The 240,810-nt window shown below is 50.4% G+C and overlaps 16 protein-coding genes, 3 long non-coding RNA genes and 2 other non-coding genes across 62 annotated transcripts; 8 read left to right on the forward strand and 13 right to left on the reverse strand.

Moving 5' to 3' along the window:
• The first annotated feature begins 6,271 nt into the window (after window positions 1-6,271).
• On the forward strand, window positions 6,272-11,948 carry CD27 (CD27 molecule). Of its 2 annotated transcripts, XM_027541099.1 has the most exons (6): window positions 6,272-6,859; window positions 7,023-7,154; window positions 9,734-9,886; window positions 10,078-10,167; window positions 10,805-10,918; window positions 11,169-11,948. In XM_027541099.1, the coding sequence occupies exons 1-6, from the start codon at window positions 6,724-6,726 to the stop codon at window positions 11,291-11,293; spliced, it is 750 nt and encodes a 249-aa protein (XP_027396900.1). In that variant the 5' UTR covers window positions 6,272-6,723; the 3' UTR covers window positions 11,294-11,948. The 2 variants fall into 2 exon arrangements, with proteins under 2 accessions (XP_027396900.1, XP_027396902.1); XM_027541101.1 differs by lacking the exon at window positions 10,805-10,918 and having other exon boundaries at window positions 11,169-11,523.
• Window positions 11,949-14,065: 2,117 nt separating this feature from the next.
• On the forward strand, window positions 14,066-21,678 carry TAPBPL (TAP binding protein like). Of its 2 annotated transcripts, none has more exons than XM_027541102.1 (7): window positions 14,066-14,597; window positions 15,146-15,364; window positions 15,515-15,787; window positions 16,952-17,290; window positions 18,482-18,784; window positions 20,290-20,379; window positions 20,545-21,678. In XM_027541102.1, exons 1-7 carry the CDS (start codon window positions 14,537-14,539, stop codon window positions 20,586-20,588), a joined length of 1,329 nt encoding a protein of 442 aa, XP_027396903.1. In that variant the 5' UTR covers window positions 14,066-14,536; the 3' UTR covers window positions 20,589-21,678. The 2 variants fall into 2 exon arrangements, with proteins under 2 accessions (XP_027396903.1, XP_027396904.1); XM_027541103.1 differs by having other exon boundaries at window positions 14,071-14,597; window positions 15,149-15,364.
• On the reverse strand, window positions 21,617-28,589 carry VAMP1 (vesicle associated membrane protein 1). The gene is made up of 5 exons (XM_027541104.1): window positions 28,429-28,589; window positions 25,252-25,378; window positions 24,907-25,065; window positions 24,141-24,192; window positions 21,617-23,742 (listed from the first exon to the last, which is right to left on the reverse strand). Coding segments are annotated over exons 1-5 (357 nt in total). The 5' UTR covers window positions 28,431-28,589; the 3' UTR covers window positions 21,617-23,725.
• A 9,171-nt stretch (window positions 28,590-37,760) lies between these two features.
• On the reverse strand, window positions 37,761-41,124 carry MRPL51 (mitochondrial ribosomal protein L51). Its single transcript, XM_027541123.1, has 3 exons — window positions 40,891-41,124; window positions 40,700-40,810; window positions 37,761-40,279 (listed from the first exon to the last, which is right to left on the reverse strand). The coding sequence occupies exons 1-3, from the start codon at window positions 40,967-40,969 to the stop codon at window positions 40,083-40,085; spliced, it is 387 nt and encodes a 128-aa protein (XP_027396924.1). The 5' UTR covers window positions 40,970-41,124; the 3' UTR covers window positions 37,761-40,082.
• A 126-nt stretch (window positions 41,125-41,250) lies between these two features.
• On the forward strand, window positions 41,251-66,703 carry NCAPD2 (non-SMC condensin I complex subunit D2). Of its 5 annotated transcripts, none has more exons than XM_027541105.1 (32): window positions 41,251-41,973; window positions 42,706-42,855; window positions 49,706-49,781; window positions 50,062-50,120; window positions 50,579-50,760; window positions 51,146-51,288; window positions 52,987-53,114; window positions 53,186-53,309; window positions 54,350-54,497; window positions 55,471-55,668; window positions 55,993-56,127; window positions 56,222-56,309; window positions 56,402-56,582; window positions 57,040-57,164; window positions 57,665-57,898; window positions 58,197-58,371; window positions 58,910-58,994; window positions 60,573-60,706; window positions 61,017-61,149; window positions 61,242-61,326; window positions 61,402-61,569; window positions 62,165-62,334; window positions 63,053-63,164; window positions 63,238-63,361; window positions 63,444-63,599; window positions 63,927-64,104; window positions 64,191-64,285; window positions 64,772-64,852; window positions 64,944-65,127; window positions 65,775-65,901; window positions 65,998-66,150; window positions 66,360-66,703. In XM_027541105.1, the coding sequence occupies exons 2-32, from the start codon at window positions 42,729-42,731 to the stop codon at window positions 66,443-66,445; spliced, it is 4,194 nt and encodes a 1,397-aa protein (XP_027396906.1). In that variant the 5' UTR covers window positions 41,251-41,973; window positions 42,706-42,728; the 3' UTR covers window positions 66,446-66,703. The 5 variants fall into 5 exon arrangements, with proteins under 5 accessions (XP_027396906.1, XP_027396908.1, XP_027396909.1 ...); XM_027541107.1 differs by having other exon boundaries at window positions 61,017-61,110; XM_027541108.1 differs by lacking the exon at window positions 50,062-50,120.
• Window positions 50,182-50,503, forward strand: LOC113893870. The gene has a single exon (XR_003511390.1). It is a non-coding gene; the product is annotated as a small nucleolar RNA U85 (small nucleolar RNA).
• Window positions 59,206-61,301, reverse strand: LOC113892356. Its single transcript, XR_003511034.1, has 2 exons — window positions 61,215-61,301; window positions 59,206-59,641 (listed from the first exon to the last, which is right to left on the reverse strand). It is a non-coding gene; the product is annotated as an uncharacterized LOC113892356 (long non-coding RNA).
• On the reverse strand, window positions 61,439-63,058 carry LOC113892355. The gene is made up of 3 exons (XR_003511033.1): window positions 62,748-63,058; window positions 62,187-62,485; window positions 61,439-61,526 (listed from the first exon to the last, which is right to left on the reverse strand). It is a non-coding gene; the product is annotated as an uncharacterized LOC113892355 (long non-coding RNA).
• A 2,539-nt stretch (window positions 66,704-69,242) lies between the features above and the next one.
• Window positions 69,243-73,558, forward strand: GAPDH (glyceraldehyde-3-phosphate dehydrogenase). The gene is made up of 12 exons (XM_027541122.1): window positions 69,243-69,319; window positions 69,599-69,639; window positions 71,426-71,525; window positions 71,617-71,723; window positions 71,842-71,932; window positions 72,038-72,153; window positions 72,246-72,327; window positions 72,507-72,658; window positions 72,745-72,823; window positions 72,922-73,005; window positions 73,091-73,188; window positions 73,297-73,558. Exons 2-12 carry the CDS (start codon window positions 69,617-69,619, stop codon window positions 73,364-73,366), a joined length of 1,002 nt encoding a protein of 333 aa, XP_027396923.1. The 5' UTR covers window positions 69,243-69,319; window positions 69,599-69,616; the 3' UTR covers window positions 73,367-73,558.
• Window positions 73,559-74,326: 768 nt separating this feature from the next.
• On the reverse strand, window positions 74,327-86,573 carry IFFO1 (intermediate filament family orphan 1). Of its 10 annotated transcripts, none has more exons than XM_027541113.1 (10): window positions 85,716-86,569; window positions 82,053-82,113; window positions 81,864-81,959; window positions 80,854-80,994; window positions 80,625-80,633; window positions 79,447-79,625; window positions 79,223-79,343; window positions 78,842-78,934; window positions 75,855-75,985; window positions 74,327-75,403 (listed from the first exon to the last, which is right to left on the reverse strand). In XM_027541113.1, exons 1-10 carry the CDS (start codon window positions 86,486-86,488, stop codon window positions 75,295-75,297), a joined length of 1,713 nt encoding a protein of 570 aa, XP_027396914.1. In that variant the 5' UTR covers window positions 86,489-86,569; the 3' UTR covers window positions 74,327-75,294. The 10 variants fall into 10 exon arrangements, with proteins under 10 accessions (XP_027396914.1, XP_027396918.1, XP_027396915.1 ...); XM_027541117.1 differs by having other exon boundaries at window positions 79,447-79,601; window positions 85,716-86,568; XM_027541114.1 differs by having other exon boundaries at window positions 74,327-75,399; window positions 78,842-78,937; window positions 85,716-86,568.
• Window positions 86,574-87,015: 442 nt separating this feature from the next.
• On the reverse strand, window positions 87,016-96,696 carry NOP2 (NOP2 nucleolar protein). Of its 2 annotated transcripts, none has more exons than XM_027541132.1 (16): window positions 95,767-96,696; window positions 95,394-95,503; window positions 93,940-93,985; window positions 93,675-93,763; window positions 93,254-93,486; window positions 92,278-92,333; window positions 91,994-92,154; window positions 91,680-91,879; window positions 91,444-91,533; window positions 90,552-90,639; window positions 90,334-90,474; window positions 89,710-89,849; window positions 89,495-89,584; window positions 89,239-89,361; window positions 88,906-89,134; window positions 87,016-87,783 (listed from the first exon to the last, which is right to left on the reverse strand). In XM_027541132.1, the coding sequence occupies exons 2-16, from the start codon at window positions 95,497-95,499 to the stop codon at window positions 87,113-87,115; spliced, it is 2,463 nt and encodes an 820-aa protein (XP_027396933.1). In that variant the 5' UTR covers window positions 95,500-95,503; window positions 95,767-96,696; the 3' UTR covers window positions 87,016-87,112. The 2 variants fall into 2 exon arrangements, with proteins under 2 accessions (XP_027396933.1, XP_027396934.1); XM_027541133.1 differs by having other exon boundaries at window positions 87,022-87,783; window positions 95,394-95,537; window positions 95,767-95,861.
• A 253-nt stretch (window positions 96,697-96,949) lies between these two features.
• Window positions 96,950-126,274, reverse strand: CHD4 (chromodomain helicase DNA binding protein 4). Of its 7 annotated transcripts, none has more exons than XM_027541131.1 (40): window positions 126,165-126,274; window positions 125,150-125,327; window positions 121,645-121,766; window positions 121,231-121,425; window positions 120,924-121,042; window positions 120,558-120,799; window positions 119,001-119,128; window positions 118,600-118,735; window positions 118,278-118,417; window positions 117,879-118,118; window positions 115,693-115,896; window positions 115,385-115,590; window positions 114,913-115,044; window positions 114,737-114,833; window positions 113,909-114,100; window positions 113,224-113,424; window positions 112,925-113,062; window positions 112,360-112,481; window positions 112,073-112,246; window positions 111,598-111,739; window positions 111,375-111,506; window positions 111,168-111,285; window positions 109,691-109,815; window positions 109,115-109,352; window positions 108,778-108,953; window positions 105,422-105,602; window positions 105,251-105,337; window positions 105,071-105,159; window positions 104,837-104,970; window positions 104,366-104,510; window positions 104,088-104,253; window positions 103,732-103,829; window positions 103,499-103,628; window positions 103,140-103,211; window positions 102,507-102,644; window positions 102,161-102,269; window positions 101,914-102,046; window positions 98,381-98,579; window positions 97,507-97,670; window positions 96,950-97,323 (listed from the first exon to the last, which is right to left on the reverse strand). In XM_027541131.1, the coding sequence occupies exons 2-40, from the start codon at window positions 125,247-125,249 to the stop codon at window positions 97,306-97,308; spliced, it is 5,682 nt and encodes a 1,893-aa protein (XP_027396932.1). In that variant the 5' UTR covers window positions 125,250-125,327; window positions 126,165-126,274; the 3' UTR covers window positions 96,950-97,305. The 7 variants fall into 7 exon arrangements, with proteins under 7 accessions (XP_027396932.1, XP_027396930.1, XP_027396929.1 ...); XM_027541129.1 differs by having other exon boundaries at window positions 98,384-98,579; window positions 118,278-118,456; XM_027541128.1 differs by having other exon boundaries at window positions 118,278-118,456.
• Window positions 97,598-99,743, forward strand: LOC113892359. Its single transcript, XR_003511035.1, has 2 exons — window positions 97,598-97,868; window positions 98,170-99,743. It is a non-coding gene; the product is annotated as an uncharacterized LOC113892359 (long non-coding RNA).
• LOC113893858 lies at window positions 103,911-104,048 on the reverse strand. Its single transcript, XR_003511381.1, has one exon.
• Window positions 126,275-137,493: 11,219 nt separating the features above from the next.
• LPAR5 (lysophosphatidic acid receptor 5) lies at window positions 137,494-148,158 on the reverse strand. Of its 4 annotated transcripts, none has more exons than XM_027541134.1 (2): window positions 147,753-148,158; window positions 137,494-139,610 (listed from the first exon to the last, which is right to left on the reverse strand). In XM_027541134.1, the coding sequence occupies exon 2, from the start codon at window positions 139,385-139,387 to the stop codon at window positions 138,284-138,286; it is 1,104 nt and encodes a 367-aa protein (XP_027396935.1). In that variant the 5' UTR covers window positions 139,388-139,610; window positions 147,753-148,158; the 3' UTR covers window positions 137,494-138,283. The 4 variants fall into 4 exon arrangements, with proteins under 4 accessions (XP_027396935.1, XP_027396936.1, XP_027396939.1 ...); XM_027541135.1 differs by lacking the exon at window positions 147,753-148,158 and adding an exon at window positions 144,902-145,143; XM_027541138.1 differs by lacking the exon at window positions 147,753-148,158 and adding an exon at window positions 140,049-140,399.
• A 1,580-nt stretch (window positions 148,159-149,738) lies between these two features.
• ACRBP (acrosin binding protein) lies at window positions 149,739-157,482 on the reverse strand. Of its 2 annotated transcripts, XM_027541139.1 has the most exons (10): window positions 157,376-157,482; window positions 156,926-157,144; window positions 156,678-156,772; window positions 156,108-156,228; window positions 154,757-155,219; window positions 154,165-154,297; window positions 152,082-152,261; window positions 151,783-151,950; window positions 150,629-150,712; window positions 149,739-150,047 (listed from the first exon to the last, which is right to left on the reverse strand). In XM_027541139.1, exons 1-10 carry the CDS (start codon window positions 157,416-157,418, stop codon window positions 149,925-149,927), a joined length of 1,629 nt encoding a protein of 542 aa, XP_027396940.1. In that variant the 5' UTR covers window positions 157,419-157,482; the 3' UTR covers window positions 149,739-149,924. The 2 variants fall into 2 exon arrangements, with proteins under 2 accessions (XP_027396940.1, XP_027396941.1); XM_027541140.1 differs by lacking the exon at window positions 151,783-151,950.
• Window positions 157,483-158,428: 946 nt separating this feature from the next.
• On the reverse strand, window positions 158,429-166,604 carry ING4 (inhibitor of growth family member 4). Of its 2 annotated transcripts, none has more exons than XM_027541154.1 (8): window positions 165,863-166,604; window positions 162,600-162,671; window positions 160,713-160,879; window positions 160,426-160,531; window positions 160,143-160,248; window positions 159,782-159,929; window positions 159,458-159,519; window positions 158,429-159,361 (listed from the first exon to the last, which is right to left on the reverse strand). In XM_027541154.1, exons 1-8 carry the CDS (start codon window positions 165,897-165,899, stop codon window positions 159,322-159,324), a joined length of 738 nt encoding a protein of 245 aa, XP_027396955.1. In that variant the 5' UTR covers window positions 165,900-166,604; the 3' UTR covers window positions 158,429-159,321. The 2 variants fall into 2 exon arrangements, with proteins under 2 accessions (XP_027396955.1, XP_027396954.1); XM_027541153.1 differs by having other exon boundaries at window positions 160,417-160,531.
• Window positions 166,605-167,920: 1,316 nt separating this feature from the next.
• Window positions 167,921-188,223, reverse strand: ZNF384 (zinc finger protein 384). Of its 11 annotated transcripts, XM_027541143.1 has the most exons (13): window positions 187,863-188,223; window positions 187,600-187,663; window positions 186,649-186,708; window positions 180,074-180,144; window positions 179,591-179,828; window positions 179,307-179,354; window positions 178,767-179,106; window positions 177,828-177,920; window positions 173,670-173,894; window positions 172,798-172,980; window positions 171,293-171,371; window positions 170,273-170,431; window positions 167,921-169,527 (listed from the first exon to the last, which is right to left on the reverse strand). In XM_027541143.1, the coding sequence occupies exons 4-13, from the start codon at window positions 180,137-180,139 to the stop codon at window positions 169,126-169,128; spliced, it is 1,833 nt and encodes a 610-aa protein (XP_027396944.1). In that variant the 5' UTR covers window positions 180,140-180,144; window positions 186,649-186,708; window positions 187,600-187,663; window positions 187,863-188,223; the 3' UTR covers window positions 167,921-169,125. The 11 variants fall into 11 exon arrangements, with proteins under 11 accessions (XP_027396944.1, XP_027396943.1, XP_027396942.1 ...); XM_027541142.1 differs by lacking the exon at window positions 187,600-187,663; XM_027541141.1 differs by lacking the exons at window positions 187,600-187,663; window positions 187,863-188,223 and adding an exon at window positions 186,868-187,417 and having other exon boundaries at window positions 186,649-186,763.
• Window positions 188,224-193,156: 4,933 nt separating this feature from the next.
• On the reverse strand, window positions 193,157-199,615 carry PIANP (PILR alpha associated neural protein). 2 transcript variants are annotated; one of them, XM_027541155.1, is made up of 6 exons: window positions 199,393-199,615; window positions 197,209-197,265; window positions 196,496-197,007; window positions 195,653-195,734; window positions 194,663-194,884; window positions 193,157-194,381 (listed from the first exon to the last, which is right to left on the reverse strand). In XM_027541155.1, the coding sequence occupies exons 2-6, from the start codon at window positions 197,223-197,225 to the stop codon at window positions 194,360-194,362; spliced, it is 855 nt and encodes a 284-aa protein (XP_027396956.1). In that variant the 5' UTR covers window positions 197,226-197,265; window positions 199,393-199,615; the 3' UTR covers window positions 193,157-194,359. The 2 variants fall into 2 exon arrangements, with proteins under 2 accessions (XP_027396956.1, XP_027396958.1); XM_027541157.1 differs by lacking the exon at window positions 199,393-199,615 and adding an exon at window positions 197,618-198,763.
• A 24,521-nt stretch (window positions 199,616-224,136) lies between these two features.
• COPS7A (COP9 signalosome subunit 7A) lies at window positions 224,137-230,396 on the forward strand. 3 transcript variants are annotated; one of them, XM_027541159.1, is made up of 8 exons: window positions 224,137-224,368; window positions 224,722-224,926; window positions 226,796-226,871; window positions 227,100-227,188; window positions 227,979-228,181; window positions 228,974-229,079; window positions 229,247-229,398; window positions 229,546-230,396. In XM_027541159.1, exons 2-8 carry the CDS (start codon window positions 224,765-224,767, stop codon window positions 229,583-229,585), a joined length of 828 nt encoding a protein of 275 aa, XP_027396960.1. In that variant the 5' UTR covers window positions 224,137-224,368; window positions 224,722-224,764; the 3' UTR covers window positions 229,586-230,396. The 3 variants fall into 3 exon arrangements, with proteins under 3 accessions (XP_027396960.1, XP_027396959.1, XP_027396961.1); XM_027541158.1 differs by having other exon boundaries at window positions 224,137-224,255; XM_027541160.1 differs by lacking the exons at window positions 224,137-224,368; window positions 224,722-224,926 and adding an exon at window positions 225,837-225,956.
• Window positions 230,397-232,821: 2,425 nt separating this feature from the next.
• On the forward strand, window positions 232,822-233,858 carry LOC113892366 (40S ribosomal protein S3a-like). 2 transcript variants are annotated; one of them, XM_027541162.1, is made up of 2 exons: window positions 232,822-233,328; window positions 233,379-233,458. In XM_027541162.1, exons 1-2 carry the CDS (start codon window positions 233,025-233,027, stop codon window positions 233,387-233,389), a joined length of 315 nt encoding a protein of 104 aa, XP_027396963.1. In that variant the 5' UTR covers window positions 232,822-233,024; the 3' UTR covers window positions 233,390-233,458. The 2 variants fall into 2 exon arrangements, with proteins under 2 accessions (XP_027396963.1, XP_027396962.1); XM_027541161.1 differs by having other exon boundaries at window positions 232,923-233,858.
• Window positions 233,859-240,810: the final 6,952 nt, after the last annotated feature.

A 240,810-nucleotide genomic window follows, 5' to 3' on the forward strand; every position in this document is an offset into this window, starting at 1 on the left:
TGAGAATTCAGTCCAGCATGTGCACAGAGCAGTACGTGCCGGCTCTGTAAGTGCTACGGTCAGCAGTGGGCCGGGGTTCAGGACACCTGTATGACCTCCTGTCTCTGCCACAAAGAACTAGTCATCCTGCCTCTTGGGCCCATGGTTCTGATGTCTGTAACATAAGGGGATGGACACACAGGATTAGAAACCTCCTTCAACTTCCCTGGTGATCCAGCAATTGAGAGTCCGAACTTCCTTCCACTGCAGGGGGTGTGGGTTGGATCCTTGGTGGGGGAATTAAGATCCCACATCCCATGCAGCCAAAAAAGGAAAAGAAAAAGAAACCTCCCTTCCAGCTATGCTAGTCTGGGAGCCTGAGCAGGTTGGAACATTAAGGTAGCTCTCTTGTGCTCACGCTTAGTTGTATCCAATTCTTTGCGACCCCATGGACTGTGGCCCCCCATGCTCTGTCCATAGGATTTCCCAGGCAAGAATACTGGAGTGGGTTGCCATTTCCTACCCTAAGGGATCGAACCCACATCTCCTGTGTCTCCTGCATTGGCAGGCAGACTTTTTACCACTGAGCCATCAGAGAAGGTTGGACTAGTAAGACAGGGGCTCTAGTGGTTCTAAGTAGAAGTTAGAAGGAATGGGCCTGGGGTCCTGATGAAAGGACTCTGCCTCCCCAGGATCTAAAACAGGATAAAGACAAGGCTTGAGCCCAGCCTTAGTGGGGTTAGGAAGATCCCCGGGAGAAGGGAACGGCTACCCACTCCAGTATTCTGGCCCAGAGAATTCCATAGACTGTATAGTCCTGCTGCTAAGTCACTTCAGTCGTGTCCGACTCTGTGCGACCCCATAGACGGCAGCCCACTAGGCTCCTCTGTCCCTGGGATTCTCCAGGCAAGAATACTGAAGTGGGTTGCCATTTCCTTCTCCAGTGCATGAAAGTGAAAAGTGAAAATGAAGTCTCTCAGTCGTCCCCGACTCTTAGTGACACCAAGGACTGGAGCCTACCAGGCTCCTCCGTCCATGGGATTTTCCAGGCAAGAGTACTGGAGTGGGGTGCCATTGCCTTCTCCGCTGTATAGTCCATGGGGGTGGCAAAGAGTTGGACATAACTGAGCCAGTTTCACTTTTAGAAGCCATGTGGTGGTAACCGTTTAACAGTAGCTCTCGATTTGTAGCATTTTCTGACTTATGTGGTTGTGAGTACTCCCACTGCAGCCAATTTCAAGCTACTAACTCGTAACCAGCTCACAAGATTCTTGACAATTTAACAATCAGGCTTTGACTGGACAGTGCTGGCTGGCTGCAGCACATCACTGAGAGGTGAACTGGCCGTGAGAGATAAAGGCTCAGATGACACACCGCAGGCCAGGAGTGGGAAATGAAGGCAAGCTACTGACAAGACTCACCGTGCTACTAGACTCAGTGAAAGTTTGGGGAAGTCACAGAGCTGCCTAGATTGGTGTGTCGTCACTCATTTGGGTGGGCAAGAGAAATCAGGAAACGCCAGGGTGCAGGAGCCCACAGGGAGGGGAAGTGGCCCCTACCTCCTTGTAACATCACTTTTTTGCATAACAAGAGCCATCTGAGTGTACCACGTGGAGCACATATACCACTCCGAGTAGCTGGCTCATCCACTGAGTCCTCGTCTATTTCATGCTTCTTCGGTTCATTCCCAGGTCAAAGGGCTGTTCTCTCAATCCCGTGTCTGGAGACTCGCAGCCTCAAACACCAAGAAAGGAAGGGAAGGAATGAACACTTCTTGAGTGCACAAAGTGCGCAAGGCATTTCATTCATATGCTGCTGTCCTCAGTCACTCAGTTGTGTCCAGCTCTTTGGGACCCCATGGACTATAGCCCACCAGGCTCTGTCATGTAATTTTCCTGGCAAGAATACTGGAGCAGGTTGCCATTTCCTACTCCAGGAGATCTTCCCAACTCAGGGATTGAACCCACATCTCCTGAACCTCCTGCATTGCAGGTGGATTCTTTATCACTGCACCACCTGGGAAGGCCCTTTCATTCACGTTGTTAAGATTAATTCTCCCAACATGACATTATCACCAAGCAGATGCAGACTCAGTTCAGAGAGGTTCTGGGACTCGCCTGAGATGATCCAAGTAGTAATGACAGAGATGCTTTTAGACCACAAGTCTGAGATTCTAAAAGACATATTCGCTCCACTTATCCTGGGATTCTCCTGTCAAGGTGGGTATGGAGGGTCCCAGACAGTGACACATTTTCTTTTCTTGGGCTCCAGAATCACTGCATATGTTGACTGTAGCCAAGAAATTAAAAGACGCTTGCTCCTTGGAAGGAAAGCTATGACAAGCCTAGACAGCGTGTTAAAAAGCAGAGACACCACCTTGTCAACAAAGGTTCGTATAGTCAAAGCTATGGTTTTTCCAGTAGCCATGTATGGCTTTGAGAGTTGGACTATAAGGAAAGTTGAGCACTGAAGAATTGAAGCTTTTGAACTGTGGTGGTGGAGAAGACTCTTGAGAGTCCCTTGGACTGCAAGGAGATCAAACCAGTCAATCCTAAAGGAAATCAACCCTGAATATACATTGGAAGGACTGATGCTAAAGCTGAACCTCCAATACTTTGGCCACCTAATGAGAAAAGCCGACTCATTGGAAAAGATCCTGATGCTGGGAAAGATTGAAGGCACAAGGAGAAGCAGGTGGCAGAGGATGAGATGGTTAGATAGCATCACCGACTCAATGGACCTGAATCTGAGCAAACTCTGGAGATGGTAGAGGACAGAGGAGCCTGGCGTGCTACAGTCCATTGGGTCGAAAAGAGTCAGACATGACTCAGCCACTGAACAACGACAACTAGTCCACCTGCTGCTGCTAAGTCGCTTCAGTCGTGTCTGACTCTGTACGACCCCATAGATGGCAGCCCACCAGGCTCCCCCGTCCCTGGGATCCTCCAGGCAAGAACACTGGAGTGGGTTGCCATTTCCTTCTCCAATGCATGAAAGTGAAAAGTGAAAGTGAAGTCGCTCAGTCGTGTCCGACTCTTAGCGACCCCATGGACTGCAGCCCACCAGGCTCCTCCGTCCATGGGATTTTCCAGGCAAGAGTACTGGAGTGGGGTGCCATTGCCTTCTCCATCTAGTAAATCTCAAACAAATGCCAGAGGATCTGTATGCTGTTGTTTTCTGTGGCTGCTGGAACATATTACCTCAAACTCAGCAGCTGAAAAGAATGCAAGTTTTACTATCAGAGTTCTGAAGGTCGAAAGCCAGAAATGGATATCACTTGGCTAAAACCGAAGTGTCACAGGCTGTTTCTTTCTGGAGGCTCCGGGGGAGACTCTGTTCCCTTGTTTTTTTGTTTTGTTTCTCCTTTCCTTTTTTATTATTTATTTATTTGGCTGAGTCAGGTCTTTGTTGTGGCACTAGGGCTCAGTAGTTGCCCTACGCAGTCTTAGTTGTCCCCAGCCATGTGGGATACGGGATCTTAGTTCCCAGACCAGGGATCAAACCTGCATCCCCTGAATGATAAGGCAGATTTTTAACCACTGGGCCACCTGGGAAGTCCCATCTTTCTCTTTCTAGTTTCTAGAGGCTTCTCACATTCAAAAGCCAGAATATCCAAATGCAATTTTAATTGTACCCTCACGAGATCTAAAGATTCAGAAAAGCTTTAGACTTAACAGCCTTCTGCTTTTAAGTGGTTTGGAGGAAAATCCAAGATGGGCCTGTGTCCCCCATCCAGGGCCTGTGGCAGGGCAAGGTACGGGAACACCCAGGAGCAGAGAGGCAGGAACAAGGCTTCAGCTGAAAGAGGAAGCAGAAGCAGAGGTGACCTTCACATCCAACCCACAGGAATCCTTGCAAGTCCATGGCACTGTTCTTCCCTCTCTAAGTGGGACCTGTCCACACCAGAAGACACCAGAAGACACGAGGTGTCCTGTCTAGGGATATGGAGCGAGGGGAACCTCAGTTGATGCCAGGCCTCTGCCCCTGCTCCAGATTACCTTCCCCAGAGTGATGAGAGTCATCAGAGGTGAAGGACTTCTGTCTCCGGAGACCCAAGAACAGGAGGGACCTTTCTGGGAAAAGATCATGCATCTCGGCGCCAGCCGAGGAGTGGGGAGAAGCTGAATCCCCAAAGAGAAAGTGGTGGTGGAGGACTCGATGGGGAGAAGTCAGCAGGCTGCACCCACAGGTGAGTGGAGAACAGGAAAGACTGTCCGGTCCAGAGCAAGATCCAGGACAGGCGAGGCCCACTGGAAGTTGGTGCAAATAGCACAAAAGGCAGACGAAGTCATTCCATTCGTCCAGAGGAGCCAGGGCCAGAAATCTGACTCCTGGCCAGGGGTTCTCCAGCAGAGCTGGGCAGACTCTGCTCCTGCCTCCCCGTTGCTCCATGCCACACCCAGAGAGTGAAGAGTAGAGGAAGAGACAGGCCTTGGCTCAGAGAAAAGAGGCCTCCTGTGGGGGAGCCCAGGGTCTAGTGGAGGCGGATAGTTCTCAGCATCCTCAATTCCCTCTTTGGAAAGTTTCTCCTTAAAGGTCCCCGACTCCTCCTCATTCTTCTCGTTCTCCATCCCTACATCTCTCTCTGAGGCTGCCTTAAAGTTTAAGACCAACAGGGGGGCTTCCATGGTGGCTCAGTGGTAAGGAATCCGCCTGCCAAGGCAGAAGACCAGGGTTCAATTCCAGGCCCGGGAAGATCCCACATGCTGGGAAGCAGCTAAGCCCGGGCATTACAACTACTGAAGCCTCAATGGCCCAGAGTCCGTGCTCCGCAACGGGAGAAACCCTCTCAATGAGAAACCCTCGCCCCCCAACTAGAGAGCGGCCCCCTCTCGCCACAACCAGAGAAAAGCCAGAGCAGCAATGAAAACCCAGCACAGCCAAAAATAAATAACAAATAAATAAATATTAAAAAAAAAAAAAGACCAACGGGGAAGGGAATTCCCTAGTAGTCCAGTAGTTAGGGGGCTTCCCAGGTGGCACTAGTGGTAAAGAACAGTAAGATATGCGGGTTCGACCCCTGGGTCAGGAGGATCCCCTGGAGGAGAGCATGGCAACCCACTCCAGTATCGTTGCCTGGAGAATCCCCATGGACAGAGGAGCCTGGCTGGCTACAGTCCACTTGACATAACTGAAGAGTTGGATATGACTGAGGCAATTAGCAGGCATGCCAGTGGTTAGGACTCCTTATTTTCAGTGCTGAGGCCCCAGGTTTCAATCCCTGATCTCAGAACTAAGATCTGGCAAGCCATGCAGGAAAAAAAACCACCAACAGTGAAGATACAGACCATCATCTGGGAAAGCAGGTACTGGTGGCAGCAGAATCCTCAGATCCCCAGGGCTCTCTGAGGGGGGGGAATTCAGGCACTTGGTTGGATATAGCCAACGGGATGGTTTTGCACAAGCAACTCTTCAGATCACACCCCTGTGTGGCTTCCCACTCGAGAGGACCCTCCTGAAGAGTAAAGGAGGTTGGGGAAAGGCAGGAGGATGGAAAAAATGAAGAGAAAGGAAACCGAAGAGTGAGACAGAGAACAGATCTGACAGAGGAGCCCACAGGGGTGTGAGGTTTCATGAGCAGAATGGAAACAATGCAAAGACCCTGAGTGAAAAAAATAGCCTGGAGAAACAAGGCTATGACCAATGTGCTCCTGGGACTCAAAGAGAGGAAAGTTCCACTGTTTCTGACATCCCCAAATCAGTCTTCCCAGGAGAGCCACAGATACAGGGGAAACAGGGAACAGCCTTTAACCCCAAGTGCCCTAAGCTGGGCGAGCAGACACTCAGGTGCTCCAGGACCAAGGGCAGACACAGCCGGTGGTGGGAGGAGAGGATGCAGATGGTAGAAGGGGTGGGAGGCCTGGCAGGAAGGTTAAGTGACCATGCGTGAGCTCCTGGCACACAGTCCAACAGGGCCCAGACACAGGTTCAAGTCTCTTGTGTGCAATTCTGAACAATCCCAAAGCAAACTCTTTTGGCTGTAAAACCAGACGTCAGTTGACTCAAGGCTGGTTAGAGTCGTTATTCATCCACCGAAACAGTGGATAATCTGGGGACAGGAACGTTGTGCTGGGTGGTGAGCGATGCCCCAGCCCCGTGAATTTATCTGTCGTATGGGGCTGGTTTCTTCCCCAAATCTGAAAAATTCTGAGCGTTATCTGACCTCCCTGCCCCCCAAGAGTTTCAGAGGACAGCGTGCACACCTGTACTCAGTTCTGGTTTCCCTTCTCTATAAACTGATGACATCTGTGTAGGAAGCAACATTGGGGAGGCGTGGGGACACGCAGCTGTGAACAGGGGGCAAAGGTGGGCATTTCTGTGTATAGATGTGTGAATACGGGAAGCAGATCCCTGTGAACATCCAACACCTGGTAACAGTGGCAAGCAGAGACAATTCAGTTCGGAAGAGAGACAGAGACCACGAGAGGCTGGGCATCGGGGCATCTTCGAAGAGAGCAGGTCTTCTGACAGAGCCGGCCCCACACCCAGCACCCAGCACAGGAAAGGGGGAGGGGTGGCAGTGACTGCCTGAGCGAAAAACAGCTACGAGAGAGCTTCGACTGCATCAAAGGTCAGCCTGCCACCAACTCGGGACGACTCTGAGAAGACCTGCCCTGGAGGTGCTAAGAAGAGACACCAGCACCCAGCTGGGAAGGTGCCAGCTGCCCCCAACCCTGCCGCCCCACCCCGAGGCTCGCAGTCAGCAGCTGGGGTGCAGGAAGAGCTACACCCAGGGCAGGAGTCATGGCCCGGCTACCTCCCTGCTGGCTGTGGGTTCTGGGGACCCTGGCGGGGCTCTCGGCAACCCCAGGCCCCAAGAGTTGTCCGGAGAAGCACTACTGGGCTCAGGGAGGATGGTGTTGTCAGATGTGTGAACCAGGTAAGAGGGGGCCTTGCCAGGGGCCAGCTGCTTGGGGAGAGACAAGACCAGGCCTGGGACTGGAGGGAAGCGGGGAGGAATGCTGCAGAGGCCAAGAGGCAGCCCTTGGAGAGGGCGGGGGAGTGGTTTTCCTGGGGCCTTGACCCTGGCACTCTGCTCACAGGAACGTTCTTGGTGAAGGACTGCGAGCAGCACAGAGAGGCAGCTCAATGCAATCCGTGTACACCGGGGGTCTCCTTCATGCCGGACCACCACAGCCGGCCCCACTGTGAGAGCTGCCGGCACTGTAACTCTGGTGAGGTGGGCCAGCGTTTGGGGGAGCAGGGCAGAGAGCTGGTGTGGAGAAGCAAGAAGGTTGGGGCGGGGGGAGTCTGAGCTTCTGTGGCTTCAGTGGAGCCCATGGTGGGAACTGGGGTGCCCTGGGCAAGGCATGTTGATGTACAGGGAGCGCTGAGAAGAAGTGGTTCAGGGCAGGAGTGAGCAAAGTTTGACGGACTGATGAGGAGGGGTCTGTGACTACAATCAATGCAAAACAGGAAGCGGCTCTGGGACCCTAGATTTCAGATGAGCAACTCACCCCCGTTCCTACCCCCTCCCCAACTGATGAATTGGTGGTGTTCTCAGAGGGCACATTTGTTCTGGAACTTGGAATACATCTTCCTAAGGACGTGACAATACAAGCTAGTGAACCACAACCTTTTTTTTTTTCCCCTCCAAAAGCCAATGTAGGAAAGAGAATGTGTATGTGGCTTGACTTTTATTTTGTAATTTCATCATTTTTACAATTAAGAAATGAAATAGCAGCTGCGTTGTGAACACTGTCATGCTTTCCATTTTAGCTAGAATTTTTGAAATGACGTATGTGCCAGTGTACATAGATCGGGAGCTTGAAAGTGGTTCCTTTGAACAGACATTCTCCAGCAAGATACGATTGCGGGCTATTTAACTCAAGTATGATATTACTTACCTGTAAATGCATTGAGTCCAGTTAGCTTTTTCAATACTGTATTCTTTAAAATAAATACAAGGTTTTGCCACTGCAAAACAGTCAAATGGCAACATCTGTAACACACAAGAGGTATTCCTCAGTCTACTTACACATAGGACTGTACATGGGTGTGTCTCTCTTCTGGGCCAAAACCCCCAGCAATATTGGGTTTTTGGTTTTTTTAGCCAAAGCCCCCCAACTCACTCGGCAGGCCCCACTGGAAGGCCTCTTCCCAGTACTGAGCCAGTCCAGCCCCCTTCACTACTCTCCAGCCCAGTGCAACCCACGATCTTCCTCTGTGAGGTTCAGCCCATAGAGCCCCAAAGCACCCAGGCAGGACTGGCTGCAGGACTCGGAACACTGGAAAGAAGTTGACTGGGTTTGGTCCTCTTGAACCGCAGTATTTCCATCTGTAAGATGGACGAGTGCCTGCAATCAGCATGGGATTCTGTGCACAGGTTATACACAGCGAAAAGAACTCCCAGGCTCCTGAAGGCTCCACTGAAAACAGTGGCACTTCACTGGCTTTTGACCAATCCCAGAGCCCTTTCTTTAACCCTTCCCATCCCTTTTGGCAGGTACCCTCCTGGATCTCCTTCACCTTTCGTACCCTTTCCCATATTTACCACCACCGTCCCCCCTTCCCCATCAATGCTCTCCCCTTGCAGATCCTTGTCCCGGCTGGCTCACAATTCCTAGTAAGCCACAAGGAAAGCAAGTTCTAGTAGCGACTACAAGTCAGAATTCAGAAAGGAGATGCCACAGGGCATAAAGATGAGAAGGAATAAGGATAAGAAGAAATTCACACCCTTTCCTGACCAAAGGCGTGTGCTAAGGAAACTGTCAGGGTTGATGGAAGCCTTCAGCATCCTCAGACATCCCTTTCTGTAGGCCTCTCTCGCCTGTGAGGGCTGCTTTCCCTGGGTTCCCATGAGTGCACTGCCCTAAGCAATAGCCCCCAGAGACTCCCACTCAGGCCTGGCCCACATCCGGGCTCCACCTTCCCCAGAATCACCCTTCTCTTCTTGCCCCCAACCACCTGGGAGCCCAGCCCACACAGCGCCCTTCCTACCCTCCTGCCCCAGGATCACTGATTGGCAGCCACTCAGCACCTGACCTCTATACTCAACTACAATCTCTATTTTAAAGGCAAAGGATGTCAGTACAGGTGAAAAACCTATCCGAGATCACAGCAGTTCCCACTTGCTAACAATTAACTACCCAAATGCCCGTTAACAGTAGAGGGATGGCTAGGTGTAGCCACACCATGGAAAACTATGCAACAGTGAGAATGAATGATTTGCAGTCACACTCAACACTGTGGATCAGTCTCACTAAGAGCTGAGTAAAAGCAGGCACAGACAAGCACAGGCACAGGGTTCCTTCCATGTACAGAGTTCAGAAACTGGCAAGACCAGCTCGTGGTGTTAACAGGTCCGGAAGTCAGTGGCTATTCTTGGTGGGAAGGATGTTAGCGACTAGAACCGCACGAGACTGGTCATCTTGTTTCTTAATCTGGTGCTAGTTACACCTGAGTCTGATTTGTCCCAGTTCTCATATGAGATGTTTGTGACCTGTATACCTCTCGGTAAGTATACTTCAGTAAGGAGTTACAAAAGCATCGATGAGCGAGAGGGAAAATCATGCAAGCTGTTTCAACTTCTGAACCATGAAGCTTCTAGAAGGTTCGAGGTATTCTTGAATAACGATAACACTACTGGCAAAGACACTGGGTGACGGTGGAGGAGGGGCAGGCCTGGGTGGAATGGGGCAGGGAGGCAGGGATGGGAAGGGTAGCACATCCCTAGAGGTGGGCCTGGGATGGGGCTGGAGCGGGGATTAAGCCAGTGGATCCTGTGTGTTCCCTCCCCCTCTTCCGTCACCAGGTCTTCTCATTCGAAACTGCACCCTCACGGCTAACTCAGAGTGTGCCTGCCCCGAGGGCCAGCAGTGCAGGGACAAGGACTGTATGGAGTGTGATGGTCCAGCCCAGGCCCCAGGCCCACACCCACAACCCTCCCACTTACCTTATGCTGAAGGTAAATTCCAGGAAACCCATGGTCTGATCACACCCCAACCAGCATCCCCTCTCCTATACCCAGCCCCACATAAGCTGCCTCCTGTCACCCTGTGTCCACCTTCCCATCTCCCCCAGGGCCTCTCAGGCCTTCAGTCTTGCCTTGTGCCCTCCGGGGCCCGTGGCTGCTACCCAACTCGTCTGCTTTTCCAGAGATCGCAGAGTCCAGGACAGACCGGCACACTCAAACTCTGGCCAACTCCAGGTGGCTGCCGGCCCCAACCCTCTCAACCCACTGGTCACGTGAGTTTTCTCCCTACTCCCCACCCCAAGAGAGGAGGAGAATGCATGCAGGAGGGTTCACAAGGGAAATGGAAAGTTGCTCAGTCCCGTCCAACTCTTTGTGGCCCCATGGACTGTAGCCCACCAGGCTCCTCTGTCCACGGAATTCTCCAGGCAAGAATACTGGAGTGGGGAGCCGTTCCTTTCTCCAGGGGATCTTCCCAACCCAGGGATCAAACCCAGGTCTCCCACACTGCAGACAGATTCTTTATCATCTGAGCCCGCAGGGAAGCCCCCCAAAGGGAAGCCAGCCACAAAGCTCCTAGGAGCAGGGGTAAGAAGAGGAAGAAAAGACTTCCCTGGAAGTTGAGTGGTAAAGAATCCTCACTTCCAATACAGGGGACTCGAGCCCGATCCCTAGTGGGGGAACTAAAATTCCACATGCCACGGAGCAACAAAGACCCAACATAGCCAAAAGTAAATAAAAAGAAGAAACAGAAGCAGAGTCCAGAGATTAGGAAAGGACACGGTCCAATGGTGGGGGTAGGGGAAGAAGGCGGGGAAGGGGAGAGAAGCGGGCAGGAGGGCTTGGCTGAGGGCGATCAAGGGCTAGACCCTCCCCCAAGCCCCCTTGTGACCCCTGCCCACCCCATCACAGCCCAAAGGTCCCTGTGCAGCGCGAACTGCATCCGCATCTTTGTGCTCCTCTCTGGAATGTTTCTTGCTTTCACCATAGTCGGAGCCCTGTTCCTCCATCAACAAAGAAAATTAAGTAAGAGACAAAATACAGGTCCTAAAAAAAAAAAAAAAATACAGGTCCTGCACCCCACCTCACCTCACCATCTTGGCTTTGCCACCCAATCTGGAACCTCTGGGCCTCTCCAGCTCCATCTTTACCAGCCTGTCGCCTCTCTTCCCCTCTACTATGCTGGGGCCCTCCTGACAGCCCGCCTTCACTCACCCCTTCTCCCTTCACCCCTCCTCTACCACGGGCCAACAACTCCTCTGATTCTCCTCTGCAGACGCAGGAGAAAGTCCAGTGGCACCCGCTGAGCCTTGTCCTTACACCTGTCCCAGCGAGGAAGAGGGCAGTGCCATCCCCATTCAGGAGGATTACCGAAAACCAGAGCCTACTTCCTACTTCTGAGCCAGTGCTCCTCGGAGAAGGCCATCACTGCAATCAAGTCCTAGCCTCCACCTCACCCCACTGGCCATCCAAGGAGATCAAGAGAGGGCACCTTGAATTTCAGCACCACCCTCTCATTGGAACCCTTTCCCGTGTGCAGACTTGAGAAACTATTTTTGCTCAGTCGCTAAGTCATGTCCGATTCCTTGTGACCCCACCGACTGCAGCACACCAGGCTCTCCTGTCCTTCACTATCTCCTGGAGTTTGCTCAATTCATGTCCGTTGAGTTGGTGATGCTATCTAACCATCTCATCCTCTGTCACACCCTTCTCCTCCTACCCTCAATTTTTCCCAGCATCAGGATCTTTTCCAGTGAGTCGGCTCTTCACATCAAGAGGCCAAAGTATTGGAGCTTCTGCATCAGTCCTTCCAATGAATATTCAGGGTTGATTTCCTTTAGGACTGACTGGTTTGATCTCCTTGCTGTCCAAGGGACTCTCAAGAGTCTTCTCTAGCATCACAATTCAAAAGCATCAATTCTTCAGTGTTCAACCTTCTTTATAGTCCAACTCTCAAAACTGTACATGACTATTGGAAAAACCATAGCTCTGACTATACAGAATTTTGTTGACAAAGTGATATCTCTGCTTTTTAATACAATGTCTAGATTTGTCACTGTTTGCTGTTGTCCCTAATGGCTCAGATGGTAAAGAGTCTGCCTGCAATGTGAGAGACTCGGGTTTGATCGCTGGGTCAGGAAGATCCCTTGGAGAAGGGAATGGCAACCCACTCCTGTATTCTTGCCTGGAGAATTCCATGGACAGAGGAGCCTGGTGAGGTACAGTCCATGGGGTCACAAACAGTGGGACACAACAGAGTGACTAACACTTTCACAATTTCACTTTCACTTTTCTTCCGAGAAGCAAGCATCTTTTAATTTCATGGCTGCAGTCACCGTTCACAAAGATTTTGGAGCCCAAGAAAATAAAATCTGCTACTGTTTCCATTTTTTCTCCCATCTATTTGCCATGAAGTGATAGGACCAGATGCCATGATCTTTGTTTTTTGAATGCTGAGTTTTAAGCCAGCTTTTTCACTCTCCTTTGTTACCTTCATCAAGAGGCTCTTTAGTTCCTCTTCATTTTCTGCCATTAGGGTGTTATCATGTGCATATCTGAGGTTGTTGATATTTCTCTTGGTGATCTTGATTCCAGCTTGTGATTCATCCAGCCTGGCACTTCACATGATGTACTCTGCTTAGAAGTTAAATAAGCAGGGTGACAATATACAGCCTTGATGTACTCCTTTCCCAACTTTGAACCAGCCCATTGTTCTATGTTCAATTCCAACTGCTACTGTTGTCTAACTTCCTGACCTGCATACATATTTCTCAGGAGACAGGTAAGGCATTCCATCTCTTTAAGAATTTTCCACAGTTTGTTGTAATCCACAAAGTCAAAGGCTTTAGCATAGTCAATGAAGCAGAAGTAGATGCTTTTCTGGAATTCCCTTGCTTTTTTCCTATGATCCAACAGATGTTGGCAATTTGTTATTTGGTTCCTCTGCCTTTTCTAAATCCAGCTTATATATCTAGAAGTTCTTGGTTCACATACTGCTGAAACCTTGCTTGAAGGATTTTGAGCATTGCCTTGCTAGCATGTGGAATGAGTACAATTGTATAGTAGTATGAACATTCTTTGGCATTTTCTTTCTTTGAGACTGGAGTTAAACTGACATTTTCTAGTCCTGTGGCCATTGCTAAGTTTTTCAAATCTTCTGGCATATTGAGTGCAGCACTTTAACAGCATCATCTTTTTAGGCATTTAAACTGCTCAGCTGGAGTTCCATCACCTCCCCCCTAGTTTTTGCTCATACTAATGCTTACTAAGGCCCACTTGACTTCACATTCCAGGATGTCTGGCTCTAGGTGAGTGACCACATCATTGTGGTTATCCAGGTCCTTAAGACCTTTTCAGTACAGTTCTTTTGTGTATTCTTGCCACCTCTTCTTAATCACTTCTGCTTCTATTAGGCCCATACCATTTCTGTCCTTTATTGTGCCCATCTTTGCATGAAATGTTCCCTTGTTATCTCCAATTTTCTTGAACAGATCTCTAGTCTTTCCCATTCTATAGTTTTCCTCTATTTTTTCGCATTGTTCACTTACGGCTTTCTTATCTCTCCTTGCTATTCTCTGGAACTCTGCATTCAAGAGGGACAAGTCGTGGGTCCAGACAGGGGAGGTCAGCTGCAGCCCTGAGCTGCAAGAGGGCTGGGGCTCCAGGCAGAAAGCATTCCACCTCCCTAAGGCCCACGTGCTGTATCTTTGGTCCAGCTGCTGCTGCTGCTGCTGCTAAGGCGCTTCAGTCGTGTCCGACTCTGTGCGACCCCAAAGATAGAAGCCCAGCATATTCCCCCGTCCCTGGGATCCTCCAGGCAAGAACACTGGAGTGGGTTGCCATTTCCTTCTCCAGTGCATGAAAGTGGAAAGTGAAAGGGAAGTCGCTCAGTCGTGTCCGACTCTTCGCGACCCCATGGACTGCAGCCTACCAGGCTCCTCTGTCCATGGAATTTTCCAGGCAAGAGTACTGGAGTGGGGTGCCATTGCAGAAACCTGGCGAAATAAAGCTACAAAACACAGTGTGCATAGCTCTCCGGCTCTGAACTCAGGCTCCCAACACAGGCCACGCCCACTTCCCCGCGCAGACCCGCCTAACCTGCGAGCGGACCCGCCCACCCTGAGCGCAGGCCACGCCCACCCCACGATCTGAGGGCGGAGCTTTCTTCGGCGCAGACGCGCTGGGGCCCCTGGGGGTAGTGGCGGGGCTGGCAGGTGAAGGGAAGTGGGAGAAGGTCCCAGCTACTGGGGAGCCTTCGTCTGTCATCAGTCCCTTCCTTCCTCCAATCTGCCTCCGTTCCCGTACTCTGTCTACACTTTCTTGGGGCTGATCGGAAACAAAAGGGCAAAGGGGCGCACGCAGCAGAGTCAGGTCCTGAAATCACCAGGGGATTTCTTTTGCGGGCGAGAAGGTGAAAAGGAAGAATAGTGACCAGACTCTGGCTCCAACGGCTTCAGCCAGCGGCTAAGGCAGCCGTGATAACGCTTTCTCAAAGTGAAAGCGAAAGCCAAGTAGACGGAGAAGACTGACGGCGCCAGGCGGCCGACCAGGCAGGGGTGTTTGAAGCCCCTTCTCCAGCCGACCCCTGGCCAGCGGGGGGACTGAAGAAGGGCGGCGGGGGAGGAGGGCCCGAGAGCAGCCCCCATGGGCGCCGAGGGGTGGTGCCTACTGCTCTGCTTGGCTTTCTCCGGGGCGGCGAACGTCGGTGAGTCGGGTGGACAGGCTGGTAGGGTGCGTTGGGCTCAAGAAGCATCAGGTAGTCACCCTCACCGAGGTCCCAGAGAGAGTAAGGGGCCAGGGATGGCTTCCAAGCGCCCTCTAAGCGCAACAGGTGGAAGGTTCCGCGGCTAGTAACGGTGAGAACCAATTTTGCTCGGAGGGAGGCTGAGAACTCAGTGGAAAGGGCCAAACCAAGGAACTAGGGGCCTTCTCGGTTATACCGCAAAAGCAACAGACCCTGGGGACTAACTGGGAAGTTGAGAGGCTGTTAACGTCCAACAACCAGGCTCGTCTTCTCTCCCAATGCAGCTTTGCTCATTCATTTCCTTTTGCTGAGAATTCCTTTAACGGAAGAGAGAGCTTTTCATGGATTGTTGGAAATAAGAGTTTCATAAATCTGGTTCAGGGTAAAACAGGAAAGGAGCTAGGGATCAAGAAGATTAACCCTTGATGACTTGGCAGTTTCGGGCAGGGAGTAAATATAGGAGTAACTTTCTGGGCAACAGGGTGCTCACACCAGCCTGTTCCCTGCAGCAGAAAGGCAATGGCAGGCGGTGGACGTGGTCCTGGACTGCTTCCTGATGGAAGAAGGTGGGCACCATGGAGGGTTCGCCAGCAGTGAGAACATGGTGAAGGCCGTGCTGGTGCTGAGGCAGGTACCAGTGCCGGACGATGGCTCCCTGGAAGGCCTCACAGACTTCCAAGTGGATACACTGACCAAGGACAACTCACTCATTACTTTCGAGGCCTCAGGTACAAGCCCTTCACCCTGTGCCCCAGTCCTTCTGGGCTCCCTCCAGTTCCTGAGTCTGGTTCCCAAGTAGGCTCGCCCACACCGGCTTCCCATCAGCCCAGGTATTCTCTACCCAACTCCATATCTGTGCTGCCCTCTTCTCTCCACAGTGAACCTGGTACAGATTCCCCAGGCCGAGGCCCTGCTCCACGCTGACTGCAGTGGGAAGGAGGTGACCTGTGAGATCTCCCGCTATTTCCTCCAGGCCAGGCCAGAGGCCACTGTGGAGATGGCAGCCTGGTTCATCACCAACGTGCAGGTATCTGGAGGGGGACCAGGTGTATCCATGGTGATGAAGACTCTTGAGGATGCTGAGAATGAGACTGTCTTGCATCCCACGCTGAAACTGCCCCTGAGCCCCCAGGGGACTGTGCGGACTGCAGGTGAGAAAACGAAAAGCAGCAGAAAGTTTTGATTTTTTTTAAAGGGGCAGAGATAGGGGAATAGTAGGAGAAGGGAGGGGACAAGACCACCTCCATGCACATTGGTCATCTCAGGGGGTTCCCAAGGCCTCAGTCTGTTCTTCCCAAAGACCCCAAAGGGGGATGATTTTCACCTAGTCGGGTGACCTGAGGACATAAGACATGTGATGCTCTATCCACTTGTGCTGTCCACAGCTGCCTTAGTGAGCTGAGTACTAGTTTCTCCCAGGGAGCAGCTAGCCTGATCTAGTGCTTCAAGATGAGAGTGGAACACAGGCCCACAGAATTTGTTCATTATCTCTCTCTTTTAATTTATTTATTTGGCTGTGCCAGGTCTTAGGTGCAGCATGTAGGATCTAGTTCCCCAACCAGGGATCGAACCCAGACCTCCTGCATTGGGAGTGTGGAGTCTTACCCGCTGGACCACCAGGGAAGTCCCCCTGGATGTTTCTGAATCCTGGCTGCTATCTTGTAGATGTCCCACCACTTGGATTTGTCTTTTTTTTCATTAGACTGAAGTTCAGCATGTTTGGCTCAGATTTCACCACTGTGTGCTTTTTTAAACTCTGACTTCTTTAGTCTTCTCGTCAGCCTTGCCCTAAGCACATGAACATGGCAACACTGAGTGGCTTGCCGTAGGTCACAGAGCCAATAAGTGGAAGAACCAGGCTTCCCAAAGCTTTGCTGGCTGTTCCAGGAGTTCCTTCATACCTGAGGGTCCACGGTAACCCATACTTTCGTATGTGTAATTTGTCTGGTCCATAACTTTCATCAGATTGTGCAGGGGGTACAAAATGGTGAAGAGTACCACGTGTGCATGGTGTCTCTCAACACGCCCCAGGCGTGCTACAGCTCAGGGGTCAGGTGGCCTCAAGGAGGGAGCAGCCCACAATCACCCCTCTTTCTCCCCGGTGGCTCAGATGGTAAAGAATCCACCTGCAATGCAGGAGACCAGGGTTTGATTCCTGGGTCAGGAAGATCCCCTGGAGAAGGGAATGGCAACCTACTCCAGTATTCTTGCCTGGAGAATCCCATGGACAGAGGAGTCTGGCAGGCTCATAGTCCATGGGGTTGCAAAGAGTCGGACACGACTAAGTGACTAACACTTTTCACTTTCTCCCACAGTGGAGTTCCAGGTGACCACACAGACACCATCCCTGAATTTCCTGCTGGGGTCCACAGCCTCCCTACACTGTGGTTACTCCGTGGCACCTGGCTTGGACGTTACCAGCGTGGAGTGGCGGCTGCAGCATAAGGGCAGTGGCCGGCTGGTATACCACTGGACCATGGGGCAGGGGCAGGCCAAGCGGGAGGGTGCCACCCTGGAGCCTGAGCAGCTGCTCACAGCTGGAGATGCCTCCCTCACGCTACCCAGCCTCACTCTACAGGATGAGGGGGCCTACATCTGCCAGATCACCACCTCCCTGTTCCGAGCTCAACAGGTCATCCAGCTCTACATCCAAGGTGAGGCCAGGGTCAGTGACCCTGCAGAGAGGAAAAGGAATATGCCTTTGAGAGTGTTTTCCGGAATGGGATCAAACACAAGGGCACTTTGCTGAGAGGCAGACTGCAGTCCCACAGCCTGACTGCCTTCTCTGTCCTAGAAGCACGGATGGCATCAGATTGAGTTTCCCATCAGGCTCTCAGAGAATTCCATTCAGTTTCCCATCAGGCTCTAGGATAATTCCACTGAGAAATGTCCCGGCCAAGACCCTGCTGCCCTGCCCCAGCTGCCTATCTCTGGTCACCCCAGTCCTTCTGGACCACGTTCTAAGGAGGAGCAGCAGCAAACCAAGGAGGGGCTGTGGGAGCGGTCCTGACGGGAAGAATTGTTTTTCTTTTTATTTATTTTTTAAATTTTGTTTCTTTTATTTATCACTGATGGCTGTGCTGGGTCCCTGGACTTCCTCTAGTTGCCCTCCACAGGTCTGTCTTTGTGGTGGCTTCTCTTGTTGCAGAGCCCAGGCTCCAGGGCATGCGAGTCCAGTAGTAGCAGCTTGCGGCTCAGAAGTTGTGGTTCCCAGGCTCTAGAGCACAGGCTCACTAGTTGTGGCTCATGGGCTTAGTTGCTTCGTGGCACGGGGGATCTTTCCAAACTAGAAATCGAACCCGTGTCTCCTGCATTGGCAGGTGGATTCTTTACCACTGACCCACCAGAGAGGGCCCCTGCCCCGCACCGGGAGGACTGTTTCAAAGCTTCCCTTGTAGCTCAGCTGGTAAAGAATCCACCTTCAACACAAGAGCCCCCAGCTCGATTCCTGGTTCGGGAAGATCTGCTAGAGAAGGGATAGGCTACTCACTCCAATAATATTCTGGCCTGGAGAATTCCATGGACTGTACAGTCCACGGAGTTGCAAAGAGTCGGACATGACTGAGCAACTTTCTTACGTTACCTTACACGACTGTTTAAAATCACTGGCTGATGGTGATGTTAAGAAGCAAGCCAACCTCTAGTTGGTTTTGCTCTTGTTTTTCAGTGACCTGTGGGAATCATGCCCCTTTATGTCCTGCCTCCAGGATGCACCCTGCACCTCACTGAGTAGAAACCCTCCATCCCCACAACTTGCTATCATGCTCAGCAGGAGGAGAAGGCTCCAGACTCCTCTGCTGTCCTGGTGATCCCTGTGGGATTTGATCGCTCCTCCTTTCTTCCAGCTTCCCCCAAAGTACGACTGAGCTTGCTGAACGCAGCCCCACCAGCCACCCTCATCTGCAATGTTGCTGGCTACTACCCACTGGATGTGTCTGTGACCTGGACCCGGGAGGAACAGGGTGGCTCCCCAGCCCCTGTCTCTGGCGCCTCCCTCTCCAGCCTCCGGCAGAGCCCAGCTGGCACCTACAGTATCTCCTCCTCCCTGACGGTGGAGCCTGGCTCTGCGGGAGCCACTTACACCTGCCAGGTCACCCACGTCTCCCTGGAGGAACCCCTGGGGGTCCATGCCTGGGTTGCCCCACCAGGTATGGGACTGCCCTACTTTCCCCACCTCTACACCTGGGCTCAGGGCTCCTGTCCTCCAACCTAGTTCTGCTTCCTACGGTCTCAGCTGCTGCTTTCCCAAGGTGGGGGCCTTCAGAGGTCTGACCACATGTTCCCCGAATCTTTTATTATCCCCTGGATCCTGGGGTACCAGGCACTGCTGAGAGCTGGAGACCAGGGCTGAGCAGTTCCTCATCCTGCCCTCGAGGAGCTGGAGGGACAGACTAGGCCATCAGGGCAGATGACCCACCCAGGGGGTAGGGGGAGGCCTGCGAGGCTCAGAGGGCCAGGAACACCAGGACAGAAGGAACGCACGTGTGACAGCCTCATTATAGAATAGCCTGAAAGAACCGGGGGAGCCGCATGGCTAGGGGCAAGGGTGTGGGGGGAAGGGGGCTGTGGTCACGAAGCTTGAGCGGTGCTTGTATTTATTCAGGACTGAGCCAGCCCTGCACTGAGCACTCAGATGTGGGCCAGCACACATCTCACACCTTCCATTTTAGAGATGAGTAACGGACTACAGTCCAGAGGATCGCAAAGAGTCGGACACAACTAAAGCGACATAGCGCACAGACGCAACAGCACTTACAGATGTCCAGTCAAGGTTGTCTGCCTAGAAAATGGTAAAACGGAAAACGTGAACAATAGGTCGCCTGATTTCTCTACAGCTTTAACCCCCCTGCTGCTATTGGTGGGCAAATAACAGGCCTCCAGCTGAACTTTATCCTGAGGCCACAGAATGTCATCAAAAGGTCTTTTTTGTTTTTAATGTTTGGCGGATATTGAAAAGTTTATTTTTTGAACATTGATACTTTTATTTTTTAACTAGAGGAAAATTGCTTTACAATGTTGCATGGAAAAGTCTTATGCCATGCAGTTTGCAACTTGAAATGCATTACTTGGTGGCTTGCGAGGCCATAAGCTTCCCTAAAGTTTATGGGATTTTGTCTCAGCTTACATCACTCCCCAGTTATTTACAAAATTGCAGTTTAACTGTCAGCAACTTTGTTTAGTTGCTCAGTCCTGTCCGACTCTTTTGCGACCCCACGGAGTACAGCACACCAGGCTTCCCTGTCCATCACCAACTCCCGGAGCTTGCTCAAACTCAATGTCCATTGAGTCGGTGATGCCATCCAGCCATCTGATTCTCGGTCGCCCCCTTCTCCTCCTGCCCTCAATCTTTCCCAGCATCAGGGTCAACTGCTAATCTAAACTAAATCTCTCTTGTAAGACAGTTTGGAAAACTGTTGTCACAAAGTGGGAAGAGGTGGAGGATTGTGTGGAGTAACAGGCGGACAACCACCCCCAGCAGGTCCCAGCACCCCATGTGCCTGGTTCTTGGGTGAGGGCAGAGGAGCAGCTGATTGGAGCTCCTCGGCCAGGCACATACACACACACAGAGCACACTCTCCTTCCTGCGTGCACACGCTGTGGGCGAGGGTTCAGGAGGATTCTTGCCACTGATTTCCCTCCACGCCTCTGTCAGTTGCAGAGCAGAAGTCAGCCCTGGGAGTCCTTCTGGCCAGCATCCTCTTCGTCCTGACCTTGCTGTTCCTGGGGCTGCAGAGACGCCAAGGTAAGAAAGCGCCTGGACACCATGGGTTCTATCCCTGACCGCCCTCACTTAGAGATCAGATGCTCTGAACACTGCCACGCCCAGACCAGGAATAAAGCCAGCCCAGTCCCAGCTCTTGGGGTTACCCCACTGACAGCAACCTTGTTCCCTCCTGTTTCCTCCTAGCTACCTCACCAAGGTCTCCCAAAACCTCAAGGCACTCTGGGTAGCCGCTCTCCTGCCTTAAATGTAAGAGATTCACATTCTCCCAGAAGGACTCTGAGCCGAATCCCAGACTCCAAAAGGCCCCAAGAAAGCTAAAAAGAAGGCATGGATCACTGACTCTGGATTTCTACAGGCCCCTGCCCTCCTTCATTGCACGCCCTGGGCCGATATACCAAGGGAGAGAGCGTGGAGAGGTGGCAGGGTGGCAGGAAGGCAGAGGTCTGGGTGGAGCTTGAGACCTGAGCCAGCTTGGAGGTGGAGGTGTGGGGCTGGAAAAGATGCCAGAAAAAAAAATTCAGAAAGGAGCAGGGGAAGGACAGTGGGACAGGGTGGGAACTGGATGAACACACAGTCACAGAACTATGTCCAGATAAAAGCGCCGAGTGTCCTCGGAAGCAAAGCTTCTCCACTTCCCTCTTTCCCCACTCGGGGCCCCGCCTCCCAGCCTTGCTACTCTACCTGCCAAGTGTCTGAGATGTGAAACAGAGACCCTCAGAGGTGGCCCCCAGGGCCCTGTCTCAGCTGCTCTGTGTAACCCTGAGCTGTGGTTAAGCTCCTGCCCCTTTGGATGGCTGCTAGACATTTTAGGACTCTACATGCCCCTCACCCCCTCAGCTGCAGGGGAGAGATTGCTCCTTTTAGTCATTTCTCAAACGGGTCTGGTCAGTACACTGGACTTGACAGCAGACGGCTGTGCGTGAGGGTCGTGGGGAGCAGAGCGTCTGGCCCAGGACCTAGGGGGAGATGGCAGCAGCTGTCTGAGAAGACCTGCAGGTGTCTGTCGGTGAGACACCACTCAGCTTCCTGCCACGGGTTCCTGTCACTCACACCTGGAAGAGCCGCCGGGTGGCATCAGGCATGAAGGCTGAGAGCGGAGACCACGTCCCCTGCCAACACCCAGACCTTTCATCTCGAGGGTGATGGCACATGTCAGCCATCCTTCCGGCCCAAAGCACCGTGGGAAGGGAACCAAAGAGAAACACCACCCTCCACCCCGCCGAGGTCACTCCAGCCCAAACAACAGCCGACTCGCTTTAGTGGTAGGAAGCTGTATTTTTTGGCCTTTGTTCAGAATACAGGAAATTGGTGAATACATGCCTTTGGTGGAAGTACATCTGTTATTATTCCGTACATGGAGGAGAGTGGGGTTAAGAAAAAAGACAGAGAGGTGATGACAGACACACAGCGGAGACCCCACACCGTCTCATGGCAAACCGAGGAGGGGCTGTGGGGCCTCAGCTTCACGTGGCCGCCGAGCCCCGGGCTCAGTTGCATATGTGCTTATGCACATGGGTGTGGGGTGCGGGGGTGAGGACAGCGAAGACACAAAAGAGGGGACAGGTGGGGTGAGAAGGAGCGTAGAAGGGCTGCGTCCCCAGAAGCACTGAGCCAACTACCTCTGGGACAGACGGGGCAGAACCCAGAAGTGATTTCCTGTGATGGGGCGGCCCAGGAGGGCGGGTTTGCTCCAGGCTTGGGACACATCGAGGCCAGTGGTGGTTCTTCTCCGGCGGTGACCCCCTGCATCAGGCAAGGGGAGCCCAGGGGAGAGTGGAGGCCTTCGAGGGGGGCCGTGAGGAGGGCACATTGACTGCCTTCGTCCAGCTCTTCCGTCCCACCCTGGGGCAGGACGAGGGGAAGGGGGGTCGGGGCGGAGGGAGAGGCAGGAGGGTTGTGCGTCGTGAAATGCTACTGCATGGAGGGCCAGCCAGCCCAGCCTGGCCCCCTGCCGCCTCCCGCTGGCTGGACGGGACGCATGAGGGGACCAGGTGGGCCCTCCGCCCCTCACACCCGGTCTGGCCCACTCGATGCCCTTTCCTGAGCCCAGCCCCAGCCCCTGAGACAGGCCGAGCAACCCCGTCCTCGGGTCCCACTGTCTGTGCCACAAACCACACAGACAAGTGGGGAGCGGAGGAGGCAGCGCGGAGTCCAGGTGCACAGGGTGCTCTGGGATGGGAACGAACTGCAGCAAGAACAGAGGCCACTCTGGGTGGGGAGGCCCCGAGGCAGCACAGGACCCACAAGCAGGCCTGTCTGTTGACATCCACCTCAACCCCGGGGCTGGGTCGCTGCAGGCACTGGGCTCCCTCAGCACTCAGAGCACGGCCGGGCCCCCCTTGTCTTTAGCAAGTTCACTGGGGGAGTATAGGGGGGTAAGGACTCCCCAAGGGTCCAGGGCTTCTCACCTCCAGCCCCTCATCCTCCTCCATCAACAGGAAGGAGCAACAGGAACCTCAGAACGAGAGGGTGAGAAGTGACTTCCTCCAGGCTTGTTATTTTTCGGGTTAGGCCCTGGACTTGCTGTGTCTCTATAACCCACAGGCATCCTCTCTTTATCTATGCCAGTAAAATTCAGTGAGTCTCAAACTCTGGCTAAATGAAATTATTTGATGCCCTCATGAACAACACAGAATGGTGTAGAAAACATGGACGAGCGCCCCATCCAGATATGAGCTGGCGGAACTGCTTCTAGAATGGGAACGGGAGTCCTGGCATTTTTTCGCTATGAATATGTGTCCTCCAGGTCGCTGGAGGACAAAGTAAAAGGTGGTAAGATCCCTGAAGACAGAAAATCTTAAGACTAACGGATGGGACATCCCTCTGCAAAACAGGCTTGACTTTCTTAAGGCATCCTGCACCAGGCCCAGGCTGGACTGCAGACCCGGTCCAGGCTCCCCTGCAAGGCCTGGCCCAGGAGAAGGACTCCAGGTGAGGGACATTCTCCCAGCTGTCCCCAGCCTGCTCCTGCCAGTGGCCTGGCCTGGCTTTTCCAGGCAATACCACGAGCATAAGCCTCTTCTCCTCCCCCTAGTCCTGGCCCTTTCTTGGGCAGGTCACCTCAGCTCCGCCCCTTCCTAGGCCCTCTGCCTCCAACCCTTTGGGGGAACTTGAGAGAGCGTGAGAGGGGAGGAAGGAGATGCCCGCTGTTGTTTACCAGGCAGTTACCTCAAGACTGCACCATGAGCAGCATTTCCGGTGTCACGGGACCAAGTGCAAATGAAAGCAACAAAGGAGGAGTGGGCGATGGCGAAGCGGGGCTGGGATGGAGGAAGGCAGATGGGGGAGTGCCAGGGAGAGACGGAGGGAGAGAGGGACATGAGTTCAGACGGCCAGGGGGAACAGGGACGGGGGTGGCATGTTCTCAAGCAAAAAAGTAGACTGGACACAGGAATCGGGAGGTCCCAGATGGCAAAGAGAGAGACGGGAGACAAGAGGGCACATGACATCAGGTTACTAGACACCAGGGGTGGCCGCAGGTGTCCCACCCCCACGGGCACCCTCCACCCATGCCTGTGACAAAAGAGCACAGCCCCACCTCCTCAGAACCAGGAGGGACCACCGTCCCCCACAGTCCTGCAGAGGGAAGGCGTGTCCATCCAGGAAGCCCCTCCTGCCCTCCCGCACCCAATGATGACCCTCCCCGCCGCCCTGGCAGCGATCTGATCTCCGTACCTCAGTCAGAGCAGCCCCACTCCCCAGGCAGGCAGGCAGGGCTGGGAGGAGACTCCGGGACCTTCCCACCTCTTCACCCCACCAGCAACCTCAGCGATACTTACTTACAATAACTACCACGATGATGGCGCAGATGGCTCCCAGCATGATCATCATCTGGGGGAACATGGACAAAGAGTGAGCCCTTGGGTTTGGGGAAGGAGGGAAGGAGGCCCGGGCTGGGGACATGAGCGCAGCACTGCCCCAGTCCTGGGGAACAGTGGAAGAAGCCACACAGCCCCCAGGATAACTGGAAGCCTTCCAACCCCACCCTGTGCACCACCCCACTACCCCATCAGATAGTAACCCCTCCACCACAGCTGGAACTTCTCGAAAACATCAGAGCATCTGCAGCCTTCTCCTTTTCCCCTCTTCCTGTAGCTTGGAGGCTTTCAAAGGAACACCAGAGGAGACGCCAACTTTGAACCTTTAGTCATCAGGTTCATTGTTCATCATAAAGTGTTCAGCTCATTCCCCAAGAGCTGCAGGTGTTTAAATATGTATCTACCCCAGCCATTGTGTCGACATTGGTGTGTCTTCGGAAGGGTTTGCAGGGGTCCTCCAGGAAAAAGCAGCTTGACTAACCCCTCCAAACTCCTTAAGGTCTCCAGGGCCCCCAGTGAGTGGTTCTGAGTGCTCTAGCGTACCCTGGTGGCTAGCTTGGGTAATGCAGCTTAAGAAAGCGGCGATCCAGATTTCCTCTCAAGAGAGGCGCCAGCAGAGGATGTGGAACCATTCCACATTCCACAGAGAATGTGGAACCTAAGGGTTTTCCTGCCTCCTGTGCGTTGAGACCCAGGAAAATAACAGGGAGGGGACAGGAACACTCACCTTGCAGTTTTTCCACCAGTACTTCCTCTTTAGCTTGGCAGCGCTGCTCTCAAATTGTGATGCACCCGCCTGCAGAGCGTCGGCTCGGTCATCCAGCTCTGACAGCTTCTGGTCCCTCTCCAGGACCTTGTCCACGTTTACACGCATGATGTCCACCACCTGAGCAGGGCATGGGAACACAGAGCGGCTAAGCTCCCCCAGAGCTGGGGAGAGCACCCCGAGGCTGCCCTGCCTAACTCTACAGGGTGCCCTGCCTCCCAGAGCCGTTAGCTGCCCCTCTACATAAAGAGAAGTTTCCAGACTCCCATGATTTGGAAACCCTCGGAGAAAAAGCTATCCACCTACCTCCTCCACTTGTGCCTGGGTCTGCTGTAGTCGTCTGTTACTGGTCATATTAGGAGGAGGGCCAGGGGGACCCCCACCTGGGGCAGCCCCTTCTGCCCCTTCAGTGGGTGGCTGAGCTGGAGCAGACCTTTGGGGAGAAGGGCACAGAGTGCGTGAGACAAGAAAGGAATCCCGTGCATTCTCGCCCCACAGCACCAAGGTGGTGGCAATAATAAGGTTATTCGCAAACAGCAGGGGTCTAGCTCCTTGGCAATGCCAAGTGGGGAGATACGATACAGACGCAAGGCAAAAAAACAAAAGATCTTGCAACTGATGGGGCCCAGCGACACCCTGGGTGGAGGGTGGAGTCAAGAGCTCTCGTCTGGGCTGTCCTCTGACCCAAACTCAAACGCATACTCTGGCACGACGGCTACAGGGACAAATGGGCCAGCCGTATCCTGACTGTCATTTCTGGGCCTCCCAGAAGTCAACCTGGAAAACTCCAATCCAGGTTAGGAGAATTATACGCAAAAAAAACTAAACCTTCAGGATAAGCTTTGGAGAAGGAAATGGCAACCCACTCCAGTAGCCTTGCCTGGAAAATTCCATGGACAGAGGAGCCTGGTGGGCTACAGTCCATGGGGTCGCAAAGAGTCAGACATGACTGAGTGACGGAGCAAGCACTCAGGACAAGCGTACAGATTAACAGCTCTTTTTTTTTTTTTTTTTTTGCAAAGGCTGAATATAAAAATAAAGGCCAAGCGGACAGTCTCTGCTGAAGGGGAGTCAGTTATTGGTATTTTTCACGTAGTGATTATAGTGTGTCGTGGCCACTGTAGGACGACTTGGAGAATCACCAAAGGCCTCTGTAGTTGGAGTGAGTCAGAACTGTTTGCTTGCTTCATTTTTTGGCAGAGAAGGTTGGGGGTTCACTTAGATAGAAGCGGGGCCCAAACCAATTGTGTTAATTGTGAGACTGTTCCAAGAGCCTAGGCAGAAAACAAAAATACTGGACACAGTCTTCAATATATAGGCATCAGGGACATTCTGTCCCTTCTTGTTCTAGATTTGGCATCAAGTCTAGGAGGCTCTCCTAGTTCTTTAATACCAAAGAGAAATCTTGGTTTACACTGAATATATACAGACCATTCTCTTTCTCCCTTAGCCTTAGGGTGGGGGAATAATCTAGCATGAAAAAACTGTTAGTCACTCAGTTGTGTCCAACTCTTTGCAACCCCATGGATTGTAGCCCTCCAGGCTTCTCTCTCCATGGGATTTCCCAGGCAAGAATACTGGAATGGGTTGCCATTCCTTTCTCCAGGGAATCTTCCCAAATCAGGGATCGAACCCAGGTCCCCTGCATTGCAGGCAGATTCTTTACCATCTGAGCCACCAAGGAAGCCCCATCAAGCATGGAGTCCTCCAAATAAATCCCTCTCCATGTCTCCCAACACATGGAAGCTAAATTCATGCCCTAAAGAATTTTCAGAAGTCTAACCTGAGGCGTGAGCTATTCTCTGCCAAGGAAGAACTCACAGGTAGGAGAGAAATTGCTCAAATTTGATGGAGAAGAGAAATTATAAGAACTCCTCAGACAGAAGCAGAATCTCACAAAGCACACCTCATCAGAGCAGTCCAAGAGTAAACGTACTACGGATAAAACATCACAAAGTCGCCAAAAAGGAAAAGCCTTGACTCTTCACAGTAGAACTAATACCCAGAAGTTCCTCCTCTCTACGTAAATTTCAGTCTAAAGAGACAGAGAATAACCCCTCAGAAAGGCTATTCTAGCAGATGACACCTGACTTATCCCAGTTAAAAGAATTGTTTTCCCATTTCCCTTTAAGGCACAAAAGAGGCAAAGTAAAGATACAGAGCTCTGGAAGCCGCCAGACTCCTCTGCTGCTACTGAGCTAAGCGATCTAATTCTCTGAGGAAAGTGGAAAAGTCAGTGAGTAGGAAGCAGCCGGCGTTTGGTCTTGGAAGTGGTCCAGGCTGGTGGCACCAATGACAAGATTAAGGTCAGAGACCTCGTGACACCCTTCTAGTCACCATGCTTTCCTCACCTCCTTCCTTCATCCCACATGGATGCTACTGGGAACCAGTCAGCGGAGAAGGCTCCCCCTGCCCAAAATGAAAACACAGAGCATCCTAGGGCTTGGCCAAAACACGTAAACTACCATATACAGCTTAAACTGTAGAAATCAAATACAAATAGTTAGAAAGCTTTGGAAGGGACCATTTCACTTACTACTTGTTGGGAGTTGGGAACACGCAGGAGTAACATATCCAAGGCTAGTTATAAGCCTTATGTAACATAAGTACATCTCCCCCCCCCCCCCCCCCGCCTTTTTTTTTGTCACCAAGAGAAGCAACATGAATACGTCTTGGACCAGGCCAGGACTCTGGGCAAGAACGGGAAGTTCTTCCACTTGTCTAGCTATAGTTCTCCCTTAGGATCTTGAGGCAGGGATGACCATGACTAGATGACTAAATTGATTATTAGAGACTAAACCTAATGTGTTAAGGGAAGGTGGAGGTGCGGGAGTGGTCCTCAGCTCTATTTCTCTTCCAAATACTTGGCTAAGACTCACTGACAGGAAAACACCTCCTCTATGGGTGGCCTTGGGATGAATGGCTGCTCGGAATTGCCTACCACTGCCCCTGGAGTCCTTGTGAGCTGCTCACCAGAGAACTGGCAGACAAGTTTCTGAAGCTTTGCTCACTACCAAGAGGGGGCTGCTCATCGCGATCGGGTTGAGGGGTGTACACAAGTGCAGACGCTGCAGAGCAACCCAAGCAGCTAACTGGCAGGTGCACCCATGACTGTCCTTCCAGAAGCCCTAAGTACCGCCTTGATCAGTGACAAGAAAGAGCCTGGAGCCCCTCTCGGGTGTCTCCACGCCCCACCTTCGCCGGAGACCCGACTGAGGAGTCCCGCAGGCGAGAGGAGAGGGGGCAGTGAATGTGGGACCCCCGCGCCCCGGCCGCGCCCGTGCGGTGCCGGCTGCGGCTGGTGCAGGAATGGGGTGCTGTGTCCCCTCCCGGGGGGGTGGCCCGGCCCGGGGGCGGCGCGCGGCGGTGGTTCCCCGCGCCGCCGCAGCTGCTGCAATGCGCCATTTTCGGTCCCGCAGAGTCCGGCGCTGGGGTGAGAGCTGGCAACAAGGTGTCGCGCCCCCCACATCAGAGTCAACTCACATGTCACCGAGAGAAGAATGAGAGGACCGTTTCCTCTCTGGAGTCTGCGGCTAGACACCCGATCGGGAAACGCTGCGGTGAAACCACCCGCACCTCCGAGCTCCGCCTCTGGCTGCCCACCGGAGCTCTAACTGCGGTGGAACTTACTGCAGTTGCCGCGCCGGCCCCAATTTTTATCAGTGCTGGCCACGCCCCCCAGATCAAGCTGACAACCCTGCAGCCCAATCCATGCCCAGGACGGGCGCTAGTCCCCGAAGCGAAGGCCGGACAAGGCCTAGAGTGCCCGCCCCTGAAAATTGGCCAATCACAGCTCTCTTCTCATTCTGACTCTGGAAAGGCGCTGCACCGAGACGATCTGACCAACTACAACTCTGGCTTGCTTATCTGTCTAACTAAGCGAAGGGGTTGGGTGGAACTCGGCGCCAACCCTCTGGAAAGGCGGCTCCAGTAGTTTGAATTGGACCTTTTTTGGTGTCTCCCAGCCAATCGCTGAGCAGTTCCCCGCGTCTGGGCCCGCCCACGGCCCGTCTCCAGCCAATCACGCAGCTTTCTCCAACAGCAATGGGCGGGCCCCCGGCTCTCCCAAACCAGGACTCCCGAGCCCTGGGAGCTGCGGGTGTTCGGCGATCTAGGCAGGGCCCAGGTACCCGCACCCTGCCGATCTCCACCTCATCTCCCTGCTTTTGACAGACAGCTCTGAGGAGGCTGAATCCATCAAGGCAAAGCCGCAGGCTCCCGGGGCCAAAGTAAATATCAGAGCTCCTGTCATCCGATTTACACAACCAACAAGCCCCTTCACGCAACGTAAATTTGACTCCCCCTTCCCTCTGCGCCTCCTATCCATCCCAGGTAGTTTACCACGTCGACTCAGTTACCCAAACCAGAGACCTGAAAACTATCTTAGATTTCCTTCCCGTTCATTTTCACCTGTCCTCTAACAATTCACCAAGTTCTCCTTCCTAGTACATCAAGTATTCTCTTCCCTCGTCTCCCTGTCCCACTTCAGATTATTCTCTCATACCTGGATGCCATCAGTTGTAAAACTATTACTTTATGTCCCGATGAGTAAAAAGGTAACAAACTGTGACATAATGCTTTCTTATCACTTCGACTTTTTATTTTATATTTATTGAAAGTGTAGGTTTCTATAGGTACAGGTTTTTATCATACTTCATTCCCATGGAAAAACATAAAAAGGAAAACAGAAAAGAGTAACACAGTAACAGTGTTCCTGAAATCTCACAGACAGCAAATTTTATGATTCATTTTTTTGACTCAGATGTGTATGATTTCCACACAATGTAGTCCTCTGTGCATGCCATCAAGGGCTTTGGTGATGCAGCATTTCTTAAAGGAATGTTCCTTTTCTGTCTCTGGAATTTTCTTCCAAGCCTCAGACACCTATTTGGCAAATTTTGATTCTTATGAGCCAGTATGACAAATACAGTATGACTGTTCTGGCTAATAGTTATAGTCAAACATCCCAATTTATATGTTCAAATGAAAAAAAAGTGCCAAGTGGCCTCTTAAAATTAATGAAATATAATATCTTCCTGTTTCATCTTGCCCCTCAGTTATAACCATCCTCTAAGAAACCACCAGGGTGATCTACCCAAATGTCACAACCCTACTTAAAAACGTTAAACAATTAGAAACATAATGCATTGATCATATGTGTTTATCCCATCCCCCTTCTGAAACTACATCGAAATGAGAATTTGTAAAAATTGAAAACAAATTATAAACCCTTCAAGACAAATAGAATGGAAGGAATTGGTCCTGACAGCACGAATGGCTAAATATGCCCACCAGATTCATATGAGGTTGAACAAAAAAAAAAATACAGAGAGGTTCCAGTTTAGGCTTATTACAGATAAAGCTGCCATGAACATTCATGTGCAGATTTGTGCCATGCATTGTGCCAAGTCACGCCAGTTGTATCCAACTCTGTGACGCTATGGACTGTAGCCCAACAAGCTCCTCTGTCCACAGGATTCTCCAAGCAAGAATACTGGAGTGGATTGCCATGCCCTCCTCCAGTGGATCTTCCCAACCTAGGGATCAAACCTGAGTTTCTAATGTCTCCTGCATTGGTAGGCAGGTTCTTTACCACTAGTGCTGCCCATGTGCAGGTGTGCATGAACATAAATTTTCATTGCTCTGAGATAAATGCCCAAGAGTGCAACTGCTGGGTGGTAAAGTAAATACATGTTTAGTTTTGTAAGAAACTGCCAAACTGTTTTTCAGAATGGCTGTACCATTTTAGAATCCCACCAGCAACATATGAAGAATCCAGTTTTTCCACATCCTCATCAGCATTTCGGAGAAGTACTGGAGAAGGCAACCCACTCCAGTACTCTTGCCTGGAAAATCCCATGGGTGGAGGAGCCTGGTAGGCTGCAGTCCATGGGGTCACGAAGAGTCGGCACGACTGAGCGACTTCACTTTCACTTTTCACTTTCATGCATTGGAGAAGGAAATGGCAACCCACTCCAGTGTTCTTGCCTGGAAAATCCCATGGACGGAGGAGCCTGGTAGGCTGCAGTCCATGGGGTCGCTAAGAGTCGGACAGGACTGAGTGACTTCACTTTCACTTTTCACTTTCATGCATTGGAGAAGGAAATGGCAACCCCCTCCAGTGTTCTTGCCTGGAGAATCCCAGGGATGGGGGATCTGCCGTCTATGGGATCGCAAAGAGTCGGACACGACTGAAGCAACTTAGTAGCAGTAGCAAAGGCTAATGATGTTGAATATATCTTAATGTGTTCATTTGCCATCTTATATATCCTCTTTGTTGAAAGATCTATTCATGTCTTTTGCCTATTTTTTAATTGGGTTATTTTTTTGCCTTCGCGTTTTAAGAATTATTTAAATATTCCAGATAAAGTACTTTGTCAACTAAATAGTTTCTCCCAGTCTCTCTTTTGTCTTTTCATCCCCTTAACTGGAACTTTCATAGAGTAAACATTTTCAATTTTGTTAAGATCCAATTTATGAACTTGTCCTTTAATGCATCACTTTCTGTGTCACACTTTGCCTAGCCCTAGAGTCTCATACTTTTCTCCTATTTTATTTTCCAAGAGTTAGATAATTTTGTTTCATAATCCATTTCGAGTTAATTGCTGTATGAGGTATGACATTTAGGTCAGGGTTCCTTTTTTTTTCCAATGGATGTCCAATTGCTCCAGGACTGTTTGTTGAAAAAGAAACCCTTCCTCCATTAAACTGCTTTTGCATCTTTGGCAAAAATCAGTTGGGCTGGGAATTCCCTGGCTGTCCTGTGGTTGGGATTCAGCACTTTCACTGCTGCAAGCTCAGACTCAATCCCTGGCTGGGGAAGAGCCCACAAGCCACGCAGAGCCACCAAAAAAGACAAAGGAAAACCAGCTGGGCGTATTTGTGAAGGTCTCTTTCTGGGTTTTCTATCTGGTTCCATTGATCTATGTGTCTGTCCTTCTGCCAATGACACACTGTCTTAATTATTGTAGCAACAGTAAGCCTTAACATCAAGTAGAATTATTTCTCCCATTTTATTGTGCTTCTCCAAAGTTGGTTTAGCTATTCTAGATCCTTTGCCTAAAAGATCATTTTAAAAAGGCATTTATGTAAACTGGCAAGAAAGTAGACTATTTAAGGACCAAAAGACTAAGTGAACACTGGTGCCTGGAGAGATAACTGGGCACTGAAGCCTGTTTTGCCTTGAGGGCATTTGCTTAAACATTTAATTTAGGCATGGTGGCCTCATAGGGTGCCACTGTGGCAGAGGAGACAGAACCCAGGGCCTCCGTAGAGTTGGAGATCTAATGGAAGGCCCTACCATAAAGTCAGAACCCCAAAGGACTATATCCTCACCTGAGAGTGAATTTAAAATATGCTAATATCTGAACTGCCCCTATGGGACTACATAGAAAATCTGCTCATCTGAAACCTAGGTAGCTACTAGAGAACTATTCTTTTTTCTTTTAAATATATGCAGACACGGCTTCCCCGGTGGCTCACCAGTAAAGAATATATCTTCCAATGCAGGAGACATGGGTTCCATCCCTCATCTGGGAAGATCCCACATGACACGGAGCAGCTACGCTTGTGTGCCACAACTACTGAGCCTGTGCTCTAGAGCCCGGGAACCGCAACTACGGAGCCCACGTGCCACAGCTGCTAAAGCCCAAGCACCCTAGAGCCCGTGCTCTGCAACAAGAGAAGCCACCACAGTGAGAAGCCAACACGCCGCAACTAGAGAGTAGCCCCCACTTCCCACAACTAGAGAAAAAGCCCGTGCAGCAACAAAGACCCAGCACAGCCAAAAATAAATGATAAATAAAATTATCAAAAAACACAGTTATAAATATATGCAGACACTTTATAATCAATGCTGTGGTTTTTCTGTCTGAATTCCTTATTGGTCCTAAAAACAAAATAGCAAGAACTTAAAATATTTCCAGGTCGACAGTGCCACCAAGCACCGGCTGTAGCAACGCAAGTCCTCTCTCTGGATGAGCTTATCTTCAATCTAGGCCTTGGGGAATTTCCACAGATACAGTTCCAAGAAAAATAAATCATGGTCAAAAATTGGAAACAAATAAGGAACAAAGAACCAGAAGCAAGAGCCAACAAAGATGGAGACAGGAAGTAAGAAAATTAGAAAATCAAGCCAAATAGTTCAACATCTGATTAATAGGCCTTCTGCAAAGAGAAAACAGGATATGAGGGAGAAATACTACAAAAGAAATACAAGGGAAAAAAACCTGAATTGAACAAGTCTTTCTGGATTAAATAGTACACCATGTGCCTAGCATGGTGAAAGGAAAAGAATCAGGTCAAGATATAGCTTTGTGAAATCTCAGAATATTAGGGGAAAAGAGAAGATCCTAAAAGATTTCAAGAAGACAGAGAGAGGGAGAGGGACTTCCCTGGAGGTCCAGCGCATAAGAACCCACCTGCCAATGCAGGAGATTCGAGTTTGATTCCTCATCCCTCAGAGCAGCTAAGCTGGTGTGTTACCACTACTGAGCCTGAGCTCTGGAGCCTGTGCTCTGGAACAAGAGATGCCACTGAAGTGAGAAGCTGGAGCACCGAAACTACAGAGAAGCCTGCCCAGCAACAGAGACCCAGCACAGCCAAAAATAAACAAATAATAAAAATTATTTTTAAAAGAAAAGCATAAGAATGCCTTGGGGAGACTCAAGGCTAGAGTTATGTGTTGAATTGCATCCTCCCCAAAATTCTTATGTGGAAGTCCTAACACTCAGATCTTAGAATGTGACCTTATTTGGACCCAGGTTGTTGCAGAGATAATTAATTGAGATGAGGTCATATTGGTGTAAAATGGGCCCCTACTCCACTATGACTGCTGTCATAGAGTGGGAAAGCTTGGAGAGATATGCATGGGGAGAATGCCTTGTTCACATTCAGATAGTTACCTGTGTGTTATGTCTATAAGCCAAAGAACACCAGATACAGCCAACAAACCACTAGAGGCCAGGAGAGAGGCAGGGAATAGATTAACCCACACAACCCTGGTGATGCCTAGTCTCAAGACTTCTAGCCTTAGGAACTGCAAGTGGATACATTTCTGTTGTTTAAGCTCCGGCCTAATGGTACTTTGTATACAGCAATCCCAGAACACTCATACACCTGTCTTGAACTAGTACATGTGTTGGATTCCCAAAACAATCAACAAATTTTGTACTATATCACATACACGTGATAAAAATACCAGAAGGGATTGATTTGTTATGAATACTGGTGAGTTTAAAAACCAACAGGAGTAAACAAATCCAAGTGTTTCTTAGACCATGAACCACCCTGAAGACAAAAATAGAACATTGTTTTTTTCTGCAGGACCTTTAGGTACAGAAGGCAGAGATAATCCTACTCTTCAGTTCATGACACATGATCTCTATGTATGCATAAAAAGATTTTGGTTTTTTGTTCTCTTTTTCCTTATTCCCCTTCCCAGCCATAGACAGCATTATAAATTATCTGATATTTATAATTTTGTGTTTTTGCAAAATGGGTACTGTCTTCCATGTGTATATTTTTAATTTACATAAATGATATCATGTTTTAAATATCATTGTGTTTTTCCACTCAGCTGGAAGTTTTAAAGAGGAAAATTGAAAAAAAAATAAAAGAGGAAGATTGTACAAATTGTATATGAGCAGTTTGCTCTTTTGTTCCGATTCTCACATCCATTTAATTCGTTCCCTCCTGTTCTTTCCTCCTTTCCTCCCTCCCTTCTTTTTTTTTTTCTTTGTATAATACTAACTAGGACCTTCAGTACTAAGTTAAAGTACAGCAGCAATAGAGGGCATTCTAGTCTTGTTGCTGATCATAAGGGAATTGTTTAGTCACTAAGTCATGTCTGACTCTTTGCAACTCCATTGACTGTAGCCTGCCAGGCTCCTCTGTCCATGGGATTCTCCAGGCAAGAACACTGGAGTGGGTTGCCATTTCCTCCTCCAGGGGGTCTTTCCAATCCAGGGAGGGAACCCTTGTCTCCTGCATTGCAGATGGGTTCGTTACCACTGAGCTACCTGGGAAGCCCACTCTTAAGGGAGTATATATCCACTCAATATCTGGCATGGATCTCCAGGATGTCACCTTTACCAAATTAAGGAAATGTCCATCCTTCTGTTCTTAGGGTTTTTAAAATTATAAATAGGAGCTGTATTACTTAACTTCCCTTTTCTATATTGACTAAGATCATCACAGAGAATTAAACCTTCATCTTTCAAAACAGGAAGCTAATAGACATCTAAAGCTGCTAAACCATGAAGAGCAGGAAGGCATTTTATTTCAAATTATGATGACAAATACCAGAATAGTTCAAAAAAGTAAAAGCATCTCATTCTGGGAAGCTAGTCTGGAAGATGGGTAAGGCAGGAGTTTGCTGTTTTTGTCATATAACTTTCCTTTTTGATTAACAATATATGCATGTATTACTCTGGTATTTTTTTTAAAGAAAGCTTAATTTAGCCAAAAAATGAAATAAGATTCATGTACCATATGAACCTACACATTTAGTATACAATCATACGATTTTTAGTATATTCATAAAGTTGTGCAGTTATCACTACTAATTCCAGAACACTTACATCAACCCAAAAAGAACCCGCATACCTGTTGGTAGTCATCTCCCATCCCTCACTCCTTACCTCATCCCCTGGCAACAACTCATCTACTTTTTGTCTCTTGTGATCTGCCTGTTCTGAACACTTCACATAAATGGAACCATATAATATGTAGCCTTTATGACGTGCTTCTTTCATCTTTCAAGGTTCCTCCATGTTATAGCAGTACCTCATTTTTTTTTTAATAATTGTATCTATTTTCAGCTGTGCTGGGTCTTCACCCCTGCTTAGGCTTTTCTCTAATTGCAGTGATCAGGGGCTGCACTCTAGTTGCACACGGGCTTCTCACTGTGGAGCACGAGTTCCAGGCATGCAGGCTTCCGTAGCTGCAGCACATGGGCTCTAGAGCACCAGCACAGGAGTTGTGGTACCCAGGCTTAGTTGCTCCGCAGCAAGTGGGATCTTTTTGGCCCAGGGATCAAACCCATGTCCCCTACATTGGCAAGTGGATTCTTTACTAATGAGGGAAGCCCCCTCATTCATTTTTATAGCTGAGTAATATTTCATTATATGCATAGACCACACTTTGTTTATCCATTCGTCAGTTGATGGAGATTTGGGTTGTTTCCTTTCTGGCTATTCTGAATAATGTTGCTGTGAACATTTGTCAACAAGTTTTTGTGTGACTATGTTATCAGTTCTCCTGGGTGTATACCTAGGGGAAGAATTGCTGGGTCATATGGTAACTCTCTATGTAACTTTTTGTGGAAGTGCCAGTTTTCCTAAATGGTTGCACCATTTTACTAAAGGTTAAGTCTTAATGGTTCTTTTTTTTAAAATATATTTTATTTTTAAAAAGTATTCTTATTCATTTGACTGTGCCAGATCTTAGTTGCAGCACATGGGATCTAGTTTCCTGACCAGGGATTGAACCCCAGACCCCTGCATTGGGACTGTGGAGCTGCATTGGGAGCTAGTGGATCACCAGGGAAATCCCCTTAATAGTTCTTTAGTCTTCATCATAATCTGACTCTGGCCTCCACCTCCTGCCCAATTTCTCCTTAGCTCTGCCAACAAATGCCGGTCACAGCTTTCCCGTATGTGCCAGGTTGTTTCTCACCTCTGACCTTTGTTTCAGTTTCATCTGCCTGGAAAGCAGGCTAACCTCCATACCGTATCTGTTAACTGCCTCCTCCAGAAAGCCTTCCCTGCCTTCATTCCTGCTCCCCTAGGATGAGGTAAGGGGCCCTCTTCTCTGTACCTATACAGTAGGTAATTAACATGCTTTAAATGCCATAACAGATTTTACAATTATGCTTTTTCCCCCTCTGTTTTATTGAAGTCTAGTTGCTGTACATCAAAGTGATTCAGTTATACACATTCTTTTTTTTATATTCTTTTTCATTATGATTTATCCCAGGTTAGATATAGTTCCGTGTGCTATACAATAGGACCTTGTTGTTTATCCATCCTAAATGTGCTGAAGTGTAATAGTTTGCATCTACCATCCCCAAACTCCCAGTCATCCCTTTCCCTCCCTGTCTCCCCCTGTAACTATGCTTCTTTGTCTACCTCCTGCACTAGGAGGAATTCTTTAAATGCAGTTGTTGTTTTTTTTTCCTTTGTATCCCTCGAACCTACTGGTCCCCTTCAATAAATGGCTGTTGAATGTGTGACTTCTAGATATTTACCAAGGGTCTACTAAGAGCCAGTATACAAAGAGACCAGATATGAGACTAGTACAGTGAACAAATGTGTGCAAGACAGTCCCTGCCCTGAATGGGGATGAGCCCTAGTCAATGGGGAAGATGGACACTGCTGCTGCTGCTATGTCGCTTCAGTCGTGTCCGATTCTGTGCAACCCCATAGACGGAAGCCCACTAGGTTCCTCTGTCCCTGGGATTCTCCAGGCAAGAATACTGGAGTGGGTTGCCATTTCCTTCTCCAATGCATGAAAGTGAAAAGTCAAAGTGAAGTCGCTCAGTCCTGTCTGACTCTTAGCAACCCCACGGACTGCAGCCTACCAGGCTCCTCCGTCCACGGGATTTTCCAGGCAAGAGTACTGGAGTGGGGTGCCATTGCCTTCTCCAAAGATGGACAGAGACATATAAAACCAAGCAAGATCAAAAAGCAAACACGTGACTTCAGGGGCTTGGACACCTTAAAAAGTCTTCCCTTGTCTTCTTCCATTTTTCCAAAGCCCTACACACACTCCAGGGGACTGTCATAGCATTTACACTTGCCAAATTGTGTTAGATATTTTATGTGCATAATTTCATTTATTCCTCACACAACCCTATGAGAAAAGTATTGCACTGCTCCTAATAGACAGACTAAAAAAAACTAAGTCTCATAGAAGTTAATTCCTTTGCCCAGGGCCACAGAGTGTTACAGCTTGAGTTTAAGCCCAGATCTGTCCAACCCCAAAGGCCATGTTCTTAATCAATAGTTTCTATACTATTTGCCCCTCCCCAAACTATACTGTACTATACTACTCATATCAACCTAAAACATCCTTCCAAGAAACATAAATAGCACTTATAACCCACATAAAATATTTCTTTAAAAACAATACATCAAATACTTTCCTTATTTTATTTTGCAAATATTTACTGAGAGCCTCACACACTGGGCTTCCCTGGTGGCTCAGACAGTAAAGAATCTGCCTCTACTGCAGGAGACCCAGGTTTGATCCCTGGGATGGGAAGATTCCCCTGGAGAAGGTAATGGTTACCCACTCGTCTTCTTGCCTGGAGAATCCCATGGACAGAAGAACCTGGTGGGCTATGGTCCATGTGGTCAGAAAGAGTCGAACACGACTGAGTGACTAACACTTTCACAATTTCTTTCACTTCACATACACTAGGCACAGATGACACTCAATTTAACCCTAATCAATACACAATTCTAGGAACTGTAGCATATTTTTCTCCTCTCAATTGAGTAATGTCAAACATTTAAGTTGATTTATAGCCGAGCAAGTTACCTAAAATACAAAAAAGCAGCTAGCGCCGTACTAAGGTTCATTATAGCTAGACCTACCCAGCCATCTCCCAACAAATTGTGTTCCCTCATCATGTACCACCGACCACTCTTCCTCACTGGCAATGTTCTACTTCTTTCTCTGCTTACTAAAATCCATCCTTTTGTATGGGGCCACTCCTGATTAGGCCAAAAGCATTCTCTTATCTAGATTATTTATCACCCACATCAGTGGTTTCCAAACACAGCTCATTAAAATAAACTGGCTGTTAAAATGAGAATGCCCTAAAATCAGCGGAGACATACTTTGACAAAGCAAAGGCCTAGAAACTATTGTGCATACAGGCTCAGTCACATCCAACTCTTTGAGACCCTGTGGACTAGAGCCCGCCAGGCTCCTTTATCTGTGGGACTTTTTAGGCAAGAATACTGGAGTGGGTTGCCATTTCCTATTCCAGGGATCTTCCTGACCCAGGGATCGAACTCCCATCTTCTGCGTCTCCTGCATTGGCAGGCAGATTCTTTATCACGGCACCACCTGAGAAACAATCTAAATGTCCATCAAAACGGATGTGGTTAAATCATTACGGCATATAACGTGAGGACAAAAAACTAAGTTACATTAAGTGAAAACGTAACTTAATGTGCATGGAATCCAGCTTTTCAGAAAGAAGACAGGTAGGCAGATTGATAAACAAGCCTGTATACGCACAGTATATATTAATATCCGGAAGGACTAAAAAGAACGTCATGTATGATTGCCTTGAAACAGAGCACACAAAAAAAACCCAGCTGTGAGAAAACTTTTCACCTTACTCTTCTGTAATTTTACAATTTTGAACTATCTCCCTATATAGATGGATACATTTTAATTATTAAAAAAAAACCCCACAAAACCCAAAAAGACTCTTAAGACTCAGCTCAGTTCTAAAGATCACAATCTTTGGGGGCAGGGACTAGACTTTTTAAACTGTTAAACTATGCAGAGATTCTGATGATCAATAAGGCTTAGGAACCACTCATATGGTACTTAAGGCCTCATATATTAAAGTGTACATATGAGACTATAACTTTATACCCATAACTAGAAAAGCATGGAGGGAGAATATTTTATACTGTTTTTCCTAGAGTTCTCATCTCAGAAAAGGTACTCGATAAGTATTTTGACGAGAATGGTGTATAAGTATAATTATTTTTCTATGATATTTCATTCCAGTGCAGAAAGGTTTTTAAAAATATATTTAACATGGCATTATGGGACAATTTAAAATGACCACTTTCAATATATGAAGGGCCAAACATCAAAAGTGCCAACAATGATTTTTTTATTTTTCTAAACACCACAGGTATGGCTACACTGCAAGGGCAAGCGGTGAAGTCCAAAGGTAAAACTGTACGACTTAGGGATGAGTTCCACTTCCTCCTTGCATGAATGAGTAAAACTAGCATCTAGAGGAAACTAAAGTTGTGGATAATGGATTACAAATGAGTCCTGCATTATCACTGAGAGCATTCAAATCCCCTTTCTCATAAGGAAAAGTACTTCTCCCTTCTCTCTGGTGATAGACATGCCTCTTCCACAGTTGCCAGCTTTTTCTTCTACCGGTGCTTCCCATGTCGATTAAAGCGTTTGTAGAGAAAGCTGATGCGTTTGTTCAGGTTGTGCAGGTCATCAATGAACATCCGATTTCCTACCATTCTCTTCTTTCGAATACAACGCTGCAGCTCATTCCCCTTCCAGCCTCGAAGCCACACGGGGCCCTTGATCAATTCTTTGGGGTGCTTTTCAAAGTTTCCTGTGTAATGTGACAGAAGGCATTAGTCCCAGTCGGAGAGAACCCAACCTCCACCAGCTAAGCCCTCACCAACAGCTGCATTTCCCCCAGCAGCACCTACAGACATGACAGTCAGGCTACAGTATAAAGAGCACAGATTCTGGAGCAAGACTGCTTGGGGTACAAATTCTGGCACTGCCACGTATTAGCTTTGTAAAAACTACCTAACCTCCCTGTGCCTGAAGTTCCTCACCTGCAAAGGAGATAGGTTATGAGGATTAAATGTGTTAAATGCATGCAGGGGACACAGAAGAGTGCCAGGTAAACTGCCAGATAAGTGTTCTTACTATTCAACAAGGTACCATTCCCACACAGGTGAAAAAACAGTCGTTACAGCGTAACTGCCATTCTGAAATTCTGCACCATGGAGTCAAGTCTTACCCAGGATCCCGATATTGTCATATACCCCGAACATCGCCCTCTTCTGGTTCCAACGATCAATCACTTTGGGGGGCGGGAGGGTGACCCTTACATGGAACAATCTGGGAACACCTATGGATGGGAAAGAAAGAGAATGAATCTGAGCCGCTTACGAGAAGCAGCTCTCGGGGTGTCCTACATCAGCCACTTACCCAGAAAGAAACTTCTGCAGGCCAGCGGCACCAGGCCCCATAAGCGCCTGCCTGCCACCCAAGAGAGGCTCCCTGCCATTGCTCTCGTCTCTCCCCTGCAAGACTGCACGAGCACTAGAGGGAGGGTTAGACGTGACCTTCCAGGAGATAACAGAACCTTCTCCGCTGGGGTCACGCGGGTACTAACTTCATGCAGCCATCTTGGATTTTACCCAGGTAGCTCTGGGCTCAAGGCCCGCCCCAACCCCACCTTTCCCAACCACAAGCCCCGCCCCGCCGCTTCCGTTCTGACCGCCGGAAGTTTTTAATGCGCTAGAAGAGCAGAAGGTGTCGTCTGCTTTAGGGAGTCCCAAAATGAACTTCAAGCAAGAAAATTCACCCGTTCTTATTTCCTTGGGCGTCCCTCAACTGAGGGAGATGAAGGTCCAGAACCTGGAGCCCAGAGCTTCCTTTTTCCGTGCCCCACAGCAGTTTTGCGCTATAGCTGTTTTTATTCCCCCTATTTGACCGGGGAGGAAATCTGAGGCTGACGGAGTAAAGTGAACTTCTGGACGTCACATAGCAGACGAGATGGCGGAAGCTGGACTAGAGCCTAAGCCTTCTAACTGTCGGCTTCTGTCCTCGGGGGTGACTGAATGGGTCACTGTCCCAGGGGCACGGCCACTGCTCAGCTAGGAACTCGACTCCTCCAGCAGGCACCGCGGAAAAAGAGGACTTTGTAGGGAAGAAGGCGGGCGCGAGTGCGGCGTGGGTGGGGGAGGGAGCTGGAATCTAAGTCCCGCCCTCCTTGGGCAGTCGGCTCCTGCGCTCTGATTGGTCGGTCTCTGCAGCGAGCGTCGCGATTGGGTCCCTTGCGGCCGTTGAGATTTGAACTCCACTTTTGTGGCTTTGCCCGCGCCGCGCGGGGCTAGGTGACGGGTGTTTTCCTCTGCCTGGCGTGTATTGCCCAGTTTCTCTCCCCGCGGGAGTGCTGCCTCGCATATTGGTGCATATTGTGCCCTCCGTGGGGTTTTTTTGTTTTTGTTTTTAATTCCAGCCCCACGACGCGAGTTGGAGGAACGGCGGGTGAAGCTCTCTTGTAAGGTGTGGTGTTCTGGGGGAGCGGGGAAGAGAGGCCGGGAAAATCTGGCATCCGGCAGTGAAATGCGGTATTAAGCTGTAGTAGATGTGTTCTTGTAGTACAACGTGGTGGAAACAGTCAGATCCGCAGTGGAATTTGAGCAAATCGCTTAACGTTCCTTAGTTTCAATTTCCTCATCTGTAAATGGAGCCAAATTACTATGGACTCCATAAAATGGGCATTTTGGAGACTTAGATCAGGTATGACGTTCGCGTAGCCTAATAGAACCTGGCACAGAGTAAACAGTAAATATTAATGATATGTCATTCTGGAGACAGGAAACCCATCAGCTCACACTGGGTCACTCTGGTCTTAGATGAGACCTCTCTATATACTTAAGTTTTCTCATAAAAACAGAAATAAGAGTGCTAACTTAATGCATTGATATGCCACTTTACAGTTCTTTAAATATTTTAATATTCCTTGACTCCTTGTTTCCTGAGAGCAACTTTGTAATCAGAGATCAGTAATCCTGTTTTACAGATGAGGCCCAGGGGGTTAAGTGATGTGACCAAGTGTCAGAGTCACAATTAGAGTTCAGTTCTAGTCCAGGGTTAATCACATCCTTTAAGATAATGTTATTAGCTTGATGCAAAACTAAAAAGCATGTATATTCAAGGAGAAGAGTAAAAGAAGCAGATTAAAAAGACAGCCTTTAGATGTAGACCCTGACTTATTTGCTGTTTGGCTTCCAGCCCTGTGAGCCATTGGGAGAAAGATGTCTCCCCAGGTATGGGAATTCCATCTGCCCTTATCCCCAGAGGAGTTGTTGAAAAGTGGAGGGGTGAATCAGTATGTCGTGCAAGAGGTACTGTCCATCAGACATCTTCCATCGTACCTTAAAGGTAAGACTCCATAGCTGCCACTGTGACTAGCCCTTCAGAACAACTGCCGGCATCTGATTCTATTGTCTGTCTGTTCCACTACACCACTAAGCTCCATGGGGGTGAGGGACATGTCTTTTCTGTTACTTTCTGTTTTCTGTGTAGTGTTGTGTTAAATGAAGAATATATTCATTAACCACTTTCTCTAAGGTACACAATAAACAGTTCTGGTGTATATGATTAGTCTTTGGGGAGAATTTAATTTTTGATGTTTACCTCTTACCATATGCCAGAATAGAGTCGTGGTGGTTTTAAGAATTATAGGAGAAGATGTCTTCTAAAATGTCTGAGACTTGACCTGACCTGTTTCAGGTAATAGTTTTTTAGAGTCTAGATCACATTTCCAGGAATGTCCAATGATGGAAAAAAGCATATGTGCACAGTAGCAATACTGTACAATATATGTATCGTTCAGTTACACACTGAAACCTATAGATGACCGCAGACAATTCCTGCAATTATCAACAAGACTCCATGCATAATGTCACTGTACTGCTTGGAAGTGTCTTGTATCAGTTAGATTGCTTTGGAGAGTTACAGAGAGTAGAGATTAAGTCTGTTATTGCCCACAGCAAGTAGGGTTCATTCATTATCAAGCAGCTTGATGATATAACTGCAGCTTGTCTCTTCTTGGCCTCCCCGTTACTGTTACCAGATCACGGCTCCTTGTTCTGATGAGCAGAGGTAGGGAAAGGGATTTTTCTATCTTTTATAACAATTGCATTGCTTTTGGCATTTAGAACCCTAAATATAAGTTCTTTAAATAATTCATGATCAGATCATTTAATTTATTCAAGCATTTACTGGTGATAATGCTGTTTGCCAGTAAGTGTTCTCTTCAACTGGGGATACAGTAGTAAACAGACAAGATGACAAAATTGTTTCTCTCACAGCTTTCAACAAGTAATAAATAAATTGTAAATGCCAAGGAGAAGAATTTTTAAATATAGAAAAAGAATACAGTGTGCATTATAGATTGGCATTTTATGTTGGATGATCAGAAAAGACTTGCTGATAGGAGACATTTAAGCAGAGACCTTACAAGTGAGGGCATTAACTATGCAGATTCCAAAGGAAGGGCAGACAGGAAAAGTCAGTCCTGAGGTGGAAAAATGACAGTGTGATTGGAGGGGAATATGCTAGGAAAAAAGAGGTCAGGTGGAAAGTAATACAGATCATTCTAGAGTCTTGAACCTCAAAATGTGGTCTTCAGGAGCATTAGTATCATTAGTTAGGAGCTTATCATGATTTACGAGCTTATTAGAAATGCAGGAAAAAAACCCATCCCCAAACTGCTGAATCAGAAAATCCATTTCTTAAGAAGATCCTCAGATGGACATTTGGTGGCTCAGACATTAGGAATCTGCCTGCAATGCAAGAGACCCAGGTTCAATCCCTAGGTCAAGAAGATTGCCCTGGAGAAAAGAATGGCTACCCACTCCAATATTCTTGCCTGGAGAATTCCATGGACAGAGGAGCCTGGTGGACTGCAGTCCATAGCGTCACAAAGAGTGTCTACTATGTTGAGCAGAGACTGTAAGGGGCAAGGGAAGAAGCAGGGGCTAATTCAAAGGCTAATGAAATAATACCAGGGAGCTTGCTTGGGGTGATGGCAGCAGAGGTGATCATAAAAGGTTAGATTCTGAGTAAATTTTGAAAGTAGAGTCAACAGGATTGTTGATGGACTGGATTAGATTTACAGGGTTAGAAAAAGAAGAATCAAGGATGATTATAAGGCTGTTTGACTTGAGCACCTAGAAGAATGGAGTTGTCATCTACTGAGGTGGGGCAGTGTAGGAAAGGAGAAGGTTTAGACTGTTGGTTATATGATTATGGAGTTGAGGGGAGAGGTGCCAACTAATGATACATATTTGGGATTTAACATTTAACATATAGAGGGTGTTTAAAGCCATGAGATTCAGTTGAAGAAGAAAAGCATTTTCAGACATAAGACCTAAGACAGTCCAACATTTGAAGGCTGGAAAGATGAGAAGGAACTAATAAAAGAAATGAAGGGCCAGTCACTGAGGCAGAAAGTGAGCAAAGATGCTAAATGGAAGCTAAATTAAGAGACGTTTGAAAAGGGAAAGGAGAAATCAGCTGCACATTTAATCCTGGACTTAGCAACGTGGCACTTGCTGGTAACCTTGATGAACACTATTTCAGAATGGTAGGCTCAAAAGCCTGATTGGAATACATTTGTGAGAAAGTGGGATGAGAGAGGTAATTAGAGATGGTAGGTTTAGATAAGCCTTTCTGTTTGTGGGTTTTTTTTTTTTTTTTTTTGCTTTAAGGTGTAGCAGAGAAATAGGGTGTAGCTAGAGGGGCAAACAGAGTCAAGGGAGGATTTAGTATTTTTTTTTTTCAAGATGAGCAACATTACATGTGTTTATGCTGAATGTGGGGCCTCCTATGTGGTGCTAGTGGTAAAGAACCAACCTGCCTACACAGGAGGTATAAGAGACTTGGCTTCCATCCCTGGGCCAAGGAAGATCCCCTGGAGGAGGAGATGACAACCCACTCCAATATTCTTGCCTGGGAAATCGCATGGACAGAGAAGCCCAACAGGGTTCATGGGGTTGCAAAGAGTCGAACATGACTGGAGTGACTGAGCACACATGCGTGCCTGCCGAATGGGAATAATCCGAGAGGGGAGAGTTGATGATGCAGGAGGGAGAGGGAAGAAGGATTGTTGGAGAAGTATCCTTTAGGGGGTCAGAGAGTATGTGATGGGGGTGGGCGGGAGGAGATGGTTTTATTAGAGCAAGGACGGTTTATCCACGGCAGTGCAAGAGAAAGGAGAGCATGTGGACCAAGATGCAGATAGTGCCTGCTGATAAATACAGAGTTTGGCGCAGCTGGAGTCTCTCTTCTGTCTGATTCTGTTTTGTTATGGGTGGAGAAAAGGTGTGAAATAATGCCTAGAAGAAAGCAGATAGGCCTGGGAACTTGTAAAAGGCTTACTAAGGGCCTACTCGAAGTCCTGAGATGAGAATAGTTGGCATGGTTGTATGTTTTTTCAAGCCACGTTTATAATTTTAAAAAAGCAGAACAGAGAATTGAATATGTGATATGACCTTGACAGTTGAAATAGTATGCATAGAAGATAAACTGAAAAAATTAGCCAGATGTTAGCAGTGTTTGTTTCTTTCTCATTTTCACTTTACTGTATTTTCGAGATTACAGAAGGAGGTTTGTAAGAATGGGAGATGGCTTACAAGTACTGAGTTAGATTGTGTGCCAAGTATTACCCTGACTGCTTCACATGGATTATCTCACTTAATCTTGACCAAAAAATTCTGAAAAGCCCTATGAGATACGATCTGTTATTATTCCCAATTTACAAAAGAAGAAACTGAGACTTGGTAAGCTAAGTAACTTAGTCTAGTAAATGTTCAAGCTGAATATAAATGTAAGCAGTGTGACTAGACTAGATCAGTGGGAGGTGTGAATGGAGAGAATCATTGAATGTAATAAAAAGTAGGTTAACAGGTAATCTTTGAAAGAATAGCTGTTAGATTCATCAATCTCAGAAACTAGGTTTCAGGGAATTGAGAAAGATTAGACAGATTTTAATGGGACATGAGAGCAAACTCAAATGAAAGGCATTGATTGTTTTTGTATTGTTTGTTTTAAAGAAGTGGGGGCCTGAGCATGTTGTCAGAGAGTGTTCCCTGGAAAGGATGAAATCAGAGGTGAGAGAAAGGAGATAAGACTTTGGCAAGGCAGTGAGAACAGCTTAGCGCTGGAACAGAAAATCTTTTCACTTGAGACTGAAACAAAGTGGGAAGGTGTTGGAGGAATGATTTGTTGACTGAGAGGCAGGATTACTTTGGGTCTCGTTCTTTGGGTAAAGTAGAAAACGGTCATCTACTGAAGGAAGAGAGGCAAAGGGTCAGAGAACGTATAAAGGGGAGGCTGTGCTGTGAGTATAGTGTACGGAGTCAGTAGGAGTTGGGGAAATAAAATAGTTTGTTAAACGTTGCAAAGGACCAGGTCATAGTTGGACAACATAACACTGTAATGTGATGAATCAGGTCAGCGAGCCAGCAGTGATAATGGAGTACAGGTTCAAGCTTTACTTTCCAGGCAGACCAACTTGGTGCCACAGAAAAGATTTTGACAGAATTCTTTCCCTCCCCACCCACAGAAAGAGCTAGATCTACAACTTGTTTCAAAAACTGACTCCATACAGGGGTAGCAAGGCTACCGGGTTTCCCCGGTGGCTCAGCAGTGAAGAATCCTTCTGCCAGTGCAGGAGACTCAGGTTCGATCCTTGGGTGGGGAAGACTCCCTGGAGAAGGAAATGGCAACCCATTCCAGTTTTCTTGCCTGGGAAATCCCATGAACAGGAACCTTGCGCGCTACAGTCCATGGGGTTGCAAAAGAGTCGGACACGATTGAGTAATTAAACAGCAACAGCAGCACTTTCATTACACGGGGCAGCAGCAGCAGTTGCAGTTCCCGGACAGCCACATAATCACAAGGGTAGACAGCCTGTACACTTGAAGCCGTCCTCTACCCAGATAGCCATTCTGCTTTTCACTTTGAGGAAGTATGCTACTGCTGCTGCTAAGTCGCTTCAGTCGTGTCCGACTCTGTCCGACCCCATGGATGGCAGCCTACCAGGCTCCCCCGTCCCTGGGATCCTCCAGGCAAGAACACTGGAGTGGGCTGCCATTTCCTTCCCCAATGCATGAAAGTGAAAGCAAAGTCGCTCAGTCGTCTACAATTCTTAGCGACCCCATGGACTGCAGCCCACCAGGCTCCTCCGTCCATGGGATTTTCCAGGCAAGAGTACTGGAGTAGGGTGCCATCGCCTTCTCCATTGAGGAAGTATAGCATTCAATAAATTACAAGAAATATTCACCACTTTATTATAAAACAGGCTTTGTACTAGGTGGTTTTTGCCCCCAACTGTAGGCTGTTATAAGTGTTCTGAGCATGTTTAAGGTAGACTAGGCTAAGCTGTAGTATTCAGTAGGTTAGGTAGTATTAGATTTTTGACTTAACAATGTTTTCAATTTATAGCAGATTATTCCAAATGTAGGCCCATGGTAAATCAAAGCAGGTCTATGGAGGCAAATGAACCTAAGTGTATTGCAAATGTTTGAACACACTAAAGGACTAGAGAACTAAGTAACTAGGAAAGCCAGCATTTTGACTGTGAGTTGTATATGAAAGAGCTTTACACAATTAGCGTCAGGTAGGTAGTAAATTTTTTTTAAAGGGGTGTGGGTTAGCAGTTCTGAAACTGTTACATGTGCATACTAGGATTAAGCAAGTACATAAATGAACTTATGTTTTTAATATACACTAGAGGTAAAAATGGCACCCCACTCCAGTCCTCTTGCCTGGAAAACCCCACGGATGGAGGAGCCTGGTGGGCTGCAGTGCATGGGGTCGCTAAGAGTCGGACACGACTGAGCGACTTCACTTTCACTTTCATGCATTGGAGAAGGAAATGGCAACCCACTCCAGTGTTCTTGGCTAGAGAATCCCAGGGATGGGGGAGCCTGGTGGGCTGCTGTCTTTGGGGTCGCACAGAGTCGGACACGACTGAAGCAACTTAGCAGCAGCAGAGGTAAAAATAGATATAGGAGTATGTCCATTTATACCTACACACATGTATGTCCTGCATTTTGCAGTCTGGGTGGAAGGAGCTCCTAGTGGTCAAGTACGGGACTGTCTGAACGACAGAAGAAAAAGTAATAGGAATGGATTAAAACAATAAAACACTCATGAGCCCATTCTGACATACATAACTGAATACATAAATTATGTATCGAAGGGAAAGCTCATACTTACAGTGGCATTCCCATTAGTGACTATATAAAAGGAATGATAGAGATAGGCAAACCACCATTTAATAAAAGTAATCTTTGTGTCAGGTAAGAGTCATCCCTTGTTGCTTAAATTAGGGGCAGAATGTAGTGAGAAACAGTATGTCTGCATAGTTGCAAAGTATCTCCCTCCACAAGATACTTATTAGTTGCAAAGGGGAAAATAGTAACTTTGCAGTGGAGACACCTGGTGAACCCTACCGACTGATCAGTTAACATTGCCAGTAATAAGGCATCATGTCCTTCTGGGTATAATGGTTGAAGGACGCAGCCTCCCTTTCTCAGTGATCTAGCCAAAAGCACATGACCTCAACCTAATCATGAGAAACTAGCAGACAAACCCAGAGTGAGGAACATTCTATAGAATAACTGGCAAACAACACTTCAAGTGTCAAAGACAAAGATCAGAGGAAAGTAAGGAGGTGTGGTGGCTAAATGCAATGTGGTGTCCTAGGTTGACTCCTGGCCTGGGAAAAGGATAGAATTAGAACAGCTGGCAAAACTCAAGCTCTACAGGTTAGTCATTAGCGTGCAGTTACTGTTCATTTTCTGGTTTAGAATAGATCCTTATAGTAATACAAGATGTTACCATTGTCTGGGTGAAGAATACAGGAACTCTACTGTTTTTACTACTTTTATCATTTCAGACTCTTAAAAAGATTCTGGGTTTGTATTCATTAGTAAGTTGGACAAGTCACAAAACTACTCTGACATTTAACTTCTTTTGCCACAAAATAGACACAGTACTATTTGCTTCATCTCGATCAGAGATGGAGTAATAAAACTCAATTGTTTTGATAAAACAGGACAAAATGTCAGGTGTTACTTTAATAGATTACATTGAAATGAACTGTGTCCTTTAGTGATTCTACCAAGAAAATCAGTTAATTCCATTTTTTTCTGTCTTGAACAGAATTAACCAGAAATGCCTCTCTCTCTGTACTGATCAGTTTCTTTCACCTTTACAGCTTTTCAGACCGCCTTTCGAGCTCAGGGGCCCTTGGCCGTGCTGGAGCATTTTGATACCATCTACAGCATCCTGCAGTAAGTAACGTAGCTCCTCTGGTACTTTCAAAAGAATTAGTGGCTATTTGCCCTAACTTTGCATGTTAGTCCGGAAATTCCATATTACAGTTCACTGATACTTGGTTCTGGGTGCTGATATTTCTTCTCATGAGCATTTACCCTAGCTCGCCACCGTATTTATTCAGACGAGTGATTGCACATGTTTTTATAAGCATTAGACTCCTTGGGTTTGATCTGATCTGTTAGAATGGGCTCTGCAGGTTCCTGGCTCACCCCCGGCACTTTCTTTCCCTCATAGTCACTTTCGAAGTATAGACCCTGGCCTCAAGGAAGACACACTGGAATTCCTCATAAAAGGTGTTTATGGGAAGGGGGTAGGGGATGGAAGGTGTATGTTGCTGATTGCTGCATTTTATCAGCCATGTGATGATATCAAGGCTGTGGTGAATCAGTTGGTTTGGCTAAGCCCGGGACCTCTGACCTACTAGGTCTGTAATCTTGGTGGGCGATACAGAGCAATGTGTGTTCACTGTAAGGGCAGACCGACAATATTCTTCCTACTTGTGGGCTGCCTCTCTTCAATGGAGGCTGTTCTTCCCGTTGCCAGAGAGAACATGGGGTAACGAGTAAGAGAGTAGGGATAGGGCATGCTCGGGACATCAGGGTCAGGTGTCCAGAGGACTTAGCCTGTGCTGTGGCCACTGAGAGATGAAACACAGATCTTTGGTAATCTGATGGCTGCAAATGCTGGGGCTTTGAAGTTGGGTGGTGTGAGTAGCGTGAGTGAAACTGACCCCAGATCCTGCCCTTTGCAGTGGTGTCCCGCCACTCCCAGGAACTCCCTGCCATCTTGGATGATGCAGCTTTGAGTGTGTCAGACAGAAGCGCCCACCTGAATGCCCTCAAGATGAACTGCTATGCTCTGATACGCCTCTTGGAGTCCTTTGAGACCACGAGCAGCCAGACGGGTCTCATGGACGTGGAGCTAGGCGGGAAGGTAATTTGGTGTTCCTGGCTCACTTAATAAGGGGTCTGGGGAGATGGGGGAGTTGGTGGGAAAGATGGAAGTCAGTGATTCTGAGAATCCTTTCCCTTTCTGCCCTTGGTCCTTGTTTAAAGTTTATGAGAAGGTACTCAGAAGTATCACAGGGTAACTTTTGCTGAGAAGCAGCTCTTTCATATTTTGAAACTTGTAATCCTTCTGTCTTACCTTCTACCTTGTCTTGACACTGGATAGCTTGGGCACTCAGACTAACAGATTGTGATCCTCTTTTCTTCCTCATTTTTTCCTGCTGCTGCTACTGCTAAGTCACTTCAGTCATGTCCGATTCTGTGTGACCCCACAGACGGCAGCCCACCAGGCTCAATATATCCTTTTTTAGGGTAGGAAATCCCGGGCCAAGGCAACCCATGGCTTTGACTGGGAGGAAGAGAGGCAACCAATTCTTCAGCTTTTAACACAGCTGCTCCAGTTGGACATCCGTCACTTGTGGAACCACTCGATAATCGAAGAGGAGTTTGTCAGGTGGGTGGTGACTGCGCCAGGGGATGCTGGCTGTGAGGAATGAGGGCTCTGGTGTTAGAGATGCTTTTGAAATGCTTCATTTCATGCTGCAGTTCTGTCTAATACATAGACGTGTGCCAGTTACGTTGAATTGTTCAGAAGTAGACAACAAAGGTTAGAAACAGCTTTATTCAGTCACGTAACAGTATTTACAGAGAATCTCCTAGGTACGTGGCTGGTATCATTAAAGATATTGAAAACCAGCATTTCTGCTCTCTTAAGAGTTTGTATTTTAGAGCAGAAGACAGTTTTTTATTTTTTATTTATTTATTTATTGACAGTTTTTTAAATAAGCAAAATATATAGTATGCTTTCAGGTTTATTACTGTGGAGAAAAACAGAAGGGGTGGGAAGTGTAATGGGAAAGGGCTGTAATTTGTATCAGTGACTCTAGCAAGACTTTTTGAGGTGGTGACATTTGAGCAAAGCCTTCAAGGAGGTAATGAGAGCCACGAGGAGAACGGGAGGCAGAGCAAGGGCAGGAAATAGGTACCAAGGACGGAGTGTGCTGAGCAGGTCCAGGTAACAGCACTGAGGCCAGAGCGACAGCTGAGACAAGGTGAGGGCTGAGCTGTGAGGTCGGGGCAGGGGAAGCCAACTGCAGGGCCCCTAGGCCATCACAGTGACTTCACCATCAGCATGAGGTAGGGCCCCTCGGGGTTCCAAGCAGGGCAGTGAGGTGGTCTGGCTGCCCTAACAAGGTCACTCTGGCTGTTGTGTCAAAACAGACTGGCAGGAAAGGAGGAAAGCGGGAGACCAGCTAGGAGGCTGTGGCGGTGACTTGGGCAGGAGATGGCCGTAGCTTAGACCCAAGAGGGAGTGGAGATGGGGAGCCGTGGGTGCAGTCTGTATTTGTTCCTTAAGGAGAGTCTACAGGATGAGCTGGCAGATGCATTAGAGGTTGGAGGAAGGGTGTGGTCGAGGATGACTCACCTTGGGTTCTGGGTTGAGCATTTGAGAAAATGGAGCTGCCAGTAACTGAGATAACAAAGCCTGTGGGATTGTGTTTAAGGAGAAAGCAGAAGTTCTGCTTTGGGTGTAGAAAGTTGGAGGTGCCTGTTAAGACATCCAAGTAATGTCACTTTTGGGTGTGAAATGTACAAAGTGAAGTAGTAAGGGAGAGAGATCTGAGCTCGAGCACACATTTGGGAATGTAACGTGTTTATATAAATGGTTTTTGTAGCCATGAGACTGAATGAGATCAGTAAATCAGTAAGCATAGCTAGAAGAGAGCAGAAATCTGAGGACTACCTCGGGGTGCTCCAGCATCAGGAGAGTGATTTGAGGAGGAACCAGCTAAGAAACAGAGCGGAGCCTGGGCTCCTGCTGCCAGATGAGGCATGTTTCAAGGGAAAGGGAGTGACCAGTTGTGTCAGATGCAGCTGAAAGTTCAGCCAAGATGATGACTGAGTTGGCCATTCAACACTGAGAAGTCATCAGTGATTTTGTCTGACTTTTATCATATATTCAGCTTCTGTGCAGACATCATAACTTGTGGGAAGGAGGGAGTACCTACATGGCGGTCAGCAAAGCAACTAGATGCAGAAGGTGATAGAGTATAGGACCCTGACTGCAGCAGCAGAGATAGAACGAATGAGGCAAGGGCAGTATAATTGAGTCCAGACCACTGATGTCATCATCTCAATCTTCTTTTCTCAGCTTGGTTACTGGCTGCTGCTACCGCCTCCTGGAGAACCCCACCATTAGTCACCAGAAGAACCGCCCTACCCGAGAAGCCATAACGCACCTGCTGGGTGTAGCTTTGACACGTTATAACCACATGCTGAGTGAGTCGGCCCTTCCTTTTCCCCACCCCTCCCGAGGCCCAGGGTCGTGGCTCATGTGCAGGACTCCGCAGGTGCCACTGTGAAGATCATCCAGATGCTGCAGCACTTTGAGCACCTGGCATCCATCCTGGTGGCGGCTGTGAGTCTTTGGGCAACTGATTACGGAATGAAGAGCATTGTAGGAGAGATCGTAAGGTGACCCTGCCTTCTCTATGTTTCTAATTCTCATTTTCCTCAGGTAGAAGAGGAATATTGGAGACAAATTCTCTGTGTAACACTACATTCCTTCAGATGTTGTTGTTAGTTGCTAAGTCATGTCCAACTCCTTATGACCCTATGGACTATAGCCAGCCAGGCTCATCTGTCCATAGGATTTCCCTGTCAAGAATACTGGAGTGGGTTGCTATTTCCTCCTCCAGGGGTTCTTCCCAGCCCAGGAATTGAACTCCTGCATTGGCAGGCAGATTCTGAAAGCTTGCTGCTGCAAGCTATGTGTTACACCAGAATTCGTGACCTCTGGAGGAGAGGATTTCTATCCGGGCTCAGAGATGAGGCTTGACTACTTAGAGCTTTTTGTGTAGCGAAGTTCTATTAAAGTATAATAGAGAGAGAGAAAGCTTCTGACACAGACATCAGAAGAGGACAGAAAGAGTGCCCTGTTGCTGGTTTTTAGCAAGGCATTTTGTGTCTGTTAGCAAGCTGCTAATCAGATAAGAGAGATTCCTCAAGGCTGAGGGAGTTTCACTAGGCCCCTCTCCCACAATATGCATTTTTGAGATAGGGCGGCACAAAGTGTGTCATCCCTGGCCGTAAAACAATTAACATGAATACTGGTTTGTTGAGCCATTATCACCCCAAGGTTTGAGAAGAGAAAAAAAAGGTTAGTCTTAGGTGAAACTATTTTGAAGAAAGGCAGATTCCAAAGCAAATACATCATTTCACTAACATAGCTTAAAAAAATATTTCCATAAGAAAAATTGGTTAGCTCAAGGCAGAACCAGGTGCTATTAGAAGCCCCTTTAATTTTGTTGTAGAGAAGGGCAAAAAGGCTGCCACTTGCAGCTTATTTCCTCCTGCCACTTGGGCACCTCTGGCCTTCCTCTGTTACCCTTTCAATTCTTTACCATCTGACCCACCAGGGAAGCCCCCTGCAGATGTTAGATGTCAACTTAATTCTTGCCGGGACCTAAGTGATTAGGTTACGCTGCTCTGGCTGTGTTTATTCCCCTGTGTAGAGAGATTGGACAGAAGTGTCCCCAGGAGCTGAGTCGGGACCCTACGGGGGCAAAGGGTTTTGCAGCCTTCCTGACGGAACTAGCAGAGCGCATCCCAGCCATCCTGATGTCCAGCATGTGCATTCTGCTAGACCATCTGGATGGAGAGGTAGGTGGTCGCTTGGTCAGTGGGTTGTGAGTCCATTTTTGAAAGGCTGTTTCTTAACATGAAGGTAGTAACTTTCACATGAAGTCAAATTGTCTCGGCTTATCACTGTGGCAATTCCTTCCTGTAGAGAAGCAGATGAAGTTTATTGAATTAAAGGGCCATGTCAGTCTCACACTGGTTTCATCTCAACCTGGTAGAGAGATGACAGTTCCACAGCTTAAGTCAGTGAGAGACTCAGCTGTGGTTCTGGGTCCATCCATTCTGCAGGATGAAGCCCCTTTCTGCCACCCGGCTCTCAGATGCTCCCATATCACCTCTCTCAGTTCTCTTGTCCTCAGTGTTAACCTGGCTCCTTCCCAAACCTGATATTAGCTCTCCTCAGTGAATGTTAAGAACCACGATAATCTACTCATTCACCTAATGTATTGATACCATGACTTTAGATTGCAAGATCCCATTCTCTGGCTCTCGGCGTGGCAAAAACCCTAAACTGTTCTCCCATCAGATTCTGCAGTGCACATGGTCAGGCCTAGGGCTGATTGCTGTTTCTCTGTCAGTGAATTGTGGGAAGGGGATTGTGAGGGAAGGCAGTGTTATTAGTAAGGATCAAAGGCTTTGAGGCCTCAGAAGCAAGGTGGTAATTAATGCTTCTGAAACATGTATTGGTGGGTGGATGTGATTTCACATTCAGCTGCCACCATGGCTACCTCCTTGCATGGAGGGGAGGGGAAGGGGTACTGCTCTGGGCTCTTACTTGTTTTGTCCCTACATTCTCTTCTGAGCAGTCAAGGCCCTTTTGGCATTCAGCTTTTTCCAGTGACCTCAGGGTGAATGCCAAGCTTCCAATGCAGGGGGATGCGGGTTCTATCCCTGGCCAGGGAACTGAGGTCCCGATGCTGAGCAGCATAAGAGTTTAGGGCAAGGACAGTCAGGGTGGGGGTGCAGAGCCCCCACCAGCCTCGCTCTCCCTCAGAATTACATGATGCGCAATGCTGTGCTGGCGGCCATGGCAGAGATGGTGCTGCAGGTCCTGAGTGGGGATCAGCTGGAGGCGGCATCCCGGGACACCCGGGACCAGTTCCTAGACACTTTGCAGGCCCATTGCCACGACGTCAACTCCTTTGTGCGCAGCCGAGTTTTGCAGCTCTTCACCCGAATCGTCCAGCAGAAGGTGAGTGGCCATTGACGTGATAGAGACCCACAGAACCCCTCTGTGCAAGCCGGAGAAAAAAGAAAAGTAGCTGTGTCAAAGAAGAGTCTAGAATTCAGGATTTCACTGCCAATAGTAAAGGTCCTCCTCTATCAGGGACAAGGATTCTGGCTCCATTCAAGAACTACACTGTATTAATACACACAGTATTCCAGAACTGTTCACATCCCGTAGAAAAGTTTCCTCAGCTGAGTGGCTCACACATGTAGAGTGCACTTCACCATCATCTTGACATTATGGCCAGTGTGGGCTGGGATCTGATCCTCTCCTCCTGCCTCCCCACAGGCTCTGCCCCTGACGCGTTTCCAGGCAGTGGTGGCCTTAGCTGTGGGGCGTCTGGCAGACAAGTCGGTGCTGGTCTGTAAAAGCGCCATCCAACTGCTCGCCAGCTTTCTTGCCAATAATCCCTTTTCCTGCAAGGTACGTAGCCCTTGGCCCACCCAGAAGAGGGATTAAATGGAAACAGGTGAAATTCCACGAGTCAATGATCCTGATACTCATTGTTTCTTGGTAGCTTAGTGACACTGACCTTGCTGGACCACTGCAGAAGGAGACCCAGAAATTACAAGAGATGAGGGCCCAGAGGCGAGCCACAGCGCCTTGTGAGTAGGGGCTCTGGGGGAGCTCTCAACCTTGACACCCTTTTCCCCACAGTGGGGAGCTCAAGGCAAGAGTCTGAAACCTTCTCGTTCAGCCGCAGAGCTAGACCCCGCTGAGGAGTGGGAGGCCATGCTGCCAGAGTTGAAAGCTACCCTGCAGCAGCTGCTGATGCTTCCCCAGGAAGGAGAGGGGATGTCTGAGGGCGTTGCGGAGACAGAGACCCCCGAAGAGGTGGAAGGACGCATCCGTCAGTTGCTAGCCAAAGCTAGTTACAAGTATGAGAAAGAATGCAGTATTCTCTCGTGACCCATTAGGTTTAGAGTTCACCTTTGGGAAACTATATATATATATATGTTTTTAATTGAAATACAGTTGATTGGCAATGTTGCACTAATTTCTGCTGTACAGCAGAGTAACTGTTATACACATGTATACATTCTTTAATGATATGTTTTTTAAAAATGAGAAATCTCTTCCAAGCCTGCTTTCTAGCCACGTAGTTCCCTTCCCATGGAGCAGCAACAGTAGTGGTTAAGCGCCTCCTTCTAGAGATAATGTTTAGTCACACAGCCAAACTTAGCTTCATTTCCCCCTGCCCCCTTTTCACACAAGTGACAGAGTTCTCCACTGGAAGGTCTGGGTTCTCGGTGGATTTGTGGGCTAGGCTGTCTGACACAGGCTGCAGTGATGCTCTCAAGGGGGCAGGATTGGTGACAGGCCATGTTCTGTCAGGCAGGCCGTCATCCTCACTCAGGAAGCCATGGGCCGCTTCCAGGAGTCTGAACCCTTCTGTCATGTGGACCCGGAAGAGTCAGAGGAGACCAGGTTCCTCAGTCTCTTAGGAACCATCTTCAAAGGTAAATTCCTTTTCCTTCTTCAGTCAGCAAACAAGACACTTCAGCTAGTATTTATGGCCCATTGACTTTATGTCAGACACTGACCTGACTCACAGCCTGGCACTGAAAGAGGCCAGAGCGGGGTCTGCAATGTGTCTGCTTGGGAACGGAAGCAACCCACAGGCCTGAGATCCATAGTCATAGGGAGTAGAAGGGTATTTCAAGCCATAGATGACTCAAGAAATCTTTTCTGAGAAATGAACCAAGATATTTTAGACTAAATTCTAAATTTATACTTTCCTATTGGGAGTTCCCTGGAAATCCAGTGGTCAGGACTCCACATTTCCATTGCAGGGGGCATGGGTTTGATCCCTGGTTAGGGAACTGAGATCCTGCAAGCCGCATAGCATGGCAAAACAAAACTTTCCTATGGTAGAAACACATACTCATGGATGTTTAGAACTGTTGGGTTTCCCCATATACCCTTGAACAAAAACTATCCTGTAATTCTCTAACTCTAGGCCCAGCAGCTCCCACCCAGGAGGAGAATCCCCAGGCGGCTGCAGGGAACTTGGGCCCAGGAGAGACTGGCTGTAAGGACAAGCCCAGTGGGTCAGAGCCTGAGGAATGCAGTGATGAGCTGGTGAAGCAGGAGTTGCTGGTGCAATACCTGCAGGATGCCCACAGCTTCTCCCTGCAGATCACCAAGGCCATTGGCATCATCAGCAAGATGATGTACGAACACACGACGACAGGTGTGCCGGCATCCCCACCACAGAGGCCAGGGCTTGTGGTTGGAAGGACCCATCCCGTCCGTACTTGATTGATGTCCGTCTGCTCCTTTGAAGGGCCCAGATTCTCTACTTCCATGTGGCTGCTGTAGCCCTGTGGAGTGTGCATATAGCATTTGACAGGGCACTGGAGAGAGGTGGGGTCCTCAGGAAAAATGGGGAGGGTGTCCCCTCACATGTTGCTACATTAAGAGAGGTTCTGTCTTTAAGTGTTGGGGCGTTTCGCTGCACTGATAGGTGACATTTGTGTCTGTCCTCTCAGTGGTGCAGGAGGTGATTGAATTCTTTGTGATGGTGTTCCAATTTGGGGTACCTCAGGCCCTGTTTGGGGTACGCCGCATGCTGCCTCTCATCTGGTCGAAGGAGCCTGGTGTCCGGGATGCTGTGCTTAATGCCTACCGCCAACTTTATCTCAAACCCAAGGGGGACTCCGCCAGGTACACGGGCTGCATTGCCTTTGCTAACTTCCTGAAGTCAGCCTCTCCCAGGAGGTGTCTAGTCTCCTGAGGGGAGGCGGGGGAGTGGGCTCCTCCCAGGGGACTTGTAGACCCAGAGGCAGTAGGTCTGTGATGGACTGGGGGAGGGAACTCCCAGTGAAACCCAACCTAAGCAGTTATTTGGTTTATTTTTGTTTCTTTTTATTGAAATATAATACAACATTATGTAAGTTACAAGTGTAGATTGTAGTGATTCATAATCCTTAAAGGTTATATTGTTTTTAGTTATAAAATATTCCCCATGTTGCACAGGGCATCCTTGTAGCTTATTTTACACAGGATAGTTTGTCCTGTTAGTCCCCTGCCCCGTAGATTGCCGCCCCCCAGCCCTCTCCCCACTGGCAACGACTAGTCTGTTCTCTTTGTGTATCTGAAATAGTTGTGTATTGTTTGACACTGGCGGGATTGCCTAATAACCTATTTGCCAGGTTTAGCTTCTCCGTCTTTTAATGACCCCTGATCTCTGCTGTTCCCATAGAGCCAAGGCCCAGACTTTGATTCACAATCTCTCTCTGCTGCTGGTGGACGCCTCAGTTGGGACCATTCAGTGTCTTGAGGAAATCGTAAGTATGCTCACTTCCACTTACTCACTCAGCAAATATTAGTAAGATTATGGTGTGCTCAGCAACTTACTTAGCCCCTCAAAGAAATATAAGATTATCTGCTTTCAACTCTAGTTGGCGGCCAAAAAACATAAAACGTTTTAGAGCAATGCAGCCGATAGTTAAGTGGTATAGGTAACAGTTATTGTAGCGACAGTAATATAACACATTATGCCAGGCACTAATTTAATCACTTTGCTCGTATTAACATGTTTCATCCTCACAATGGCTCTAGGAGGCAGTATTATTATCTGCATTTTCAATAAGAAACTTGAGGTAGAGGGAGCTTAAAGAACTTGGCTAGCTTCAGCCAGTTAGCGACAAAGTTTAAGATTCAATCTCAGGCTTCAGAGTTCCAGAAACCATACTCCTGCCTGGTACGTTATGTTGACGAGTAGAGAAGAGAGCAGTGTCAGGTCGAAGAGTTGAGGGCAGAGCTTCCGAGTCAAGGGCAGAGCTTCCTGAAGGTGGCAGGACTTGATTTGGATCTTGATGCATCAGATTTAGAGAATTCAAGAGAGGAGGGGAAACATTTCAGACAGACCTGAGCAAGAGCACTGCCTGTGTTGTACAAGGAAGACCGTTGCGTTCTGGCCCAAGATTGTTACCTGGAAAAGATAGTGAAGCTGGAAACGGGTTGGAGCTGAACTGGGAAGATCTGTGGGATCTAGGACTTGAACCTTAGCGGCCAGGGGCCCCAGCATTTCAGTGTGACAGAGCTACTTTGAAGGGTTTGGGTGGTAGGGCTCAAGGGAGAGATGGTGCTGACCACGAGCCTCCACTGGGAGGAGCAGCACCACCAGCCTCATTTTCTCCTCACTGCGGAAAAGAAAAGCCTGCTAGAGGCGCCTGGCCTGAGATGGCGCAGGGCAGCAACTGGCCAGGAGCCCATACAGCAGGCCACAGAGAGCTGTTTCCATCAGTACTTGGTGAGCAATGCTGTGGCCTGATGAAGCAGACGTCTGGGAAAGCACAGCACACAGGCTGGTGGGAGCCAAAGCAGGGAATGTTCCTGGAGGCTGCTGCCGGTGTGCAGTGACAGGGATCTGGACTTCCGGGGTGGGAGGAACAGCTATAGAGTGGCACTTCATGGAAGACAAATTTTAAAAGGGAGAAAAGGTGGAATGAGCGACCGATGCATTAAAAATCAGGTGACAGAGGTTTGAAGCATATGAGACTATTCGTGGTGTTGTCACTGGCAAAATGAAAAGGCAAAGATGATGGTATCCATTTGGGACACATTGAGTTGATGTTAGCAGTGAGAAAACCTACTAGAAATCTCCACAAAGTGTTGTCCAGACTATAGATGTGCACACTCGGCAAGGTCAGTTTCAGCACGTCATCTAAAGAAACGTTTGCAGGCAGGAGATTGGAAAGTAGCAGAGGTGGAGGTATCTCCCAGACCCCAGCTTTACATCTTCAGCTGCCTAAGGAGCTTCCTCTCCACTTCGGGTTCTCAGTGTTCTCTTCAGAGGAGGTAGACCAAGTGTCAGGGGATTTGTTACTCTGGGGCCTGAGCCCTTTTTCTTTTCTCTCCAGATCTGTGAGTTTGTGCAGAAGGATGAATTGAGCCCAGCAGTGACCCAGGTGCTGTGGGAGCGGGCAACCGAGAAGGTGCCCTGCTCCCCTCTGGAGCGCTGCTCCTCCGTCATGCTGCTTGGGATGATGGCACGGTGAGGCTCAGATCAGACAGGCCGAGGGGTGAGAGAGAAGAGAAAGGTTCCCTGAGGACCGTTACTACTGCTCCAGTGAGAGCACTCGGGCCGGCTGTGCTCTGCGCGTGCGTCGCTGCCTAAATGGAGGCAGTTCCAACCCGCCCAGCAGAGTGGTCAGCGGCGCGCGAGGGATGCTGAGGGCCGGCCCCACACGTAGTGCCCCAGGGCTCACGAAGCCCTGGGTTGGGACCTGGCTCCTACGCTCCTTGGTGGTGTTCCCCACACAGAGGTGTCTGAGTGGCTTTAACTCTACGGCTTCTTCTCCTAGAGGAAAGCCAGAGATTGTGGGAAGCAACTTGGACACCCTGGTGAATATAGGGCTGGACGAGAAGCTCCCACCGGACTACAGGTTGGCCCAGCAGGTGTGCCACGCCATCGCCAACATCTTGGACAGGAGGAAGGCACGTGGGGTGGTGACGTCCAACCTAGGGAGAGTGGGTGCCCCTTGTCCACCCTCGACACTCACCCGCGTTGTCTTCCCTGCCCTTAACAGCCTTCTATGGGCGAACGTCACCCTCCCTTCCGGCTGCCGCAGGAGCACCGCCTGTTTGAGCGGCTGCGTGAGATGGTCACGAAAGGTGAGCTGCCGCGCAGAGCCTGGGGCAGAAGGGCTCCTCTGTCTGTGGTGGCAGCTTCCCCCTCTTCCTGTGCAGGCAGCGTCCACCCAGACCCGCTCTGGGTCCCGTTCAAGGAGGCGGCTGTGGCCCTCATCTACCAGCTGGCTGAGGGCCCCGAGGTGATCTGCGCCCGGATACTGCAGGACTGTGCGAAGCAGGCCCTGGAGAAGTTGGAGGAGAAGAGTGACCACCAGGAGGCCCCCCGTAAGTGGGCAGGGGGGTGGTGGGCCCATGGCAGCAGCCCCTGACACCACCACCTCCTGCAACCACTCTGACCCCCTCAGCCCTCCCTGTCCCTTTCTGTCACTCAGGCTGCACAGTCACTGCTACCATGCCCTCCACCCTCATGTCTTGCTTCTTTTTTTAAATAATTGTATTTCTTTTTGGCTGTGCCCAGTCTTAACTGCGCAGGCATTTCTCTAGTTGCAGTGAGTGGGGATGACGCTGTAGTTGTGGTGCATGGGCTTCTCCTGGTAGTGGCGTCTCTTAGTGTGGAGCGTGGGCTCTAGGGCACAAGGGCTTCCGTGGCTGTGGCTGCCAGGCTCTAGAGCACAGGCTCAGTAACTGCGGTACCTGGGCCCAGTTGCTCCAAGGCATGTGGGATCTTCCCGGGCCAGGGATGAAAACCCGCGTCTGCTGCATTGGCAGGTGGATTGTTTACCATTCTCTACCAGGGAAGCCCTCCTGCTCCTTGCTTGGGTATAGAGCACGTGAGCCAGGGACCATCAGAGAAAACAGTGCGGGGGCCTGTGAGACTTGATGGCCTTTCTCTCCCTGCTTTCCTGCCCCCGTCCTGCAGAGGAGACGCCCGTGCTCCCCACCTTCCTGTTGATGAACCTGCTGTCCCTGGCCGGGGACGTGGCTCTGCAGCAGCTGGTGTACCTGGAGCAGGCTGTGAGCGGAGAGCTCTGTCGGCGCCGAGTCCTGCGGGAGGAACAGGAACACAAGAGGAAGGAGCCCAAGGAGAAGGTGAGCGGCGCGCCTGCGCTTTGGAGTTCCTGCCCCAAGTCTTGCCCAGACTCGCTTCTGGCCCTCAGGTCCTTTACGTTCCTTCTGGGGAGCTCTGCTTCTCGCCTATTCATTGAGCTCATGGGGGCTCTGCCTCCTTGCTCCTGATAACCTGGAAACGATTAGTGAGAACATAAATGGATCACCCACGAGGTGTTTTAGGTAAATCCAGAACATCGAGGTAGGGGCCTCAGCATAAAATCCAGGCTGTGCCCGAGGCAGTGTTTGCTAGGCCCCGCACACTCCCACCCCTTGCTGGCAGCCTTGGAGACTGGGCCTGGCCCCTGATGGGACCTTGTGTTCTCTCCACTAGAGGCAGTGATGTCTGGCAGACAAATGAGATACAGCCCTGCAGCAGTGGGGTAAAGTCTCACCTTCTCTGTGACCTTGAGCCGTTGTCTGGCAGGTTCCATCGATTTATTTTGTTCAGGAAGTTATATGCTGCTATGAGGATGAATCGGAAGAGATGTGGGATGCTTTGGCCACTTTAGACACAAATGGAGGGGATTTAGTACTTTTCCTATTTAATTCATGAGGCTTTGCTCTTCAGATACACGTGACAAGCCTGTGAAGAGCTTTGCAGAATTTGCCCTTCCCCAGATCCATTCATGTGAAATGAAGGGTAGGCTGGAATCAAAACTGTCTGCTCACCCATGATCCCTGGCTGCTTTCCCATCAGAATTCAAAGTCTGAGTCCACCTTGGAGGAGGAGATGGGGCTGGGTGGGGCCACAGCTGATGATACTGAGGCAGAACTCATCCGCGGCATCTGTGAGCTGGAGCTGCTGGAAGGTGAGAAGGGCTGCTGGGTGAGCCTTCCCCAGCCAGGTAGCCCGTCCCACACCTTGACTTGTTCTTTAACCAGGCAAACAGACACTGGCTGCCTTTGTTCCACTTCTGCTTAAAGTCTGCAACAACCCTGGTCTCTATAGCAACCCAGAGCTCTCCACAGCGGCTTCACTCGCGCTGGGCAAGTTCTGCATGATCAGGTGGGCCCCAGGGTGGACACTGCCTTCCCGAGGGGGGTGGGGGCTTGTGCGGTTTCCCTGACGATCCTCTCTTTGCCTCTAGTGCAACTTTCTGTGACTCCCAGCTTCGTCTTCTGTTCACCATGTTAGAAAAGTCCTCATTCCCCATCGTTCGCTCTAACCTCATGATTGCTACTGGGGATCTGGCCATCCGCTTTCCCAACCTGGTGGACCCCTGGACACCCCATCTATATGCTCGGTGAGAGACCCCTCCCAGCGCCGTCTCGGTCCCTGCCAGCCCTGGAGGCCGTGGGGAAGTCGGTGTGGGAATCCCCAGAACTGTGTCCCCCCGGTCTTTAGGGTTCCCTCCCACATCTGGGCACGCCCTGGCTGGGTGTGACCCAAAGGGATTGATGCCTCTCGTCTAAAGCCTTGGCACCAGGCTTGGCCTCTTTCCCCAAACTCAACTCTAGACATCCTCGACCGGTACTGTCAGAAGAGGCCGCGGCTCCCTACTGAGGGCCTCCCTGCCACCATCGGGTGCGCCCACAGTCCCTGTCCTAATGCCGTGAGATTTCATCCCTAGCCTCCGGGACCCCTCTCAGCATGTGCGGAAAACAGCCGCCTTGGTGATGACCCACCTGATCCTGAAGGACATGGTGAAGGTGAAGGGGCAGGTGAGCGAGATGGCCGTGCTACTCATCGACCCTGCCCCTCAGATCGCTGCCCTGGCCAAGAACTTCTTCAACGAGCTCTCCAACAAGGTGAGAAGTGGGGTGGCTTAGGACTTGCTGCTGAGGGACGGGGCAGTCATGTGCTGGTCTCTGTGACCTGGCTCTCTCTTTTACAGGCGAACGCCATCTATAACCTCCTTCCAGATATCATCAGCCGCCTGTCAGCCCCCGAGGGAGGCGTGGAGGAAGAGCCTTTCCACACCATCATGAAGTAGAGTCCCTGGGCCTTGGGGCATTTGTTCCTTTGTAGAGCAGGCTCGGGAATCACACAGACCTGTTCGTGATGTGTGATGTCCAGTCTGATGCTCTGAGCCGTGTGGACTTCAGCATCAACCCGCCTCTGTAGTATTCCTCCTGTGTAAAACGAGGCCCCCAAATACTTGGTCCTTAGTTCTTGAGAAGATTCAGTAAGATAAAAGTCCTAACACATGCTTACATGATAAGCATGTAAACAGGACTCATTGGATGGCAGCTGCTTTTGTTCTAAGTTTCCAGTCACACTATAAATTCCTCAGGAGGGTGGGGTGGATCCTTCCCTGAGGTGAGGGAGCGGGCAGGAGGGACAGGCCAGGGCAGAGAAGGGTCTGCCCCTGAGGCAGGAGGGCGACAGAAGGCGAGTGCCGGGGAGGGCCTGCGTGGGTGTCAGTGGTGGGCTCGGGGCTGCCCCCAAGGTGGTCCATCCGTTTCCCGTCCGCAGGCAGTTGCTCTCCTACATCACGAAGGACAAGCAGACCGAGAGCCTGGTGGAGAAGCTGTGTCAGCGCTTCCGCACGGCCCAGTATGCTGCCTTCCTGGAGGGTTCTCGGGGCTAGAGGAGACCCTTCCCTCGGGGGTCCCGCTGAGCCTCACCACACCTTCCCTGCTTGCAGGACTGAGCGGCAGTACCGGGACCTGGCGTACTGCGTGTCTCAGCTGCCCCTCACAGAGCGGGGTCTCCGAAAGATGCTCGACAATTTCGACTGCTTTGGCGATAAATTGTCAGACGAGTCCATCTTCAGCGCCTTTTTGTCCATCTTGGGCAAGTTGCGGCGTGGGGCCAAGCCCGAGGGCAAGGTGCGCGGTGCCTGCTGCTTTCAGGCTGCAGCTCACACGGGTGTTCTGAGGCTCCAGGTTTCTGACTTAATCCCCAGCTGATTGCAACCAAGTAACCGGGTGACCTGAGACCAGATCTTTCTGTCTCCAATTCTATTCTTTCTTTTTTTCTTTTCTTCAGGAGACTTTCTTAAGGGCCATTTCAGGTTCAAAGCAAAATTATAGTAATTCTCATGTACCCCCAGTTACCCACATCCCCTGCCACAGGCTGCGCGGGACATCTGTGAACCTGCCTTGACACATCCCCGTTGCCCAGAGAGCGTGATTTGCAGGAGGGTTCACTCCTGGTGATGTGTGTGCTGATGAATGTATCGTGACTGTGCCCACCACTGTGTGTACTTAACAGTCGACGCCCCGCCCTGAGCGTCCTCTGCTCCCCTGCTCACCCCCCTAGTCCTGCCACCACTGATCCTTCTACTGTCACGGCAGCTTCGCCTTTCGCAGGGTGTCATGTAGTTGGAACCACAGAGCGTGTGCTCTTCTCATTTGGGTTCTTCCCTTTAGTGATCCACATTTAAGATTCCTCCGTCTCTATTCATGGACTTGTTTCTTTTTAGTCATAGAAATAACGATTTCCAGGCCTGTTTCTAATCTGTTTTTCCCTCCAGGCTGTAATAGATGAATTTGAGCAGAAGCTTCGGACCTGTCACACCAGAGGTTTGGACACAGTAGAGGAACTTGAGGTTGGCCAAGGCAGTAACCAGAGAGCCCCGTCAGCCAGAAAACAGCCAGCTGGTACGTGGGGCCGCCCTTTGGGAGATTCTGGGCGGGGCCCTCCTCTCAGATAGAGGTTCCTTTTTCCTTCTGGACCCACACCTCTGCTTCTGGTAGCCGCTCGGCACAGGCATGTGGCTTCTACAGCCTCAGACGACTTTGTCACACCGAAGCCCCGCCGTACCACCCGCCAGCATCCAAACACCCAGCAGCGAGCTTCAAGAAAGAAACTCAGGATTGTCTTCTCGAGTGATGAATCCAGCGATGAAGGTGCCATGCTCCCTTCCAGACCCAGCCCGGCAGGGGTGGGGTGGGGCGGGGGCCAGGCTGACTTTTGACAGGGTCCTACTGTGTAGGCCCCACCCCCAGGTCATCTTCCTGTGCAGTGTGGTCCAGGACGGTCCCATTTGTTCTCTGAGACCTATTTTTCACCATCTTTGTGACTCAGCTTTTTCTTATTCCCCCAATTCTTTGTACAGAACTGTCAGCAGAGATGACAGAAGATGAGACACCCAAGAAAACCACCCCCATCCGCCGGGCATCTGCTCACAGGCACAGGTCCTAGGGGCAGCCTTGCCTATCCCAACCCTGCTGTGCACGTGTCTTATAAAGAGTGACCCTGAATTCATTCCTTTTGTAAAATGCTTGTTTGCCTGTCTCCTTGGTTTTTTAATGCATAAATGGTCATTATAACATAAGGCTTTGCTCTTAAACCAGCCCAACTGAACCGAGTTGAGCTGCTTTTCCTTGGAATGTATATATATATATGTGTGTTTGTCAGTTTTCTTGTTTTCTAATGAATAAATATTTTTATATAGTTTTAGAGGTTTTTCCTAAGCTTGTCTTTGTCTTGTCTTTCTCGCTAGCCCGGAGGCAGGCAGCAGCAGAGGGTTATTGATCCGGAGGGAGACGCTGAGCCCAGGGGTCTGATGTGTGTCCAGCCCCTCAGTGCCTAATCTCTCCCCAGCCTCCCCCCTGCACGTGGCAGGACGCTCAGCTGTGTAGCATTAGGCAGCGCCTAGACTCCAGAGCCGCACTTCTCAATCTAGGGGCAGTTTTACCCTCTGGGAGACATTTGGCAACCTCTAGAGACTATTTCTTTGTCACAACCTAGCAGAGAGGGGTGCTACCAGCAGCCAGTGGGTAGAGAGAGGCCAGGGATGTTGCTAAATATCTGACAACGCACAGGACGGTTCCCACCACAAAAAAAGGATGCGTCAGCCAGTGAAGCTGGGGTTGAGAAACCCTCCTCTGACCAACGGCTCGCTTTGTCCTGCCCCTACCCCCACTTGTGCCCCTCTAAAGACAGCTGACTGAGCTGGCCAGGCTGATGGGAGACCAGGTCATGAGTCCCCTCCAGCTCTAGACAGTGTCTGTGGAGACAGTCCCCCAGGGGTTCCTCACAATGTTACAGGGTCTACAGGAAGTCAGCCCCTAGACGCAGGCCCTGTCCACCCCCTTCTGCTCCCCAGGTCCTCTCTGCTGAGTCACCTGAACCGCAGGCAGTGTGGCTGCTGTCATGACTACACTGGTGTCTCTGCTGTCATGACAACAGCAGACTGCGTCAGTCCATGGTCCCTGGGCACTGAACTCCCTCTTTTCAGCAAAGGACAATAATGAGAAATGACAGGCGTGCAGCAAAGGGGAACATGCTTCCGGCAGTGTGGGAGGGCGGGGGTGGGGGGTCCTGCTAAGGCCCTCTTCAGGCAAAGTACTGTGTCCTTGGCGCTGGGGAGGAAGCCCCATCCACTTCCCAGCAGGCTCCTCAGTGTGGCTCCTTCCCTTGCCATTAAGTGCCTACTGGCCCTGCTCTTGCAAAGTCCGGGGCGTGGACCATGCAGATGGCCGCCCGCCACAGCAAACATTGGAGGAGGACAGTCCCAGAAAGGGAAGGAACCGCTGGAGTCGGGGTGCAGGACTGCATGCTCTCTGCCTTTTAAGCAAAGGTTATCACCAGCCGGGCTAAACTTAGCCACAGGCTTTTCAGCTGGAGAAGGGGGCTGGTCTCATGTTACGCTGGGCCAGCAAAGAGGCCCCAATTCTGTCCCCCAGCACCTGCTGATGGGCAATGTCCATTCTACCCCACCCCACCCCCCTCCCCTCCACTACAAACCCTCAACCCTTGAGTCCTCAGATCCAGCCCTTCCAACATCCTCAGTTCACAGCCCCGGCACGGTCCCTGGCTTCTGACTGGAATGGATTCCTTCCTCCACATCACCTGTGGAGAGGAGCCGGGGCCTGGTCCCACCAAGTGCCCAAGACTCCTGATTTTTTTTTCCCTATTCTGGACTCTTCACCCTGCCCCCAACATCTCCTGGAGGCAGCCACGGGAAGGGGAGGCCCTCACTCCAGGGCTGGCCTGCACGTCCCGGGATGGGGAGGGACTTCCGCCCTCACGTCCAGCTCTCAGCCCCGGGGGTGGACCGAGCTGGACAGGGTGAAAGGGGCATTGTCTCCCAGCCCAGGCCTCACAGCCCTCAGGTTTCCCAGGAGCGCCTGTGTGGGAGGCCTCTGGCCTCTACCCGCCCAGCCCCTAGCAGTGATGCTATCGCCCCCGGGGCCCCCGGCCGAGCCTGGGGGAGAGCAGCTGGTGCACCGAGGGCCGGGTTTCTCAGGTCTCCTGCTGCCTGCACGGCAGGACATTGTGACCTTCAATGCTGAAACCTCCACGCCTCAGGCGTCCTCCGGAACCTCCTTCCGCTCCAGGCCCCCAGAGCCTAGTGCCCAAATCGCCCCCCGGCCCAGAGAGGCCCGAAGCCAAGTTATGGGGGGGTGGGGGAAAGTGGGGGAGCGGGGAAGTAGCCGGCAGGAGGCCCCTCCCGTGCTTTTCCTTTGCAATGCGGGTGTCATTACCGAAGAGCCTCGAGAAGTTCCTCAGCCTTCCGGCTTCTCAGCCTTTGAAAGCAGGGGAAGCGGGGGAACCTGCAGCCGCAAGCTGTTCCTGCCTCCGGCTCCAGTACCCCATCCAGCCGACTCCCCAGGTCCTCCTGTTATATCCTTGCGGCAGCTTTAACGTCCCTGGCTCCCGGGTGTCCTCATTTCTCACCAGGGCCTCCGGCCCCGAGTTTACTACTCTCCCGCAGTGCTCCCCCCTCCCCACCAGTCACCATCGTCGGTCCCCCCCGCCTCCTTCCGGCCAGTCTCAGTCCCCTCCCCCACGTCGTCCTCAGCCCACACGCGCGGTGCGTGCACATCTCAAGAATCTGGCGGACCACCCACCCCTCCCCCCCCAAAAAAGCGGTAGGCTGACTACTCGCGAGTTTACGGGCGCACGTAGCTCAGGCCTCCGCACCCCGGGGGCTGGGACTGGGCGAGGCGGGCTCGCGTCACCACGCCCCTCCCCGCCTCCCCCTCCCTTATAAATTCGGGCTGCAGCCTCCTCCTGCGCTCTCTGCTCCTGCCCGTTCGACAGATAGCCGTAACTTCTGTGCTGTGCCAGGTAAATGCCTGGCCGAGAGGAGCCACAAAGGGCTGGGGATAGGCCCACCCAAAAGGGACGAGGGGGACGCGCGCCGGGTGTGCGGCTGCGGGGGCTGGGGTCGACAGATCGCGCCCAGCTCCCCGCATTGCAGGGGCGGGAGGAAGGACGTGCGGAAGCGCAGGTCGGGGATGGAGGCTTGGGGGGAGGGGTGGGGAGGGGCTGGTGGGGAGAGGTGGTCAGCGCGGGATTCCATCCTCTTAGCCCCGCGCTCTAATGTTCACCTTCCTCTGCCCATAGCCGCATCCCTGAGACAAGATGGTGAAGGTCGGAGTGAACGGGTGAGTTACGGGCAGGGGTGGAGTGGAGTGGAGTGGGGTGGGGCAGGGTAGTCTTGCGGTCCTCACCGCATTGCGCTAGCGGGTCTCTGCAAGCGCGAGGAGAACCTGAATAGGGTGGTCGTACCCACCGCCCCCCGCAAGGAGAACTCAAGGTCAGCGCTCAGACCTGGAGGAGGCCCTCGAAGGCCTCGTGTGCCCCCCACCTCCGGCTCTTGCGCCTCCTGTAACTGCGCCCCTGCGGAACCTTCCACCACCTTGCGGCAGATACACAGGAGGTTCCAATTTTTGCTTGGGCCGCATCCCCTAATCCCGCACCTGGGGCTCTTTTCTTTCCTTTCGCGCTCTGCGGGGTCACGTGCCTGGGAGGAGCCCGTCCCCCACCACCCCCCTAGCCCGTGCCCCCAGCAGGCGCGGCCTCGAGGGTGCAGGAGGCACAGCTGCGCACAGAACCAGCTGGGAGGGGTCATCTGCGGTAACCCAGCCGCCATGTTGCAACTTGCTAGGAAGGAAATGAATGAACTGCCCGTTAGGAATCCTTCCTTAGCCTTGCCGTCTTTTCGCCTTCCTTGCCCATGACTAACGCTTCTACCCCTGCCTCGTGGCATGGAGTCACGTTTAGCCCATAGGCTAGGTGAGGCCAGGCTTTCCCGTTCTTGCAGCTAGACCTCAACTCTGACCCTAGTAACCCCAGACCATCACTTAAACCGCCAGCCAAATTCCGCGGCCCCTCCTCCACTCCCAGGAATGAGAGGATGCTTTTCCTAGATGGTTCTCTGAGGAATTCAAAACGTGGGCTTATGGGAGTGGTCTTGTAGTTTGGGGGTGTTTCTCCTTTCCTTTTCCGGAGAGGTGTGGTGGCCCTGGCTGGGTGCCATGCTTGGGGGAGCTGAGTCATGGATGGGTACTTAGAAAATTTCCACCACAAAATGGCTCCCAGAGCTGCAGCCCCTGTGGTCTTGCCGGCTCTCCTCGAAGCTCCTTTCCCCCATCTTCGCCTGGAGCTGACCCCACCCTAAAGGCCAGGCTTTAAAGGTCACCAGGAGGATTAAGTGTCTGTGAGCCCCGGGAATCCTGCCCTTCTCCCCATCCCATCCTTCAGAAACCAGATCCCCGTTCCACCTAAGCTGGGGTTAAATATAGCTGCCTGACCTTTCTGCAGCTGGGGGCCTGGGCTTTTGCTCTCCGCCCCCCACCTTTCCCCCCCTACTCCCTAATACCTGTTGCTCCCAATCCTGGTTTTTGGAAAAGAGCTTGGAAGGACAGGTGCTGAGCAAGTCAGAAAGAACCCCAGGATGAGGGGATTGAGAAACCAGTTTTCCCTCTCTCCTCTTGTGGGGGAGAGGGTAGGTTTTCCCGTCCAGTTCATGCTGACCTTTGCTCTTGCCCTTTGAGCTTGGTGATGCTGAGTGGACTAGTGTTTGCAGTTCAGAGGGTGTAGCCCGAAGTTGGGCCAAACAGGAGCAAGCCTTTGCAGAGAGTAGGTGTGATGAATGCCATGTGCCTGCCACGTGCCCAGCCTGTAGGTGGCAGTAGCTGTGCACCATCCCATCAACTCAACAGATTGCCAATTACTAGAGGGTGGGCAAGCCTTTGTGCCTGATTACCTATGAGCCTTTCACTCTGTGGGCTGACACGGTTGCTTAAGAAAAATAAAGTGAGTTCTCGCGAGACTTCGTGGGGGTAACAGAGTGGCCTCTTTGAAAGAGGGTGAATGGGCCGGGGGCTGCTTCCATGCCTAGGAGGAATCCCCTCCCCCTCACCCCTTCTCGTCTCTTGTCCCCCTCAGATTCGGCCGCATCGGGCGCCTGGTCACCAGGGCTGCTTTTAATTCTGGCAAAGTGGACATCGTCGCCATCAATGACCCCTTCATTGACCTTCACTACATGGTGAGTGCTACCCCACAGCAGGTGGGGTCAGAGCCTGGCTGAGGTGTGGCCCCTTGACGCCCCGCTCCTTTGTGCCCCCACCCCCCCCCAGGTCTACATGTTCCAGTATGATTCCACCCACGGCAAGTTCAACGGCACAGTCAAGGCAGAGAACGGGAAGCTCGTCATCAATGGAAAGGCCATCACCATCTTCCAGGAGTAAGTGTGAGAGACGGAACAGGAAGAACTTGGCCTTGGAGGAGGCACTGGGACGGGGTGATCACCTGGGGTCTGTGGTACCCTGTGTCCCTGAGCTTTGTCCTGTCTTCCCTCATAGGCGAGATCCTGCCAACATCAAGTGGGGTGATGCTGGTGCTGAGTATGTGGTGGAGTCCACTGGGGTCTTCACTACCATGGAGAAGGCTGGGGTGAGCAGCGAGGGGCTGGAGAGGAGGGTGTAACAGGAGGATGGGGGGGAAAGCGGACTTAGGAATGTGAGAGCCCGGGTGCAATTAACTTGCTCCTTGCTGCAGGCTCACTTGAAGGGTGGCGCCAAGAGGGTCATCATCTCTGCACCTTCTGCCGATGCCCCCATGTTTGTGATGGGCGTGAACCACGAGAAGTATAACAACACCCTCAAGATTGTCAGGTGAGCGCAGCAGAGAGGAGGTGGGGAAGCGGGCTGATAGTGCCCCCTGGTGCCCAGTGGACGTGCCCCTGACTTGCCTCCCTCTTTTCCAGCAATGCCTCCTGCACCACCAACTGCTTGGCCCCCCTGGCCAAGGTCATCCATGACCACTTTGGCATCGTGGAGGGACTTATGGTAGGAGTGGTGGGAAACTTGAACACACTCAATTCTCAGCTAGTATGGGACCCTTCTGCCTCCTGCAGAGCAGAGCCCTTCAGAGCGATCTGTGTCCCTTAATTCTTCCCCAGGGGAGGGGGAGGTGAAGGAGGGCATGGCCTGGTGAGCACCCAGTGGGTGGTCTCCTCCTCCCGCAGACCACTGTCCACGCCATCACTGCCACCCAGAAGACTGTGGATGGCCCCTCCGGGAAGCTGTGGCGTGACGGCCGAGGGGCTGCCCAGAATATCATCCCTGCTTCTACTGGCGCTGCCAAGGCCGTGGGCAAGGTCATCCCTGAGCTCAACGGGTAAGACCCTTGACTATTTTCTGCCATGTGGACCCAGGGAGCTGGGAGGAGCAGTGCAGACTGACCCTGCTTCCTTGTGTCCACAGGAAGCTCACTGGCATGGCCTTCCGCGTCCCCACTCCCAACGTGTCTGTTGTGGATCTGACCTGCCGCCTGGAGAAACCTGTGAGTTTGGGTTGGAGCAGCTTCGATGGCCTGCGGGGCCAGTGCGGGGGAGTTGCAAGACTGGAACTCCTGTGACCATCTGTTTTTTACCTTGTCAGGCCAAGTATGATGAGATCAAGAAGGTGGTGAAGCAGGCGTCAGAGGGCCCTCTCAAGGGCATTCTAGGCTACACTGAGGACCAGGTACAGTCAGTGGGTCAGGGGACTGGTGTCTGCATGGCTCCCGGGAGCCAGGCGGGATTCCATATGAGGCCCTCTCCTCCCCCAGGTTGTCTCCTGCGACTTCAACAGCGACACTCACTCTTCTACCTTCGATGCTGGGGCTGGCATTGCCCTCAACGACCACTTTGTCAAGCTCATTTCCTGGTATGTGGGGGGTGGGGGTGGGGGTGGGGGTGGGATGATGCTTCAGCATGTGGTCTGGTGCCCCCTGGTGGCTGGCTCGGTAAACAGCCCTTCACACTCTCCTTCCAGGTACGACAATGAATTTGGCTACAGCAACAGGGTGGTGGACCTCATGGTCCACATGGCCTCCAAGGAGTAAGGTCCCTGGACCCCCAGCCCCAGCAGGAGCACGAGAGGAAGAGTTCCTCAGCTGCTGGGGAGTCCTGCCCCATCTCCGCCACACTGAGAATCTCCTGACTTCCACATGTTTCCATCTCTAAGGCCCTGAGGAAGGGGAGGGGCTTAGGGAGCCCTGCCTTGTGTACCATCAATAAAAGTACCCTATACCCAGCCTGCTGATGCGTTTCTTGCTGTGAGGGAGGCTGGGCTGAGGCCAAGTTGAACTAGTTGAGCACCCAAGCTGCCAGAAACCCTGCCCTGGTCTAGTGGTCACGCCTCATATCCTGGGTTCCTCCCTGAGGCCTTTGGGTGCTCTGGGCCCCAATGTGTGCCAGATTGCCATGGCTGAACCCAGGAACGGCCTGGTGGCGTGTATCCAGAAGCCATACTGTCTGCAGCCCTGCCCCCTGAGGGTGACACTGGCACAGGAAGTCAGGTTGGACAGAGTCCACCTGGCTTCCAGCCAGTTAGCTGACCTCGGCAACAGTGTGGAGCATGGCCAGCCTGGGAGAACTAGGTCCCAGTTCTGTCTCAGTGTCTGTGCCCTAGTGACCACCTGCAGTATGACCAGGCAGGTGCCCAGCTCCTAGGATCTGCAGAAGGGGAGGGCTGGGATGGCTTTGCTTCTGGGTTGTCTGTCACCGGTGGAGGCGTGTAGTCTTACTGGGAAGCAGGACAGACTTGGTGCTGATAACCTGGGCTGAGGCACCATTATTTTCAAGTTCCAATCTCCGCATCTGCCTTGCACCTGCGTGTTGGAAAATGCTGGGAACTAGCACACACTGCTTCTTGCCTGGAGAATCCCAGGGATGGGGGAGCCTGGTGAGCTGCCATCTATGGGGTCGCACAGAGTCGGACACAACTGAAGCGACGCAGCAGCATACACTGCAGAGGACTGTTTAGCCACCACCAGAAAGTGCTGGAAACAGTGACACAGACGTTCAATAAATACTCGCCAGTTTCATTAGATTCCACTCAAACATCAGCTCCACCCAGTCTGCCTCAGGCAGTGACGCGGAGGGACCCTCGGTGTCGTTGCCCCAGTTCTCCAAGCTTTTTTGAGTCTGGGACGTCTTCTCACTCAGCCTGTTGGGTCTCCGTGTGTGAGACACGGAGGACACCTGCAGCTGATGCTTGAAGAAACCGAGACCCTGAGCACACGTGTGCACGCACACATCCATGCCTGCCCACCCACTCCCACACAACGCAGTTTCAACTTTTCTGCCACCCGGTGGGGACGGAGACAAACAGGAGCTTCTCTCTCTCTCTCCACAACACTGCACCCAGTCAACCTAAAAGCTGCCTTGCCCAGACGCACTAAGGTCCTTATAACGTGTGGCACTTCCCACGAGGGAAGGGGCAGAGCCACGTCACTGCTGTCGACGGGCAGCCAGCCATGAGCACTTGAACAGGGAGGAAGGCGCACCCTGCCCAGACCCACTCAGTCCGCCTGTGATATGGAGGGCTTCCTTCTTTGCTGCACAAGCCACGGAAGGTCTGGCCTCCTCCCCTTCATACCGGTGCCTGGGCCAGTTAGCACCAGTATGGAATCAAGACGGCCAGCTGGCCCCAGGCCACAGGGAAGGAAGGAAGGACAATCACACTGCTTACTCGGTGGAGAGGGCGAGGGGCCACAAGCGCTCCTGCAGCATTACAGGTGGGAAAGCAGCAGACACCCGCGTGGAGGCAGGAGGGCCGGCTGTGCAGGGAGTGGCCCGGAAAGGGCAGCCAAGCCTTGCTCCAGACGCCCGGAGCCCTGGAGGGGCCGAGGACTGAGGGAGGAAGCCGGGGAGCAGCACCCAGTCCCCGGGGCCAGGCTGGTGCCACAGGACATGGGCTTCCCTTCTGTGAGCCCCCAGCCCTCTGCTGCGGCGGGTCCCGGCAGGCAGGCCGAGCACGAGGAGGTCCCTATCTCATGGCGCCGTCGGAGGAGACATCGCGATCGGAGTCCTCAGCCTCGCTTGGCGGCGGTGGCGGCGGGTCGCTAAGCGGGACCGCAGTGAAAGCAGGAGACTTTCTAGAAAAAAACACTGGTTGTAACCTTGGGGCAGGGCAGGCAGGAGTCCCGTCAGGACTGGCACCCCTGCCCATCCCAGCCTGATGATGCCCAGGTGGGCAGGAGAGTAACGTCTCAGGCAGAGGAGGACCACAGGGCGAGGGAGTGGGGAGGGGAGGACACCACCTCCCCCAGTCCACCTTGAGGGGGGAGACAGTCCCCACCTCAACCTGGGGACCCCGAGACGCTCTGCAGCCCCAGTTTTGCGTCTATGGAGCAGTTTTGTGACTGTTGGGTTTTCAGCTGCCTTTCTAAGCAGGGGAACCAGCAGAGGCAGGGCATGGGGAGGTTTCAGCCAGGCAACCGTGATGGACTCCTGTATCCTCCATCTGCTGAGAGGGTGGGTCTCAGGGCTCACCCTTGAGGGGCGCCAGGCACTGCCCCTCCCCACCTGCACCCGGGGGGCCCTCACCGGTCCCCGGACTGGGTGATGAGCCGGCGGCAGGTCTCCATCTGCACATCCAGGCCCCGCTTCATGCTGCACATCTCCATGTACTCGTGCAGGTGGCGGTTCATGTCGTTCTTGGCTGTGGCCAGCTCCAGCTGCGGGGGGCGGGCCATCAGGTCAGCAACCGCCCCTGCCCGCGCTCCCAGAAGGCTAACCCGCCAAGCCGTGAAGGAGGTGAAGGGCTCAGGTTCAAAACTAAACCAGCTCGAGGCAGAAGGCACTGGATATGCCATCGTTCCATGTTCCCTGGGGAAACTCGCCCACAAAGGCTTTTGCTAAGGAGTCTGATGCAGGAGACCAGAGTTCTCTGAAGAGACTCACAGCAAGAGCAGTGAGGAGGGGGCGGAGGCCCTAGACAGGCAGAATGTTCCTGAGGCACTCGGCCTCCTCCTGGGGTTCCCCACAGGGGCCTATTCTGCCCATACAGCACTGTCCCCCACAGACAGGCCCCGCTCCAGGCTGGGGCCTACCCACCCCTGCGTGCACCCTCAAGTTGAGCCATTACTCAACTTCGAGAAGCGTCTACAAGACTGTCGGCACAAGGGCCAGCTGGGCCCTGTGGAAAGGGGCTCCGCTCTCAGCACCGATTTCCTCTCATTACTTCGTTCACATGTAAGCTCTTTTCAGAGACGGGTGGAAGGACTGCCTGCCTCGCTGAATGTCTGACTGGCTACAAGCTGCGGCCTGAGTCAAGGACTGTTACGTGTGAAAAGACGGGGCTCAGAGTCAAGGAAACACAGTCTCCTTCCCAGAGCCTGACTCTGCCCACAGGCTCCGTGGTGGAACTGAGAGGCAGGCACGGAGACCGTGAACAATCTGGGACACAGACACTCTTGCTGCCTCCCTTTGTTCTGGGGACAAAGAATAGGGGCCGGAAGCGGGTGAGGGCAAAACAAAACTGCCCAGGGTGATGTGCTTGACTGCCCGAGAGCAAAGACAAAGGGCAAGAAACCACCCGTGAATGATCCGAACTGGGCCACAAGGATGGGAACTCAGACAGAAAAGCAAACCGTCACAGGACCGGACAAAGAGACAGTTAGGAAAGTGACATGGGGCGAGACGGTGGCCTGGGTGGGTCAGAAGCCCCAGTGAGCACAACTTGGACCGCGGCCCTGGTTCCAGAGCTGGGGTCTCAGGCGCGCCCCCGGCAGCAGCACATCCAGGGGCAGGAGGAGCTGACCATTCATTCAGTCCAGGAAAGAAGCAGGGTGCCGCCAGCGCTTGTCCAGACTGGCTCCCTCTTTCACCCCAACCCAGGCCCCTCGGGAGAGCTGGTGTTAGAGGGGAGTGCTGAGGGCTGTGCTTGGGAGCCCAGCACTCAGTGGGGTAGCAGGAAGAAATGAACCCAACATGTCCCAGCAGAACACGAGGCTACAATGGCCATCAGCCTCTACGTTTATAGAGGGCTGCGGGAAGGAGACGACCCCAAAGGCCACACTGAAAAGCCGGCGAGTGCGGTGGGGCAGGGTGGAGGGGTGAGGCTGGGAGCAGATCGAGAGCGGAGACCTGGGCCTGGGTCTCTCTCGTCATCCAGTAATGGAAATGGTCCCTGCCTCCATCCCAGGGTCCCTGCAGGCCCAAGGTCACTGAGATAAAGGACCTCCGGAGCCCCGGTGGACAGCCAGCAGCAACGGCCTCCCCGACCCCTCAGGACCTCCTAGGTGCAGTGAGGAGGGGGAGAGCAGGATGCGTGTTGACAGAGGAGTGGGGGCCCCCTCCCAGCTCTTCAGCTGGTGGCACATATCCAGCTGTACCTTTTCTTTTTTTTTCCTTTTTCTTGGCTGTGCAGCACATGTGATCTTAGTTCCCTGACCAGGGATCCAACCCATGCCCCCTGCAGAGGAAGCATGGAGTCTTAACCACATGACCACCGGGAAGGTCCCCCCAGCTGTGTCTTTAAAACTGAGTGTCAGTCTGCCTGGGAGTAAACAATGGGAGCAGGTTTTGCTTAAAGAAACAGGGCAGCTGCTGTGTGCTGGAAGAATGAGGATACAGGAAGATAATTCCTCAGGAGCCACCGCCTCGGTGAGGGCAGTGGGTCTGGAGAGAGGCAGAGCGTTCTAGAAGCCCCCAGCCTCAACTACAGAGTGCATGAAAAGGACCCCTCAGGCTCTGGCCTCGGGGTCACCGGAATCACGTGGCATCTTGGCCGCAGCACCCTCGTCCCAGGTGTCACAAATTCTTCCTGTCAGCCCCTCCAGCCTAGAGTTTACATTAAAGCACCGGCTCCACTCGCCAGCTCGGTGAAGTTCCTCCAGGTGAGGGAATGAGCATGGAGACTCCTCCATGGCTCGAAGGCTGAGCTGAGGCTGCGGTGAAGGTCAAGTTCAGCGGCGTGGACCCCGATGCAGCGCTGACTGTAGTAACAACCGTGATCACAGTGGCTGCGATGGTGCTGACTGCCAGGCAGATGCCCCACACTCCACCTGCACTGGAGTTCGCCTGACCTTCAATCGCCCCTGAAGGCGGTACTGCTAAGACCCCACTTTACCAACCAAGAAGTGCGCTCGGGACTTCCCTGCTGTCCAGTGGTGAAGAGTCTGCCTTGCAACGCAGGGGACTCGGGTATGATCCCTGGTCAGGGAACTCAGGTCCCACGTGCTGCAGAGCAACTAAGCCCACACACCACAACTAGAGCATCCGTAGGTCGCAATCAAAGATCCCACGTGCTGCAACTAAGGCCTGACACGGCTGAAGAAAAAAATATTAAAAAAAAAAAGCAGGCTCAGAGAGAAGAGGCCTGATAAAAGTCAGAGCAGCAGTAAGTCACAGAGCTGAGACTGGAACCTACATCTGTCTGCCTCCTCCCCTCCCCAGCCTGAGGTCTTCAGGACCCAGTGGGGAGATCGCCCTTCTCCTGCCAGGAGGAAATGGAGAGGCCCTGGTGTCCTGCAGTACCATTCAGGACCCCCCGAGAACCGGGGCCCCTCGGCTTCAGCTCTCAGCCTTACCTCGATCTGGTCAATGGTTTCCTGATATTCTTTCTCCCGGGTTTTGAAGAGGGACTCAGTGTCTTTAATCACCTTCTCCAAACTGTCTTCTGGCTGCTGGAGTGGAAAGGGAAGGTGGAGGAAGCAGAGGGGAGGGATGGATGGGACACGGTGAGCCACAGGGCAAGGCCAGGGAGGGAGAGAGAGAGACAGAGAATGAGGTTAAAGGAAGCTGGAGAGACCGAGGACGAGGACTGGGGACAAGGACTGAGGACGAGGAGGAAGCAGGTGACGGATGGCGGCCACAGAGGGAAGACAGAGCTCGGAGGGGCCGGCGGGTGGAAAGATGGGCCTGGCGCCCAGGGAGGAGGAGCTGGGGCCCAAGGCCGGGAGGTTGGTTACCTCTCCCGGGGCCTCTGTGGCGGCCAAGGCATAGCCCGAGAAATCCTCCCAGAGCAGCAGGGTCTCCTCCGTCTCCTCCCAAGTCAGGCTGTCACAGTCGTCCTCAAAATCATACTCCCTCCTAGAGACAGGGAGCCTGGGCGTCAGGGCAGCCAGTGGGGCGGGTGCTGTGGGGCTGCGGGGCTCCGGCCTCGGGCAGGTGCGGGGCGGCCGGGCAGACTCACAGCTGGTTCAGCATGCGCTGCATCTCCTCGTTGATGCTGAGGGCCGTGCTCTCCTCCTCATCCCCGTCGGGGCGGCGCGGCCCATCACTCTCCGCTAGGGAGGTGTCCTCCTCCACGGCCTTGCGCTCCCGCTTCCGCCCCCCCATGGACGGGACCTTAATGGGAGACAAGTGCAGAGACTACAGAGACGAGGCCGGGTGCGTGAGGAGAAGGGCAGGGGGGGCGCCGGCCGGGAGGGAGGGAAGCGGGGACCAGCGGGGAGGGCGGGCGGACAGAGAGAAGACACAGTTACAAGACGGAACAGAAACACCAGCATCACCGAGACAGGCAGACAAACGCGGGTGGGGCCGGGGCTGCAGACTAGGAGACAGACGAGAGACAGAGAAAACAGAGCAGTAAGATCGGGGGAAATGGCTGGCCGGGACCAGAGTGAGATGTGCGGAATGGCCCAGAGGAGTTCTTTTCTAAAAAAAGTCTTCTAGTGAAATGACTGAACTGAGAGGGAAGTTTCAGGCCGCAAGGAGGAAGGGGGTATGAAGTTGATAAAGCAGAACCTGAGTCACATCCAGATCTGGAAGCCAGAGGGGGAAGGGAGGGAGAGAGATGGAGCCAGAGAATGAGAGAAGTGGGGGAGAAATGGGGAGCGAGATGTAGCCAGAGAGTGAGAAAGGGGGAGAGAGGGAGGGGAGAGGGGGGGAGGGGGAGGAGGAGGAGGAGGGGAGGGGAGGGGAAGGGGAGGGGAAGGGGAGTGGAAGGGGGAGAGGGAGGGAGGTGGGGAGAGAGAGAGAGCCAGAGAGTGAGAGAAGTGGGGGAGGGGGGGAGGGGGGAGGGGAGAAGGAGGAGTAGTGGAGAGAGGGGGAGGGGGAGAGGAGGGGGAGAGATAAGAGCCAGAGAATGAGAGAAGGGGGGAGGGGGGGAGAAAGATGGAGCCAGAGAATGAGAGAAAGGGGAATAGAAGGAGGGAAGAGGGAAGGGAGGGGAGAGAGAGGGGAGGGGGCAGAGAAATGGAGCCAGAGAATGAGGGTGGGGGGAGGGGGGGGAGGGGAGAAGGGAGAGAGGAGGGGGAGAGAAGGAGAGAGAAGTAGGGAGAGCAGGAGGATGGAGGGGGCACTGCACTGAGAGCCCAGCGGGTCAGGAGGCCCAGGGAGCTGAGAAGCTTGTGTGAGAGCAAAACTAACCAGCTTCTTCTGTGGAGGAAGCAAGAGAAGATGAAAGGCAGAGAGGAGAGGAGGCAGACAGGAGAGAAGGGAGGGGGAGACGGCGTTAGAGACAGCTCCGGACCCCTCCAGAGGCCGTCCCTCGCCCCCCAGCCTCGACCCCAGGGCCCGGCTCTGGCCTCCCCTGTGGGGCTCGGGCACCAGTGAGGTGGGGCCGCCGGGGCTGGGGCGAGGCGCCGGCAACCCTCACCTGGAACATCTTGATCATGTCCTCGCAGTTGCGCTGCTGAGCCAAGTCACAGAGCTTGGCAGTGATGTCAATGCGGCGGCAGATGTCCATGTCCACCTTCATGGCCTTCTCCTGGATCTTCGTGTCCAGCTCGGTCAGGTTCTGTGTGGGGAGCGCAGGGAGCGGTGAGGGGGTCCCACCGCATCATGAGCACTATCCCCTCATCATCCCAGTCACATGGCTCCTGCTGGCAGAAGGCACCCCTTGACCTGGTTATCTCCCAGTGGTCTGCCCAGGATGACTGGCTCCTTGGCCACATGGCGCCCCTAGAGGATATGGGCCAGCGCCTGGTGCATATGCAGGGGGCTCCTCCTGGAACTCAGACTCCCAGAGAGAGAAAGAGAGAGACTAGTCCTCGGTGGCTCAAACGATAAAGAATCCGCCTGCAATAAGTGAGACCTGGGCTTGACCCCTGGGTTGGGAAGATCCCCCGGAGAAGGAAATGGCTACCCACTCCAGTATTCTTGCCTGGAGAATCCCCATGGATAGAGGAGCCTGGCAGGCTACAGTCCATGGGGTCATTAAGAGTCAGACACAACCGAGTGACTAAGCACACAGCCAGAGCTCTGAGCGTTGGAGAAAGAATCATAAGGACAATGTTAGCCGACCCTCAGCTGCTGCTGTCCTGCCTCTACAAACATCGTGACCTTGGAACCATCCTGCAAAGCACTTGCTTTCAATCCTATCCCATTCCACAGACACAGAGACAAGGCAGAGCAGGTCAGGATGTCACCCAGGGCCACACTGCGAGCAAACAGGCCCGAGTCGCCATGGAGGCCAAGGGGACTTTCATTCCTCTTGAGTTAGGGGGCAGGCAAGGGGGAGAAAAGGGAAGCACATCAACTGGGACGCCGGGTGGTGAACGGGCGAAACTAGAAAGGCCTGCTCCCAGGCCTCAGGCAGCCTCGGGGCTGAGCCCAGGCTGGTGCGGGGCTGGCACGAGAGGCAAGCAATGACCAGGCCACACTCACATTGCTCATGAGCCCCTTGAAGACCACCAGCTCTGCCTTCAGCTGTTCCACCTTCATGGCCAGCTCCTCCTGGCAGGCATCAGCCTCCTGGGCTTCCTACGGTCAGGAGAAACCAACGGAGGTGAGCAGCAGGCGGGCAGTAAGCAGCAGGCAAAGGATGGTGAAGAGGGCGGGCGGGGCGGCCCTCACCTCCTGGAGCTCGTTCACGCGCTCCTGCAGCTGTAACCGCACCGTGTACTCCTCTTCCCACCTGCGGACAGTGAAGGGCGAGCACCTGGGTGCGGGGGCCGTCTTCCCTCCGCCCTCACCCCCCACCTATTTGGCTCAGGCAGGGCCCTGGGTCGGCTTCCCCAACAGGAGGAATGTGTGGCTCCAGGCTGCTGGCCAGCGCCCACCGCCCAGCTCACAGCTGCCTTCCCAGAACCTCTGGCCCTGCACCCAACTGTGGCTGCGCTGTGCCCTCACAGGGCCCGTCCCTCTCAGGCCCCGGCCCGACCGGCTGTCCTGCCAGCCTTGACCCCTCCTCCTGCCCACACTACCCAGCCCGGTCTCCCACCTTCAGTCCACAGATCCGGGCTCCTGCTCTCCTGCCTGCACCAGAACAGAGCTGCCCTGCCTCCCGTGGGACCATTAACCCTGCAAAAGCAGCTGCAGGACACACAGGGCATCAATGGCATTGGTCAAGAGCCTGGTAGGAGGTGCTCGAAGTCCACCCCCACGAGCTCTGGAAACTGCCCACCCGGAGGCCCTCGCTGGGCTGCATAGAGGTGCCCGGGCACAAGCTGGGATCACTAGGCGTCCACAAACAGGGGGAGAGGGAAACTGGAGCATAGAAAAGTCCCCTGTTAAGAGTGGGAGATGAGAACCACAGGTGGCACCTCCGGAGCTGCAGAAGGCAGAGCCTAAGACCAGGAGTAGGCCAACAAACACTCCTGGCCGAGGCGGGGGCCTTGCCCAGGGCCGGGAGCAAGCCAGCATGTCCCCCTCCACATCACGGAGGCAGAAGGGCAGTGGCAGGGCAACACCCGGACTTAGGGTTGATGTTGGCTGGACCAGCAGACTCCTCGGACCCCACTGACATAATAGCCCAGCACTTCTTCCCCATCCTGGAAAGACTTCTTCCAGACTGAGAAAGGAAGGGGAACTGCACCGGGAGAGAAGCTTTAACGCCCAGAAAGGTGGTTAGAAAGCGGCCTAACATACACAGAGAACACACACTCAGGCCTGGGGTCTGGTCCTCTCCTCCCCGCCTCCATCTCTCTTCCCGGGGCTCCTCCTCCGGGTCCATCTCTCCTTGCTCTCCTGTTCCTCACTCACATCCGCACTGCAGTATTCCTAATAATAACTCCTCAACATCACCGCGGCTGCCCCTCCTGGGTGGCTGGGTGGGGAGGAGGCAGGCAGCCTGGTTCCACCCGCCAGCTCAGAGCAGGCCCGCTCCCGCCTTCCTGGCTCCGGGCCCAGCCTTCCCTGGCGGCCCCCAGTCCTCCTCCCCCTGCATTCTGGCATTCCCATTCAGGTTATGTGTTTTCTTAGATAAGACCTGCAGCTTTTCTGGGCCTTGGTTTCTCCATCTACAACATGAGGGCATGGGATGTGATACCCTGAGGACCCTGGGGTCCTTGTGTCCCTAGAGGAAGCAAGCAAGACTGACCAGGGGACAGTAACCCTGGAGAACACGCACCAGGAAGGGTGGGACTGTGAACTCAACTGTTTCAGGGAGAAACTCAAGGAAGTTAGGTAAGGATGAAGATTAATAAAATCTTACAGGGTTTAAAAAAAAAATCTGAAAATAAACCATCTGGAACCTCACTAGAATTCTGTTCGTACTCCAGCCAGATTTTCCCGTGAGTGGGTTTATTTTGACCTCTGTTCAAAGCTGGGCTCACTTATAAGGTTCTCTAAGCATGGGTAGAATTTGAGCAATGTCGTATTCGACATTGAGTGAACACCTTTCTTCCAAATATACATAGCATCCTCGAGTTTTCGCTGTAGTTGGCCCAGGGAGATGCTGGAAAAACTGAGACCAAAAGAGACACACCCAAGGTCACTCTTGGCAGGGGAGCTGAACATAGAACTAGGAGGCCTCAGCTCTTTTCCAGTTCAGTGCTCAGACTATGCCCATGTCTTCCAGACTACAGACCAGAGTCTGAGCCGCTGGAAAGAGACAGAACGAGGGCAAGGGGATCTGGGGTGGAAGAATGAGTGACTGCCGGTGTCACGTACCAGCCAAGCCTGGCCGTGGGGCCCTCTGCACAGCAGTGTGCTGCAGAGCCATGAGCTCATCAGTCCCGGAGGAATAACTCTTTGCTGCCCTGGACAGCTGGACCAAGGACAGATACTCTGCCAGTGAAAAAAACAAAACGCCCCAACAACAGCAGTTGTTCCTGTGGTTATGGATGTATTCCAGAACTGTCCATGTTCCACTGCTGACTGTGTCAATTAACTCCTGCAGGGGCAGGGGGTGGGGCAGGAGCAGAATGGTTCTGGGTGGATCTAAACGATGGTTTGGGGATAGCTGAGAGTCCCAAGGACACTTAAATCACAAACTGCCACTAAAGAAGCCAGCCAGCATGAGGGCAGAACTCAACCTCAGAAAGTCTGCTGGTCTGTGGTCTGCTAGACTCTGGCCGGTTACAGATCCCTGAAGGTCGCCGCCAGACCCAGCAGTCCTTCCCCAGAACATTCAGCCAGTCCCCACCAGACACAAATCTCCACTTTACCAGGCTGGAAGGGTAATTCCCAGGGTTCTCCACAAGGGGTCAGAGTAGATCATTAAGAGGTTAAACTTGAAGGCAGAGCCTCCCCCTGAGCCTTCATCTCCTTGGTCTTCAGTCATGGTACCTTGGGCACAAAGTCTACAAAGTGCTGGCTGTACTCAAGCTTCTGTCCTCACAGGCTGGTTATTAGGGGATCCCCTGGATGCAGCCAGCGCTCCTGCATCGCATCCCCTCCTCGGGCCCCTTGGGCTACCCTGCAGGATTTCCTGCCGAGAGCCAGTGCTTCATTTTCAGGGCGACAGGGCTTGCCCCAGCTGCGCTGTGTGAGGCAGTCCATCACTGGTGTGTCCATGTTTCCAGCTTCCTCCTACTCAGGTCCTTGCTACCCTCTTCACACCTCCTTCTGCACTTTCAGATCCCCCCCAGCTTTCACTCACCCTGGGTCAACTACAGGCCTTTCACCTTTCCCTAGGGAATTCCCTCTTCCCCACACCCTCTTTTTTGATCAACTTCCAAAAATGCCCTGAGGGCCCCAGAGCCTCTCAGCGGCGGTGGAACTAGAGCTGGCAGGGGCTGCTACCATGGACACTGTTTTGGAAACCCTGGGCAGTGTCAGGATCACCTCCTCCAAGGTTCAACCCAACCAGCACCCCCCTCCCCCACCCCCAGCTTCTCATGGCATTTAGACTCCCAAATTAAAGGTACACCTTTTGCTTCTAACTTTTGCTCAGTATTCGGAGCTTATATCACAAAATCGCTCTGAGGGCTGAGGCTGGCAGGGGGATATAAGTGGTAGCCCAGATGCGACTTCTCAGAACAATGTCCCTTTCACACATCATAAAACCCCACAGTTAACACAGCCGTGCAAACGCTGCAGCCTATATGAAAAACAAGGGTTCCCGGCAGGATTCTGCTCCTAGACTCCTCCTTCCTGTCACGAGCCTGACTTCTGCATTCTCTGTGGATTCCAGTCTCATCTGCGGACTTCCTAGCTCCTCCTTAAACAGCAGGAACTTTACTCATACTTACTCCTCCCTTATTCTTGGGCCCCAGCGGCTCTGTGCTTCTGGACAGGTAGCCGCGGCTGAGTGTGGCCTGAGCTGAGCCCCGTCCCCACCTTCCCGGTCCCTACCTCCGCTTGTACTCATCCCGCTCGCGCTTCACTTTGGCCAGCACGTTGTAGAGCGCGCGGATCTCGGGCGTGATGGTGTCGATCTGGACGCCCACCCCGTCGGGGTGCACCCACGACAGGCCAGGCCCTTGCACCAGAGTGGGCTCCAGTCCCGGCCCGAGCCGGCGGGCGTGAGAGAAGGACCAGATGGTGCCGGGCATGAAGCGGGCCGACGAGGAGTAGGCGGTGGAGGCGGAGGTGGAGAGCGCTGGCTGGCAGGCCGCGGACGGCGCGAGAGGGCCAGCCGGTGAGCGCGCCGGCGAGCCCAGGACCCGCGCCGACGGGGTGCAGACGGCGGCCGGCCGGGAGCCCAGGGGCAGCCCCAGGGGTCGGACGGGGCTGACGAAGCCGGTCTGCACGGCCTGGTCGCGGCGAGGCAGGCCCCGCCGGCCCTGCTTACCCTCCTCCAGCGCCTGCTGCAGCTGCTTCTCCAGCAGTCGGTTGCGGCGCTCCAGCTCGTGCACCTTGGCCAGGAAGCAGCGGAAGCGGAGGTTGAGGGTCTTGAGCACGTTGATGTTGGAGCCCAGGTCGTTGCGGAGCGCCATGGCGGCGGGGGGCGCCGGGCCCGGCCCCGGCGGCGAGTAGGGAGCAGGGCCGGCCGGGGCGAGCGGCGCCGGGGGCACGTCCCCGCCGCCGGCCAAGTGGTCGCCTCCTAAGGGGTCCCCCAGCGGTCCGGTCAGGCCCTGCTGCTCCTGCTGGAGGAGGAAGAGGTTGGGGCCGAATAACGGATTCATGGCTGCGCTTTCTGCTGGGAGACAGAAACCCGTGCGGGAGCAGGGATGTTGGGCGAGGGAGGAGAGCCAATGAGACGCCAGGGGGACGCGGAACAGCCAATCAGACGGCTCGGCGGGAGGGGTAGAGGTCATGGGGGCGGGGGAGGGCAGGGGGTAAGCCAATGAAAGGCTCGTTCGAAGGCTGGCACCTGGACAGACCTTTCCGGGTCTGAGGCTTAGCCGTGAGCCCAGCGGACCCCGGCCGGTGCCCGGAATCCAGACAGCGGCTGAGTGACTGAAACCCAGGTCCTCCAGTACTGCGTGGTTCTGGTGGCACCAAATCCATCTACATCCCTATTGCCCTCCTCCCTCCCAAGTCCAAACACCCAGCTCTGACTCCATGAACCACCTTCCCTGGGTTCCCGGGAACTGACCTGATTTCTCAGTGCATTGCACTGTCCCCTCTTCTGAGGATCCCTGTCTCACCCTCCCTCCTCTGCTCTTTAAGCAGCAAAGCCAGTACCCACCCCCAAAAAACACACAGTGGCCAGAGATTGTAAAACATGTATTAAATTTCACATCCATGGTTGGGAAGCCATCCTCACAGAGGAAAGAGTTCCAACCCTGTAACAATGGCAGTCTAGTTCAACCATCCACTGAAGTCAGCGCAGGCTGGCGGCCGCCTCTGGACTGAGATTTTCTCCTCTTTGCTGGCGGGGGCTGGCTGGAACTGCGGGAGGACATGGTGGGAGTCTTAGGTCCCTTGGGGGTACCATTCTGTTTCTGGAAGGCAGCTTTCTTGAAAGGTTGCTCTGCCACCTGCTGCTTAACCTTCTCAGCCCCTGTGGTGTTTCCAAAGGGCTGGTCACGGTCCTCAGGCTTGGGTGTGGCCTGGGTCTTGGAGAGGGATGGTGCTGCGGGCAAGTCTGTGTCCATGGCCTTGGGAGGAGCATGCTGCTTCCGGAAGGCAGCTTTCCTGAAGGACTGCAGTTTGGGTGAATGTTGCTTTAGCTTCCCAGCCTCCTTCGGTTCCCTGACCACTGCTGCTGTTTCGGGCGGCTGACTACTGTCCTGGAGCTTGGAGGACGCCTGGGCCTTTGTGACAGCAGACACAGTAGACAATTCTGTGTCCGTCCCTTTGGAGATGCCATTCTGCTTCTGGAAGGAAGACTTCTTGGGATGCTGCTGTTTCTGCAGCCGTTGCTTTGCCTGACCAGCCTTCTTGGTAGATGGGCTGCCACTCTCAGACTTGGGGGTCACCTGCCCATTCACGTTGGGCAAGTCTGGGTTTGTGGGGGTGGATGTCGCAGAATTTCCTGCGGTTTAAATTAAACAGTTTGAGAAATAAGGCCTCATCACTGGGTCATGATCATCAGTGGAGCAGGAAAAGCAGAGATATTAAAGTAAGGAGACTTCCTGGGTGCTACCTCCTGGCCAAGTGTCCCACACAACAGGGGCAGCACCTAAGAGCAGATCACCCAGATTCAGATTACTTAGTTTCACCTAGCCTCTACTCAAGTCGTATTCGAATCTTTAATAAAGAGAAGATACCATTACCCATCCATGGGCCAGAAGGTTTGCAGAGGAAGCTGTGCCCCTTGGGGGCCAGCAGGAGGTGAATCCTGAACAAACTTGAAGCACTGGGCTTCTCCTTTAATCAGAAAAGACATTTTCTTCCATGCAGCTTTTGATGAGATACAGAAAAATAAAAAGGCACACAGAGTAACTAAAAACAAGCTAGTCTTCATGAATGAAGACTGACATATTGAATATGTATCTTTAAAGTTACAGCAAAAAAAAAAAAAAATATATATATATATAGGGTACTTTGCTACTTCTTGAAGAAATGTGTTAACATTCAAGTGTGACTCATGTTAAGAGGCACTGTTTATAGAGAAAAGTCACCAAGTTGGTGTGCAAAGACGTCCGCCTCTCCCTCGTCCAACTAAGCCTAGGGTGACATCCCAGGAGGCAGAGCCCTCAGGTTTGTTTCAGAAAACCCCACTCTGGCCTTTATGGCCCAGCCCAAACTCCCCAAGACAGCCAAGAAAACCAGCTGCAATTATTGAGATTGCAGAGAACTGACAGTTCTGAGGAGTCCTGCACCAGCCCAGTGCTGATGAGGCTGAGATCTGTTACCAGGAAGGCTGCCCTGGGCCAAGAAACCACACCCCCGCTGGAGAGCATTCACTGCTGACAACTGCAGCCACCTGGCACAACTGAGGAAAGGGCTCGATCCACGCGAACCCTTTAACATACCCAACTGGGGTTCAGGCCTGGGACCAATTCTAGCTGGAATGAAAAGGATCGCTCACCCCAGCATTCAAGGCTAAGCTAGGGGGGCAAGGACCCGCCCTTCCCTGCAGCCACACTCCAAGGCCTCTGGAGGGGGAGAGAGCAAAGGTGGAGACGAAGAGAGCAAAAAACAAACTGCTTACCCGTTTGGGACTGGGGGATAGAATTGGAGAATTTCTTGAACTTGGCAATAAAGAAGCCATCCATGTTGTGGGTGTGAGGGTAGAAGCGGCGGGTGGAGCGCAGCGTGGGGTGGAAGCGCCTTTCCCGGAAGCGGGTGAAGCCCTCCTGGCCGAAGTCCAGGCCGGTGGGCACCAGGCGCACATTTCTCTTTTTCAGGGCATAGTCCACCACCCACTCGTTCTCCTCCACCTGACGTGTGAGGGAGACGGAAGGAAAGCAGAGCTGGAGTTGAAGGGGTGCTGAGGGCATGGCAGCCCCAGGCTAGCTCCCTCCCGCACCCCAACAGGCCTCACCATGATGGAGCAGGTGCAGTAGACAAGGTAGCCCCCCGTCTTGGAGGTGGCGTTGACAGAGTCGATAGCACTCAGGAGCAGCTCCTTTTGCAGGTGGGCACAGCGTAGGATGTCCTTCTCGTCCTGCCCCAAGACAGAGAGATCCAGGCACTGGAATCCCAGCAGGATGCTTTGGGAGGAGAGCGCTGCTGCCCGGGGCGCGCCCTCCCCCAGCTACCCCCCCAAGGCTTCTCAGCTGGTCCCCCACCCTCTGCACCTTGTTCGTCTTCACGGCAGGGTCCTTGGAGATGACCCCGGTGCCACTGCAGGGAGCGTCCAGCAGGACTCGGTCAAAGCCGCCCACCACCTGGGGAAAGGGGAGGTGAAGAGGGTATTTTGGGCAATGGAACCATACCATGAGCTTCCCAGGGGCAAGTCTCAACATCCTGAGGTCAGAAGTGGGGGAGGAGAGACACCCAGTGGGAGCCCCACCTTGGGGAACTGGCGCCCGTCGTAGTGGCTGATGATGGCATTGGTGACCCCCAGCCGGTGCAGGTTGCCCACCACGCTCTTGAGCCGCTCGGCATTGGCGTCGTTGGCGAGGATCACCCCTGTGTTCTTCATGAGCTGGGCTGAAGGGAGAAGGGCATGGGGCTCAGCTGCAGCTTTTCTGCCTCCACACCTGCTGGGCTTCCCCTCCCCCTGCTGGCAAAGCCTCAGCCCTTCCCCAGAAAGCCATGTTCCCCGCTGTCCACCCAGTCTGTGCTGGGCCCTGTGATGAGCAAACCTGCCAGGGTGGTTTTTCCATTGTTACTCAGCAGCCTCAGTTATTCTTCCAAGCTTAATTAAATGGTTACAACTAACTGTATGTAACGGTTACTTGTGCACACACATGTAACTCTCAAGATCCAAGCAAGACATAAAGGCCAACCCGTGCACCATCACCTCACCATTCTACAGAGGACCAGGGCCTTGCCCAAGGTCACATGGGCAGGAAAAGGCAACCGTGGGGCTAGAGCTGGGCCGCCTGGGGCTGTTTCTTGAGTGCCCTCGAGTCACTGACCCCACCCCTGCTTCCTAAGGATGGGTCCTCGCCCTGCCGGCCCCTCCTCTTACCTATGTAGCTGGTCTTTCCTCCAGGGGCACAGCACATGTCCAGGATCCGCTCGTGTTCCTGGGGTGCCAAGGCCATGACAGGCAACATGCTGGAGGCCCCCTGCAGCATATAGTGCCCGGCCAGGTACTCAGGCGTGGCCCCTGTGGAGGACAGCCTGCAGGTGATGCGCTGGGACGAGGGCAGGGGTGGAAGGGCTCTGGGGCGGGGGCGCACTCACCAATGGGCACCGAAGAGTCATACACCACAAGTCCTGTCTTGGACCACTTGCCCAGGGGGTCCAGATTAACTCCACGATTGATGAGTGCCTAGAGGTTAAGACGGATGAAGGTTTTAGAACCTTGAAGTCAACTCTGAGAGAGGCTGGAGACGTGAAGACGTGGCCATGTCAGAGGCCTGTGGCACCACAGCCCTAAAGCTCAGTCAGGATGCAGTCGGCACAGATGGGAGAAACACTCGTTTCTCCCATCTCTCCCTGTGTCTCCCCTTCCTGGGCCTCAGGGGAGGTCTGAACTCCATTCCCATGGAGCAGACTGCCAGCTGCTCGAGGTCTGAACTCCATTCCCGTGGAGCAGACTGCCAGCTCCTGCTCGAAAATTTCATCTCCTGGAAGCAGAACCGAATTTTCCAAGAGCCTCAGCCCCCTTGCCATCAGTTGAACATTACTGGTGAAAGAACTTTAAAGATAGCTGTCGGATTACCTAGCACCAGAAGACACGCCACACATAGGGCCACACCACTACCTTGAGACCCCAGGTTATTAACCTGGAACCCTTGGAAATGATGAGCTTCCAATACTGCTTGGGCCTGTGTGTCCTGTCTTTTCCTGCAGGCAGGAATCACAGTCTCACCAGCTTCCCCATGACTGATGAGACAGACAACTCCACCCATCTTTCTGTGAGGCAGCACTTCCATCACCGCCCAGTCACAGGGAGCAGAGGCTGAGGGGACGAACTTCCCACTCCACAGGGGTCCTCGGCCCTGAGCCGGCAGGTTGACCCAGCTTGGCACCAGGCCTGTCAAAGTTCGCCCCCTGGATTGTGGCTGTAAATGCTAAGGGTGGTATGCAGGAGTCTCTGGGTGCACAGAAGTCACTGCCTCCCACCCCTCACCTGAGCAAGGTCCCGGCGCCGGGTCTTCAAGGTGTTGGTTCTGAGGGTGATGGGCCGAGGCACCTCGTTGGCTTCCAGGAACTCCACCAGCTGGGACAGAGGATGGCGGGAGGAGGGGGTCAGGCTGGCCAAGGGGCTCCACCAGGAGAGCAGAGGGCCAGGAGGCCAGCTACCTCCTTACACGGGGGAACAGGAAGGAAACGCAGGAACAGCATCAGAGACGAATGAGTGGGTACCTCGGACAGAGGGAAGAGGTCCATGAGCTTGCCCAGCAGGAAGTCGCCGTACGAGTAGTAAGTGGCCAGGTCCTTTCGAAGCCGCTGCAGGTATTCCGAGCGAGACCGACCCTCCTCCCGCTGAGTCCCGAAGTCACGCAGCACACCTACTATATCCTGGATGCGTTTGTGAACACGCTGCAAGTCTGGAGCCTGGGTATGTGGGCCCGTTAAGGAACTGTTTCCCGGTGTGATTGTAATGGGGAGGGGGGATGGCAGGCCTGGAAACCCCTTCTCACAAACACATCCCCCCACACCCTGCTCTGGAAGGATATCCTGCTCCACCTCCCCAGCAGGGGGCAGCAGAAAAGGCTCCTCCTCGTCCACATTGATCTGCAGGCCCCCTTCAGACTCCTCGTCCTCTCTGGGGCCCGACTCTGCAGACACCTGCTCCTCTTCCTCCTCTTCATCAGTCTCTGCCTCGCTCCACTGGTCCCTGCACACAGGTCCAGGAGCAGGGTGGCTCACAGATCAAAGCCAACACCTCCTCGCTCCTCGAGCTTTCCTCCTCCCCCGCTGCTGCCTACACTCCACATGAAGAAGAGTTTCCACAACTCACCCAGCAACCGCTTCCTGGGCCTTCTGCTTTCGAGCAGCCCTTTCAATGGGCAACAACTGAAAAGAGAGACAAGTCGCTGGAGGTACAAAGCCGGCCCATCCAGCAGCCCACAGAACACTTCCCACCTGTTTCTTTCCTAAATACAAACCTAACTGTTGCTCCCACAAAGAAATACAGATCCTACAAAAGTGACTGTATGCTTGGCACAATATTTACCATTGTTGAAATTAAAACGAGGGATTCAAAGCGTTTATTATATTGGTCTTCCCACACCATATGTACACGGGGTGGGGACAAAAACTGCCGAGGGTGCCCGTTTCGCTGTATTTCCCTCCACACTTACTCTACGTCATTTTTCACAGTTAAAATCACGATGCATTTTCAAGTTTGCCTCTTGCCTTTCTCATTCACAGTTAGAACACAAGCATTTTCACAGACATATTGGCCAAATGTTGATTTCACATATGAATGAACTTTAATTCACTTAAGTAAATTGGACATTTTGGAAGCTTCCAGAGTTTTGGCATTATGGTCCACATGGACAGTGCCTGGAAACTTCAAAATGGTAGCTCTGTAGAGAGGAGGGGGGTTGTGGGTAAGGGGTACAAGTGGACACTTTACTGGATTTTGCTTGAACTTTTCTAATGACACAAATATATGAGCTGTATAATACGTAATAACTTCTTATACTTTAACAAGTAAACCTTTGTCTACATTCTGAATCACGATCCTAAGGTAGAATTGCTGTATCAAAAGGAAAATCTCATGTTTCAAAGTACTCTATCCCTATGGCTCTTCTAAACTTGCACATGTGCCGAGAGGAGGTAATCGGTGCTCTGAAACAGTGATGGCACACCAAAGTCCCTTTTCTCTACTCAGGCTTACCCTCATCACTGAGAGACAGTCAAAGTGATCTGGAAAGACTCTAATAAAAGGCAAGGATCACTTCTGGGAGATCCAGAGGGATGGAGCTCACCTCTTCACCGTCATCCTCATCTTCATCCTCTGAGTTGGAGCCAGCTCCATAGTCATCTATCATACCGGCATCACTGTCCTCGGAGCCCCAGAGGTCCTCCTGGTTCACCACACCGTCCCCTTCAGAGTCTTCCTCCTCCTCTGCACTGCTATGGGTTGGTGCTGGGCGCTTCTTGCCTCGAGCAATGTTAAATAAGGACAAGGCTTCCTTCTTACCAGGTGTCTGGACAGCTCCTGCAGAGACCCCAAAGGGTTTGCAGAATCCTAGACCGGTGGCAGCCACACACTGATGGAACCTGCCCTCTCTACCCCCGAGAATATCCTCTGGCTGTTCCTTTCATGTCAGAAATGCTCAGCAAGTCCCTACTTCCCTAGGACCCAGAGGACTCCTAACGTAGCACCCAGCTCTTATTTTCACTAACCTTTTGGTAGCTTTCCAGGCAACGGTTTGGCCCCAGGGGACTTATTCGTCTCAGGGGCTTCAGCAGAGCCCAACCTTCTCTTGGCTGCCCTAAAAACACGTAAGAAGTGGAAAACGGTACACACCTCCAGGCTCTGCCACCTCCCAGAGTAGGGAAATGTGACAGTCCCCAACAGCCCTCCCATCAGCTTGATCACACGGGATCACATGCTGAAAGACGAGCAGGACCGATTTAATCCATGTAATGTAGGTCTGGACACACTCACCTCTTTCGAGCACGACTTGACAGCCTTTTAGAATTTTCATCACCACCTGTTTAAAAAACAAACAATCAAAATAGAAGGTTACAGGAGAAACAACTAGGATCTAGTTAAAGGGAGTAAACAGTAACCCACTCCACTGTGCTCTGGGGGTTCCCTGGTGGCTCAGACCATAAAGAATCCGTCGGCAATGCAGGAGACTCAGGTTCAATCCCTGAGTTGGGATGGGGAAGGGAATGGCAACCCACTCCAGTATTCTTCCCTGAAGAATCCCATGGACAGAGGTGCCTTGCAGGCTACAGTCCATAGCATGACGAAGGGTGACAGAGCACACACACCATTATGCTCTCCCAGGAGCCGGCTAACAGATGCCAAGGAGACGATCTCCATCTGGTTGTTCACCAACCAAATCCAAACTGGGCCTCCCTCCAGACTGATTTCAATGGTATCATCACCATTCTGGTAACACAGATTCTTCTGCTCTTTCTTTTACTCTCAACTAATCAGTTACCAGGGCTTCCCTGGTGGCTCAGTGGCAAAGAATCCACCTGCCAATGCAACAGACACAAGTTCAATCCCTGGCTCGGTCCCCTAGCAAAGGATATGGCAACCCACTCCAGTATTCTTCCCTGGGAAATCCCATGGACAAAGGAGCCTGGCGGGCTACAGTCGATGCAGTCCAAAAGAGTCAGACACGACTGAGGCGACTAAACAACAATACAGTCAGTTACCAACCACAGATTCCACAACTGCTGCTGTTCATATATTCTCTAAATAACTTAACATTTAAATCCCAGCTCTTTGATAATTATCAATTATGGACAATTGATAATTGTCTGCAAGTTAAACTCTCAGATCCACTTTCTAAGCAGCACCTCTCTCACAGGACACTGTGGTGATATGAGCTCCAAGAGTTCAGCACAGTGTGGAGCACTTGCCAACACCTCAATTAATCACATCTTTTATACAAGGATGGACATGAACTACCTGCCCCTTCTCCCCTCCCACTCTGTCTTCCATGCAGTAGACAACCAAGTATTATGCAGGAACCAGATTTGTGGTTATCATCTCCATCCCCTCCACAACGCAGTTCACAGTGACTGGACTGCCCCCTTCCCAACCTCCACTTGCTACAGTGCCACCCATTTTTTCCAAAACCCAACTTCTTTACAGAATCTTTTTAAGCTCTCTTAAGTCTATGGCTTGCCCCTTCCTGGCAACTCCCTCAACGTTGAATCACACCTGTCCTTGCATAGCTTCTTTTGTCCCTGCTGCATCTTCCCTAAGTTCTAAATGCTAATAAGAGTATTTCATTCATACTAGTCTTCTGGTAAATCATTACAAAGTTCTGTTTGAACAGAAAATGAACACATAGACCAAAAAAGCGAAGGAGTTAAGCTATAAAGGAAGAATAACGCAAAAGCGGGAGTATCAGGAGGGGAAGCACGCCTGACCCTTACCTGCAGGCAAGAATTTGGCGAGTTCGGTCTCTGCACCTTTCTGTTTCCGGGCCTTTCGGCCCGGCCCGCGCTTCTCCTTCTTCGTAGGGTCCAATTTGCGCCCCATGGTCCTGGGGAACACAAAAACGGGAGATGGTAAACGTGCTGAAAGAGAAAGGCAGATCGCAGACGATCAGGAAAGGGCACTGGCTCCATCAGAACCTCGACTCAGCAGCCCCCTAGCCCCTCGAGGCCTAGCCAAACCTCCACTCCACGCTGAGCCCCAGGCCCTGGGTCCCACGCCCCAGGTGCCCCTCCACACGTCCCAATTCAAGTCAGCGTCTCACTCTCCCTCACCTGACTTAGTTCAGACCCGCCCGAAGCCTCGGCTCACCTGGAAGAGACAGGCACGGAGATCCACGTGCGGCTCGGCCAGGAGATCAAACGCCACACCACGGAAACGTCTCGCGCAGCCGCACTGCGCGCCCCAAGGTCCCACCTCTTCCGGCCTTCTGGTCAGATGAGGAAGCCGGAACTTTTGCTCGCCGGGCCGGCGCGAAGCCGGGCAGGATTCCGGAGTGGACCGCCCCGCTCCGCTCTCCCCGCAGGCGGAGAAGGCGGTGCCCACGAGGCGTCTTCTACTTCCCCGCCCTCCACTCCCGGCGTGGGCCTTTGGCCTCGTAAAGTTCATTTGGAAATACTGCACCCGGAAGCCGCCCCTTCCCCTCGAACACCAGCGCCAGAGCTGCGCCCTCCGCTTGAGGTTGCCCCAAGATCGGCGGCCCCCACGCCTGTGACGCGGGAACCCTCTTCCTTGACCGCAGGACCCGCGCTGCCTCTCAGGTAAGGGTCCTCCCTGCCCAGGTTCCCGTCTTGGAGGTCGGGAGGAAGGCATCTCGTGTCCGCATTTCACCCACGCAAGTTAACAGAAAAACCGACTTCAGCCTTCCTGCAAGTAAACACCAAGGTGGCGCTCGGCTGTTAAAATAGTGTTCCAGCCTCGTTCCACCTTCACAACACTGCGAGGAAGATCCTTTCATTTTATGCGTATTTCTACAGCTTGGAGAAGCCTGCTTCCGCACGCTCGCAGAGCCGGGAAGCCAAGGATCAGGTTGTGAACCGCGGGGGGCGGGGCGGAGGCGGGAGGCGGCGGGTGCGCTCAGGGGACGGCGTCCTGCCCGGAACACATGCACAGATAGGAGCGTCGATTCTTCCGTGGACTCTGATGATGCAAGGAAACCCCTATTCTCCAATTACAGGTGTCCCAGGGCTCCCATCACTCACTCACCCACCTGCACCTACACCCACACTGAACCAGAGCACTAAAATACAAGGAAACTTTTATTTTCAGTTTTCATCAAGAAATCTGCTTTTTGCTTTTTTTTTTATGCTTTTGGTTCTTTTCCTTTTTTTTTTTTTTCCACTTTATTTCATTCTAGCCACTCAGGGGCTGGAGCCGCTGGGTTCCTGGTATTAAAAAGATGCCAACAGAGGTAGCTGTGTCTCGCCCAGGGGCCCGGCCCACTGTGAATACCCCCCAAAAAGGAGAAAAGAAAACACAAAATCAACCAACAAAATAAAACGGAAGGAGGAAGAAACTCAGATCATTTTCTTCAAGCCTGGCGGGAACCCACAACAGTTCGTGTTGTAACAGACAGTGTTACAGTGGGGAGAAGCCAGGGCCCAGAAGGCCAGCCCGCCAGCTCCCTGCAGATGGCGCCGGCGCTACTGCTGCAGTCTCTCCAGCAGGAAGGGCACCACTGCCCCTCACTCCCTCCCCTCCCCTAGTGCTCGGGGGGCTGTTCCTCTACAACTTAGAAGATGGGGCAGAAGGAAGGAGAGGGTCTCTCGGGCGCCCAGGGGAGAATCTGGGCAAGGGAAAGTGAGGAAGGTCACTGCTCAGCGGTGGAGGTGGTATTTTCCATCTGGGTCTTCACTGCTGCTGGGCTACCTATAGGAAGACAAGGCCAAGGGAGTCAGAGTTCCAAGACCACAGCAACCCACCAGATCCCAAGAGAACTCACTGGTAAGCCCACCCCGCTGCCCAGCCTGTAAAGCTAGGGACAAACAGCAAAGTTTCCAACTTCTGGAATGGCTCTGTTCAACAGCTGGCCAGAGGAAAATGGTCCTATACCTGCTGTGGAGGTGGTTCAGGCGCCCGGTTTGCCAGGCGACTGAGAATATTACGCTCTGACATCTGTAGCCTCACAGCAACTGGGGGGATTCGGGCAATAGTGGCTGGGAGTCGAGTCACATCGGCTTTCATGTCACTCAGCAGTTCTTCTAGCTGTTTCAGAACTGCATGGGGAGAAAAAGAGGCGGTGAGCCGTGGTGGTCAAGACCCAGGTCTGTCCTCCCATATGGGGACCATCCCTTCCCCCTAGAACTTCTCAGCTACCGAAACTGATGTGCTGGAATACTGTCATTTGTCACTGAGTCACCTGACCTGGCTCCACCACGTATTTCTTATTCCTCATGTTCCAGTTCCAGCTGCCCGTGAGTCTATGATTTTAAAGTCACCTGTTCCTTGATCCCTATTGTCTTATTTCCTCCACTTCTTGAATAGTTATTCCGTTTCCTTTTCTCATCTTTCCTCTCTTCTTTTGGAGCTCTCCCTTCCTACATACCAGCCTTCTTTCTGTCCTTTCACCCTCCACCCCCCTCACAGTGTCTTAACTTTAATCAGAAACTGAATGTTGAAAGGGGTCTAGAACTTGACAGGATATTAAATCACCTGAAATTACCTCTAAACTACCACAGATGAAACTATGTTATTCTGCTTTGTTTCCACCTCCAGGAACTATATTCAAGTTAAGAGGCAAAGAACTACTGTCCTTGATTGCCTTTAAGATGTCAGCTGCCTGAGGAGGAAGGCGAGGATACCGCGCATACCCTAAGCTCCCAGACAAAGGGGCTGGATAAAGGCTGAGGCTGGAGGAGTAACTGTGTACTGGGGAGGGGCAGAGAAGGAAGAGGCCAGGTTGGCAGGAGGCAGGGGAGCCACTGGCTACCTTTGTGCAGGACTGCGTTAGCTGGCTTGTTTCCTGCCATGGACTCCTTGGACAGGTGCTGATGACTCTCTGCCAGACACTCCACCTCAGCAAAGCGGGTGTTTAGGGCCATGGAAGGGTGAGAAGGGTCCTCTGACATGTTGAGGTAAGCTGCCCGACGCAGCTGCTCCTCAATCACCAGGGCTTGTTCTAAGAGCTGGACAAGAGACAAAGAGGAGACGGCAATCAGACTGATGCTCACTCCGCTTGCTTCTGACGGGCCTCTCAGAACCTGTAAAGAACCTCACAGATGGATGCTCCCTCCCCCTCATCTGGCAGTCCAACATTATACTACGGCCTTTTTTACCCCTCTTTGGAGGTCTGTGTTTTTAAAAGTTCTTCACCCTTTACTGATTCACCCTTATACAAAAATGATATTCAATTTAGAACATAATGTATAAAGAATTCAAATCACAATTCCACCTCCAAAAGATAACGTTAAAGGTTTTTCATTACATATGTTTTTTACAAAATTAGATTCTATATACGTATTTATATTGCTTTCACTCAAAGTTACATAGTTAAGTGAAATCACTCAGTCGTGTCTGACTCTTTGTGACCCCATGGACTGTAGCCTACCAGGCTCCTCTGTCCATGGGATATTCCAGGCAAGGGTACTGGAGTGGGGTGCCATTTCCTTCTCCAGAGGATCTTCCCAACCCAGGGATCAAACCTGAGTCTCCCACATTGCAGGCAGACGCTTTACTGTCTAAGCTACCAGGGAAGACAAGTCTTACATGGTAAAACTCTATAAATAAAATATGACTTTAAACAGTTGCATGACAGTCATCCTTTGGATATAAACTACCCTATCCCTTAAGTTGTTTTACTCTTTAAAAAATTATTCCTGTTGTTTCTTTTCTTTCACCTCCATATCTCACTCCCATTCCTTTCCTTCCTCAAATAGGCAATCCTTTTAATATACCTACTTTTTTGTGGGTTTTCTTGAGGATAGTATTGTTTCATGTGTGTTTTCTAATTTACAGAATGTTTTTCTATAAACATTATAAAATTGTTTCCTCCTTTCCCCACTACGTATCTTTTTAAATGGTCCATTTATGTTATAGAAATGTATTTTGTTGCTTCTACCTGCTGCTGAATGATGTGATGTGAATCCACATTTTACCTACCCACACACCCAGTGTCGAATATCTTTGGTTGCCTCCAGACCCCACCACCAAAACTCATATTGCAACAAACACTTGACATGTCGCCTGCTGGAGCTGTGTAAAAGGTCCTTTGAAACACATTCCAAGGGAAAGAATGTTGATACTTGAGTTACGAGGCTTATTTTACTCAATGATCCTCTGGTTCTTAAAAAGAATGAATTCATTAGAGATCAGGAAAAAGGCGAGTATGAGAATAATGGACTGTTGTTTCTTCCACAAGACCTGCCTACATCAAGGTCTACTAATTTATGCTCAAACAGACCAGACATCTACCTTCAACTTATATACCCTGTCTCCTTCACCAGCTTCCTCCCTCTTGCCCCAAACTATAAGCTTTCTCCAGAATCAGCATTCTCTCTCACCTCCTAGCATCAGCCAGCCCCTCTATGCAAATGGGGTGGTGCTTCTCAAACCTGTACCTCAGGCACCGACTGTTCTGTTCCCACTTGGGCATGGCTGATCACTTTGATCCCACTTGTTGATGGTGCTGGGGTATTTACTTCTCAAAAACACCAAAGGACTTGTCTAGAATGGAACTCTTTTCTACAGACTGCTTGCTCTCCTCAGTTCTCTCATCTGCCGATTATAATGTAACTTTCTCAGCAACTCAGACTCAAAACCTCAGTTGAGTCTCACTCCTTTGTATCTCAAATCCAGTCAAGTAAGTCAGGGGTCAGCAAACTATGGCCTGTGGGCCGAATCTGGGCCACTACCCGTTTGTGGATGACCCAAGAACTAAGAATAGGTTTTTGGCTTTTAAATGGTTGGAAAAAAATCAAAGTAATAGTTTATAACACTTCATATAAATTATATGAAGTTCATATTTTAGCATCAGTAAATTAAACTTTTACTGGAACACATTCATACTTTCTGGTTTATCGCATACAGCTGCTTGCGTATTACTACAGAGTTTGTCTTACAAAGGAGCCTGAAATACTCTGGCCCCTTAACAGAAAAAACCTGCTGACCCCACAGTAAATCAATAAATCCTAAAAATTTGTCTAGTGTTTCATTTCCTTTATTTCATCCTTTTCCACAGCCAGTGTAAGAGTTGAGCCCTCACTACCTCATGAGTATAGAGTAGTTCTGTAATCTCATGAAATGTTCTATTTCAGTTTCCCTTGGTTGTGTCAAAACCCTTCACAAACCCTCAATAGCTACCCATGAACTGTAAGGTTAAGCCAGGCCTCCAGCCTTACCTCTCTCTCCAGCCTACCTCCTACCACCACCATGAGTGTCTCCTACACCCGACCTGGACTATTTGCTGTTTCCAAACACCCTACCTAAAGCTCTACAGCCTGTATACCCAACCTAACCCTTTTGATCATAAAGCCTCCTGTTTCTATCTATCCAACAAATCTCTATTCATTCCAAGGGGATTTCTTTGGTAGTCCAGTGGTTACAACTCTTGCTTCCCAAGGCAAGGGGTGCAGGTTATATTCCTGGTTATGGAACTAAGATCCCACATGCTTCCTGGCCAAACAACCAAAACATAAAACAAGCAATATTGTAACAAATTCAGTAAGACTTTAAAAGTGGTCATTAAAAAAAATAAAAAATTGTAGGAAAAAAACTTCCATCTTCTCCGTGAAGCATTTGTGAGCGCTCCCCACCTTCCCCCTGGAGAACTTCTTTATGGATTTAGCAGTCTCCATCGCAACACTTAGACTGAAACACACTTGACCACACATTTGCTGCTACTTTAAACTGAAAGCTTGAGAACAGGCACCAGGCCTGTCCCTGTGCCACCTGCTACTTGGCACATGATGTTGGAAGGCTCACTGGTATGCATTCCTCCCTCCCCAATTATAATACTTAGCTTGAGATTCATGTGCCTTGTCTTCATTTTGATGTCTCCACAAGGTGCCCTCAGTACAATTTGCTGCATTCCTGACAAAGGTGTCCCTTCAGTCCTGGGCATATTAGCCCCAGCATTTCTAAAAATGGAGGTCTACGTCTCTGAATCTCCCCACCCCTCATCCGCACAGACTCAGGAACTGACAGCCCCGCCTCCTTACAGTCAATTCAATCACACTTGTGTCTTTCCTGAACACTCCAACCTGCAGAGGTCCCCTAGCACACCCATGGTGCTGGTCTCTGTCATTTGTCAGGCAGTCATCTTCAGCCATTAAGTAACTGCTTAGTTTTCAAGTCTGTCTGTCTTGATCTCTAAGATACTTGGGAGCAAAGCCATTCACAGGATACACAGTTAAGTACCCAGGAAAACATACAGTATAGCTGAATGACCAGACTTCCCCTGCAGTCCCTTCTGCACTCTAAAGGCCATCCCATAAAGCCTGTATTCCTCCCATTCCTGCTCACCTTGAACCTTCGGGCTAGAAACTTATTCTTGATCTCTAAGAAATTGCCACGGTTCATTTCCCCCTTGAAAGGTTCATTGAGGATGGCATAGCGTGGATCATTCTGGATGTCCTGCCAACGGGCATAGCCATGGCTGTTGGAAAATTAATCGCTCAGGAAAAATGAAACAAGGGAAAGTAAGAACATCCAACTGTTAGACCGGCAGAAATCCCACCAGAACCTTGGATCGGACTCAGGCAAAGGATACTTTATGATGCCAGCCAGTAGCCAGTAGTCATGGCGTCGGTGCCAGATCTCGTAAGTCTTCTTGGTGACAGTGGCTGCCCGCTCCTCATTCTGCCACAGGGAGTGCAGCTCTGAAGAGAGGTATGGGGAACGGGGAGAAACACAAAGGCAGACACCACTGAGGATTCAGCTACTTAACTCCTGACCCGGTACCAACTTACTGTGCCTTTGGCTTTGTAACAGGGACCCCAGAGGAGTGTGCTGTAGGCCTGGCATTCCCTCTAGGAGAGCCAAAGTCTCCGTACCTTGGTTTCTGACAAGAACCCTAATTTCACCTTGAATCTTTCCAGTGGGCCCCTTTTTCATACCCGTAAAACCACCATCTGCAATGTTGAACATGAAACGCTGTTTAATATTTTTCTTCTGCTTCTCATCATTCAGGTCCTTGGGGGTCTCTCCATTCTGAAGCATCACCTCTTTTTTCTCCTCTTCTTCTTTCTTCTCTTCTACAGAACAGACAGAAGAGAAATGTCAGCTCTAGACAGAAGACAGCACCATGGCCCTTACCGGTACATACAGCACCGTGTGCTACGAGACCACCCATCTACTTCCACCCTTTCTCCACGTGTTTTTTATATATATATATATATATATGTATGTATGTATGTATATATTTGGCTGCACTGTGTCGTAGTTGCAGCATGTGAGCTCTAGTTCTCTGACCAGGGATTGAACCTGGGCCCCCTGCGTTGGGAGAGCAGTCTTAACCACTGGACCATCAGGGAAGTCCCCACATGTAACTGTTTCTTAAACCCACAAAAAGGTGCCACCAGCCCACTGACCATCACAGGCGGGGAGAGGGGGAGTCTTTTAGCTTGGGATAAAATGATTCTATCAGTATGGATGGGGAGCCTGTGGGCAGAGAGGTGTCTGGGAGACAAAGTTCTTCCTTTCAGCAATAGAGTCCTTTTACAGTACAGTTGGCTTCTCCAAACACCCACCTTTGTCCTCCACCACGATGGGAGTCAGATCAACTGCTGCCTTCTCCTCCACCTTCTCCACATCAGCATTACCTGGGGGGAATAGATGGCACTGAGAACATACCTAAACAAGAGTGCTCCCCACCTCTGTTAGATACCTAAACAAGAGTGCTCCCCACCTCTGTTAGATCTGAAATAGTCCTAAACCTAAACCTTAATGATTAAAGTCATAAAAGATGTCCTGAGGGACAAAAAGCCCACAGTTAAACTCAGGGGTGAAAGAGTCTTCCGTGTGTCAGTTCCTCTGGACTGCCTCCAGCTGGGCTGCAAGTCGAAGTCCTTTGGTTCGCAGGGTCTGCAGGGCACGCAGATTGACATACCTTTCGGATCTGTCTCCATCGCTTCCTCTGTTCTCTCCTTGACCTCTGCCTTTTCCACTTTCTCCTCTCCCTCAGGAGGCTCCACTGGGACCTTCTCCTCCTCTGAGGCAGGGGCAGGGGGCTGTGTACACTTCAAAAGAGAGAAGACAGAGGTTGAAGCAGACAGGCCAGCCTCCCACAGGGAGAATGGGCCAATCCCACGGCCTCCAGTGTGGCGTCTGTCACCCTCTCACCTCAACGGCGGCCTCAGGGGGTACAGACTTCACCTCCTTCTCTGCCTCTGCACTCTCTTCTTCTTTGAGGTTATTTTCCTCTACTTTTATCCCATCCTCTGCAGACCAACAATAGACATTAATTAAGAAGGTCCCAGATCAAAGAGAAGGTCATGCCTTCTCAGTCTGTCTCATCTTAAACTGTCCTCTCGTGCCTTTAAGAGCCAGCCCTATTCTCAGGACGGCCCTCCTAAACTGAGAGGGAGCTTGCTGTGCGTCCTGCCGGAGTCCCCTGAGAACTGAGCACAGGGGAACAGAAAAACCACAGGCCAGGACAAAAAGAAGAGGACAGAGGACTAACACCCAGGAGCACTCACCGGCAGGCGGGGCAGGAGCTGGAGTATTGGGTTGTGTGTCCCCAGGAGTGGAGGGGGTAGGAGTCTTTGGGGACGGTGACCCTGGCTGGGACATTTTCTTATTTTCCTCTACTTCTGCGAGTTCAGGCATGCTCCAGCGCCCGTTAACATGTTCAAACTCCTGAACCTGCAGCAATGGGACAAGAGGTTGAAGACCCGAGTCCAACTAGGCTCCTTCCCTGCTGGCTCTCCAGCTCCCACTATAAGCCCTGGATCACCGAGGGAGGCTCAGGGCTCACCTTCTTGCGAATCAAGGACATAACCCCAATCCGAGTAAGGACATGCTGGCGAGACAGGCCTTCTCGGGGGACGCCATCAGCAAAGGTCTCGGCCCCATCTGCTCCCGGCTCACATAAATGCCGCATAAAAAGCGAGACATAAGCCCTGTGGTAAAGAAACAGAAACAGGTTAAAGAGCAGCCAGCTCCCAGACCAGACTCCTTCCCACCCGCAGGGCAGTCAGGCCTCATGCTGGAAATGACTGTGGCTCCATGTGAGGTAAAGCCCGCCATGGTGCTGAGAGCTGGTCTCCAGACCCCATGCTGTGCCCCAGGTCCTCTGCTGGGGAAGCAGGGAACAGAGAGCCCTTCTCCTAGCAGCTGCACTTCCAGCTTCAGCAGAAGTGCCTCCTGGCACAGCAGGCTCCAGTGTGCAGAAAAACCCGGACTCAGAGGCCTTGCTTTACAGTGCTCAACCAAGCACTCGACTTACTTGAACTCCTTCTCAGATTTGCCTCGCAGATCCCGCACGAGCCACTGGGTGGTAAAAGCATCCTGAGGGGGCATCCCATAGCGCATAATTGCATTAAGAAAGGCTTTTCGCTGACGAGCATTAAAACCAAGAACCTGGGGGCAGAAGGAGCCAGGTGAGAGGGAGGCAACCCAACTCCCCCAAGACCCGACAGCCACTCGCACCCACCCTGCCCTAGGACCGAGTGGTACTCACTTCAATATTCCCACCAACACGGGCCAACAGAGGAGGCAATGGCTTATCTTTATCATTCCGCAGGCCCTTGCGACTGGGCCTGCGGGGAGCTACAAGAAGAAAAAGGACGTGTGAGCGACGCTGATCGGGATGTTAGACAAAGCAACAGGTAAAAATCCAACAGAAAGGCACGGGCCTCACCTTCTGAACGTTCGTCAAAGTCTTCATCACCTTCCTCTGAGGCCACCGAATAATCGGACTGGTTGTCGGACTGGTCGTCCTGCCAATCTGGAGGGAGAGAGGGCAGATGAGCGGGGCCCACTGCTCTAGTGGAACGGCCCATGGGTGGGGGGCGGGGCCGGCCACACACACCTCGGTCCTCCTGCGAGCCATCATTGTAGTTGACCTGTTTACGAATTCTTTTTCCTTTGCCCAGGTTTCGGGCCAGATCTTCTTGCTGCTGCTCATAATGGTGCCGCAGCAATTTCTCCCAGTAGTCGGGATCCACACTTTCTTCCTGTTTTATGATCTCCCGTTCCACCTCCTCTTCCTCCTGGGGCAGAGGGAGGGCCAGGACTCAGGGCTGCTGCACCCCCAGCTACCCCTGGTCCTCACAGTTCCCACTCTGTTAGCTGCTGTTCATGACTTGACTCTGAAATACATGGTGTACCTGCTTGAACCTAAGAACTTGAAAGAAATTTAATTGACAGGACAAGCTGTTATCACAAGATAGAAGGATGAAGAGACAATATGCATTCTTTTAACCCCTTTTACTGACACACAAACAGTTGGGAGATGGTAAAATGTAGGAAAGAGATTACAGCCTTAGCAAGGCAGAATGGAGAAGCTTCTGAAATACTGCAGAAGATTCTCCCAAGCAATAAAGTAGAAGGGCCATAAGCCCTTTCTGTTCTTCATAAACTTCATAAAAGTTTATCAACTGTGAAAAAAAAATTACATATCCTCTTATATCCCCATAATGTTTATGCTCCTCTGAAAGTCTTCACTTTTTTTTTCCGATAGTTTAGGACCACCAGTTCCAAATCCTTTACATTAGAATTAAGCTGTTAACAGCATTGATATAAGAAACAACCTACATCTCCACCATTAGGGAACCTGAATAAATTATGGGGGGGTGAAATGGATGAAGAGAGTCAAAAGGTATAAATTTAGGTTATGATGATTTTATACACAGCATGGAAACTCTAGTTAATACCATACTGCATATCTGAAAGTTGCTATTATAGTAAAAGAACAGTTCTTAAAAGCTCTCATCACAAGAAAAAAAAGTTAATACTATATATATGGTAACAGAACTAAACTTACTGGGGTGACATCTTGCAATACATACAAACCATTATGATTTGATACGATATACCAAATCACATCATACACCTTTAATATAATAGTATTTTATATTATATCTCATTTTTTTAAGTAAATAAATTATGGTACTTTCAAATGGTGACATATTACACAGGGGGGTGAGGCAGAAGTTCTTTCTGTACTGATTTGGATAAAATAAATCTTCTAAGATCAGGTAGACAAAAGTGAGGTACAGAACATCATGGAGAAGCCACTTTCCTTACATAGCAACAGGGATGCAACTAGAAATGATCATAGTCAGAAACAAATACCGTATCACTTATACATGGAATCTGAAAGTATGACACAAACCTATCTATGGAACAGAATCATGGACCTAGAGAACAGACGGGTAGTTGCCAAGGGGAAGGGACTGCAGTGGGAGGTTGGGATTAGCAGATGTAAGCTTTCATATATAGAAGAGATAAACCACAAGGTCCTACTGTATAGCACAAGGAACTATATATAACATCCTATGATAACATAACAGATAAGAATATATATAAAGAAAATGTGTATATATACATATATATATTAAAAAGTATAACTGAATCACTTTGTTGCCCAGCAGAAATATACACAGCATTGTAAATCAACTATTCTTCCCATTTTTGTGTGGTGTGATTTAACACAACAGAAGTTTATTTCTTGTTCCTACAATGTCCATTACAGATCCGGGGGACTCTCCAGAACAGATACCTCTCTCCAGTGTGGGGGCCTCAGCGTTCCAGACTGCTCTGATCTCATACTCCTCTCTCTGGATGTGCTCACACGACAGAGGAGGAAGACAGCACTAGAGAGTCCTACACCAACAAATAAATGCTTCAGCCACGAACTGAGGATTCTGCAACAACCCACTGCTCAAAACTGTCTCAGGACCCTGTCTAACCACAAGGAGCAGAAAAGAATAACCACTCCCTTCTTTTTTTGGCTGTGCCATGTGGCTTACAGGATCCCAGTTCCCTGATCAAAGGCTGAACCTGGGCCCTCAGTAGTGAGAGCGTGGAGTCCTAACCACTGGATCACCAGGAAATTCCCTTCTTACTGTTCACTAGGATCCAAGCCCCATGTCTCCTTGTCTACTGCTATACCTCACTTAGAAGAGGACCTGGGGACTTCCCTGTGGAACAATACTTCAACTTTAGAAAAAACTACTTTCCTTAAAAGAAAAAGGGAAAAAGGTGTTTCTGTGTACATACACGTCTGTATATATGCATACACACATATGTGATTTACATGTATATAAAATAGTTTGTAAAATAAATATCACTTATCCCCAGCGAGGGTGCTAGGTAGCCAAAGGACTGGGGTGGGGAAGAGATACTTCTACAGCTTCTGAATTTTGAATCAGGAGACTTACAGCTGACCCCTGAACAACACAGGTTTGACCTACATGAGTCCACTCACACACAGATATTTCTCAACAGTAAATACTACAGTACCACACAGGGCACAACTGAATCTGTAGATGTAGGAGCTACACATATGGAGGGCTGTAATATTCAAAAAATAAAACTTTATGCAGCCACCTAGAGGGCCATCGTCAGGAAAGGTTAACAGTGGGAGGGAAAGTACCAGCCCTCTCTTGCAGCCACTCAGCACCTTCTGCTCTGGGTCCCTCCCAGGGTCCCTCCCAAATGTGGGCCACCCTGACAGGAGGGCAGTTTTGACTGAAGACTACTAGGCTGCAGACCAGTCAGACTTTTTAGCCATAAGCACACAACACTGAGGTTAAGATACATATCAGAAAAACAGCAAGAGGAATGATTCAGAGTTGGAAGGATGAGAATAGATGTCAAAGATCATCAGAAACTGATGTCAATTCAAAGAACCTTGACCTGGGTGGCTCAAAGGGGACCAGAAGGGAAAGAATTTTTTTTCTTTAATTCCATACTCTATTATTACATTGGGGGAAAAATATTAGAGTCCACACATTCGTAACTGAGTATTCTTTGTTTTCTGTTTTAAAAGACCCAGGAAACAGAAGGGAAAAAGGAAAAACAATTGTTTCCAAAAGTACAGGAAGACAGGCTAAGTACATATCACACCTCCTACCTTTTCTCTGGAGACAGTTGGGTTAGCAATCCAAAGTCTATTTATAGAGCTAATAAAATGCATAAGAGAAAATAAAGTAAGAATCTAATAAAGCAGTTAATATAAATGCTTTGAGTGTGAAATGTGGCCAGTTACGTCCAAGAAGTGAATGTGATTTGCTCATACTTACAGAATTTCTTTTCAAAGAGGTGAAAAAATAATCACCGTACTAATTTGCCTACAGATGTTTTCCTCGTCTCAAATACCGTCGTGGTCTCAACTCCAACTTTTGGACGAATCACCAAGCACCGCGTTGGACTCATACTCACCCCCATTTCTTCTTCTCGCACCACATACTGGGCCACTTTGAATGAGCTCAAATATTCATTCATGCCCTGTAGCTCCGTGTCTTCAGTCTCATCCTGGTTCCGGTCCAGCAGTCGTTCAATGGCTTTATCGTCATAGTGGATGACACTGCTATCTTCTCCCTCTTTGTTGTCTCCTCCTATAAAGAATCAGGGGTCCACACCCCCAGTTAGCATCAGCAGCTGCAGTGGAGAAAGCTAGCCCCAAAGACCTGAGGTCTGAGTCCCAAGACCCTCAGGATCAAAGATGCCCTTTAGAGCAGCCACACCCCACACCAACACAAGTTCCTGACCAGCTCACCTCCATCTGTGGCCTCATCTTTGAACAGCTCCTCGGTGCCAAACTTGAGGATATCATCAAGCTCCTGTTTGGACATGGATCCAGTCTTGGAGCCCAGCCCAGGCCGAACAACGAGATGCGTCAGCATCATCTTTTTCTTGGCCACCTGCGTGATGCGCTCTTCCACAGACGCACGGGTCACAAACCGGTAAATCATCACCTTCTTATTTTGCCCAATACGGTGAGCTCTGCTAAAGGCCTGGAGTTGGATACAAAACGAAGACAAAAACTGAAGTAACCGTGTTTTTTTGCCCTGACTTTCACATAGTAAGCCAAACCCAGCATGAGGCTCGAGCTGCAGCTTGCCTCATGCAACTTCCTTTTGCACCCCTGCTCCCAGACACCATCCTCTACCGTGTTACCCAAAACAGGACCAGAGCGAACCCAAACTCTCCAGCTTACAATAAGGTAAAAGACATTTAAAAAGAATCTATTGTTTTCCCCTGAAACAACTAATTCCAGATGGCGGAGCCCTCACAGAGAACACTGTGCATTTCCAGTAAGTTACTATATGCCAAGGCTGCTGCCTCTGCTCACCTGGATGTCATTATGGGGGTTCCAATCAGAGTCGTAGATAATAACTGTGTCAGCAGTAGCCAGATTGATTCCAAGGCCCCCAGCTCGAGTGGAAAGCAGGAAGCAAAACTGCTGAGCACCTGGTGCTAAGAGAGGAACCACAATTCCAATGAACAAAAGTATAAGGAGCATCAGATATACAAAACCTCATTAGCAGATGCAAAATGCTACATATAGGATGGATAAACAACAGGTCCTACTGTGTATAGCACAAAGAACTGTGTTCAGTATCTTGTGATACACCACAGTGGAAAAGAATATGAAAAAGAAGATATATTTTTAAAAAAGACTTGTATATATGTATGACTCAATCACTCTGCTGTACAGCAGAAATTAACCCAACACTGTAAACCAACTATACTTGAATTAAAAAAATTAAAAACAAAAACAAAAACAAAAACACACCTCTTTAGGCAAACACCGAAGTATCAATAATGGTGTCGTAAGCAAAGAGCAACAACAGATACTGAGATGTGTGTGAAAGTTTAAGAAGAAATAGGATGTCACCATGGTCTCAAGTGTCCCCTAAAGGAATTTATCAATCACAATGAAGAAAACCTTACAGGGGAGAACTTAGGCAGACACCACCTGAACCAAGTAATCAAGGCCAACACCAGCAGTGGAACATTATCACTGTCACATAGTCCTTGGGAATGATGCACTGAAAAGGACACGGCATCACTCTTGCAGACTCCTGCCCGAAATGTCTAACATTGATCAAATCATGAGAAAACATCAACTAGACTGGTATTAGAAAAGCTAAACATTCTATAAAGAAGCTGACCAGTCACCATCAAAGATATCAATATCATGAGTAAAAAAGAATGAAGAAGTGGAAGAGACAACAACTATGAGTGATGTGGGATCCGTGAGTGGATCCTGACACATGGTCAGTGGTGACGTTCAAGTCTATGACCTGGTTAGTAGTATACTAGACACCAATGTTAATTTCCTGGATTTGAACATTGTACTGTGGTCATGTAAGTTATCAAGAAAAGCCCGGTGAAAGGTATACATGGACTCGCTATGTTATTTTTTTGAACTTTTGTGTTCAAAACTATCTCAAGTTATAAAGCTAAAAAAAAAAAAAAAAAGAGGAGGAGGTGGTAGCAGCTACTGAGACAAGCCTGCCACTAGCTTGCTATCTGGGCTTGGTAAATCTGGATAAATCTGGGTCCCTCCCAGGCCTCAGCAATGAAGATGATTAAATGAAGTGCCCTTCTTTTCAGCAGAGAGAACAAAGACTCCATAGGGAATTAACAATCTCCCAGAAATAATCTGATACATTCTTCCAGTCAAGAAATTCAAAAGTACTCTTCCATGTCGACAAAAGACCCTGAACCACTACCCAGAAAAACAGATGTGAGAGAACAAGTGATAGGTCGAGAGCTCTGAGTGAGTGAAGATGCCAGGATCAAAGCCATTCCTCCCCTCTTACCATTGAAGCGGTCAATGGCCTCCTGACGCATGTTCCCAGTGATTCCCCCATCAATACGTTCATATTTATAACCTTCGTGTTCCAGGAAGTCCTCTAGCAGGTCCAGCATCTTGGTCATCTGAAGAGGAGCAGAGTTAAATTACGGGATTAATTAGACGAAACTCCTCCCGTACGTCTCTGAGCTGTCCACTGCTACCCGGAAGTTACCTGGGAGAAGATGAGGACACGGTGCCCACCCTCCTTGAGGTTCTTGAGCATCTTCTGAAGCAGCAATAATTTCCCGGATGCTCTGATGAGGGCACTGCCGTCATACATGCCGTTAGGCATCTTAGGGGCTTCCTAGAGAGGAGCAAAAAAGAAAAAAAATAAAGAAAGAAACCCCACACGGAGCAGTCCCCACCCAGGGATGGACAAGTGGTGGCAGAGTTACCATGGCGGCCACCGGGAAGAGATATGGGTGGTTGCAGCACTTCTTAAGATCCATCACCACATTCAGCAGAGAGACCTGGTTGCCACCCCCTCGGGCATTGAGGGCTTCAAAATTCCGAGTGAGGATGTACTTGTAGTATTTCCTGTGTAGACGACAGGGTAAGAGATATCACCCTCGAGAGTCGTCACCTGGCTCACCATGTGGTTCCAGGGTCTGGGGCCTTCCTTCCAACACCTCTCACTTTGGGACTGAGGAAACCCAAGAAGCGCCATTGCCATCCTTTTAAACAAGGGAAGGAAGCGCTGAGCACTCTGGACCCAGCACCCCGGCCACAGGTTCCTTTGAGCCTCACTGGCTTGGTCACCACCCATCTCACATCAGAGTACGGGGAGGACTGGCAAACACCACACAGACGGGCCGGCGTGTCTAGCTGTGTCTGCCAAACGGAGCCAGCACCCCGTTTCTCCACACTCACTTCTGCATGGGGCTCAACTCCACACGCACGATCAGCTCTGTCTTGGACGGCATGTTCTTGAACACGTCAGCCTTGAGCCGCCGCAACATGTGAGGGCCCAGCATGTCATGCAGCTTTTTAATCTGGTCCTCCTTGGCAATGTCCGCAAACTCCTCCAGGAAGCCTTCCAAATTGCTTCAGAAGGAAAAGGAAAGAAGCTGTTGGAGAGGGGAAGGGAAGGGACATGACGCAGGAGGCAGAAGGAGCAGGAAGGATGAGGAGCTGACTGTGGACAAGCACACACTTACTGGAACCTCTCAGGGGTGAGGAAGTTGAGCAGGTGGAACAACTCTTCTAGATTGTTCTGCAGTGGAGTCCCTGTCAGCAACAGCTTGTGCTGGAGTGAGTAGCCATTTAGAACCCGGAAAAACTGGTGAAGCAGATGGAGAGAAGTGGAGTGCAATGAAAACAGGACTCCAGTACTTCTTTGTAAAGTCCCGTTTTACCGCCCAGCAGTTAAGCCCCTGCCCCTACCTCTATCTCTCTTAAAAAATTTTTTTTTTATTATTCTTTATCTTCTTTCCACAGTGACTTTTTCTTTCAGCTACACTTTGCAATCTTAGCTCCCCAACTAGCTAATGAACCCGTGCCCCACACCCCCACCCCAGAGTAGAAGTGCAGAGTCCTAACCACTGGACCACCAGCAATGTCCTCCATCTCTCTTCTAAGGCCTGGCCTCCAAGCCTTATCTATCATGAGTGAGTAAGGAAGGCAGAGATCCTTTTTCCGTCTCCCGTGCTCCTAGGTCTCCTCTTCCTGAGTAGATGGTACCAGAACCCTAAAACTGGAGGCCACAGCTCCCCGGCCCCTCACCTTAGACTGATTGTTCTTGAGCCGATGGGCTTCATCCACGATGAGGCAGGCCCAGTCAATAGAGCCCAAGATGGCCATGTCAATGGTGATCAACTCATAGGATGTCAGCAGCACATGAAACTTCACAGATGCCTCTTTCTGCACAAGAAGGTGACTTGGTCACTCGTATCCAGGCCGAGTCAAGGGACTGGCCGGGGAGGGTGGGAGTGGGGGAATTCCCTCCTCTCACCTCACCCCAGGGACCAGACTCAAGGACGCCATAGCAACAACTCTACCCTACCCCTGCCTCTCTCAGGTACCTTCATGCGGGAAGCCTTCTTGCCGCCACGAATGGCATTGTCCTCAAAGGAGAACTCATTCTCTCGGATGATAGCACGGCTGTCTTTGTCACCCACGTAGGTCACCACGTACATATCTGGAGCCCACATTTCAAACTCCCGCTCCCAATTGATGATGGTAGAAAGAGGGGCGCTCACTAGGAAGGGGCCTTTGGAATGACCCTGTGAGGAAGAAGAGCAGAGGGAGAGTGAGGACTCAGGACCCCACACAAAACCCCAGTGTCCACTGTCCGGTACCCGGCCCCTCCAGCAGGCAGAGGACTGGCCTGTGCACTGCTGCTGCCCCTCCTCCCTCCCCAGGATACAAACACACCCAGCCGCCTCCTTCCCACAGGTCCAGGCCTGCCTCCAGGGAGCTCACACACTGGTCTCTCCACACTGGCTTCACCCACAGTTCTGCTCATCTCAGCGCACAGCCGACCCCCAGGACTGAGGCTCCGGGCACCCACCACTAACCTCCCCAAGGCTCCACTCCCTCCCATCTGTCTCTGGGTACTTAGGTCTCTCTTACTGTCAACTCAACACTGTTCTCCAGGTCAGAGACTAGTTTTTTTTTTCCCTTTCTCTGTCTCTTGGGAGTGCAAGAGAAGACCCTGAACACAGAACATTCCCCCAGACACAAAGCCAGTAGCCCCAGCTTTCGTACCTCCTTATAGAGGGAGTACAGGAAGACTGCAGTCTGCACCGTCTTCCCAAGGCCCATCTCGTCGGCCAAGATGGTGTCAGTGCCCTGAGCCCAGGAGAAGCGTAGCCAGTTCAGGCCTTCCATCTGATAGGGGTGCAGGGTCCCACCCGTAGCATCCAGGTACTCTGGCTGGCGCTCATACTTCACTGTTGGCTGAAGGAGGAAAAGAGGAAGTCATGAGCTGGTGAGGAATTCCTTTCCTTCCCTAAGACAGTAGCTGCTCCTCCTCACACATGCTCACTAGAGCCTACTCAAGGACGCCACAAAAGACTGGCAGGGGAAAAGGTGCTTAACGGTTATTTTAAGTTTGTGTTTTACTTAGGGTCCTGCAAGTAGCAAGGCAAGATGGAGGTCTTGGTCCCACAGACATTAGAAGACTGACACGTCACAGTCTCCCTGGCAGCACAATAATTCTACCAGTCAGGATCTACCAGGTGAAAAGTTCTACGTTCTCCATAAATTTACTTTTAACCTTAACCTTACTCATATTTTACACAAAACCCCAAGGAACTGAGCCATGAATTAAGGCTCAAAAGACGCAGGTTCCAAAACAAGTTTCATAAAAGCTTGGTGTGTGACTCCTCCATGTTATGCCTATGTTTTTGCTTTTCTGACGAGGGAAAAGAAAATAAAAGTATTCCCAGTACTTTTCCTGGTTTCCAGAGACGTGGAGACACCAGGAAGCCATCTGTGTGAAGCATTTTAGCCACACCGACTTGAATGTCTTAGACCACCGTCAGAGGAGCACAGAAGACACATCGTCCTGCCCGCCCTTTTCTGCCAACTCACATCAACCGTTGGGGTTTCAGGGGGCCTCTCCAACTTCCTCAGCTTCACCTTCTTGAGCTTCTTGCCTGGTCGTCCCTCCTCACCCCTCATCAACTCCCTAAAGAGGACAGAGATGTCACAGCGCTGCCAGGGGTCCTTCTCAATAAGCAGCAGCTCTGATCACTGAGGTCGCTCACCTGTGATTCCAGTAGCTCTGCTTGAACAGGTCATAGTCCTGAATCTCCACATCCTCACTCTCCCAGGATGCCTGGTCATAGGGTAGGTCCCGCCACTTGATCAAGTAGTGGACGTGGCCCTTCTTGTCCACGCTGTAAGGTCAAGAGGAGAAAGCTCTGAGCCAGAAGGCCCCCTGCTCAGCTCCCCAGTCAGTCTTGCTCTCAGAAACCGCCAACAATAGATGTTCCAAACCAGGCCTCTGAGGAGGCCAGATGCCACATGGATTCAGAACCAATACATCTGGTCTACCAGTCTTTGCACCAAAAATGATCTCTAATCTACAGTCTATGGCTCAAAGGCCAGGATTCAGTCAGTTAATAAATAACACACTGAGTGTCTTGTCCGACTGTAAGTTACTGGTGAGGTCCATTTTCTGAATCCCCTGAGGATACGCAGCCCACCTCCAGGATGCCCGGCCGGCTCCATCGGTACCTGTGGTTGAGAATTCGGTGGATCATCATCCACTCGGGCTTTATCCCATAGCGATAGAAGCGCTCCTCCATCTCAGCGAATTTAGGGTCCTTGTTCTTCCGCTTCCGACTCTTCTCCTCGTCACCACCGAAGTCCCCAGAGGGTGGTTCATCCATGTCATTCTTGCGCTGATAGTTTCGGAACATCACTTGACAGTGTAGCTCCAACTGCAAGCAGGACGAGAAAGACATCAGCAAGAGTGATAGCCACCCTTCTCTCCACAGGCTGTACTCTCACTGCCGCCCCCATCCAGTCTCTCCCAGGCTCACCTGCAGCTCAGACACCCAGGAGCAGTGCCAGTACGACATCCCTTGCCACTTGACGAAGAACTGCCGCTCCGGCCGCCCCTCCAAGGGCTTGGGGGACGGAGTGTTGGGATCAGCATCTGGGGGCCGAGGCACTGGCGTGGGAGATGGTGGCTGACCCCACTTCCAGATTAGGATCTTCTGAACTTTGCCCTTGAGAGCTGGACACTAAGAGAGAAAAAGAGATGAGTCAATACCAAAGCACTACCATAGGGAGGAGATGTATACCTGAGAGCAGCTTCAACCTCATAGTTAGTAAAATCTCATTTCAATTACAGTCTTATCCCAAAACCCTTTGAGAGAGAGAATAGAATCTCCTGTTTCTGGACTTAGTCCAGGACTGGTGTGACATCACTCCTATCTGCCTAACAGAGCTAGCAGCTAGAGCAAGTAGGCACAGAGAAGTCACAGGCCTGGAGCCCAGGTTTCCTCGCTTAATCTATTAGATTGGTGCAAACATAATTGCAGTTTTGGACTGTGAAATTTAACATTTAATCATTATAACTAGGCTCAAACACAGTTTTATCAATCAAAATAAGGACTAATACAATAAACACATTTTTGCCAATGAGAAATATGTTTATTCCTGTGGTGTTAAAATCCAGGCTTCGTGATTCAATGAATTCTTGGAAAGGATTTTCCACATCATGCTGGTTGTGGAAGCGTTTTCCCTGCAAAAAGTTTTTAAGCTGCTTGAAGTAGCAGTAGTTGGGAGAAACAGAGGTAGAGGTCAGGTGAATACGGCAGATGAGGCAAAATTTTGTAGCCCAATTTGTTCAACTTTTTGATTGAACATTGTGTGAACACCGCATGATGTTCAACATTGATTGAACATCAACTTTTTGATTGAAGCGTTGATTGTGTCATGTATGGTTGGGTGCTTTCATGGAGAAGAATCAAACCCTTTCATTGCTGTAGGTCTGGTAGCTCACACAATAAAGAATCTGCCTGCAATGCAGGAGACTGGGTTTCGATCTGTGCGTCGGGAACATCCCCAGAAGGAAATGGCTACCCACTCCAGTATTCTTGCCTGGGAAATCCCACAGACAGATGAGCCTGGTGGGCTATAGTTCATGGGGTTGCAGAGTCGGACACTACTGAGCAGCTAACACACTTTCACTGACCAATGCTGGCTGCAGGCGCTGTGGCTTTCAGTGCATCTCATCGCTTTGCAGAGCATACTTCCAAAATGTAATGGTTTCACTGGGATACAGAAAGCCGTAGTGGATCAGACCGGCAGCAGACCACCAAACAGTGACCATGACCTTTTTTTGGTGCAAATTTGGCTTAGGAGATGCTTTGGAGTATTTTCTCAGTCCAACCACTGAGCTGGTTGTTACCACTTATTGTATAAAATACACTTTTCATTGCGTATCAGTCTGATTGAGAAATGGTTCGTCATTGTTGCATAGAATAAGAGAAGATGACACTTCAAAACCTTTCCAATTTGCTTCAAATGCTGAAAAACCGTAGAATGGTTGATGTTGAGTTCTTCAGCAACTTCTTATGTGGTTTTAAGAGGATGAGCTTCAGTGATTACTCTCAGTTGGTCACTGTCAACGTCCCATGACCGGCCACTACACTCATCTTCAAAGTTCTCATCTCCTTTGCAAGACTTCTTAAACCACCACTGAACTGTACATTCGTTAGCAGTTCCTGGGCCAAATGTGCTGTTAATGTTGTGAGTTTTCTCCACTGCTTTATGACTCATTTTGAACTCAAATAAGAAAACTGATTGAATTTTCTTTTTGTCTAGCATCATTTCCATAGCTTAAAATCACATAAAATAACTGTTAGAAAAGACATAAACCAAGAAATATCCATTAAAATGATGTATAACACAACCACATTTAAGAATGTATTCCAATTATCAAATGGCAAAGTTCAACAGTGCTAAACCTCATTTATATCCCACTTGGGAGAACAGGCAAAGCATCAGCTCTGTTGGAAGTCAGTCCTATAGCTTCCCAGAAGAAAGGCATCCCAGGACCACAAAGGAAGGAAAACCCCGGTTTCGGGGCTCAAAGGCCTCCAGCCCTCCAGTGGCCTCTCCTGCACCTCAGCCTGGAGATGCCCACATGGAAGAGGGGTGAACCCTTGGGCTGGTCCACGCCTCCCTCGTCTGAGCCCAGTTGGGGCCAGGCACTCACCGTGCAGCGGGGACACAGCCATTCGCCGTTGGGGATCTCTGGGAGGGGGGGGTTCAGGCAGTGGATGTGGTAGGAGGAGGGACAGGTGTCACAGCAGAGCAGCTCCCCGCCATCCTTGCAGACCCGACAGAACTCCATGTGGTGATCATCCTCTTCCTCAGGGTCTCCCCCAACCTCTTCCAGGATCTCCTCGCCCTCCGAATTGTCCTCCTTTGCCTCCCACTGGATGCCTTCCTTCTCCTGAAGTTGAAGACCACAGAGTCAGGTTACAACCACCCCCCACCCTCGCCCAGTTGGACCGCACCCTGTATTCCTCCAAGAGCATCCGAAAGCCCACAGCCAGCAGCACCAGCATGTCTCCCCCCGCCCAAGCCCCCGCCCTTGAGGCAAGGCACTCACGCAGTGTGGGCAGCTCCACTTGCCCTCGGGTGCCTTCTCCATGTCCGGGTCCAGGCAGACCATGTGGTATGCGCGGGGACACGTGTCACACAGGATGATCTCTCCGCCTTGCTGGCACACCTCACAGTAGTCCTGGTGGTCTGTCTCATAACCATCCACAGCAGTCACCTCCTCCTCGCCTGGGCAAGGAAGAGGGAAAGCCCAGTTATTAGAAAACGACCACCTCCCCCCACCCCTGAAGCCCAGGCCCCATCTCCTTAGGGAGATGCCTCCCAGTCATTTCCCTCAGCCCATCACATATTGATACAGAAAAGCAGCACACCTTTCTTCTTCTTTTTTGTGGTCCGCAGTTTCTTGCGACTGCGGCTACTGCGGCTGGTAGAACCATCAGAAACAGAATAGCTATTGATACTGGCGTCGTCGAAGTCAGACTCCACATCTAAGTCATCGTCCTCACTCTAATGGGGTGAGAGGAAATACGGCTCAAGGTTCAGGCCAAGGGGAAGGAGAGAGTGGTGGAGAAGGGAGGCAAGGGAATCGCTCTTCACTCAGGGCACTGCAAGCACGGCAAGGACTTACACAGTGAGCCTAGATCCCTGTTCTATGATCAACTCCCCACATACTTCAGCAACCATCATGAAAGGTGAATCCTGAACTAAGCCACCATCCTCTCCACGGGCTAAGGCACCATCACCAGGGGACAGGGACAGGCTGGGCTCTCACCGAGGATCTCTTTCGCTTAGAACCGAAACCTCCCAGCTTGATTTTCAGGGGAGCTACTTTCTTGGGTTTAGGCTTCTTGGCATCGGGGACACGAGGACTGCCCTTGGGCTTCCTCCGAGCATTGGGACCTAAATCAGGAGAAAGCAAGTGAGATCATGCAGTCCAAACATCCATGACAGAGCAGAACATGGGGAAAAGGAAATATTCACCATCCAAAGTGTTTCCACTGGGTTGGCCAAAAAGTGCCTTTTTAAGTAAAAGTAAGACACGTTTTTCACGTTGGAGGAACTTTATTGCACAATGTATCCATCATTTTGTTCCACTACTTTCTGCCACTTTTCTGGCAACTTCATAATTCTATCTTCCCAAAACTTATTATCTTTTTGAGCAAAGAACTGTCCCAGATGCCTTTTACAGTCTTGCAGGGAACCGAACTTTTTTCCATTAAGAGAATTTTATAAAGATAAAAATAAATGGAAATCTGAAGGTGCAATGTCTGATGAACAGGGTGGATAAATTGGAACTTCTCAGCCAGGTTATAACTATTTTTGCCTTGTCATCAAAGAAATGTGCAATCCTGCCTTACCCTGATGGAGCTCATAATAAAGGACTCCTTTCCAATCCTACCACAAACACAACATCACCTTTGTTAGGATGGAGACCAGTCTTTGATGTAGTTGGTGGTGGTTCAATTCACTTGCCTCAGGATCTCTTCTGTTCCACATTACTGTACAGCATCCACTTTTCATTGCCCATCACAATTTGTTTTAAAAATGGAATGTTTTTGTTACGTTTAAGTAGAGAATTCCATATGGAAATACAGTTAAGATTTCATTCAACTTACATGGAACCCAAACATGAAAGCGATGAACATAACCAGGCCAGTGCAAATGATTTTCAACACTTGATTTGGATTTTTTGAGTATGTCAGCGATCTCCCATGTAGTATACAATATTGACTGTTCTCAATTAATGTCTTAATTTGATCGCTATCAACTTCAGTTGGTCTACCCAACCAGGAAGCATTGTCCAGCGAGAAACCTCCAGCCCAAACCTTTGCAAATTACTTTTGACACGTTCGATCAGTCACAGCACCTTCTCCACATATTGCACAAATCTTTTTTTGCATTTTAGTTGCTTTTTCACCTTTCTTGAAATAATAAAGCATAATATGCCAAAATACTGCCTTTCTTCTTTTATCTTCAATATAAAAATGACTACACAAAAATTCAATTTTGGTAGTTTTTTTTTAAATGCACACTGATATGACAACCATCACAATACGATCTAACAAAACTGTTTCAAATGAAAAAAAAAAAAAAAAAGGACAACTAAGCGAGACTAGAGCCATCTTATGGAAAATAATCAAAGGAACTTTTTGGCCAACCCAACACAATACGCCCCACCTAAAACATTTCTACACTGAGCTTCCCAAATTTCCCTCCTGATCCAAGATTCATCCCTCCCTCCTAGCTTCTATCTTTGGGCTGACAGAACAGTGCATCCACACGTCTGCCAACCACACTAGCCCCCACTTTCACTGGGTCCCATTTTCACCTTTGCCCTCCTTGGTCTTGGCCTTGCGGATAGGCACCTCCACAGGGGGTGGAGGCGGTGCCACTTCAGTGGCCGTCACCATGCTCTCAACCACGGCCACTGCCGCCGCTGCAGCTGCTGCCACAGAAGCCCCAGAACTGCCTTTGAAGGGATTGTTGGTGCTGAATTCCCGCCACTTCGCACCCAAAACCATCATCATCTTGGAGACGGCGATCTTGGGGTTTTTGGCAGCAATGAGGGGTCTGGGGGAAAAAAGGCAGGAACAGAAGAGGAAAAGTTTAAAAATAAAAGATAAAAGATGGGGATGGAGGTAAGAAGAGATAACGGAAGTGCACTCCACCCCATCCCCAAGACCCTCCTGTTTACCTAACAAACTGGCTGAAGGCCTTGTAGTTGGTGAGGGTGCGATAATCCTCCTCAGAGAACACATGGTCGATGTCTTCCATGCCCCAGTCTTCCAAGAGCTGAGCTGATGACTTAGGCTCCTGCAGAGAGAGCAGGGTCAAGGCTTGATTCCGAGTGCCCACACTCACCAGAGGATATGAGCTGCAACTAAGGCTGGCAAGTCCAGGGTAAGACCAAATCATTAGAAACAGGAGGAGAGAACTCAATCTCAGGGGCAGCAGAATGTCTGGGAAGCAAAGGATAGAGAAGGTGGTGGAAATGCAGGCACCTTTGAGTCATCATCATCCTCGTCCTCCTCCTCCTCCTCTTTCCGCTTGGATTTACTCTTCTTCTCCTTCTTAGGGCCCAGCTTCTTCTTCTTCTTCTTACCAGGGGTATAGTCGCTGCCTTCGCTGTCTGAGCGCAGGGCCACCTCTTCCTCCTCCTCCACAAACTCCGGCCCCTCCCCAGAGCTGTCCCCCAGCTGCCGGCATAAGAGCAAACGCTGGAGCAGGGAAGGAGGGGGAGAGGGAGACAGACACACACATGCTACACACATGCTGACCTCAGGACAGCCCCGAGGCGACGCCTGGGACCTGGCAACCCACTCCAGAGCCAGCAAGCGAAGGCCCCAGCCCTCCAGCCCTTCTCAGGGCTCCTCCTGCGTTCCTCCTACTCCCCATGACATCAGTCACCCACTCACCTCCTTTTTTTGGCGCTTGCTCTTAGGGATTTTAGGGTCCCGAGGTTTCTTAGGCTTTTTCTTCTTCTTGAGCTTTGGAGTCTCTGCTTCTGACAAGTCCTCTTCTGGGTCTTCTTCGTTTTCTACATTTATTTAGCAAAAAATGGTATGCAGGGAAGAGATCAATAGCAAAAGGTTAGCACCTAATACAGAGGCTTTAGACTTGATTCCCCCACCTCTTGTCCCAGATTCCACTGAAGAGAGCTGCTACACACGCCACCAATGGAAGCTGATACTCCAGACAGAAACAGACAGAGAGCTGGAGATCTTTGAAACAGGCCTGCAGGGCCAAACTGGGCCCACCTCAGGCAGCTGCCCAGATCCTGAGCAGAAGTCCTCTATATGCTCACCAGGACAGCCAAATCAAGCTGCACACAGTTAACCAAGGAAGAGAAATAGGTCCAGCCCTCCTGTATTCCAGAAACCAAGAATGAGAATGAAAAATCCTACCTAGAAAACAAAAACCAAAGACAACACCCTTGGCACATTCCCAGAACAGTACCTGCTCAGTGGTCCCGGAAACCACGTCCTTCACTAACCCCCTTTGGCTCATCACTGCTCTAAACCACCAGAACCTCTAAGCCCCAGGTTCAGCTTGCCAGCCTAGTATCATGCCCACTCCCAAACCGGACTTCCCTTCCCCATCTCCAGCCCTACTGTTCCTTCCTGGCTTCTCCTGGGTCAGTAGCCTCTTCTCCCCAGGGGCCCAAATCAGCCCAGCTGTCACCATCTCCCCCCCTTCCTCCTCCCATCTGGCTCCGCCTCCTGCCGGCTGGGAGCACACACAAAGCCTGGGGTAATGCTGAGAGCTCCAGGGCAAGCATAGGTGGGAAGGGGCACCGAGGGTGGGGGAGAAGGCCAGGAGGCAGCTTCCTTTGTAACAGACATTCATACCAGCGCACCAGCTCCCTCCTCCCTCCTTCCCAAGCCACCCCCGCCCAAGGAGGGGGGAGAGGAGAAGGGAGTGGAGGAGGAGGGAATGCCTCACCCACTGAAGAGAGGGAAAATGGCTCCTGACCACAGAAGCCAGCCCAGGGCACCCAGCTGCCAACAGAGGACAGACAGGAAGTGGCAGGGGAGGGGGTGGGGTGGAGAGAGGTAGCCAGAGGGGAAAAGACTACCACCTCATAGATTTCCCAAATGATCACCTGGCCCCATGTCCAAACGCCACTTCTCCTAACACTACCCTGGGATGACACAGTTCGCAAGACGCCATTCTAATGTCCTAGGCAAGGATACCCAAGACACCTTGAAGGGTGACCCCACAAGAGGGCCTGAGTTACTCCCTCAATCGTTAGGATTTCGATCATCAGAGCTAAGGTTTAACAAAAGTTCGGCGGTACTGTGTCAGAGTACACAACCTTCTTTCTGACACCCAAAAGGTTGGCCTTCCTTGCAGGATGGAAGCCCACAAGAAGTCTCTGAAACTCAGCTTCCTCATCACCTCTACCCAGAGTGCAGGCCACAGATCCTAAAGTACCTCTAACAAGGTTACAGGCCACCACCTATCCAACCGGCTGAGAAAAAGGGAGCAGCACCTAGAATAGTGGACAACAGCCTCCGACACAGGTTCTTAGTTCCTGGCCCCCAGAACTGGCCCGAAAATGCCTCTGGCTCCACCCTTCCTGTGAGGGGCAGATACTGGGGAGCAAGATACACTGGACAAAGCGCCATCAGCCTCCCCCTTTCCCTCTCAGCCGGGGATCAGGCCAGGCACAAGACAGCCCCTCCCATTCCCCTGGGAATGGAACACCAGCTTGGATCTCAGCAGAAAGAACCATTTTCTTAGGCCCTTCTCCCAAGTCATCCCCGTACTGTCCCTGTCCCCAGTCAGCTACATCTCTAAGAGTCACCATCAAAGCTGGAAGTGGAGACCGGGACAATTCACATAAGCAAAGGGGACTCCCTTCCATCCACAGAAGACCCTCCAACTTCTCAGGCAGATGTGCTGACCTGGCAAAAGGCAAACTGGCTGATATAGAGGAAGATTTGGGATAGGGGCAGGAATGGGGTGTGGCAGGTGGAAAAACTGGGTCACACTACAGCTTGGGGCAGAGTTCACCCTGGGAGCCCACACAGTTCCCAGTCAACACAGGGGCAGCCCCAGCCCGAGGGGCCAATGGGAAACCCAGATGTGGAGCCAGCACAGGATCCTCTCGCCACTATCACTCTCCCCCGCATCCTGGGCCACAGCACAGAAATCTGCCACCGTGCCCTCCACGGTGACAGGATTCAAGCCTCAGTTTCTGATCCCAGCAGCTGAAGACTCAACAAGAACACTGACCCTCTCTTCTAAGTGGCCCTGGGCGGAAGGAGAGACTTCCAACTAAGAAAGTGCCAAACGTGGAACCATCTTTCCCAGACCACCTCAACTTGCAGCTGGAGCTAAGGAGAGAGAAAGCAAAAGGGAAAGATGTTTGCTGGGAAACAAAAACAGAGCCAGCAGGATCCCATCTTAATATACACAGGGAAGATGAAGAAATGGCAGGTAAACAAAAAGATGAAGAAACCAAGTAGGTGACTTAGCTAGGTGCTCTGAAGAAAGGACAGAGGAGACAGAGATCCACTTTACAAACATAACAACAATCATCATTTGAGGATAGACAAGAGTCATTCCAATCAGGCAGGGTGGTTAAAACAATTCGGGTTTGGCCAGTCCAAGGGAGCCACCCCAAATCACAGACAGCACAACCCCCAACACACCTACACAAACACTTCACACCACCAGCCCAAACCCTAGGCTACCTGAGCAGGGCAGAGCCTTCTGGGAAAAAAGCCAGGATTAAACCGACTTGCCAGAGAAAGAGGGGTGCCCAGGGTATCACCTCCGTTCTTTGTGCCCCTCCTAATGTATCCTGCAGGCTACGACATCCTACCCCAACCCCACTCTTAACATTCCAGCAATCTGCCTGACTAAAAGCGCTCTAGATCCCAGTTGAGGAGCGCAATTCAAACTTCACACAGTTGAAACTGCACAGAAAGCCGGTAACTGATCAGAAGCTAAAAATAATCAGAGAGTAACCCGCACTCCCTCTTTCTTTTCCACAGCAGCAACCACAAGATCCTGCTAACAGAGATGCTCTGACGGTCTCCTCCAAGAGCAATCCTCAACCCCCTCACCGCCGCTGCCGCCGCGCCCAGCCTCCAGGGGTCCCAGGCACCTGCAGTCCTTCGGGGACCCACACCAGGCAAAGCCTACCAGCCCCGAGAGCTCCCTCGACCGGGATCCGCAGAGCGTTCCCGAAGACAGTGCAGCAAGCTTGCACCGCGGTCCACGGAGCCCAGGAGGCACATGGCTTCCACCCCCCTCGCGCCGGAGCTCCGCAGAAGGGAACCACTCCCTGCGGATGCCCTCCACCTCAGGCTGCATGGTGGGAGCCCAGAAACTCAACCCTGCCTCTCCACAGCCACTAGGGAGGGCCCAGATGCCTCCTTCCTGCCCGGGGGCCCTGGGGGAAGGTGTTACCTGGGTGGGGTGGGGGCAGACTGTTGTTCAAAAGTGCATCCATGTCGTCCTCCTCGCTGCCCGCGGAGCAGGGGGACGGGGAGCCCAGGCCCGAAGCCATCCCCTTCCGCTCCCGGCCAGGGAATTGGCCCAGCTGCTCCTGCCTGCGGCCTGGGGCCCTCGACACTGGCCCGAGTCACTGTGCGGGGGAGGGGGGAGAGAAAGAGAACAGTCAGTGACGCGCACGGCCCCCTCCCCCACCCCGCCGCGCTTTCCGCCCACCCCGGCCCCCCCTCAGCCACCCGAGCAGGGCACCCGAACCACTCAGGCTGAACTTAGTTCCACACTCCCGGGGGCGGCCCGGAAGCCGGTTCCCCGACTGGAGCCCCCCGGAGAGAGCGGCGCCCCCGAGGGCAGGCCGGTGCCGGCGTGGGGAGGGGAGAGGCCGCTGGACGGAGCCGGGCGTGACGGGGGAGGGGGTCCGAGTGGCCGCGGTGCGGGGTGCGGGGTGGGGGCCGGGGAAGGCGGCCGGCGGCGAGGCGCTCGGGGACACAAGGTCACTTGGGGGTGGGGGGGGCGCCTCCCTGCGCCTGGGGAGGGGCCAGTCCCCAGACAGGGCAGCTCTCCAAAGGCTGTCCTCTGGGACAACTCGGGCTCTCCGGAGGAGCCGCGGGGACGAGGGGGCGTGGAGGCTCGGCGCTCCGGGGGGCTGGAGGCAGGGGCGTGGGGGGCCGGCACTCCCACCGGGCAGGGGGCCGAGCCACGTGTCCCGGGGGGCAAGTGAGCTGAGGGCGAGGGGGGCGCCGGGCATTGTGGGAGGCCGAGTACAAGGTGGGAGTCGCTGAGAGCGAGACTCGGGTCGGGCGAGGGCGGGAGCTGGGCGCACTGCCGGGCAAAGAGAGGCAGGGTCGGCTCCCGGGGCAGGGGGCGGTCCGCGGGTCCGGGGACGCCCGAGGAGCAGCTGGGTGAAGGAAAGACCCTCGGGGCTGGTCGGGCTGAGAGGGGCGTCTCTCTAGGAACCCTGAGCTCTCCTCACCCCGGAGCCGCCGCAGGTCGCGCTGGGTCCGGCCCGGTGTCACTCCCGCTCCGGCTCCTCCTCGCCGCGGCCGAAGGGGGGAAAATGGCTCCGGCTCCGGCGTCGCCTCTTAAAGGGCCCGAAACACCGGCCGGGAAATCCCACCGCACAGGCCCCGCCCCCCCACGGACAGCCCATAATAACCTCAACCAACTCCAACCCCCCCTCCACTACCGCCACCCTCCTCCCTAGGTCTCCCGGGCAACCCCCGCCCCCTCGTCGCTCCGGCAACCATTGGCCACGCCCCCTTCGAGAGCGCGCGCGCGTGTCACCCGGGCAACCACCCACCTCCTGGCCATCCCATAATACACACGGACACCACCCCCCCCACCACCACCACTACCACCCCACGCACACACAGACCATACACATACATGCCAGGGTTGTTGACATCTCATGATATTGCAGACCTTTTGCAACTAACCCTTTATCCCCACCCCCCCCGACATCCCATAATAGCTATCCTTTGCCAACTTCTTCACTCTTGGCCCTAACGCTAACATCCCATAATAATTCGTCACCTCTCCCTTCCCATGGCCATCCCATAATAAGCATCCGTCCCAGCCCTTCAGCCTCACATCCCATAATACTCATCCCCATCCCCCACAGACATCCCATAATAACCACTCTTCATCCACCCCCAGTTTGATATCCCATAATAGTCAGAAACTCACCCCCCCCCATCAACGGACACTTCGGCCTCCTCCCACACACATCCCGTAATAATCAGTCTCCCACTTTCAGTACTGACATCCCATAATAACCCACCCCCTGGCGCTGCCCTCAGCCCCTGCAGGCTAGATCCTCACAACACGACCCCCAGACTTCACACATTCATTCTAGTTCCACAGCCCTTAATAACCACTCCTCCCCATCAGAGAGATATCCCATAATGATCAACAGCCATACCGTCACCCCACAGATGGACAACTAATCTCCTTTCCTCTAACACTGGAAAGATATCCCATCATTTCACTCCCCCACCCACACACTGACAGCCCATAATAATTGCAAAGAACTCGTGGTCAACCAGACATACCATAATACTCCCAGCACAACCCAGAGTCACATCCCATAATGCTTCACCTCCACTCCACTACCCCTATACCTTTTCAGTCAGACATCCCATAATACTCATACTCATACCTCCCCCATCTCCAAGGCTGTCAGTCTATTCTAACACCCACACCAGAGAGGGTGAAGCGGGCTACCCACATTGCCCTGTCCCCGCCCCAACTTGTACACACCTTCATCCCTTAATGAGCCAAAGCAGTGTCCTGGCACAAAGCCTCTTGATGTATAAGACGGACCCTCGCTTTCCTCATCCATCATTTCCAGACACCCACGAACTGACAATCAACCTAGGACCCCACCCAGTCCCACCAAAACCCAGATGTTCTCCAGACATTTACCTTCAGGTGAGTTTTCAGTAAGACCAACCAAATACCATACTGACCAGATGAGCCATTCACATAAAGTTTAGCTCACCCCAAAGCATCCCATAACAATTACAAACCCCCACCTAAAGACTATTTCTCAACATTCCAGCAGTCCTTACCCCATACCACCTCCCCAGGTCAAGCAGTCCATTCTCCTTCCTATGAATGGACATCCCACCATGGTGTGAACTGAAGATCTTGATATCTGCTCAGGAAGACCCAAGATTTGCTCTCCTTATACTCATGTTTATGCAACAGATGTTGAGGGAGTACCTAGCAAGGCACAGAGCTGGGCACCATAATGCCTCCCTTCAAGAAGCCTAAACAATCAAATGCTGAGGCTAGATAGAATGTCTGGTGTCAATGAAACACAGTGCTATTTCCTAATTTCCTGTCACAGGGAATAAAACAAATCCCAACTGGTCTCAGGAGACATCAGATCCCAGTAGAGATTCTCAGTGGTCCTTCTAGAGGTGGGAGGTACTTCTAGAGGATTTACAATGTAGACGGATGGGCAAGATAATCTCCTCTCTGCTCCCTATGTACTAAGGGAGTTTGATTGGAAAGTACTGTCCATCCATCCAGCAAAGCGTTTCTAATACAGAAACCCTATAATGTCATTATGTGCTTCCTTCCTGAGAGACTCCTCAACATGCCAGAATTGTTATATTTGAACACCAAGGGCTTCCCTGGTGGCTCAGACAGTAAAGAATCCATGGGCAATGTGGGAGACCTGGGTTCAATCCCTGGGTTGGGAAGATCCCCTGGAGAAAAGCACGAAACCCACTCCAGTATTCTTGCCTGGAGAATCCCCAAGGACAGAGGAGCCTGGCGGGCTACAGTCCATGGGGTCTTAAAGAGTTGGACACACAACTGAGCAACTAAGCACAGCATGCTTGAACACCAAATCCTGCTGACCAATGACCCATGTTCTCATTTATATGTTCTCATTCTGTATCCTCAAGTCTCATAACATTTCCAACTGCCTTTATCTTCCTCTTGTTGAAGTCCCATTCTTGCCCCCCGCAAAAAAAAAAAACCCTCATCACTGTATAATACTCACCATCTTCCCCTCCGTGTACAAGTCAACATCCCAGAATGCCTTTTTCATTTATAATGCCACAAGGAAGCCTCCAGAAATATACCATTCCCTTCCTTACCTGTACCTACCCTGCAGCTACCCTGGGGACCTCACCTAAGAAAGTCAGAGAACCCAATCTTAAAATCTTTTGACCCTTAGAGAACCTGAGCCTACAGCCTATCACTTTTTCCTCTTCCTGAGCCCCAGAGAACCTGGGTGAGAACCAGTATCTCAGCACCACTTCCTTGCTGCCCTCACTCCAGATCCCAGAATCAGCTAACATCTTCCTCTACTCTCCTGTGCCTTTTCCACACAAGTCCAAGGCCCTTGCGGGTACAACAGGTTGAAGAGCAACCGGAACTTCCTCCTAGGAGAGGCCCTTCCTGACCAGAAGTGAGTGTGTCGCCCTTCTAATCTCACTTCCCTAGAGAAAGGGCCTGGCTAGATGACCCTCCCTCCTCTGGGAACCTCAGGACTGGAGAGCTGGCAAGGAGAGATGAATTCAGGAGAGGCAGAAACTTGCTTAGGGAAATCAGCATCCCTATGCTTCCAAGCATCACTTTGCCGACAAAGGACAAAGGTCCATCTAGTCAAAACTATGGTTTTTCCAGTAGTCATGTATGGATATGAGAGCTGGAACATAAAGAAAGCTGAGGACAGAAGAATTGATGCTTTCAAATTGTGATGCTGGAGAAGACTCTTGAAAATCTGTTGGACTGCAAGGAGATCAAACCAGTCAATCCTAAAGGAAATCAACCCTGAATATTCACTGGAAGGACTGATGCTGAAGCTGAAACTCCAATACTGTGGCCACCTGATGCAAAAAACTGACTAACAGGGAGAGACCCTGATTCTGGGAAAGACCGAAGGCAGGAGGAGAAAGGGGCAGCAGAGGATGAGATGGTTGGATAACATCACCGACTCAATGGACATGAATTTGAGCAAACTCCAGGAGACAGTGAAGGACAAGGAAGCCTGGTGCTGCCATCCACAGGGTCGTGAAGGGTCAGACACAACTAAGCAATTGAACAACAAAGGCTTCCAAGCAGAACACCAGTGATGGTGACTGGTCTCTCCCCCAGCTCCTGCCTGACTTCACTCCCCAGACCACCCTTTCAGCACATCCACTCTGGCACACAGGCTATTTCCCCCATTCTGCAAGGCTGCCTGGTATTCCCATTCAATTCTCTTGTCTTCAAGGTTGGGCCCCATTCATTTGTGCAAATCCTCCCCCATGCTTATTCTGAGGACTAAGAGCAAACCCTGCCCTCCTCACTTGGGGGACAGGAGGCAGCTCTTTCATTAAGGTACCATATACCTCCTTTCAGGAGGTTCTCACTAACCTACAGAGCTGCCAGAGCATTATTATGCCCTCCTCTCTCTCCCCATTTCTTTAGGGGATCCAGCCTGCCTCTGGGCCTCAAATTTCGTTCTGTAATGTCTACATCTGCCCCATACCCTCTTCTTCCCACATATACACCAAGTTACCACAGAGATTCATAAACCAGGAGAAGAGTTTTGTAACTGGGTAGTCACAGCTTCTTGTCTGTGGAGACACACACGGTCCCTTTTGTCCACCACAGCCCTTTACCCCATCCTGCCGGTTGTACCCACTTACCCCTTGGCTCCTCTTACGCCCCACCTCTCCCCGATAACCCACAAGGAGTAGGTCAAAGGCTCTTCTCTCCTTGAGTTCCAGGGGGCTAGGATGTTCATGTCACTGTTGTGGTCTTTCCGCCTCTGTGCTCCCCCTCCCTACCCTGGCCCCAGGCTCCCCTCCCAGATAAATTATAAATAAACCACCAGCGAGATTGGCCCACAGAGACTAAGGGTGGGATAATCTCCTGATTAATGCACCCAGGGGGACAGCCTCTCTAGCCTGTTACTTTAGTGTTCTGCTTCCCTCCCTGTGTTACAGAAGAACCTAGAATAACAGAGTGGGTTGTCCATGGAGTTTTCAGCACATACTCTGTAGTTCCCTCTCCATCTCTGTTCTGTGAGTCCCAGAAACTCTGTTCGCTAGGCATCTAAGAGTGTTCCTGCTGTCAGAAAAGGGGGCTTAGGAAAGCAACATAGGACAGAAAAGCCACAGGGACAGTGCAAGCCAAAGGCTAGGCAGGAGGGAGGTGGTACAGGGCTGGGGGGCACCACCGCACATGTGTCCTGAAGAAGCCAACTCAGTCTTGCTCCTCTGGTGCGACTGCAAGGTGGCATAGCTCCCCTGGTTGGACCCCTACCTGAGCTACAGTCCAGCCAGAACTCAGGCCTCCTCACCGCAGGCTTGGACTCAGCCACCCTTGTAGCTCACAAGCTGTTTAGGGACCCAGGTGTCCAGGGTTCAGATCCGGCTAGCTCCAGTCTGCCCCCGGGGCCTCTTCAAACAGCTGTCACGGACGAACCTCTCCAGCCAGTCACTCTTGCCAGGCCTCAGGTCTGGCTCCAGGGCTCACCCCACCCTCCCCAGCTCCTTCCCTCCCTCTTCCTTCCTTTCCTTCCCCCTCCCCCCTCCCCAGAGCTTCACCTACTCAGGACAGCCCCACCCAGCTGCGCTGGGCACATCCCATAATAATCCTTCTCCTTGCTAGCCCCCACCCCCCCCCAAAAAAAGAGAGAGGCGGCCATCCCATAATAGCCACCCACAAGAGACATTCCGCGGTGACCGCCCCCTCCCTGCAGAGCTGCCGGGAGCAGCCATCCCATAATAGCTGGCCGCCTGTTTTACTGGTTACGGCTGTGGAGGGAGCTGGAGAGGAAATGGAGGGGAGGGGGAAGGAGAGGAGGATCAAGGGCCCCCACTTTGTGGAAGGGAGTGACAAGGGGAAGGAGAGTGACCCAAGGGGATGGGGAGCCAAGGGGACATGGACAGGTGGGAGGTGTGGCCCACTGGCCACCACAACCCTGCTTTGGGACCTTCTCCGCATCCTCAGGGGGTTCGTTTCCCCTTCAGCACCCGGAGGTGGCTGCTAGTTAAGGAAGATGCCTAGGATGGGTTGAGGTGCTCAAACAGCCAGAGTGTGGGGGGTGGACTTCAGGTGTTCTCCTTGGGCCATGTACGGAAGAACGCAGACCTTAGAGACGATGGCTAGAGAGTAAAGGGTGGGGGGGTCGGAGAAGCTCTCCTCAGGCCCTCCCCATTCTGCACCACCATCCCATAATAATCCCCCAGCCCCACTCCCCCTCCCACACACGACATCCCATAATATCTTCTGGAGAAGCAGTCCCCGCAGTAGGTACAAAGAGCTATCCCATAATATGCTCCCCCACCCCCACTCGCCACCCCCCCCAACTTGGCCCCCCCCAGTCACATGCAGCCGGTGCCATCCCCCGCTGCTCCCCCCTCTGGCCACCGAAGGCCTTGCCAGCCCATAATACTCTTGCCTCTGGTCGCAGGAGGCCTCCAGCCCATAATATTCCCTTCCACCACCACCCCCCCTTCCCGCCCCGCACCCCTTCCTCCCGCCTCCAGTTGGAGCCGGGCCTCACCAGCCCATAATATTCCCCAGTCTCCTAAGGCTGCTCCAGCCCATAATACTCTCCCTGTCTCCTAAGGCCTCTCCATCCCATAATACTGCCAGACGCCTGACCTGTGGGCCAAACCCCAGCCCGTTCCACACATCGAGGCTGTGTCAGCGCCGCCGGTCTCCCTCCCTGTCCCTCCCTCCTCCCGCCTCGGCGCTCTCCCTCCCAGGCTGTCTCCCTTCCGCCCTCCTGCCCTGGGCCCCTCTCCCGGCCCCACCAGGGCCTGCCCGGGCCCTCACTTCCCCTCCAGCCTCCTCTTTGGCCCTTTCTCCTCTGCTTGGTTCTTCATCCCATGCCCCCTCTCCTCTCCATTCGGGCACTTTCCCACCCACTTCTCTGTCTGTGGAATGGACAAGGGGCCGGTGAGGAGAGAGTGCCCCCAGAGGGCGACAGGCCAGTCACTGCCGCGGCCTCCTCCTTGACCAAGCACCGTGAAAGCTGGCCCCGCCTGCCTTGCTCACCCATCCCTGGCCTTGGTTCTGATTGCTGGCAGAGCTCCATCTGGGCGAGGATTCACCTGGAACCCTTGCTGTCTTCCAGAAACTCTCCCCTTGGGCATCAAAAGCCGACTTCACCAACGGCCTGTCCTCCCCAGACCCTGGTTGGAAAGAGAGCTCCCCCTTATGGGATATCTCTCAGGTGCCTTTCAAGGGTGACCTCATTAACCCTCACTAGAACCCAATAAGTAGATGCTATGATCCCCATTTCATGGGGAAATAGAGGTTCAGAGAGGTTAAACAACTTCCAAGGTCACACTGCCAAGAAGTGACAGAGCCAAAATTAGTCCCCAGGTTTGTTTGATGGCAAAGTTCTGAGAGCCTTTGGGATTCTCCAAGCCCCTGGGAGAAACTTCACTCTTCAGGGTTTTCAGTGCTCCTCTGGAAGAGACAGCATGGTGACAGTTCCCCAGCCTCCCCGGTCTCCAGGGTCTCCTGAAAGAAGGGAGAAGGAAGGCTCCGTGGGAGGTTAACCTCCCCCTCCACTTTTCTTCAGGGGACTCCAGGTGGCAACCCCACAGGGATTTCCTTCATGCTCCAGGGCTAACAAGCATCTCTCCTTGTTCTCCTGAATTTATCTCAAGACCAGTGATTGTTCCTCTTCCCCCAGCTTCTCTCACCACATGGACGGACCATTCTACAGAGGATACGGACCTTGAGGAGAACCAAGGAGTGGTGTCCTCTTTGGTTTAGTTGGTGGACAATCAGGAGTGCTGTCTTGGAAATGATGGGCACATCCCAGGTGGGGGAGGGGAGTGCATGAAGGCTGAGGTGTCCAGCTTTGGGTGCTATCCTTGAGCCACGCCCTTCCAAACCCTCGATGTGGTATGTTTTAGGGCCCAACACCATTGGAACCATGAATGAGCCCTGTTCTCAGCGCTCACTCAGCCACAGTGGGTTCTGCACTGGGGCGGAGGCAGGTGGAGAGGAAGGGCTGGTGTGTTGTAGGGTGAGTGAGTTAGGAGCCCACAGAGGAAGAACTCCACTGAGTGGAGGGACAGGTGACACAGTGGATTCAAGGTGAAAGAGTGGTGGCCTACATGAGGAGGGAAGGAGAGGAAAGGATGCCAAGGAGTGGTGGGTGGAAGGGAACCAGGGATGAGACAGTGGGCTGTAAAGGAAGGGGAGATACAGTAGGGTGTTCTCTGAAGAGTAGAGGACTTTGGGAGTCGCAGAGACGCCGTCCCACTTCCTGGTTGTGTGACCTTAGATCCTCAGCTCTTCCAGGATGTTTCATCTGTAAAGTGAGGGTAATCATTATTCCTAACTCAGAGGGTTATTGTAATAATTAAATAAAACAATGCATTTTGAGCACAAAACTAAGGTCTTGGCATGAAGTGAACTGAAGTGAAAGGCACTCAGTTGTGTCTGACTTTTTGTGACCCCATGGACTATACTAGAGTCCATGGAATTCTCCAGGCCAGAATACTGGAGTGGGTAGCCTTTCCCTTCAGGGATCTTCCCGACCCAGGGATCTAACCTAGGTCTCCCACATTGCAGGCGAATTCTTACCAGCTGAGCCATGGGGAAGCCCAGTTGCATAGAAAATATTTTTACAATGTGTTCACATACTTCTCCCTGTGTCTGAGATTTTCTCATTTTCCTCCTTTGGGTTTTCCTAACCCCCAAAAAGCCTGGTAGGCTGTAGTCCATGGGGTCGCTGAGGGTCGGACACGACTGAGCGACTTCACTTTCACTTTTCACTTTCATGCATTGGAGAAGGAAATGGCAACCCACTCCAGTGTTCTTGCCTGGACAATCTCAGGGATGGGGGAGCCTGGTGGGCTGCCGTCTATGGGGTCACACAGAGTTGGACACGACTGAAGTGACTTAGCAGCAGCAGCAGTAGCAACCCCCCAAAAGGTAAACTTCGGGACACAGGGTGGGTCTCTGGATTTCCCACATGTAGTTGCCATTACGTTGGCCACCCAGTCATCGAGGGATCCTGTGAAAATAGCAGTGACTGCGGACATCCTTAAACTTCCTGTTCATATCAGGTTCTGCTCATTCTTCCTCTGCCTGCAACATCTCCTGAATCTAATCTCTGCACTGTGCAGCATATGGGATCATAGTTCCCCAACTAGAGACCAAACCAGAGCCCCCTGCGTGGAAGCGCGGAGTCTTAACCACTGGACCGCCAGGGAAGTCCTCCTGAATCTATTCTTGCCTCTCTGTTCTCATGGAAACCCTGTGGATACATTGTCCACTGGAGCTTAAACGATGGAGAGTCCACACTGGCGAAAACTCATTTCCATCTGCCTCCGCAAGCACACCTCCTGGATCCACCCCCTCACCTGTCTTTCTCCTTAGACTCTTCCCCACCTCATTTCCCTGTAGTTTATCCCACACAGTGTGTCAGGGTGGGCTGAACCTCCCTTAAGAACCTCCAGGGCCCAATAAATTAATGGTCAGTGCCTTCCCCTGCATTCTTCCATCTTCCATCTTCAATAATAACTATCGTTGACTTGTTCTTTGGTCCATGCTAGATAGTAAACTACTTCACAACAAGGTTCTACTGTTCATTTTGTTGTTGGGTCACTAAGTCACGTCCAACTCTGTGACCCGTGGACTGTAGCCCGCCAGGCTCTTCTGTTCATGGGATTCTCCAGGCAAGAATACTGGAGTGTGGAGAAGGAAATGGCAACCCACTCCAGTATTCTCTCCTGGAGAATCCCATGGACAGAGGAGCCTGGCAGGCTACAGTCAGTGGGATTGAATAAAAAAAAAAAAAAAGAATACTGGAGTGGGTTGCCATTTCCTCCTTCAGGGGATCTTCCCGACCCAGGGATCAAACTTATATCTTCTGTATTGGTCAGGGGGATTCTTTACCACTGAGCCACAGGGAAGCCCAATTGTTCATTACAGCAGTAATTAACATTGTAATTCAACTATACTGCAATAAAAAAATAAAAAAAATGATTCAACTGTTCATCATTTCAACAAATATTTATTAGGAACTTCTTTGGCACCAGACACTGTCCTGTATGCTGGGGATACACCAGAGAACCAAAGATCCCTCCCCCCAGGGAGCTTACATTCTACTTGGGGGGGGTGCGGTGAAGGGGAGACAGACAATAAACTATAAAACTTATAATAAATAAATAAGTAAATTATATAGTAAGTTAGAAGATACTTGCTATGTGAGCTTTAATTGCTTTGGAGTTCATCCACTTATCTGCATATAAAAATACTCAAATAGAGAACTCCCTGGCAGTGCAGTGGTTAGGACTCCATACTTTAGCTACTGAGGACATGGGTTCAATCCCTGGTTGGGGAACTAAGATCCTGTAAGCCATGCAATGTGGCCAAAGCAAACAATTTTTTTAAACTATTAGGTTCAGTTTGGATAGGGCAAAATGCTGAGACTTTGGATGATGATGACATTTGATGCCCCCAGGTCTGGAAGGTCTGAACCCTAAGGACGGAGCAATTGATGGAGCAGGTGCTAACCTGCTAACCACCGGGCCTCGTCTAGAGCAGCAGAAGGCTGTTAACCTCAGACCAGACAGAGGAAAGCTCCACTTCACGGCTCTCAGGGAGGATGCTGGGTCAGTTCTCTGGTTTGGCCACCAGGGGTCATTTTACCCTTGTAAATCACTATCTGGAGGACTCAGGTAAACACAAAAGGCTTAGTAGGAACTAAAACACACAGTGGCACAGCCTGGGAAACTCTAACAGTCACACACAGACACACACACACACATGCGCACACACAGAAACATACAGCAGTGAGAAACAGAAATGCATGCAGGACATGGACATGAGCATGTCACCAATTCCCTTGTTAATCTCACTAATAATGTCAGGGTCTTAGGATGACATGGGGCTTCCCTGGTGGCTCAGAGGTTAAAGCGTCTGCCTGCAATGCAGGAGACCTGGGTTCTATCCCTGGGTCGGGAAGATCCCCTGGAGAAGGAAATGGCAACCCACTCCAGTATTCTTGCTTGGAGAATCCCATGGATGGAGGAGCCTGGTGGGCTGCAGTCCACGGGGTCCCAAAGGGTTGGACACAACTGAGCGACTTCACTTAGGACGACATAGTGCCAGCCCAGACTCCATTCAAGAAGGAAGGAAACAGTAGGTGGCTGGTAAATCAGACTTCCATTTCCTTACTTCCAGCTCACTAAGAGTAGTCATCCTGTTCCTGCCCTCCTGTCCATCATTCATCGGATTTACTTCCATGTAAACTTCTTGCCTGGCTCTTGTTCTGTTTCCTTTTCCCTGCCCAGAGAAACCCCCACCCCCACCTCCTCCTCAGTATTTGTGCAGCTCGTTCCACCCCCACCTCCCGCTGCAGCTCCAGGATCCCTGGATAGTGCTCCACTGGAGTAGAGCACCTACGCACCTTGCCCCCACCCCCACCCCCACCCCCAGAAGCTGCAAGCCTTTCAGACTACAACTGGCAATTGACTTGAGCACAGCTTTTTCCCTGGCATTAATAAAAACAATGTATATAATAGCCTGGGAAGAAATTACACAAACTCTAATACTTCAGTACAGGTATAGTTCTAAAGCATGATCTGGGGATGGATTCTTTTAGAAAGTCTAAACTATTTTCATAATAATACGACTAAGCTGTTATTTGTCCTTTTCACTCATTCTCTCACAAGGAGATGATGGAATTTCCCAGAGGCTTCGTGACACTGTTGCTCTCACAGCTATTGGAATGTGTGCTTGCCTATTTCTGTTTTTAAAGTTATTCTTTTTTATTTCTAGTATGGTTAAGTATCAAAAGAACAAAGTATCAGCAAAAGTTATTTGGAATGCTCCATGTTTAAGAGTGTAAAAGGGTCTGAGACCAACAAGTCTGAGAACTGTTACTTTAGAACAAGAATGTTCTCCTCATTGTATTATCGGTGAAGCAGCAGACGGGGCGCCAGGTGGAGGGGGAAGAACCGAGGACCTAGAATGGAGGAGATCTTGAAGGGGGAAGGCAGGACCTAGAAAGGGGACTAGGGACCAAGAACTTGGAGGGAAAACTCCTCTAACTCAATTTTGCCCTGCCCCCAACTATCCATGCTGGGTGTCAGGTCTAAATTGTTTCAAGTCACTAGACAAGAAGGAAACCAATTCAGTGAGCAGCCAATACGCTTTTGTATTATTAATATTATGCCTCAGTGCTGGGCAGGGAGAGCCTCCTAAGACTCCCTAAGCCTGCTGTGGTCCGTCTAAAGGCAGGACACCCATCTTCCGCTCCATCTACCAGCTGTGGGCCGCGTTTCCTGCCCACCAAGGACATTTCATCCAGTCTCCTGCCTCTACATGGGCAGGTTCACAGCAACACTTTCTAGGGGCTGGGGAAGGGGTCCTCCCCTGCTCACCATCACCCCCAGTTAAAGACATTTCCAGCGGCGCTCTTCCTACCGCGCGCCCCTGGGCCCCACACTTCGTTCTCTTCTGCATCCGGTAGCAGGAGCTGCCACTCCTAAGTCCCAGCGCCCACCCTACCGCTCCCCGGTGCACACCGCGGCGTGTCTGAGAGTACCAGAGGCGCGGGAGTGGGGGTGGGGGTGGGACCGTGCTCTGACACGAACGACTGTGCGTTCAGAAGGACGAATCCTCGTGGGATGGGGTGAAGGATGACCGGGGATCGGAGGGCTGGAGCTGCCCCTGGCTGGTTGTGGTCAGAGTAGAGGCGTGGGCAGTCTCGGTGAGCGGTTCAGCGAGCGCCTCCTGAGCCCCGTTGGCGGCCAAGGTCCTGTCCCGGAGCGGGGCTCTCAGGCCTCGCAGGGTGTTGCGGAAGCCCTCCGCGCTAAAGTAGTACACGAGGGGGTCGAGCACGCAGTTGGCACCGGCCAGCAGCACCATGACCATCAGCACCCCGCGCACCTTCTTGCGCGCCTCGGAGCTGGCGGGCACCACCTCGCCGCGTAGCAGCCCGTACACGGCCAGCGTGGCGTTGTAGGGCACGAAGCACAGCAGGAAGATGACCAGGCTCGCCAGCAGGAGGCGCACCGTCTTCCGCCGCCGCTGGCTCCGCGTGGCGTCGGGCCGCGCCAGGGTCCAGAAGACGCGGCCCGACGAGTAGACCACGGCCGCCAGGGGCAGCAGGAAGCCCAGCGCCTCGGCCAACAGCAAGAGCGGCAGTAGGCTGCCCTTCCACAACTTGTCGCTGAAGCTCTCGAAGCAGAGGGACACGTTGCGGCCGTCTCTGGCGCAGGACGAGGGCTGGTGCGCCAGGATGGTGGGCACGGCGAACACCAGGATGAGCGCCCACACGCCCAGGCAGAGCAGCCGCGCCACGCGAGGCCGCCGCAGGTGGCGCAGCCGCAGCGGGTGCACGATGGCGGCGTAGCGGTCCACGTTGATGAGCGTCAGGAAGATGCAGCTGCCGTACATGTTCATCTGAAAGACGGCGCCCGCCAGCTGGCACAAAAAGTCCGGGAAGGGCCAGTAGTGCCGCGCGTAGTAGGACAGGCGCAAGGGCAAGGAGAGGGTGAAGAGCAGGTCGCTGGCCGCCAGGTTGCACATGTACACGCTCACCACCGAATGCACGCGCAGCGCGCGCAGGAAGACCCAGAGGGCCAGCGCGTTGAGGGGGAGCCCGGCCGCCAGCACCACGCTGTAGACCACCAGATGCAAATGATGGATGGGCTGGTAGTCCGGGCACTCGGTGGGAAGAGACTTGGCCGAGGAGTTGGCTTGCATCGTGCCACTGTGCGCCGAGGAGCTAGGCTGGGGGCATCAGGGGGCGCACCCACGTCCTAGCATCTCCAGTCTCTGGGGCTGGGGCCTGGGGGCTGCACAGAGAGCCCCAGAGCAAACGGAGGTTCAGCATGGGCGTGTGGGTTGTGGTTGCAAGGCAGCCGGCCTGGGGGAAGGTGGGGAGCAGTGGGATGCCTTTGGTCACAGCCTCATCGGCAGTGGAGACCTGAAACAGGAGGGAAGCCAGAAGTCAAGATTGGGCAAGGAAGGGCTGAAGACACAAATGTTATGGAGCTGAACTCCCTGGCCTCTTGAGACCTTTTTCAGCCTCAGACCTTTCCCTTACCTTCCTTCTGTGTCCAGAACAGCTTTCTGCAGCCGTCTCCATGGCACAGTGTTAAATGCACAGACTCTGGAGTCAGACTTGCCTACGTATAAATCTGTGCCTTTGTCCTGGTGTGCCTTAGCCACTTCCCTGGTAGTCCAGTTACTAAGACTCAGAGCTCCCAACGCAGGGTTCAATCCCTGGTGAGGGAACTAGAGCCTACATGCTGCAACCAAGAGTTTGCATGCCACGACTAACACCCTGCACAGCCGAATAAATAAATATTTTTTTTAAAGGAAAGAAAACTGAATTAATATCTCTACCCCTCATTTTCCTTACCTGGAAAACAAAAGAAAGAAAGGAGAGGCGTTCCTACTTCACAAGGTCATTAGACTCAACGAGTCAATATATATGAAATGCTTTGGTTACTGTTATCTGCTAATATCTCTTCCTTTCTTCCTTTCTTCCTTTCTTGTACAAATGCTTCCTGGGACTTTAGAAGGTTTCAGGCATGTTCAAAGCAGTGAACAAAACAAAGGCCTTGCCCCCACCTATTTTCCATTCCCCTGAAAGGAGACAGATGATAAAGTATTGGTAAATAGGTATTGGCCTCCTTGGGTGGATGGCTCAGGGGTAAAGAATCTACCTGCAATGCAGGAACCACAGCAGATGTGGTTCAATCGATGGGTCCAGAAGATCCTCTGGAGAAGGTAATGGCAACCCACTCCAGTATTCTTGCCTGGGAAATCCCATGGACAGAGGACCCTGGCAGGCTACGGTCCATAGCATCACAAAGAGCTGGACACAACTAAATGACTTAGCACACACACACGCACACAAATAGCTCTTATGTCAGGTGGTGAGAAGAACTGTGGAGCCCCTCCCCTGGCACCAGCCTGTTCTGCTTGTTCCCCATTATCTAAAGAATAAAGTTCAAACTCCCAAGTACAGGATGAAATCCCAGCCTCATCTCTGCTGTTGCTCCTGTGTGGGCTGGGTTTGTGGTCAGAGTGACCCAGTCCAGCTGGATGGTTTGACCTTGCTCACTCTCAGTTTTTTCATTTGTAAAATGGGGACAGTAATAGAATGGGGGTCCCATAGGCTGATGGCACATCTCAGCACAGTGCTGCCAGATGGGGAAGGCCTTGTGGGTTGAACTTCTCTGGGAGCTTCCCTGCAGAGTCTGACTTGGATGTTTCCTAGTGAGGGTTCTATGATGGGGGGAGACGGTGGTTTGGTCCTAAGGGCTTGAAGGGGGCGCTTAGCCCAGAGAAGGTGGCAATGAGCCAGGAAGTACTGTGGGCTCTGATAAGACTGAGACTGCCGGAAAGGGCAGACCACAGCCGCTGCCATCCTCAGGCAAAAGCTGGCAGATGAAGGGTATGGCCAGAGGTAGTGGAGTCAGAAGACAGGACTTCATCTCAAGTCCTTCCTTAATGCCAGAAGGCCACAGAAGAGACCCCTCCATTGTGATCCCCACATGCTGTCTATTTTGTGTGTGTTGTAAAATATACAGAACTTATTAAAATTACCATTGCAACCATCTTTAAGACTACAATTCAGTGACATTAAGTACAATCGCAGTATTGTGTAACCATTGCCACTATTTCTGAAACTTTTTCATCATCCCAAACAACAGCTTTATACCCATTAAGCAATAACTGCTCATCCCCTTTCCCTCCCTCTCCTGGAAACCTCTATTCTACTTTCTGTCTGTGTAAATTTGCCTATTCTTGACCCCTCCTCTGAGTAGAAATGTAGAATTTCCATCCTTTTGTGTCTGGGTTATTTCACTTAGCTTAAAGTTTTCAAGGTCCCTCCATGCTATAGACTGTATCAGAGTTACAGTCTTTTATGGCTGAATAATATTTTCCTGAGCTTCCCAGGTGGGTCAGTGGTAAAGAACCTGCCTGCCAATGCAGGAGATGCAGGTTTGATTCCTGAGTCGGGAAGATCCCCTCCCTGGATGAAGAAATGGCAACCCACTCCAGTATTCTTGCCTGGAAAATCCCATGGACAGGGGAGCCTGGTGGGCTATAGTCCATGGAGTCTCAAAGAGTCAGACACAATTGAACAACTAAACAACAAAAACAAATATTTTCCCGTATAAACACCACATTTTGTTCATCCGTTCATTTGTTGATGGTGACTTGGGTTTTTCCATCTTTTGGATATTGTGGGTAATGGTAATGAAGATGGGTGGCCATGTGCCGACTTGGGGATCTTAAGGAAATAAGTTATCTGAAGACCCTGAGCCATTATCCCAAAGTACTGAACCTACTCCTTTCAGTAGGAACCACTTAAAGCCTTACATGGAACAAAGTTGTAAACCTAATCGTCATACGTTTTCTAGTGTGTTTTTCGCTTGCTTGTTTGTTCTCCCTCCAACCAGCAGTTTGACTTGTAAGAAGCACAGCACAAGAATAAAGAAACATTTCTCCTACGAAATACCAATTTCATCAACGAAAATAATGTTGGATGGGTCTTAAACGTGCGGAAAAGCAAATAACACCAGTTCTCTTCCTAAAATGTGCCCACCTCCCATGATCCTTTGCTCCAGTCATGCCAAACTAGTGATAATTCTGCAAATACTTGACATCTTCAGGGCTCTGCCTCTCACGTGCTGTCTCTTCAACCTGGAATGCCCTCTCTCCCCTTCTCTGACTGGTAAACTCAGCCACTTCTCAGGGCCCCATGTTGCCTTTCCTGACTCCCGCCCTCCCACCAAACAGGCATAGTCCCCTCTTTGGTGTCTCCCCAGCACTTTGGACGCACGTCAGCTTTTCCTACTCAGGCTGTCATGAGCTGTTCTTGGTCTGCTCCTCCCACTCACCCGTGAACTCCCTGAGGGAGGGCCTGTGGACTGTGACTTACTCATCTTTGTAGCCCCAGCCCCTCCCTCTATAAATGTTGAGTCAAAAATAATAGCTGCCTTACTGATCGCTCACCATCTCCCTGGGTGCCTTCTAAGTGCAAGCTCTAATCCTCCCAGCAGCCCTCGGAGGTCAGTGTTTCTCCTGATTTTTACTCAAAAGTGGTCAGTGAGGAGTGAAATCAGGACTCAAACCCAGGACGTCTCACCTCCAAAGTCCAAGCTGCCTCCAATAAGAATGGGTGGGTGGGTGTGAGCTGGATGCTGCACCTAACTTTTATTGCTGCCTAGATGAAATCTGTGCCCATAGGTGAACGCTTTTACTTCCTCCTTTGTCCAATTGAAATATGTACTGTTTAATAACCCACTTCCTTCTTTCTCCCACTTCAAACATTGGTACCACAGACTCATCTCTCACATACACAAATATGCCTCCTGATGATCTCCCCTTACCTACTGAATCAGTTTTCTGCTTTCAGCTCCTCAGGTCATGTCCTGTGTATTTGTCCCATTTCCCCAACCAGATGATAAGGTTCTAGGGTAGGGATTAGGCCTTTTACAGCTTTCTTCCCAAGCTCACTCACACTTCAGTCTTTCCACTTAGCAGGCCCTTGTGATATTCACCGGCTGCCTGGAAGGAAATCTTCCCTCTGCCCCCCATGTCCATCCAGCCTGTAATCCTGTTATAATATTTCATGTGTCATTCCAACCTCTTATCACATTCCTGACTATCTTTTCCGCATGTGCAACTCTGAAAAGCATGTCCCTTTGGAGAGCCTTGTTTGGAAACTGCTTGTGATAAAACTTCCGTAACAGTTTACGGCTGCAATTTTTGTTGCTGTTTAGTCCCTAAGTCATGTCTGGCTCTTTGCAACCCCATGGACTGTAGCCCGCCAGGCTCCTCTGTCCATGGGATTTCCCAGGCAAGAATGCTGGAGTGGGTTGTCATTTCCTCATCCAGGGAGGGGATCTTCCCAACACAGGGATCAAACCCAGAACTCCAGTATCTCCTGTATTGCAGGCAGATTGTTTACCACTGAGCCACCTGGGAAGCCCACAGCTACAATTACAGTAACATTTTATCACTCTTAACCATTCTTTGGAGAATCAATAGCTCCTTACAATTAGGATGAATGAATGAGTGAATGGATAATTCTCTTCCAAGAATACTAAATCTCTCAGCACTTCCCTCGTGGCTCACTGGTAAAGAGTCAGCCTGCAACGCAGGAGACACTAGAGACCTGGGTTCGACCCCTAGGTCAGAAAGATCCCCTGGAGGAGTAAATGGCAACTCCAATATTCTCGCCTGGAGAATCCCATGGACGGAGGAGCCTGGTGGGCTCCAGTCCATGCGGTGGCAGAGAGTTGAACAGGACTGAGTGACTACGCACACAGCACGCCAGGCTCTCATCAACAACACTGCATGTTAATGAAACCACAATGTATTAGGTGAGCTGCTACTAAAAGGTGGAGTTAGGAATTCTTCAGAGATGCTCTCTCCTTCCTCCATTCCAAAGCCGAGAAGCCCTTGGGTTGATGTCTCAAAAAGCCACCCCTCTCTGACAGACTCACACAGAATGGCCTAAGCCAAGCATTGAGAGCTGCCAGGCTCCTGCCCTAGTCCCCCACCCCATCCGCTTGCTTCCCTGGGGCTCCTTGTCAGAGGAACTGAATGGGCACAGTGCCAGGCCAGATGGCAGAGATGGGAAAAACTGCCAAAAAGGAGGCAAACAGGAAATGGAAGACGGGCTCTAGGTATGGGGAAGGGGCAGCAAGCCCCTCTCCTCTGTCCTGCTGTCAGCAAGAGGTCAGGTTGGGGTGGGGGGCGGTAAAGCAAAGAAACAGCAGCAGCCCCAGAAGCACAGAGACACCAGGACTTCATTTCACCAGGGAGAAGGGGAACCTTGAGGCCCACACGGGCTCAGCAACCTCAGCATGCCCAGAGGTCACGTGACCACACAGCTGCACTCACGTGCAAGGCCACAGGCAGGTAAGGGTGCACCAAAGGATGGGCACACAAGATTGCTAGTAACATACAGATCAGTGTGTAACACGTGTGTGTGTGCACGGAGCCTCAGACAGCCAAGCCAGGGGAGGAGGGCAGACCCAGCCCCCGTCTTCGGGACAGCATCCTTAGATGGACAGACAGACGGGCAGCTTCAGGGGCACACACACAGGTGTGCAGATGGCCACAAGCAGATCCCTGCCCCAGGACACTGAGAGGCAAAGAGAGGCCTGGGGACTGCCCCTCCGGCATCCTCCCCCCACCGCCCCAACACCATGCACAGACCAGACTATGCGTGGTCATTCTCCTCCTCACCTTCTCCGTCTTTCAGCTTGCCATAAGCACACCCAGGGCCCAGATCCCTGTGTCCCTGGGACCTCTGGGACCGGCCCCACTGCCCTCTGAGCTGGGCTGGGCACCATGCTTTGCTGAGATAAGTCAGTGGGGCAGGGCTATTTTCTGCTTTGGCAGGAAGTGAGAATGGAGGATAAAAGTGGACAGAAGGCTAGATCATGATCTTTCCCTTCCTCTCCTCCACACAACTGGCCCGTGGCGTCCACCCTTCTGGCGCCTGACCAGGGATGCAGAGGGGAGCTGAACAGAACGGGGGTGGGTGATTTGGGACACTGATGGGGGCAGGGAGGAAAGACAGACAGCTCCAGCTTCCTCCTGTCTGCTACCCTCCCCATGGGCTTCCTGCCCCACTTCCCCCCCTGCTCTCCCCGCCTCTCCGAACATCCACCAAAGGCCTTGCTCTCATCACCTCTTCACCTTCGGAATCTACACCCTTCAGAAATTTGGAAAGTGGGAATCTCCGGTCTCTTTATCCTTCTTGCCCCGGAAGACCAGCTCTGAATAGCTCTGACCTACTTTTAGATTTGGGCTGTCAAAAGCCCATCAGCGTGTCTCCCCACCCCCACCCTCACCACACACACTGTGTAACCAGACCTTGTAGCTGACTGAACCCACTTCCTCTCTTGCCGCAACCTGGCAGCCAAGAGAAGATGCAACCTCTACCCACAGACACGTGTGATTGTGAAGACTCTTATGGCCTGTATGTTCAGATTTCCCAAACGGATGCAAACTGTACTGAGCATCCAGCAGAAGGATGATGAAAGCTTTAGGAAAATCTCTGTCCCAGGGCTGCTCTGAAACACAGATGAATCCTGCCCATCAGCTTGTCCTGGGTCTGGGAAGTTTGTGAAAGTGACTCATAGTCGCTCAATCTCGTCTGACTCTTTGCGACTCTAGGGACTGTAGCCCGCCAGGCTCCTCAGTCCATGGAAGTTTACAGGCAAGAATACTGGAGTGGGTTAGCTGTTCCCTTCTCCTGGGGATCTTCCTGATTCAGGGATCGAACCTGGGTCTCCCGCATTGCAGGCTGATTGGGGCAGTCTGTAAGGTGGGGATAGTACCAGGTCACCCAGTTGAGTGGATGGCCTCCTCCTGACCCAGGGGTCATGGTCTTCCCCTCCACGTGTTCTGTCTAACCTCCATCCTCCTTCCTCTCTGGTTCAGGCCTGCTCTGCTTTCTGCAGCCCAGATCCTGCTCCAGCCTCTCCCCACCCTTCCCCTCTTGGCCTCTCTTTCAGCTCTTCCAACATCATCCTCAGCTGCATCTTTTCCCTTTCTCTATTCTCATCCCATTTCTCCTTTCTAGGAAAAGGCCAAAAGTTCAATGACTAGTCGCCCGGTGAGTGGCTGTCACCTCCCCACCTGCATACATTTCTCCACCCTGCTGTCAAGAGCTGGAAAAACAGGAAACAAAGTCTCGATCACTCAGGACTCAAATGGGATCAACTCTCTGCAGCCCTGTGCTCTGGGTGGTCCTTGTTTTGGGACTTGGCTGGGTCCCACAGACTCAAAGAAACCTCGGGAAGCCTTTGGATTCATGGACCTGGCCCTGCCCTTGGGCAGCACTGAGTATGTGTGGTGTGGAGCCCTCAAGCCTCTGTGATCCCTCCCCGGGGGCCTGGGCTTGGGAGGCTTCTGAGCTGCTGGGGTGCATGCTGAGGGCACCAGACAGGGACACAGCCGGGCTCTACGGTCTCTGGGTGGCCAGGAGATGAAGCTCAAGGGTTGAAAGTTTCTGCTTCTGTCTCAACCCAACCCTTGCCTCCAGGTCCCCTTCGGCGACAACCTCAGATCACCCTGAAGGGACCAGAGATGCAACCTGATGGGAGGGCCCCTTCCCATCAGGGAGGCCCCCACAAACAGGGAACAGCCACCCTCAGTGGTGTGACACACAGGTGTCAGGGACACCGCTTTGATCCCTGATCTGGGAAGATCCCACATGCCTCATGGCAACTAAACCCCTGAGCTAAACTACTGAAGCTCCGTGCACCTAGAGCCCATGCTCTGAAACAAGAGAAGCCACCACAGTGAGAAGCCCGTGTACCACAAGTAGAAAGAAGCCCCCACTCTCTGCAACTAGAGAAAAGCCCGGGTGGAGCAAAGAAAACTCAGCACAAACAAAAATATATACATAAATACATATTAAAACAAAAACAAAAGAAGGCCCTGCACACCCTCAAATATCACCCCCACCCTACCCTGTGCCCAGTATCTGAAATCTTATCCACTGCATGACACTCCTGGACCACATCCTACCAGACCTGGCAGGACACTGGAGACGTCTGGCCTCAACATCTTATAAAGAGAATGCCCTGGGTGAAGGCAGTGTCTCTCAGGCACCTCTAAGACATTGGATTTGGCTGGGAAGGTCCCTATGAGGGCAGGTCTGTGCCTTGAACCCGCTCTGGAGTTTAATCAGGTCAGGTTACTGTCACCTGCAGAGGCCTGGCTCCGGATGAGTGGGCGTTGGACATTGTCTTATCTGAGAATGGGAGAGGGTTGGAAACTATCCTCAGAGGGCCCTCTTTCCTCAGTGGCCCTGGGACCCCGAGTTTAGCGTGAGAGTAGGTGAAGGGGAAGACCCAGCCCCCAGAACAGACAGACCCAGGGGCTGGCTTCATGCTCCAGGGCACATCCTCTGTCTGCGGTCTGCCTGCCTGAGGTCGTCCCTTTGAGCTCTTTATTCAGAAAGATTTCTCCAGGCCCAGGGCCCCCTCTCACCTCCACTCCCACCCACGTCCCCCAATTCTAAAGGAGGGGTGCTGTCCTTGTGCCCCTGTGAGGTTCAATCCCACCTGTGAGGCCCCCTTACCTGTGCTCGTCGGTGTGGCTCGCAGCTCTCCCGAGCTGGCTTCTGCCTGCTCTGCGCCAGGCCGGGCTGGTAGGACCTGCTCCCGGCAGTGGGACACACCCACCTCAGCAGATCTCAGCAGATCCCGGCACCCTGCACGCACCCGCACCCAACCCCAAGACAGCGGGCAGGGAGAGAGACAGAGGAGGAAGCCGTGACCTCAGTGCCTTCACAGTTTGGCCAGAGAAGAAACCCCAGCAGAATGTCACTTAATGCAGCCCCAACCCTCACCCACTAATGCCCTCACCACCACCCATCCCTCTCACACCCCTTGTAGTTTCCGGGAAGCCTAGCTGTCACACCCAGTACTGCAGATTCCAAATTACTAACCCCCAGCCTCTTGCTGTCCTGCCGGTTCCCCCTGGCTGTCTCGTCTGTTCTGGGTTCCAGCAGATGGTTTTGCTCTTGTCACAGGTGGCTTATACCTCCCTCTGTGTGTTTGTGGGGGAGGGGGAGCAGGACTCAGACGACAACCCCTAGTCTCTGTAGCCTGGGCTGAGCCCCTTGTCTTCCAGATCAATAGGGCCAGGCATGTTGTCTGCGCTCTGTGCAAAAAAAAAAGAACAAAAAACAAAAAAACAAGCTTTGAGCCCTAGGTGAAAAAGGACATTGTGGTTGAATGAGCATGGGAAACACTAAGTCGAACAGGTTTCTCTATTACAGGGTTTCTCAGGGTCTTAAAAGCTTGACCACATGTTGATAATAAAAGCTGGGTTATGGGGGCATTGAGGGTGCATTGTGAGTGTGTTAGTTGCTCAGTCTTGTCTGACTCTTTGCAATCCTATGGACTGTAGCCCACCAGGCTCCTCCTTCCATGGGACTCTCCAGGAAAGAATACTGGAGTGGGTAACCATTCCCTTCTCCAGAGGGTCTTTCAGCCCAGGGGTTGAAACTGGGTCTCCTGCGTTGCAGGAAGATTCTTCACCTTCTGAACCACCAGGGTTGCGTTATTCTGTATTTGTGTATGCTTGAGCTTTTCCATAACGTTTTCTGTTAAATGCTATATAGTTATCTCCACGTGTGTGTTTCCAGAATATGTTTTGGGAGATCCGTTATTTTTTTTTTGTTTGAAAGATTTTTTTTTTTAAACGTGGATCATTTTTATAAGGTTTTATTGAATTTGTTACAATATTGTTTCTGTTTTTTATGTTTTTGGTTTTTGTGGCATGTTGAGATCTTAGCTTCCCAAACAGGGCTCAAATCCATACCCCCTGCCACTGGAAGGCAAAGTCTTAATCATTGAACAGCAAGGGAAGTCTCCCAGGTTATTTTTTTTTAACTTTTTAAAAAAGTTGATATGTTGTATTTTCATTTTTATTCAGTTCAAGAAATTTTCTTTTTCATTTTTTTGGCTACATGGCATGTGGGATCTCGTTTTTCCAACCAGGGATCAAACCTGCGCCCCCTGCATTGGAAGCATGGAGTCTTAACCACTCGACCACCCGCTAAGTCCTGATTCCCACGTTATTAAAGGCTGATGCTGGAGTCACATCTCCACGCAAGCTGTCATGACGCGCTCCCCCACATTTGGACCACTGGGCCCATGACTGGATGTCAGAGCAAGGGCTTCCAGCCCAGTTGCCTCCTCCCTCCTATAAATGGCAAATTCTGCCATACTGCCTGGGGCTGGCCCCCGCTGGACACAGTCTCATTCAGATGACCCTCCAGAGGGACAGTCCTGCACTCACATCTGAGATCATGGGATCAGAACTTCAGAAATGGAGACACACACGCCCTCGTGGCCCACACAGTCCCCAAGACACCGGCCATGACTTCTTCTGACTTCTCAGTCTTCTCCTGGCACAGGACTGCTTCCCTGAGAACCACCCCCAGGGTTCCCTTGCCAACAGATGGCTCCATAAGTGCCAGGGGCTGTAGAACTGACTCCCTGGGGGCAGGGGGCGGGCAGGCCCAAGAGGGGATCACAACCAAACCAGGCCACACAAGTTAAAAATAAACATTTTATGTATAGACATCCTTTAAGGTGGGCAGAGTTCCCATCACCAACCTCTCTGGGACTGGTGCCCCAACCCAAAAGACATGTGATTCGGGCCAAGTAAGAGACAATCCAGGGTCTGAAAGCAATGGAGAGTGTGGGAAGGGGTAGCGGGTGGGGAGAGGACAGAGTCCAGCTCATCCAGCTTGGCCAAGGGTCAAGGTGCTAAACTCCTGGCTCCATCGAAGCACGAGGTCCTCGCTCTTGTCCGGAGTCAGGACGGTGTACGTCTCATTCTGCAGACATCTCATGCGGGACACCTGTGCAGGGTCCGAGTGGGAGAGCCAGGAGCCAGAGATGTCAGAAGTCCAGATCCCAGGGCGGGGGCAGGGGCGGGCGTGGTTGCAGGGAGTGCAGGAAAAGTCAGGGAAGGCGGAAGCTCAGATGTGGCTTTTTTAAAAAGCAGCCAGACACACCACATAGCCTGAACCCCTCCTTTTAGAAATGAGGAGCCCGGGGCTGGAGAGGAAGTGACTTGGCTCAGACGAGTCAGTGAGTAAGAGCAGGAGGCAGGACTGACATCTAGACCTCTCTGACCAACCAGGCTGGGGGTTCTTCCCTCCCAGTGTGTCCCCAGGGCTTCTTACGGCAGCCTCCCCTTTCCACCCCCATCCCGGAACCCTTGGCCTGGGGGCCTGGGAGGGCTGCTCACCTGTGGCTGGAGGAGTAGGGACAGAGCACCGGGGGACACACCTGCTCTTCACACCCCCACCCCCATGCTCAGATGGATGCCACGGCTCGGGGTGTGTGGGGGAGGTGGAAAGGTGGTCAGAACAGGTCAGTGTGCAGTGACCCATGGAGGGGCTGATGGGGGTGGTGGGAGCAGCAGGAGGTGGCTCACCTTCCGGTCCCTGTTTCTCATCATACACTGCTGGCTTTTGAAGGCACAGTAGTTGGGGTACTGCACATATTCCGTGTCACAGATCTAAGGCAGGAGGGGGGATGGGAGGTGGAAGACTTCAGAAGCCTCAGAGCCCTTCATAGCGCCCCCGATGGCAGAAACCAGGGCAGAGAACCAGACCCTCTGCACCGGGGTGTCCCCTTCAGTGTCACCCTGTGTCTGGGAAGAAGCTGGGAGCTGAAACTAGGAAGGGGCTGCTCTGCCGGTCAGCAGGCTGCGAAAGCAGCTGAGAGGACCGGGGAAGTGAGTACCAAGGGTCCAGATCGTGGAAGGGTCCCAAGTGGCATTCCCATCTCAGGGAGCCTCCTGGGGACGGCTTAGGATGGAAGAGGTGGAAGTGTTTCTAATGTGCGACCCTGGGTGGAGCCACTTCCCTCTGTGGCCCTCACCACCCCACCCATAAACCCAGGGAAACAGCTGAGATGGTCTAAGGCCCCGTCCAGATCTAGGGACTCAGGGAGGAAAGCTAGGCGGAGGCCCTTCTGCTCAGCTAAAAGCCCTTTCTTAAGTAGTCTCAACTTGTCCTGGTCTTGATTTTTTTCTGTTAAACCACAGAAGGCGGGGGTTGGGGGAGTGAGGGAGGCGGTGCTGGCTCTTAGCTACAACAGGTTGACCCACAGGGGAGATGACTTTGCGGGAGGGAGTAAAGCTGATCCCATTGAGAGGGAAAGCACTGGAAGATTCGGGAAGGAGCCTACAGACTAAGGCAGGGAAGCACTGGATCACTGTCAGCGGCACTTCAGGCATCACCCAGAAGTTTGTCTTAGGAATGAGGCCTCCCACTCCCACCCACCAAGGGTAACTGGCAGAGATGGGACCAGACCTGTCTCGTGTCCCCAAGTCCTGTACCCTCCAGCTTCCCGGATTGCTAGTCCTTTGCTAAACACAATCCTGGTCTCCTGGGGGCCCAGGGGAGGCGGAGGGAGGGGGGAGGGTGTTGGGGAGGGGGGAGGGGAGTCTGCTGGAAAGAGGCAGGAGGCTCATTGAGGAGCAGCTCTCAGAAGCCAGGGCCCCAAGGCGCCCCCCGCCCCACATCCTAGGGTTCCCCAGAGCGAGGGACTAGGAGGAAGCATGGTGAGTGGGGTGGGGCTGACCCTGGTGGGGAAGTCTCCATCCTGGAAGCTCAGGAACTCAGTCTGGAGCCAGCTGGCCACTCGGTTGTCTTCGCAGCCCTTAGTGGCCAGCCTGGCACACCAGAAGTCCATGCGCAGCCCGCCGTACAAGTCCAGCCCGTAAAAGCGGCCCGATTTCAGGCTCCCTATCTGTGGCACGGGGCACAGGAGAGAGGTGGGCACCCTGCTCACCCCCTCAGCCCCCGGTTGCCCGACCTTGCCTAAAGCCCTACCCCCCACCCCCACCGCCACCACTGCAGCCCACCCAGCTGGGTCAGTACCTGGGTGCCAATGGTCATGCTCTGGGAGGCAAGCAGGGGGCTGACAAAGGGTGTTTTGTGGGAGCTGTCGCACTGCTGTCGCTGCAGGTTGGCCTCCGAGTGGCACTGCTCCAGCTTCAGTGAGCAGAAGTCACAGAGGGTACACGCGGCTAAGTGTCGCCGCCCCAGACTGTCACAGACCTGCAGAGGGGTGCGGCTGAGGGCCTGAGGCTGAAGTCCCACGCCCCCACAGAAGGTCCCCGCATTAAGCCTTTTCCAGAAGCTCCTCTGGCTTTTCCCAAACCCCCTACCCAAGGTCCTCCCCTCAAGGACCTCCCATCAGCTCTCTATTTCTTCCCCCTCCTCCAGGATGGTTTATTTCCTCACAAACAATCTTCATCTTCTTGCAGGTGACACCCAAGCCTCTATCATCCGTTCTAATCTCTTTCCTGAGCTCTGAATCCTCATGGCCAAGTGCCTGACAGATGTCTAACTTTGCCTAACTGAAAGAGGCTCACCGTCCTCCCTTCCTCTCTGCTAATGATAATGCTAATATTTACAAAGAGCTGGCACGGTGCTGCATGCCATGGCTGATAAATGCCTTCATCTTATTTGGTCTTCCTAGGAATAGAATAGCTACTAAGCATGGCTCCATTTGCCTGCCAGGAAACTGAGGCTCCCCGAGGCTGAGTCACTTGCTCAAACACACATCGAGTGCATGATGGACCTGGGACACTGGTCTGGCTGCTTCCAACTCAAAACCCAGGTCCTCTGCTGGAGCACCTGGGTTCAGAGCCTCCAAGTTCTTGGAGGACCTTCTTAGATGTGGAGCCGCCCATCTCCCTGTGGGGCTGTCCGCCCTGAGTGAGTCTCCTCAGGAAGATCTCGCTCGGCAGGATCTCCAGGCCGTCCGGTCAGCGCATCACAGTCACACAATCTCTTGCTCGCTCCTCATAACAGCTCATGGGGGAGGCATCATCAGGTCCCTAACCCCAAATCATAACTGAATTCCCCTTTCCTACCAAATGAAATACAACGGTTCGGACTGCCATTCGGGATTATTCACATCATGGCCTCTTTGACTCTGTTTCCAGGTAAAATGGGCTCCTTACTGTTCTTTCAACCAAGCCCTAAAATCCAATGAGCTCTCCATTAGTCCTGAACTTCCTACGTGCGGTCCACCTCCACCAAAAAATAACTCTGTTTCTATCACCTACCATCCCACACTCCTTTCGTATAATGCTACTCAATCTCAGCTCCCTGAGAGCGGGAGGAAGAGTAACAGTGTGCTCATTCTTGGTCCTTCGTGGAATTTCTTCTCTCTTTCCTCTGAGCCTTTGCACACAGTAGTCTCTCTAGCAGGAACCTTCTACTAACCCCTTCTTCTGCCTGGTTAACTTCTTTTATCTCCAGGTCTCAGGTCATCAGTTCCTCTAAGAGGCATTCTCCAATCCTGCCCCAGCATGACTTTTGTGCTCGCCATCTGCTCTCTGAACTTTAGACTTATCCGTCATGCGTCGATCCCTGTCACACTGGTCTCCATTTTGTCTCTCTCTCCCAGTGGACTCCAGGAGGACAGAGGATCGGATCTTGTTGCACTCATCGCTAAATTACCTAGGACAGAATTGCTAGTGTCTCAAATACCTAGCCAGATCAATATCTGTTGAATAGACAGATGCATGGATGGCATGCCAGCTCTTAGCACACATTTGCTAACGTGCTTTTGGAAAGTCCTACACTTCTTGGAAATAGAATTTGCTGGGTTATGAGGACATATCAAGATTGGGATCTCTCTACAGAGCCCTGGAACGGGTTCTAGGATCCCTCCTGGAAGAAGAGCTGTATCTAAGGTACAGCCACATCCTGCGGTTGGTGAACTGACTCTGGACATGACTCAAGCTTAGCAACTGAACCACAGAAGGAATTCTGGCCAGGAATAGATTCCAGACTCTGTCTTGAGCCTCCTTCCTTTTAGGGGAGCTGGAAATGTCTTTCCAAGAAGGGGTTCTCACTTGGAGAGTTTTTCAGGCTTTCTGTGGTCCCGCCCATCCTCTACTCCCTAGGCCCGTGAACTTGGAGCCAGTGAACAGCTCGGTGGGCATACCGATATCCCAAAACCAAGGATCTCATTTTCCAAGTACTGCCAGGCCTTGGCTGTCGGGGTTATGACGCAGGTGTTCTCCACAATCGAGTAGCACAGGGTCAGCAAGGCCTCCACGTGGGGCAGCTGTAGCAGGCTGCAAAAAGACCAAGATGGCACCACTGCAGGGGATGGGCCAGAGGGCCAGGGCAGACAGCCATGCCTACTCGATCCCCACTGCCCTTACCATCCAGTCTTAGTCACATGCACTCAGCATGCTGGAGGTGAGAGGCCTCCAGATTAACCGCCTCCTTTTACAGATGAGGAACTGAGACCCAGAAAGGGGAAATGAAATTTGCAGTGCTCATCAGAGGCAGAGAGAAACCCAGAACCCAAGTCTGGTAGCTCTAGCTTCAGGGTTAACCCCATGCCAGGTAGAGATGGGCATCTAGGACAGTGCTTAAGCCACAGAGCAGGTGAGGCGGGCAGCCGCTGGGTGCACCCAAAGCCCAAGCAGATCTGGGTGGGTCTGAGGCCAAGGCTGGCCAAGTGGGCTTCTCATCCCCAAAGGCACAAGGAAGGGTGGGGCCGGTGGGGGAGACAGAACGTCCAGTACCTGCCGGGGCTCTGGGATCTCCAGATGGTCTCCCCGTCATACACATCATTCATTTCATTCATCTCCTGCGCCGATCGGATAAGCTCCTGGAGGTTCTCCATCAACATGGGAGTAGACTCCACTTCCCGCACCCGGGGAGTGAAGGAGAAAGGGTTGGAGGACACAAGTTCAGACCGAAACTTGGGCTCTGGGTCTGCCTGCAGCCTAGACACCGACTCCAGCGCCTCCTCTGTGCCCTGGCCCTCCTGCTTCTCCTCCTCCTGCTCCTCCTCCTGCTCCTCTTGCTCCTGCCCTTCCTCCTGCTTGTGCTCCTGCCCCCGCTCCTGCTTGTGCTCCTGCCCCTGCTCCTGTTTGGGCTCCTGCCCTTGCTCCTGGCCGCCCAAGGACAAGGAGGACTGGAGCAGCTCCTCCACATTGCTGTTCAACCGCTCGGGCCAGGGCTGGAAGACCTGTCGTTCGGTGGCTGCAACAGGGTTTGCGAGGGACCAAGAGAGAGAAGGGAAAGGGAAGGTCAGGCTTCTGGCATTCCGTCTTTGCAGAGGGACACACATAAACATGTAAAGGCACACAAACACACACATAAACACATAAGCACACTAAAAACACATAAACACATAAGCACACACAAACCGACACATAAACACAAAAGCACACAGACACACATAAACACATAAGCACATACAAAACGCACAAGCACACACATAGGCATACACAAACACATAAGCACACGTAAACACATAAGCACACATAAACACACACATAAGCACAGACACACTCATAAACACACAAGCACACACATAAACACATAAGCACAAACACACACATAAACACAAAGGTAGAGGAAAGCAGCCTAAATTACACATGTTCACACAACCAATCATACAAAACACAGGCAAGAATACAAATATCAAAACAATAGTACTATGGTGACGGTGGTGGCAGTGTTACGGGTCCCCTTTCCACCTCCCTCACAAAGGGTCCTCTTTCCTAACCCACTTCTAATACCACCTTTTGTCCCTCTCACTTAGGAAGCACCAAGTACTTTGAATACCTAGCAACCAATCCTTTTTGGAGTGAAGATGTGAGCTGAGAAAGGTGCCAGAGGACTTCTTAACACAAGAGTGTTTTGGGGAGCAAGGAAAAATTAGTTCAGGGCAGAAATAGATGTAATGTCAGAAAACACCCTGATACAGGAAAGCCCTAACTTTCCTGTGTCAAAAAAGTAGGCTCTCCCCTTATGCAAACAGCTGCCCAAGGCTACCTCCAGCAGCTCACCTCCCCAGGTCCCTCCCGTGGATACCTTAAGCCCTGGGTTTGGGGACTCTGGGATGAGAGGCTGGCAGGGTCTCACCTGTGACGTGGGAGGACTTGGGGGAGGTCGCCGTGGTAGGTGGCGGCACTTCAGGTGAACTGTCCACCTCCTTGAGGGTATTGGGTGAGAGGATGGAGACTGGCTGGGAGCACCGGACCCTCTGCAAGGAGAGAAGCAGAGTGGGAACGCCTTTCACAAAGGGCACATTTCCACTCCACCTTATCCTCTGTCCCCAGGTCTCCTCTCTCACAGTTCCTGGGAGGAAATCAGGGAACACGGCCCTGAGTCGAACCCTCTAGATCTGAGACAGGGTCCCCTGCAAAATCAGACGCCCTGCTGGCCCACTTTCCTGCCTTCAGGCTTTTACATTTGACTTGAATGACATCACTACTGGGAGGAACCCTAAGGCTTCTCTCTGCCTCCTCCCATCCCTCTCCCTTACTTTTCTGGCAACAAGGGGGGATTGTTCACAGAGTCTGAATGCCTAAGGTGAGACGGTCTGCACACAGAATCTGGGCGAGTGTCAGCCAGTGACTGAGAGGGAGGACCTAAGGATGGTCTGGAGCCCTTCCCCGGTGACACCAGGTTCAAGCTCTGTCTTGACCTCACCTTGGCGTAGTAGACATGGTTGGAACAACGGTATTGGGTGAACTGGCAGAAGGACTCAAACCAGGAGGCATAAGGGAGGTCAGAGCAGACTGCGCCTAGGGAAGGGTGGGGCGCAGGTGAACACAGGGGTGTAATCCCTCCTGGAGAGAGGGTGTGATGGGCTCCTGGGGTCAGGAGAGCGGGGCACCCGGGCTCAGGGCCACCCGTCCCCTCGCCCTGGGTCGAGGGAGCACAGGGCTGGCCCTCACCGTCCGGCACCAGGCCGTGGTTTTCATACTGGTCTAGCTGGACGAGGGTGGGGTTCCGGCAACCGTGGGTGGCGCGGAGCCGGCAGGTGGTCTCCGCCTTCCAGGTAGGGGTCAGCAGTGCGAAGAAGCGCTCATACTCCGTGGGGGACAGGGGGCTGCCCGGCGTGGAGGTCGAGGCGGAGTCCTGGGCGGGGGCCGGTGCCAGAGGCAGGAGCAGCACTGCGGGTCGGGGACAGACCACGATGGGCCCCTCTCCGCACCCGCCGGCCGGGAACACCCACCCCGAGAGCGGGGCGTGCACTCGGGGGCTGGGCGCCTGGCCGCCAAGCTGGGGTGAGTGTGCAGGGGCGCTGGCGAGGCGGGGAGGGGCGATGGGGAGAGGCTGCAGGCGGTCCCGGGGGAAGGCGGCTCGGGGACAGTGGAGAGCTCCGGGGGCGGAGGCGCGCTCACCCCTCAGGAGTGAGAGAAATGAGCCTGCGGCGAGGTGCCTCATGGTCCCAGACGGCCGCCAGCGTTCCCCGGACCGAGCGCCTCTAACCGGCCAAGCCAGGGCGAGCAGACAGGCGGGAGGGCGGGGCCGCGGGGGGTGGGGGGGCGTCGAGACCAGTCGACGTCACAAAGTGGGGGCGGGGAAACTGATGCGAGGTTGGACTCTGCCGAAAGGCGGGGGCGGGTCCCCCGTGTGTCACATCCCAGCTCGAGGACAAGGACGGCAGGAGTGATCTGGGACTCTGGCAGGGGCTGGATGGCGTAGCTCCTGTCTGTTCTTTACCTTATTACCTATCCCATCTCCAAGCTGGCCCCACACACTGGACACTTTTTCTCCCTATTTTACAATCTGGCCTTCCAGTAGTCACACAGGGATGTAAGAGTTGGACCATAAGGAAGACGGAGCACGGAAGAATTGATGCTCTCAAACTGTGGTGTTGGAGAAGACTCTTAAGAGTCCCTTGGACTGCAAGATCAAACCAGTCAGTCCTAAAGGAAATCAGTCCTGAATATTCATTGGAAGGACTGGTGCTAAAGCTCCAATACTTTGGCCAACTGATTCAAAGAGCCAACTCACTGGAAAAGAGCCTGATGCTGGGAAGGATTGAGGGCAGGAGGAGAAGGGGGCAACAGAGGATGAGATGGTTGGATTATCGACTCAATGGGCACGATGATTTTGAGGAAGCTCTGGGAGATGGTGAAGGACAGGGAAGCCTGGTGTGCTGCAGTCCATGGGGCGGACACGACTGACTGACTGAACAACAAATCCCGTGTGAGGACTGGGGCAGAGATGGAACATACAACACAAAGTTGGGGCCTGGACAGTAGGAACTACAGAGGACACCTCCAGGTAAGCCAGCCAGAGCAGGGAATAAGATGGGGATTCCGGTGAGGAGACCCTGCATAAGGAGGGCTTAATCTATGGAAGTGGTTCCAGGTGGGCATAGACAATTCATTGGTGATAAGTTTTTGCTTTGTGTTTCAAATAAGTCAGGCTAATACTTAGTATAACAGTTCATGTATAAAACACAAGTACACATTTATTGGAAATTAAATGAAAGATATCTTATAGGGAAAAGATACACAGTCCTGAAGGTTTTGGAAACCCCTTGTCTGAGGCCCAGTTCCAGCCAGCTCTGTCCTTCCCATGCTGAGAGGTGGTGGGTCCTGGGGCAGTGGCACCACTTCAGGTTCCATGTCTGGTCCTACTTCCAGCATGTCATCCTCCTGCCTTTTAGCTGACTCAGAGGATGCAAGCTATGCTCAGCACATGTGCTAAAACAGTGTCTCTACAATAAACACAGCAGGCCAACACGTACAGCTTTTATTCACCAACTCGATTCCTTTACAAGTGAGATACTGACACTCTGCCCTGCCCCTCCCACTCACAAGGCTGGACGAATCCTCTTGGCACAGAGGAAGGGGTGCCCCTTCAGCCAGGGCCGTGGCCCAGAGGACCCGGAGGAGCCCCCCACTGGAAAAGCATGGAGAGAGTGAAGGAAGTTTATCACGCATGGCCCCCCCCCACAACGAGGGGAGGGAATCAGGAAGCTGGGGGAGGGCCCCATGCTACTGCCCCAGTCCTTAAATACAAAGCAACGGGAGAAAAGAGGACCATCCCTCAAAAACACAGCACCAACCTCGGTGTGGAGGCAAAAGGACAGCGGGCAACACCACTTCCCTCTGAAGGGGGCGGGCTGAATGAGAGCACATGCCATTAGCGGCCGCAGCACCCCTGGCCCAGGGTCTGGGTGCAGCCTCAGCACCGGAAGTGGGGAGGGGAGGAGAGGAGATGACAACATGTGCCACCCACCTCTCCCTGACCCCCGGCCCAGCCAGGCATCCCACTCCCCACTAGCCAGGTCAGGGGATGTGGAAGAAACTGTGTTGGAATCCAAGGCCCTTGTCTATTTCTTTTTTCGTTCTTGGGAGCAGCGTGGGCAAAACCTACAAAGGAAGGTGGGGGAGAAGGTGAGCGAAGGGGAGGATGCCCTCTGTTACTCAGCTCAGGGTAGTCCAGCCCCGACCACAATGCTCACTCACCATTTCCCCCGAGGCTTGGTGGTCAGCCCCACACAGGCAAAGTGGAACCACTCAATGGAGCACTGGAAAAGGAAGACGGTGGAGGAGCAGAGGGCAGGCAGCAGGGTGGGGCCAAGGAAAGAAAAGAACCCCCCAACCTGAGAGTCCTCAGGAGCATTCCCTTATTCCATCCTGTGGGAGGATTCTTGAAGGGTCCAAGGCCAACCACCTCCAACTCCCTTCCTCCTGTCCTGAGGTCCCACTCTTCGGCCCTTACCCCCTTCTGGTACCCAACTCCCTTCCTGTCCCCCAGAGCCCCCCGCCCTGAGGCAAACCGGTTCTTACGTCAGGGTTGTCACAGCCAATCATCTCCCCGTAGGAGACCTGGTGACAAAGGCAATAGGTGGGTTCGTTGGGATCCACAGGCATATCCAACACATCAGAGGGGTGGACACTGCCAAAGGTCACTGAGGGCATCCCATACTCAGGGCTTCTGCGTGCCAAGAGGGAGAGAGAGTGTCACCTGCAGGAAGGGACGCTACAGCTTGACGCTCAGAGTGGCACGAGGAGGATCCCTGTGGGGCTAGTGGTCTGTGGCTTCCCCTCTGTATCCAGCAGATACCAGAGTGATAGAGAAGGGGGCAAGGGGCGGGGCAGGGGCAAAGAGGAGCCTGTCACTTGGCAGGGTGCTCCCTGACTCACTCACGTGCGCACAAGTTTTAACTTCTTCTGGGCGGCCTTGGGGGCTTCTTCGTCGGAGTTTTTCCCTTTGGAACGAGCACGGGCAGCTTTCTTCTCCTTTTGAGTCCGACCTTCCAGGGAAGAGGGGGAGGGGCAGCCAGAAGGCAGGGGGACAGAATGATGGGTTAAGGACCCCTCCTCTCCTCCAACGTGGGGGGTCCTCCCTTGGAGCTGAGGGATGGGCTGCTTGCCCCCTCGGAATCTTCGCTCCAACTCTCATGGCCCACCCCCCTCCTCACTCTTTTTGCCTTTGCTGGAAGAGCTGTCATAGTCACTTGACTCAATCTGCTTCTCCTTCAGATCAGCCTCAAAGCGGGCCAGGTCTGTGTCCAGTCGCCGAATGTGTTTGTCCACCTGGGTGGGAAGGAAGGAAGGAGAAGGAAGAGCTACCAGGCTGGTTCCAGTAAAAGCAAACAGGCTAAGGCAGAATCCATGTATCTCCCAGACCCCAAACAGATTCCAGCACACTAAAGGAGGGGTGGAGGACCCCGAGGAACAGACGGGAGGTAGTGGGGAGCCATGGGTAGGGCCATACCATCTCATAGGTCTGCATGGCAAGCTGCACCTTGTCATCACCAAACTCCTTGCACTTGCCATAGGCTTCCTGGATCTGTCTCAGAAGGGCCAATTTTTCCTCGGAGCTCCGGCTGCGGGCACTACTCATATATTCACTGGCCAACTTGTCAATTTCAGCCTTTAGGTCTACAACAGAGACAGGGCTGGTCACAATGGCCCCCGAGTGGCAACGTTAAACATACTTCTTCCTCTTGCTCCTCGGACCTTTTGCATTGACCATCATAACCTTTGAATTAAAACACACTCAACATTCCTAGGTACTGTGCCACATACTCAAGTGATGCAACATGGCCACAACATGCGTTCTGACGGCACCTTTGATTGCTGGAAACGTTGCTAGCATAGTTGAAACTGGACTTATGGAAACACAAGGAAGGATTCTTTGCATGCTGCACTAACGCAAAGTACGTTTCTGTTGATGTCTAAAGATGCTTCTTTGCACGGCTTGCTGTTTCTTAAACCATGACCTCTGTCTCAAAAGCCATCTGGTTTCTCGTCTCAGAAACATTCTGTGATAGCTCTGAGAGCTGCAGACCAGGCCGAGTCATCTGCTGCTGCTCTTGACTTCCAGGGTCTGTACATCTACATCTCAGTATTGAAAATTAGGCCAGAGTTCACTCATGGAACAGTTCTTCTGCTTACTGTCCACCCTGCTTGGTTCATCATTTGCAACTTGCGAATATTCTCCATCACTTTTTTTTCCTGTGTGTTCATTTTAGATATTGCTCCAAACATTTTACTAGGGGAAGGCTGGTGATGCCCCCGAACACTGAGACCATAGATGCCTACTGCCTAATACTATAGCACTCAGAGAAAATGTGGATGGAGACAAAAGCATGACTCCCAACATGGTGTAGCAACAAGTAACCACAGCGAAGACCTGTGAGCATACTAGGTTTATGCTCTGCTTTATTCCAGGCCCTTGAAGGAAGGTGGAAAAACATGTATGTGGTTCAGTTGTCTCAATGGGTCTTTCTGGGTATGAACTCAAGAGCCAAAACTATATTACAAAGCAAGGAGCTGGTGTTTGGCATTCAGCAGGGAAGTTCTCAGGGGCCTATGTCAAGGATCTTAGATGATATTCATTTGTCCATGAGCAAACTGACCCAGAGTAACTTAAATCACAGCTTTAGGCATTCTAACACTCCTGGGCAGGGATACATAAGCATACACCTACATATCCTTCAGCAAGCATGGACGATAGCGCCAACAGAGACCTTCGACTATGAGAGACAAACTCGCCCACTGCAGTGTAGCCTCAAGCTCCAAGTAAATGTCTCAATGCAGCCAAACTTAATCAATGTCCAAGGACGGCCACAGATGGCACCCAATGCTTCTGTAAGGTTGAAGAATATAGTGTAGAGATTCTGATGTTAATTGCTGCTTTTCCTCCTTTTTTTTCCCCCTCTTTCTTTTTAACATCTCCTCATGCAGCAAAGCTGCTGTGTACCAATGTGAGCTGTAGTCTAAAGCCACACTGAATTTTGTGACAGTAATGTTAACAGCCCAGTGGAGTAGAAACATTCTAATCAGTCTTCCTACAAACATATCGAACATGGAGAACAGAAATGAGTCCAGGGTTGACTTTGATTTTTCTCATTTTTCCTGAGGGAGATATAAAGAGCACAGCATCTCTAAATCCTTGTACCATTGTCACAATACTCCACGAGTTATGAAAAAGCTAACACAGAAACACAGGTCATCATTACTCTCCTTTTAAGAATTGCAAGAGAATGAAAGAGAAGACAAGCAATCTAGATCAGACCAGGTGATAGGGTAACACCAAACAGGAGGAGAGACGACCACACATACTCACTCGGCACCGGGCCCCTTACTCTGCACATACCCTCTGTTCTTTGGTCCAGGTCCCTCATGAGCTGGAAGTTTCTCTGCAGTTCAAAGGGCAGGTTTTCAATACCTGGGGAGAAGAGGAGAAACTAAGACTCCCTGGACTTCCTAAGCCCTATAGCTGCTTTTGGGGGATTCCCTGGTGGCTCAGATGGTAAAGAATCTGCTGGAATGTGGGATACCTGGGTTCAATTCCTGGATCGGAAAGATCTCCTGTAGAAGAGAATGGTAACCCACTCCAGGATTCTTGCCTGGAGAACTTCATGGACAGAGGAGCCTGGCAGGCTACAGTCCGTGGGGTTGTAAAGAGTCAGACACGACTGAGTGACTAACACACACACACACAAACCCTGTAGAGTCAGGCGACTAACACACACACACACACACACGCACACACACACACGATAGCTGCTTTTAAAAAACAGGTCCAAAGAGCACTTGGTTATCCCTCCTTCAAACCGTTAGATTATCTGTGACAGCACTCATCATTCCTTTCTCAGGAGGAGCCATGTCTGTCTGTCTCCACACCTAGCTCCCCATCTCTGCACAGCTTTGTGTCCACCCTCCCCGCTTCAGTAACTTTACAAATCAGCCCTTCCCTCTCCATGCCCTCGGGAGTTCCCTGGTGGTACAGTGGCTAAGACTCCATGCTCCTAATGCAGGGGGCTCGGGTTCAATCCCTGCTCAGGGAACTAGATACCACATGCTGCAATGAAACATCCCACATGCTGCAACTAAGACCTGGCACAGCCAAATAAATACTTTTTTTTTTAATATATATATAAAAAGATCTCTTTGCCCTCAACTTACAAATACCCTCCTGGTACCCTCCAATGATCACACACACACTTCCAATCTGCTCTCCAAACAGTAGCCAGAATGTTCTTTTTAAAAATGCAAATCTGATCAAGTCTCTCCTGTTTATAAACCTCCAGTCACTTCCACGGCAATATTCCCAAATCCTACTCTGCACTTTCTGGCCCTTGCTGCACACCAGACCTCACTCAGGTCAGTCTCTGTCTATGTGCTCTCTGCTCTGTCACACTGGCCTTCTCTGAGTGCCTCGAGCTTGCCAGTGCTCTTCCAGACACTTGGCTTTCTGCACACTGCTCTCTCTGCCCAGGATGCCCTGCCCCGTCTCTTTCACCCCACTTCCACTATCCCTCTTGGCCTACTGAACTTCTGTTCATTTTTCAAAGTTCAGCTCAACCCTGACTGCCCCAGACTCCAACAAGTGCCTTGGGTTATGCTGTCATGCTATTCTATGGCTACCCTTTGGCAGGGTAGATACTTTGGGGGCACTTATCCAATATAATTAAATAAGTAATTATGTAATTAGTTATATGGTATGTCTCCCCAGCTCTCCAGAAGGGTTAGATATGTCTGTCTTCTTCTCTCCTATTTCCCTAGTGTTCAGAACTATGACATGCATACAGAGGATCCTCAATAAATAATTGAATATAAAGGCACGAATACTTACGTTTCTCTCATAAAAAAAAAATTCTCTTTCCATGACTCCACTTTCAAACTTTTAAAATGCATTCAATGCTTTAACCTATAGACTCGGGTTCACCATCAGTTTACTAAGATTAAGTCACCACTGAGTTACCAAATCAAATAATCTAATTACTAGTTCTATCCCCCCAAAAATGTTTGCAGCATTCTCACCATCTTCTTGCCTATATGTAACTTCCTATTAAGATTCCAAATGTCCTCACACACTTTCAAGTAATTTCATCACTGGCATTCCCTTAGCCAGTCCCTTAAATGTTACTATTTTCTTGAGCTTACACTTAAGTTAATCCTATTATTTTCTCACTTACTTTCTCTGAATGATCTCCATCTCATTTACTCTTACCGACTCCTGAATTTCCTATCTTGTTGATGATATATGTCTACCTCACTTCCCAAACAGGAAATCGAGAAGTCACCTTAGATTCCTCCTCCTCTCTCAACCACTCATTCAGTCAATTCTGTTATATTTACCTCCTAAATACTTCTGTCACTCTTTGAGATCAGGTCCTCATCTCTGACCAGAACTGTTATTACTAATTAATCTTGTATTACCAGGGTCATCATGCTCCAATTTACCATACATCAATTACTTTCCTTTATTAAAAAAAAAAATTGCTCCATTCAGAAAATCCGTTGGTTCCTCACTATTTAGAGTGCAAGCTTCTTAGCCTGCCTTTAAAGACCATGCACAACCCAGCCCCAGCTACATTCTCCAGTGTCATTTCCCAATCTTTCACCTCCGAGTTCTACACATCAAACACTCTGGCCTCATCTTTCCCTGATCTTGCCACAAACCCATCAGAACACATTGGCTGATGCTTCCCCCAACCTTCAATCCCCTCTCACTCTCCACACCGGCAAATAAACACTCGACCTTCAAGATTCTTCACATTCTCTGTAAAGTTTTACCTACACCTCCAGGTAAACTAGTCTCTCTTTCTCCAGTGTTACCAACTGTCCGTTTAATGTATTTCTGTTATTTCATTTGTCACACTTCTATAATTATTTATTAGAATCTGTGTCCTACTAGTCTATGAGCACCTTGAGGGGAAGGTCTGTGTGGTATTCATTCTTGTATACCCCCAGTACCTGCCATTATGTCTGACCCACAGAAGGACCTCAATAAACGAATGAATGACTCCCAACGCTAAGGCAAAAGAGAATAGGGTGACAGGCTCTGTGAAGGGCCACACAAATGCCACACAAATGGCATAAACAGAACACCAAATTTCCATCTGATGGGAACTGCGTCTTTACTCCAAGAGGAGAAGCCTTTCAGTCCATCATCTGACAGTGGTCACTCGTAACCCCCTATCCCCATGAGAAGACGCGTCTTCGAAAGAACTGGGCGGAGAACCGCGAGCAGATCTTTGTCGCTGCTCCAATGGCAGTGGATGATATACTAAAATGACCGATTCAGAACGACTTTAAGAAAAAGATTATCCTGAGGCCGGAGACCCTGAAGACAGGGGCAGCAAATATCTTCCAGGTTATGCCTACCAGCACTTCAAGAGCCGTCCCCCAGCCCCGCCGAGCAGCCCCTCCCTCTTCTACACCTCAGAGCGAGGCCTCGACCCCGCTGCCCCGCCCCCTATTTCTTCACACACTCCAGTAATTTCTCTCACGCAACCCTTCACGATTGTGACTTTCTGACCATCGGGACTTCAGGGCCATAGAGCTCCTCAGCCCGAACCCCCACCCCTACCCCTCTGTAACCCCTGACCCGCTCCTCCAGCCTGCTCTTACTGTCCAGATAATGTTCCAAATACATCCCCGCAGCCATCTTGAAGCAAAACAAAGCAACTTCCGCTCCGCCCCGGAAGTGACTGAACGCAACGGGCGCCGAAGCGGTCTTCCACCCGCGTCCGGGAGCCCTTCCGCCCTCAAGGGTAACTTCCGCCCTCACGAGGTCAATTTCCGGTCTGAATACAGCACCCGTCGAATCGCCTCCTCCTGGCGAAGACACTCGTCCCTGGCGGGGCGGCCGAGCGCGGGGCCGGCGGCGGCGTTGGCTGAGGGCGCCATTTTGCGTCCTCGCTCAAACTTCCGTTCCCTCCAGGAGGGGGACGTGCGGGCGAAGAGACTTGTCTCTTTGGGCTTTTAGTCCACAAAGAGCTGTTTTCAGCAGCCGGGAAATGTGAAGCTGGCGACCAGGGCAGGTGCCTTCTCGAGTCACGGTGCGAGGTGTAAATCCTCCCCGTTTCTGTTCACTCACGCGAATGCCAACTCTCCAGGATTATGTTTTAATGTGGAAACAGCTCATTATTTATAAAGGCCGCTTGTAAGTACAAAGTACTCCTCACAATAAAGCTGCGATTCTCTTCACCTTTTGTAAGGGTTTCTACCACTCCAGGACATTCCCGCTTGCAAAGTGACAGAGTACTGCTTGCTGGCCTTGTCCCCCCGTGTTTGTCTCCCATTTTTACTCGTTTATGTATGATGTTAACTGGCACAGAGCTGTCACAACTGGGCCAGATGGATGCCAGCTATCACCCTGACCCGCGACAAACACAGTGACAAATACACGTCTCATCAGAATGGAAAGCCACCAGGTGCAGACAGGCCACCACACTAGGGACGCAGGTGTCAGCGACCAGAACGGGCGGATGTTGGATATCACTGTCACCCCTAAGCCACACGTTCTTGATAATTATCAATGCCACATGGCAGGTTTTTATGACATTTTCAGCCACATAAAATGTTTAAAAAAGGGCAAGGTGAAACTCCAGATATACTACTGAGCAGGTGGTACCATCTGGCCACAAATCTAGATGATGTCCTACCTCAGGAGCAGCAGGCCCTTGGATAATTTAATCTCCACGCCCAGGTCCTTCTCTAAAAAATGACCCTATAGGGTTGTTACTATGAGTGTGAGTATATCCTTTAAGAGCGTAAATTCTGATTGAAATACCTGTGATTAAAGTAGGGCTGATAGTGTCAATTCAACAGTTAGAACAAGGGGAAAAAGCAGTAAATATTCAGGAAACTAACAGACACCACCTACCTGGTCACATGTGGTACATTCATTCCTGTCACACTACAGACTGAGACTCTCTGATGCCCACACAAGGTCCTGTGCCCTCAACCAACAGGCCTTATTTCACTGATTATCCACATCCACCAGGTAACTAGTATGGGTGCCCAGCAGTCCCAGAGACGATGGCCACATTGTTGGACGTGGGAGCTTTGTCACAGCCTTTTCAGTGCTTAAAGACCTTTAATTCTCAAAAAATCTTAAGAGGTGATCTGGCCCAATCCCTTCATTTAACAGCTGTAGCAGCATCACCGCCAACACTGGCTGATAGGAGAGAGTGGGGCTAAAGTCAAGGCTCCCCAAGCATGCACTCCTCCTCAGCACAACCATCCTGTTGTTCTTCAGTCCTGGTGATGGTGTCCACCACTGGAGACCTCTGATGTTAGGTGACACAGCTGAAGTTAGCACTGAGCCCTCAGATCCACAGGTCTTTCCAGGAGACTGTGCTTCCATTTTTTGGATATGGAGCTTCATGGTGTCCTGTTGAACGCATGACTGATACCCTGCTCTCACATACTTGGGCACTTAGTCCTCACCACAGGATTTGTCTGTAAGAACCCTCGTAAACCAAAGTTCCACTTCAGAAATTTCAAGGCTGTGTGGCCTTCTGTGGCTAGGGACACACACACACACACACACGGCCCCGTCGCAGAGCATTCACTCTTAACACACACACACTACTGTCAATCCTCCATCCTGGCCTTGAATGCCTCTCCAGATAGCTATTTCCCCCATGCTTATACTCACATCAGTAGCTCCACTGCCTCTGATCCTTTTACACGAATTTATTTCTATACAAGGTTCTAAAAACACCCCTTGGTTTTATACATAAGTTTTTCCTTTTTTTTGTCTTCATTTTAAATTGCTTTATAACAACTTGTTTCCTGATTTTTTTTTTTTCCCATTTTCTCTTTTCTCGGAAATCTGCCATGATTTAAAAAAAAAAAAAAAAAGACCAAAAAAAAAAAAAAATGTTGCTGGCCAGGAGACAGGGTGGAGAAAAACAAAAAGGGGACAAAAATAAACAAAACATCAAATATGAAAATTCTGAGATAATGCATTTATAAACACAGAAATGGTTACAACAAAGATGGCCGTGATGAGTGGATATATATATATTTATATATATATATTTATATATAAATCCGTGTCCGGCAACTGACCGTGGCACCTAGGGAGCTAAGTCCAGTCTTTGCATTTGCCCTGAACTCTCCCTTCTCTGCAGCAGTCCCTTGTGGGGTTTCTTAAGGAACCCACAGCTCCTTAGGCTGGGGATTGGGAGACAGAGCACAGGGCCTCGGCTGGCAGAGAAGAGGAGAGACTCCAAGGAAAACCATAACCCACACTTCTAAGCCACCTTGACCATTTTGGGGATCTCTGGCCCCTTGGGGACCACATCTCAGCCCTTGATCCCCCACCCCCAGACCTCTTTCCTGTATTAGGTAGAAGTGAAGTGAGGTCATGAGGGAAAGAAAATGGCTCCCAGGGAGAGGGGCACGGGAGGAACCTCTGTTCCTTCGCAGGCAAGAGTAGAACAGGAGGCTGGTTGCATTTAGGACTCCCTCCTCTCTGACATCCGGGAGGGCCAACCTCTAGTCCTCTTATCAGCCCGAGCTTGGAGGATCACGAGGGTGAGGAGAGAGTAAGTGCCCCGCTGGAATAGTCTCTATGAGGTCATAGCAAACCCCTCCCCTGAGCACCAACCCCCAATTTTAAAAGCTATGCTTAGGCAGGGAGGCTGCCGGATTACGCTACCAGCTCAGTACTCCTCTGCCCATCGGGAGGGCTGACGTTCCTTCTGAAGAGGAGCTGAGAATAAGGATGGTATCCTGGGAAGGAAGGCCGCGCCTGAAGCCCAAGGAGGTGGAGCTGTGGCCTGTCAAAGAAGAAGAGGACTTTTCCCACCGGGAGGAGCTGGAGAAAGGAGGGACCGGCTCTTCCTCCCCCTTTTCCCAGTGGCCGGCAGCACAGGTCTCTACGAGCTGGCCAGGTGCTCCACCTGGATGGTGCTGGTGGTGACGGTGAGGCAGATGTCCTTGTGATGCTCCGCCGTCTTATAGGGCGTCAGGTCAAAGGAACACTGGGGTGGAGGGTTCGGGTTGCTGTCCCCGCCACCCCCACCCTGGGGGGCTGCCCCAGGGGACTGGAAGTGTGGTGGCTGTGGCTGCTGTTGCTGTGGCTGCTGCGAAGCCTGAGAGGCCTGGGCTTGGGCCTGGGCCTGGGCTTGGGCCTGGGCCTGGGCTTGAGCTTGAGCTTGGGCTTGGGCCTGGGCCTGGGCCTGGGCCTGGGCCACCGCTGCTGCTGCCGCCGCCGCCTGCACCTGCTGCTGGAGATCAGGAGGGTTGTGTTTGCGCATGTGTTTCATCAGGTACGTTTCCTGGGGGGAGATGGAAAAGGAGTTGAGGGGAGGAAAGAAGGGGTGTTATTTTGCTTTAAATGGAACAACATGGATACAGAGGTATTCTGGAACCTCACAGGTTCTCCCCTGAAGCCACTTTCAGGGCTCACTACTGGGTGGACAAGAGAGGGGGACCTTTATAGAGTCACCGTGGGCATTCATCTGGCACAGGGAACGCTGTCATTTTCTCCAAGATCTCTTAATGGAACAACTTGAACACCTTTTTCTGGAATCTAATGTGTGTGTGTGTTAAGTCGCTTCAGTGTCTTGACTCTTTGCAACCCCATGGACTGTAGTAGCCCACTAGACTCCTCTGTCCATGGGATTCTCCAAACAATAATACTGTAGTGGGTTGTCATTTCCTCCTCAAGGGGAGCTTCCCGACAAAGGGACAGAACCCACGTGTCTTACATTTCCTGCGCTGGCAGGCAGGTTCTTTACCACTTGCGCCACCTGGGAAGCCCCGGAGTCTAATGAAGAGGTCTAACTAAAATCTCATCTCTCACAATTTCAAGGTGCTTTCTTTTGTCTTATGTCTAAGGAAAATGAAGAGTCACTGCTGAGCGGTGGACCTAAGCTTAAAGGACCAGGCATCCTCTACATTTCTCAGCTCTGCGTCTTTTCACTTCGGTTCTCTTTCCTGATCCTTCCAAGTTGGAGCAAGGGAGGGGGCGTGGTCACAGGTGCGGTGCAGCACCTTCAGGGGGGTGGGAGGAGTGCTCACCGACGTGTACGCCCGGCTACAGATGGTGCAGGTGTACACCTTGGCATGCTTCACTGTGTGCGTGGACAGGTGCACCTCCAGCGAGGTCGCGTCTGTGTACGCCCGGTGACAATTGTGGCACTTGAAGGGTTTATCTTTGTTGTGCTGCCGCCTGTGGGACTGAGAAAATGGGGAGAAATCAGGATAGATGTGCCAGACTCTGCCCTCCTGCCTCCTCAACCTTAATGGAAGGCCCTGAGTTTGGCCCCAGGACTCTTGACCTCTGCTTCTGTCCACAGACACTAGAAACCACTTCAGATGAAACCTCAGGAGGCACCAGCTAAAGGAAGCAGCACCCATAGGGCAGCAAGCACCAGGATCCCAAAAGTCAGACTGGCAGCTACGCCGGGGCCATTTATTCAGTGCGGAGATTGCTGGAGCACACCAAGACCTCTCAGGGGGCTGCATAGAGATAACATAATGTCTAATATGGAATAGAATAAATGCAGCACAAAGAGAGTCCCTCCATCTTTCAGTGAGCCAGATGTTACAGAAGGAAGCATAAAAGTAAAACAATGCCATTCTTCTAAATTTTCTTTTTGGTGGGCAATGGGGGAGGATTTAGAGATGTTTATGCTGATGTGCAACAGGGTTTGTTATTTTAATTTTTTTAATTTTTAAAATTTATTTATTAAAAAAAAATCTTTTACCTGAGCCACACAGCACGTGGGATCTTAGTTCCCTGACCAGGGATCAAACCCACACCCCCTGCATTGGCAATGCAGTCTTAACCACTGGACTGCCAGGGAAATCCCTGTTTGTTACTTTTATAAACAAATTACCAAACAGTTTTTCAGTTTGATAATCTCTGTAATTAGATATGATTACCCACGTCAACAAAAGCTCTTTGGGTTCCTCGATGACTGTTAAGAGTGTAAAGGGTCCTGAAAAAGTTTGGGAACCACTGGCTGGTGACACGGCACCTCAATCCCCAAGACTCGGGCCAAGTCTCAGGCCTTGTGTGGAGGGTGGAGCAGTTACCTGCAGGTTGGAGAGCTGTGTGAAGGCTTTCTCGCAGCCTGGGTGTGCACATTTGTACGGCCTGTCCCCAGTGTGGATTCTGCATGGGATGAGAGGAGAAAGGGAGAGGACGTCAGCGAGGCCGCTCAGGGACCAGCGCCTCAGCAGGCCTACTTGGGGAACACGGCGCGGGTCTCCAGGAAGCGCCAGCTCAGGCCACGGGCCCAACTTCTGCTTGCTGCCCATGCCACACGGCTCAAGCTGGGCTCCTTTGCGGGGCTGGGGGCGGGGAAGGCTGGGGGCCTAGCAGCCAAGGGACAGTCAGGCCACAACCTGGCAGCTGAGGCAGCTCCCACAGCAATCATCCCTCGTGAATGTTCAGAAACGTAAGATAAACAAAACAGTGAGAAGAAACACAAGACACTTCTCCCATGGTCCCCAACACACAGCCAGAAACCATCACTTCAACCTTAGCACCACTCCCAGAGAAAATTCTGGTGTCAAAGAGCACAGAGTTACGCGAACCGTCAAGGGCAACGTGACACAGGAAGCTCCTGGGGTTCTGCCTAGTTCTGCCCTCACAGTAGGAAATGCCCAGGTTAGTACAAATCTGATCGCTTCAAACACCACAGGGCCCTATGCTGAGGTGAGCCAAGGACTTGAGGGTCTCTAGATCCCTGCTCCTTGGCAGGGACTTCAGAAGCATCTCTGTGACCAGCTGCTTTTTGAGACCATGGGTGTAAAAATCCTGAAAACCTCGCAGGATGCGTCTCCTTGTGAGGAAAGCCTGATTCCTCCTCTTCGAGAAGCCAGCTGTGGGACCACGTTAAGGGGAACTGCCACCTCCAGAAACAGCCGGGAGAGGAGGCCTATGGCCAGCAAGACCCTGGACTCCAGCTCAACTTGATCCCATCGAAGGTCATCAGGTCTTCAAACGCAGGCTCACCTCCTCCGGGCTACTCGAGGATCACGGGACAAACTGCACATCATGGGGTGGAAGCCTTTTCGTTTCATTGTGCACATTTGGCATGTGTTCTGTTCTGTACTCCTGGCCTCCCTGGAAGCCTTGCGTGGTGCTGTCGGTGTCGCCAGGCTGGTAGCTGGCTGAAGTCTCATTCTACCTCCTGTTCATAGTTGGTGCCCAAGGGCTAGAGGGACAGTCTTCTCCAACCAAATGTCCTCGAGGAGAAAATCTTGGCAGACATGTGCACGTTCCAGGTTGTCTCCAGGCAGGAGGATGAGAGAAGGACTTGTCAGCTATGCTCCCAGCGGGTTTCCTCCTCCCTCAGATCAGGGAATGGCCCAGTCATTGCGTCTCCTCGGCACTGCTTCTGACCCACAAAGGCAGATCTCTGAATGTCCACCGGTGTCTCCAGTCTTGCGTGGTCTTCCTCCCCGGTGCCAGCTCTCTCCTCCAGCCGGGTCTCTCCCCCGCCCCCCGCATGCGGGTTGTTGTGTGTGTCCGGGGCGGGGGTGGGGAGGGCATGCCAGCGGGGCGGGGGCAGTAGCCCGCCACTCTCCCTTACCGTGTGTGCTGCTGGAGGTGGGAGAGCTGGCGGAAGGCCTTCTGGCAGTAGGAACAGTTGTAGGGCTTGGCCCCCGAGTGGATACGGAGGTGCTGGGCCAGGTAGGAGGTGTTGGCGAAGGTCTTGGAGCAGTGCGGGCACTTGTGGGGCTTGATGATCTCCGTGTGCACCTTGGAGTGGATCCTGCCGGAGAGGAGAGGAGGGAGGGGGAGGAGGGAGCGGCTCGACACCACGGGCTCAGCTCTCCGCTGGGTGCAAGGATGCTGCTTGACGGACGAGAGCACCCCGCCTCCCTCCCCCCGGAGAGGCTGGTGAAGAGGACACCCGCGTCTACGCTGCTGCTGATCTTAAATCGGTGGCTAGAATGGCAGTGAGATGATGAAGAGCGGCACCCCTGGCTCCAGTAACCTTAAAGAATTCCGGCGCGTCAGCCCTCCGCTTTGGGCCAAGGTCACACACTCACCACGGAAACCCTGCTTCCACACAGTAATCTGAACAAAGACCACCACCGCCTGCTGCCCATGGACCTGAGGCTGAACGCGCACCTTCGCTCTGACCTGAAGTATATAGTAAGAGCAGGGCCTGCTCTGCAGAAGATTTCCAAACACAGACACAGAGAGAAACCGCACAGATGGGTCCAGTCTCTGGGGCCAGAGAGCACAAGTCTCCCGGCCCCACCCCGCCTGAGCTGCAGGGACATGTCATTAGTTTTCACAAACAGCAATAGGAGAGTTGAGGCTCCCAGGGGCAAGGTGGAAAGGGACACAGGATAAAAGGTGGAGAGAGGAGGAGGAGGTGCTGGCCACATGGCCTCAGGGTCCACGCTTGGCAGGGGAGTTGGGGGGGTGGGGGGGTACCGAGAGCAGCCTTACCGGGTGTGCTGCTGGAGATGAGAGAGCTGGCGGAAGGATTTCTCACAGAAGTTACAACTGTAGGGCTTGGCCCCTGAGTGGATACGGATGTGCTGGGCCAGGTAGGAGCTGTTGGCAAAGGTCTTGGAGCAGTGTGGGCACTTGTGGGGCTTGGTCTCGGTGTGGGACTTGGAGTGGATCTGCATCTCCGACTTCGAGTAGAAGGTCAGGGAGCACATCCGGCACCTGGGCCAAGGGAGGGCAGCGGTTAGGACTCTGTCCACCAAGCGGGAGTGGCTGAGCCCGCCCCTCCGCTGCCAGGGACGCCAACCCCTCTGATCTCTCCTGTGCCAGTCACTCCACAGGCCCTCCAGATGAGGGGCTCTATTTTATCTATCCTGACAGCCTACACTTCCAACACAGCCCGGCACAATGTGAGTATTTAATTCAAGTGTTTGCTTAATGCCTGGACTCCCCAGTGTGTACATAAACAAGAATTCAACCAAGTGAGACAGGAAAACCTTATGACTAGCCCTGGGCTGACGTGAATTCGCCTCACGCCCATCTTCCTTCTGCCTGTAACTTGATTTCAGATTTTTAAGCGCCCCTTCCTCCAGGGTCCCGTGGCGAAAGGACATCCCTCGAGGAACCCTCCAGCTCCTCAGAGGACAGTGAGGACAAACCGACCAGGTTCCCCAGAAGGACTTTTCTCCTGTCTCCTCAGATTTTCTCCTACTTCCTGTTTGACAGTGAATCTAGATTCCTCCATGGGGTGGAGAAACAGCATGATTACTTGGAGGGGGTCTTCCCCAACCCTGCATCTGGCCTCCACCCTGTATCCAACGTTTCACCCACTACCCCACCCCCAGCCCCTCGCCAGTCACATGAGAACTACTTCTGCAATGAGCCAAGGAAATTGCTGGAGTGGGTTGTACCCCCCAAACGTTCAGGAGAAGAAGACTGGCAAAACACTGAGCTTCCCGCTGAACCTTTGCTTGGCACCAACGCCAGCACCTCAGGTTGACAGCAGGAGCATCTTCGTGAACTTGCACTCTTCACCTGAGCTGGCAATCCTTCTCCTACTGACACGGCCCAACAATATCAAATAAGGAGGCCTGTGGGCAAGATAAGTCACAGCTATCTAGACTTTACTGGGGAAAAGCTATGTAGTCTCTACGTGAGTTGGAACCCTATCACTCCTGACCAACTCAGCAGCACGTGACGTGGGCTGCCAGCAAGGGCCGCAGCCTGGGAGCCAGGGCAATCTGGACCCTCTGCTCTGGGTCCTCCTTCTCGAAGAGGAGCTCGGGGATGGTGAAGGGGGGTTCTGCTTTTTTTCCGATCCCAGGAAAATTTTCAGAGAATAATTCAGATGGGGACTAAAAAGAACTCTTGAGCTCCTCAGAGAGGATGAGACTCTAATGAGTTGGGGATACAGTTGCTGTATTAACGCTTCCACTAAAATGCCCATTGGTAAGGCTATTTCTATTCTAGAGTTGCCTGAAAACTCTGAAGGAAATCCAATTACCAGCTGACCAACCCCTTGCTGTTGTCTGGTATATCCACCCATTGTGTGTGTGTGTGTGTGTGTGTGTGTATCTTTGTGTGTATGGGCGGGTTGCTGTTTATAGTCAGTAGGGTCCAACGGAAGTCTGGACACCTGGGCTCTATGCAGGGTTTAATTACAATCCTGCTTGTCAATCTAGACCTCGATTTTCTGGTCTGTAAAATGGAGAGAGAAATATCTGCCCCTCAAAGACCCAGAATGGTCAACAGTAAGCCAAGTGTTCCCCAGTAACAGAACTGCATTAACGTTAGCAGCACCAGTGCTGGACGAGCTCACACTACTCTGTATTTCACTAAGACCGAGGTTAAAAACTAGACACGTTGTCACTTGGAGGAGAAACTGAACTAAAGTTACGAGATTAATTTCCTTCCACCACTAAGATTTCTCAGGCAGGTGGAAAGACACACCCACTCATGTTAAGTCCAATGAAACCTCGTTAGTTTGTGTGTGAATGCTGAACACATAACTGTACCCTTCATCTGGAATTAATTATAAAAAACAGAAACAAGCCTCTTCATCGAAGTTTTCAACTACAGAAGCTCTGCCAAACTTAAATTCATCGAAAATGGACTGGCAACAAAATGTGCCGTCTCCAGAGGGGTAAGTATCATACAGATGATTGTGATAATAACTCAGTACTAAATGGGAGTTAATAGATGTCATTTGCTGTTGTGCCTGAATTAGGCCCTTTAAAAAAAAAAAACACAACACGTATTATTCATTGATTTGGCTGCACTGGGTCTTAACTGAGGCATGTGGGATCTAGTTCTCTAAACAGGGATCGAACCCGGGCCCCCTGCATTGGGAACAGAGTCTTAACCACTGGACCACCAGGGAAGTTCCTTGAATTAGGCCCTTTAAACACACGGTTTCCACTCCTCACAACAATCTGGCAAGCACTGTCCTGTTTTACAGACAGGAACACAAATGCTCAGAAAGGTGAAGCCATTTGCCATTGGACAACCCATGATTCATTCTCACCTGACCTAAGACTCCTCACTCTAGAAGGGATCGAGGCAGAGCTAGACCACTGCAGCATCTGCCAGAAACATTTAAACACTAAAACTACAGGGAGGCTTAAGTGACCATTAATGTACTTCCATCTCCAAAATCCTCTGAAGCCAAGTAAGTACAAATCTAATGCCAGGTATGTGTGTGAGGGGTTGGGGTTGCGGGGGGGGGAGGGAGAAACCCGACTAGGAGAGCTGTGGCAGTGGGCAGGATAGGAAGGCCAGTGTCCATGTCACCGGGCACACAGCTCCAGAGGCCTCTGTGCACACCTGATGCCACAAGGGTGCCCCTGTGGAGGCATGCAAGGCCACAGCCTTGGTTACAAGAACAGCTTTGAATTAGCGACTCTTTTTTCCCCTAAGATGATCAAAAACATCTGGATACTCAGATTTTCCTCAGAACATTTCCACAGGAGATGAGGGCCAGGATGAATCTTCCCATTTTACAGATGGGAATAGAGAGCAAGAAATAAGTTGACTTGCCCAGAGAAAAAGAACCCAATTCCCTCAACGCCCAGTTAAATGCTATGGACCACAGGAGTGGTTGTGGTTGACCCACACATGGATTTGCAAACGCGATTCTTCACGATTAAAAAGATTCCTCTGGAACCTCCGAGTTCTGAGTTTCTGAAACAATTCCATTTACCTATAACACAGTTGTGGTGTTGGTTTAGTTTCTCAGTCGTGTCTGACCCTTTGTGACTCCATGGACTAGAGTCCGCCAGCCTACTCTGTCCATGGAATTTCCGAGGCAAGAATACTGGAGTGAGTTGCCATTCCCTTCTCCAGGGGATATTCTCAACCTAAGGATTTAGTCCCCCTTAAATTCAGAGTTCCCTTTAGCCACCTGGAGGTGGGGCTGGTCAAGAATTCCAAAAACACTGTGAGTATGGGAAGTCTTGTCAATTGTAAGCTCACATTTCTTTGCACATGCAGTGTGAGAAGTCCAGAAATGGCTCTCATGTGGGTCCAGAAAGCACATGAGAAACCACAGCAGAATCAGAGGACCCCGATCCCTGTGAAGGGCCCCCCAGTGTCAGGGAGTCCTCCCATCACTTCTTCAAGGAATGAACTCATTGAGCTGTGGCTCAATGTCACAATGACCTCACTTTAAGCAAATACATAAAAACCCAGATTTGTACAAAATAAAAGGGATTTTCATTTTATGAAATATATAAAACGATGCCTTTAAATGAATCAAGCTTGTCAAGTACCTTTATGATATGACATGATGTAAACATTTTTCAGGAACACTTTTACTGTATAAAGTAGGGTACACCTGCAATAATAAAGCTGCAGTGAGCTTTCAGGTTATGAGCTGGAATTCTGCAGTGCTCAATACTTTCTGCAGAGCACAGCAACACTCCCCTCATTCTGATTTACAAAGAAGACTTTTAAACGCTCTGAACTCTCCATGATAGAAATGTACAACACATAAAAAATAAATAAATGCTACGTGATGACCATTTCTTATCTGTTTTGAAGTTCCCAACATTTCAAATCTTATCTGATAAATACTCCCAACAACTGGGAGGCATAAACAGAATTCTCCCCATTTTACAGATGAGGAAACTGAGGCCCAGAGAGGGGAAAAGGACTTGCCCAGGGTCACACAGCAAGTTCGTGGTGGAGCCAGGAACTGAATCCATGAGCCCAAGGCTCTGTCCATTTCCTGTGCCGCAGTTCCCTTCGCTCCTAAAATGGGAACAACATTGCCCATCTCGGTACGCTAAGGACAGACCCAGTCTCCCAGCCATGCATGTCTGCCCATCTGCGTCAAAGCTTCGACAATGGTTATTCCACTCTGTACATTGGGGCTAAACTCCCCGAACCCTCTAGGGCCCTTGATGGTTCTCAAGGGGAATAAAAGATTTCCAATTTTCAAAGGGTAGGGAGTTCAGATAATGTAACCATTTTCATATAGTATAACATGCAAATATGCTTAGAATGCTTTTTGTCAATGGGCAACTTAAAGGAAGTAGGAGATGAAAAGAACTTCCATAATGAGAAGGTGAGCAAACAGCCATTTAACAAGCGAATATTCCACAGGGGGGAGGGGAGGGAATCCTATTTGCTCCATCTTTTAATACAGACCCCTCCCATCATCCCGTCATCCCAACCATGCAGGGTCAGGCAGGCTCAATGCTCAAACAGGGCCCACAAACTGGTGGATGGAACACAGGTTAAGGTTAGCTGTTTAACCAGAAAAGTTTCTTGGAAAAAAAGGAATGGAAAATGTAGAAAGCAAAAAGGAGATGGAGACAAGAGTCTTGAACCTAGTCTAAAGCCTCGTAACAAAACAAATTCCATTATGTCACCCCCAATAAGTCAATGCTGACAACCCCCAAAAATGAAGGGGCAAAATGGGTCTGCCTCCTGGGAAAGAGGCCCCAGAGAAGGGCCAGCAGCCTCATCTTCCTCCCCCTCAACTGAACACCTGACATGCACATGGATCTGAGGTGGAAGCTGCCAGAGCGCTGAGCCCAACAGGGCAGGGAAGCTGAGAGAGCGGCACCCACTCCAGCCCCCCGCCACCCTTACCTGTAGGTCTTGCCGTCTTTCTGATGGTCATCGTCGTCCTCAGGGGAGAGGACATAAGGGTCGTTCATCTCTGGCAGCCCTGACTCCAGCATCCGCTTCTTCTTTCGGCCCCGGGGGGGCTTAGCGGCCACCACAGTGCCGCCACCGCCACCACCGCCGCCGCCGCCTTCCTCGGTGAGGGTTGATGCTACCTTCTTAGAGAGGTCAGGGACCACCTGCAGGGCTTGTGAGCCAGGGGGAAGAGCTGAGACAATCATGGGAGCCGAGATGGGGAAGGTCTGAGCTGACGTGGCTGTGGTCACGAGGGAGCCTGAGGGGGACGTGATAACCAGGCCAGGACCTAGGATTGCGAGAAAAAGGAGATGGTGTCATGTTGTCTGGTCCTCACCCTGGTCCTACTTCATTTTCCCCAGATCATTGTCTACGTAGCCCCTCACCACCGTCCCCCCACCCGGAGTATACAGGAAACCCCAAGCCCTGTAGAAAAACAATGGTCTCCTAACCCCTGTCCCCACCCCGCCCGGTAACAGTGAGATTTACCCCTTGATTGACTCCCTTCTCTTCTCCACCTCTGAGAACAGGAGACTCCTTGATTCAGAGAAGGAAAGAATGTCACCTCCTCAAAGGCAGGGACCGCATCTTCTACTTCTTTGTATCCCCCACAATGCCTAGCGCATTGCTAGGCACACAGTAGGCACTTAATAAAGATTTGATTGAGGAATCAAAACACGTATCCCACTCCCCATGTCCCCGGCGCCCTCCAGCCTGGGGTACTGATCGCGGAAGATCAACACCTCAGATTGGAGAAGAGTGGAGGTGCTCACCAGCGGTCATCAGTCCTGTTGACGGCACGGGGACCACCGTGATGTTCTGGGTGACCGATGCCTGGCTGTGTGGGGTCAGCTGGTCTGACTTGGACTCTGTGTCCATGCTGATGCCCGAGGGCAGGGACACCGAGGCAGGCACTGTCAGCAAGGTGGGGTAGTGGGGCGGAGCCAGCCCACAGCCCTTCTCTGGCAGCAGCTGATCCTTCATCTTGTTGATAAACATTGTGTTCTCAATCTGAAAGGAAAGGAAGGAGACAGCGGCCTGTGAGGGAGGGTCCAGCCTGCATGCTCCCTTGGCACCCTGCTCCGTGGAGACCAAAAGACGGGGGTTAATAGCTGCGCTTCCAGAAATTAGCTGAGTGGAAACGCTATATAATCCTGGGGAGACAGCATAGGATTTATCTTGCTTCAGCATCCACAGTCACAGAACTCGCTACTCAGAGCTGACAAAAGTACACAAGGGAGCCAACCACCACCTACCTGTCCTGAGACCGTGGGGATTGAAGGCCAGAAGTACGGGTTAGAATTGAAGTGAGATTCTTCCATTCTACCTGAAGATGGAAAGAGACACCACGTCACAGGCAGGAATAACTTGAACCAGCTCAGCAGTGGGGAGAGGAGCAGAGGAGCTCCTGGTCTCTTCCCACAGGGCTGGGAACAAGCCCTCAGACCTGGCACACGGGTCCCTGCGCTCAGGGCCCTTGGCACTACATCCGCATCCAACCGGGGCTCCCAGGATCAGATGCTGGGGAGAGAGCTCGTTTACCCACACAGTGCTTCCTGTAGCCCAAAGAAACAGAACTGGTATTGCTTTCTTTAGTGACAAGAAGAGAAACTGAAGTCATGGGCTTCCCTGGTGGCTCAGTGGTAAAGAACCTGCCTGACAAGGCAGGCAACACGGGTTTGATTTCCGGTCTGGGGAAGAACCCTCATGCTACGGGGCAACTAAGCCTGAGCGCCACAGCTACTGAGCCTGTGCTCTAGAGCCTGGGAACCACGACTACTGAGCCCATGTGCCCCAGAGCCTGTGCTCCACAGCAAGAGAAGCCACCTCAATGAGAAGCCCAAGCACCACAACCAGAGAGTAGTCTCCGCTCATCGCAACTAGAGAAAAGTCCCTGTAGCAACAAAGGCCCAGCACAGAGAAAAATAAATAAAATAGTATACTAGAAATTAAGAAGAGAGAGAAACTGAAGTCTTTCCATGAGAGAGGAAGGCAGGGGCCCATGTACACACAAAGCAGATCACTGATCGGGTTGAAAAGAACTGGGGCATCTATCCTTGTTCCTCTCCCTTCATCCCTCAAATCCATCTCCTTGAAATAAAAAAAATTCCAAGGGTTCCAATCCACATGTCTATAGGTCATATAGTTTGAAAAGGTTCTTGGTCAGAACACAAAATGCCCAAGAAAATTAAAGAATGAAACTGATGAGAATCAGAATCACAGTATTTTGGGGCTCCATATGATATCTGGGAGCCACGCCCCCACAGATCTCCTCAAGGTGTAAGAACAAACTCAGTGCTGCACTGGGTACCACACACCCTGGACTGAGCAGCGAGAACATGCGGGAACCAGTTTGTTCTTTAAACATATATTTGTCTACACTGGGTCTTAGTTGTGGCTCGAGGGACCTTTGTTGCAGCATGAAGAATCTTTAGTGGTGGCATGCGGGATCTAGTTCCCTGACCGGGGATCAACCACGGGACGGTGGAGTCTTAGCCACTAAGCCACCAGGCAAGTCCCTGGAGTACGCAGTTTTAAAAGGGGTGTTAGCTCTCACAGTAGCAGCAGGACCCCAGATCGCCACCTAAAAGGATTGAGAACAGGGACTTTGGTGGGCCAGAACACACACACACATTACCAGACCTCTCTGGAATTCTCAAACACTGTGCCTCTACAAGCTCAAGTTCTCTGTGTGCAGATGACACGTAAGCTTAAAACCCTGGGAGTGAGGAATAAGAAAAAAGAAAAGGAATCCCTCAGGATCACACTGGAAGTCACCGACGGGTCTGAAACCCAGGCAAGAGATCCCACCACTCACTTTCTTTCTTGTTACTGTTTTTATTTTTTAAATGTATTGTTTTAATTGAGATGCAGCTGACCCACCGCTTGCTTTCACACTATGATCACTGTTCCTGGCAAGGCTTAATTTCAGGCTGCTGGTCCACAGTAGCGTCCCAAAAGCCTGGACCAAGGGGACATCCAGGCCAGCAGAAGCAGGTGAAGGGAAAAGAAGAGAGTGCTACGAAGGGACGTGAGGAAAAGCGGAAACAAACATGAACACCTGCTCTGGGTCAAGAGCAATCAAGCTCCAGGAGGGGCAAAAGACTTGCAGGAGGTACTGACTTACAGCCACGGTCCCGCCAAGGACACACTGGAGGTGGACATCAGGGATACCAATAGCTGGAAGGGAGACTGGGCACAGAAACCTGGTCCCAAGAGCTGTTTGACTAGGCAAACCAGGAAAGTTCTCCAACAAAGGAGGTGGAGCCAAAGGATCTCACTCAGACGTAACCCTGTTCCTCAGCCTCTGAGAAGTCTCAGCACACTTACTGCTCTATCGAACAACACTCTCAATTTTCTTAAAACCTGTGAATGGAAACAGAACTGAATTTCAGCCTATTCGTTCCCCAGAAAAGAGAGGACAGGAATGTACCAAATCTGCGGCAACCACAGCTTCACATGAGAGGCTCAACCTGAAATGCCCCGAGGGTCAAGCACAGACAAACCCTGCTTCCTGAGGTATAAATACAGTAAAACCGGACACTCTCCACCCAGGTGCTACCCACTTGCCCACCCGTGCTGGTTTATGGAGGGAGGGCCCTCTGCAGGCATTGGAAATTGAGAAACAATGAGATCCCAGCATCAGGGGATCCAATCTGGCCCAGCTTTGGGGAGAGGCAGGGGCCACATCTTGAACTTGTTTCCCAACTCTATAACACAGGGCCCATCTCCTAGTAAGCAATTTTGTACTTAACGAATCCAGTGACAGCAGCCAGATCTTGAAAGTCATGCCCAGGGCTTCAACTTGAACCTAAGCCCCCATCCGTCTTTCTGGCTGAGAGAGAGGCTGGTGAAATAGACAAGGGTGGTGACTATGCTGGAAATGAAGTAGAGAATTAGGCTGGCAAGTAAAGGAAAGGTGGGTCTGGGACTTTCCTGGTGGTCCAGTGGTTAAAAATCTGCCTTGCACGCAGGGAATATGGGTTCGATTCCTGGTCGGGGAACTAAGATACCACGTCTCGGAGCAACTAAGCTCGCACCACAAGTACTGAGCCCACACGCCACAACTAGAGAGTCTGCAATGCAACAGAAGATTCCACATGGCGCAAGGAAGATCCCCAGTGCCTCGACTATGACGGTGCACCCAAACAAATAATAAATACGTAAAATTTAAAAAGAATGTTTTTAAATAAAGGAAAGGAGGGTCTAATTATAATTTCCCCCTAAAGAATCAAGGAAGTCAACTCATATGGATGTGAAAATGTAAGAGGGAGGAACTGAGAGCCTGAAAACAGGTTTTCCTCCGACAGGATTCCTGCGCACGAGGCCCCCTGTACCTCCAAACTACATTCATTCATAGTGTCCACTGGGGGCTCTGGAGAAGCGGTTTCTGGGTCAACCGTGGCCTGTCAGTTCTTACACAGGGGTGCCAAGTGATCTGGTGGACGGTATCACCACCGCCATTAGCATTGATTAAGTGCCAACTGTGTTCAAGAAACTGTTCAGAACACTTTACAACCATCACACCATTTAATCCTACAACAATTTAATGATGCAGGATCCCGCAATCCCTGTTTTTTTTTTTTTTCTTAAAAATTTTTATTGAAATAGTTATTTTTAATGTGATGTTACCCGTTTTTCAAATGAAGAAACTGGAGGTAAATAGTAAACAGCAGAGCAGGAATCTGAACCCAGGACCAAAGAGCAAGCTGGGAAAGGGTCCTAGGTGAGACCAGCTCTAGTACGTGCTCTCTCACACTGCAGGTGATTCACAACTCAAAATTTAGACCATTTCCAGGGATGGACTATACATTGTGCAGGTAGTTCCCAATAAATGCTTTTAAAAATGGAAGTTTTCAGGGAATTCCCTGGCAGTCCTGTGGTTAGGACGCTGCACTTTACTGCCATGGGCCTGTGTTTAATTTCTGGTTGGGGAACTAAAATCCCAGAAGGCCCGGCTCAGCCAAAAACAAACCCCAAAATGAAGTTTTCAATGACGCAAAATGCAGTGAAAGACGATATTCACCTGGCCACCAAGATAAGGGATTTTAGAATGATGGAGTCTGAGTTAAAAGACCAGACAAATGGAATACAGGTCTCTCCAACCCCTTACCTCATACTCTGTTCTCTCACTCTGCTCTAGTCCTTAAAAGAACAAAGCTGCAGATCAGAACCATGGCTGTTCCCAAGACAGCATGATAAACGTTGACTGTGCGCTTCTGATAAACATATTGGCCCAAAAAGGGGGTACACGGGGAGCCCTGCTCACCCAACTAGAAGCAATACTTGCCGGCAGGGTGACACCTGAGAAGGGTCGACACTGTCCTGATGAGGCCGACTTACATCTCTGTATCCTTGACCTGAGATCAGACAGAGGCCAAGAAGGAAAACTGCTGCCAGAAGACATGTCAACGGCGCCCCCTGGGGTTGTGTCACAGGGTGCCCCAGCCAGTGCCAGGTCACTCAAATACCTGCCAACTGTTGTTTGACCCCTTCTCCTTTCAACTGTCTATGGTGCATGAAAGAATTTCCACCAAACCATCCTGACATCCAAGCAGGCGCATGTCAACAGTCTTAAAACCCAAAGAAGATAATGATATTACAGAGAAACTTTACCTCCATACAGAGTGCCAGGTTTTTTTGGTTGTTGTTGCTTCTTTTGCTTATTTTTTGTTTTCTATTTTGGCTGTGCTAGGAAGCTGGTGAGATCTCAGTTCCCAGACCAGGAATAGAACCTGGGACATGGAACTGACAATGCCGAATCCTAACCACTAGACCACCAGGCAATTCCCCATAGAGCAGCACTAATTTTGATGATTATGCCAAAATATTAAAAACAAAAGCAAACAGAATAGGTGACCCTAGAGTGGGAAGGAAGGGGAAGACTTCTATCACAGCCCCAAAGTGCAGGAAAGAAGGAAAACACAATACATGGAAAGATGTTGGCAGACTGAAAATTTGCCAACTTTACTTTAATTTAAACTTTACTACTGCACCATGCCTCCACTGTTCATCAGTGAGAAGTTGGAGAGCACGTTTTTTTTCAAGAGGTTCAGGAAACTACATATCCCTCTTCCAATCTCAAAAGAAATCTTGGAAGACCGAGGAAGTGAAAACAACATTCTCTCACCCAACCAACCTTTAGGAAATCATGAAATGTACCAACCAAATTTAGTAGCAAGAGGATGGACCGAGGAATCAAGGCTTCCAGAATCTGCATCTGGCCCTGCACATCAGTGGATGACTCTGAATAATTTACTACTCAACTAGGTTTCTACTTGGGTAGAGGATGGAAGAGTATAACCCCAGTAAAACAAATTCATAAGACATATGGAGACGAGATGGAGACAACACAAAAAAGAATAAAATGCTCAAAGTATTCCTAAAAAGAAGAGAGTTGAGAAATACATCCACGTAATGAGGACTAGTAATGACAATTAGCAGAAGTTACATAAAAGTTCCATAATTACAAAGGAACTATCCCAAAGTCTCAGAACTATAGCCTCCAGCTTACTAATGACCAACTAGAAGCACTAACAAGAGAGATGCAAAGAATAACTAAGTTGAATTCAACTACAGAAAGAACCTGACCCATGGATCTCAGACACTCATTAACTGTTCCAAGATGCACAACTGCAGAAAGGTTGCAATATTAGTTAAGAACTTGAAGTGAAGAAGCACCGGGATCATTTTTCGTCAGTTATGAGACAAATCTTTTTCTCAAGTTATAAGGGCCTTCGAGAAGGGCCATCCCAACAGGATTTGGGACCCTCCTACCATGAACTCTTCCAACTACAAAATAATTCAGAACAGGTTTATCCCAACTCTACTGGGAAAGACCAGCACACCAGGCCCAGAAAGACCGACAGAACCTCAAAGCCGGCAACCTTCTACCCTAGGCACCACTGGATCACTGCACCTACGCCCTGCAGGAAGGACACCATAGTGGTTCTCCTTGCCTTGCCTATTCCACCAGTAACTGACAGGCCTGGACAACATGAGGCAAGAAAGAAAAAAAAGGCTGGAGATGAGAGAATACGCACCTAATATTTAATCATCAATTTGGCTCAGAAACCTACAGGGGAATACATTTTATAAACCAGCCTGGAACTGGTTCTCAGAAAACACCTCTAGAATTATAAGCTCTTTGGGGTTGATATATTGTCATTTTCCAACCACCTGAAACCCAATTACTATCAAGCCTCCTATTCTGAATTCTTTCAGACCTACTTCTGGAATCCATTCCATACAGTTTTATCCATTTTTATTTCAAACTACCCACAAATCAGTTCTTTTCCCCCCAAAACTTCACCCTGCTATATATCAAATTCAAATAACCCCTTGTCACAGACTGAAATCACCCACCAGATCCCCTCCAAACACTCATGCAATGTTAAGGACACAAACTCCACTCCAAACTCAGTTCTGCTTGTTCCAAATACATGAAGGCGATTCCCTAAGCTATGCCACAAAGGCTACACTGGCAACTAGGGCCCATGTGTCCCCAAAGCAGAATAAATCTCTCCTTTAGAAACAGTGCAACGCTTAGTGCAACTGCTTAGTGATTTCACTTGAGCATTTCCCAACTCATTCGTGATGAGGACTGGTGGGAATGGAAGGTGATGGTTACAGTGGCAACTTTCTGCACAGAACTTCCTGGGTATCCTCAAGAGATAACAGGAAGAGGCTGATTTTTCTCCCACAGCAAACCCCAGGATTACAATTGCTATTACTTGAAAATTTCTGTCACGTTGTCCAAAAAAGGCCTATTTGATGATGACCCCCCTTCTCCCCCCAAACCAGAAAAGCCATTAACCCCAAATTGTCTTACCCTCTCTCTCTCTTCCTCCTGTCGTCTTATTCCTTGTCCTTTCCAGGGCTCCTGAACTTTCTGTAAACAAATTGTCGGGGTTACAGGGGCCGGTGAGGATGCAGCCACCAAGGAACTGTGGAGAAGCTCAGGAATTCTTTGACTGTCAGCACTCAAGACTGGAGGGCAGGCAGATCCCCCACCCCACCCCAACCTACAGATCCAGAGATGCAAGGATACAGTAACAGGAGTGCAGAGCCACCCTCTATGTGGATACAAGGAAAACAAACCCAATTCCCAGCAACTGAGAAGAACTCTACCACCACTGTGTGGGTTCCACCCCTGGGCTCAGACACTGGTTCTTCTAAGTTCCCGGGGGGCGCCCAGGTGACCAAGGGTCAGAGAACAGAAGAGTTGGAAGAAGAAAAGGGTCCCTGCCTCTCGAGGGTTGACTCAGAAGGCAAAGCTGAGGACTGGGGGGATGCACAAGGCCTTGTGTCAGGCACAGTGCCAGCTCAGGCTCAGGCACTTCCTCTGGCCTCCCCCCACTCTGTGAGGACTTCGCCCCTGCCTACCCAAGGCCCTGCGCCAAGAAGTACCTCCCTCAGCCTGCACAGTGGTCTAGCTACAGGAGTCCCCGGCTGTGCCCTAAACACCTTCTCTGCCTTGGGACAGCCCCTGGGCGCCTTCTCCTGAGGTCGCCCACCACCCGTTCCTCAAAGACCCTTCTTTGGGACGCCCCTCCTTCCCCTCCAGGGAGCTGAACTCTGCCACCCACCAGACAGACACCCGCCCCCTAAACCCCCCCATTCCTCCCCATCGCCCGCTCCTCCACAACCACTTCCGGTTCCGGGACGGACACACGTACAGTCCCATCGTGGACCCCCCCTTCCCCGCCCCCCCCAAGGAAAAGGGGAGGGGGAAGGAGCAGAGAGCTCGGCGCGCGCCGGCTGCAGCGACGGCGAGACTCACCAGGCGGCGGCGGCGGCTGCGGCGGCGCCAGAGCCGAGCCAGAGCGCGGGAGGGGCGGTGTTTGCTGGGAAGGAGGGAGCCGAGTGCGGTGGGAGGACCCGGAGGGGGCGAGGGGAGGGGAGGGCGTCAGGCGAGCGCGCGGGCACGCACTTTAGGCGCGAGACAGACCCACACACTCACACGCAAGGATCGCGCGCGAGACACCCGCAGGGCGGGGGCGCGAGGCAGTGGGTGGCCCCCTCCCTCCCTCCCCTAACACTCACCCGGAAGTGGTGCTGCAGCTCGTGCTCCCGAGAACCCCGATTCCTCCACGCCCCCTCCCTCCCCTCCCTCCCCCCACTGACTCAGAGTTGAGCCGCGGCGGAGAGAAGGCGGGAGCGCCGGAAACGAAAAGGGGGGAGGGAGGGAAATAGCAATGTGGGGGGGCGGCAATAGGGAAAGGGGGGGAAATGCAAAGGTCGAGTCACTTCCGGGAGCGGCTAGAGCACATCCGGCGCGGCCCAGGCTCCAGCACACCCCGGGAGGAAGTTACGACAGGTAGGGGCGGAAGTAGCTTCTGCCCGCCGGACGGGATAGACCTTTCAGGGATGTGACGCCACCGCGGAAGTGAAGGCAGGTTCTGCCAAGGAAGGGGGCCGAACCTTCAGAACAGCGGTCTCGGCTTCCGGAAGGGACTTCTGGGGAAGTGGGAGGGTGGGAACGCGACAGGTTCATGAATTATGCATCAAGGTAGGAGGGGCGGTATGGATTCTTTAAAGACCGGTCCTGGTTCCCTAACCTCAGGGGGCGATAGGCTGACTTAGGGAGTTACCGTTCTTTTTTCTTATACTCTCTCAAGGATGTCTCAATGGTTTGAATATCCAGGAAAGAAAAAGAACGTGTGAGTAGTTTTCTGAGATCCCTCAGGGCCAAAGAGTAATAACTTCTCCCAACCGTCAGAATCCGATCCCTGCCTGACCACACCCCTTACTCCTTTTGCTTTGGTCTCTAAGTTCCTGTGGCACATCTCCTATCTCCTACTTACTTTTAAATACAACAGTATTTACTTTTAAATACAACTTGTATTTACTTTTAAATACAACAGTCACCTCTCACTGATACTTTATTGTCTGTTTGTCCTTCCACCGGAATATCGTCCCCACGAGAGCAAGCACTCTGAATTGTTCACTGCTGTGTCCTCGGAGCCTGGCACTTTATAAGCGGTTGGTGAATGTTTGTTGCATCAGTGAACAATTCATGTGAACGCTCTCAGGAAGCCTTCCTTGGTTGTTCCAACCTGTAAGGGTCCCACGTTCACCAAATTTGAACAGCATTTAGTCCCTGCTTTTTAAAATTATATATATATATATATATAGGAGAAGGGCACTGGCAACCCATTCCAGTATTCTTGCCTGGAGAATCTCATGGACAGAAGAGCTTGGGAGGCTACAGTCCATGGGGTCACAAAGAGTCGGACACGACTGAAGCGACTTAGTACGCACACATATATTTGTATGTATATGTGTGTATGTGTTAATCGCTCAGTAGTGTCTGACTCTTTGCGACCCCGTGGATTGTAGCCCGCCAGGCTCCTCTGTCCATGGGATTTTCCAGGCAAGAATAACTGGAGTGGGTTGCCATTTCCTTCTTCAGGGGATCTTCCCAACCCGGAGATCGAACCCCGTCACTGGCATTACAGGCGGATTCCCTACCAGCTGACCCGCCTCCCTGGTGGCTCAGAGATGTGGGCTGTGAAGAGGTTAATCCAAGCAGGGAACCCCATTAGCAATCCTCTTATTGTCCTTCAGCTTAGCCATTTCATTCATTCATGAACAAAATTTATTGGCTTTTATTGTGATTTATGGGGCTTCCCTGGTGGCTTAGCTGGTAAAGAATCTGCCTGCAATGCGGGTCACCGGGGTTGGGTTCTATCCCTTGGTCGGGAAGATCCCCTGGAGAAGGGAACTGGTACCCACTTGGGTGTTCTGGCCTGGAGAATTCCAGGACTATATATTCCTTGGGTTTGCAAAGAGTCGGAAAGGACTGATTGATTTTCACTTTCAATTTCTTTCATGTAACTTTTCAGCAAAATTGTCAGCAGCTCAGGAGAAATTGTCTCATACATGGTACCCTCCCACTACTTTGCTGAGCACACAGTAGATGCTAAATAAATAGATGTTATTTGAATAAATGAATGCTGCCACCAGGCTGCCCCAGATCTGAGCTGAATCCCTCTGGGCTCAGCTCTATTTTGAGTGAAACAGAATCAAAGTGCCTCCTATTAGCAGTAATAGTTCCTTGCCTAGAGATCAAAATAACCTATATAGGAATAACTATAATGCCAAATTTTACAGATAATGAAACTAAGACTGTAAAGACTTGTGATTTTTCCCAAGGTCACAGCAAGGAAGCAGCAAAAGACACATAAAAATAAAAATTTCAATTAAACATTTAAAGAGAAGATACGTATTTTTGGCTTGTAACTGTATCTTTTTAAAAGTGTCTGCTCTCTTAGAGGGAGACTCACAGACTTGGAAAATGGAACTCATAGTTGTCAGGGGAAGGGACAGTTAGGGACTTTAGGAAGGTCATGTACTCACTGCTATATTTAAAATGGATAACCAACAAAAACTTACTGTATAGCTCATGGAACTCTGCTTAATGTTATGTGCCAGCCTGGATGGGAGGGGGGCTTGAGGGAGAATGGATCCATGTACATGGACGGCTGAGTCCCTTCGCTGTTCACCTGAAACTATCACAACGTTGTTAATCAGCCATACCCCGATACAAAATGTTGTTGGTGTCAAAAAAAATTTTAATTTTTCTTTAGAGTGCTCTCTTTATCACATTTTGGGACTCTGTAATCAGCCTGTGTTAACCCAGGAGCAACAGTTGGCAGAATAAGGGTCTGAAAGGTGCAGATATGAACAGACCTAGTTGCTCTATGGGTTAGAGATGGATCATTTGAGAAACCTTGACTTTGAGGGCTGAGATAGAGAAGCGGGAGCAGAATGGCAATAGTCACTGTAACAAGTCCTGGTTCTCCTGTTCTTTGCCTGTTTACAGTAACTGGTACCCCTTTGGGCCTTGGTGTCTCCAACTGTCAGCCCTGCTTCTCCTGCCCTTGGTATAAGAAGCAAGTTTTAAGTGCTTTGAACTCCTTAGAGAAAAGCTTTAGAGAGAGAAATGGGCGTAGGGGGAGGAGGGCTGTTAATTTTAGCCTGGGGTTTCCCAGCTGGCACACTGTTTCCATCTTGAATCACTTCCACACCCTGAGCTCTGCCTGGGAGATCCCTCCTCCTGGGGGCTTCCCCACTCCTTGGTTTGGTCTGAGCCACAATGGTAAGCATTCCAGAAAAATGCTTAAGAGAAGTCTGGCTTAGTCATTTAATGAACAGTTCAGGAGGCAAAGGAAGCATAGAGATGAGAGATGCTGGTCCCGGTAGGTACTGATGTGTGGACTCCAAGAACCAAAGGGGTAGTATGGCCACTCTTTGTATTCTTGGTCTGTGACTGAGCAGTGACTCTGCCATTTGCAGCCCTCCAGGACCTTCCCAGGCCCCATAGTTTCAGTTTCAACTCTACAAGAGAGAAAGTTAGGATTCTTCTCCAGGGCCTCTTCCTGGTTAGCTTGATAATGGGATGTAGTTTGGGATCATTCCTGAAGACAGGAATCCCTGGTGGCTCAGATGGTAAAGAATCTGCCTGCAGTGCAGGAGACCCATGTTCCATCCCTGGGTCAGGAGGATCCTCAGGTTGGGAAGATCCCCTGGAGAAGGGAATGGAAATCCACTCCAATATTCTTGCCTGGAGAATTCCATGGACAGAGGAGCCTGGCGGGCTACCGTCCATGGGGTTGCAAAGAGTCAGACACGACTGAGCCACAAACATTCCTTAAGACAACTCAGAAGATCGAGACATCTTTCTCCTCTGTCCTTCCCCCACCATCTGATATTCCCTAAGGAAGGAGGGCATTTAGGGAGAAAGAACAGGTTAAGGATTTCCTGTGTCTTGCTGGTGTGTTTTAATTTATTTAAATTTAGAGAAACAGCAGTCTAATCAGGCGGTAATTAATTCACTCTTCATTAGGGGCCTTTATTCATGCCTTCTGCATATGGATGAGCCTCGGGGTCACACTGTCCCTCTGAAGAGGAAGGTGGTAAGAGACAAGTGCTGTCCAGGCACTTCAGCTCTTCCCCTTTTGGTGCCTCCTCTTCTGCCAACCCTGACCTAATAGGGACTAGATTCCTTAGGGGAAGGAAGAGAAAGGTCCTCTCTCGTCCTTCTCCTCCCCCTCCACATTCCTTGGATCCCTCCCTCGCTGCCCCAACCCATCCCAGCAGCACCTCTTCCTGCACTTCAGGTCCCATCCAGCCCTGTCCCATCCACCAGCTGTAGGCTGGAGTCTCTTCAGGTCCCACTGGATTGACTAAGCTCCCTCAGCAGTGTGTTTGCTTCGCGCTTCTGCTTTCAGTTGGTTCATCACTCCTTGGCCTGGCTCTGCTGCCTCTTTTTCTTAGGGAGTCTGACACCCTGAGTGCACATACTGCTCTGATCCTGAGAAATACACTCCCTCCTCCCCGCGCTCACCGTTGTGTGCTGCGTAGACTCAGCCACACCTCACTGGTGTTACACAGTAAAGCTCGCCAACCCCTAAAACACGCACCTGTGGCCACACAGACACTCCTGATTCGAGCTGCAAAAGTAAATACGCAAAGGCCAGCAGAGACCAGGGCAGCCCCCACTTACCTGTGATTGTCTCCTCTCCTTCCTGGAGCTCCCCCATTTCCAGGGAGCAAGTGGGGCACAGATGGGGGTGGGGGGAGAAATGGGACCTGGATGGTTACCATGGCAACAAAGCCTAGCAATAACTGAGAGGCTGCTGTGTGGGCTTTTGCAGGGCTGTTACAAGAGCCAAACCTAGAATTGGGGGCTCAGAGGTGACTGATCCCAGCTGGGCAGCCTGTATTCCCTCCTTCAAATACATCCCTCGATGCCACCCCCACACCCCAGCAGTGCCTCTTCAAGAGGGCAGAACAGGAAAAGCTAATGAGAGTGAACCACAGGGCTTCTGGGGGACAGCTGTGGGTGGGGGCAGGTTAGGGAGCAAGGCTGAAAATAAAGCAAGCAGGGCAGCCAGCCTCTCTCCTGCTGCTCCCTCTAGTCTTGTTTCCATTGCTCCATTTTTTCTTCTCCTTTTGCCCTTCACCCTCCATCTGCCTTATCAGCTCTCCTCTTCCTTTTCTGGCTGGCGCCATCGCCTGAGCTGCTACAGAAGTGTCCCTTTGCTTCGGCCTCCTTTCTCATGGTCTCTCTTGACCTTCGCTGGTAATTAACAAGCCACTCTTCCAGTTTGCTCCGGCTGCTCCTCATCAGGTCTGCTCCCGTCAGTGTCTCTTCCTTCAGCTCCATCCCATATCAAAGCCCCCAAACCCCAACTCCAGGTCAGAGCAAGCCAGGTCACTCGGGTCTGGAGGGTCACCCCTCCATCCTCCTTTTCCTCCCTTTTGGCTGCCCATCGCCTTTCCTCCTTTCCTCCTTTCCTCACTGCAGGGCTCATGAGGCAGAACCAGGGGACTCAGGTATCTTGCAAAGGCTTTATTTGAAAATTTTGAAACTTACATCCCACAAGAATTCAAGATTATCACCACAAGAAGAAAGAGATAATACAAAAATATATATCACAGCATAGGAGCCAGGTAAGAGAGGAAAGAAGGAAGGAAGGTGGGAAAGCCATGAGAAGTTGGGACAAACCTGAGGGGTGGAGGGGACAAAAGGCAGGAGAGTTGGAGGAACCAAGGAGGGAGGGAGGGGCAGGTTGGGAGGCAGAGCTCCCAATGGCCTTGAACCAGCTGGCCCTGGTCCCTGGCAGCCTAGGTGGAATTAGGGAGGCCCTCAGGGGGACTGGAAAGTGGAGGACTTGATTGGGGGGGACAGTGGGGAGGAAAGGGGGCTCTGAGTTCCAGAGTGACACGCACAGACAGCCAGGACAGAAGAGACAGAAGGACTGGGGAGGCAGGGGAGGGCAAATGGGGGCCCCTTTCTCCTGCACTGCAGCAGGAGGCTCCCCAAAAGCCATCTCCCAGACAACAGAATTTAGCAGTGGGGCTGGGGAGGAGTTTTGGGGCCTCATGACTCCCCATTTGCACAGGGGAGTCCCTAGAGTGGGATGGGGGACATGGTAAAACCCACGACGTGGAGTGGGGTGGGACCGGGACAGATGGGGCCCAAAGAGCCCCCAGCTCATCTCCCACCCCCCTCCGGGGCAGCATGCAGGGGACACAGAAACTCCACCCGTGGGTGTTCAAGAAGTGGAGTGTGAGCACGACATTTACAACATCACAACGAGGGGCCGGGAAATGCACATGAAAGGTACACCCACTGACCGCTGAGTGATGGGCTGAGCGCAGGAGGAGGGAGGAGAGGAAGTGAAAAGTGTGAGACAAAAGGGAGGACACGGGGGATCCTCGGAGGGGGGATGTGGGTGGGGAGACTGGCTGTACAAGAGCGTGAGTGTGCGATGGCCTGAGAGGGGAGAGGTGAGTGTGCAAGGCTAGTGTGAGTGTGCCAGGGTGGGGACCGGGGGGCCAGAAGCCACAGATAAGTGAGGCCCCCACCTCAAGGAGGGTGAGGAGCTGGGCTTGCCTGTGGGCTAGCGAGTGTTCCCAAGGTATGAGCCCAGGCAGAGCCGCAGCGCCCACAGCCGCCGTGCCCTCAGCAGGATGGGGGCTATGCCGGGCCCTTGGCCCCCTGCCTGGAGGTGCCCCAACCTTGGGGGACATCACAGATTCACCAGGGGAATCCTAAGGGGAAAAGGGAAAGGGCACAGTCAGGAACCAAGGGGCAAGCCAGAATCAGGAGGGCAGTTCAAGAAATAAAAGGGATGGAGATTAAGGGGGCAAGGTGGAGTGAAATGGCAGCATGAAAACAGGACATAGATCTACAGGGAGACAGGTGGGGCCCCCCAGAGAGCAGAGGTCCAGTCTCCTGAGCGTGGGCCAGTCTGCCTCCTCCCCACCCACCCAGTGGGGAGCGCCCCACCCACTGCCACTGCCCACCTCCCTGCCCTCTGCCCTGCCCTCACCGGTTCAGCTGGAAGGCTGGTGCCCCCTTGGGCTGGGGCATCCCGGGCCGGGGCCCCCCTCGGGGTTCCTCGTGGTCAGGGGTGGGGGTGGGTGAGTCTCCGAAGGCCCCCAGCACAGTGACCCCGGCTGGGGACAGGTCAGTCAGGGGCTGCTGGCTCTCCTCTTGCCTCAGGGCCCCTTGCTGCCCCGAGGGCCTGCGCCGTTTCTGACTGCGGTCCCAGCTGGCGACCCCAGAAGGAGAGAGGGTCTCACCCATTCGAGAAGTCCCCAACCTGGGCCCCCTCGGGAGCTGGTCACCCCCCAGCCTCCCCCAGGCACCTGCAGAATCTGACAGTAGAGAAACCAGCCTCTAATTGTTCCCTACACCCCAGATCCTGAGACCCTCTCCACAAAACCACTTCCTGTCCCCGCGCCTCCAGGGGGGCTTGGGAATCTAAACCACCCTCCCACCTGGTCCAGAGCCACAGAATGGGGGCCCCTCCCCATGGACACACAGAGTCCCCCACAACTGCCCCTACCCCCCCCCACACACACCCCGAGAGCCATTTCTCTCCGCAGCAGGTGCCTGGCAGGTTTAGTTCTAGTTCAAAGTCAGCTAATGACCTGAACACCTGAGTCTAATGAGTCTTGCAGTAAAGTGTGAAGGACTGAGTGACCCGCTATTAAGTGCATACAAAAAGCTGGGATTTTCTCCCTCTTCCCTTTAAGGTGGCCTTAAGAAGGGCCCTGCAGAATGACAAGGGATGGCCACCCTAGCCCCCCAGCTTGTGCTCACAATGATCTCCCTACCTCTCCCATTCTCCTTATATTTCCCCAGCAGGAACCTGAGCTCATTTCTCACAGCTTCCCCTGCCCAGATCCTTCCTATCTTTCCCCAAGGTCTTGCCTTAATCCACCACTTCCTATTCCACCCCCAGCAAAACTGCCACCCAGACTCCTTCCAGCCAAACATTCATGGGGATGTCAGCATCCCCTTCCTGCTGGCTTACCAGAACTTGAAGATGATGCCGGTGGCCACGAGGACAATGATGATGGAGATGGTAATTGTGACGTAGAGCTGAGGGTCCACACCTGCTTAGGGGCAGGGAAAAAGTCTTAGGGAGGCCTGGGGCCCGGGAAGCCAAGCGGGGTTGGGGGTGGGGTTAGGCTGTAGGTGCAGGAAGCTTGAGCGGTGTTGCCATTGGAAGCCACATCATCCAACTCTTTTTCTGCTTCTTTAGAGCCTCCCTGCTTTATTTTTATCATCAGCTTTCCCCAGAGTTTTCAGCTCTTTCCCTCCCAAATCTTTTTTCTCCACTTCCCCAAATCTTCTGTATATATGGGATGAGAAGGAGTTCCAAGGTCAGAGAGAACCTCTCAGAACCTCTCTCTCCGCACAGAAACTAGCGGGTGAAAATGTCCATCTCTGCCCTGGCCCCGCCCCCAAACCACTGGCCCTGTATCTGCGCGCCCTGAGTCGAGGTGTCATCCTGAAGGGCCTTCCTCTGCCTGGACTACTCCCACTGTTTCCAGGGTCTGGCTCAAATGTCAATTCTTGGAAGGTGTCCTGATCCCCGGGCAGAAGTAGTCTCTCCCTTCTCTTTGCCTAAAAACATGCTGTGCACGCCTCTGTTAGAGCATGTATTACTGTTGACTCATCCCCGAGGGTTTACGCGTTTTCACCAGTGGACCTGAGCTCCTCTGGGGCTCAGACACATCTTCCTTTCCGCCTCCTGTGCCAGCCCAGTGCCCGGCACACTTGTGGCAGGAGCTGATACACAGGACCCTGTTGCTGCCCTGAGAGTCTTCAACCAGCTCCCCGTCCATATCCCTTCTCAGCTTCTCCCACTCACCTTCACCGCGGCCCCCGAACAGGAAGGGCCTCAGGGTGGCAGGTGCTTCTCCAAGGATGAGCCCATCTCCATCAGCCCGCATGGAGTCTGAGTTGGGGTGTGGAGTAGCCAGCCCGTGGGGGGCTGCAAAACCATAGTCCAGGGGCAGAAATCCAGGATTGGCAGAGTTGGGGTCCCCCCCATCCTCTCGAGACACCGTAGGGCCCCACACAATAGCCCAGGGGTACTGGGATGAGGGTGGACCCTCCTCAAAGCCTGATGGGGTGGCCGGGGGCGCGGTGCCTGGCAGGACTTGCCGACGTGATCTCAGGACCCGAGGGGATCGGCTTGGTGGAGGTGCCCGCTCCCACACACACACGTGGCGTGGGGCCGAGGGGCCTCCCCGGGCACAGGGGGGCCGGGCTGGGGCTGGTGGGGTTCGAGGGGAGGAGGAGGAACCTTGAGCAGGCGGTGGGAGGGGCAGCAACAGCAGTGGCCAGAGAGAAAGGAGATGGGACAGCAGCAATGCAGGCCTGCGGGAAGGGAGAGCGAGCGATGAGTCCGAGGCCATCTTGGGCTGCCTCCTCCCTCTGCAAAAAGTGGCTTCGGGAAGACATGTCTCACTTCCCATCTTCCAAGGGTCGAGCCCTCAGGATGAAAAGCCCTGGGTGGGCCTAGGAGGGAAAGAGCCAAAACCCCAGGAAATGTGACCTCTAAGCTCCCTCCAAACTTACCGCATCCTGGACTCCATGTCCGAGATCCTCAGCGGTGACTCAGATTTTCAGCCTTTACTGGGGGAGAGAGGGGTTGTCACATCCCAAGCTTGCCCTGAGGACCTCCCCAGCTCATCCATCCTCCCTGTTCACCTCCATCTCCCCTCCCAGCTGCAGCTGCCATCTATGCTGCCACCACTCAGGACCCTCAGTTGCCTAGCACTGTCCTGGGGAGGGGAAACTCCAGACCAGTCCCCTGTCTAGCCCCCAGTCTCTATCTGCAACTTCCCAGGTCCCTGTTACTTCCCCACCCCAGGGTCTACTCTCACTTCTCTGGCTTCCTTCCTTCTCACTTCCTCTGCCCACAGCTCCTAGCTTTTCTTGAATCTTAATTTAGAGCCAAGAACCTTGTGATTCCTTGAGCACCTACCGCGAGGGAGGGCGTCTGAGAGGGGGAGGGAAGAAGAAGTCAATCAGATTGAGTGTGTGAACGTGTAGGGCTGCACAGAGGGGAGCATCCCAGACTGCCCACCCCACTTGTCCTCCGAGGCTTTTCTCTGAGGAGTGAATGGCCCCAGGAATCTGCATCTTCAAGAGCAGAGGAAACGGAGATGGAGGGATGGAAGGAAAGAGACAAGAAAGGGAGAGGTGGGTGGGAGAAAACTACAGAATGTAATTTTTGCTCAGTGTTCAGCCATCCAAACGCATAGGTGCCCTCTGAGAAGTGGAGATGGGGAGAAGCCGGACCCTCAAATGTCGCTCTCCAGGGTAAAGAGTCTGGGAGAATCATCGGGATGGAGGGTTCTGAAAGAGGAGGACACGTTCTCAGAGTCGAGGGTGGCAGACCCAGGGGGAGGCAGCAGGCTCCCCAGTGAATGAGGATGTGACATTCAGTGTCCTCTGGTATCTGGGTCCAGATCTGGACATGAAGCGCTCTCGGAGAATAACAGGGAGTAAGGTGGGAGAGTCTGGGGAAGGGACTGGGAAAGTGGGCTGTGGAGAGAGCTGTGAAGAGGTGATGGGCTGAGAGACGGAAGGCTGGTGAGGCGTGAGAAAGGAGGAGAAAGGTGAAGAGGAAGACGGTGAGGGGGGCTGGTCCCTGAAAGAATGGACTGGGGTGGGGGGCGCGCACAAAAGATGGACAGCTGTAGGATGCTGAGCATAAGAGGAAAGGTCAGGGAGGGAAACTGAGAGAGTTCCGGGGTCGCAGGAGCCGGGGAGAAGGAGGAAAGAAAGGTCCAGGCAGGACGGGAAGTGGAGACCGCGGAAGGAGAGGGGAGAAGAGGGACGGAGGAGACCAGGGATGGGGAGGAAGAAAGCGGGGAGGAGACGACAAGGTACCGAGGACAGAATGAGACAAGGAAGGGACTGGGGAACAGCAAAGATGGAGGAGTTGGAAATTGTTTCTTCCAACGTAAAGAGACACGGAGCTACGGAGAGAGGCAGGGAAGGGGGCCTGATAGAAAGACACGAAAGGAAGCCAGGAAGAGAGCGAGGCTGTGGGGACCGAGGAAGGAGTGGAAGCCGGTGGAGTGTAGAGGGGTTCCCAGGGACAGCTGTGGCCAGCTGACGCCGGGACCCACTCGCCTCTCCTGCCTGTGCATCCCCCCGCCCCAACCAACGTCAACTCCAGTCCCCGGACTCCGCACCCCTTAGTCACCCCCTCCAGGAAGCCCGCAGTCGCCCGGCTGGCGCGCCACCCCCACCCTCCCCTCGCTCCTCACCGACCTGTTGTGCGCAGGAGACGAGCTGGGGGTGGGGCGGGAGTCTGGGGCTGGGGGAGCAGGGCCCATCCCCAGCGCGGCCGCGAGCCCACCCTTCCCGAAGGCCCGCGCTCCCTGGACCCCGCTGGAAATCGATGAGTGGGGTGGGGGGTGGGGGGTGTGGAAACGAGGACCAGGAGGTAGGCGAGGGGGTCCGTGGGAGGGAGCGCCGAGAGCAGAAAAGGAAGCCGAGGCAGGAGGATGCGAGGGGCCGAGCCAAAGGCGGGATGCAGGCAGCCGCCGGGACCGCTGCGCAGGAGGGCAGGACGGAGTCGGGACCCGCGGTGGGATGCGGAGCGCGGCGGGCGAGGCGAGCTTCTGGGCTGGAGGCTCGAGCCGGGCGGGGGGCCGCGCCGGGGGGGTTAGGGGGCGAAGGGCGCGGAGTCGGGGAGGGCAGGGCCGGGCTCCCTCGGGTGGGAATGTGGGGGGCCCTCTCGCTCACCTGCATGCCTGGCGCGGCGGCGCGACGGCTGCGGGCGCTCGGGGCTGCGCCGGCCTGGGGGCTCGCGGGAACGCGTGGGGCACGGGGCATGGTCGGGGGATTCTGCGGGCAACGGGGTGCAGGAGAGGGTGGGGGGCTAGCGCCCGGGGCGCGGGGCGGCGGCGGCGGCGGCGGCGGGAGATGCTCGGCTCGGCTCGGCTCGGCTCGGGCTGCGCTCGGCTCGGCTGGGCTCGGCGCGGCAGCTCGGAGCGCGCGGTCCCCGCCTCTCCTCCTCCCTCCGTTCGGTTTAACCCTCCCGCTGCCGCGCCTCGAATGTCGCGCCTGGCCGCGTCCCAGGTGGAGGATGGGAGAGGGCAGCGGAGGGTGAGCGACCGTCCGATTCCTAGGGTTCCGGGGGCGGGCTTCTCCACCCTCACTCCAACTCCGTGGACACCAGTGAGTTTCTGAGATTCTGAGTCACCCGAAGCTCTGGGTTCCTGACTGTTTCGCCTCTGCTGGGGGATGAGGTGGGATGAGGGTGGGTGTGATGTTCTCGCACCATCCTCGGATTATCACAACAGCTGGATCCCCTGATTCCATTCTGGCCCAGCTGCAGTGTAGCCTTCCCAGAGCAACCCAAACGATCTTTCAAGTAAGTGGACCGAGTTGCGTTACTCAGCTTTTCTAGCACTTAGAGTATCCCAGCTCCTTACTGTGCCTTAGGAGGCCGCGCATAACCTGGCCCCCCAGGGAGCTCCCCATTCGCTCTTCATGTCCCAGCCACACTGGACCTGATCTACGTTCCTAGAATCAGAGGAGGTGAACTTGCCTCAGGGCCTTGGCACTTGCTGTTCCCACTGCCTTGACCGTTTTCCCCTGGCTTCTTTCAGTGATTCACTCATTTCATTAAATTTTCCCTTAGTTCCTATGTCACCTCCTCTAGGAGGCCTTCCCTAACCCCTCTAGCTAAATGGGCTTCCCCAGCCCCTAATCTCACCCTGTGCTACCCTTCCTGTGTCTTTCAGGTTACCCTATTTTATTTGGGTTGTGAGCGGACACCATGCCCTTCTAGTTTCCTTTCATTCTCACTGGCTTTTCCTTCTCCGTCTTCTGCTCGACCTCTAAATGTTAGAGCTTCCTAGGGCTTAGTCCTTGGCCCCTTCTCGTTCCACATTCTCTGTCCAGTGATGTCATCCAGTCCCAGGGCTTAAATACTATGTAAATGTCAGCGAGTCCTAAATTTATATCCAACGCTCCAGACTCATTTATCCAACAGCCTACTTGACATCTCCACTTGGATGTCTAATAGCCATGCAAAGCTCATGTGGCTAAAATAGATGTCTTGAATTACCCTCGGCCCCGGTCAGTCCATTTCTCTCTTAGCAGTGTTCCCCATCCTGGAATACCATGGTTTACACTTTTCAGGCTAAAAACCTAGGACACATCCTCCCCACCTTTTCCTTTTCGCTCTGATTCCCACCCTGTATCTAATTTACCAGCAAGTTCTGTGAGCTCTGCTTCCAAAATATACCACGAATCCATCTCCTTTTCTCCATCATTGTTGTTTGGTCACGCTGAGTGTCATGTGGGATCTTAGAACCCAGACCCCCTGCAGTGGAAGCACAGAGTCTTAACCACTGGACCACCAGGGAAATCCACTCTATCGTTGTTGCTGTCATCCTGGTCCAAGCCATCTGCTCTCTCTGAAATAATGAAGTGATGACCTAGCTGGCTCCTTGCTTCTGCCTTTGCCCTTTACAAACTAGTCTTCACAATATCTAGTCATGTTTTGAAAAATCTAAATTATATCATTCTCTTGCCTGCTTGGGCTTCCCTGATGGCTCAGATGGTAAAGAATCTGCCTGCAATGCGGGAGACCCAGGTTTGATCCCTGGGTGGGTAAGATCCCCTGGAGAAGGGAATGGCAGCCCACTCCAGTATTCTTGCCTGGAGAATTCCATGGACATATGAGCCTGGTGGGCTACAGATCATAGGGTCGCAAAGAGTCAGACACAGCAGAGCGACTAACGCCTGCCTGCTTAAAACATCTGAGGGGCTTTTCATTGTACTTAGAGTAAAATCTGAATTCGTTGTTAGGAGAGGCCCGCCCATTAGTATTCCTCAATATTCAAACGATGTACCAGATCGGACTTCTAAAAAGTTCTAAACATCTGAAATTATCCTCTTGACGCCCCTGTACTTTTCATTCCAACTTCCTGGAATCCTTTGCCCACCCCCACCCCCCATCTTCCTCTTGTTGGGTCCCCCTTGTTATTCAGCCACCCACTCTGTCTCATCAGAAGGTTTCACTGTCTTTCCGACTCATCACTCTCTGAAATGATCTTGTATTTGTTTCCTGTTTATTATCCACCCCCACCCCACCCCCATATGCACTGCAGAACAAAGACCTCATTTGCCTTGTTCATCAGTATCCTTCTTCAGTGCCTAGCACATAGTAGATGCTCAATATCTGTTGCTTAGTGAACTTCACCTGGGACTCCTGCCCACTCATCCTCTCCCCTGTTCTTCATCTGCCTTTTCTGTCTGCCTGCCCTCTCTGATCTCTGCCCTGTGGTGAATGCTCTAAGTCAAGTCTCTGCTCGCACTCCCACCCCTCTAGATTCTCACCCCTCATCCCCTGCCTTATTACTATTATTAACCTGACACGCTCGCCTCCCGGAAGGAAACCTACTGTTCTGATCAGCATCTGCAGGGACTGCCCTCCTGCTCATCTGTCCCTGACAGCCCTTCATTCTGAGGTCAGAAGGCAGTGAGTGAGCCCTCCTCCTAGTGTCTCCCTGTGGCCAGGAAAAATGGTGCACATTTTATGTAAACACAGTCCTGTGAGGCTGGGTGTGCAACCCATGCTGTGTCCTGGGCCCCGGTGAGCCCCAGCTGCATCCTGAGAATATGCTGTGAGAGGCCTCATTATATGATGAGTGTGGGTCAAATTTATCAAGTGAATATTCACTATCAGTCTAAGTGCCTTTTATGCTGAGTACTTTGGGTCATTATGACTTATTTCAGGTATTCCTGATTGATTCATTCTTGTAGGGACTATTTCTGGAACATCTGCTATAGGCTGGGTACTGAGTTACAGCCTGGGGCATGGTGGAGACCAGGAACAAAGCCATCACTGTCTTCATGAAACTTAGAATGGAGCCAGGGAGACAATGAAACACAAAGTGATACATGTGTCTTTAGATGAATTTAAGGACCTTCCCACACGCCACAGTCTATAAATTCTCTCCTCATGTCTGGCTCTGTTGGTATCTTTATCAACTTCTTTGGGCTCACTGGGGCTTCCCTGTATTTGTCAGAGAAAATTGCTGTCGCTTTCCTGTCCTCAAATGTCCAGTTCTTCTGAATTCTTCTCACTCTCAGCTGATGATCTTGCTTGTTGCTTTTTTGAGAAAACAGAAAGAGGGAGAAGAGAACTTCCCCATGTCCACCACCTTATCACAGCTGCACCTCTCCTTCTGTGGGGGATCCCAGGCCCTTTTCAACCACCCAAAGCTATTACTCCAGCGACTGTCTCTCCCTCTCCTGCACTATCACCTCCTTCTCTCTGCTTGATTATGCCCAACAGCATGTAAACACACTGTAACTTCTTGAAGCTTTAGCTTGAAACAAACCTTCCTTAGCTCCACGTTTCTCCTCCAGCATCAGTCCTTCTCTGCCTCCCATTACAGCAAAGATCACAGAAGATGCTCTCTGTTCACCTGCTCTTTCACTTCTCCTCCCATTCCTTCTCTTTCTCTTTTATCAACTTAAACTTCAATTTTTGTAATGCATTCTTTTCAATTGGCAATACATTTCCCCATGTGCAAAAAAACTTTCCAGTATACAAAAAGTTGTATAGTGAAAGTTCTCATTTTCAGCCCGTCCACTAGCTTGTCCAGTTCCCGTCTTCTGCCTTCAGGTTGACTCATTTCTACATATTCTTCCAGAGTCTTTATTCCCACACAAGCAAATAATAATGCAAGTTCTTATTCCCCCATACATTTGACATAGTCTTGCCGTGACATAGTCTTACTGTCTACACTGTTCTATATCTTTACTCTTTTTAAAAATAAATAAATAAATAGTTGATTTATTTGTGGTTGCCCTGGGTCTTCATTGCTGCATGCAGACTTTCTCTATTGGTGGTGAGCAGGGGCTACTCTCTAGGGGCAATGCTAGGGCTTCTCACTGCGGTGGCTTCTCTTGAGGCTCTGGTTGTGGTAGACTGGCTTAGTTGCCCTGCAGCATGTGGGATCTTCCTAGACCAGGGATGGAACCTGTGTCCCCTGCATTGGCAGGCAGATTCTCAAACACTGGACAACTAGGAAAGTCTACTTCCTCTCTTAATAGATGGCATCTCCTTTCTTCCAGTTGATTAGGGCAAAAATCTTGGAATCATCCTTTTAAAAAAAAATTTATTTATTTTTTGGCCATGATACAAGGCATGTGGGATCTAGTTCCCTGACCAGGGATCTAACCTGGGCCCCCTGCATCGGGAACTCAGAGTCTTGGCAAATGGACCATCAGGGAAGTCCAAATTGTTTTGGCACAGCTTGCAGGGTCTTAGTTGCTTGACCAGGGATCAAACCAGGCAGTGAAAGCACAGAGTCCTAACTGGACAGCCAGGGAATTTCCTCCACTCTTTTAAAATATCATTTCTCACAAATAGATATAAGTTTAAACAATATGTTACTTCAGTTCAGTTCAGTCACTCAGTCATGTCCAACTCTTTGCGACCCCATGAACCGCAGCACACCAGGCCTCCCTGTCCATCACCAACTCCTGGAGTTTACCCAAACTTAAGTGGGTGATGCCATCCAACCATCTCATCCTCTGTTGTCCCTTTCTCCTCCTGCCCTCAATCTTTCCCAATATCAGGGTCTTTTCAGATGAGTCATCTCTTCTCATCAGGTGATCAAAGTATTGGAGTTTCAGCTTCAACATCAGTCCTTCCAATGAACACCCAGGACTGATCTCCTTTAGGATGGACTGGTTGGATCTCCTTGAAGTCCAAGGGATTCTCAAGAGTCTTCTCCAACACCACAGTTCAAAAGCATCAATTCTTCGGCGCTCAGCGTTCTTTATAGTCCAACTCTCACATCCATACATGACTACTGGAAAAACCATAGCCTTGACTAGATGGACCTTTGTTGACAAAGTAATGTCTCTGCTTTTTAATATACTGTCAGGTTGGTCATACCTTTCCTTCCAAGGAGTAAGTGTCTTTTAATTTCATGGCTGCATTCACCATCTGTGGTGATTTTGGAGCCCCCCAGAATAAAGTCAGCCACTGTTTCCACTGTTTCCCCATTTATTTGCCATGAAGTGATGGGACCGGATGCCATGATCTTAGTTTTCTGAATGTTGAGCTTTAAGCCAACTTTTTCACTCTCCTCTTTCACTTTCATCAAGAGGCTCTTTAGTTCTTCTTCACTTTCTGCCATAAGGGTGGTGTCATCTGCATATGTGAGGTTATTGATATTTCTCCCGGCAATCTTGATTCCAGCTTGTGTTTCTTCCAGCCCAGCGTTTCTCATGATGTACTCTGCATATAGGTTAAATAAGCAGGGTGACAATATACAGCCTTGACGTACTCCTTTTCCTATTTGGAACCAGTCTTTCTTGCTTATTTTCAAACTCTATAAAAATATCATATTGTATGTAGCTTTCTCGGAGAAGGCAATGGCACCCCACTCCAGTACTCTTGCCTGGAAAATCCCATGGACCGAGGAGCCTGGTGGGCTGCAGTCCATGGGGTTGCGAAGAGTTGGACACGACTGAGTGACTTCACTTTAACTTTTCACTTTCATGCATTGGAGAAGGAAATGGCAATGCACTCCAGTGTTCTTGCCTGGAGAATCCCAGGGACGGGGGAGCCTAGTGGGCTGCCGTCTATGGGGTCGCACAGAGTCGGACACGACTGAAGCGACTTAGCAGCAGCAGCATGTAGCTTTCTAATACAAGTTTTTTTCCCACTTAATATGATGCTCCTAAGATTTGTCCATATTGTTGCATATTGCTGGAGCTCATAGATTTTCATTGGAATATACTATGCCACTGTGCATATGTGATATGTATCATAATTTATATATTCTCCCATGGATGGATTTATGAATTGTTTCCATTTCTTGCTATAATAGACAGTATTTCTGTGAACATAACTATGTCTTCTGCATGCTACAAGAATTTCTCTAGAGTATAAATATAACAGTGAAACTGCTAGATTGTGAGGTGTAAGAATAATTATCTTTGAAAAAGAATGCCACATTGTTCTTTTAGTTTACACCCCTGCCATCAATATTTGAGTTCCCATTGATCTACATTCTCTCCAACATTAGTATTTTTAGACTTTGTAATTCTTGCCCATCCAGCAGATGTACAGTAATATCTTCTTGTGGTTTATTTGGCATTTTTCTAATTAAAAATGTAATTGGCATCTTTTCATATATGTCACAGTCTTTTGGGTTTCCTCTTTTGGGAAATGACTGATCATTTGGATTTTATGTTTTTCTTATTGATTTGCAGAAGATCTTTATATATTCTGGATATTAATCTTTTATCAATTTTATGTGTTGTAAATATCTTCTCTGTGAAAATATTTGTGACCTGTCCTTTTGTTTTTTTCATCATATACTTTGATTATCGGAAGTTCTTAATTTTAATAAAGGTGTATTTATCAACCCTTCATTTTATCATTAAGCTTTTTGCATCTTGTATTAAAAAAATCACTCTCTGCCCTCTTGGTCAGGAAAGCATTTTCTTACATGATCTTTAAAAGATTTTAAACTTTTTCTCTTTATCCTTAAGTTCTAAACCTACCTAGAATCAATTTTTGTATGTAGTGTGTTACAAGGGTCTATTTTTCATTGTTTAATATGGAAAATCAGTTATCCACCATTATTTATTACATAGCCCCTCTTTTCTGACTATTCCGCTTCGCTAACTCTGTTGGATATCAAAGTTCCATATATATATGGATCTATTTCTGACACTCTATTTTGTTCCACTGGTCAGCTTTTTAAAACCTGCACGTGAAACATACTTGCTTAAATCCTATGGCTTTAAAATAAATCTAGATATCTCCTAGAGTGAACACAACTTTACCAATATACTCTTCTAGAGTATCTTGTGACTTCTCAACTCTTGCTGTATTTGAGAATCAACTTGTCAAGTTCTACAAGATTTGATTAAAATTGCATTGAATACAAAGTCCAATTGGAGACAAATTGATACCTTTTTTGGTACTGAAACTTCCTGTCATGGATTTGGGATATGGCTCAATTTATTTAGACCCTGATGCTGGGAAAGACTGAGGGCAGGAGAAGGGAATGACAGAGATGGTTGGATGGCATCACTAACTCAGTGGACCTTGAGTCTGAGCAAACTTCAGGAGATAGTCCGGACAGGGAAGCCAGGTGTGCTGTAGTCAATGGGGTTGCAAAAAGTCGGACTTGACTTAGCTACTGAACGACAGCAACAGCAGCGTCTTTCAATGAACTTGCATCATTTTCCACATACAAATAATTCCCATCTTCTGTTTTATGTACTCCTAGGTACTCTATTGCACTCATCTCACATGCTAGTAAAGTAATGCTCAAAATTCTCCAAGCCAGGCTTCAGCAATATGTGAACCGTGAACTTCCTGATGTTCAAGCTGGTTTTAGAAAACCAGAGGAACCAGAGATCAAATTGCCAATATCTGCTGGATCATGGATAAAGCAAGAGAGTTCCAGAAAAACATCTATTTCTGCTTTCTTGACTATGTCAAAGCCTTTGACTGTGTGGATCACAATAAACTGTGGAAAATTCTGAAAGAGATGGGAATACCAGACCATCTGACCTGCCTCTTGAGAAATCTGTATGCAGGTCAGGAAGCAACAGTTAGAACTGGACATGGAACAACAGACTGGTTCCAAATAGGAAAAGGAGTAGTCAGGGCTGTATATTGTCACCCTACTTATTTAACTTATATGCAGAGTACATCATGAGAAACGCTGGACTGGAAGAAACACAAGCTGGAATCAAGATTGCTGGGAGAAATATCAATAACCTCAGATATGCAGATGACACCACTCTTATGGAAGAAAGTGAAGAGGAACTAAAAAGCCTCTTGATGAAAGTGAAAGTGGAGAGTGAAAAAGTTGGCTTAAAGCTCAACATTCAGAAAACTAAGATCATGGCATCTGGTCCCATCACTTCATGGGAAATAGATGGGGAAACAGTGGCTGACTTTATTCTGGGGGGCTCAAAAATCACTACAGATGGTGACTGCAGCCATGAAATTAAAAGACACTTACTCCTTGGAAGGAAAGTTATGACCAACCTAGATAGCATATTCAAAAGCAGAGACATTACTTTGCCAACAAAGGTCTGTCTAGTCAGATCAGATCAGATCAGTCGCTCAATCGTGTCCAACTCTTTTCGACCCCATGAATCGCAGCAAGCCAGGCCTCCCTGTCCATCACAAACTCCCGGAGTTCGCTGAGACTCACGTCCAATGAGTCCGTGATGCCATCCAGCTATCTCATCCTCTGTCGTCCCCTTCTCCTCTTGCCCCCAATCCCTCCCAGCATCAGAGTCTTTTCCAATGAGTCATCTCTTCGCATGAGGTGGCCAAAGTACTGGAGTTTCAGCTTCAGCATCATTCCTTCCAAAGAAACCCCAGGGCTGATCTCCTTCAGAATGGACTGGTTGGATCTCCTTGCAGTCCAAGGGACTCTCAAGAGTCTTCTCCAACGCCACAGTTCAAACACATCAATTCTTCGGTGCTCAGCCTTCTTCACAGTCCAACTCTCACATCCATACATGACCACAGGAAAAACCATAGCCTTGACTAGACGGACCTTTGTTGGCAAAGTAATGTCTCTGCTTTTGAATATGCTATCTAGGTTGGTCATAACTTTCCTTCCAAGGAGTAAGCGTCTTTTAATTTCATGGCTGCGGTCACCACCTGCAGTGATTTTGGAGCCCCCCAAAATAAAGTCTGACACTGTTTCCACTGTTTCCCCATCTATTTGCCATGAAGTGATGGGACCGGATGCCATGATCTTCGTTTTCTGAATGTTGAGCTTCAAGCCAACCTTCTCACTCTCCACTTTCACCCTCATCAAGAGGCTTTTCAGTTCCTCTTCACTTTCTGCCATAAGAGTGGTGTCATCCACATATCTGAGGTTATTGATATTTCTCCCGGCAATCTTGATTCTAGCTTGTGTTTCTTCCAGTCCAGCGTTTCTCATGATGTACTCTGCGTATAATTTAAATAAACAGGATGACAATATACAGCCTTGACATACTCCTTTTCCTATTTGGAACCAGTCTGTTGTTCCATGTCCAGTTCTAACTGTTGCTTCCTGACCTGCATACAAATTTCTCAAGAGGCACATCAGGTGGCCTGGTATTCCCATCTCTTTCAGAATTTTCCACAGTTTATTGTGATCCACACATCAAAGGCTTTGACATAGTCAAGAAAGCAGAAATAGATGTTTTTCTGGAACTCTCTTGCTTTATCCATGATCCAACAGATGTTGGCAATTTGATCTCTGGTTCCTCTGCCTTTTCTAAAACCAGCTTGAACATCAGGAAGTTCACGGTTCACATATTGCTGAAGCCTGGCTTGGAGAATTTTGAGTATTATTTTACTAGCGTGTGAGATGAGTGCAATTGTGCGGTAGTTTGAGCATTCTTTGGCTATTGCCTTTCTTTGGGATTGGAATGAAAACGGACCTTTTCCAGTCCTGTGGCCACTGCTGAGTTTTCCAAATTTGCTGGCATATTGAGTGCAGCACTTTCACAGCATCATCTTTCAGGATTTGGAATAGCTCAACTGGAATTCTATCACCTCCACTAGCTTTGTTCGTAGTGATGCTTTCTAAGGCCCACTTGACTTCACATTCCAGGATGTCTGGCTCTAGGTCAGTGATCACACCATTGTGATTATCTGGGTTGTGAAGCTCTTTTTTGTACAGTTCTTCTGTGTATTCTTGCCATCTCTTCTTAATATCTTCTGCTTTTGTTAGGTCCATACCATTTCAGTCCTTTATTGAGCCCATCTGCATGAAATGTTCCTTTGGTATCTCTCATTTTCTTAAAGAGATCTATAGTCTTTCCCATTCTGTTGTTTTCCTCTATTTATTTGCATTGATCGCTAAGGAAGGCTTTCTTATCTCTTCTTGCTATTCTTTGGAACTCTGCATTCAGATGTTTATATCTTTCCTTTTCTCCTTTGCTTTTCGCTTCTCTTCTCTTCACAGCTATTTGTAAGGCCTCCCCAGACAGCCATTTTGCTTTTTTGTATTTCTTTTCCATGGGGATGGTCTTGATCCCTGTCTCCTGTACAATGTCACGAACCTCATTCCATAGTTCATCAGGCACTCTATCTATCAGATCTAAGCCCTTAAATCTATTTCTCACTTCCACTGTATAATCATAAGGAATTTGATTTAGGTCATACCTGAATGGTCTAGTGGTTTTCCGTACTTTCTTCAATTTAAGTCTGAATTTGGCAATAAGGAGTTCATGGTCTGAGCCACAGTCAGCTCCCGGTCTTGTTCTTGCTGACTGTATAGAGCTTCTCCATCTTTGGCTGCAAAGAATATAATCAATCTGATTTCGGTGTTGACCATCTGGTGATGTCCATGTATAGAGTCTTGTCTTGTGTTGTTGGAAGAGGGTGTTTGTTATGACCAGTGCATTTTCTTGGCAAAACTCTTTTAGTCTTTGCCCTGCTTCATTCCGTATTCCAAGGCCAAATTTGCCTGTTACTCCAGGTGTTTCTTGACTTCCTACTTTTGCGTTCCAGTCCCCTATAATGAAAAGGACATCTTTTTGGGGTGTTAGTTCTAAAAGGTCTTGTAGGTCTTCATAGAACCGTGCAACTTTAGCTTCTTCAGCGTTACTGGTTGGGGCATAGACTTGGATTACTGTGATATTGAATGGTTTGTCTTGGAAACGAACAGAGATCATTCTGTCATTTTTGAGATTGCATCCAAGTACTGCATTTCATCTTTTGTTGACCATGATGGCTACTCTATTTCTTCTGAGAGATTCCTGCCCGCAGTAGTAGATATAATGGTCATCTGAGTTAAATTCACCCATTCCAGTCCATTTCAGTTCGCTGATTCCTAGAATCATTCACTATTGCCATCTCGTTTGACCACTTCCAATTTGCCTTGATTCATGGACCTGACATTCCAGGTTCCTATGCAATATTGCTCTTTACAGCATTGGACCTTGCTTCTATAACCAGTCACATCCACAGCTGGGTATTCTTTTTGCATTGGCTCCATCCCTTCATTCTTTCTGGAGTTATTTCTCCACTGATCTCCAGTAGCATATTGGGCACCTACTGACCTGGGGAGTTCCTCTTTCAGTATCCTATCATTTTGCCTTTTCATACTGTTCATGGGGTTCTCAAGGCAAGAATACTGAAGTGGTTTGCCATTCCCTTCTCCAGTGGACCACATTCTGTCAGATCTCTCCACCATGACCCGCCCGTCTTGGGTTGCCCCATGGGCATGGCTTAGTTTCATTGAGTTAGAGAAGGCTGTGGTCCTAGTGTGATTAGATAGCCGTCTAGTCAAGGTTATGGTTTTTCCTGTGGTCATGTATGTATGTGAGAGTTGGACTGTGAAGAAGGCGGAGCACCGAAGAATTGATGCTTTTGACCTGTGGTGTTGAGAGTCCCTTGGACTGCAAGGCGATCCAACCAGTCCATTCTGAAGGAGATCAGCCCTGGGATTTCTTTGGAAGCAATGATGCTGAAGCTGAAACTCCAGTACTTTGGCCACCTCATGTGAAGAGTTGACTCACTGGAAAAGACTCTGATGCTGGGAGGGATTGGGGGCAAGAGGAAAAGGGGACGACAGAGGATGAGATGGCTGGATGGCATCACTGACCCAATGGACGTGAGTCTGAGTGAACTTTGGGAGTTTGTGATGGACAGGGAGGCCTGGCGTGCTGCGATTCATGGGGTCCCAAAGAGTCGGACACGACTGAGCGACTGAACTGAACTGAACTGAGGTACTCTATTGCTTTTGTTATGGTAAATGGGGTTTTTTTAAGATTACATTTCAAATTGCTTTTTGCTGGTATATAGAAATGCAATTGATTTTCAATATTGATTTCTAGACCCAACAAGGTTAATACTAACTTTTCCATAGACACTTGGAAAGTTGTCTGCAAAGACAATCACGTCATCTGCAAATGACAGCCGTTTGCCTTTTTCTTTCCAATGCTATGCCTTTAATTCCCTCTGCTTGTGCTGGCCAGGACCAGCTGGCTTCTTTCTTTTGTTCTTGTTTTCTTTTTCTTTTTGTTTTTTTAATGTTGGTTGCACTGGGTCTTTCTTTTGTTCCTGTTTTTTTTTTTTTTTTTAAATTTTGGTGTATACAGTGATATTTCATTATGGTCTTAATGTCCATTTCTTTAATCTAATAAGGTTGGCCATTATGTTCATTTATATGTTCATTGACCTTGTGGATTTCCTCTTGTGAAGTGCTAGTTCAACTCTTTGAAAAAGTGAGAAGCATTAGTTCCTCAGTCGTTTGCAACTCTTTTGGGACCTCATGGACTGTAGCCTGCCAGGCTCCTCTGTCCATGAAATTTCCCAGGCAAGAATATTGGAGTGGGTAGCCATTCCCTTCTGCAGAGGGTTTTCCCAACCCAGGGACTGAACCTACATCTCCTGCCTTGTAGTTGGATTCTTCACTGTCTGAGCCTCTGAGGAAGCCCAGTTCAACTCTTTAGTTCACATTTATTATTTTTATTGTTAGGATTTTTTTTCTTAATCATTTGTAAGAGTTCTTTACACATCCGGGACACATCCTTTGTCAGTGATGATGTTATAAATGCTTCTTTCTATTCTCTGGTTTGTCTTGATGAACAGATGTTCTTTATTTTAATGTAGTCAAAAGTATCAATCTTTTCCTTTATGCTTAGTGTATTTGTCTTGAGAAAGATTTCCCTACCTTGAATTCATGAATAAATTCTTCTACATTATCTTTTTTTTTTTTTTTTGGCCATGCTGCACAGTTTGATGGTATCAGTTCCTGGACCAGGGATTGTACCCAAGACAAGGCAGAAAAAGCCCAGAACCTTAATCATTAAGTGACCAGGAAACTCCCTGACATTATTTTCTGAAACTTTTACATTTAAGACTAAATGTAGCATAGTGGGGAATGAATTTTTGTATATGGCTTAAGATAGGGCTTCCGTTTTACTTTTTCTTATAGATTTCCAGTTGTCACAGCAACATTGAAATTTGTATCTTTTCTCTCCTGCTCAAATGTGCAAACTCTATCAGAAATCACGTTTATATGTTTGTGAATTTGTTTCTGAGCTCTGTTTTATGTCCTAGTGGCCAATTTATCTATCTTGTGTCAACACTATACTATTGTAATCTTTGGGGATGGTGGTGGTTTAGCTGCTCCATCTTGTCCAGTTCTTTTGCAACCCCGTGGACTGTAGCCCACCTTGCTCCTCTGTCCATGAGATTTCCCAAGCAAGAATACTGGATCGGGTTGCCATTTCCTTCTCCAAGGGATCTTCCTGACCTAGGAATAGAACCGGTGTCTCCTGCACTGTCTGGTTAATTCTTTACCATCTGAGCCACAAAGGAAGACCATCTTAATTATTGTAGCTTTGTAATTATGGCCTGGTATCTGGTAAAGCAAGTCTTTCCACCTTGTTCTTTTCAAGAGGCTATATTTGGCCTTTTGCATTTCCATGTAAATTTTAGAATCAGTTTGTCAGTTTCATACGCCCACAAAAAAAAAGCCTGTTAAGATTTTGATTAGGATTGTGCTGAATCTGTGAATCTCTTTAGAGAGAACTGACTTCTTCATGATATTAAGACTTCTAATCTATGACTGTGAAATACCTCTCCATATATTTGAGGTCTTCAGGGTCTCACAATAAATTATAATGTTCTGCATGTGAGTCTCACTCATATTTTGTTACATTTATACAAGATATTTGATAATTTTCATAGTATTGCAAATGATAACTTTAAAAATTATTCATCTAATTGTTGTTCATATATAAATATATTAATTGATTTTATATTTTCTTAACCAAACTCTTATTATAATAATTTAGATTCTTTTGAATTTTCTACATATGCAATCACAATTTCACATTTTATGTAAATGATACCTGCTTTGTTTCCTTTAAATAGAATTGGTGATACCAAGCATTCTTTTATCAGTCACAAATTTCCTTCTAGTTTTTTTTTTTGACTACGCTGAGGGGCTTGTAAGATCTCAGTTCCCTGACCAGGAATTGAACCTGGGCCACAGCAATGAAAGCCCAGAATTGTAGCCACCAGGCCATTGGGGAACTCCCACAAGTTCCCTTCCAGTTTTCTAAAAGAAGAATTTTTTTTTTTTTACCACAAATATATGTTGATTTCATCACATGCTTTTTCTATTGAGATGATTGTGTGACTTATTCTTTTAATACACTAAAATGATGAATAAAATGAAGGTATTTTCTAATATTAAGCTACATTTAAATTCCTGACATAGATTCAAGTTAGTCTTGATGTATTATCTTTTTTACACTTTGTTGAATTCAGTTTGCTAGTGTTTTATTGAAGATCTTTGTATCTATGTTAATAAGTGAAATTGGCCTGTAATTTTTTTTCTAGTGTTGCCCTTTTCTGGTTTAGTTATCACAGTAATTCTGGCCCCATAAAATGTCTTTTCTTTTCCTAATTTTTGGACAAGTTTATATAAGGTTAAAATGAGCTGCACTTTGAAAGCTTGGTGCAACTTGCGTGAAGGATGTAATTTTTAACTCCTTATTTTCCCTTTACATCTCATATCTCATCCATTTGCAAATTCTGTTCACCTCAGCTTTTAACTATTACTCAGCTTCACCTGCCACCACTATTTCTCACCTGAGTCATTGGAGTACATGCTCAGTCACTTTGGTTGTGTCCAGCTCTTTGTGACCCCATGGACTGTAGCCTACCAGGCTCTTCAGTCCATGGGATTTCCCAGGCAAGAAAACTGGAGTGGGTTGCCAGGCCCTTCTCCAGGGGATCTTCCCTACCCAGGGATTAAACACGCATCTCCTGCACTGCAGGCATATTCTTAGCTGGTCAAATGATCATATTCAAAAGGTGTGGATGAATAGATCATTGGCAGCATCAAGGGCTGTGTATTATTCAGTGCTGAGTCTTAACAGTTTGAAAGAAATAAAGGTCACTTGGAGTGTGCTTAGAAAAGAGCAACTTGAAGGGCAAAGGGCCCAGAACCACTTCAGCTGAAAAGAGATCTTAGGAGCCAGCAGTATTTAGCCAAGAGAAGGGAAGACATGGTCCTGTCTTCAGAGATTTGAAGAGCTTCTCTCAAGGAAGTGATATGAGCCTCTATTCAGAGGTGCCTGGAAGAGGCTGTTTCCAGGTTATTTGACATTCTGTGATTCTATGATAAGTTCTTCATGAATCCAAAGAGTATGTCTTAGTTCAAGCAGTTATAACAAGGCACCATAGACTAGATTTAGGAGGGGCCATGGATCTTCCCTCCTAGCTCAGTCAGTAAAGAATTTGCCTGCAAGGCAGGAGACCCAGGTTCGATTCCTGGGTCAGGAAGATCCCCTGGAGAAGGCAATGGCAACTGACTCCAGTATTCTTGCCTGGAAAATACCACGGACAGGAGTCCATGGGGTCGCAAGAGTCAGACATGACCTAGTGACTAAACCACCCATTGGAGTAGTAAACCACCCTGAATTCAGTAAAGCACCCTGAATAAACTCGTTGTTTCTGTTTATACAACCATCACAATATTTTAAACATGTGGGTCAGATCCTGTTACTGAAGGTGCAATCATTGCAGCACTGCAGCAAAGGTCAAATCCTCCATTGGTCAAAGGTCAAATCCTCCATTGGCTGTCCATCTCATGCAAAGTAAGAACCGAAGACCTTACAATAGCCCACAAGGCCTGATATGACCTGGCCACCGTGCTCTCTCTTCCATCTCAGCCCATACTTCTCTCCCTTACTCACTCTGATACTGACCAGGGTTCTTGGCCTTCCCCAGTCAATAGAAATTGACTAAAGGCCAAACAAACAATTCAGGCAAGCCTTCACTGGGGCTTCTGTGCCCTTAGGAGGGAGGGAAAACAAGGAATAGATTCTTGTTCTCCTCTGGGAGAGGAGGAAGCTGGTTTCTCATATGGGGTGAGGATAGAGGTGTGTCCAGGGGGTTGTCCAGAGGTTGGTAGGTGGTTTGCCCACCCCTGTGTGGTATTGAGTGCAGGGGCTCAGATGGTAGTGTCTGTCTACAATGTGAGAGACCCGGGTTCGATCCCTGGGTTGGGTAGATCCCCTGGAGAAGGAAATGGCAATCCACTCCAGGACTATTGCCTGGAAAATCCCATGGACAGAGGAGCCTGGTAGGCCACAGCCCATGGGGTCGCAAAGAGCTGGACATGACTGAGCGACTTCAGTTTCACTTTGTGGTATTGAGTGCAGGGGGCATTCGCAGTACCCTGCTTTTGCTTCTGACACCGTTTTTTCTCCCAGATCTTCAGAAGTGGCCATTTGTGGATTTTTTGGTCTTTTTGTATCTTTTTGTTCATAATTTGCCCCAACTGTGCATGCACACAGTTATTTTTGGCCCTACATAGTTTCTTCATATTTTGTTGCTTGCTCCAGGAGAGGTGTGTCCAGGTGCAAGCATTGCAGTGCTGCAGCGAGCGGTCCCAGGTCCCAGACCCCATCTAGTCTCAACTCAGCTCTAGCCACAGAGGCCCCCCATGCTGTTCCTCAAACTCATCAAATATGTTCTCATCACAGAGGCTTTGCACTTGTAGCCTGCTCTGCCTGCATCTGGTCCCATCATGGCAAATAGATGGGGAAACAATGGAAACAGACTATTTCTGTTGGAAATGGAAATGGACTTTATTTTCTCGGGCTCCAAAACCACTGCAGATGGTGACTGCAACCGTGAAATTAAAAGATGTTTGCTCCTTGGAAGAAAAACCATAACAAACCTAGACAGCATATTAAAAAGCAGAGGCATTACTTTACCAACAAAGGTCCATCTAGTCAAAACTATGGGTTTTCCAGTAGTCATGTATGGATGTGAGAGTTGGACCATAAAGAAAGCTGAACACTGAAGAGTTGATGAACCGTGGTGTTGGAGAAGACTCTTAAAAGTTCCTTGGACTACAAGGAGATCCAACCAGTGAATCCTAAAGGAAATCAGTCCTGAATGTTCATTGGAAGGACTGAAGCTTAAGCTGAAGCTCCAGTACTTTGGCCACCTGATGCAAAGAACTGACCATTGGAAGAGACTCTGATGCTGGGAAAGATTGAAGGTGGGGAGAGGAGACAGCATAGGATGAAATGGTTGGATGACATCACCGACTCAATGGACATGAGTTTGAGCAAGCTCCGGGAGTTGGTGATAGACAGGGAAGCCTGGTGTGCTGCAGTCCATGGTGTCACAAAGAGTCGGACACGACTGAATGACTGAACTGAACTGAAATGCCTGGAATGTTGTCCCCACAGAAAGCCATGTGACTTGCTCCTTTTTCTTTTTTAAAAATCTCTACTCCATTGTCACCTTATCAGAGACTTACCACCATATACATCACAGGAAATGTCTCTTGCATTGTCCATCCACCTTCCTTGTTATGCTTGCTTCATAATTTGCTTCTGACCAGTTTTATGTGTGGACCTGTGTATTTATGGCCCAAGTCTCACCGCAAGAATGTAAATACCAAGAGGGCAGGTATATTGTCTGTATCCCTAGTAGTTAGAACAATGCCTGGTAATGACAGGTGCTAAATATACTCCTTTGAATCAGTGATGAATATTTTATTAAGTGTCTGACCCTCAGACGGCAGCCTGCTTCTCTAGCTTTACTTCAGTGCATCTTGTTTTCTACCCTTAGCATTAAAAACAGCACCTGCCACATGGCCTGTGCATAACTGTCACTTAGTAACAAATAAATAACTGTTATATCCTAGGCTTTGCTTCAGTTTAATTAGCTCCCATCCTCTCCCTTGGAGATCTTTACTTTTCTTCCCACTTTCCCCACTTCTTGCTTTATTTCTTTTTTTTTTTTCCCATCACATCTGCCCCTCCTCCTCTTCTCTCTCTGCCTTTTCTAATCTCGTTTAGTCCATCCCCTCTTCTTTGTTTCTCCAAATGTTCCTTTCCTATTTATTTATTGTCCTCTCATTTTCTCCTCTTATTCCTCTTTCTCTCATGGAACCATGAAGCATCAGAATCAGAATTGGCCTTAATCTCTTCACTTCCACTTCTTCACTTTCTCTCACTTTGCACACATGAAAGAGGAGACACCACAAGATGGCACAATTCCCTTTAAGGTCATAGCTAGAGTAAAGCTCAAAGAAATCAGGACTAAATCTCAGATTACCTTTTCTCCCTCTTGGCTTCTCCCTTTCATTTCTGCTTTCTCTTCTCTTTCTTAGCATAGTGTTGGAGTCAGACAAACTTGCATTTGGATCTCAGTTCTATCACTTATACTTGTGATTTTCAACAAATTATTTACCTTCTGTGATCCTTAATGCCCTCACTGGGCTTCCTTGATAGCTCAGTTGGTAAAGAATCTGCGTGCTGGGACTTCCCTGGTGGTCTAGTGGCTAAGACTCTGTGCTCCCAATACAGGAGGTCTGGGTTTGATCCCTGGTCAGGAAACTAGATCCCACATGCTACAACTAAAGATCCCACATGTCACAACTAAGACCAGCACAGCCAAATAAATAAAATAAATATTAAAAATTATATATGCATTAAAAAAAAATTTTTTTTTAAAGAATCTGCCTGCAATGCAGGAGACCCTGGTTCGATTCCTGGGTCAGGAAGATCCCCTGGAGAAGGGAAAGGCTACCCACTCCAGTATTCTGGTCTGGAGAATTCCACAGACTGTACAGTCCATGGGGTCGCAAAGAGTTGGACACGACTGAGTGACTTTCACTTCACTTCACTTTAGTGTCCTCACAAGTTAACTAAGATATAAAGGTGCACCTCAAAGTGTTGTTAAGATTAAATAAAAAGGACAAAAACACACACAGACCAAAAAACCCTACAACTAACAACTTAATGGTGAGAAACTTGAAGCTTTCTAAGATCACGTACAAGGGTTTCCCTAGTGGTCCAGTGGTTAAGACTCTGCACTTCCACTGCACAGGATGTGGATTTAATCCTTGGCCAAGAAAGTTACCCATGCTGTGAGGTGTGCCCAAAAAGAAAAAAAAAAAAAAGATCAGGCACAAGGGAAGGATATTCCCTCTCACCATTCCTTTTCAACATTGTACTAGAAATCCTTGCTAATGCAATAAAGAAAAAGAAATAAAAGATATACAGATTGGGAAGGAAGACATAAAATTGTCTTTGTTCACAGATGACATAATCATGTAGAAAATCTTAAAGAATCAACAACAACAACAACAAAGTCTGCTGGAACTAATGAGCAATTATAGTGAGGCTGCAGAATACAAAGGTTAGTATACAAAAGTCAGTTGCTTCCGATATACCAACCATGAACAAATGGAATTTGAGGTTAAAAACAATGTCATTTAGAAACCAGAAATGTGAAATACTTAAGCATAAATCTAGCAAAGCATTTATAAGATCTATAAGGAAAACTAGAAAACTCTGATTAAAAAAAAAATCAAAGAACTAATTAAATGGAGAATTAGTCCAAGTACATGAATAGGAAAACTCAATATCATCAAAATATCAGTTCTTCCCAACTCAGCCTACAGGTTCAGTAAATCACAACCATAATTGCAGCAAGTTATTTTATGGATAGCAACAAACTGATCTAAAGTTGATATGGAGAGGCAAAAGGCCCAGAATAGTCATTACAATTTTAAAGGAGAAGAACAAAGTTGGAGGACTGACACTACCTGATTTCAAGACTTACTATAAAGCATTTTAATCATCAAGACAGTATGATATTGGTGAAAAAAATAGACAAACAGATCAACAGAACAGAATAGAGAACCCAGAAATAGACTCCCATAGAGCCAACTAATCTTTGAAAAAGAACCAAAAGAAATGCAATGGAACAAAGATAGCCTCTTCAACAAATGGTGTTGGACATCCACTTGCAAAAAAATAAAAAGAAAGGAATCTAGACCCAGGCTTTATACCCTTCACAAAAATTAACTTGAATAGATCACAAGGCTACATGTAAAATGCGAAACTATTAAACTCCTAAAGATAACATAGAAGAAAATCTAGATGAACTTGATACCTTTTTAGATACACCATCAAAGACAGGATATGTGAAAGAAATAATTGATAAGGTTGACAATCAAAATGCAAAACTTCTGCTCTGAAGTAGATAATATCAAGAGAATTAAAAGACAAGCCACAGACTGGAAGAAAATATTAATACTTGCAAAAGACACGTCTGATAAAGGATTGTTATCCAAAGTATATACTTTAAAACTATTATCAATAAAACTCAACCAATAAAACAAACAACCCAATTAAGAAGTGAACCAAGACCTTAATAGACAAGGTGGTAAGCTCCACATCATGTTATCAGGGAAATGCAAAATATGTAGTAAAAGAGCAATGAGATGCAACCACACACCTATTAGAATGGCCCAAACCTAGAACACTGACACCACCAAGTGCTGGTGAGCGTGTGGAGCAATAGGAGTTTTTACTCACTGCTGGTGGGAATACAAGCTGTACAGCCTAGTTGGACAGGCTTTCACCATATGATCCAGGAATTGTGCTCTTTGGTATTTCCCTGAGGGATGAGAAAACTTATGTTCACACTGAAACCTGAACATGGACGTTTATAGCAGCTTTATCCATAATTGCCTAAGCTTGGAAGCAACCAAAGTCCTCAATGCAAAAACTCAATGCAATGTTTAGCTCAATGCAAAACCTCAATGCAAAAACTCAATGCAATGTTTAGCTCAATGCAAAAACAGTGATACATCCAGACAATGGAATGCTATTTGGCACTAAAAAGAAGTGAGCTAACGAGCCACAAAAAGACATGTAGGAAACTTAAAGTGAAAGAAACCAATCTGAGAAGGCTACATACTGAATGATTTCTACTCTATGACAATCTGGAAAAGGCAGTGGAGGTGATAGAATTCCAGTTGAGCTATTCCAAATCCTGAAAGATGATGCTGTGAAAGTGCTGCACTCAATATGCCAGCAAATTTGGAAAACTCAGCAGTGGCCACAGGACTGGAAAAGGTCCATTTTCATTCCAATCCCAAAGAAGGGCAATGCCAAAGAATGCTCAAACTACCGCACAATTGCACTCATCTCACACACTAGTAAAGTAATGCTCAAAATTCTCCAAGCCAGGCTTCAGCAATATGTGAACCATGAACTTCCTGATGTTCAAGCTGGTTTTAGAAAAGGCAGAGGAACCAGAGATCAAATTGCCAACATCTGCTGGATCATGGATAAAGCAAGAGAGTTCCAGAAAAACATCTATTTCAGCTTTCTTGACTATGCCAAAGCCTTTGACTGTGTGGATCACAATAAACTGTGGAAAATTCTGAAAGAGATGGGAATACCAGACCACCTGACCTGCCTCTTGAGAAATTTGTATGCAGGTCAGGAAGCAACAGTTAGAACTGGACATGGAACAACAGACTGGTTCCAAATAGGAAAAGGAGTACGTCAGGGCTGTATATTGTCACCCTGCTTATTTAACTTATATGCAGAGTACATCATGAGAAATGCTGGACTGGAAGAAACACAAGCTGGAATCAAGATTGCTGGGAGAAATATCAATAACCTCAGATATGCAGACGACACCACTCTTATGGCAGAAAGTGAAGAGGAACTAAAAAGCCTCTTGATGAAAGTGAAAGTGGAGAGTGAAAAAGTTGGCTTAAAGCTCAACATTCAGAAAACGAAGATCATGGCATCTGGTCCCATCACTTCATGGCAAATAGATGGGGAAACAGTGGAAACAGTGTCAGACTTTATTTTTCTGGGCTCCAAAATCACTGCAGGTGGTGACCGCAGCCATGAAATTAAAAGACGCTTACTCCTTGGAAGGAAAGTTATGACCAACCTAGACAGCATATTCAAAAGCAGAGACATTACTTTGCCAACAAAGGTTCGTCTAGTCAAGGCTATGGTTTTTCCAGTGGTCATGTATGGATGTGAGAGTTGGACTGTGAAGAAGGCTGAGCACCGAAGAATTGATGCTTTTGAACTGTGGTGTTGGAGAAAACTCTTGAGAGTCCCTTGGACTGCAAGGAGATCCAACCAGTCCATTCTGAAGGAGATCAGCCCTGGGGTTTCTTTGGAAGCAATGATGCTAAAGCTGAAACTCCAGTATTTTGGCCACCTCATGCGAAGAGTTGACTCATTGGAAAAGACTCTGATGCTGGGAGGGATTGGGGGCAAGAGGAGAAAGGGACGACAGAGGATGAGATGGCGGGATGGCATCACTGACCCAATGGACGCGAGTCTCAGTGAACTCCGGGAGTTGGTGATGGACAGGGAGGCCTGGCATGCTGCGATTCATGGGGTCACAAAGAGTCGGACACGACTGAGCAACGGATCTGATCTGATCTGATCTGATCTGATGGAGATGACAAAAGTATCAGTAGTTGCCAGGGGTGGGAGGTGGAGAGAGATAACTAGGCAGATCATAGGGAATTTTTAGGGCAAGGATATTATATATGTAATATATATAATAATCATAGATATATGTCATTATACAGTTTTCCAAACCCAATGAATGTATGCCACCAAGAGTCAACCCTTAGGTAAAATTTTGACCATGCTGCGCAGCATGTAGGATCTTAGCTTCCCAATCAGGGATGATCTCATGCTCCCTGCAGTGGGAGCATGGAGTCTCAAGCACTGGACTACCAGGGAAGTCCCTAGACTGATGTTAATAAAGAGATTATGCACGTGTAGGCTCAAGGGCTATATGGCAAACCTCTGTACCTTCCTCTCAATTTTATTGTAAACCTAAAACTGTTCTAAAAATATAGTCTTTAAAACATTGAACAACTAAAGACATGGCACATAATAGAACATATATTGTCTCATTTCTCATTCTTTCCTCATATTTCTCTTTTTCCTTTCCAAATATTAATAGATATGGTTAGATCGAATAATTATTTGGTTCCTCCAAACTTTGGATGGTTTCTTATGCCTTTGATTGCTTCTCACTTTGAGGTATCAACTCATTTATTCTTTCTCCTCCCCTGCCTCTTCCTCCTTATTCTTTTTCATCTCCTTCTCCCTTTTCCTTGTTTACTTAACTCCCCGAGGCCTGTTTTTCCATTTGGAAAAGAGAAACAATAATGAATTGTTTTAAGTATCAAATGAATAAGTAAACTATTAGCTCAGTGCCTCACCGGAAAGCTCCAAGACATCATTAACTCTCTCATTTGACCTTCTGCAAGGCCAGTATGAAATACAGAACACTATAGAAATGTTAGTTGTTTATTTTTTTCACCTAAAGTATCATGGTGAATTGGAAAGATTTGAAAACACATGGGTTTTGAAAATCCAGGTTTGAAAACACATAGGTTCCACGTAAAATCAATTTTTATGAGCCTCAGTTTTTCTAAGCTGTAGAGTGAGAGTAACAATATATGCTTTCCCTCCTCTTAGGTTTTTTTTTTTTTTCCTTCCCCAGGAAGTAAAAGAGTCAATATTACAGAAAAGCATCTATAAACACATGTTGTAATCATGATAAGATGGTGTCCTGGAGTCACAATGGGGACGCTGTTACAAGGATTCAGTGGGATACAATTTTAATTTTAAAAGATGTCTGATCAATAGTAAATATTCAATTTGTTGTTAGTTGCTAAGACTCTTTTGCGACCCCATGGACTAGTCTGTCAGGCTCCTCTGTCCATGGGATTTCCTAGGCAAGAATACTGGAGTGGGTTGCCATTTCCTTCTTCAGGGGATCTTCCCAACCAAGGGATCAAACCGGTGTCTCCTGCATTGCAAGGTAGATTCTTTACCATTGAGCCACCAGGGAATATTCAATACATGGTAGTTATTACTATCTCCTTTATTGTTTCCACTTTTTTCTCTTGCTCCTCCAAAAAAAAAAGAGTGGTTGCTATACCCAGGTGATCTCTGCTACTGGACGTCTATTACTGATGTCCTCTTCTTCTCTTCATCCTACCTTCCTTTTTAATTTCTGACCCTCTCTTCCGATCACAGCTTTCCTCTCACCTCAAGCACCCCATGAAGCCAGAAGTCGAGCTATTATGCTGCTGCTGCTGCTGCTAAATCGCTTCAGTCGTGTCCGACTCTGTGAGACCCCATAGACGGCAGCCCACCAGGCTCCCCCGTCCCTGGGATTCTCCAGGCAAGAACACTGGAGTGGGTTGCCATTTCCTTCTCCAATGCATGAAAGTGAAAAGTCAAAGTGAAGTCGCTCAGTCGTGTCCGACCCTTAGCGACCCCATGGACTGCAGCCTACCAGGCTCCTCCGTCCATTGGATTCTCCAGGCAAGAGTACTGGAGTGGGTTGCCATTTCCTTCTCCGAGCTATTCGGCAGGCAGCTTAGACAACTCTGAACAAGCCCGGACCTGCCTGAGACTAGGAGCCCCCTCCTCATTTAGCGTCTAGTACCCGACCAACAATAAAGTTTTATTGAAACAGAGCAGGAAAGAAGTCGCCCATCAGTCTTTCCTCAACAGCCAATGAGAGAGCAGAATGCCTGCGTCGCTCTCGGGAGCTTCAGCAGTCAGAGGCGAGGGCGGGGCATGTCGCGCAAGAAATCCGCCCCATAAGAGCGGAAGTACGGCCGGAAGCCAGCCATAGAGTTTAGGGGCCAGAGTGACCCTGCAGGGAGGTGGCAGGAAAAGCTGAGAACAGCTGCCGGAGGTGACGGAGCGGTGGCCCCGCCCGGTGCGCTGGAAGACGGAGCTTCCAGGTAGCGGCCCGCAGAGTCTGACCCAGAGTACGACGGGGTAGCCGGCGGGAGCCCACGGTCCCTCGGCGGCCTCTTTAAGGGAGGGGGCGGAGCCACGTGAAAGGATCGCTAGGGTGAGGTCACGTGGTGTGGGGCACCTGCGGGGCACAGTGGATATTTCGGGGAGCGTCGTCTTTGGGGTGGACACTATGTGACATCCCTTCCCCCACTGAGACTTGTGCCTTGGAGTTCCATGGGGTGCACGTGGTGGGATTTGGGGATAGGCTCAGGCATGGGGGAGGTGGGCGTGACAACGCTGTATCAGCCAGGGTGCCATCGAAGTGGCTGATCTTAGGATTCCTAAGATACGAGGGTTACACTGTGGTTACAAAGTGGCTCAGTGCCTCTGCAATCCAGCCCCTAGGCCTTGTGCTTTCCAGCTTCCCCAGTTCAGAAACCTCCAGCTTCCCATCCTCTTTCCTTGCAGCTCCAGACTTCCCGAGCCCAGGTCCCCCCAGCTCAGCGCCAACATGAGTGCGGAGGTCAAGGTGACAGGGCAGAACCAGGAGCAGTTTCTGCTCCTGGCCAAGTCCGCCAAGGGGGCAGCGCTGGCCACACTCATCCACCAGGTGCTGGAGGCCCCTGGTGTCTACGTGTTTGGGGAACTGCTGGATATGCCTAATGTTAGAGAGGTGGGTTCCTGACCTGGATAGCTCCCAAGGAGGCCTGGGGCTGAAGACTAAGAATGGGTGGACAGGGCTCCTTTTGCAACCCGATAACCATTCAGCTGAATAAGAGCTTGTGATTCAGAATAGGAGAACTGATTTCAGCCTGTCTCCATCAATGTTATAGCTCTTAATAATCATATTACCTTGATTGTAGTGTGTGTTAGTTGCTCAGTTGTATCTGACTCGTTGTGACCCCATGGACTGTAGCCCATCAGGCTCCTCTGTTCATGGGATTCTCCAGGCAAGGATACTGGTGTAGGTTGCCATTTCCTACTCCAGGGGATCTTCCCCAGGAAGGGATCAACCCCTGGTCTCCTGCATTGCAGGCAGATTTTTTACTGTCTGAGCCACCAGGGAAGCCTGTTACCTTAATCAGGTCACTTTTATTTTAGGACCTACATTTTCTTTTTAAAAACTGGACATGGGGGCTTCCCTGGCAGTTCAGTGGTTAAGACTCCACCTTCCAGTGCAGGGGGTGGAGGTTTGATCCCAGGTGGGGAAACTGAGATCCCACATGCCACATGGTATGGCCACAAAAAACAAAACAAAATGGACCTGTTACTGCCCCTCAGTGTCGTAGAAATCAGGTGAGATTCTGTGAAAGTGTAAAGTCTGGTACAAATAGAAGGAATGAATGTGAAATTGTCATGACCGGTAAATTCACTTAAGTTAGCTAAGGTAGAAGGTATCTTTTTCTTCAAGACACACAATAATATGCTAGGAACACAGGGGAGAGAACTGTTCACACAGAAGGGATAGAGTTAAGAGTTTAAAGTCCAGAGTGAGTAGATTACCAAGATGTATGGCACCAGCCAAAGTTCTGAGATACTATGACGGTGGTAGGTGGGTGAACTCTGAGTAAATTTTTTGAGGGCCAGTGATTGAGTCAATGCAGTTAACCTTTTGGGATCCTTCTTGTCCAAAGAAAACTGGCCGCCTTCTTTCCCTGCTTTCCTCTGCAGTGGAATCAGAGAATCGAGGGGAAGGAAGAGAGGTAGGTTTGGGGTGCCTGTTTAGCACTCTTCTAGTCCTGGGAATGCCAGGAAAGTACAAGCCACAGGGCTCCCCTTCTGAAACATACAGTCCAGTTGCGGAGATAAGATGAATGGATATCCATGTATAAATCACTTATTTAGCAAGTATTTATCAGCAGAGCCAAGTACATGCACATTTCTGCTAGATCTGAGTGGGAGAAACCAGGTCTGTAATCTTGTTGAAAAGACATTGTTAGGTAACAGCATCAGGTGGGCTTTGATGGACTAAGTGGGTGATCAGTGGTAGGAGGAGAGGAGGTCTGGGTGGACTGGCTTGGGTGATGCACGCTCCCAGCTGAGACCAGTCTGAAGCAGAGGCACCTCCCAATGCCGGCCCAGATCCTGCAGCTGTCACGGGAGTGAGGCCAAGGCGGAAGTCCTTGGTGAATTGGGGAGTACAGCAGACTCCTAAGGGTATTCAAATTCAGAAATACTACATATACTCCAAGGATGAAACAACACAGTTTGTAATGTCCGGGGGGTGTGCGTGTGTGTGAGATGTGTTAGGTAACTAAACACTACGAAAGTTTTTAACTCTGACTTTAGGGTAGGAATTGGGAGGCAGATGGAGGAAGAGGGTATTGTGGGTCTGGGGGACAGAATCAACAAAGGCCTGGAGGTGAAAATGAGGCTTCCTTGGGGAGAATCAGAGAGGCAGAGAATTCCTTTCGGTGAGCTGGGAGAGCTAATGTTGGAGGGGAAAGCTGGGCCCGGAGATTGGGGTTCAAACAGGCAGAGTCTGGAGGGTGGGGAGAGAGGCCCTTCCTGTCACCGCTTCTCTCCCCTCATGTTTCCACAGCTGGCTGAGAGCGACTTCGCTTCCACGTTCCGGCTGCTCACAGTGTTTGCTTACGGGACGTACGCTGACTACTTAGGTAACCGGAGGGGTTGGAGCTCTGGAGACTGGAGGTGGGAGAAGGGCAATTTACAGAGGGACTTATAAGACATTCCTGGGGTACCTGACTTAGATCCCTTGGGTACACAGGGTCAGGGTCAAGACCTGAATTGGCATGGAAAACTCAAAAAAAAAAAAAAAAAAGGAAGGAGGCTAGGACTTCCCACAAAAGTGCAAATCAGGATTTCCTACACTTTATTTTTTCTAGCCGAAGCCCGGAATCTTCCCCCACTCACAGAGGCTCAGAAGAATAAGCTTCGACACCTATCGGTCGTCACCTTAGCTGCCAAAGTCAAGGTGAGTGACAGTCCCTATCAGGTCGTGAGTCACAGAACACCTTTCTGTATGTCCCTTCTCGGGGGTCCATCGGAAGGGAACGGTCACCGTGTTGCTTCTTCTTGCCTCCTACAACGATCCAGGGCCCACATCTGAACTCCATTACCCTCGGCCTTTGGGGCTGAATATGATTCTGCTGGTTTTCTTTTTTGCTTTTCAACCAACTCAGGTTCTAAGTAAAACACCTTTTGCCTTTGGATTCAGAATAGCAACACAGATGCTGCTGGCTGTGTCCTTCAACAGCCCCCTCCTCCCCTAAGATCCTGCAAGGTGTACAGTGTGACCAAAAAGAAAGAAATCTATAACCCAGAAGTGTTACACATTTGTATTACCTGTTGGGTCCTGTTTTTGACTATCCCCCCACCCATCTGCATCTCCCAGGTGTTACGTCACTCTCCGTCATGCTTATGGTTTTACTTAAATCAGGCTGACTCCTGTGAGATGCCTCTTTGGAAGTAGATGGAGTAGCTCCAGACCTCCCCCACACCACATCCTCCCGTGATGTCAGGCGGGTTCTTTGCCACTAGCGCCACCTGGGAAGTCCAAGGGGGCGTATGTCTTTTATTTAAGATTCTCATCCTGTTATTTCTCAGGTGGGGATACTTGTTAATTTATGTTGCCTTAGAACCAGCCTCTTAGAGGAGGCGATTAGGAGTAGGAGTGGAGGGTGGGCAGGGGGACGGAGAGAAGGGCGTCTTGGAAGCCCGCTCTGCTGCGGCCCCACACAGACCCCGCCGCCCTGGGGCCCCAGTGTATCCCCTATGCAGTGCTGCTGGAGGCGCTGGCCCTGCGCAACGTGAGGCAGCTAGAAGACCTGGTCATCGAGGCCGTGTACGCCGACGTGCTGCGCGGCTCCCTGGACCAGCGCCACCAGCGGCTGGAGGTCGACTACAGCATCGGGCGAGACATCCAGCGCCAGGACCTCAGCGCCATCGCCCGGACCCTGCAGGAGTGGTGAGACCCCAGGAAGGGAGGGGTGCTTTGGAGAGGGAGGAGGGCTGGGCAGGGCAGAGGATGTGAGTTTGAAAGGGAAGGAGGAGGGGTAGGGGCCGGAGGGAGAAGCATGCCTGGAGTACCTGGTGTGGGAGGGGGTGGTAACCTTGAGTCGTGGTCCCCTGGGGGGTGGGTCACCCGTCTCAGGCTGGATGCAGCTCCCCCGCTCTGTGACCAGCACTGTCCACAGGCCACTGGCCTCTCCCACGTCTGTTTTCTTTGTGTTCTTGTGTGACTTCGGTTTGTTAACGTGCCTTCCTTTTTTCCTCTGTAACCTTTGCCACCCTGTTTCTGTTTTAGCTCCTACTCCCATTTTGGGGGGGCTTCCAAGGAAGGTAAAGAACCTGTCTGCAATACTGGAGACCTGGGTTCAGTCCCTGGGTTGAGAAGATCCCCTGGAGAAGGGCATGGCAACCCACTACAGTATTCTTGCCTGGAGAATCCCATGGACAGAGGAGCCTGGTGGGCTACAGTCCATAGGGTCGCAAAGACTCGGACATGACTGAGCAGCTAACACTTTCCCTTTCCCGTCTTGCACATCACTCCAGGCACTGCCTGTCTCCTCCCTCTTCCTCCCTGAGTGTCCTTCTGTCCTGGGAATTTTGTCATAGGCGGTCTCTACGTGCCCTGGCGAAGCTTCTAGCTCAGACAGGGTTCCCAACACCAGGACTGAGGGGTCTCCCTGAGTCTTTTCCTCGTGAATCTGTGGTCAACGCCCTCCCACGCTGACCTCCTCCCCGCCAATTCCCACAGGTGTGTGGGCTGCGAGGTGGTCCTGTCAGGCATTGAGGAGCAGGTGAGCCGGGCCAACCAGCACAAGGAGCAGCAGCTGGGCTTGAAGCAGCAGATCGAGAGTGAGGTGAGCAGTTGGGGGGCCAGCTGGCTGAACCCAGCTCCTCCTCTGGCCCAGGCCACTTGTCCCGGGCAGAGGGGTTTGGACGGCGGTGGTGGAGACAGACCAGGTGGGCAGGGACAGTCAGGGTCTGGAACCTTCCTTGTTTCCCCCCATTCCTTTCCTCTGGGTAGGTCGCCAACCTGAAGAAAACCATTAAGGTTACAACAGCCGCGGCGGCCGCGGCCACATCTCAGGACCCCGAGCAGCACCTGACTGAGCTGAGGGAGCCGGCCCCGGGCACCAACCAGCGCCAGCCCAGCAAAAAAGCCTCCAAGGGCAAGGGGTGAGCGGGTGTGGGGGCCACTCCAGTCCAGGCTGCCTGCTCCTGCCTCCCTCATCCCTTCAGAAGCTTGTGGGGGTCAGGAATTGGGGGGTTGCAGTGCCTAGCGGTTCCCTACAGCCCCCTCTGTCTCTCTTTCCTCCTTGCCAGGCTCCGAGGGAGCGCCAAGATTTGGTCCAAGTCGAACTGAAAGGACTGTCATTTCTTCTCGGGATGTGGGGTGCTCACTGCCCACCCGCCCGCCCATAGGAGTCCTCAGCCTTCCTGTGCCCCTGGCCAGCTGATAATCTAGGTTCCTGACCCCTAGCCCTGCCGGCTCCCATGCCTGCTCCCCCACCCCCAAGCATAGGCCACACCTTCTCCAGGGAGGAGGGAAGTACAAGTCATGGTTTTGTTGGTACTTTTTGTTTCACATGACTTTCTTACGTGTTCCCTTGTCCCCTCCTCTTCCCCGCCATGCTCTTTGCCCTGTTTCTTTAGGACCCAGCATCTGCCCCCATTCACTACACACCACTGTCCCCAGCGTAAGACCCCCAAGTTCCTTTCCTGCCGCCCACGCCTTGCATGCCTCTCCCCGCCTGCCCCCACCCCCCAGCCTGTTCAGGCAGCATCCAAAGAGCCATAGGGCTCCCACTTTTATTCCCATGCCGAGAGCTCTGGGAGCCAGCCTGCCATTCTAGGAGTCGCTGGACACTCGCAGCCTAGAATCTTGTCCCTCTGCAGCCATTCCCATCTCTCCCCACGTCAGGTCCTGGGAGCACTGCTGCTCCAGTGACCCCAGAGCCTCAAGACAGCTGTTCTCAAGCTGTCATGAGATGGTTCTTTCTTGGCCCTGGCTGTCCTCGAAAGCCTGACGGCCATCCTGGAAGGATTTATACTTCCTCTTGTGAGTTTGGTGGGGAACGGGAGGGGATATAGATTGTATAAAAAGAGTATATATACATATATCTATATATAACATGACACACAAATAAATCTATGAGAAGTCTATCTACAAACTATCTCACCAGCCCTGCAGGGGGTGTCTTCTGTCTTTGGTATTTGTGGACGCACAGAAGGCTCTTTCCCAGCTCACTCTAAAGCGAAGTGCCAGAAAAACAGGAGAACCAAATACTATGCCGAAGCCCACTGGGTGCCTGGAGACCTAGATCCTAGGCCGTTGAACTTTGAACAGATTGCTCAGTATGTCGGCATTCATTCAGGAGCCGAGGGCGCTTGCTGGGCACCAGCGTGTGCGCAGCTGGAGATGCAAAATGGTGGTCACTGTCCCTGCTCTCGGGGAACTCTGAGTTCAGCCTGTTTACCTCCACCTCATAGGATTGTAGGGGAAGAGTTGATAGTAAACTTCAATTTTTGCATCAAAACCACAGGAGGGCTTCCCTGGTGGCTCAGTGGTAGAGAACCCGCCTGCCAATGCGGGAGACACAGGTTCAGTCCCTGATTGGGCAGATCCCACAGGCCCCAGAGCAGCTAAGCCCGTGCACCACAGCTACCGACTCCATGCTCTAGAGCCTGGGAGCTGCAACTGCTGAGCCCACGTGCCACAACTACCGAAGCCTGTGCACCCTAGAGCCCGTGCTCCACAACAAGAGAAGCCACCGCAATGAGGAGCCCACACACCACAACTAGAGTAACCCCCAAAAAGCCTGAGCAACAGTGAAGACCCGGCACAGCCAGAAATAAACGAAAACAAATCATACGGGACTCTCAGGTCTCAGTAAGAAGCCGTAGTTGGACTCCTGTCACCTGTCCATGGCAGGGCATTCGAGAGGTGTGGGTTTGCTCCCCTTGGCTCAGTGCACTGCTGTGCACACCCTAAACTTGGGGTGCTCTAGTGTAAGGGACAGTTGGTCTCCCACTTGCATGAGAGGCAGTCGCCTCCTGAGGGTCCCAGTGTTGACCGAGCCGCTTTCCCTAGCTTGTGCTGTCCTCTAGGGGGAGACCATTGTTTACTGGTCTTAAAGTATCAGTTGAAATAGAATTGGAAGTAGGGGTGGATCCTGAGTGTTTGGTTAAAAGTGGGCTAGGTGAGTCTGTTGTCTTGAGGGGCAGTGGAGACTTCCTGAGACCAGTCCAGTGAGCCCTGTCTTCTCAGTTGACTCTCGGCCTCTCATTTTAGCTTTGGTCTAGACTAGCTTCTTGTTCAGCCGCTAAGTTGACTCTTTAACCCCATGCCCTGTAGCACACCAAGCTCCCCTGTCCTTCACAATCTCCCAGAGTTTGTTCAAATTCATATCCACTGAGTCAATGAGGCCATCCAACAGTTTCATCCTCTGTTTCCCCCTTCTCCTGTCCTCAGTCTTTCCCGGCATTAGGGTAAACTTATCCAGTGAGTTGGCTCTTCGCATCAGGTAGCCAAAGTATTGGAGCCTATTGAGACTTTTGCATCTTGATTCAAATCTTTACCTTTGAAATAAATCCCTCTGTCCTCCCACACTGTCCATTTCTGTAGAAGTCGCTAACTCCTGGTGCTTCGAGCCTGTGTCCCCTCCCTCTGCCCATACCGCACTTTTTCCTTGAACTTTAATATCTCGTTTTCCTGTAAGCTGCCTCCAGCTTTGACTCCATAACTGCCTTGATCCCTGCAGTTCCAACCTTCAGTGAATGGCTCCAGGGTCTGATGTGGGTGGTCTTGGACTGCCAGGTCCTATACCCAGAGGGAGAAAGGGCCATTCACAGCCTCAAGGACATGCAAATGAAATTTGTCTTTGACTTACAAAGACAGGGCATTTGCCTCCCAAGGCTTGGAGATGGGGGAGTGAATTATTGTGGACTGTTTTGACCATGGAATTGGTTCAGGATTTACGGATTCCCACGTGGCACTAGTGGTAAAGAACCTGCCTGCCAATGCAGGAGATGCAAGAGATGCAGGTTCAATCCCTGGGTTAGGAAGATCCCCTGGAGATGGAAATGGCAGCCCACTCCAGTATTCTCACCTGGAGAATCCTACGGACAGAGGAGCCTGGTGGGATACAATCCACAGGATCACAGAGTCAGACAGGACTGAAGTGACTTAGCACATTAGGGATTCCATGTATAACAAAGCCTAGGGTTCCAGGAAAATTCTTCCAGCCGAAAATTCTCATCACTTGTACTTTCTCAGACGATGATCCCAAATCGATGGCAACCCTAGCTAGAGGAGCTTAGGGCTGGGCCACTGTGATAGGAGGAGAAAGAGAACTTGCATTTGTGCGAATTCAGAGTTCACACACATGAAACAGGTAACTCTTAGAAGGTTAAGCCAAAGTCTCTGGACATAAAAAGTGCGTTTGGACTGGGATGCACCTTTCTACGCAAAAAGCAAAGACAGTGTCTCTAGTCAGTATTTGATGTGCGTGCGTGCATGCGTGCTCAGTTGTGTCCAACTCTTTCTGACCCCATGGACTGTAGCCCACCAGGCTCTTCTGTCCATGGGATTCTCCAGGCAGGAATACTGGAGTGGTTTGCTATTTCCTTCTCCAAGGGATCTTCCTGACCCAGGTCTCCCAGATTCCTCTTCTCAAACCCATGTGCCTTGCATCTCCTGCATTGGCAGACAGATGCTTTACCACTGGCACCACCTGGGAAGCCCGTATTTGATGAGATCGTATTAAAGAGAAGTGAGCCTTTTTGGCTCTCTGAGCAGCACCATGGCGGTCGGCAAGAACAAGTGCTTTACGAAAGGAGGCCAAAAGGGAGCCAAGAAGAAAGTGGTTGACCCATTTTCTAAAAAAGATTGGTATGATGTGAAAGCACCAGCTACGTTCAATATAAGGAATATTGGGAAAACATTGGTCACAAGAACTCAAGGAACCGAAATCACATCTGATGGCCTCAAAGGTCATGTTTTTGAAGTGAGTCTTGCTGATCTGCAGAATGATCAAGTAGCATTTAGAAAATTCAAGCTAATTACTGAGGATGTTCAGGGCAAAAACTGCCTGACTAATTTTCATGGTGTGGGTCTTACCCGTGACAAAATGTGCTCCATGGTCAAAAGATGGCAGACCATGATTGAAGCTCACGTTGATGTCAAGACGACCGACGGTTACTTGCTTCGTCTGTTCTGTGTGGGTTTTACTAAAAAGTGCAACAATCAGATTCGGAAGACCTCTTACGCCCAGCACCAGCAGGTGCGCCAGATCCGCAAGAAGATGATGGAAATCATGACCCGAGAGGTGCAGACAAATGAAAGAGGTGGTCAATAAATTGATTCCAGATAGCACTGGAAAAGACATAGAAAAGGCTTGCCAATCTATTTATCCGCTCCATGATGTCTTCGTTAGAAAAGTAAAAATACTGAAGAAGCCCAAATTTGAATTGGGAAAACTCATGGAGCTACATGGTGAAGGTAGTAGTTCTGGAAAAGCTACTGGGGATGAGGCAGGTGCCAAAGTTGAACGAGCTGATGGATACAAGCCACCAGTCCAAGAATCGGTTTAAAATGCAGACTCTTAATGGTGACAAATAAAAGATCTTATTTGTGGTAACAAAACAAAAAAAGAGAGAGAAGTGAGAAGTTCTCTGCTTAGGTGCGTCTTCCAGCATGGGTGGAGAGACAGTAGTTCAGAGGGGCGTGTCTAGGCAGTGAGTGAGTGCTCTGCTGCTGTATAACAAATTACCCTGAAACCTAGCGGCTTAAAACAACACATGGTTATTATCTCGGTTTCTATGGCCCAGAAATCTGCACAACTCAGCACTACAGTTTTCTGCTGAGTTTTCAGGGTCCCTTCCAAGGCTACCGCAGGGTGTGACTGAGGGTGTCTCAGCTCAGGGTTCCAGTGGGTGGGACTGACTTCCGGGCATAGCCAGTGATTGTCAGCAGGATTCCCTACCTCTGGGTGGTCAGGCTGAGGTCCTCCCTCCTTGGCTGACTATAGGTCAGAGGCTGCCCCCTTCATCAGAGCAAGAGCCAGAGACCACCTCAGCAAGGTGAAAGCCCAGTCTTCTGTAACCTAACTGGGGAGGAAACATCCCGTCATTTACCAGTCACCAGGTCCAGCCTAGTGATGGTTGGAAGGCAAGGATCTTTGGAAGGCGTGTCGGAGGTGTCCTACCACAAGCAGTTTTTTTGGTCCATCAGCATCAGAATCATCAGGGCAGCTTTTGAAAATGCATATTGCTGGACCCCACTCGCACCCCGGTTCCTACTGAATTCGAATCTCTGCGGTTGGACTGGAAAATGGGACTTCACTGCTCATTGACTCAGCTCGGAGCTGTGGTGGCCCATTTATGTAAGCAGACTTGCCCAGATTAGTGCCACCTTGGATCAGCCGAACAGGCTTCAACCATAGCGCCTTGGAGGATGGATGGGGAGGCCAGGGGCACCATCCTGCTCATTTTGGGAGAGAAAAATGAGCAAATGTGAAACTCTTGAGTACAGAACTTGTCTGTCCTCTGAGATTCTTAACTGTATGGTTACATAATTAAGTGCGTGGTAAGTACTAAGAAGTATAGGGTGACACGAAAGCCCTTACCAGAGAATCTACTTCTCATCTGGGGTCAGGGAAGCCTCCTAAGAGGATGTGACCTTTAAATTGAAACTAGATACCCAAGTAGCAGTGAACCTGATAAAGAAAGGGGAGGATGAGCATTCTGAGTGGGAGGAATCGTGGGAAGAAGGCCGAGAGCTTGAAAGTTTTCTTCCTGTGACCTGCTTTGGCTCCCTAAAGCGAAATGTATCATTTGGGGAACAGGACAGGGAATACAGTTCTATGCTTCTACTAATTGTTCATGTGTCCAGTCAATTAATAAATATATCTTGACTGAAAAATCTGAAATAATACAAATCAGGATGCATATATTATACTTCTGGGCATTGGGATTTTGGGTGACTTTCATCTTTTTGCCCATCTCTATTTTCTAATCTTTCTATGATAATTGCTAATGAAAAATATTATTTATTATTAAGTACTGTTAGTAATATTTATTTAGCACTTACTGTGATCAAGCACTCTTAGTGCCTTATGGATATAAACTCATTTAATACAACAAACTTCTGAGGTTAATATCACTACCATCCGCTTCTAAAGATGACGGGCGTGGTACAGAAAAGTCATCTTAACCTGCTTAGGGTCACATAGATTGTAAATGGAGTAGGCTCACCCCACCCTGTCTCTCTGACAGTCCTGGACAGAACACACAGAGCAGTTATCTGAGATCTGTGGTGAACAGTAAACAAAGCAGGGACGTCCCTGGTGGTCCAGAGATTTCGACCCATGCACTTTCCCTGCTGAGAGCCTGGGGTTCGATCCCTGGGAACTGGGATCCTGTAAACCACACAGTGCAACCAGAAAAACCCAAAAAGCAAACAAGCAACCAAGAAGTAAATGGTAGCTGGGAGAAAGACACCAGAATTCAAAGTTCCAGTAAAGCAGTGGTGAGTTTTCCTTTCCCCCCACCCCTCCAGTATCACCTGGAATGAACCCAAAGGCAGCCCAAACCTAGAAGTGCACATCTGGTGTGAGCTGAAAGGCTCCCCTTGGAGCCCTCTGCTGCAGGTCTAAGGGGCTCTGGCAGTGGGGGGAAGTCCCCTCTTTCTTTCCCCTCTCCCCTCCAGCCCCACAGGACACCAGGGTGGCGGTCGCCACAGCAGCACGGTGACGGCAACGGTGGCTGGGCAGACACTGAAAACTCTGGGAAGGAAAACCCTTCTCTCTGACCACTGGAGCTCTGGGCACAAAAATGTGGAGCGAATCTGCCCTTCTTTTTCCTTTCTCTCTTCTCTTATTGCTTGACCCAGACACATAGTGAGAAATGTCCAGCAGAGGGACTTCCCTGGTGGTCCAGTGGCTAAGACCCCCAAAACAGAAGGGCCGAAATTTGGTCCCTGGACAGCAACTAAAGATCCAAGTGCCACAACTAAGACATGGCTCAGCCAAATAAATGTTAAAAAACAAAAAATGTCCAGCAGAGCAGAGAAACTAAAACTCTGACTTTTGGGCCAGAGGATTGGAAAGAGAAGCTCCAGAGAACCAGAAAGTACCAGGAGATCACAGAAAGAGAAATCAAGAGAGCAGCCCAGATAGCTCTGTGCAAACTCCTGGGCTCACCTCTGAACTGTGCAAGCATGAATCTGACCCTGAACAGCTTACCTGAAGCCTTGTGAGCTGAGCTATAGGATGGGCCACGGTCCAGGTCTGACTGGCCACTGGGTGGCACACGTGTAGGACTGATCCGAATAGCACTGCAAACTGAAAATTAAATTGACATTGGAACCACAGTGCAAAAAAAGGCAGGTTGCTGCCTGACTCTAACCTGGTCGATCACTTGCTGAAACAGAAGATATTCTCTTTAGTATTTTCATAAGACCCAGAGTCTTGAAACTGTATTCCATCTTTCAGGGTATGATCTGAAATTACTCAGCATACAAAGAGCTCTCTAGGAAAAGACAAAGATGACAGAGTTTTTGGAAGGCAAAGACTGCAAAACAGTATAACTATATTGGAAAAAGAAAGGGAGAATGCTCTTGAAACAAATGAAAATATATTAATAGAAAGTTTCAGCAGAGAAGTAAAAGCTACAAAGAAGTAAATGGAGATTTTAGAACTGAAAGATAGGAATAACCAAAATAAAATCTTTGCTGGATAGGTTTTAATAGCAGAATGAAGATAACAGACAAAAGCGTGAGTTTGAAGGTAGATCAATACAAATTATGCAATTTTGGGGAATTCACTAGTGGTCCAGTGGTTAAGACTTGAGCTTTCACTGCCAGGGCCTGGGTTCAATCCCTGATCAGGGAACAAAGATCCCACAAGCTGAGTGGCACAGCCAAAAAAAAATTATGAAATCTAAACAACAGATAAAAAGAGATAAAAAATAAAAACAACAAAAAAATTACCAGAGCCTCAGGGCCTGTCAAACAATATTAAAAGGTTTAACATTTCTGTCAACAGATTCTCAGAAGGCGAGGCGAAAAATACAGAACAGAAAAATTATTAGAATGGAAAATAATTTAAAAAATAATATGTGTATATGTATAACTGAACCACGTTGCTGTGCACCTGAAACATTGTGAGTCAACTATAGTTCAATAAAATATATAAAGAAAAAAAAGAAATCGTAGCTAAAAATGTCCCAAATTTGGCAAAAGATAAACATCAGTTCACTTCAGTTCAGTCGCTCAGTCGTGTCTGACTCTTTGCGACCCCATGGACTACAGCCAGGCCTCACTGTCCACAACCAACTCCCGGAGTTTACTCAAACTCATGTCCAACAAGTCGGTGATGCCATCCGATCATCTCATCTTCTGTCGTCCCCTTCCCCTCCAGCCTTCAATCTTTCCCAGCATCAGGGTCTTTGCAAATGAGTCAGATTTTTGCATCACGTGGCTAAAGTATTGGAGTTTCAGCTTCAGCATCAGTCCTTCCAGTGAATATTCAGGATTGATTTCCTTTAGGATTCACTGGTTGGATGTCCTTGCTGTCCAAGGGACTCTCAAGAGTCTTCTCTAACACTACAGTTCAAAAGCATCAATTCTTTGGTGCTCAGCTTTCTTTATAGTCCAACTCTCACATCCATACATGACTACTGGAAAAACCATAGTTTTGACTAGATAGATCTTTGTTGGCAAAGTAATGTCTCTGCTTTTTAATATGCTGTCTAGGTTGGTCATAATTCTTCTTTAAAGGAGTAAGCGTCTTTTAATTTCATGGCTGCAGTCACCATCTGCAGTGATTTTGGAGCTGCCAAAAATAAAATCTGTCACTGTTTCTATTGTTTCCCCATCTATTTGCCATGAAGTGATGGGACCAGATGCCATGATCTTAGTTTTCTGAATGTTGAGCTTTAAGCCAACTTTTTCACTCTCCTCTTTCACTTTCATCAAGAGGCTCTTTAGTTCTTCTTCACTTTTATGCCATAAGGGTGGTGTCATCTGCATATCTGAGGTTATTGATATTTCTCCTGGCAGTCTTGATTCCAGCTTGTGCTTCTTCCAGTCCAGCGTTTCTCATGATGTACTCTGCATATGTTAAATAAGCAGGGTGACAATATACAGCCTCGACATACTCCTTTCCCTATTTGGAAGCAGTCTGTTGTTTCATGTCCAGTTCTGTTGCTTCCTGACCTGCATACAGGTTTCTCAAGAGGCAGGTCAGGTGATCTGGTATTCCCATCTCTTTCAGAATTTTCCACAGTTTATTGTGATCCACACAGTCAAAAAAGGCTTTGACGTAGTCAGTAAAGCAGAAGTAGATGTTTTTCTGAAACTCTCTTGCTTTTTTGATAATCCAGTGGATGATGGCAATTTGATCTCTGGTTCCTCTGCCTTTTCTAAAACCAGCTTGAACACCAGGAAGTTCGTGGTTCACGTACTGTTGAAGCCTGGCTTGGAGAATTTTGAGCATTACTTTACTAGCGTGTGAGATGAATGCAATTGTGCGGTAGTTTGAGCATTCTTTGGCATTGCCTTTCTTTGGGATTGGGATGAAAACTGACCTTTTCCAGTCCTGTGGCCACTGCCGAGTTTTCCAAATTTGCTGGCATATGGAGTGCAGCAGCACTTTCACAGCATCATATTATAAGATTTGAAATAGCTCAACTGGAATTCCATCACCGCCACTAGCTTTGTTTGTAGTGATGCTTACTAAGGCCCACTTGACTTCGCATTCAAGGATGTCTGGCTCTAGATGAACGATCACACCATCGTGGTTATCTGGGTCATGAAGATATTTTTTGTACAGTTCTTCTGTGTATTCTTGCCACCTCTTCTTAATATCTTCTGCTTCTGTTAGGTTCATACCATTTCTGTCCTTTATTGTGCTCATCTTTGCATGAAATGTTCCCTTGGTATCTCTAATTTTCTTGAAGAGCTCTCTAGTCTTTCCCATTCTGCTGTTTTCCGCTATTTCTTTGCACTGATCACTGAGGAAGGCTTTCTTATCTCTCCTTGCTATTCTTTGGAACTCTGCATTCAAATGTGTATATATTTCCTTTTCTCCTTTGCCTTTAGCTTCTCTTCTTTTCACAGCTTTTTGTAAGACCTCTTCAGACAACCATTTTGCCTTTTTGCATTTCTTTTTTTGCTGATGGTCTTGATCCCTGTCTTCTGTACAATGTCATGAAACTCTGTCCATAGTTCTTCAGGCACTCTATCAGATCTAATCCCTTGAATCTATTTGTCACTTCCACTGTATAATCATAAGGGATTTGATTTAGGTCATACCTGAATGATCTAGTGGTTTTCCCTACTTTCTTCAAAGATAAACATACAGACTCAAGAAACTTGGTGAGAGCAAACAGGATACGCTCAAAGAAATCCATGACCAGACACATCATAATCAAATTGCTGAAAATTAAAGACAGAAAAACACTCTAAGGCCATTCAGAGAAAGACAATGCGTTTCATATACAAAAACATATATGAAAAACAATGATTCAGATTACAGAAGATTTCTCATTAGCAGCTACAGAAGCCAGAATAAAGTGGAACAATGCTTAAAGTCCTGAAAGAACATTGTCAACTCAGAATTCTGTATCCAGTGAAAATATCACTCAGGAATGAATGTGGAATAAAGACATTCTTGGGTGGAGGAAAAGTATGAGAATTTGTTACCATTGGATCTACTGTAAAAGAAATGCTAAAGGGTGATCTTGAGACAGAAGAGAAATAACAGAAGAGACTTGAGATGTCAAGAATAAAGAAAGAGGTCCTTCCCTAGTGATCCAGTGGTTAAGAATTTACGTTTCCACTGTCTGGCATCAATCCCTGTTCAGAGAACTAGGTCCCATATGTCGCAACTAAGGCCCAGTGCAGCTAACTAAACGAACAAATAGTAAAAAAAAAAAAAAACGTAAAAGGATGGGAAAAGAAGTACCATGCAAATACTAATCAAAAGAAAGATGAAGTGACTGTAGTAACATCAGACAAATGAACTTTAGAGCAAAGAAAATTACCAGGGATGAAGAACAACGATAAAAAGTTGTTTTCCAAGAAGACATAATTCAAAATGTCTCTGTGTCTAACTACAGAGCTTCAAAATACATGAAGCAGAAACTGATATATATCAAGGAGAAAATGGACAAGTCTACAGTTACAGCAAAAAAAAAAGTCAAAACTGCTCCCCCAGTAATCAATGGAACAAGGAAACAAAATCAGTGAATATATAGCTGTATAGGGCAACCCACTCCAGTACTCTTGCTGGGAAATCCCAGAGCCTGGTAGGCTACAGTCCATGGGGTCGCAAAGACTCGGACACAACTGAGCAACTTCACTTCATAAAACTGAATGATGCCATCAAATACCAGGAACTAATTAAAATTTCTAGAAGACTCCCACAAGATAGTATAATACACTTTTTTTTTTCTCCAAGTGCACACAGAGCATTTACCAAGATAGATTATATCCTGGGTCATAAAATTAACAAATTTAAAAGGTCATACAAAGTATACGTTCTGAGCATAATATAATTAAAACTAGAAATCAGTAACAGATAAAAA

Source organism: Bos indicus x Bos taurus, chromosome 5 (assembly GCF_003369695.1).
Source record: "Bos indicus x Bos taurus breed Angus x Brahman F1 hybrid chromosome 5, Bos_hybrid_MaternalHap_v2.0, whole genome shotgun sequence".
In the NCBI taxonomy this organism is placed as follows: domain Eukaryota; kingdom Metazoa; phylum Chordata; class Mammalia; order Artiodactyla; family Bovidae; genus Bos; species Bos indicus x Bos taurus.

What these genes read in the sequence shown, in the direction of transcription:
- CD27 (XM_027541099.1), top strand. Translation starts at nt 6,724, where the DNA reads ATGGCCCGGCTACCTCCCTGCTGGCTGTGGGTTCTGGGGACCCTGGCG. An exon ending in CCACTTACCTTATGCTGAAG is followed by an intron (nt 9,887 to 10,077) that starts GTAAATTCCAGG and finishes CTGCTTTTCCAG; the next exon opens with AGATCGCAGAGTCCAGGACA. An exon ending in CCTCTCAACCCACTGGTCAC is followed by an intron (nt 10,168 to 10,804) that starts GTGAGTTTTCTC and finishes ACCCCATCACAG; the next exon opens with CCCAAAGGTCCCTGTGCAGC.
- TAPBPL (XM_027541102.1), top strand. Translation starts at nt 14,537, where the DNA reads ATGGGCGCCGAGGGGTGGTGCCTACTGCTCTGCTTGGCTTTCTCCGGG. An exon ending in CATTACTTTCGAGGCCTCAG is followed by an intron (nt 15,365 to 15,514) that starts GTACAAGCCCTT and finishes TTCTCTCCACAG; the next exon opens with TGAACCTGGTACAGATTCCC. An exon ending in GGGGCTGCAGAGACGCCAAG is followed by an intron (nt 20,380 to 20,544) that starts GTAAGAAAGCGC and finishes GTTTCCTCCTAG; the next exon opens with CTACCTCACCAAGGTCTCCC.
- VAMP1 (XM_027541104.1), bottom strand. An exon ending in CCCAGGCACAAGTGGAGGAG is followed by an intron (nt 25,066 to 25,251) that starts GTAGGTGGATAG and finishes TGCCCTGCTCAG; the next exon opens with GTGGTGGACATCATGCGTGT. An exon ending in ACTGGTGGAAAAACTGCAAG is followed by an intron (nt 24,193 to 24,906) that starts GTGAGTGTTCCT and finishes ATGTTCCCCCAG; the next exon opens with ATGATGATCATGCTGGGAGC.
- MRPL51 (XM_027541123.1), bottom strand. Translation starts at nt 40,969, where the DNA reads ATGGCAGGGAGCCTCTCTTGGGTGGCAGGCAGGCGCTTATGGGGCCTG. An exon ending in CTGCAGAAGTTTCTTTCTGG is followed by an intron (nt 40,811 to 40,890) that starts GTAAGTGGCTGA and finishes TCCCATCCATAG; the next exon opens with GTGTTCCCAGATTGTTCCAT. An exon ending in TGACAATATCGGGATCCTGG is followed by an intron (nt 40,280 to 40,699) that starts GTAAGACTTGAC and finishes CACATTACACAG; the next exon opens with GAAACTTTGAAAAGCACCCC.
- NCAPD2 (XM_027541105.1), top strand. Translation starts at nt 42,729, where the DNA reads ATGTCTCCCCAGGTATGGGAATTCCATCTGCCCTTATCCCCAGAGGAG. An exon ending in CTTAGGAACCATCTTCAAAG is followed by an intron (nt 57,165 to 57,664) that starts GTAAATTCCTTT and finishes CTCTAACTCTAG; the next exon opens with GCCCAGCAGCTCCCACCCAG. An exon ending in ACATCTTGGACAGGAGGAAG is followed by an intron (nt 61,150 to 61,241) that starts GCACGTGGGGTG and finishes TGCCCTTAACAG; the next exon opens with CCTTCTATGGGCGAACGTCA.
- GAPDH (XM_027541122.1), top strand. Translation starts at nt 69,617, where the DNA reads ATGGTGAAGGTCGGAGTGAACGG. An exon ending in GTGAAGGTCGGAGTGAACGG is followed by an intron (nt 69,640 to 71,425) that starts GTGAGTTACGGG and finishes TGTCCCCCTCAG; the next exon opens with ATTCGGCCGCATCGGGCGCC. An exon ending in TTTGTCAAGCTCATTTCCTG is followed by an intron (nt 73,189 to 73,296) that starts GTATGTGGGGGG and finishes CTCTCCTTCCAG; the next exon opens with GTACGACAATGAATTTGGCT.
- IFFO1 (XM_027541111.1), bottom strand. Translation starts at nt 86,488, where the DNA reads ATGAATCCGTTATTCGGCCCCAACCTCTTCCTCCTCCAGCAGGAGCAG. An exon ending in CCACAGAGGCCCCGGGAGAG is followed by an intron (nt 78,938 to 79,222) that starts GTAACCAACCTC and finishes TTTCCACTCCAG; the next exon opens with CAGCCAGAAGACAGTTTGGA. An exon ending in AAACCATTGACCAGATCGAG is followed by an intron (nt 75,986 to 78,841) that starts GTAAGGCTGAGA and finishes CGCCCCCCGCAG; the next exon opens with CTGGAGCTGGCCACAGCCAA.
- NOP2 (XM_027541132.1), bottom strand. Translation starts at nt 95,499, where the DNA reads ATGGGGCGCAAATTGGACCCTACGAAGAAGGAGAAGCGCGGGCCGGGC. An exon ending in TGCTGGGGAGGTGGAGCAGG is followed by an intron (nt 91,880 to 91,993) that starts ATATCCTTCCAG and finishes TAACGGGCCCAC; the next exon opens with ATACCCAGGCTCCAGACTTG. An exon ending in ACCTCTTCCCTCTGTCCGAG is followed by an intron (nt 91,534 to 91,679) that starts GTACCCACTCAT and finishes CCTCTGTCCCAG; the next exon opens with CTGGTGGAGTTCCTGGAAGC.
- CHD4 (XM_027541124.1), bottom strand. Translation starts at nt 125,249, where the DNA reads ATGGCTTCGGGCCTGGGCTCCCCGTCCCCCTGCTCCGCGGGCAGCGAG. An exon ending in AGTGGAGCTGCCCACACTGC is followed by an intron (nt 118,119 to 118,277) that starts GTGAGTGCCTTG and finishes CTTCAACTTCAG; the next exon opens with GAGAAGGAAGGCATCCAGTG. An exon ending in AGCTCCTGCCCCGCCTGCCG is followed by an intron (nt 103,830 to 104,087) that starts GTGAGTGCTCCT and finishes GTTGGTCTGCAG; the next exon opens with AGGATGGGATAAAAGTAGAG.
- LPAR5 (XM_027541134.1), bottom strand. Translation starts at nt 139,387, where the DNA reads ATGCAAGCCAACTCCTCGGCCAAGTCTCTTCCCACCGAGTGCCCGGAC.
- ACRBP (XM_027541139.1), bottom strand. Translation starts at nt 157,418, where the DNA reads ATGAGGCACCTCGCCGCAGGCTCATTTCTCTCACTCCTGAGGG. An exon ending in ATTTCTCTCACTCCTGAGGG is followed by an intron (nt 157,145 to 157,375) that starts GTGAGCGCGCCT and finishes CCCGACCCGCAG; the next exon opens with TGCTGCTCCTGCCTCTGGCA. An exon ending in TGAGAAACAGGGACCGGAAG is followed by an intron (nt 150,048 to 150,628) that starts GTGAGCCACCTC and finishes GACCCTGCACAG; the next exon opens with GTGTCCCGCATGAGATGTCT.
- ING4 (XM_027541153.1), bottom strand. Translation starts at nt 165,899, where the DNA reads ATGGCTGCGGGGATGTATTTGGAACATTATCTGGACA. An exon ending in CCATGCAGACCTATGAGATG is followed by an intron (nt 160,532 to 160,712) that starts GTATGGCCCTAC and finishes CTTCCCACCCAG; the next exon opens with GTGGACAAACACATTCGGCG. An exon ending in TTCCAGCAAAGGCAAAAAGA is followed by an intron (nt 160,249 to 160,416) that starts GTGAGGAGGGGG and finishes CTTCCCTGGAAG; the next exon opens with GTCGGACTCAAAAGGAGAAG.
- ZNF384 (XM_027541142.1), bottom strand. Translation starts at nt 180,139, where the DNA reads ATGGAAGAATCTCACTTCAATTCTAACCCGTACTTCTGGCCTTCAATC. An exon ending in TCCCCACGGTCTCAGGACAG is followed by an intron (nt 179,829 to 180,073) that starts GTAGGTGGTGGT and finishes CTTTCCTTTCAG; the next exon opens with ATTGAGAACACAATGTTTAT. An exon ending in AAAGACGGCAAGACCTACAG is followed by an intron (nt 177,921 to 178,766) that starts GTAAGGGTGGCG and finishes TTCCCATTTTAG; the next exon opens with GAGCGAAGGGAACTGCGGCA.
- PIANP (XM_027541155.1), bottom strand. An exon ending in GGCATCATCTTCAAGTTCTG is followed by an intron (nt 194,885 to 195,652) that starts GTAAGCCAGCAG and finishes TGGGGTCGCCAG; the next exon opens with CTGGGACCGCAGTCAGAAAC. An exon ending in CCAGCCTTCCAGCTGAACCG is followed by an intron (nt 194,382 to 194,662) that starts GTGAGGGCAGGG and finishes TTTTCCCCTTAG; the next exon opens with GATTCCCCTGGTGAATCTGT.
- COPS7A (XM_027541159.1), top strand. Translation starts at nt 224,765, where the DNA reads ATGAGTGCGGAGGTCAAGGTGACAGGGCAGAACCAGGAGCAGTTTCTG. An exon ending in GACGTACGCTGACTACTTAG is followed by an intron (nt 226,872 to 227,099) that starts GTAACCGGAGGG and finishes TATTTTTTCTAG; the next exon opens with CCGAAGCCCGGAATCTTCCC. An exon ending in CCTTAGCTGCCAAAGTCAAG is followed by an intron (nt 227,189 to 227,978) that starts GTGAGTGACAGT and finishes CTGGGGCCCCAG; the next exon opens with TGTATCCCCTATGCAGTGCT.
- LOC113892366 (XM_027541161.1), top strand. Translation starts at nt 233,025, where the DNA reads ATGGCGGTCGGCAAGAACAAGTGCTTTACGAAAGGAGGCCAAAAGGGA.